The sequence below is a fragment of the Balaenoptera ricei genome, chromosome 14, assembly GCF_028023285.1.
Source record: "Balaenoptera ricei isolate mBalRic1 chromosome 14, mBalRic1.hap2, whole genome shotgun sequence".
NCBI lineage: Eukaryota > Metazoa > Chordata > Mammalia > Artiodactyla > Balaenopteridae > Balaenoptera > Balaenoptera ricei.
In genome coordinates, this window is record NC_082652.1 from 57,877,093 (window position 1) to 58,165,450 (window position 288,358).

Genomic DNA, 288,358 nt, shown 5'->3' on the forward strand with positions numbered 1-288,358 from the left:
AAACTTGAAGAAAATCCAATGTAAGAAAATATGGATTAAAAATTCTAAAACATATATTAAAAAGGATGGGAAGAAATTATTTCTACTGCCAAAAAAAGTGTCCTATTTAATAGAAAACTTGCTGCAAGCTTAATTTAAAATTGAGCAGTCCAGTTCATGTAAAAGCATGTTTCAGTTAAATAGTTCTATTTAAAAAAAATTAACTCACACCAATATTTCATAAAAAAGAGCAGCTCTTTGTTGTTGTCGAAACTCTGCTTTTCCAACTTTAGTATACATGTTTCACATCTTAATAATGAATAGAGTATGTTGTATAAACTGTATACTAGAGAAGTCTGAGAACTTTCATTTTAAAAGCAATTTAACCAATTTAAAAATACATTTTCCAAGTATTTGTTGAAACTTATTTTTCTGTTTTTTGTTTGTTTTTTGGTTTGGGTTTTGTGTGTGTGTGTGTGTGTTTTTAAATGCTGTATAACAAAGGCTCTCAAGAACAAAGGCACATGGTGTCTTTTTTGTGTGAATCCAGATTTGCAGGGTCTGATGATGGCAATGATCACACTAATGATGTTAATGACAATAATAATGCTGGTGGCAGAGCAGTCAAGACTGGCAAAATGAAAAATCTTACATTTGAAGTGGGCCTTTTTAAATTGTCATTTCTTCCTTCTTTTTTTTTTTTTCTTGTCCTTTTCTCCATTGGCAATAATAGAGAGTCACAGATAATTTCAAACTATATTATGTTCCTTGACACAGGAGACCATATCTTAAAGCATCAGTTGTCAACCAAGGTGTCATAACTTACTCATTTGTTCATAACATACTCATTTTTTCATAACAACTGTGAAGTACTTTAAGATAAATCATAGTGTGTGATATAAGTAATTAGACATTAATAGGGAAAATACTTCAAAATGTGATTTTTAATAAAACAGTATCTTTAAGGCTCTACCATGAACAACGTCACTTTCATTCATTTTCTTTCAAATATGCTCTTTTGAGAGAGGAAAAAATGAAAATATAACTAGTATGTTAAAAATTGCACATAAAGCCTTTCTATTTTGTCCATACCACAACCCCATGCTGAAAACATTCATGGATCCTCATTTTAAATGTACTGTCATCCCCCAAACAAGGAAAGATTCCAGCATTCATGTCACTATCTCACAATCTAAATCTAACGATGTGCTTCTCAATGGCAGAATTAGCACAAAAATCTTTTGTCAAATTCTAGATCCTGAATTTTTTTTTGAAAAATATGGTCACCATGAAAATCTGCTAAAAATAATAGTTTGTTAACTGCCATATAAAAGAGAAACAGAACCAGAGAACCACTATGCAGACATTTAATCAGATATAAATCAGGCATAAACCAGTAACATATGAAAACCCAGGTTAAAAAAAAATTCTCTTCCATCAGAGCAATGCATTTAACTGATAATTTCAAGACTCTCCATCTCCAAACTCTTTTTACTGTGTCTGTTAACAAAAAAAAAAAAAAGAAAGAAAAGAAAAGAAAAAAGGAGAAACTGCAAAGGCCATTCAAGCTTCTAAGAATTTGAAAGACCAAAAAGGGAGACATTTGGCTATATTCATACCTGCAATAGAGTGCCAGTCATTTGCAGTGCATTGAATAAAGAACTGCCATTTTCAATTCACACTGGGGAGAGAGAATGGGAAAATTCTAGAGGCAAAAAGGAAAATGTCACATTCACACAAAATACTAAAGATATAAAGTTGAGTAAGAAAAAATGTGGGAAGAAAAAGGGAAAAGAAGACTGTGGGTGTTGGGGCAAGACAGAAGGAGCAGAGAGACGAAATTGAGTTTTTAATTTTAAGAGGAGGAGGAATTAAATTCTCCACCAGAAAAATAAATCAAGGGAACTTTTATAGGATGCCTAATACATTAATAACCTACAGGAAGAGCTGAGCTCTCAGGCGAAGCCAGTTCAAGGACAAAAGGGCGAGCTCTCACTCTTCCAATACTGTCAAGGGATCTTCAATGAATTCACGGAGCAGAGACACAGAATCCAGAATTCTTAGACATGCTCATCTGTGTCCAGAGCGTCTCTTGTGTACATCTCTGAAAGGCCTTATTATTGACTAATGAGCTTGTCTGAATCACCTATTTGCTTTATTATTTGCAGGCAAACATACAATTATGCCTGAGCTAATTTGAGATTCCAACTTTTCATTTTTTATGCAGCTTAGTTAATGCATAAAACCTTTCACAGTGTTCATGACAAAAAGGTTACTCTTTATTCTTTTGTGCCAGTGATTTTTTCAAAGCGAGCTTCACTGGATGTCATTTTCTCTACAAACTTTTTTCCCTCCTTCCATTAGTGGAACAGTCGAATTACTGCATAATAAAGAAGAGAGGCGCACAGGGCTGCCTGGCTTCACCACATCCACACAATGGTGCCAAATGCATCTTAACAGTCCAGTGAACTGTCAGCCGCAAAAATAATTGGAAATTGGGGGCTATTTCTCCGTGTACTGGTAGTGGGAGTTGTGCTTGTTAATAGGCAAATCACTCTCCGGAAGTAGGGAGTCTATAGTTAGTTTGTAAAGACTCTTTATAATGTTAAAAAAAAAAAAAAAGGAAAGAAAGAAAAGAAGAAGAAGACACTGCCTTACTCCCTCCTAAAAATTTTTTTTTCAATTACACATTAAATGACTTGGCATTGAGGTAATGTTATCTAACTTTAATTCACCTGTTAGGAAATTGCCTCTCTCTAGAACCTGGGGTTAATAGAGTGCAAAAGACCATTCTTATCAAGGGGTGGGATAAAGGTGATTAATTTACACTATAAGTTAAAACATAGAAGATGGAAAGAAAACAGACTCCAAGTTCTGGCATCACTCCTGAAAAGCTATTAGGTTTTGCTGTTTTTTCTGTTTTTATTTTGTTGTTTTTGTTCACTTTAGCAGGCCTCTAATCATTCCAGGCAGAACACACAGCATGGATGAAACTCTACATGAAAGAATATGCTTCAGGAAGCAAAATTAATTGACATTTCAGGGAACATATTCACAGAGTCCATGGAGTTATAGTTGTGTGACTTCTATTCACATCACAGTAGAATCATTTGTCTGTTTAATATTTGCAAAAGTGCATTGGAAAAGGAAAACCATGAAGTGCTAAGTAGTCTTACTGACAAGCATGAATCTTCTTTATCATATTCCACCTTTAATAGAAATAGTGATGCTTGTAGATTTTACAGTCTGTCATACAGAGTGAAGTCAGAAAGAGAAAAACAAATACCATATGCTAACACATATATATGGAATCTAAAAAAAAAAAAAAGAGGTTCTGAAGAACCTAGGGGCAGGACAGGAATAAAGACACAGACGTAGAGAATGGACTTGAGGACACGTGGAGGGGGAAGGGTAAGCTGGGATGACGTGAGAGAGGGGTATTAACATATATACACTACCAAATGTAAAATAGATAGCTAGTGGGAATCCGCCGCATAGCACAGGGAGATCAGCTTGGTGCTTTGTGACCACCTAGAGGGGTGGGATAGGGAGGGTGGGAGGCAGACACAAGAGGGAGGTGATATGGGGATATATGTATACATATAGCTGATTCACTTTGTTATACAGCAGAAACTAACACAACATTGTAAAGCGATTATACTCCAATAAAGACATTAAAAAAAGTGATGCTAATAATGATTTTATCCATTTGTATCACATTCAGAACCCATTGCAAAGCAATGTAGGTCAGAAGATGGTTTCCCACAAGTGAGCCTGGAAATAATTGTTTATGGACCACTATGCTGCTCTTGGTGAAGACCAGTTGTTATAAATAAAATCTCTGGTGAATTAATAGTAAAAAATAAATAAATAAAGACGGACACATAAGCTATTTATTTTCATTTCAGGAGACAGGCCTTTGCTCTCTACTTCACCTGCCTCCAACAACTAAAGGTAACAGCAAATCTGATCACGTGCATGTATAAAATATGCAAACATCACATGGTTTCCAGAATAACATAATATTTTAGACTGGTTTAGTTTTCTTCCATGATAAAGCATAGATTACATAGACAAAGGATAAATGTTACATGTTATCAGTAAGGCATTCGAGGCTAATACAATTATTATTAGCACTTGAGAAAACATGGAATGGTCCCCCTCATTGTTGCCTGGGACTATGTGAATTGTAGTTGGTTAATAATGAGTCACTCTTCAACTAACTATTTCAAACGGTAGTCCAAATAGATCCCTTTGGCATCCATTCTACTCAGTCTATTGTTGAAAACAATGACTTTTTAAAAAATTAAGACTGTAATTAAGAAATTTCAATGTATCACAAAGTAAGTATTAGAAGATAGAAACTTTAAAATGTCCCTGATAAATTGGGAAAATTGTCTTTAAAAATAGTACAAAAATCAATGGGCACAAGGAGATACATTTAGAGAAAATAAAGAAAAAGAACTGGATAAAGGAAAAATCTTAGGGGAGAAGAGGGGCTTTTAAAGAAAATGAATTTTGATTTGAATAAAACTCCATCACTTCTTAGTTCTATAGCTTTACATACATCACTTAGACTCTTTCAACCTCAGTTTTCTTATCTTTAAAATGGAAATTATGTCCCTGCAAGTTTCTACTGAGAATTAGAATAATAAATATTCCAGGCACAGAGTAGCCACCCAGTAAAGAGCAATAGTGGAAGAACTGGTGGTTGCAGCAGCGGCAGTGGCAGAGAAGCAGCTGTAGGAGTAGACTAGTCTTTGGGGAGTCATATTTAACTATAGGCTAAATACAAAACGCAATTTCATGCTGTAGGGAAAAAAAATAGTATTCTGAAACGTATTTTTTAGGCATGTAATGGAAGGGGGAAAATCAAATGGCTAATAAACATATAAAAAAAGTTCAATTTTACTAGTCATAAGGGAAATGCAAATTAAATAATGAGGTACCATTATGCACACATCAGATTGGCAAAAATTAAAAAATGTGACAATATCAAATACAACTGAGGATATGAAAAACAGGAACTATGAGAAGCACTTTGGAGAGTAATTTGCAAATCTAGTTTAAAAGCTGTAGGTCCTCTGCTGCTCTCCAGTGGCATTGCTCCACTGGAGACATGCTCTCATCTGAGCAAGAGGACAAATGTACAAACATTGCTTATAACAGAATGAAAAAAAAAAAAAAAGGAGAAAACCTAAATGTCTCTCAACAGGAGAATGGATAGATAAAAATGGTGTAATCATTAAATGGAATATGTTAGAACATTTAAAACGAATGCATCAAAGCTATGTGTATCAACATGAATAAACCTTAAAAACAATGCTAAAATGAGAAAAGCATGTTACTAAATTATAAAAAATTAAACTGCTTTATATTGGTTCTGGAAAAGTACAACAACATGAAATGGTACACACTAGATTCAGAATGCTTGTTTTTCCTAGGAAGGGAATGAGAAGAACAGGAGTATAGACTCCATGATATTTGATTTCTTTCAAAACAATCTGAAGCAAATATGACAAACAGATAAGATTTCTTGAACTTGGTACTATGTGTGCAGAAAGGCCCATATAATCACATCATGTAGACAAATCTCTGGGGCTTAGAATCACCATCTGTAAAATGAAATAACTGGACCAGCTAATCACTAAGTTCCCTTCCAGCTGAGATATTCCATAACTCAAAAAGTGATAAGAAGGACTTAAATGATGGGATGGGCCAGTCAACTTGTTCTCCCTGGCATAGAAAAGGAAAATCAGTTTAAATTTGAGGAGAAATACTAGAAAGCTACAGTAATCAAGATAGTTTTGTACTGGCATAAAGATAAACATATAGATCAATAGAACAGATTTGAGAGTTCAGAAATAAGGCCTTATAGTTATGGTAACTTGATTTTCAACAAGGGTACCAAGACCATTCAATGGGGAAAGAGTAGTATTTTCAACAAATGGTACTAGGACAACTGGATATCCACAGGCAAAAGATGAAGTTGGACCAGTACCTCACATTATGCACGTAAATTAACTCAAAATATACCATAGACCTAAACATCAGAGCTAAAACTATAAAACTGTAAAGAAAAAATTATGAATCTTTGTAACCTTGGATCAGGCAGTATTCTCTTAGATATGACACCAAAAGCACAAAAGGCAAGAGAAAAATAGATACATTAGATTTCATCAAATTAAAACCTGTTTCATTTCAAAGGACACCATCAAGAGGATGAAAAGACAACCTATGGAATGGGAGAAAATATTTGCGAATCATATGTCTAATAAAAGCCTTGTAACAAGAATAAATAAAAAATTCTTATTACTCAACAATAAAAAGACAAATAACCCATTTTTTAAATGGGCATGGGATTTGAATAGACATTTCTCCACATACAAATATGCACATGGTATACAAAGGAGCAATAAACACATGAAAAGATGTTCAACATCATTAGTCATTAGAGAAACGCAAACTGAAACCACAGAGGGATACCACTCCATACTCACCAGGATGTCTATAATAAAAAGATGGCCAATATCAAGTGGCAAGGATGTAGAGAAATAGGAAACCTCATGCATTGCCAGTGGGAATGTAAATTGGTACAGAAACTTTGGAAAACAGTTTGGCAGTTCTACAAAAAGTTAAACATAAGAGCTATCATATTACCCAGCAATTCCACTCCTAGGTATACACAAAAGAATTAAAAACACATGTCCACACAAAATTTGTACATAAATGTTCATAGAAGTATTATTCACAACAGCCAAAGAGCAGAAACAATCCAAATATCTATGAACTGACGAATGGATAAACAAATTTGGTATAGCCATACAATGGAATATTAGTTGGCCTTAAAAAGTAATGAAGTACTGGGGCTTCCCTGGTGGCGCAGTGGTTGAGAATCTGCCTGCCAATGCAGGGGACATGGGTTCGAGCCCTGGTCTGGGGAGATCCCACATGCCGCGGAGCAACTGGGCCCGTGAGCCACAACTACTGAGCCTGCGCATCTGGAGCCTGTGCTCCGTAACAAGAGAGGCCGCGATAGTGAGAGGCCTGCGCACCACGATGAAGAGTGGCCCCCACTTGCCGCAACTAGAGAAAGCCCTCGCACAGAAACAAAGACCCAACACAGCCAAAAATAAATAAATAAATAAATAAATAAATATTAAAAAAAAAAAGTAATGAAGTACTGATACATGGTACAACATGGATAAACCTTGAAAACATGATGTTGAGTGAAAGAAGACAGACACAAAAGGTCACATATTATATGATTCAATTTATATGAAATGTACAGTATAGGCAAACCCATTGAAACAAGAAGTAGATTACTGATTGCCAGGGGATAAGGGAAGGGGGGGATGGGTAGTGACTGCTAATGGGTACAGAATTTCTCTATGAAGTGATTAAAATGTATTCAAAATTAGATAGTGGTAATGAATGCACAACTTTGAATATGCTAAGAAACACTGAATAGTATTCTTTAAAGGATGAATGTTACAGTATGTGATTTATATCTAAATAAAGCTGTTATTTAAAAATTTAAGGGGGAATTTGGGTTTTTTAAAGAATATCTTAATTATCAAAATTATTAGAATTATTAGAATTTCCATGAAAAGCTCTGAGCAAATATGTGGGAGCACTGCAGAGGAGTTTCAGAAGAGAATGTATTACTGTCTTAATGCCTTTAGACATTTTTTTTATCTGAAGACATAAAGTTGGTTCATAGAATTTTATAAGATTTCTTCCAGTTTCATTCAGTAATGAACCTAAGACTTCTGTTACCAAATACTGATTTTTTTTCTGTTTCCCTCTTGGGTTTTACCTCTAAATACAAAATGTATTCTCTTTCTCATCAGATTTGAGGAAAATTCTTTGTGGAAATCAAAATTCAGTGATACTATATTCACCTGTCATCATTGAGGAAGGAATTGTTCCATATAGGTAAATATTACAAAATAACTGAAACTTATCTGCAGCCAAGCTCCACACTATGTTTTCCTTAATCACACCTGATAGAAATATCTCAAAAATGCTTTATTTCCCTGACTTCTGAAGCAGAGAATAATGAACATACCCCTTTTTCTTCACGAAATGGGGTCAGCATTATGGATACCCATCCCCTGTAATGCACTTTTGTGCACTGCCAGGCTCTGCATTGGTTTTGAGTGTCCTATCCTCCCAGGCTGTCAACAGTCACTTCTACTGTCATTACAGAATGCCTTCTGTGAAGGCTTTTCATAGACTAACAGAGGGATTACTTCACTTCTCCCTAGCCTTCTCCCATGTACCATCCCAATAAACTCTTTCATATCAGTCACTTTTTGGGGTGGCGGTCGGAGGGCTTTTTATAGAGATAAAATGAAAATAGAGGACAATTGCCCTGCACTCCCGTGACTCGAATTCATCTCAGCTTAACTGATAAGTGTAAGGCTCTTGGTTCATCTATTATACCTCTTAGGATGGATGGCTTATGGTGAGCTCAATGTTAACGAATGGATGAATTCCCATCTTTTCAGTCCCAGGGAGAGCCAGGGGAGTTGAGATGGATACCAGGACTTTATCCTAATAAAGTGGATATAATGCGACTCCCAGCAGCCTCATTCTGTGACCAAGACCACTTCTCCCACCTTCTTTTGCTTCTCACAAGTGTTGGTATCATCTCCCTAAAGATGGTAAGGGGCAGAGGAGGTTTAGAGAACAAGGGGGCACAAAGGAGGTAGAAACAGTGTTCCTAATATATTTATTTTTTTTATAAACCACTTTATTGAGATAATATATCACACAATTCTCCCATTTAAAGTACACAATTCAATGGTTTTTAGTATATTCACAGACTTGTGCAACCAACACCAGAACCAATTTTAGAACTTTTTCATCAACACAAGAGGTAATCCCACCCCCCCATAAGCAGTCATTCCTCATTCCTGTCACCCCAGTTCCTGGTCACCATTGCTCTGCTTTCTGTCTCCATGGATTTACCTCTTTGGGTCATTTCATAGAAATGGAATCATTCAATATGTGGCCTGTTATGTCTGGCTTCTTTCAGTGAGACCATGCTTTCAAGGTTCAACCATGCTGTAGTGTGTGTCAGTATTTCATTCCTTTTTTTTTTTTTTTTTTTTTAGTATTAGTTGTTTTTCCTTTTTGTTTGTTTGTTTGTCTATACTGCAGGTTCGTATGAGTCATGACTTTTATACACATCAGTGTATACATGTCAATCCCAATCGCTCAATTCAGCACACCACCATCCCCACCCCACCACGGTTTTCCCACCTTGGTGTCCATATGTCCATTCTCTACATCTGTGTCTCAACTTCTGCCCTGCAAGCTGGCTCATCTGTAACATTTTTCTAGGTTCCACATACATGTGTTAATATATGGTATTTGTTTCTCTCTTTGACTTACTTCACTCTGTATGACAGTCTCTAGATCCATCCACGTCTCAACAAATGACTCAATTTCGTTCCTTTTTATGGCTGAGTAATATTCCATTGTATATATGTACAACAGCTTATTTATCCATTCATCTGTCGATGGGCATTTAGGTTGCTTCCATGACCTGGCTATTGTAAATAGTGTTGCAATGAACATTGGGGTGCATGTGTCTTTTTGAATTGCGGTTTTCTCTGGGTATATGCCCAGTAGTGGGATTGCTGGGTCATATGGTAATTCTATTTTTAGTTTTTTAAGGAACCTCCATATTGTTCTCCATAGTGGCGGTATCAATTTACATTCCCACCAACAGTGTAAGAGGGTTCCCTTTTCTCCACACCCTCTCCAGCATTTGTTGTTTGCAGATTTTCTGACGATGTGCATTCTAACTGGTGTGAGGTGATACCTCATTGTAGTTTTGATTTGCATTTCTCTAATAGTGATGTTGAGCAGCTTTTCATGTGCTTCTTGGCCATCTGTATGTCTTCTTTGGAGAAATGTCTGTTTAGGTCTTCTGCCCGTTTTTGGATTGGGTTGTTTGTTTCTTTAATATTGAGCTGAATGAGCTGTTTATATATTTTGGAGATTAATCCTTTGTCCGTTGATTTGTTTGCAAATATTTTCTCCCATTCTGAGGGTTGTCTTTTCATCTTGTTTATGGTCTCCTTTGCTGTGCAAAAGCTTTGAAGTTTCATTAGGTCCCATTTGTTTATTTTTGTTTTTATTTCCATTACTCTAGGAGGTGGATCAAAAAAGATCTTGCTGTGATTTATGTCAAAGAGTATTCTTCCTATGTTTTCCTCTAAGGGTTTTATAGTGTTCGGTCTTACATTTAGGTCTCGAATCCATTTTCAGTTTATTTTTGTGTATGGTGTTAGGGAGTATTCTAATTTCATTCTTTTACATGTAGCTGTCCAGTTTTCCCAACACCACTTACTGAAGAGACCGTCTTTTCTCCATTGTACATCTTTGCCTCCTTTGTCATAGATAAGTTGACCATAGGTGTGTGGGTTTATCTCTGGGCTTTCTATCTTGTTCCATTGATCTATGTTTCTGCTTTTGTGCCAGTACCATATTGTCTAGATTACTGTAGCTTTGTAGTATAGTCTGAAGTCAGGGAGTCTGATTCCTCCAGCTCTGTTTTTTTCCCTCAAGACTGCTTTGGCTATTCGGAATCTTTTGTGTCTCCATACAAATTTTAAGATGATTTGTTCTAGTTCTGTAAAAAATGCCATTGGTACTTTGATAGGGATTGCATTGAATCTGTAGATTGCTTTGGGTAGTAGAGTCATTTTCACTATATTGATTCTTCCAATCCAAGAACATGGTATATCTCTCCAACTGTTGGTATCATCTTTAATTTCTTTCATCAATGTCTTATAATTTTCTGCATACAGGTCTTTTGTCTCTTTAGGTAGCTTTATTCCTAGGTATTTTATTCTTTTTGTTGCAATGGTAAATGGGAGTGTTTCCATAATTTCTCTTTCAGATTTTTCATCATTAGTGTATAGGAATGCAAGAGATTTCTGTGCATTAATTTTGTATCCTGCTACTTTACCAAATTCATTGATTAGCTCTAGTAGTTTTCTGGTGGCATTTTTAGGATTCTCTATGTATACTATCAGGTCATCTGCAAACACTGACAGTTTTACTTCTTCTTTTCCAATTTGTATTCCTTTTATTTCTTTTTCTTCTCTGATTGCCATGGCTAGGACTTCCAAAACTATGTTGAATAATAGTGGTGAGAATGGACATCCTTGTCTTGTTCCTGATCTTATTGGAAATGCTTTCAGTTTTTCACCATTGAGAATGATGTTTGCTGTGGGTTTGTCGTATATGGCCTTTTTATGTTGAGGTAGGTTCCCTCTATGCCCACTTTCTGGAGAGTTTTTATCAGAAATGGGTGTTGAATTTTGTCAAAAGCTTTTTCTGCATCTATTGAGATGATCATATGGTTTTTATTCTTCAATTTGTTAATATGGTGTATCACATTGATTGATTTGCGTATATTGAAGAATCCTTGCATCCCTGGGATAAATCCCACTTGATCATGATGTATGATTCTTTTAATGTGTTGTTGGAATCTGTTTGCTAGTATTTTGTTGAGAACTTTTGCATCTATATTCATCAGTGATATTGCTCTGTAATTTTCTGTTTTTGTAGTATCTTTGTCTGGTTTTGGTATCAGGGTGATGGTGGCCTCATAGAATGAGTTTGGGAGGGTTCCTTCTTCTGCAATTCTTTGGAAGAGTTTGAGAAGGATGGGTGTTAGCTCTTCTCTAAATGTCTGATAGAATTCACCTGTGAAGCCATCTGGTCCTGGACTTCTGTTTGTTGGAAGATTTTTAATCACAGTTTCAATTTCATTACTTGTGATTGGTCTGTTCATATTTTCTGTTTCTTCCTGGTTCAGTCTTGGAAGCTTATACCTCTCTAAAAATTTGTCCATTTCTTCCAGGTTGTCCTTTTTATTGGCATAGAGTTGCTTGTAGTAGTCTCTTAGGATGCTTTGTATTTCTGCGGTGTCTGTTGTAACTTCTCCTTTTTCATTTCTAATTTTATTGATTTGAGTCCTCTCCCTCTTTTTCTTGATGAGTCTGGCTAATGGCTTATCAATTTTGTTTATCTTCTCAAAGAACCAGCTTTTAGTTTTATTGATCTTTGCTATTGTTTTCTTTGTTTCTATTTCATTTATTTCCACTCTGATGTTTATGATTTCTTTCCTTCTTCTAGCTTTGGGTTTTGTTTGTTCTTCTTTCTCTAGTTCCTTTCGGTGTAAGGTTAGATTGTTTACTTGAGATTTTTCTTGTTTCTTTAGGTAGGCTTCTATAGCTATAAACTTCACTCTTAGAATTGCTTTTGCTGCATCCCATAGGTTTTGGATCATCGTGTTTTCATTGTCATTTGTCTCTAGGTATTTTTTGGTTTCCTCTTTGATTTCTGCAGTGATCTCTTGGTTATTTAGTAATGTATTGTTTAGCCTCCATGTGTTTGTGTTTTTTACATTTTTTTCCCTGTAATTCATTTCTAATCTCATAGCGTTGTGGTCAGAAAAGATGCTTAATATGATTTCAATTTTCTTAAATTTACTGAGGCTTGATTTCTGACCTAAGATATGATCTATCCTGGAGAATGTTCCGTGCACACTTGAGAAGAAAGTGTAATCTGCTGTTTTTGGGTGGAATGTCCTGTAAATATCAATTAAATCTATCTGGTCTATTGTGTCAGTTAAAGCTTCTGTTTCCTTATTTATTTTCATTTTGGATGATCTGTCCATTAGTGTAAGTGAGGTGTTAAAGTCCCCCACTATTATTGTGTTACTGTGGATTTCCTCTTTTATAGCTGTTAGCAGTTGCCTTACGTATTGTGGTGCTCCTATTTTGGGTGCATATATATTTATAATTGTGATATCTTCTTCTTGGATTGATCCCTTGATCATTATGTAGTGTCCTTCTTTGTCTCTTGTAACATTCTTTATTTTAAAGTCTATTTTATCTGATATGAGTATAGCTACTCCAGCTTTCTTTTGATTTCCATTTGCATGGAATATCTTTTTCCATCCCCTCACTTTCAGTCTGTATGTGTCCCTAGGTCTGAAGTGGGTCTCTTGTAGACAGCATATAGATGGGTCTTGTTTTTGTATCCATTCAGCAAGCCTGTATCTTTTGGTTGGAGCATTTAATCTATTCACGTTTAAGGTAATTATCGATATGTATGTTCCTATGACCATTTTCTTAATTGTTTTGGGTTTGTTTTTGTAGGTCCTTTTCTTCTCTTGTGTTTCCCACTTAGAGAAGTTCCTTTAGCATTTGTTGTAGAGCTGGTTTGGTGGTGCTGAATTCTCTTAGCTTTTGCTTGTCTGTAAAGCTTTTGATTTCTCCATCGAATCTGAATGAGATCCTTGCCAGGTAGAGTAATCTTGGTTGTAGGTTCTTCCCTTTCATCACTTTAAGTATATCATGCCACTCCCTTCTGGCTTGTAGAGTTTCTACTGAGAAATCAGCTGTTAACCTTATGGGAGTTCCCTTGTATATTATTTGTTGTTTTTCCCTTGCTGCTTTCAATAATTTTTGTTTGTCTTTAATTTTTGCCAGTTTGATTACTATGTGTCTCGGCGTGTTTCTCCTTGGGTTTATCCTGTATGGGACTCTCTGCACTTCGCGGACTTGGGTGGCTATTTCCTTTCTCATGTTAGGGAAGTTTTCGACTATAATCTCTTCAAATATTTTCTCTGGTCCTTTCTCTCTCTCTTCTCCTTCTAGGACCCCTATAATGCGAATGTTGTTGCGTTTAATGTTGTCCCAGAGGTCTCTTAGGGTGTCTTCATTTCTTTTCATTCTTTTTTCTTTAGTCTGTTCCACAGCAGTGAATTCCACCATTCTGTCTTCCAGGTCACTTATCCGTTCTTCTGCCTCAGTTATTCTGCTACTGATTCCTTCTAGTGTAGTTTTCATTTCAGTTATTGTATTGTTCATCTCTGTTTGTTTGTTCTTTAATTCTCCTAGGTCTTTGTTAAACATTTCTTGCATCTTCTTGATCTTTGCCTCCATTCTTATTCTGAGGTTCTGGATCATGTTCATTATCCTTTTTCTGAATTCTTTTTCTGGAAGGTTGCCTATCTCCACTTCATTTATTTCTTTTTCTGGGGTTTTATCTTGTTCCTTCATCTGGTATATAGCCCTCTGCCTTTTCATCTTGTCTATCTTTCTGTGAATGTGGTTTTTGTTCCACAGGCTGCAGGACTGTAGTTTTTCTTGCTTCTGCTGTCTGCTCTCTGGTGGTTGAGGCTATCTAAGAGTCATGATGGGAGGCTCTGGTGGTGGGTAGAGCTGACTTGCTGTGGTGGTCTAAAGCTCAGTAAAACTTTAATCCACTTGATTGTTGATGGGTGGGGCTGGGTTCCCTCCCTGTTGGTTGTTTTCCCTGAGGCAACCCAACACTGGAGCCTACCTGGGCTCTTTGGTGGGGTTAATGACAGACTCTGGGAGGGCTCACGCCAAGGAGTACTTCCCAGAACGTCTGCTGCCAGTGTTCTTTTCCCCACGGTGAAACAGAGCCACCCCCCGCCTCTGTAGTAGACCTTCCAACACTAGCAGGTAAGTCTGGTTCAGTCTCCCCCAGGGTCACTGCTCCTTCACCCGGGTCCCGATGCACACACTATTTTGTGTATGCCCTCCAAGAGTGGGGTCTCTGTTTCCCCCAGTCCTGTCAAAGTCCTGCAATCAATTCCCACTAGGCTTCAAAGTCTGATTCTCTATGAATTCCTCCTCCCGTTGCCAGACCCCCATGTTGGGAAGCCTGACGTGGGGCTCAGAACCTTCACTCCAGTGGATGGACTTCTGTGGTATAAGTGTTTGCCAGTCTGTGAGTCACCCACCTACCAGTTATGGGATTTGATTTTACTTTGATTGCACCCCTCCTACCATCTAATTGTGGCTTCTCCTTTGTCTTTGAATGTGGGGGTATCTTTTCTGGTGAGTTCCAGTGTCTTCCTTTCAATGATTGTCCAGCAGCTAGTTGTGATTCTGGTGTTCTCACAAGAGGGAGTGAGAGCACATCCTTCTACTCTGCCATCTTGGTTCCTCTCCCAGTGTTCTTAATATTGACATTTCCATCTAAGACGTAAGAAGAAGCATAGGGATTAATTATCATAGTATTAGCTTCTTAATCTTACTTAAAGACACAACTTAAATAAATTAAGTAATTAATTAAATAAATTCCTCTGCTACGTCATGTTGACCAGACAGGACTATTTTTTATTCATGTACTATTTTTCATCTTTGAACCCTGAATACTGACATTGTCTTGGCTTCTAATTTTTCTAAAGGAAGAAAAAAAAAATCTGCAGTGAAAATTTTCTCCCAAACTGACCGCCACCTATTTTCCTTCTCTTGCCTTCCCAACACTTCAGTGTTAGATAATTACAAATAAAACTTTAATAGCCCTTGCATCTTCATAGGTAGGAAATAATCAGATTAAGTGCTCGAGTATTATAACAAGCATTTTCGAATCTCAGTATTCCTGTTCACTTTTTTTTCTTGGTCCACAGAAAGGTGAGTATATCTGGAGTCTTTTTTCTAAATACATCAGATATTATATTCCAGAAATTATTTGGAGACAACAAACCTAATTTCAGTAATTAAGGTTACTGAGTGTTCCAGATGGTACAGCTATTATTTTTTCAAGTATTGGTTCCTGATTGTGCGGAAGAGAAATATCTGATGACCTTTATTAGAAATGCAGCATGGGGCTTCCCTGGTGGCACAGTGGTTAAGAATCTGCCTGCCAATGCAGGGGACATGGGTTCGAGCCCTGGCCTGGGTATAGCCCACATGCCGTGGAGCAACTAAGCCCGTGCACCAAAACTACTGAGCCTGCACTCTATAGCCTGTGAGCCACAACTACTGAGCCTGCAGCGCCTAGACCCCGTGCTCCACAGCAAGAGAAGCCACCGAAATGAGAAGCCCTCTGCAACAAGGGAAGCCACTGCAATGAGAAGCCCACGCACCACAACGAAGAGTAGCTCCTGCTCGCCGCAACCAGAGAAAGCCCGCGCACAGCAACGAAGACCCAACGCAGCCAAAAATAAATAAATTAAAAAAAAAAGACGCAGCATGAACAAGCAATGAAGATTTGCTAAATGACTGATATTTCAAGGTAATTTGTTGCCACAACATAACCTACCAATCTTGACTAATGTAAGCTAGAAGTCTAAAGATGGAGAAAATCTGTATGAAAAGGGCATTCAGCTTCATCTTTGTCAAGACTGGTTGTTGTCTGGAAAGAAAGAAAGCATTTGAGGCTAAAATATACAACTTGAATTCTTGCCGGGGACATCCCAAGAGAGATGACATTTGGGTGCTGCTAAGGTCAGATCCCCCACCAACCCAATCATCTGTAGGCCAAAATGGACGATCACATCATACTTACAGGGATGCTGGGAGCTCACTCTGTGAATCAAGGATTTCCCACAAGGGCGATGACCTTGTGGACAGACTGGCCCCCAGCAGTTGCTCACTACAAAAAGTAGTTAAATTCATATATGCTAGCTTATACAGCAATGCAATATAAATAACATGATAAAAGCTATTTTAGAAAATTTTACTTTGAAATTAATGAGCAGACTAGATCAAGATCAACATAGATCAGAGAGAGAACAGATCAAGAAACATACATGTGAACATGTATCTTAGTAAAATTAACTGTTTATATCAAAACAAAAGTAAATATTAAGGAAAATTCAGTTAATAGATATCAATAATCATGATTATTTCTTGTTTGATATTCCAGGAGTTGAATACTGAGTGGACAATATATTATTCAGGTAAAGTCATATTTTTTAATGGAGCCAATCAAGTCAGTTCCTCAAATTTTAAAGATAAATACACACAGACCTCATAACATTAGTAAATGAAACATTAATGCTTTCTACCTGGTTGATAATGAGAATTTCCCCTATCCTTAAACATTTATGTCAGAAGCGTTTTATGTTTAACTTTTCAAGCTATGAATAATACATTTTCTCATATATATTTTTTCATTTGGAATTTATATCCTCTTTTGATTCAATCTTGCAAGAAATGATAGTTTGATAAGGTAGAGAGGGCCCTAGCCTGATAGTTATAAGACTTGCTCTGAAATCATAATTCTAACTCTCTTGGTTTGGAGTCCTTGAGCAAAGGAATTAGGCAGTCTGAATCTTTGTATCCTCATAAAGATATTGATTTTTAAAAATATTTAACAAACAGGGTTTTGAGCAACACCAGAAAGCATCATTTAGTTCAGGCTGGACACCAAATGCAGAGAGTTGCACATGTATGGTCTCCCCATTTCCCATGTCATCCTGTGGACCAGTGTGATTGGCTGAGTTGCACTGGTCCCACCATAAGGCTGGACTCCAAGAGATGGATCCTGCCCTCTGTAGCTGTATTCCCTTCCTGTGGTTCTCTGCTTTGTGGATGATAGGGATATAGTCTAAATGAGGACAACAGAATCTGAACTTAGGTGCAACTGTTCTGGAGTTGCTGAATGCCAGCAGCCCTATGCAAAGCTACCCATAGGAAGTTGATCTTTTCATAAAACCAAGCCTTAATTATTTACCGATGTGAATAATTTTCCTATTCCAAGGTAGTAGTGTCTGTCACTATTTATCAGCAAATATAAAGACACACATGATCTAAGTATTCTTTGCTGCCATCACTTGATGATAGATTGGCACTTATGTTTTCAAATAAACATATGTTCTCCCAAATCTACAGTACTGTAAGCCATGACTCCATCTGGCACAACTTCTACTGACATCTCTTATCACATGGTCATATCAATGTTAGTGTCCCCCACTGAACCCTGAAACCCCAAGGGAAGATAATTTGCCTTTTTCCCCTTTGTGTTACCTGAACATTTTACAGTGTTTAGAACAGAATATATTAGATGTTCAATAAATATTTATTAGACTAACAAAACACAAAATGTTTCCTTATAAAACAAACATCTAAAAGAAAGAAATGAAGGGAAACAAAGATTTAAAAAGCAGGCAAGGGCTTCCCTGGTGGCGCAGTGGTTGAGAATCTGCCTGCCAATGCAGGACACACGGGTTCGAGCCCTCGTCTGGGAGGATCCCACATGCCACGGAGCAACTAGGCCCGTGAGCCACAACTACTGAGCCTGCGCGACTGGAGCCTGTGCCCTGCAATAAGAGAGGCCGCAACAGTGAAAGGTCCGCACACCGCGATGAAGAGTGGCCCCCACTTGCCACAACTAGAGAAAGCCCTTGCAGAGAAACGAAGACCCAACACAGCCAAAAAAAAAAAAAAAAAAAAAGCAGGCAAACAAGTAGCTTGAGACCTTAATAAAGTTCCAAGTGGATTTCTACCTGCCCTAGGAAGTGATTTTTTGTAAAAAGGCCAAAGGGATCCTTCAGCAATATGATGTGCCCTTCCTTTCTAGTCCAGCTGCTTTTACCCTTTTCAGCTAATTCCTATAATTAGAGGGTGTGTGATTCTTTAGATTTACTGTATTTGATATTCACTCAGGTCTTTAATCTGTAGGTTTATGTCTTTCACCATATTTGGGGAAATTTCAACTATTTCTTTGATTAAGTTTTTAGTTGCATTCTCTCCTCTCTTTTGGGGACTCTAATGATATAAATGTTATCTCGGGTTCCTGAGATTCTATTCATTTTTTTTAGCCTGTTTTCTCTCTGTTGTTCAGATAAGGTAAATTCTACTGATCTATCTTCAAGTTCACTGATTTTCTTTTCTGTCATCTCCACTCTACTACTGAGTTCATCAATACGTTTTTCATTTCAGTTACTGCATTTTCCAGTTCTATTAATCTCCATTAGATTCTTTTCTATATCTTCTATTTCTTCACTGAGATTTTTTTATTTTTTCATTTGTCTCAAGAGAATTCATAATCATTTATTGAAGCATTTGACAATGGCTGCTTCAAAATCTTTTTTAGATAATTTCAATATATCATTCATCTTGGTATTGACAAGTGTTGTCTTTTCTCATTCAGGTTATGATTTCCTGCTTCTTGGTATAACAAGTTATTTTCAAATGCATCATGGATATTGGGATATTATAGACTATGGATACCACTTAATCTTTTTTTTTTTTTTAACAGGTAATCCACCTGCTAAGGTGTAGTGAGAGGTGCCTGTTTCTCTAGGCACCACTTCCCATCTCCCCACCCTCCAGACCACTCCTGCAAAAGTGAACCCTGATTCCTATTGCCTCTTTGCAGATGTATGGAGTGGAATCTCATCTCCCACTTTTGCCAGGCTGATACTGACCCAGGAAAGAGAGATAACACTAGCACCACAGCATTGCCTCCAGTGGGACTATAAACCCTGGGCCTCCTGCTGACACTGGGAGAGGAGAGGAGAGAAAGTAGAGTGCCAATTAGCCCTGCCTCCTATCAAGTCACTCTGCCTTGTCAGATGCCAGGTGATGGTGGAGATTGACTCCTCACCAGGCCTTGCAGATCAGAAGACGGAAGGGAAAGGGATGTGGGAGCAAGAGAGGAGGAAGGGAGAAGGGAGGCTAGTACAGACTAGCCCTGTTTTGCACTGCTGCATTCAGTCTCATTGCAGCCAGGTGGGTGTGGATGTTCAGCTCCCCACTCAGCCCCACTGACATGGGTTGGGCTGGGGAAGAGTAAAGCGTGGTGATGCTGAACCACCACTTCCACCTCCCCAAATCCCCCACACCCACCTACCTCACACCATCTCTTTAAGTCTTGTTGCTGCCTGCTTGGAGTGGAGGCTCAGGTCCATAAGGATCCTGCTGCCAATGCCCTGTTGGAAAGCTTACTTCCCTGGGAGGGAGGCAAGGAAGATCAGTTCCCCATTCAGCCCTGCTGAAACCACAGTGGAGGCCACTCTTTTCGTGATTCTTTGGCTAGGAGAAACAAGCTTTTCTTGCAGCTTTTTTTGTCTCCACCTGTTTGTGGTTTCAAGGTTGTAAGTTCCTGCTAGCCAAATCCAATCCAGGGATATATGGAAGGCAATAAGGAAACCCAGGGAACTAATTGTCCTGTGGTTGCTCAAGTCCCGAGGTCCCTAGGCCATTTCTTTCCACCTTTCAGAGTCTCCTTATGCTTGTTTGTTTTGCTATGTCCAGGGTTTTTCAGTTGACCTTTATTTCGGTCAGAAACAAAAGTGTGAGGTATGATACTTTAATTCAGACAACTGAGACACTCTCCAGATTCACAGGTGGGAGCCAGCCCAACCAACAACCTTCTTAAGCAAAAATATTTTAGAGGAATGAATGAATGCATGCATGCATGAATATCATACGCTCTAAAATTTTAGTTATTACCACATATCTGAAGAGAAGTTTCATCCCACTATCATCCACTTTCATGTATTTTAATATAACCATTCTTATTTTCACTCTAACACAAAAAAAAGACATTTTACTAAAACAACCAGACAGATTAACATAAAAACATGCTCCAGTTAATTGTGAAGTATATATTTTAATATTTTAAACAACAAATGCTGGAGATGGTGTGGAGAAAAGGGAACCCTCTTGCACTGTTGGTGGGAATGTAAATTGATACAGCCACTATAGAGAACAGTATGGAGGTTCCTTAAAAAACTAAAAATAGAATTACAATATGACCCAACAATTCCACTACTGGGCATATACCCAGAGAAAACCATAATTCAAAAAGACATATGCACCCCAATGTTCATTGTAGCACTATTTACAATAGCCAGGTCATGGAAGCAACCTAAATGCCCATTGACAGGTGAATGGATAAAGAAGATGTGGTACATATATACAATGGAATAGCCATAAAAAGGAACGAAATTGGGTCATTTGCAGAGACGTGGATGAATCTAGAGACTGTCATATAGAGTGAAGTAAGTCAGAAAGAGAAAAGCAAATATTGTATATTAATGCATATATGTGGAACCTAGAAAAATGGTACAGATGAACTGGTTTGCAGGGATGAAATTGAGACACAGATGTAGAGAACAAACGTATGGACACCAAGGGGGGAAAGCAGTGGTGGGTGGTGGTGGTGGTGTGATGAATTGGGAGACGGATTGACATGTATACACTGATGTGTATAAAATGGATGACTGATAAGAACCTGCTGTATAAAAAAAATAAAATAAAATTCAAAAAAGGAAAAGAATAAATACTTAGTTATTGATCAAATGCTGAGCTTGTCTCCAAATCTGATTTTAAAATCTTTTTTCTTTAACTTTTAAAAAGTTCATTTTAATTTTTATTAGAAAGGTAATACATGCTTACTATGGAAATCATAAAAGTATAGAAAAGTTTAAAGAAGAAATTAAAGGTATCTTTAATCTTACTGCTTTTAATATTTCAGAATATTCCTTTCTAATCTTTTTTTTAATATGTGTCTACTTAGATGCATTAATTGGATTAACACAGTACATATAGATTTAAATCCTCCTTTTTTTCATCTAACACTGTATCCTGACCGTTTCTTATGAGACCAAAATTATTGGGAAAATTCATTTTAAAGGCAACAGAATTTTCCATCTCAGAGATAAATCTGAATTTATTTGGACAATCCCCTTTTGTTGAACACTTAGATTGTTTCCTGATTTTTTGCTACTACAAATTGTGCTGCAAAGAATAATTTTTAAATAAATGTTTATTTTTATATAATTGTGATTATTTCCTTAGGATAGATTTCTTGCCTTCAATCTTCATTTTGAAGGGGAATTTCATCCCATAAGTTAATGCCAGTGTTTTGGTCTGTTCAGTAAAGGTAGAAAAATAGTCAAGATCCTAGTTCTGAACTTTGCATTATGCTGTAAAAGCATATAAAAGTGTACACATTTACATAGAAAGTGAGAACTTTGTGTTTCTAGTACATATTTACATCTTTATGATTAGATGCTTTAACAGAGCTCATGATACTTTGATACTTTCAATAGTCTCTGTAATAATGTAGAATTAGAGATGAGTGGCTCTTACCTGACATATCTGATTTTCCCACTGCAGTGTGAGGATTGCATTTGAAATAGTAAACAACATCTTAAAGATATACTTGAACACATTTTTTTTTTCAGTTTTAGGTCTTCATGATATCATAAGAAAAATGTAATAATTTTTCTTGAATTACGTGTAGGAAAAACATTGTTGAACACAAGTTATTTGAGAATAGTCATAGGTAACATGTAAGTTAGTGGAATTTCTAAAGGCCTTTGGCTTATAAGAATCATATGATTTTTAAAAGAAGTGAATTTGTTTATCACTGTAAAGCATAATAATTAAGCTTCAGTAGAAAGTGGTACAAGGACTATCACAAAAGATGAAAAACACATTATTTGAGTTCAGATGACTTGAGGATGAAAACAAACTTGTTATAAGGTAAAGTTCTTCATTTCCTAAAATGCTCAGTGGTAGAGGAAATATTCACATAAAAGAGTTTAAAAATTAATTCACTTTGTTATAAAGCAGAAACTAACACACCATTGTAAAGCAATTATACTCCAATAAAGATGTTAACAAATTTAAAAATAAATAAATAAATTGCCTTAAAATGCCTCTCCTTCCTTTAGAAAATAGACACAATATGGCTCTTTATAGCAACACATCTCTTCTGTAATTGAAATGATAAATAAATGGAGCTGGGCAAAACCCAAGGTGGTTAGGAGTTTGAGCTGAGCATATTGCATTTACACTTTCCAAGCTTCCTTTCTTAACTTGTGACTCTGGGGCTGAAATAATGATCTCTTTTTTTCCCTTTAAAATAAATCTTTCCCTGCTTCTAACTACCAAGGGAATATTATGAAAACATTCAGAACTAACATTACAGAACTAACATAGCTAAAAACCGTGCATCAGCATTGTGAAAAGGCCTATAATCCCAGAGAGAGAAAAACTCCAAACACTATCAGCAGTGCAAGGCTCTGTTGATTCTGAGAAACAGTAAGTTTGGGGTTCATTTAGCAAAAATAAACTTTAAAAAGGAGAAGGAGGAGGAGGAAGAAAAAAGAAAAAACAAAAGGAACCACATAAAAAACACTTCCTTGTGCTACCCTTCACCTTGGTACTTGATGACCAAACTCTCACAGAATGAGAGTGGATTTAAAAGATAGTATGGAGGAGAGCATGAACAGAGGGAGGGACAGTAGAAGCATCAAGCTTCTGGGGTGCTGCTTCCTCCTCCATGCTGCTTTGTTCATCCAGAAAAGAATATAAATGTCAGACACCAGTTTAATTCCGCTATGCCTTCCCAGTTGGTGTGGAACTGAGCAGGGGATCTTAAGCAGCTCCAGTTAAAAAAGATGTTCTCAGAACAATTATGACTCCTGCCTACCACACACACGCACACACACACACACACACACACACACACACACACTAAACCAAATGCTTCCATCTCACCATGAGTTCTCTGGTTCCTTTTGGTATTTAGTTACTGTCACTATAGTTTCAAAGTCCACTGTGCATATCTCTATCACAGCATGCACGACTTGTGTGTGTGTGTGTGTGTGTGTTGAGGGTAAGGGTAAATCTTTGTTTCACTGTCTCACCACTTGATTATGAATTCCTTAAGAGTATCCTTGAATCCCTAAGAACTTGCAAAGTACTTGACATGTAGTAAGCATTCAACAGTAATAATAATTCTTATCTATTGAACAACTACTCACTCCCAGGAATTGTGCTAAGTAATTTTAACATAGGTCATGAACAGAGGTTTAAAGAAATGAAATAACTTGTCCAGGGTCAGCAACTAGTGGGGGCAAGTCTAGCCCCAGGAGCTAAGCTCCTGACAAGCAATAAACCCTCACACATTCGTTGAATGAATAAAGGAAGCTCTCTACCTCTATCCCCATTGTGATAACTAACTGTGACTATGGATAGCTGATAGTTTTAATTTAGGAATCTGAAAAATCTATCTTTTCACTATCATCAAAACACTATTCGGCACTTATATATACTGAGATTGCCTTAGACATATTTCCTGCCTTCTAGGAAGCTAGAATCCAGGGTAATTGCATTATGGGAAGCATAGACGCATAAAGGGCATACAGCCTGAGAATAAAAGCACTATCCTATACATTAATGAACCATAATCTACTACTCAGGGGGACTTCACTTTTCAAATTACACTTGAAACTACAGCAGGAACATCTGATATATATTTATATACGTATGTATATATATATGTATATATAATATCAATCTAAACACACTTCTGTGTATGTATATCTATACTTCTGTAATTATATACACTTATGTATATATGTATATACACGTTTCCCCTGCTATCCAAAAGTAGAGCATGTCTATGAAACCTTTTGTAAACTGAAATGGTATAAAGAAAAGAAGCAATTACCTTAGGACACATCTTGCTAACAGATGCACAAAATAAATCGAGATAAAGCACAGATGCTCACAAACACAGCTCAAAGATATGGTGTCTTGTTGCTGAGATGCTGAGTATTGTTCCCGGAAAGGAGCTTGGCAGTGCCCCTCTTGCTGCTCTGGGTGGGAGCTGCCTCTATAACAGCTCGCTGCAAAACAAACATTAAACACTAGCTATTTTCATTTTTCCCCTTTTTTCATAAAAGCAAAAATCCTCTTCAGATTTCTTTTGGTTATTGAAAGGAAGTACTAATGTAAGTCTTTTGTAAAACAAAGTGGCCTAAAGCAAACTTTGGAAATGCAGGGTATACCTGTATGTATACATACACGTATACATGTGTATATATACATATACACACACGACAGAGTCATTATTGAAGAGTGGCCCCTGGACAAGTAACTACCTCTTTATTTCTCTGATCTCTCCCCTGTAAAATGGGTTGTTGTGAGAATTAAATGAGATTAAAGCATAAAAAAGTGCTTTGAATGCAGTCTGTACCCTCTCAGTCATTTTACAGATTATCACAGCAGGAGGGAACAGTCCCTGTGCAGTTAAAGTTAGCAGCCCGGTGAGCTGAACTCCCAGAGTAAGTTTTCCGAGGACCATCTACCTACTTCTAAACAGCTCAGGACCTCTCCAAGCACATAGTGCTTCACATTCAAGTTGCCCCTCCCACCAGAAATCCAAGTCATCCATTATCACCCTAATTCTCATTTCCATTTGGCCACACTACCCCTAATCTGACTCAATTCCATCTCTTCTCCTCTGAATCCTTTCCCTGGGCTTTCTGGAATCATCTTCTGTGATCAGACGGTTGTAGCCTCATTTCTGAAAAATTCCTTCACCTCTGTACCTACGGGTAACATATTTGTCCTTGAGGATCCCATTCTCCCTTTCAAATGAAAGCCGCTGTTTCTTTCTTCCTCTTACACACCACCTACTTCAGGGCCAGGAGGTAGATCAGATATACTCTTGATTCCACTGCTGCCTCCAACCATTTCTCCATCATCCCCCTTCAAACAGATACTGATTTATCCATTGCACACAGAAGCACAGGACCTAGAGTCTGTGCTGCTTTTAGAGAACTAGGAAAATATTTTGATTTCTTTTAAAATCAGAAGGAAAACCTGAATATAATCCAAGTTGGATTATATTCATCTTTTATTAACATAGTTATAAAATATACATTTTAGTATTTTTTATGAAGGAAGGGGCTAATATGCTTAGGGCCCAGGAAAGTAAATAATGTGGCCCTGTTATAAACCCCTAGCTCTTTCCAAGTTCCTGCCATGAGGGTCTATCACATCTACTCCCCTACTTGTCCATCTAAGGGCCAAAGTTCTGCTCTTATTTATTGAGCACATGAGCTCCCATCCACTGCACTCCTCTCCATCCAGACTCTAACATCCAAGATTGGCCCAACTGAATACTGAGTCATTAATGCAAGAAGCCACGCTTCTAGGTCAGCCTCCCCACTAGACTGGAGAAGGTATGTGTTTTTGGGTGGGTGCAGGGGTGAAGAGGAAGGAAAGAGTCAGGGCTAAGGACTGGAAAATTGTCTTTCCTATTCGGTCCAGATGCTCTCAGACTTTGGGGAAGGATTGAATCTGCTAGTAGGGGGCCTTGGCAGTCCTGATGAGAAGAGCTAGGAATGGCAGAGGGAGGATTAGAAACTGAGGCTGAGGATAGTACAACCATTTGGGGTTCTTCACCAATATTCTCTCCCTTTCTGTAGCCTCAGCTACTCTCATTTACTGGGCTGGGCTGGGTAAGCCAAGCAAGGACTGCCAGGAGGGTGTGCTCATGACCAGTGCTTCTAAGGTCCTCTTTGTGCTCCAGCCCTGGATCAGCAGACCACATGCCTATGCCTCTGAGTGCCCCCATGTCCCAAAAGCCGTGATGTGAGTTTTCAAGGTGCTTCAACGCATCCTGTAGGGAAAGTAAATGCTCATCACAGTAGAGGGGGAAAAAAACTGAATCCTTATTTCCCCTGAAGCTTCCTAAGTTCTTGAAGTGCAAAGTAGAGAGAAAAGCTCAGTGTGTGTGCAGAGGGCTCTTCGGGCTGTAAAAGCCAGCCTGAGAGTGGCAGGCAGCCCTCATTAGGCAGGCGTGGGAGAAAGCCTCTTCTTCAAAAGACAGGAGGCTAGATAGCAGCTGATGGGGCAGATGTGTTTGTTTTAGCATGGGCTTGGTCCTGGGACTGCTCTGTGGGGAAGGACGATTGCCTGGGGTCAGAGAATAACCTTGCCCCAGGCAGCTCTCTCTCCTTCTCTTTTTCTCTCTTTGTTAAAATACAGATTTACATCAGGAGGAAGCCCAGCTTCATAATGATGGAGACTACCTCCTTGCAGATATAATCTCTGATTGAGGGGTTGTAGAGAGGGAAGGAAGAAGACAAAAGAGAGTTGGTGAATTCACTCTAAGATTCAAATCACATCAGGGGTCCTGTCAGTCTCCTTAGGCGTAAAACTGGGCAAGGCAGAGAGCAGCAGTGTGTGTGTTGATGTTTTGCTTGCTCCCCCTTTTCTATAAATCTCTGTTTACTCACTTAACAACCTACTGACCTTTCAGAATGGAGCCTTACTACCCCTTCTTACCTAAGGCAAAACAGAAATAAAGATTCTTGCTTTTTTTTCTTTTAATCACCACTATTCCCTGGGGACGTGAGCAAAACTGAACTTATTGGTTCACTTTTTTTTTTTTTTTTAATTTTATTTATTTATTTATTTTTGGGCTGTGTTGGGTCTTCGTTTCTGTGCGAGGGCTTTCTCTAGTTGTGGCAAGCGGGGGCCACTCTTCATTGCGGTGCGCAGGCCTCTTACTATCGCGGCCTCTCTTGTTGCGGAGCACAGGTTCCAGTCGCGCAGGCTCAGTAGTTGTGGCTCACGGGCCTAGTTGCTCCACGGCATGTGGGATCTTCCCAGACCAGGGCTCGAACCCGTGTCCCCTGCATTGGCAGGCAGATTCTCAACCACTGCGCCACCAGGGAAGCCCTATTGGTTCACTTTTAAAGAAACTTTTATCTAAGTTGCTTCTAGTGAGATGTTCTGACGTTACTTAGTTTACTATTTGTCTCAGTATTTAAAATATTAATGTATTAATTACAAATGGAAATTCGCAAATGCTTACTGTCACTCACCTAGAAACAAATACTCAAAAGATAATCAATTTAATATCAATACTTCTTTATTTTGTTTGTTTTTTTTGAGTGCCAAGATTTGTCTGGCACTGTTCTGGGACCTTTGGTGAATATAAGAAAATAAAGGTTATAGTCCATCTGATCAATGTGGGATGAAAAAGCAAACTGTGAAACAATAGCAAAGAAAGCAGCACCCTATATATATATTTTTTTAATTTTTTATTTATTATGTTTATTTTTGGCTGTGTCGGGTCTTCGTTTCTGTGTGAGGGCTTTCTCCAGTTGCGGCGAGTGGGGGCCACTCTTCATCGCGGTGCGCGGGCCTCTCACTATCGCGGCCTCTCTCGTTGCGGAGCAGAGGCTCCAGACGCTCAGGCTCAATAGTTGTGGCTCACGGGCCCAGTTGCTCCGCGGCAGCACCCTATATTTAAAAAGTACCAACAGGCATAACAATGCACATTACACATTCTAGGTGTTCCACACATGTATTGAATAAATAAGGCTTATATTTTCTGTACAGTAATACTGACCTGTAAATACATCATGCCATTTCATAATGCTGGTTACCTCACCCATATAACATGAAAATCATCTGGTTCAAATGAAATAAAAAAGGGTAAGGTCTTTTTCCTTTTGCTCTGAGATTTGTGATGCTAAGAGAAAAAAAAACAACAAATCATTGAAAGATTCTAAGTAATGCAGAACTATTTAAATCAGTGTAAGAAAAACTTGCATTTTAAAGGGGTGCCTTCTGTAGAAAGGGGAATCCATAGCTTCTGTGCATTGCACTGGAAAACACTTTCAGTAATCCTAAAGTCAGCTGGGAACACAAATACTAAAATGCATATCATCAAATGTTCATCTCATACTAAATAACTTCTTTTTTTGTGCTCTTTTTTTTTATTAGTTGCCTATTTTATACATATTAGTGTATATATGTTAATCCCAATCCCCCAATTCATCCCACAATCCTCCCCCCGCACTGCCCACAACTTTCTTCCCTTGGTGTCCATACGTTTGTTCTCTACATCTGTGTCTCTACTAAATAACTTCTTGCAACAAGTACCTTTAAAGACAAAATAGCATGTTGTATAATTTTGCCTTCAGAATTTTTCTTTCTCTTTCTTCACATAATTTTGAATTCGTTTCATTGTACATATATACAATTTAATTTAATTATAAATACTTAAATCCAATAAGAATTTTAAAATTTTTATCAGAGGATTGTAATGCAGAGAGAAATCAGCCCTTTTACAGTGTCCCAAATGTGATAGATGCAAAAACTATGGATGAGACTCCAGGTATGGAATGGGAAGAGAGAAGCCAAATAGAGTTGACATGGGAACTAAGGTTGAAGAGGAAACAATAATTTTACTGAACTTCCAAGTTGTCTATTAAATTCTAGATTTCATTCCAATTTCAGGGCTATTAGGAAGCACTTGGAATCTGGGAAGGAAATTACTTTTATTCAGACTATTACTATGGGGAGAACATCGCAGATCTGAAGATCAGAGTTTCTCATCAGGATGGTTTCATCTTAGACTTTTGTTGGGAGAAGTAGAAAAATTATAAGTATGGTGATCTTACAGTTCAGATTGCTTTTGTAATCAGGGGGATTTTCAGTCAGTCACCTGAATAGGAAATAATTTTTCTCTGTGTCTAGCTAATTCGGGGAAGATAAACAGTTCAGTTAATCATTTATGAGACAAAGAATAGAAGTATAGATGGACTGTGTCTGGTCTTGTCATAAAGAAAAATTTGTTTATTAGTAAGTTTTATCTAAGTCACAGAGAGAAGTGTAGGTCTTTGTATTGTAGTAAGCCATTTCCCTGGGTTACAGAGAGTAGAGGTTTTCTTAACCATCCCTGTTTTCCAGGAATACAGGGCTCAAGATAAAGTTCAACACTGTCATTCTCAATCTGGTTATTAACTAGAACTAAACTGTCTTGCCTCTTGAGAGTTTACCTACTAGGCAACCTGACTTATTCATGCAGTTGTTCATTTATTGAATGCATCATCCACTGAGGGATTCATGTTCCTGTAAAAGGTAATTTTCAGAAAGAGGTAAAATGTTGACTCTCATACAGATATAAAAATAGACACGTTAACAATTTTATTCTACTCATTAACTAAGGAGGGAACCAGGAAGACATCCTTACCAGTTCAAAAGAGAATTCAAAGATTACTCCTGATATTTTTAGATCAAGAATATTGAAATGAATATGCAAATTAAGGCAAAACTGGTTTTTCCAAAGGTGGTGGAGGGAAATTAATTTGGATTTGTCTGTAGGAATTATTTTGCATTGCTATTAGTTGCCTATAATCTACAAAGTGGTAAACTATCTCAAATACTGTGAAATACTAGAATCGTCTAACCTGGAGGAATGTCAGAGAAAATGCATAATTCTTTGTTGAAGCACAGTTTTTGCTACATTATCTTTACAGTGAAGCCTTAACTTTTTAGTGTTCTTTACCAGGTCCTGGCTCTTCCTACCTCTCACCCTCTTTCATTGCCTTTGCTTGTTGTTATTGGTTGAATTGTGTCCCCTCAAATTCTTATGTTTAAGTGCTAACCCCCAGTAAATTCAAATTTGGAAATAGGGTCATTGCAGATATAATTAGTTACAAAGAGATCACACTAAAGTAGGATGGGTCCTAATTCAATAAAACTGGTGTCCTTATTTTAAAAAAAAGGAAATTTTGGGCACAGGCATACACACAGGGAGAATATCGTGTGAAGATGAAGGCAGAGTTCAGGGTGATGCTTCCCTAAACTGAGGGACATAGAAGATTGCCAGCAAACCACCAGAAGTAGGGGAGAGATGAGAAACAGATTCTCCCCCACAGACCCCAGAAGGAGCCAACCCTGCCAACAAGTTGAGCTTGGACTTCTAGCTTCCAGAACTACAAGACAAAAAAAATGTCTGTTTTTTATAGCACCCAGTTTATGATACTTTGTTACAGCAAACCTTGCAAACTAATATATTCCCTTCCTACTCTGTTCTGTGCTTTTTGCAAGTCATCCTTTTTTGAGAAAACCCAGGCTGTTTCCTCTGCACAGAACACTTCTCTTCCTTCCTTCCTATCTATGTTTCTCCCCAGTCACCTGGTCAACATTTACTCATCCTTCAGATCTCTGCTTCATCCTTTCTTCCTCTACAAAGTCTTCTTTGTCCCATCGGCCTCCCACAAATGTAAAGAAGCACTATATCGCCTTTCATACTTACCATAAACAATGAGTCAATTCTGGTTATTTGTGGTACTTATATTCTATAAAGTAGTCACAACCAATGAATTAGTGAATATGAACCATTGTTCCTAGGGGAAATACAGGGTTAGGCTCCTATGAGCCTCTGGTCACATTTTCATCAATCAATACATAATCTTGTTTTATATGTGTTTCTGTTTAAAGACACCTTATTTAATATATATTATTGATTCACTAATATTGAAGTCATGACCAATAGCACTGTAACTCATACCTGAATGGAACTTTAAGTATTTTCTCCATGAGACACATCACAACCTATCTACACTTAGGAACATATGACAGCACTTCAGCACTATATTTGGGGGCCATTTTAAACAGTGAAGTCACCAGTACAAAACACAAACATGAAAAACAATGTGACACTAAATAGACTGCAAAAAGAACACTTTGCAGTATGCGAGCTGAGGGCAGAGCATTGCTTTGTTTGACCTCACATGGGAACATGCACTCTGGATGACTTAAGATTTTTCCCACTCTTCATATGTTTGTGAACAACCACGAAAGTGCTGTGAGTATTAATTTGGGGGGTACAGATAAATTTTAGTGGGTAGGTAAATTCATAAGTATAGACTCTGTGAATAATGAGGATTAACTATACTTGTTCAGTTTTCTGCCTTCCCTATGAGACTGTACCTTGGAGAGAGCAGAGGTAATACCTACCTATGTCTACTTTATCTCCAGTGCTATCCCTGGTCCATGGCAGATGCTCAGTAAATATTTGCTGAAGGAATGGGTGAATGATAGATGCAATAATAAATCTGCATGCTATTGTGCTATGGAATATACAAAGATAAGTTAATTTAGGCTCTGGCTTACTTCTACAAGATAACAAATGTGCATGCATATGCATGTCAATGAGTGTAGAGGTTTCAAAGGTACCTAAAAGTTTGGAAAATTTGTGCCTGAAGATTAAGGAGGGCTAAATAGAATGAAGCTGTTTCTTGAAGTAAGTGGGACAATGATGTGTCAACAAAAAAATCAGTCGATCTAAGAAATAAGTGGAAAATTTTATTTGAGGCAAATTGAAGTTTACAACTTGGGAGCAGACTCTCAGAAAGCTCCAAGACCTGTTCCACCCGTTAGAAGTCACAGTTCCACCCATTAGAAAGCACAGTTATATAAGTGTTTTGAAACAGAGTTCATTAAATGACATATCACTGACAGTTTACACAATCCAGATCTGCAAGTACAAAGTGGTGAGTCATCGTGACTCCTTACAAGATCAGAGAAGGAAGGTTATCTTTTAAGGAGCTGTCTTCTTTGTGCTAGGAGAATGTCAGTCTTTATGGTTAAGGAGGTATTTCTGCTGATAGGAGAGGTTTAGGCAATGCAGATACACAGCACGTGGTAGAGGGAGAAGGGGGGCTAAAGGACAGAGAAATTTTTTTATGTTTAATTTTTCCTTGTCTTGCCATAAAATATGAATATTATTTCACAGAGGGAAGAGGTGACTTTTTAGGGAGAAGACAGCATAAGCAACAAATATGTGGGGAAATACAGGTTGCAAGAAGACTGCAGTTGGCTGGAGCCTAAGCGGAGAGTCCGTCTTGAGAAGCAGTAGAAAACAACATGCCAGAAGGAGGCTGAAGGAAGAATCTGGTAGATAAAACAGTCCCTGGCAAGAGACCTGATTTTTATTCCATCAGATGTGATGAGGCTTTAAGAGTTTTGAGCAGGGCCATGACAAACTTGTAATATATATTAAATGTATGCATGATAGAGAAAAATAGAATGGACACTTATCCTGACTTATTAGAAACTGTATTAGAAAATTTTGCTCTTTTTAAGAAGATCCTCATAGCACAGAGGTGGCCTTTAAGAAATGCAAAGAGATATGGGAAAGGAATGGCGCAGGGGAGAAGCAGAGAGAAGCCAAAGCAGATCATAGCTTCCTAGGAAGCACAACCATAGATTTAATTTGGTGCCTGTTAGCATCAGAGGTCCATCTCCTTTATAAAGTCTTATGGAACACTGTACTCAAGTTCCAACTTTATAATTATCAGTATGACCTTGGCAATTTTCTTTATCTCTGCAGGACTCAATTTCTGTGTTTCTAAATGAACAGGAATGGATGGTGCAGATTAGTACTGCTCAAGACAGACTTAGCCTCGATCATTAGAAATGAAACCTCTCAGGCCCCACCACCCTAACCTACTGAAACAGAATCTTCATTTGGTGAATCATATGCACACTGGTCTAGAGAAGTTCTTCATTCTCTTCTGAGAACAGATATAGTCAAATCTCATTATTCACAAATTCTGTATTTGCAAATTCACTGGCTCACTAACATTTATTTGTATTTCCAAAAATCAATACTTGCAGCCATTCATGGACATGCATGGAGCAGTGAAAAATTTGAGTCGCCCAACATACATGCCTCCAGTTGAGATCAAACAAAGAAACACTCTGCCTTCTTGTTTCAGCTCTCGAACTGTAAAGTGTCCTTTTGCTATTTAGTGCCATGTCGTGGCTTTTTTGTTTGTTGTTTTTGGTTTCTGTGCTTTTTATTAGTGATTTCACTGTTTAAAATGGCCCTCAAGTGTAGTGCTGAAGTGCTGTCTAGTGTTCCTACATGCAAGAAGAATGTGATATGCTTCATGGAGAAAATACATGTATTAGGTAAGTTTCACTGGGGCATGAGTTATAGTGCTCTTGGCCATGAGTTCAATGTTAATAAATGAACAATGTATATTAAATAAGGTGTCTTTAAAAGAAACATAGATAAAACAACATTATATATTTCTATGTTTGATAAAAATGTGATCAGAGGCTTGCAGGAACATAACCCTTTAATTTCACTATGAGCAATGTTTCAATATTCACTAATTCTGTGCACTGTGATTTTATAGATCATAACTACCATTAGCAACAAGAATCAATTCTACTACTGGGTGAAGATAAAGGCAAAATCTGAATATAGAATAAGAGAAAGGATATTATTCAGAATTGATATGTTCAAACAAACATTGAGAGACAAGTAGAAAATAATTCCAAAAAACAACTAAAACTTAGCTCCAATTTTAAATAGTCCATGAAGTCCTGGAAAGCCTCCCTTTCCTCTTAATGCCTGTAAAAAGCCCTGGTATAGAATAGCATTTCTGTGTTGTTTTGTCTCTGTTGGTTTGCTTCTGAGTATAATCTGAAACTGGCTCCGTACACGGAGGGCAAGGAGAGACCAAAGAAAGAGGCAGCTCTTGGTAGGTGGTGCTCCCAGGAGTGGATCTGGTCTACCCACCAGCATCTTAAGAATTTATAGAGAGGCCTTGATGGGGTTCAGTCACATACACCATCCAATGTGGTCTCAACAACACATTGCTCTCTCAGTGCTGTATCCTTGAACCTGGCTCTCACTGTGGGAACAGTGGGCAGAGCACACATTCCAAGGGTGGGGGAGGGGCGAAGAGCCTCCGATCGCCCAGGTCCAGCTCCAGGATTGACCAGTGGTCAAGTCCTCTCCTGACCTCTTCCAACAGTCTTTTTTAAAATTTATTTATTTATTTTTGGCTGCATTGGGTCTTCGTTGCTGCACGCAGGCTTTCTCTAGTTGTGGCGATCAGGGGCTACTCTTCGTTGCAGTGAGCGGGCTTCTCATTGAGGTGGCTTCTCTCATTGTGGAGCACGGGCTCTAGGTGCATGGGCTTCAGTAGTTGTGGCATGTGGGCTCAGTAGTTGTGGCTCACAGACTCTAGAGCGCAGTCTTAGTAGTTGTGGCCCACGGGCTTAGTTGCTCCGTGGCATGTGGGATCTTCCCAGACCAGGGATCAAACCCATGTCCCCTGCATTGGCAGGTGGATTCTCAACCACTGCACCACCAGGGAAGCCCCCTCCAACAGTCTTTAAGACAGAAAGAGAGACAAAGTTTCACCTTTGCCCTATAGGCAGACTAATTTTCTCTGAGAAGATGAAAGTCCAAGTGTTTTAGTTCTCACATTTTCTCATTTAGTCTTTCTCTGCCTATTCCCTCATCAAATCCAAACTCCAGCCTAAGCATTCCTCTCTGAAAAGAGTATTAACTTTCATAACTCTCACACTAATGCACAGCTCAAATCCAAGCTGACTTTCAAGCAAGCAATTCTCTTTCTTTTCCTTCCTCTTTTTCATTCCAAGGATTCTTTTAGTGTTTACATAAGATTTTTGTTTTGTTTTTCACTAAAAGATAAATTCTTACAACACAGTGAAGTCTTTCCTCCTTTTTAGGGTCTCTGCCACTCTTTCCCTGTGCATTTATAGAATCTGGGTAGGTGGCAAAGTGACTTAGAATGACTCCAGGGATCTTGAGGAATTACTTGTGTCACTAATTACTGTCTATGGACTCGGGCTCTGATTGCTCCTCTTCCTTTTGTCTCAGAGAAGCAAGTCTGAATGTTGGGTCAACAACTTTTCTGTGATTAAATATTCATGCACAAACACAAATGCAAACAAGCAAGTCAATAAGAAGTGCCAAAAATAACAGCAGCATCTCTGTCCTTTGGAGCATGTAGAAGCACAAGGAAAGAATGAACACAGACCAGAATTGCAGATCAAACATAATGTGGGCTGAGGTTGCACTCATTGTAATGGGTTTTCTAACAACAGTGGGTTCTCAGAAATGTCTGAAGTCATTATCATCCCACAATATTTATAGAACAAATGAAATAAAGCTCTTTGTCACCTATGATATTAGAGGACAGGTTGCATGTGACATAGGAAACATACACAGAGGGATGCCAGGGTTGGCACCACATGCAGATGAGGTACACTATCCTCTAGTGAGATTGGAGAGACCAATGTCCAATACAATGCTTGCTGTAGTTCTTGGCACATTTTAAGCAGTCAGTAAAAATTTGTTAAATAAATGGATGACCTGCAAAGATGCTGAGTGGACCAAAATCTCCTCCCTCCATGGAGTTAATCTGTAACGAGTCAAGATGTTTACCTGAGAGTATAATCTATAGAGAGGCGGAAGGATCAATGGCAGTGCTAAATAACACCAAGGATGCTATAGAGACTGCCATTAATATTTTTTCTGTTGCAGAAATTAAGTTTAGGAATTATTCTGGAATATTCCTTCATAGTTTGGTAAAAATATCATGTGTTTTGAAGTCAGACACATCTGGCTCTGCCATCTATTAGCTATAAATCATACATAAATCACCTAACCTATATTAGAGTTACTTTTCTGTAAAATAGGGTAACAGCACCTACTTCACTATTTTGTTGAAATAATTAAATAAAGTAATATATGAACTGGCCTAACGTGGTGACAGATAGTCGTTTTTCAAATGCTAGATTCTTTCCTACTTTTCTTATTCAATATCTGCTCTGTGACAGGAACTAAAGTAGAATACAGTGGTAAATAAAATTCACACAAATCCTTCCCTTGCAGAGCTTGTAGTCGAGTGGGACAGCATCGACTAAATAATTATGATAGAAACTCTTGAAAATACTATGGAAGAATAATACAGGAGGAATAGATTTTCAAGTGAGGTGACTTAAACTAGTGTTGGGGAGGAAGGTGAGGTCAGAAGAGGCTTCTCTGAAGCAGCGATCTCAGGCTTGCAATACACAAATCTAATAGTTTTTTAGCAAGGGTAGGGGAGGAAGATGGAGACTCTCTCAGGGTCTACTACATTTTGTAAAAGCCCAGAGTTTATGGGGCTTAGAGTTTTAAAAATCTTTAAAAATCTTGAATCAAGAGAATATAAATAACACCAGATATTTCTCAAAGCTTTATAGTTCTCCTTTCCAAGGTCCGAGTACTAGAGATCACTCCTCTTATTGAGCGACGGGGGTGAGGAGGCACAAAGAGCTCAACCCACAACCATGTTCCTTGGGTAGGACCTGATCATGCTTTCTGGGAGAGATATGATCCGATTCCTCTTTTATAGCTGAGATTCTTGACAGTGATTTCATTCAACTATCAGGATTTTTTTCTCACTTGTGACACTGAGAGAAGAGCTTCTTTTATTACAGAGTAGAAGGAGCTCACACACAGAATATACTTTTATTATTTTTCAGAAAATGCATTCTTTTGATCCTTTCCCTTTTGCAGCTGACAGAAATTACCTTTTTGAATGGAGCCACTCAGGCTTTGTGGGTTCCTACTCCAGGATCACTAAGAGACATTCTCAAGCCCATTTTTTCAATACTGTCACTTGACAAATGGCCATAAGTCTTGGCTTATGATGTAGGATTTTTCAAGTTTCCTGACAATGCTGTCTGTTCTATCATGTGATTAGGTTCTAAAACCCCTGGAGTTGCTAGAAAACTTGTAAAGGCAATTTTTTTAATTGGAGAAAAAGCAGTTACAAAATTATTTTAATCTCACAATATCATAGTCAGTTTATCTTGATGGAAGGCCAATAATAGATGGTTGCTTTTCTAAGCTGTGAGTCAATTTTTTATTACAAGCTAAAGAGAATAAATTGGGTGCAGAACTGACAAAAACAAACCTAGTTATCACGACATGAATCCTGGGCAACTAGAAGGAACAGACCATTATCAACAAGTTTCTCAACCAACATCAAAATTTGTATTTTGAATAATTAAACATGAAATTGAAAAAAGATGACAAAGGAAACACAGAATAAAAACTGCAACTACAAAGGTGAATTACATATGAGACAAAATAGTCAACGAAGTAGCCTACCACACAAAGAAAACACCTATGCAAAAAGTTATTTTCCTACAGACAGTCAGTGGTCTGTGGAGCTGTGGGTTCTTGCAATGCAAATTGTGTTCTATAATTATAAGTGTCTGTTATATTTATGAGTTCACATGGGAAAGATTACATGGGAAAGAAAATATCATTTCTTTCCTTTCAGAATAAGATGCCTAAGCCTTCCATTTCCCATGGTCTTGCTAATTGGAGTCTGATACTCAGGTCTGCTAACCACATCTTCCTGATCCATGGTTGGTCCAGGAAAGGCATTGCCAGTTTTGGTTTCTGTGACTTTTAAAATGCTTCTGCGACCTGCCACAATCCTCCTCACTGGCACATTAGTTTTCCTTGTTGCATTAATGTCTTTGACAGTTACAGTCCAGTCTTCTAAGATTCCCCCATAATAACTTTTTTTTCTTAATTTATTAATTAATTTATTTTTTTGGCTGTGTTGGGTCTTCGTTTCTGTGCGAGGGCTTTCTCTAGTTGCGGTGAGCGGGGGCTACTCTTCATCGCGGTGCACGGGCCTCTCACTGTCGCGGCCTCTTTTGCTGCGGAGCACAGGCTCCAGTCGCGCAGGCTCAGTAGTTGTGGCTCACGGGCTCAGTTGCTCCGTGGCATGTGGGATCTTCCCAGACCAGGGCTCGAACCCGTGTCCTCTGCATTGGCAGGCAAATTCTCAACCACTGCGCCACCAGGGAAGCCCCAATACATTCTTAATGTTGTTTTTTTCTTGGTGATTACCTTTAAAAAGTTAATATAAGTCTATCCTGGATCCTATGTATGAATATCTTAGAACTAAGTATTGATATTTCATTTTTATACCTTTATCTGTGTTCTGTCTGTGACTGTGTTGGGACTTTAACTGTTATGAGCTAATGAGAAAAGGACAGAGATAGACCTAAGACAAAAAATGCTTTGGGGGCCAAGTAAAGGCCAAATACCATCATGGTACTTATACTAATGAAGAGTTCATAGTAATTTGAATAGAAAATGAGGCAAGAAAATTGAAGTGCCATGTGGTATACAGCAGTATAGATGTCTTGAATTTCAAAGAACCAGTCCTGTAAGAGTAGTCAATGCCATATTCATGTTGTAGGCAATAGAGTTTCAGCAAAAAGGCTATGTATTGTATTAAGCTTGTTAATTTGAAGTTTTTATATTTAATTTGTAAATTTGATTTTTAAATAATTTATAAGAAATATATACGTGTGTACTTATATGAAGTTTACTCAGGTTTATACATTAAATAACATTACAATAAAAGTAATTTAACTCAGCACTGGGATCAGAAAATTTAGTTCTTTACAAATTGTCAATATTTTATTCAAGTTTGAGAAACCTGTTTCACATCAGACCTGACATCCACCGCTGGAATTATCCCATAGACATGGCACTTGTAACTATCTGTTTTACTGTTGGGAGCTCTGATGATTAGAAAGTTCAAGTTTCTTTGTTTGCTGAAATTACATTTCCTATAAGTTCCAACCATTGGTAATAGTTATACTTAGGAACAAATCAAGTTGGCTCTCTTTTTGTTGGAACTGTAAGTAATAGGAGAATAACTATCATGCTTTTCCCTAGTGTTGCTTCCACAAATATTTTTGAAAATTTACTTGGGACAAAACATTGTGCATTAGCCATTGTTTTTGGATTTCTAGGTTAAACAGCTACACTCCTTTCAATCTTTCCTTGAAAGCTTTTTCTTCTCCCCTAATTATAGTAATTTATATATACTCTAGCAATGTCCCTTTTACAACGTGGCACCTAAAAATAAACACATAGAAAACAGAGACTTTTATTCAATATCACCAATAATAATGAATAGGAATTATTAAACTCAACAATGTATGAGGCACCAAGGGGGCACACTATCCTTGCCAAGAGTTTTGGATCTAGTTGGAAATGCAGATTACAATTTTACATACTATTAAATATAAAAATAAACATTGTAGGAGTTTAGAGGTCAGAAATCTGAGTCCTAGAGTTGTTACTGGATGTTTCTAGGTTCTAACAAGGGTTAGGTCTTCAAAGGTACATTGGGTCTGAATACACCCTGTGTAAACAAGCACCCATGTACTTTGATTAAAGTAGCCTATATATTTGTAGCACGAAACTGGAATCCAGGTTTCCTTGTTCTCTGTGTAGTCCTTCCTCCACTCTTTATAACGGAAAGAGGAAATCTTTGCTTGAGATAGAAAATACATGATTAAATCTACACGTTTTGGAAGGGACCTTGAAATTTAAACTTGGTAAAACTCTTAATTCCTGTGATTGTTCCCTGGTTAACCAACCTGTAGCCAGTGAAAGTTGTGACAATTCTTTTTGAACTTCATTTCCTTTTGGACTGATTTTAGAAATAGCTCAGGCTCAAAAGACAGTTTATTTTCTTTAAAAAAACAACAAACAACAAAAAACAAACAAGAAACAAACCACCGCTAACACAGGAAGAACACAGGAAGTCTGGAATGTAACCAAATAGGCTGCGTTTCCGGAATTCTATTTACACTCCAGCAAGATGGTGGGCTCCCTTTGCACATGCGCAGAAGAACGCTCGGAGGGGAGGGGAGTTCCGTCGCGTGGGAACGCACTCCCGGCAGGGATTGGCGGAGCAAGGGCTGAGAGGCGGAACCGGAAGAGCCTGTGTTGTGCGGCTCTGTAAGTTCAGTGCCGGAGTCTTCCCAGCTCCCCGTTTTCGGCGTTAGGTGTTGCTCTTGCCCGGGGGTGCCATGGGGGAAGCGGAGAAGTTTCACTACATCTACAGTTGTGACCTGGACATCAACGTGCAGCTTAAAATGTAAGAGAATCTGGGGACTGGGACTGGGATTGCAGAGTTTCAGGGGCGGAGAGGCAGGGGCCTATGGGTTGGGGAGAGAAGATGCTTATTAGCTTGATGGTCGGCCTGCGGACGGCCCGGAAGGCTGAAGCCAGGGAAACGGAGGTGAACGGGAGTTTGGAGAGGGGCCGTGTGCGAGGACTGAGGACGTGGTCTCAGTGAGAAGGACAGCAGTAGGAATAAGTTCGTAAGTCCCACAGGGTTTATTTTGAAGAAAGCGTTTTGCTGTTCACTGCAACCTTTTGTGGGATTACTACCGTCTCATCTTACAGATAAAGAAACCGTCTCATCTTACAGATAAAGAAATCAAGTCTTGGTTAAATCGTCGTCCTGCCGTGAATAATTGGAAGATCTTACTTTAAAACGGGGCTGGAAGGTGGAATGGAGACTGAAGAAATTATGAAGAGGTAGATACAGGCAGATAAGGTAGCTGAGAATAAGATGAGCACATGGATGTAGTACTAAAAACACGAGAGGTGATAGAGGATTAGGTTGAATCTTACGACAGTCTGGAATTGCTTAGCCAGGGAAGTTGGGAGTCAGTCAAAGGTGAGGAGGGCCCCAGGTGTAAAGGGACCAGAATATATAAGAAGAGAGCCTTGCAGGAAAATCTTGGGGTATCACAGTTGAAGTAAAGGTCCAGGGCATGACATCTTGAGATGAGAATAATGGAACTGAGATGGGGAACAGGTAGCACCAAGTTGGAAATTATGTCCATTGGCAGTCTCACAGATGTATTTTCATATGTGAAAACTATCATAAATTATCACAGATTATTAATCCCAACATCATTCATCGTATGTTTTAGTCAGTATTCAACAAATGTGACTCAGGCATAGGACTAGATACCTGTAGTAAATACATTTTCTGAGCATTAGATGCTCCTTTGAATGATTGTTTCCAGAAGTTACTTACTTCAGACTCTGACAAGTCCTTTACTGTTCATTTTGTGGTGGTGGTAAGAATAATATGCCAAACTGTACCTTTGTATAATACTTTACACACCCATTTAAAGTAATTTTTACAGCATACACCAGTAGATGTTTATACAGGACCTGTATTGCCATCATCTGGTAAAGGACTTTCCTTCAGTCTTATTCCTCTCAGTATTTCTTGGACATATGAATGTGTTTTTTGTTTTTTTTTGAAACTTTTGAACATGAAAAGAAAAGAAGAAAAATTTTTTAAAAACTGGTCCATTATTAACAGACACACATTGAGTATTTTGAGGAAAAGATAAAGCATAAATCAGAAGTTTGGCAAAATTCAGTACAAACCACCTTTTAGCGTCTGAGACTAGTTTTGGGGAGGGCAGGAAGTATCAGTTTAGAATCATATAGTCAGAGAATAGTAAATTTTAAAATTCTGTTTATTTTCCCCAGGCCTTTTCATCTGTTTCTGTGGTTTTAATAAAACTTGCACTTTGATGTCTCTTTTCTTAGTGCCATAGTTGAATATCAAACTGCCCACAAGACATGGTCACTTTGGATGTCCCAAAGCACTTTAAAAGCAACTTGTCCAAAATGGAGCACATCATTAGCGTGCCCTCTAACTCTTATCTTCTCTCACCCTATTTTGGTGATTGTTAGCATCATTCACTGATTTTGGTTAAGACAGAAAAGGAGTCATACGGATTCATGCAGACACCCCCTCTCACCTTCTCTGTTTAATCCTTTACAAGTTGTCTTGAATCTACCTGCTCAGTATCTTCGATCCATGCCCCCTTTAAACCCCATTGCCCTAGGCTTAGTCTACCCTTTTCCTTTTAATTTTGACTGAAAGTCTTCCAACTGATCTTGCTTTCAGTCCCACCTCTCTATTACTTTCTTATACTCCTGCCAAGGTATCATAAACACAAATCTGATTATATTTCTCTCAATTCAAATTGTTCAGTTAACAGGTTTTTGGATTTTCATTTTGCGTGAGGCACTGTACTGAATTTGGTGGCTACTTGGCTTCATTGCCCCCCTACACTTCATTCTCATCTCTAGCTTCTCCACATGAGCTTTATGCTTTAGCTATACCAACCTGTAGTTCGTCAGACACACCATCTTGCCTTTTTGCAGTTGTATATGCTGTTCTTTTATTCTGGGATGACTCTCTGCCTCTGGCTCTCATCTTTCATATATTGTTCAGGCTCATTTCAGGCATCTATCTGGGTTACGAGTCCCTACCTCCAAGCCACGTTAGGTGCTCCTAAGACTTTCTGATATATCTTTCTGTAATGGGAAGAACATTGGCTTTGGCTTCCTCTGTCCTGGTTTTTATTCTCACCTCTGTTACTTACTTTGTGATCCTGTATAATAAGCTTGATCTCTGAGTCTCTGCTTCATGATTTATAACATGGTAATATGGTGAAAAGTAAGTAAGAAAGTCTCTATAAAATGCCTGGCACAATATATGATGTAATCTTGATTTCCAAGCAATGTTCCTACCTCTTTTATAATTTATGCATATCTTTTACTACTTAAAACACTGTATTTCTTAATTTAAAGAACTGATTAGATAATACATCTACATAGTAAAAAATAAATAAATAAAAGCATACAAAAAATATGCAGTTAAAAGTAAGTTTTCTCCCTAGAGCAAGGACTTAATATTTTCCTGTAACACTGTATTGTTTATCTTGTCTTTCATTTCTGGACCTCTATGCTTAGTACAGTAAATGTTGTTGAAAGACTACAGGAATAAGTGGTCAACTTGAAATTAATAAAATGAAACTAATGCTTGGAAAGCTGGTGACATCTAGAAGGTAGACACAAGAGTTGATGACAGGGTTTAAAATTAAGAAACCTAAAATAGAGAAATATGTTGATGAAGTTAGGAATTATCTTAGGCATGTTAGTATTTTAAGAGACCTTTAGTAAATGAAAAAGTGACTTTAATTTCATCTATAGGAAAATGTTCAGGTAGCATAAGGTTACTGTGACATAAACATAAACTCTTAGTATTTGTTGTGTTTGTCTTTTAAAAATGTGTGTCTAAACATTATTGCTTTTATGCTTTCAGAGGAAGTTTGGAAGGGAAGAGAGAACAAAAGAGTTATAAAGCTGTTCTAGAAGACCCAATGTTGAAGTTTTCAGGACTGTACCAAGAAACATGTTCTGACCTCTATGTTACTTGCCAAGTTTTCGCAGAAGGGAAGCCTCTTGCCTTGCCAGTGAGAACCTCCTACAAGGCATTTAGTACGAGATGGAAGTAAGTTGTTTTCTTGAATATGGTGGGTTCCAGACTATTCTCCCATTTCTTTATAGATGTTGAAAGTATTATTTGGGATTACAGAGGAATTAAAATTCTTTATTTAATACCTATAAGCAGTGATCAAATAGTTTAAAGTAGGAACCTACTCAGATAAAGTAGGTGGAAGTGAGGTGAAAGTGAATTTATTTACCTAATTGAGGTGGAAGTGAATTTATGTTTGTATTGAGTATATTGACATATTTTTATGAGAACTTGACTGATTCACAAAATGACCCAAACCAAAAACACGTCTCTAAATTTGCTCCCATTCTATGCCCTTGAACACAGAAACACTTTTGGATAGTCTGAGATATTGTCTAAGCTGATGTTTGGAACTCAGATCTTTAGAGAGAGATATGTTGTCATCTGTTTGGATCAGATGTTTATGTTAAATATGAAACTAACTTTTTTTTTTTTAAGTTCTTTGTTTATTAAGCATGCTGCATTAGCAAGCCATTGTTGGAATTCGAGGTAAATGTAATGAACATGAAGTTCCCGTTTTTCCAGGATAGTATTGTAGGTCCTTAATATAATCTCTTGACACTTCTTATTTGATAGATTGTGTGGTGCAGTTTTAATGTTTGATTCGTGAGTATTATTCAGTACCCTGGTAGGCTTGGTACAGGATACACAGGTTGTGTGCCTCTCAGTGAAGGAGTTTATGCCCACAGTATTCATGTAGGACAGGATGTGGCCACATGGACTCCCAGGCTGTGCTGTTGAGGATACAACCCTTTGTTTACCAAGTGTGGCCCAGCAGACTGGGAAAGGTTTTGTGGAGAGATCAGAAGCCTAAGCTCTGATGATCTGGCTACACTGAAACCAACTGTTTTAATGGTGTAATTTCTTTAGTAGTCTTTTTGTGGCTAGATATACACACACACAAGTATATGTATGTATTTGTACTTATTATTCTGGAAAATTTCAAACCTGTAAAAGTAGAGAGAATAATATAATGAACTTCCAGGGCTCCCTCACTTAGCTTCAGTAATTACTAACTCAGGCCAATCTTGTTTCAGCTATACCCAATGTTATTTTGAAACAAATTCCGAATATTATATCATCTTAACTTAAATATTTCTTTATGTCTGTAACATAGCTACAGTATCATCATTACACCTAAAACAACCCACCAAAACTCCTATAATTGTATCAGAGGTTCTTAAACTGGAATCAGGAAATCTACAAAACCCTGAAATTGTATGCAGAATTTTTTACAGGGACAGAACTCAAAGCTTTTATTAGACTTTTTGAGGTGGCTTGTGATCCCCCAAAAGACTTAGAACCTCAAATTTAGGTCTAGGAAGTCAACATTTATGGAGAATTCCACTTTTCTTGGGGGAAATTGTATGGTCGTTTTGTTCCATGCCTTGGCAATAAAAGAGATTAGAGCAAAAGCAAATTCCCAGTTATAGGGAGATTAACATCTTTCTCCTCTTCCTCCCATTTACCAGCTCCTCTCTGCATTGTTTATGTATTATGTATTTTCAAGGATATAAAAACTTTCATATTTGCTCTCTCAAGGTTTGAGGTGTTTAGTTTATATTTTTTTAAATTGTGAAACTAACAAAGTAAGTACTCTAAAATAATTAGAATGGCTTTTTTTTAATTAAAAGGTTTAAAACAGCTGTGTAGAAGGTAGATTGAGAAAATACCTTACGTTGGGTAAATATATGAGGATAGGTTTTTATCTTTTATTTTTTTAATTAATTAACTTACTTATTTTTGGCTGCGTTGGGTCTTCATTGCTGTGTGCGGGCTTTCTCTAGTTGTGGTGAGCAGGGCTACTCTTCGTTGTGGTGCACGGGCTTCTCATTGCGGTGGCTTCTCTTATTGCGGAGCACGGGCTCTAGGCATGCGGGCTTCCGTAGTTGTGGCTCGCGGGCTCTAGAGCGCAGGCTCAGTAGTTGTGGTGCACAGGCTTAGTTGCTCCACGGCATGTGGGATCTCCCCAGACCAGTGCTTGAACCCATGTCCCCTGCATTAGCAGGTGGATTCTTAATCACTGCGCCACCAGGGAAGTCCCTATGTTCTTTTAAATATACTCTTTGGGCTTAAGGGAAACATTTGCAGATTTTGTACATCCTGCCCTTTAGTATTTAAGAGTTGAATTTTTTACCAATTCATCAAAACAAAAATAGCACTTCTAAAATAAATAAGGGCAAACTTTATACAGCCCTTATTTTCTATAAGCACTGACTTAAAAGAAGATTCTGTAGACTGTGGGGAACATAAATTATCCACAAAAGGATCTCTTGCTATCTTAATTTTTGCATTTCAGAAAGTATTTTGGGGTAGTATGAGATTCCAAGTTGTCTAAATCTGATTTCTGAGTTTCTGGTAGTGAGTTGTGAGAGTTCAAATAATGAGAAGCTCATCCAAAATTCATCCGAATCTCTTCTACCATATTCTATTCTATCCTGTCCTATAATAAGAGAGCCCATGGGGAGGAAACCTGTACTTTCTTTAGTTACACTTAGGGTAAAATTATCATCTTTAGGTGTGAAATACTGAAACATTTTAAGTTATATATATGAATATTATTCTGCAGGCAAGTGGTTTAAATTTTATTTTAATTTATATTTTGTCTTGTCACGTGGAGGATTTGAAATGGCTTTAGACATAGACTATCTAATATAATTTTAAAATTAGAAAGTTAGGATTTAAGAGTGCATTAATCAGACTAGAGAATTAGTACACTGGTGTATGGGTGTGGGGTACATGGTGGGAAGTCATACCATCCAGAATCAGGCTTTAGAATACTGGAATATTTTGAAAGTTGCCAGGTGAGTTTAAGCCTAATTAGAGTTGGGGCATGAAGAAGGGATGATTCATGGGAAGGGAGAGAACAAAATGGTGTTCAAAATACACAGTTCTTTGATGTCTGACCAGATCTTTCCATAATTTCTAGAATATCTTGAGTAGTTTTCAAACTATTTTTTAGCTGCAGATTCATTTTCTTCAAAAGAAATCTTCTGCAGAAGCCCAGTATGTAAAACGGTAAAGTGTTTTTGCTTTAATTTAAAGAGGTGTGGGGGTCAGGTGTTGGATGGCAAAAGGTTTGAGGCAAATGATTGCTTGCTGTTACGTATTGTCTCCTAGTCAAAGGACAGAATATAAGGGTGAGTATTTTCACAGCTCATTTTGGATATTGTTACTGACTTTTCTCTTTAACTTTAGCCTGTGTTAACTAATCTCTGTGGTTTGTTCATTGGCATAAGGTTACACTGCTTAGTATTTACCTTGTCATTCTGGCCCACCATGTGAAAGTAATTAAGTAAATTCATTTAGTTTCTTAAGCTTATCTGTAGGGGAGAAAGGTTTTTTAAAGCATGTATTTTATTTCTTTAAGAACTTCATAGAAGAAAAGGATTTAATGACGTTTAGAGTCTCCTTTAAATTGATAGCCATCTCTAATTTTCCTGTAGGTCCTTGAATTTATACGGTGGATGTAAATGTTTTGTTCTTTAATAAGTTCGTGAAAATTCTGTTCAGTTTCTTACTGATGCAGGTGTATTTGACCTAGACTGGGATATGCCCTTTGAGAATAATTTTGAGTAAACAGAGAGAAGCAATTCTTTGTGTCTGCTGGGTATTACTTTGTGTGTTGTTTGCATAGTTTTCTTTTGGGATCTTAAAAGCCATCTGTTGTTTAAGGAAGTTGAAATGATCAGATAAATCCAGTGTTAAGTTTGAATGCAGAAGAAAATTTGCAGAGGTGAATAGACAGTAAAAAAAATGGGAGAGCTGTGCTGTCATTACTGTTAGTAAGAACAAACATTCCTTAGTGAAATCATATGTAAAAATATGCTTTGAAAGCATTAAAAAAAACAATAGCTAAGCATTATTGGTATTAATGAAATAACTTGAGTGGAAGAAAAATCTCATGTAAAAAGTTGTTGCATACCTGTCCAGAGCAGTCTAGTAACTTCTTCATGTTACAAAGTTAGTGGATGGTCTCCTTTGAGCTCTTTAAAATTTTGGTTTTTTTCTGCTTTATTGAGATACTGATGTATATTATAGGACCATATTATACCTAGCAGCATTTTGAGTATAATATGAGTAATTCTGATTTCTTTCTTTTTTTAATAAAAAACTGTTCTGGAGAATGCTTACAGAAAAAAAATCACAGTTTAGTTCTAAAACAACTTTGGTTCTAATAGGTTTATGTGTCTTCCCAGATTTTTATTAGCCATTGTTATATTCCTTGTGTCTTAGTGATATTGTCTGTTTCTCTTTTCTTTTCTTCATTGAAGTGTAGTTGATTTACAGTATTATGTTGGTTTCAGGTATATAGCAAAGAGATTCTGTTATACATATATATGTATATATCTTTTTTCTTATTCTTTTCCATTATATTTTATTACAAGATATTGACTATAGTTCCCTGTGCTATACAGTAAATCCTTGATGTCTGAGTTTCTTGATTAAAGAATTTACCAGTGTTATTTTTCATGAGCTTTGTTTTTCAAAATATTTTTTTTCATGTGTTCTATAGGCATACCTTGGAGATATTGCAGGTTCAGGTATAGATCACCACAATAAAGCGAGTATTGCAATAAAGCGATTTTTTTGGTTTTCCAATGCATATGAAAGTTATCTTTATACTGTAGTCTGTTAGGTGTGCAATTGCATTGTGTCTAAAAACAGTGTTCATACCTTAATTAAAAATTACTTTACGGGGCTTCCCTGGTGGCGCAGTGGTTGAGAATCTGCCTGCCAATGCAGGGGACACGGGTTCGAGCCCTGGTCTGGGAGGATCCCGCATGCCGCGGAGCAACTGGGCCCGTGAGCCACAATTACTGAGCCTGCGCGTCTGGAGCCTGTGCTCCGCAACAAGAGAGGCCGCGATGGTGAGAGGCCCGCGCACCGCGATGAAGAGTGGTCCCCGCTTGCCGCAACTAGAGAAAGCCCTCGCACAGAAACGAAGACCCAACACAGTCATAAATAAATAAATAAATAAAAGAACGTGAATTTCTTTAAAAAAAAAAAAAAAATTACTTTATTGCTAAAAAATCCTATCATCTGAGCCTTCAGCGAGTCATAGTAGTAACATCAAAGATCACTTACAACAGATCACCATAAAAAAATATATTAATAATGAAAAAGTTTGAAATATTGAAAGAATTACCAAAATGTGATAGAGAGACATGAAATGAGCAAAAGCTGTTGGAAAAATGGTACCCATAGACTTGTTAGATGCAGAGTTGCCATAAACCTCAATTTGTAAAAAATGCAATATCTGCAAAGCCCAATAAAGTGAAGTGAAATAAAATACATATATGCCTGTATTTAAAATAGAAGTTACCTAGAGCAAAATTGAGGTAAGTGCCACGTTATTTTTTGTACTACTAACTTAATCTTTTGACATTTTCTCTGGACAAACCTTCTTGTATGGTTTGTTAATTTAAAAGAAAGTTATACACATATGTTTATGTTGACTTTCTTTCCTTAGCTTTATGTTTTTGTTGACTTTATTTCCATAGCTGGAATGAATGGCTAAAACTGCCTGTGAAATACCCCGACCTGCCCAGGAATGCGCAAGTGGCCCTGACTATATGGGATGTGTATGGACCAGGAAAGGCAGTGCCTGTGGGAGGAACAACAGTTTCGCTGTTTGGAAAATACGGGTAAGCGTTTTCTTTTCCTATGGAAATGTTGTTGCTTTCTGGCCCTTTTCTTTCTTGACCTTAATAGTTTATGCCCAGTCTGGTTCTCTGTGCTAGGAAGTGAAACCTGTTGGATACATATGATTCCATAGTACTTGAGACTGAAGTTGACACATATTTCCTTCAGGAGATGCAGATAGATTAATTAAAAAACAGTTTGTATTTCTCTACTGTTAATGATTGGTAATGAGATTTCTATTAGGAAATAGTCATTGGAAACTGGAACCTTATTTTTAGGAAAAAAAGGCTATTTGTCATATCCTGTAACTGCTTTGTTATAGGGTTTTTCTGCTTTGTCATAATAGTGACAAAAAGGACAAACAGGGTTTAAAAAGTACTAAAGCACTAATTTGCTGTAATGGTAATGATTATAATAGGAAAGTTAATTTTGTTTTTAAAAATTTATAGATAATAGAAGTTTATTGTAAAAAAAAACAAAAACAAAAACATGATAGTCCTTTAGGGTGTTTTTTCTCTATCCCTTTTCTCCTGAACAGAGAGATCACTCTTCATCTTAAGAAAATTGTTGACATTATATTCTTTCTATGTTTATTAATAGGAATTTTTCTCTAAAAAACATGGTGTTTCAACATATATTGAGTTACCTTGGTATACAGTTCATATAGGAAAGGCAGATGAATGTTTAATTTTTTTCTCTTTTAACAATTTTAAGAATGAATTGGTTGGTATGGTGCCTTGGTAACCTTGAAAGTGACGATTGATTGTTTTTTGGTTTTTTTGTTCTTTAGTTTTATCATGAACTTTTAAACAGTTTTGAAATGTTTCAATCCATTGTTCTTTTTATTCTTTATAATTCTCAAAAATTCCAATTTTTGGTCAGTAGGAGCCCCTTCAAGTTGATCCCATGTTCTTTTGACAGTATAGTACAGCAGTAGTCATTGGTAGCTTCTTTATTTTCTGGAGACAAGCTATTCCAGGCTCATTGGGAAATTTCCTGCCCCAGACCTGGACTCTCTGAAAGAAGTCCTAGTTCCTTTAGGTATCAAATGGTAGAGACCATAATCTAGGTATTATCAAACTTCTTAATTTTTGCCCATTTTAAAATTGAAAAATGTTATCTCCTAAATTAATTTTCACATCGTTAAATATGAGTGAAGATGATCGTATTGTGGTATTTCCCTTTACATTTGTGTTTATGTTTCTGTGAATTGCTTTTTCATATCCTTTGCCCATTTTTTAAAATTGAGGTATAATTCACATACCATAAAATTCTTTGCCTTTTTTTTTGAGTTGTCATTTTTCTTATTAATGTGTAAGGGGTCTTTGTAGATTAGTGAAATTAACCCTTTGTGTGTTACATGTTACACATATTGTTTCTCCTGTTTGACATTTTCTTTTGAATTATCATATATTTGTTTGTTGCTTATTTACTTGCAGCTCATGAATCTTAAATTATGATGTTGAATTTATCAGTTTTTTATAAACCAGTGGTGGTTAGGAAGGCAGGTAGAACTAGATTGTCTGGGTTTAAAACCTGACTCTTTTGCTTATTATCTGTGTACCCTTGGGCAAGTTATTTAATCTCTTTATGCCTCAGTTTCCTTATCTGTAAAATGAGATATTAGTATTTACCTCACAGAGTAGTTTATGATGATAAATTACTAAAGACATGTAATGAGCTTAATAAGTGCTCAGTAAATATTAGCTGTCATTATTTCTGAACTATTCTTGTTAGTTTTGAATACTATTAATTATAAAATGTTTTAATATTAGAGATGGATAATCTTCCTCATTCGTAGTCCTTTCAGAAGTTCTCTGGATAGTCTCTATATTTTATCAGATAAATATTAATATTATTTCCTCAGTTAAAAATAAAAAGCTCATTGTTATTTTGTTGGGAAACTGTATTGAATTATATATGTGAATTACAGAGAGAATTGATATCCTTACAATATTGAATTTTTCTGTTCAGGGTAGGATGTCTCAGAAAAGCTTCAACTCATGAATAAAATGTAGATATAATTTCATTTAGAATAGCTTGATTGCTTAGTAATGTGTAGGTATTTTACTTTAATGTACCAATTAAAGAAATATTTATTATTGAAATCCATGCAGGAACAATAATTTAGACATAGTCTGAGACATCATGGCCTCCAGTTTTAAATATGGTTTCTGATAAAATGGCATGTTATAGTAGAATGGACATATTACAAAATCAGTATGTTTCTTTTCTGGAGTGTTTGTACCTTTTTACTTTCTCTACCAGGGTGGAATTTGCTTGCCATATAGAAAAAAATGCAGAACAGTTTATTACTCTTACTGTAGTCTTAGTGGTTAAATCTTCTTGAGAAACAGCCAGATAGACCTCTTGGTTTTTACTCCTGGCCTCTTCATTAGTGGTTTACCTTCTGAAATAACAGCAGGAGTTTCCCTCATGGAAACACCTCTTTTAACACTCATATATCGATACATTTTCATTGACCCTAGGATGTAGTTTCAGGAGACAATCTGACTAGACTATAGGTGTGAGACAATAGAAATTTCCACAGAAGTACAGTGAAATGACCTGCCTACAGCCAAATCAATTCTCAGATTGACATTTGTGACACTGTTTTACTTGGCCTTTGGCAAGTTTTTATAAAGTACATGAAATCAGTAGTAATCATTGTGTGGATGTGTGTGTATAATGACTCATGTTAGATCACCTACTATTCCCTCTAGGCTGATGCTTATAGTGACCTGCACCTCAGAAAAAGGAAATCTGAGAAGCCCTATGAAATTAAAATAACTCCTTTTTCTCTCTGTGTCCTGGGGCCTTCCCTTGAAGGCTAACTGGGGTGCAGTGGAGACAAGCCGAGGCATTCCCTCGCAGGATACTGGACTTCCTGTGCACCTTTGGATTGTGGAAGAATATGATATTCAGGATGTTCCAGGTGCTATAGCAGAGTGCAGACATCCACTTGTACTGCTGGGTCACAGCTGCTTCTCTGCATGGTGTTGCTGACATTCATGGTGAGAAAGTAGCATGTGTCTTCTGTGTGATCTCAGCAGGAAGCCTGTGCAAATTTTTTTCCACCTACCATTAAAAATCATGTCATGTGCCACCACAGTTCTCATGACTTAGGGAAATGCTGCTTTAGACCTTCATTTCCTTAAATGTTTCTTAGGCAATGAAATAACACCAGTTGTACCCCACCTTGTTCCTTAAATAGTCCTGGTATGGACTTACTAGCTTTTTAAAAGTGGTCCTCAAAGTGTCTAATAGCTGTGTAATAGTATCGGGAGTCCTGTGACTACCAACTCTTGCTGTTTGCTAATACCTGTTTTGTATACTTGAGTCAGTGTGAAGCAGTGCTTCTTGGAGAATAGTGTAGTTAATCGAAAGACAGATCTGTTAGGATACGGCTGGAGTAACTAACTGTCCTCATTTTGAAAGTCTAGCTTGTGAGATTCCTAAGTAGCTAAAGAATTGATTGATCATTAGGTTGAATTGGCAAAGAATCATACGCAAGCTGTATACTTCTCTTGCAGATGTTTTTTCCAAATGTGAATTCTGAAGTCAGGCCAGTTGTTGCTGTAATGGCTTGGCACTGGGAGCTGGAGCATCTACAGCTGCTGTTACTGGGGCCTCTGCTTGTGTCTGAGGGAGATCCTGCTGTACTGTTTTCTTCTTTCTTGCCTGTTTGGCTTAATTTCCCAAATGGACTTGATGCTCTGAGCATCTTCTTGCTTGCCGCCTGGAGGCTGTGTAACTCTCTGTAAAGGTTCCATTAGTGTCAAGAGAAAGTAATATGTTCACTTGATCATTTGAATCACTTGGCATCACCCCTACCTTCCATGTCCCCTATCCTTAAATCTCTTCTCCAGATCCATCCCAAGGCACCTAAATCATTTAGTAAACTGACTTCCTGCCAACTGTACTTATTTTTGATTTAGTTAAGTTCAGCCAAACTATTCACTTGGGGGTAAGGAAGTGGAGAGAAGGAAGGGAAGCTTTCTGCTGTTTCTGAAGGTACATTTAGGGATATTCATTGAAAGTGGTATTATGACCTCACTGTACCCAGTTTCTTAGAGACTAAGGTCTGCTTGATGTTGAATGTCTCTCAGTTGAAAGGGAAAGAAAATGAACTTTATAAAGGCTTTTTAAATAATAACACTTTTTTTTTGATCTTTAACATGATAGATAAATATTGGGTGTATTGATTCTTCACAACCAGTCAGTACATTTTGTGTTGGGCCTATAAAGTAAGCTTTTGCAGATATAGTTGCTGGATATTACCTGTTTATTGCCAGCCTTAGAGACCTTAACATATTTGGTTCTTAATCTTATACTGCTCATCAGCTTGTAGCTGTCCTTTATAGTTTCCAATCTAAATGTTTATGGCATCATTACTTACATACCTTACATAATATTCAGTGAAAATTCTCTTTATTACCTCAGGAAAATCTGCTAAGAAATTTTCCATTGGTCAGATCATGATAATAATGGTTTAAAAATTAATGTGAACCTTTTACAGTTAAGTACAGTGGTTTTAAAGATGGGAAAAATGCATCACTATATCCATCGTGTACCTAATTAAAAAATTATTTAATATGGGAGTCTTTGGACTTGTCTACTCACCTGCACACACTTCTAGTCTTATTCTCATTGCAGTTGACAGCTTGGCCTTTCAGCTTTGGGAGGATGCTGTTTGAATAGACTTTATATTGTTTGAAAGGCCTTGTTAAACAACACTTAAAAAAAGAGAACACACTAACAGAAGACTATCTCTAACCCTCTTCAAAAAAACAAAACTCAGAAACTTGACAGCATATTTAAAAAACATATTTGTCTAGAGCTCCTTTTATGAGTTTGTTCAACCTTTACTGTGGGTCTTCATGGTAGCTTTTTTTTTTTAATTTATTTTTATTTATTTATTTATTTATTTATATTTTTGATTGTGTTGGGTCTTCGTTTCTGTACGCGGGCTTTCTCCAGTTGCGGCAAGCGGGGGCCACTCTTCATTGCGGTGTGCGGGCCTCTCACTATCGCGGCCTCTCTTGTTGCTGAGCACAGGCTCCAGACGCGCAGGCTCAGTAATTGTGGCTCACGGGCCTAGTTGCTCCGCGGCATGTGGGATCTTCCCAGACCAGGGCTCAAACATGTGTCCCATGCATTGGCAGGCAGATTCTCAACCACTGCGCCACCATGGAAGCCCCATGGTAGCTTTTTGAAAGAAGCAGAAGCATGACAATCAGAGGTCATGCAGTCTTTTGCTTTAAAGCAGGATCATCCAGCTCAGGCTGAATTCCAACGATATGTTAAATTTCTGATTTGTAGACATGGGTATTTTTTCTTACTGAATCCACTGTTGTATTCCCTTTTAGACATCTTTCTTATGGAAAAGAAGATGGGTGAAAAATAAGCCTGTACCCAGTGAAAAGGAAAATAATAGCTAACATTTTTCAAATACTTATTATGTGGCAGACGCTATTCTAAGTACTTTTTACTTGTACTGGCTTATTTAATTTTTCTAACAACCCTGTGAGATACAGTTACTCTTTATAATCTCATTTTATAGATGAGGAAACTGAGGCACAGAGAAGTTAAGTAACTTACCCAAAGTCTTGTAGGTAATAGATGGCACAGCTGGGATCCAAAGCCCGGCAGTTCAACTCCGCTGTCTACTATGCTGAATTGTCACTTAAAGTAGAAAGTTATATAATTATTTTAATTTTGGTTTCAGTCATTGTAAATGTGACATTCTTTCACTGGGTAGAAATTTGGTTTCTGTTTCTAAGATCTCCACTGAAGTGATGAAGTGCATGTGGTCCATTACTGATGCTTCTCTGTTTCCAGTTTAACTTTAGAATCTCTGTAATAGTTCTAACTGCTTGGAGGAGAAAAGAATGGCACGTGAAAAACAGTGTTACATGGATTTTAGTTGCTTGGTTAATTGCTTTACAGCCCACTGGAGGCTTAAAGCTTGGCAAGAGAGACATGTATTTCCTTGGTAGAATTCTCTCTGTTTACGAATCTAAAATTTCCCATAATGTACTACATTAATTTAATTCTGTCCTGAACATTCTCTTTTTGCCTAGCATGTTTCGCCAAGGGATGCATGACTTGAAAGTCTGGCCTAACGTGGAAGCAGATGGATCAGAGCCCACAAAAACTCCTGGCAGAACAAGCAGTACTCTCTCAGAAGATCAGATGAGCCGCCTTGCCAAGGTAAAAAAGAAGCTATTGGAACAGGTGGAAGGCTCTGAATGATATCTGTTGTAGCATAAATTGACATTATGAATTCTGTCAGATTACTTTTTAATTTAAACTTAATCTTTTAATAATAGTTTTATTGAAGTATAATTCACACACCATAAAGTTCACCCTTGGAAAGTGTACAGTTTAATGGTGTTTTAGTGAATTCACAAAGTTGTGCGATCATCACCACTGTTTACTTTTAGACCATTTTTATCAAAAATATAACCATGTACACATTAGCAGTCATTCCCCATTCCCTCCTTCCTCCAGCCCCTGGCAACCACTCATCTATTTTCTATCTCTGTAGATATTCCAATTCTGGACATTTCATATAAAGAGAATCATATAATACGTGGCCTTTTGTGTCTGTAATTCCAACAGATTTGAAAATATAGAGCTTTTGGTGATACCTTCAAGATGACCACCTACATTTTTGGTAACATTGTCTTAAAGATGCAAGTGTTATTACATGCTAGAGATTCTTACATTGTTTGAAAGTGAAAATTTCTTATATTAGCTCGTCTAAATTACCCTCACTCCACCCCACCTTTTTGTAAATTGACTGAGTTATTACCTCTTTCTTTCAAAATTGTGTTAATGAAGTGTTTTCATTTAATGTTTGTATTTCTAAGTTCAATTCTATTCTTAAATCACAACAGTGTAACTTTATGTTGTGAATATCTGTTCAAAAAGTACTATGTTAGATACTGTTTAAAGATCCTTTTACAATACTTTTGTTAAGAGACTTTCTTTTAATTTCTACATGTAATTTTCCTTTGTGATCTTATTAGTTATGGATGACTCTATTACGTCTGGAGAAAGTTTGAATGCCAAGCACTTTACAACTTTTTTGTTTTAGATTCCATGTATATGTGTTAGCATACGGTATTTGTTTTTTTCTTTCTGACTTACTTCACTCTGTAGGACAGACTCTAGGTCCATCCACTTCACTACAAATAACTCAATTTCATTTCCTTTTATGGCTGAGTAATATTCCATTGTATATATGTGTCACATCTTCTTTATCCATTCATCTGTCAATGGACACTTAGGTTCCATATCCTGGCTATTGTAAATAGTGCTGCAATGACCATTGTGGAACATGACTCTTTTTGAATTATGGTTTTCTCAGGGTATATGCCCAGTAGTGGGATTGCTGGGTCATATGGTAGTTCTGTTTTTAGTTTTCTAAGGAACCTCCATACTGTTCTCCATAGTGGCTGTATCAGTTTACATTCCCACCGACAGTGCAAGAGGGTTCCCTTTTCTCCACACCCTCTCCAGCATTTATTGTTTGTAGATTTCTTGATGATGGCCATTCTGACTGGTGTGAGGTGATACCTCATTATAGTTTTGATTGCATTTCTCTGATGATTAGTGATGTTGAGCATCCTTTCATGTGTTTGTTGTCAGTCTGTATATCTTCTTTGGAGAAATGTCTATTTAGGTCTTCTGCCCATTTTTGGATTGGGTTGTTTGTTTTTTTGATATTGAGCTGCATGAGCTGTTTATATATTTTGGAGATTAATCCTTTGTCCATTGATTTGTTTGCAAATATTTTCTCCCATTCTGAGGGTTGTCTTTTCGTCTTGTTTATGTTTTCCTTTGCTGTGCAAAAACTTTGAAGTTTCATTAGGTCCCATTTGTTTATTTTTGTTTTTATCTCTATTTCTTTAGGAGGTGGGTCAGAAAGGATCTTGCTGTGATTTATGTCATAGAGTGTTCTGCCTATGTTTTCCTCTAAGAGTTTTATAGTGTCTGGCCTTACATTTAGGTCTTTAATACATTTTGAGTTTATTTTTGTGTATGGTGTTAGGGAGTGTTCTAATTTCATTCTTTTACATGTAAGTGTCCAGTTTTCCCGACACCACTTATTGAAGAGGCTGTCTTTTCTCCATTGTATATTTTTGCCTCCTTTATCAAAAATAAGGTGACCATATGTGCGTGGGTTTATCTCTGGGCTTTCTATCCTGCTCCATTGATCTATATTTCTGTTTTTGTGCCACTACAATACTGTCTTGATTACTGTAGCTTCGTAGTATAGTCTGAAGTCACGGAGCCTGAATCCTCCAGCTCTGTTTTTCTTTCTCAAGATTGCTTTGGCTATTCAGGGTCTTTTGTTTTTCAACACAAATTGTGAAATTTTTTGTTCTAGTTCTGTGAAAAATGCCATTGGCAGTTTGATAGGTATTGCATTGAATCTGTAGATTGCTTTGGGTAGTATAGTCATTTTCACAATGTTGATTCTTCCAATCCAAGAACATGGTATACCTTTCCATCTGTTTGTATCATCTTTAATTTCTTTCATCAGTGTCTTATAGTTTTCTGCATACTGGTCTTTTGTCTCCTTAGGTAAGTTTATTCCTAGGTATTTTATTCTTTTTGTTGAAATAGTAAATGGGAGTGTTTCCTTATTTTCGCTTTCTGATTTTTCATCATTAGTGTGTAGGAATACAAGAGATTTCTGTGCATTAATTTTGTAGTCTGCTACTTTACCAAATTCAGTGATTAGCTCTAGTAGTTTTCTGGTAGCATCTTTAGGATTCTCTATGTATAGTATCATGTCATCTGCAAACAGTGGCAGCTTTACTTCTTCTTTTCCGATTTGCATTCCTTTTATTTCTTTTTCTTCTCTGATTGCTGTGGCTAAAGTTTCCAAAACTATGTTGAATATTAGTGGTGAGAGTGGGCATCCTTGTCTTGTTCAGGATTTTAGAGGAAATGGTTTCAGTTTTTCACCATTGAGAACGATGTTCGCTGTGGGTTTGTCATATATGGTCTTTATTATCTTGAGGTAAGTTTCTTCTATGCCTACTTTCTGGAGAGTTTTTGTCATAAATGCGTGTTGAATTTAGTTGAAAGCTTTTTCTGCATCTATTGAGATTATCATATGTTTTTTATCCTTCAGGTTGTTAATGTGGTGTATCACATTGATTTGCATGTATTGAAGAATCCTTGCATCCCTGGGATAAACCCCACTTGGTCATGGTGTATGATCCCTTTAATGTGCCTTTGGATTCTGTTTGCTCGTATTTTATTGAAGATTTTTGCATCGATGGTCATCAGTGATATGGTCTATACTTTTCTTTTTTTGTGATATCTTTGTCTGGTGTTGGTATCAGGGTGATGGTGGCCTCACAGAATGAGTTTGAGAGTGTTCCTCCCTCTGCTATATTTTGGAAGAGTTTGAGAAGTATAGGTGTTAGTTCTTCTCTAAATGTTTGATAGAATTCACCTGTGAAGCCATCTGGTCCTGGGCCTTTGTTTGTTGGAAGATTGTTAATCACAGTTTCAATTTCAGTGCTTGTGTTTGGTCTGTTTATATTTTCTCTTTCTTCCTGGTTCAGTCTCAGCTGGTTGTGCATTTCCAAGAATTTGTCCATTTCTTCCAGGTTGTCCATTTTATTGGCATATAGTGGCTTGTAGTAATCTCCCTTGATCCTTTGTGTTTCTGCAGTGTCAGTTGTTACTTCTCTTTTTCATTTCTAATTCTGTTGATTTGAGTCTTCTCCTTTTATTCTTGATAAGTCTGTCTAATGGTTAATCAATCTTGTTTATCTTCTCCAAGAACCAGCTTTTAATTTTATTCATCTTTTTTATTGTTTTCTTCATTTCTTTTTCATTTATTTCTGATCTGATCTTTATGGTTTCTTTCCTTCTGCTAACTTTGGGGTTTTTTATTCTTCTTTGTCTAATTGCTTTAGTTGTAAGATTAGGTTGTTTGAGGTTTTTCTTGCTTCTTGAGGTAGCATTGTATTGCTATAAACTTCCTTCTTAAAACTGCTTTTGCTGCATCCCATAGGTTTTGGGCCATCGTGTTTTCAGTCATTTGTTTCTAAGTATCTTTTGATTTCCTCAGTTATCTCTTGGTTATTTAGTAGCATATTGTTTAGCCTCCATGTGTTTGTATTTTTACATTTTTTTTCCTTTAATTGATATCTAGTCTCATAGCGTTGTGTTCGGAAAAGATACTTGATACGATTTCAATTTTCTTAAATTTACCAAGGCTTGATTTGTGACCTAAGATATGATCTATCCTGGAGAATGTTCCATGAGCACTTGAGAAGAGAGTGTATTCTGTTGTTTTTGGATGGAATGTCCTATAAATGTCAATTAAGTCCATCTTGTTTAATGTATCATTTAAAGCTTGTGTTTCCTTATTTATTTTCATTTTGGATGATCTGTCCATTGGTGAAAGTGGGGTGTTAAAGTCCCCTACTATGATTGTGTTACTGTCAATTTCCCCTTTTATGGCTATTAGCATTTACCTTATGTATTGAGGTGCTCCTATGTTGGGTGCATAAATATTTACAATTGTGATATCTTCGTCTTGGATGGATCCCTTGATCATCATGTAGTGTCCTTCTTTGTCTCTTGTGCTAGTCTTTATTATAAAGTCTATTTTGTCTGATATGAGACTTGCTACTCCAGCTTTCTTTTGATTTCCATTTGCTTGGAATATCTTTTTCCATCCCCTCACTTTCAGTCTGTATGTGTCCCTGGATCTGAAATGGGTCTCTTGTAGACAACATATGTACGGGTCTTGTTTTTGTGTCCATTCAGATAGTCTGTGTCTTTTGGTTGGAGCATTTAATCCATTTACATTTAAGGTAATTATCAATATGTATGTTCCTATTACCATTTTCTTAATTGTTTTGGGTTTGTTATTGTAGGTCTTTTCCTTCTCTTGTGTTTCCTGCCTAGAGAAGTTCCTTTAGCATTTGTTGTAAAGCTGGTTTGGTGGTGCTGAATTCATTTAGCTTTTGCTTGTCTGTGAATGTTTTAATGTCTCCATCGAAGCTGAATGAGATCCTTGCTTGGTTGTAGGTTTTTTCATTTCATCACTTTAAATATGTCCTGCCACTCCCTCTGGCTTGCAGAGTTTCTGCTGGAAGATCAGCTTTTCACCTTATGGAGATTACCTTGTATGTTATTTGTTGTTTTTTCCTTGCTGCTTTTAATATTTTTTCTTTGTATTTAATTTTTGATAGTTTGATTAATATGTGTCTTGGCATGTTTCTCCTTGGATTTATCCTTTATGGGACTCTCTGTGCTTCCTGGACTTGATTGACTATTTCCTTTCCCATATTAGGGAAGTTTTCCACTATAATCTCTTCAAATATTTTCTCAGTCCCTTTTTTTTCCTCTTTTTCTTCTGGGACCCCTATATTTCGAATACTGCTGCGTTTAATGTTGTCCCAGAGGTCTCTGAGACTGTCCTCAACTCTTTTCAATCTTTCTTCTTTATTCTGCTCTGCAGTAGTTATTTCTACTATTTTATCTTCCAGGTCACTTATCCATTCTTCTGCCTCAGTTATTCTGCTGTTGATTCCTTCTAGAGAATTTTTAATTTCATGTATTGTGTTGTTCATCATTGTTTGTTTGCTCTTTAGTTCTTCTGGTTCCTTGTTAAAACTTTCTTGTTGGTTCTGCATTGTATTTCCAAGATTTTGGATCGTCTTTACTATCATTATTCTGAATTCTTTTGCAGATAGACTGCCTATTTCCTCTTCATTTATTTGGTCTGATGGGTTTTTACCTTGCTCCTTCATCTGCTGTGTGTTTCTCTGTCTTCTCAGTTTGCTTAACTTACTGTGTTTGGAGTCTTCTTTCGCAGGCTGCAGGTTCTTAGTTCCCGTTGTTTTTAGTGTCTGCCCCCAGTGGCTAAGGTTGTTTCAGTGGATTATGTATGCTTCCTGATGGAGGGGACTGGTGCCCATGTTCTGTTGGGTGAGGCTGAATCTTGTCTTTCTGGTTGGCAGGACTGTGTCCGGTGGTGTGTTTTGGGTTGCCTGTGACCTTACTGTGATTTTAGGCAGCCTCTCTCCTGATGGGTGCGGTTGTGTTCCTGTCTTGCTAGTTGTTTGGCATAGGGTGTCCAGCACTGTAGCTTGCTGGTCATTGAGTGGAGCTGGGTCTTAGCGTTGAGATGGAGATCTCTGGGAGAGCTTTCGCTGTTTGACATTACCTGGAGCCGGGAAGTCTCTGGTGGACCAATGTCCTGAACTCGGCTCTCCCACCTCAGAGGCACAGGTCTGACACCCGACCGGAGCACCAAGACCCTGTCAGCCACATGGTTTAGAAGAAAAGGGAGAAAAAAAAGAAAGAAAGAAAAAAATAAAATAAAGTTATTAAAATAAAAAAATTTTAAAAATTATTAAAATTAAAAAAATTTTAAAGTAATTAAAAAAAAAGAAAAAAAACCAGTCAGAAACAACCTTAGGACAAATGGTAAAAGCAAAGTTATTCAGACAAAAATCACACAAAGAAACATACACATTCACACTCACAAAAGGCGAAAAAGGAAAAAGATATATAGATCTATATATTAAAGTAAAAAAAGGAAGAGAGCAACCAAGTCAATAAACAAATCTACCAATGATAATAAACTCTAAATACTAAAACCAGAAACAAATTAGATGCAGAAAGCAAACCCCAAGTCTACAGTTGCTCCCAAAGTCCACCGCCTCAATTTTGGGATGATTCATTGTCTCTTCAGGTATTCCAGAGATGCAGGGTACATCAAGGTGATTGTGTAGATTTAATCCACTGTTCCTGAGGCTGCTGGGAGAAATTTCCCTTTCTTTTCTTTGTTCTCACAGCTCCTTGGGTTCAGCTTTGGATTTGGCCCTGCCTCTGCATGTAGGTCGCCTGAGGGCATCTGTTCTTCACTCAGACAGGACGAGGTTAAAGGAGCAGCTGATTAGGGGGCTCTGTCTCACTCAGGCCTGGGGGGAGGGAGGGGTACAGAATGCGGGGCTAGCCTGCAGCGGCAGAGGCAGGGGTGACGTTGCAACAGCCTGAGACGTGCCATGTATTCTTCCATGGAAGTTGTCCCTGGATCACGGGACCCTGGCAGTGGCGGCCTGCGCAGGCTCCTGGGAGTGCAGGTGTGGATAGTGACCTGTGCTTGCACACAGTATTCTTGGTGGCTGCAGCAGCAGCCGTAGCGTCTCATTCCCGTCTCTGTTGTCCACGCTGATAGCTGCGGCTGGCGTCTATCTCTGGAGCTCATTTAGGCAGTGCTCTGAATCCCCTATCCTTGTGCACCGCAAAACAGTAGTCTCTTGCCTCTTAGGCAGTTCCAGACTTTTTCCCGGACTCCCTCTCGTCTAGCTGTGGTGCACTAGCTCCCTTCAGGCTGTGTTCACGCAGCCAACCCCAGTCCTCTCCCTGGGATCTGACCTCCGAAGCTCGAGCCTCAGCTCCCAGCCCCCAACCGTCCAGGCAGGTGAGCAGACAAGCCTCTCAGGCTGGTGAGTGCTGGTCGGCACTGATCCTCTGTGCGGGAATCTCTCTGCTTTGCCCTCTGCACCCCTGTTGCTGCGCTCTCCTCCGTGGCTCCGAAGCTTCCCCCCCGCCACCCCCCATCTCCGCCAGTGAAGGAGCTTCCTAGTGTGTAGAAACTTTTCCTCCTTCACAGCTCCTTCCCAGAGGTGCAGGTCCTGTCCCTATTCTTTTCTCTCTGTTTTTTCTTTCGCCCTACCCAAGTACGTGGGGAGTTTCTTGCCTTTTGGAAAGTCTGAGGTCTTCTGCCAGCGTTCAGTAGGTGTTTTGTAGGAGATGTTCCACATGTAGATGTATTTCTGATGTATTTGTGGGGAGGAAGGTGATCTCCACGTCTTACTCCTCTGCCATCTTGAAGGTCTCCGAGAATGAATGTTATAATTCGTATAATAATGAAATTCTGAATTTGAGGGAGAATGGTCAGAGTCAAGAAATATAAAGCTATATAGTTGCACAATTCATCCACTTAGGTTCTCTTATATTAAACAAATTATATACGCTTCTATTCACATGTTCCTAATTTTTTCCCATTTATTTATTTATTTATTTTAAAGTGGGATGAATATCAGGAGTCCCACTTTTTTTTTTTTTAAATTAATTTATTTATTTATGGCTGTGTTGGGTCTTTGTTTCTGTGCGAGGGCTTTCTCTATTTGCGGCAAGTGGGGGCCCCTCTTCATCGCGGTGCGCGGGCCTCTCACCATCGCGGCCTCTCTTGTTGCGGAGAACAGGCTCCAGACGCACAGGCTCAGTAATTGTGGCTCACGGGCCCAGCTGCTCCGCAGCATGTGGGATCCTCCCAGACCAGGGCTCGAACCCGTGTGCCCTACATTAGCAGGCAGACTCTCAACCACTGCGCCACCAGGGAAGCCCTCCCATTTATTTTTGATGCAGAGTTCAGAAATAATTTTTGTAACAACTGATTGACATTTTTCAAAGAGCAGTAAATGCAGCACTGGAATTTGAAATGGACTTTTTTTTTTTTTTTTTTTTAAGAAGTTTGTTTTTTTTTTTTTTTTTTTTTAAAGCACTTTTCTTTTTTTTTTATAGCTACTTTATTTATTTATTTTATTTTATTTTTGGCTGTGTTGGGTCTTCGGTTCATGCGAGGGCTTTCTCTAGTTGAGGCAAGTGGGGGCCACTCTTCATCGCGGTGCAGGGACCGCTCTTCATCGCGGTGCGCGGGCCTTTCACTATCGCGGCCCCTCCCGTCGCGGGGCACAGGCTCCAGACGCGCAGGCTCAGTAGTTGTGGCTCACGGGCCCAGCTGCTCCGTGGCATGTGGGATCTTCCCAGACCAGGGCTCGAACCCGTGTGCCCTACATTAGCAGGCAGACTCTCAACCACTGCGCCACCAGGGAAGCCCTCCCATTTATTTTTGATGCAGAGTTCAGAAATAATTTTTGTAACAACTGATTGACATTTTTCAAAGAGCAGTAAATGCAGCACTGGAATTTGAAATGGACTTTTTAATGTAGCACAATGTTATAGTATACATTTCTCATTTTTATCTTTTGAATTTTATAGTAGGAGAAAAAGGTGTGACTTGATAATTATCAGCTTTTTTATGGTTGCAACTGTAACTCCTTAAAGAGTTGTTTGGGTTCGTATTTATTCTTTTGATTATCATTGTACATTTGCAGCTCTCAAAATGATGAGTAAGCATATGCAGAGCTAAATGTGGTATTGGGAAGAAGCCTTCTTAACAGTTTTGTTAATCGGTAGCAATCATCAACAGTCTAAATTCTTTATATTGGAGAGGATGGCAAGTAGGATCCTACTTTTTCAAGAGATAGGTATTAAAATTTATATGCTGACTATTACCGAGGGTGGCTAATAGTTTTTAAGTGAGTATTTATGCATTTGTTTCTAAATCTTTAAAATGGGGATAAAAATTAATGAGAATAAGTCTTTCTTATGCAAATCGGAGATGAGCTCCTTTCAAAGTTCTTTTTCCCTAATAGAATTCTATTTCTTACTTCTGAGTGGAGTGGAGCCTTCGGAGGTTGCTGTGCTGTGACAGCTTGCATTAGTGTTTAACTCATGTTCCCCAGAGACTAAATGGAAACCATTAAAACCAATAATTACTCTTCTTAAGGGGAAAAAGGCATCATGTTTGTAGCATTTTTGAAGGAACTGCTCTCCTTTTGAAGGAAGCATTTTTTTAATTTTTTGGCACTTGGGCTAATATGTTTCATTCTTTTCTGTACAGCAGTTGGTCATGCTGTTTGAAGTTTCAGAACTGTTATATCCCTGCTGCTATTGAAGATGAATGTGTTTTATAAATGATACTTTGGTTTGATGAAATTGGAAGCTTGGGCATTTGGAAGCACTTTTCAGTGGGAAGAACATTGTAGTATGAGGCAGAGATTTGGCCATCCTGCCAGCTCTGGGAAAATAATTTCTAAGCCTGTAAAATCAGAAGTTTAGAATGGATGATATTTGGGGTCCCATGTAGCTATTTATATTCTATGATTCTAAAAGTACTGAAATAGTAAATAATTGGGATTTTTTATTTACCTGGATTTTATAGTTACCACCTTAATAGAGAAACAACATGCAGTCATCAGTTGGCAATTGTGGAATCGTTGTTCATGCCATTCCTTTTCATCTGTAATACATATGCCTAGAGTAAAGCATCGTTCAGGACCTGCCTAATGTGAATGATATGGCTGTGCTCTTAGATTTTGTTTTTGTTGTTTTTCTTTTTTGGTTAGTGCCTGCTTCTTTACTTAAATTTTTCAGACTGGCTTCCTTAGTATTTCCCTTGCCTTATACCAGAAAAAGTATACTTTGATATTTGTTGTGGTCTTAACTTCTAAACTTACCAGAGAGAGTATACTTTGATACTTGGTATACTCTGAATTTAAAATTATACTTTGGTATTTGTTTGTCCCTTAAAATTATGCCACAGTAGCTCTCTTTCTCCCTCCTTCTCTCCTCCTCTCATTTTTCTGGTTCCACATTGAAAAGTTTGTCGAGTTAGATTGTCATTCTCTTCCTCAAAACTTTTCGAAATTGTCTTTGGTACAGTATTACAATATTTTGAAATTGTTTTTGGTTCTTTAAAAACCTGGCAAAAAATGTCTATGCTATTGTTTCCATTTTCATATGAAAGGAACAGATACTTCATTTTCTCACACTATCATTTTAAGAAAAGAAATGAGTATTCAAATAGATGGGGTTTAAGTGGTAAGAACTGAATGGTTTCTTTCTTGTTGTACTTTGATTTTTCCAGTGAATTTACTCTGTTTCTAATTGTTGAGAAAGGTGGCTTAAGAGTAAAAAAGTGTATATTAATCTTAATAATAGCAAAGCATAGTTACCATGAATTGTAACCATGAGCCAAAATAAATAGCATAGTGATGATTTTCAAACTGCAATTTAAGAGAGTTTATTCAGTTAAAGAACTGCTTTAGTACTGGCTGCTTGGGGATAATAGGACAAGAGGACTGTGAAATGAAGATGAGCTATTTAAATGGCCTATAAAGAGACAGTGTTTGATAATTATTAAGCAAAGAACCTCAAACTCAAGCTGTACTAAATATTCTTATTCTGACTTACTGATAGAACTGAAAGTTAAATTATAAGTGCAATATGAATAACTGAATTTTAAAAGACTGATTTCTAGGTTTAACATTTTTTAAAAAGTCAAATCCTTTGAGAATAGTTTTAGTGGAATTAACCTCTAATGATTTTACATCATTTTGTGGACATGCCTAGTTTTCCTTTGAGGAAAAATTGAGTGTGAGAAAAGGAAACAAAACTGAATAGTCTTGGGACTTCCCTGGTGGTGCAGTGGTTAAGAATCCACCTGCCAATGCAGGGAACATGGGTTCGAGCCCTGGTCCTGGAAGATCCTACATGGTGCGGAGCAACTAATAAGCCCATGCGCCACAACTACTGAGCCTGCGCTCTAGAGCCCACGAGCCACGACTACTGAAGCCTGCGCGCCTAGAGCCTGTGCTCCGCAGCAAGAGAAGCCACTGCAATGAGAAGCCCGCTCACTGCAACGAAGAGTAGCCCCCGCTCACCGCAACTAGAGAAAGCCCGCGGAAGCAACGAAGACCCAACATAGCCAAAAATAAAATAAAGTAAGTAAATGAATTTTTAAAAAAACTGAATAGTCTTCAGTTTAGTTCTTATTTTTTATGACTTGCATTTCTTAGACTTAGTAGGGAACAGAAAGAAAATTAATATATTGAAATATACTCTTTCCCCCATCTTCCTCATTATCTTCTCTTTCCCATCTCTAAATTTCCCTAATTAATTTTTTACTAACATAGTAACTTTCTGTTTGAATTGATTTGTGAAAATAATCAAAGCCCATACCTCTTGGGCATTTATTACTCTTTGATTGTCCATGGCCGGCCTTTTAATGATTGTGGGCCTTAATTGAGCAAATTTGCCCATTGTTCCCATCTGCTCCATTTTTCAGCTTGTCGTATTGTAAGAGTTTTATGACTAGGACACATATCCACCTGGGGTTTTGGATGTGACTACCAAGCTTTAGTGTTTGATTTATATTTGAATCCATGTCTTTAGACATGAAAGGTTAGTGCAAAAGCATGCTTCCCCACTCTCTCCTTTTCATTTTAGCAGCTCTTCTTGATGCCTTTGGAATGTGCTTTTGTTTCTGTCAATTTGATTAAGAGGAGGCAAAGAGAAAGCAATGACTATTTGAAAAATGTGTTGTGGTCTGTGAGATGCAGATGGGGTGGGGAATGTTAGGCAGAGTGTATAGGTGAGCATTGCTACAGGGAAGTTGTGGTAAGATGTGGTGATGTTTCAGGCTGACCCTCAGAGTGCCTACATGGGGTCATTCTGGGTCCAGGGTCCAGACTCAGGTTTATAACAATAGGAACTGGATTTTTTTTAGTTCATCCAGGACAAATTAGTATCTTGAGAATAGGTTCATGCCAGTCAATTCAAGGGGTTATTTTTAATTTAGAACTGTACTGTCTAAGATAATAGCCACAATTCACATGTGACAATTTAAGTTAATCAAAATTAAATTAAATTTAAAATTCAGTTGCTGTGTTACCATAATCACATTTCAAGTGCTGAATAGCCACATGTGGCTAGCGGCTACCTAGTAGACAATGCAGATGTGGAGTATTCCCATTATTGCTGTTCTATTGAGCAGCCCTGGTCTAGAGTACCAATTTACTAATTTGTAATGGGTGAGTAACCATATTACCTTTTTGGGAACCATAATACTTGTGTCTGCTATCCAGGACACCATTTTTTAAGGCAGTTTGGAAATTAAATTAGTCTTCAGGAGTTATTAATTTCTTAGTGAGCCATGAAGGAGCCTGAAGGAGCTACAGAGTTTTATGAGATATTTCTCTCAGTATGGGGAAATCTTAAAAGGACTCTTCCTCTTTCTCTCATGACATTGTCTTTCTAGTTGCAGGATTACTTGATTATGCTGGCTACACTGTATGTTTTGAATAAACATTGACAAATTATCATGATCACAAAATAATCCTTTACAATTGAGATTAAGATAACAAGAAGTCTTCTGGTTACATAATTTTGTGAAATGGGATTGAGGCTATTTATTTTAAATTATTTTATTGTACTGTTTGACCTGCCGAAATATTTGCCCTTGAAAGACAATAGTTTACATTGAATGCACTGCATTGAATGGGTACTTGTTTTGAGGTATTAATTTAGAGGAGCTCACTGAGATTTTTATTTTAAGTATGTGGAAAAGTCCTCTATCTCCACCATCATCACTTGCTATGTTGAAGACACACTTCTAAATGCTGGAGATTTAAGAATTATGTTACTAGGTTGAAGCTGTCATTATTACTAGTGCCATTATGAGGAATAATGTTAATAACTATAATAATCTCCTCACATGTATAAAGTGCTTTAATAGCTCTAAAACCCTTTACATGGATCAAGAACTAAAAATGGAGATGTGATTAAAATCATGGCTTTGGAGACCATTTTTCATTCAGATTCCAGTTGTGTCTCTTGTTTACTTGTGATCTCAGATTAGCTACTTAACCTTTACTAAGCTGTGAATTCCTCATCTTTAAATAGGAATAAGGGTTATATCTACTTTTTTGAGTTACTGTGAAGACTAAATATAAATGAGATAAAATATTTAGTTTTTAACATATTGTGGGACAGTACTGAGCACTAATAAATGTTAGCTGTTGTTACTTGATCTTATTTGCTTTCATTTAATTCTAACAAGTGTAATGATTGGACTTGTAATACACAGTATTTTTTTTTTAGTCTCCCTTTTATTTATTTATTTATTTATTTAACATCTTTATTGGAGTATAATTGTTTTACAATGGTGTGTTAGTTTCTGCTTTATAACAAAGTGAATCAGCTATATATATACATATACATATATCCCCATATCTCTTCCCTCTTGCGTCTCCCTCTCTCCCTCCCTCCCTATCCCAACCCTCTAGGTGGTCACAAAGCACCGAGCTGATCTCCCTGTACTATGCAGCTGCTTCCCACTAGCTATCTGTTTTACATTTGGTAGTGTATATATGTACATGCCACTCTCTCACTTTGTCCCAGCTTATCCTTCCACCTCCCTGTGTCCTCAAGTCCATTCTCTAGTAGGTCTGCATCTTTATTCCTGTCCTGCCCATAGGTTCTTCATGACCTTTTTTTTTTTTTAGATTCCATATATATGTGTTAGCATATGGTATTTGTTTTTCTCTTTCTGAATTACTTCATTCTGTATGACAGACTCTAGGTCCATCCACCTCACTACAAATAACTCAATTTTGTTTCATTTTATGGCTGAGTAATATTCCATTGTATATATGTGCCACATCTTCTTTATCCATTTATCTGTCGATGGACACTTAGGTTGCTTCCATGTCCTGGCTATTGTAAAAAGAGCTGCAATGAACACTGTGGTACATGACTCTTTTTGAATTATGGTTTTCTCAGGGTATATGCCCAGTAGTGGAATTGCTGGGTCATATGGCAGCTCTATTTTTAGTTTTTTAAGGAACCTCCATACTGTTCTCCATAGTGGCTGTATCAATCTACACTCCCACCAACAGTGCAAGAGGGTTCCCTTTTCTCCACACCCTCTCCAGCATTTATTGTTTGTAGATTTTTTGATGATGGCCATTCTGACCTGTGTGAGGTGATATCTCATTGTAGTTTCGATTTGCATTTCTCTAATGATTAATGATGTTGAGCATTCTTTCATGTGTTTGTTGGCAATCTATATATCTTCTTTGGAGAAATGTCTATTAAGGTCTCTTGCCCATTTTTGGATTGGATTGTTTGTTTTTTTTGATATTGAGCTGCATGAGCTACTTGTAAATTTTGAAGATTAATCCTTTGTCAGTTGCTTCATTTGCATATATTTTCTCCTATTCAGAGGGTTGTCTTTTGGTCTTGTTTATGGTTTCCTTTGCTGTGAAAAAGCGTTTAAGTTTCATTAGGTTCCATTTGTTTATTTTTGTTTTTATTTCCATTTCTTTAGGAAGTGGGTCAAAAGGATCTTGCTTTGATTTATGTCATAAAGTGTTCTGCCTATGTTTTCCTCTAAGAGTTTTATAGTGTCTGGCCTTACATTTAGGTCTTTAATACATTTTGAGTTTATTTTTGTGTATGGTGTTAGGGAGTGTTCTAATTTCATTCTTTTACATGTAAGTGTCCAGTTTTCCTGACACCACTTATTGAAGAGGCTGTCTTTTCTCCATTGTATATTTTTGCCTCCTTTATCAAAAATAAGATGACCATATGTGCATGGGTTTATCTCTGGGCTTTCTATCCTGTTCTGCTGATCTATCTTTCTGTTTTTGTGCCAGTACCATACTGTCTTGATTACTGTAGCTTTGTAGTACAGTCTGAAGTCAGGGAGCCTGATTCCTCCAGCTCCGTTTTTCTTTCTCAAGATTGCTTTGGCTATTCGGGGTCTTTTGTATTTCCATACAAATTGTGAGATTTTTTGTTCTAGTTCTGTGAATAATGCCGTTGGTAGTTTGATAGGGATTGCATTGAATCTGTAGATTGCTTTGGGTAGTATAGTCATTTTCACAATGTTGATTCTTCCAATCCGAGAACACGGTATATGGTATATCTCTCCATCTGTTTGTATCATCTTTAATTTCTATCATCAGTGTCTTATAGTTTTCTGCATACAGGTCTTTTGTCTCCTTAGGTAGGTTTATTCCTAGGTATTTTATTCTTTTTGTTGCAGTGGTAAATGGGAGTGTTTCCTTAATTTCACTTTCAGATTTTTCATCATTAGTGTATAGGAATGCAAGAGAATTCTGTGCATTAATTTTGTATCCTGCTACTTTACCAAATTCTTTGATTAGCTCTAGTAGTTTTCTGGTAACATCTTTAGGATTCTCTGTGTATAGTATCTTGTCATCTGCAAGCAGTGACAGCTTTACTTCTTCTTTTCTGATTTGGATTCCTTTTATTTCTTTTTCTTCTCTGATTGCCGTGGCTAGGACTTCCAAAACTATGTTGAATAATAGTGGTGAGAGTGGGCAACCGTGTCTTCTTTCTGATCCTAGTGCAAATGGTTTCAGTTTTTCACCATTGAGGACAATGTTGGCTATGGTTTTGTCATATATGGCCTTTATTATGATGAGGCAAGTTCCCTCTATGCCTACTTTCTGGAGGGTTGTTATCATAAATGAGTGTTGAATATTGTCAAAACCTTTTTCTTCATCTATTAAGATGATCATATGGTTTTTATTCTTCAATTTGTTAATATGGTGTATCACATTGATTGATTTGTGTATATTGAACAATCCTTGCATTCCTGGAATAAATCCCACTTGATCACGGTGTATGATCCTTTTAATGTGCTGTTGGATTCTATTTGCTAGTATTTTGTTGAGGGTTTTTGCATCTGTGTTCATCAGTGATATTGGCCAGTAGTTTTCTTGCTTTTGTGACATCTTTGTCTGGTTTTGGTATCAGGGTGATGGTGGCCTCGTAGAATGAGTTTGGGAGTGTTCCTCCCTCTGCTATATTTTGGAAGGGTTTGAGAAGGATAAGTGTTAGCTCTTCTCTAAATGTTTGATAGAATTCGCCTGTGAAGCTGTCTGGTCCTGGGCCTTTGTTTGTTGGAAGATTTTTAATCACAGTTTCAATTTCAGTGCCTGTGATTGGTCTGTTTATATTTTCTCTTTCTTCCTGGTTCAGTCTTGGAAGGTTGTGCATTTCTAAGAATTTTTCCATTTCTTCCAGCTTGTCCATTTTATTGACATATAGTTCCTTGTAGTAATCTCTCTTGATCCTTTATATTTCTGCAGTGTCAGTTGTTACTTTTCCTTTTTCATTTCTAATTCTATTGTTTTGGTCATCTCCCTTTTTTTCTTGATGTGTCTGGCTATTGGTTTATCCATTTTGTTTATCTTCTCAAAGAACCAGCTTTTAGCTTTATTGATCTTTGCTATTGTTTCCTTCATTTCTTTTTCACTTATTTCTTATCTGATCTTTATGATTTCTTTCCTTCTGCTAACTTTGGTAGTTTTTTGTTCTTCTTTCTCTAATTGCTTTAGGTGTAAGGTTAGGTTGTTTATTTGAGATGTTTCTTGTTTCTTAAGTTAGGATTGTATGGCTATAAACTTCCCTCTTAGAACTGCTTTTGCTGCATCCCATAGGTTTTGGGTTGTCGTGTTTTCATTGTCATTTGTTTCTAGGTATTTTTTGATTTTCTCTTTGATTTCTTCAGTGATATCTTGGTTATTAAATAGTGTATTGTTTAACCTCCATGTCCTTGTATTTTTTACAGATTTTTTTCCTGTAATTGATATCTAGTCTCATAGTGTTGTGGTTGGAAAAGATACCTGATACGATTTCAATTTTCTTAAATTTACCAAGGCTTGATTTGTGACCAAAGATATGATCTATCCTGGAGAATGTTCCATGAACACTTGAGAAGAGAGTGTATTCTGTTGTTTTTAGATGGAATGCCCTATAAATATCATTTAAGACCATCTTGTTTAATGTATCATTTAAAGCTTGTGTTTCCTTATTTATTTTCATTTTGGATGATCTGTCCATTGGTGAAAGTGGGGTGTTAAAGTCCCTTACTATGATTGTGTTACTGTCAATTTCCCCTTTTATGGCTGTTAGCATTTACCTTATGTATTGAGGTGCTCCTATGTTGGGCGCATAGATATTTATAATTGTTATATCTTCTTCTTGGATGGATCCCTTGATTATTATGTAGTGTCCTTCTTTGTCTCTTTTAATAGTCTTTGCTTTAAAGTCTATTTTGTCTGATATGAGACTTGCTGCTCCAGCTTTCTTTTGATTTCCATTTGCATGGAATATCTTTTTCCATCCCCTCACTTTCAGTCTGTATGTGTCCCTAGGTTTGAAGTGCGTCTCTTGTAGACAGCATATATACAGGTCTTGTTTTTGTGTCCATTCAGCCAGTCTATATCTTTTGGTTGGAGCATTTAATCCATTTACATTTAAGCTAATTATCGATGTGTATGTTCCTATTATCATTTTCTCATTTGTTTTGGTTTTGTTGTTTTAGGTCTTTTCCTTCTCTTGTGTTTCCTGCCTAGAGAAGTTCCTTTAGCATTTGTTGTAAAGTTGGTTAGGTGGTGCTGAATTCACTTAGCTTTTGCTTGTCTGTAAAGGTTTTAATTTCTCCGTCAAATCTGAATGAAATCCTTGCTGGGTAGAGTAATCTTGGTTGTAGGCTTTTCCCTTTCGTCATTTTAAATATGTCCTGCCACTCCCTTCTGGCTTGCAGAGTTTCTGCTGAAAGATCAACTGTTAACCTTATTGGGATTCCCTTGTATGTTATTTGTTGTTTTTTCCTTGCTGCTTTTAATATTTTTTCTTTGTATTTAATTTTTGATAGTTTGATTAATATGTATCTTGCCATGTTTCCCCTTGGATTTATCCTGTGTGGGACTCTGTGTGCTTCCTGGACTTGATTAACTTCTTCCTTTCCCATATTAGGGAAGTTTTGCACTTTAATCTGTTCAAATATTTTCTCAGTCCCTTTCTTTGTCTCTTCTTCTTCTGGGCCCCTTATAAGTCTTTTTATTTATTTATTTATTTATTTATTTTATGGCTGTGTTGGGTCTTTGTTTCTGTGCGAGGGCTTTCACTAGTTCTGGAAAGTGGGGGCCACTCTTCATCGCGGTGCGTGGGCCTCTCACTATTGCGGCCTCTCTTGTTGCGGAGGACAGACTTCAGACGCACAGGCTCAGTAATTGTGGCTCACGGGCCTAGTTGCTCCACGGCATGTGGGATCTTCCCAGACAAGGGCTCGAACCCGTGTCCCCTGCATTGGCAGGCAGACTCCCAACCACTCTGCCACCAGGGAAGCCCTGGGCCCCTTATACTTCTAATATTGGTGCATTTAATATTGTCACAGAGGTCTCTGAGACAGTTCTCAATTCTTCTCATTCTTTTTTCTTTATTCTGCTCTGCAGTGGTTATTTCCACTATTTTATCTTCCAGGTCACTTATCCGTTCTTCTGCCTCAGTTATTCTGCTATTGACTCCTTCTAGAGAATTTTAAATTTCATTTATTATGTTGATCATCATTGTTTGTTTGCTCTTTAGTTCTTCTAGGTCCTTGCTAAACGTTTCTTGTATTTTCTCCATTCTATTTTCAAGATTTTGGATCATCTTTACTATCATTATTCTGAATTCTTTTTCAAGTAGACTGGCTATTTTCTCTTCATTTGTTTGGTCTGGTGGGTTTTTACCTTGCTCCTTCATCTGCTGTGTGTTTGTCTGTCTTCTCATGTTGCTTAACTTACTGTGTTTGGGGGTCTCCTTTTTGCAGGCTGCAGGTTGTTAGTTCCCCTTGTTTTTGGTGTCTGCCCCCAGTGGCTAAGGTTGTTTCAATGGGTTGTGTAGGCTTCCTGGTGGAGGGGACTGTTGCCTGTGTTCTGGTGAATGAGGCTGGATCTTGTCTTTCTGGTGGGCAGGTCCGTGTCTGGTGGTGTGTTTTGGGGTGCCTGTGAACTTATTATGATTTTAGGCAGCCTCTCTGCTAATGGGTGGGGTTGTGTTCCTGTCTTGCTAGTTGTTTGGCATAGGGTGTCCAGCACTGTAGCTTGCTGGTCGTTGAGTGGAGCTGGGTCTTGGCATTGAGATGGAGATCTCTGCGAGATTTTCGCTGTTTGATGTTACGTGGGCTGGGAGGTCTCTGTTGGACCAATGTCCTGAACTCGGCTCTCCCACCTCAGAGGCACAGGCCTGATGCCTGGCTGGAGCACCAAGACCCTGTCATCCACACAGCTTAGACTAAAAGGGAGAAAAAAAGAAAAAGAAAAAAAAATAAATTAAATTAAGTTATTAAAATAAAAAATAATTATTAAAAGAATTTTAAAAGTAGCAAAAAAAAGAATGAAAGAACGAAGAGAGCAACCACACCAGAAGACAAATCCACCAATGATAACAAGTGCTAAAAACTATACTAAAAGAAAAAATGGACAGACAGAACCCTAGGACAAATGGTAAAAGCAAAGTTATACAGACAACATCACACACAGAAGCATACACATACACACTCATAAAAAGAGAAAAAGGAAAAAAATATATATATTGTTGCTCCCAAAGTCCACTGCTTCAATTTTGCGATGATTCGTTGTCTATTCAGGTATTCCAGAGATGCAGGCTACATCAAGCTGATTGTGGAGATTTAATCCTCTGCTCCTGAGGCTGCTGGGAGAAATTTCCCTTTCTCTTCTTTGTTCGTGCAGCTCCTGGGGTTCAGCTTTGGATTTGGCCCCGCCTCTGCGTGTAGATCGCTTGAGGGCGTCTGTTCTTCACTCAGACAGGACAGGGTTAAAGGAGCAGCTGTTTCGGGGGCTCTGGCTCACTCAGGGCAGGGTGAGGGAGGGGTATGGATGCGGGGCGAGTCTGCGGCGGCAGAGGCCAGCATGACATTGCACCAGCCTGAGGTGCGCCGTGTGTTCTCCCAGGGAAGTTGTCCCTGGATGACGGGACCCTGGCAGTGGCGGGCTGCACAGGCTCCCAGGAGGGGAGGTGTGGATAGTGACCTGTTCTTGCACACAGGCTTCTTGGTGGCGGCAGCAGCAGCCTTAGCATCTCATGCCGGTCTCTGGGGTCCGTGCTGATAGCCGCGGCTCACACCCATCTCTGGAGTTCCTTTAAGCGGCGCTCTTAATCCCCTCTCCTCGTGCACTGCAAAACAAAGAGGCAAGAAAAAGTCTCTTGCCTCTTAGGCAGTTCCAGACCTTTTCCCGGATTCCCTTTCATCTAGCTGTGGCGCACTTGCCCCCTTCAGGCTGTGTTCACGCAGCCAACCTTAGTCGTCTCCCTGGGATCTGACCTCCGAAACTGGAGCCTCATCTCCCCGTCCCCACCCGTCCCAGCGGGTGAGCAGACAAGCCTCTCAGACTGGTGAGTGCTGGTCGGCATCAATCGTCCGTACGGGAATCTTTCTGCTTTGCCCTCTGCACCCCTGTTGCTGCTCTGTCCTCCGTGGCTCCGAAGCTTCCCTTCTTCCGCCACCTGCAGTCTCTGCCCACGAAGGGGCTTCCTAGTGTGTGGAAACCTTTCCTCCTTCACAGCTCCCTCCCACTGGTGCAGGTCCCATTTCTATTCTTTTGTCTCTGTTTTTTCTTTTTTCTTTTGCCCCACCCAGGTACGTGGGGAGTTTCTTGCCTTTTGGGAGGTCTGAGTTCTTCTGCCAGCGTTCAGTAGGAGTTCTGTAGGAGTTGTTCCACATGTAGATGTATTTCTGATGTATTTGTGGGGACGAAGGTGATCTCCACTTCTTACTCTTCTGCCATCTTGAAACTCCTCTATAAAGTATTTTGTAACTCATGAAATGTACATTGTTTGTAAACTCCTGAAAAGATGGAAGCTTAGAGAAGTTAAGAGATTTATGTTAACTTTTCAAATAAACGGTAAGTTATAGAGAACCAGGACCTAAAATCAAGTCTTTAAATCCTTTATGTAAACATCTTTCCAAAGATAAGAATCAGTGATGTGTTTTAGGTTTAAGAATTGTGAAGAATTAGTTTGCATAGAGAATGTGTCCTACTTATCAAGAAGATTAAAGTGGAAAAATAGGAGAAAAGGCAGAGGGAGTATGAAATGAAACAATGTATATTTCTGCAGGTCCTCAGGTATAGCATAAAAGATGGTGCCTAGTGACTCAATAAACAGTGACTTGCCTGTGGTGAATGAGCACCCATTAAATATTTGTGCTATAAATGAACTGGTGTTACAAACAGTACTTAGGCTTCAGTTGTTGTTACTGTTACCAAGTGCAAGCACCTAGTGCTTGCCACATAACAGGCCAGTTAATTGAGAGAATAGGTGTTGGGGCAAGGAAAAGTGATTTTACTTTGAAAGCCAGCAGACTGAGAAGGTGGTGGACTAGTGTCCCAAAGAACCATTTTACCCGAGGTAGAATTCAGGCTTCTTTTATACTAAAAGGGTGTGTCTGGTTGTTACAAACTTTTTTTTTCAATTGAAGAATAGTTCATTTACAGTGTTGTATTAGTTTCAGGTATACAGCAAAGTGATTCAGTGATATATGTGTGTACATATACATATGCACACACATAAACTTTTCGGATTCTTTTCCATTATAGGTTATTACAAGATATTATAGAGTTCCCTGTGCTATACAGTAGGTCCTTGTTGTTTATCTCTTTTATATATAATTGTGTGTATCTGTTAATCCTAAGCTCCTAATTTATTCCCTCCCTAATTTCTCCTTTGGTAACCATAAGTTTGTTTTGTACGTCTGTGAGTCTGTCTCTGTTTTGTAAATATCTTCATTTATATCCATTTTTTAGAGTCCACATGTAAGTGATACCATGATATTTGTCTTTTTTTTTTCTTTCTCTGTCTGACTTACTTCCCTAGTATGACTAATCTCTAGGTCTTTCCATGTTCCTGCAAATGGCAATTATGTATTCTTTTTTATGGCTGAGTAGTGGAATATAATATATATTATATAATATATATAATAGAAAATATATATGCATGCCGCATCTTCTTTATCAATTCATCTGTCTATAGACACTTAGGTTGCTTCTATATTTTGGCTGTTGTAAATAGTGCTGCTATGAATCTTGGGGTGCATGTATCTTTTTGAACTAGTTTTCATCTTTTCCAGATACATGCCCAGGAGTGGGATTTCTGGATTACATGGTAACTCTGTTTTTAGTTTTTTGAGGAACCTATGTACTGTTCTCCATAGTGGCCTCACCAATTTACATGTCCACCAACAGTGTGGGAGGATTCCCTTTTCTCCACACCCTCTCCAGCATCTATCTGTTATTTGCAGAATTTCTGATGATGGCCATTCTGACTGGTGTGAGGTGAAGTATCATTGTAGTTTTGATTTGCATTTCTCTAATAATTAGCAGTGGTGAGCATCTTTTCATGTGCCTGTTGGCCATCTGTATGTCTTCTTTAGAGAAATGTCTGTTTAGGTCTTCTGCCCGCTTTTTGATTGGGTGTGGGGTTTTTTTTTTGTTTTGTTTTGTTTTTGATATTGAGCTGTATGAACTGTTTGTATATTTTGGAAATTAAGCCCTTGTCAGTCACACTGCTTGCAGATATTTTCTCCCACTCCGTAGGTTGTCTTTTCATTTTGCTTATGGTTTTATTTGCTGTGCAAAAGCTTACAAGTTTGATTAGTCTCATTTGTTTACTTTTACTTTTATTTCTTTTGCTTTGGGAGACTGATCTAAAAGTATTGCTATGACTTATGTCAGAGAATGTTTTGCCTATGTTCTCTTCTAGGAGTTTTATAGTGTCATGTCTTATATTTAAGTCTTTAAGCCATTTCGAGTTTATTTTTGTGTTTGGTGTGAAGGAGTATACTAACTTCATTTACATGTGGCTGAAAGGACACTTTTTTTAATGTAAAGAGACATTACAGAGAATACCAACTTTCCCTGAAAAGCCCTAACCTAAAATTAATTGAAGGTATCTCTAGGAACTTCATGTTATATTCTGAAAACCGTAAATTACATAATTATAATAAGGGAGACAGATCATTAATAGGTCCTACTAAATAACTTATTTTCTTAATCTGATTTTACCCAGAATGTCAGTTTACTCATGAAAATTATTTCACAAAGCTACTTCAGGGTAGAAATGTATTCAGAAGCCAAGAAAAGTATACTTGATCAACTTGCTATACTATAAAGAAAATGGTCTCTGAGGTTGTTTCCTTTTCAGAATAGCTGAAAAAAAATCATCATGATGATGACACTGTTATGATTCCTGTAATTAACAGAGAGAGTAGAGTCCAGCTGACCATATTCTATCAATGAGAAATGTCCACAAATACAGAAATAGCTGGTTATTCAATGAGCCACTGTGAGAGCTATAAATCAGGGTTTTTGACTGCCAGTCTTTCTACGCAGTTATAATGTACCTCATTACTGTTTAAATCTTCCATACATTTTATTCCATTAATTTTAAAAGCATAAAATAAAAGGTAATGCTTTTAATTACCAAAAACACCTCCCTGAAAATTCCATGTTCCTCATTTCTCTAAAATCTAACTACAAATATCATTATGTGGGTACTGGTTTAAAAGTCCACGTAAGTCATCACTTTGATAATCTATTCTTGGATTTATAAACAAAAATGATATCTAGCTTATAAATCACATTTGTAAAAATCAAAACATTTGCCAACCTTAGTTTGCTAATACATCTCTTTCTTTCTCTAGGTTCCTCTCACATCAATAGCAGATAAGCAAATAACGTTTGGTTTGGTTGCTGGTTTCAGTAATGTGGAAGACTAAGATAAACTGAAAATCCTCCCCCAACAAACAGCTAATAATATGAAGTAGCAGTAAAATAGGTATAACCACTTAGGAAGGTAAGCCCTACAAAAGATGAGTTTGCAATCTAAAATTTTAAACCAGTGGAAGCTAAAATCAGTAATCATAACAAACAACTGGAATATATCCACCAGAAATTCAGATAATGGAATATTGAAAATTAAAAAAACTATTTAAAAATAAAACAGTAATATAAAACCATAAAACATAAATCAAGGACTCAAAACAAAAAGGAACAAGATATAATTTACTACTATAGCTATATAGTGAACCTTAATATTGGTTAGAGTAATTCTTCCCCCTTTATTCTCCTTTCTTCAAACTCAAGTGGTTTTATAAGCTGGACCTACAAAGCCTGCTGAGATCAATATAACCATGATACCAAAACTAGAGAAGAAAAGTGAAAGAAAGAAAAATTATAGACAGTTCTCACTTATAAATACAGATGCAAAATTTCAGCATAAAATTAGCAAACTGAATTAAGTGATAAAAAAATATATCATGCCCAAACAAGACGTATTCCAAGAATGTAAGAACAGTTTAACACAGAATATCTATTAGTGTACATTATTATCACAGTATTGAGTGTTTCAGGGGTCCCCCAAGATGAGATGATGAAAGCACAGGACTTAGAGGCAGTTGTAATCACAGCTAAGATTTATTATAAGCAACACAGTAAGAATATACAACTAGATGGTTCAGTAAAAGAAAAAGGTATAGGTGGGGACTGGAGAAATCCATACGCAGGCTTCCTATGCTTCCCCTTCCCAGCCCAGGAAGAGACACTGAGTGTGCTGCTTTCTCCAGGAAGAAAAATGAAGCCTTTTAGAAAAACCCATTTGAGACTCAGAAATTAGGTTTCTTACTGGGGGTCTGGTCACACAGGCATTCTCTGCCCTCAACTACCAAAATTCTGGCCTCCCAGAAAGAAAACAGGTGCTCACCATAAATCACAATGTACAAACAACCTAGCCACAGTGAAACATCTATACCCGTTAGAGAATGTTTCAGAAGTCAAGATCTCACACATTTGCCGAGGGCCATCCTTGCAAGCAGGTCCTTCTAAAGATAGCAGCTTTAAGACTGTTGTGTTAACTATCTCCTGCATATTAAATTAAGGAGAAAAAACATATGGTCAAAAGGATTCCCAATCTTACCAACTTTTTGGTGAGTTTCAACAAACATTCATCATATAAAGTTTTGGTAAAATAAAATAGGACTTTCTTAACCTGATATAAGAAATACACCAAGAACTGATAACCAGCATCTTACCAAATGGTTAAATGTAAGAAACATTCTCATTAAAGTCAGGAACAAAATAAGGATGCTTCTATTACTGTTCCGATTAGACATTGTACCAGAGTTTCTTGTACTAGTCAGTACAAGAAAACCGTATATATAGAGGTAAGAAATAAAAATTATTTACAGATGATGATTACATAGAAAAGTCAGAAGAACTATTAGACAAACTGTTATAAATAATAATGTTGTTAGATACAAGATTAATAAACAGAAATCAGTTATTATTCCAAAATTCCTATTATTCCCTTTTTACCAATCTAAAAATAAAATCTTTAAAAGGTATTTACACTAGCAACAAAAACTACGTGAAATTTAGAAATAAACCAAACAGAAAATGTATAGATTTTCATCTTGGAAATCCAACAATTTCACACCTAGATTTCTACACTAAAGAAACTCACTTATGGGCATAAGGAGATACATACACGTATATTCACTTCAGCCCTGATAATAACAAGAAAAGTTGAGTTTGTTGGGAGAATAAATAATAAACTGATTTACTCATACACTGGGATACTATACAACAGTTTAAATGAAAGCATTTGAGCTGTGTAAATTAACATGGATAAGTATCAAAAACAGCATTAAGTTTAAAAAAGCAAATTGAAATGAAAGAATGAGGGAAGTCTTTACAAATATCTGATTTTTTTCATCTTTTTTAAGAAGTGTGAAACAAATAAGGCAAACAATACAAGTTCAGTTTTGACAGTGAATACATGGATATCTCATATTATTCTGGATACTTTTGCTTTATAATAAAAATAAAAAATTTAATTACATATATACATAACTTTAAAACTCAGACATTTAAGTTTCTAGTACTGGGAAAACAATAAATAATAAGTCAACAAGTGCCGTGTTACTACCTCTTTTCACTAATCTTGGAATTCAGTTACTACTTAGCCAAGTTATTTGGTTAATTCCCTTAACGCTGAAGAGCACTTTGATGAAGAAGATGAAAGTCAACTAACTCAATTAGGTTGTCTAACACAGAACTACTTCTTCAGTGTGCCTTTAGTGGGAAGGAAGGGAGGGAGGAAGGGAGGGAGGAAAAATATGAATATTCGTTATCTTTAGGGATTTTTTCTTCTAAATGTCAGACAATTCTTAGTGAACTTATTCAAGGCTGTAAAACTTATTTAGTGGCACCATCTATGTCATCAAAAATGCGTCTTAGCTACAGGTTTTTGTATAAATAATAAGTGTAACTTTTATAAACATAATGTATTGGATTTGATTCTGTGTTGCTTTTCTTTTGTGTCATAAAAGAAGAGTTTGGGAATCTCTTATAAATTTATTCCTAATGATACATGGTAGAATTTTTTTTATCAGTCACTTTGATTTGCTTACTGTTGTCTAAGACTGTCGAAATTTTTACATTTGTCTTGAAATCGATGGTAGCAAGTAGACTAAATTAGTTTTTGCCAGTGAAAGATTGAGCCCTAAAAGAATATCGATTCATGTTCTGTAAATCTGTTGTCTGTCTTTGCAGCTGTAGTTTCTGCCAGAAAACTAGAAAGTAACGTGGTTTTAAGACTACATTAATCTCTGAGGAGTTAAACTGAATGAAACTTTTAAGAGGCAAATACCACTCTTCCTGAATAAGATACACATGTAAAATTTCAAAGTAAAATTGAAGATTTGTGGCTAAGACTTCATTAATCAGGAAGGTAGAAGAAACTCCTGTGCTTTGTAAGAATTAAATATAATAGGTGTGGGTGCAAACTCTAACATACAGATACAACTCCTTTTTAAATCTCAGTTTAAGTGAATTTTTTTTTTAACATCTTTATTGGAGTATAATTGCTTTACAATGGTGTGTTAGTTTCTGCTGTATAAGAAAGTGAATCAGCTATACGTATACATATATCCCCATATCCCCTCCCTCTTGCGTCTCCCTCCCACCATCCCTATCCCATCCCTCTAGGTGGTCACAAAGCACTGAGCTGATCTCCCTGTGCTATGCGGCTGCTTCCCACTAGCTATCTGTTTTACATTTGGTAGTGTATATATGTCCATGCCACTCTCTCACTTCATCCCAGCTTACCCTTCACCCTCCCCGTGTCCTCAAGTCCATTCTCTACGTCTGCGTCTTTATTCCTGTCCTACCACTAGGTTCTTCAGAACCATCTTTTTTTTTTTTTTTGATTCCATGTATATGTGTTAGCATATGGTATTTGTTTTTCTCTTTCTGACTTACTTCACTCTGTATGACAGACTCTAGGTTCATCTACCTCACTACAAATAGCTCAATTTCGTTTCATTTTATGGCTGAGTAATATTCCATTGTATATATGTGCCGCACCTTCTGTATCCATTCATCTGTCGATGGACATTTAGGTTGCTTCCATGTCCTGGCTATGGTTTTCTCTAGGTATATGCCCAGTAGTGGGATTGCTGGGTATATTATTTTTAATTTATTTTTATTTTATTTATTTATTTTTGGCTGCATTGTACACGTGCTTTCTCTAGTTGCGGCAAGCAGGGGCTACTCTTCATTGTGGTGCAGAGGCTTCTCATTGCGGTGGCTTCTCTTGTGGAGCACAAGCTCTAGGTGCACGAGCTTCTCATTGCGGTGGCTTCTCTTGTTGTGGAGCACAAGCTCTAGGCGTGTGGGCTTCAGTAGTTGTGCCACACAGGCTCTAGAGCACAGGCTCTGTAGTTGTGGTGCACGGGCTTAGTTGCTCTGCAGCATGTGGGATCTTCCCGGACCAGGGCTCGAACCTGTGTTCCCTGCATTGGCAGGTGGATTCTTAACCACTGTGCCACCATGGAAGCCCTATACAACTATATTTTGTCTTGAATTATAAATTACTGCATAGCTTGTATTTGATTTGACACGGATAGGACTCATTGTTTATTGAAGAATTATACTGTTTAATGATACAAATCTCTCAGTGAGCCATAGTGCATCCTGCAAATAGATTACTGACCAATAATGGTATTCTGTTTAATGAGTAATTATGCTCAGTTCTAGTCTAGGCTTAGGGAAGTGTTAGTGTTGAAAGAATTACATTATAACCTTTAACTTGAGGGAATTTAGAGGAAGGAGATATGGGGTAGTTGAATAAACACAACCCTCTATGATCATGCTGGAAAAAAATTAGTCTTGTATATGGTAGTACCAAGCATTTTTATTGGCCAATATTCCTATAAATGTGTCAAGAGAGATTTTGAACATTCACATAGGCCCTCTGAATCTGAAAGTTTTCCATCTGGTGACAAGAGTAGACTGGGGTTTTTTTGTTTATCTTTTCAAGTGGCAGAGGGAAAAAAGGAAAAAGGAAAATACAGCTTTGCCATTTTTTTCTCCTAAGATTTCCTAAGAAAGCATAAGTGTATCTGGCCCAAGCATCACCTATTGCATAGCTACTTATTTTGGAAAATCCATTTATCTTGTAACTCCCCTCTTACAGTTTCTTGATGTGAGTAAAATTTGAAACCTTAAGCCTGTACATTTTTTTATATAGGAGTTTTTATTAACTGCATATTGAAAAGTGGCAGCTTTTAATTTATATGGGGTTTTTTTTTCATTTAATTTATATGGGTTTTTAGTTGGACCCAGTTGAAAGGCCCTTGGAAGAAATAATTTGAGAGAGAACAATTATGTTGATACCTGGTTTTCATTTCATACGATTGAGTTAAATTAATCAGATGGGTCTTTATTCTTTGAGTTTATTATGAAGTAATATAACTTTATTTAGCATTGTCTTGATAAATGCTAATCTTTTATGGTTTTCTCAACAGAGTTTTCTCCACAGTTAATTGTTCTTAAAATAACTTTAGTTTTTAAATAACTTATCTTTTGTTATTACAAGCTAACATACATCTACAATGGAAGAAGATTGTTAAAGTGCAAAGACTGAAAAAATCACCTCTAATCCTCTACTCACAGTAGTCATCATTAGTATTTTAGTTGATATGCTTTTGGTAAATAAACAAATAAATGTATGTATGTATGTATGTATGGAATGTATATGTATTTATTTTTAATTTGGGATCATATTGTGTGTGTGTTTAAATGAATCCTGCTTTTACACTTAATGATGTTTCAGAATTGTTCCAGGTCATTTAAGATGCTTTCATAACATGATTTGTAATGACTGTCAGGTTTTGCATAGTGTGGATATGCCATAATTCATTTCAGCAATCCTCTATGGTTGGCTGTTCAAAGTATTTGCAATTCTGTGCTGTTGTAAAGCCTTTACCCACTTTAAACTTTCTACTAGCTTGAAAATAGAAAGTGAGAATTGTTCTTTAAGTTATTTTTATATGGCTTGCTTGATATGTGCTTGTATGCTGTATTTTCAAATTATCAGACATAGTCATAAGGCGTATGTGGGTGCTTAAAACCAGGATCAAAGTTTGGTGTACATCTCTGAATTCTTTTATCAGTTACATTCTGTCTTATGTTCATCTTGTTGTTCATCTTGTTTTCACAGGTAGATAATAAACTCCGTGAATTATCATACCATGTCTTGATAAACCAACAAAACTAGCCCACCTTTCATAGCATATGTGAACTTGGGCCATGTGTCTCGTATTTTGATTAATACGTGTTAATTGATGCCATTTGTAAAGATAAAGTGGGTATATGAATATGGAAGAAACTGGCCAGGGAAAATTTGTAAAGCAAAAACCATTTTCTGTCCAGTTTCCTTTTGAGTCTGTCTCTCCCCATTTACCTCCCTACAGATTCCTAGGCAGATTTGAAATAGATACACATTTTTCAGTTCTTTTTATTCTTCCCTTTCTTCCTTTAGGCTGTAAGTGTGGTATCTACTATAAAGAAAAATCTAGATCATGATGAACCTCAAGAAAGATGATTCCCAGTAAGCATCTTATGTATGTGTAAATCTTCCTACTGTCCACCTTGCAGAGAACTTGATTTACTTAAATATTTACCAAGGACTACCATCCTAGTCTCTCTTTAATACCTGGGTACATCAAAATCCCTGATGTGCTGACAAATAAGCTCTTTCCTCTGCATGGAAGATTTCATCCTGTTTGTTTGACTTACTCCTTATCCTTCAAGTCTCTGCTTTAATGTTACCTGCCTGAGAGGCCTTCTCAAGAACCCCCATTATTTTCTGTCACATTACCCTGTTCATGACTTTCATATTACTGTTTCAATTTATAGACATATAAGCATTTACCATATGGGCATATAGGCATTACCATACAAATGGCTCACCCCTACCTTAAGTTCTTGAAGTCAGGGAACTTGCTTCTTTTGTTCAACATTCTGTGCTTATCTCCAGAGCAGAGGACCTGATGGAAGTTTGTAACTTACAACAGCAAATTAAATAATATATATTTATGTTGAAAGTATATAAGTACTAAGGAAAAGTGACTAAGGGCATGAATCATTCTTTTCTCCAGCTTCCTTTTGAGTGTCACTCCCTTCCCCTTGCTCCCCATTTACTCCCCAAAGCTCTTGAACAAAATTGCAGAGTATACAAGCATTTGTTTTCTGTTCTATCACCCTTCCACATTAGAAGTTCTGTCAATAAATATAAATATTCATTGAATGGATAAATGCTAGGTTCTGTCAACCATTCATAGCTCTAGCACTCAAGAAGCTTATGGTCTAGTAGGGCAGGTACAAATAAGGAGCAAAGAATTGTGACTTGTGGTGATCATGGAAGTCTATCTGTTCCCAGGGATAGCTATCCAGTTTGATGTTCCTTTTCTCTGCTGTTCCTAGTCTATAGCGAGTTGGCCTTCTTTTAGTTCTGTCCTTGGTACTTGTATTGAACACCTACTAATCTGAGACATCTTCCTCAAGCACGTATCTGTCCTCCCATTAAGTCTGATATGCATGATTAGTACTCCAAGCAGTTTCCTGGGCATGTTCTTATTGGTTCTTAACAGATTCTTTTATTTAAGTAGCTTTTAAAACCCCTTGCTATTTAATTCTTGGAGAAGTTAGAGCTCAGTAATTATGCTGTTATTTCTGTGACAGTGGGCTTCTCTTCCAAGCTCTATACGATTTCTTGTGTATTCTGTAGAAACTTACGTTCCTTAAAAAGAGAAAATGACTCTTTTACTGATATCTTGACCTAGCTGCTTTCTAGGATGGACACCCTAGTGAGGATTATCTCTTCACAAGCAATTTGAAACAGATTGTACTAGTTTTACCCTGCTGTTTAACAGAATGTGGATTTTCTCGTTTGGGAGATCTAGGTCAGACCCCAAATGAAATATAAACTGTTCAAGTTCATTTGTTGGTCTTCATTATCTATAGACATTCTCAAACTGGAGACAACTGGAAACTGCTTTGGACTGATGAAAACCACCCAAGTCTGTGTACATAGTCATCAGCACCTATAGAGAGAGATGAAGTGACATAGATTATGGGCTAATAACAGCTGCTTACAGTTTGCATAGTGCTTTATAGTTTTCTAAAATTTTTAGTAAAAAATTTCATCTAATATTTAATTATTTAATCTGCATTGAGTCTTAAAAGTAAAAGGCCTTATTGTCTGAAGAACTGAAACAGGTGGCTGGAGTGTAGCATATCAGTTGGAGAGTTGTAAGAGCTTATTTTGGAGAGGAAGGCAAGGCCTAATCATTTAGGAATTGTGATAGCTAATTCTAGACTTTACCTGATACCTAAAGTCCAGTCAAGAGCTAGCTTTGCCATCTTCAAATTCTCTCCCCTTGCTCTTCTGCAATTGAGCAATCAACTGTATGCTTAGATTGTCCAGTAAGTGCTGTGCTAGCTAGTCTCCAAAGGTGACCGTCAATGAAATATGCCTCCTGATACTCACGCTTCCATGTTGGATCTGCACTAGCTCTGTGACTCATTTTAACTAACATGATGCAGCTGAACTGATGCTATGCCTTTTCCAGGGCTAAACTTTAAGACAACTTGAAAGCTTCTGTTTTTTGCACTTTTGGGGAATAATGAGCCACCATGTAAGAAGTCCAGCTACCTAGTTGGAGTGACTATGTTGAAAGACTACCTGGAGAGGGAGCAGCACTGAGAGTACCTTCAGAAAGAGAGAGGCCCCACCACTCTGGTTTCCCACCTGAGCCCATCCTTTCCCACAAAAGCGTTGGAAATGTGAGTGAAGCTATCTTGGACATTCCAGCTCCAGCTACCACATGACAACAGTCTCATGAGAGACTGTTAGACTAAGAGAAAAAAAAAAATATCCAGATGTCCTCAAGAAAATGACTTCTTGATGTCTCCAAGAATCATGAAAAATATTAAAATGAGTGGTGTTTTAAGGCACTAAGTTTTGTGGTGCTTTGTTACATAGTATCAGATAAATAGCACAAGTAGCTAGGGGACATTTTGAGTGGTAACTTTCTAGTGCAACAGAAATTATAAAACTGATTCAAGTAGAGAAATATCTAGAAATTCTGCTGTCAATCTCAAGAGTCTGGTGTGAGACAAACTTGTAAACAAACAGTCATAGCATAAGTGGTACTTCTCATTCTGCAGTTGGCTTTTGCATTCAACAGTGTCATAGTGATTTTTCCTATCGGGGTATATGGATTTTTCTTTCTTTTTGATTATAGTATTTCTTAGTGTGTGTGCCATAGTTTACTTAACAGTTCCCACTATTGATAGACATTTACATTCTTTTATGTCTCAGTTTTCCATATTGCAAACAGTGATGCACAAATATGAATATATCTCAGGTAATTTAAACTTGTACTCCAAAATGGCTTTACCAGTTTATGGTACTACCATCCTTGACCGTGCATTCTTTGGTTGCTATTTGTAAGGTTGAGAATGGTCATCTTTTAGTATTCAAATACAGAAGGTAAGAATATGCTATATAGGAAATAATATTTATTAGCAGCAAACATGAATTCTGGAATTAGTGAAATGACTTTAGAAAATTTTTGATTTGTCTGATTATTTAGTAAGGGAGAGAAAAATGCCCAACACATTCTGCAACATCTAAACTTAATATGCTATTGTCAATTTTTTCCTCAAAGGAAACTAGTGGAGAATCAACTACTGTATCATAAGTATGAAACTTGTGTTTAAAAAATTACAAAAGTTAATTAGACTTAAATCTTTTACTATGACTGCATCAATAGAGGAGATAACAAAGACTGATAGAAGGAGTATGGACTTTATAGACCTGGGGTTTAAATCCTAGCTCTGCCACTTCAGTGTGGTAGTTGATGTGATACGACCCTTTATATTTTTATTCATTTAAAAAACTAGTTTGGAACATGTGGCAAAATGCGTGAGAATATAATTCTCTAAAGACTGTATGGAATAATACTACCTATCATATTTTGCATCCATTATCCTATTTGAATTTTGCTAGCAGAAATAGAAGTTAAGGGCTTCCCTGGTGGCGCAGTGGTTGACAATCTGCCTGCTAATGCAGGGGACACGGGTTCGAGCCCTGGTCTGGGAAGATCCCACATGCCACAGAGTGGCTGGGCCCGTGAGCCACAACTACTGAGCCTGCGCGTCTGGAGCCTGTGCCCCGCAACGGGAGGGGCCGCGATAGTGAAAAGCCCGCGCACCGCGATGAAGAGCGGTCCCCGCTTGCCGCAACTGGAGAAAGCCCTCGCACGAACCGAAGACCCAACACAGCCAAAAATAAAATAAATAAAATAAAAGTAGCTATAAAACGCAGCTTTCTTAAAAAAAAAAAAAAAAAAAAAAGAAAGAAATAGAAGTTAATACTTCTTTTTGTACATGAGGGTTCGAAAATGACAGAATTCGAAAATGGAGTGCTAGGGTTAGAACCCAGGTCAAATGGCTCCTAGTCTAGCACTCTTCCCTTTAGGTCACATTGCCTGGTGTTCTTTTGGTTCCCTTGTAACTAATTCTTAGTCTGTTTCCATGTTAGTGTATTTGTCTAATGTTCCACCAGAGCCAGCAAAATGTTTAGTCCCTGCTTTGTGTGAGTAATAGTGCTAAGCTCTTTTTGTTGCCTCATCCATTTTCATTTAGAGATTACCTCAAGTGAAAAGGAATTTGTTATTCAGAAGAAAGCTAAGCTGATAATATTTTTATATTACAATGATCCTCAGACTTTTTGTATGAAGCTACTATTTTCATTTCTGAAATAGTATGACCGTGTAGTTGTGATAAGAGTCCCTTAGTTGAGAGATATAAAGAATATTGATGAAGATTTTTAGTTCTGTGAGAGAGATAATAATTGGTAGAAGTGTTTGGCATCCTTGTAGGAACACCATCATAACATGTATAATGGAAACGAAGACAAATCATAAAGACAAGCTACCATTGCAGTCCTTAATGCTCAATTTTGCTTTATGCTATGAATTTGTTTAGAAAGAAAGAGGGGATTTGATACATGAATAATGCTGATGTTTAAAATTACACTTTCTAAGACAAAATCTAGTTTCAGTTTGAGGACCTTGGAAATTATCTTGAATTCTCTGTATATTTGAAGTGTCAATGTATTATTTAATTTGTGAAACCAAAGGTAGGTTGGTATGTAAGACCTTCAGAGGACTCTACCAACTGCAACTCTAGAAATTCTTTTACCGCTGGTTCTTTTATTACCGTTAATTCTTTTTTTTTTAAAGATTGATTGATTGATTGATTGATTGCTATGTTGGGTCTTCGTTTCTGTGCTAGGGCTTTCTCTAGTTTCTCTTCATCGCGGTGCGCGGGCCTCTCACTATCGTGACCTCTCTTGTTGCGGAGCACAGGCTCCAAACGCGCAGGCTCAGTAGTTGTGGCTCACGGGCCTAATTGCTCCGCGGCATGTGGGATCTTCCCAGACCAGGGCGCGAACCCGTGTCCCCTGCATTAGCAGGCAGATTCTCAACCACTGCGCCACCAGGGAAGCCGCCCGTTAATTCTTTTATTACTCCTTCTTAAAAGTAAAGCGCACATGCACACCTATGTGCTTAAGTCTTACAGTAGTAAATTATAGGCTCCAGAGAAATGCCTTATTTATGTAACTGTCTGTTATTTTTCATATTGAGATGTGAAAAAAATAGAAGTTTATTTCCAATTTGAAGAACTATCATTATAATTCTCTCCCTTTGTAATAATCAAAATGCAAGAAATATAGAACATGGAGATAATTTCAGGAAAGGCTTCATTATTTTTTAGCATGTTTAGATGGCAGATTATAGACCATTTAAAATTTTTTGTTTCTCTGTAAAAAACTATGATGATTAGTCTCTAGCCAAGTCCATTTCTTATCTTGATAGTTGTGTATGGCTTCTGTTGTGTATAAGAATGTATCAAATGTGAAGGTGACATAACACTTCTTATTTTGATTTTTTAGATTTTTTAAAGATTTTATTTTTGTTGAACAGTTTTACATTCACAGCAATACTAAGAGGAAGGTACAGATATTTCTCTTATACACTCTGCCGCAGCACATGCATAGCCTCCCCTATTGTCAACACTTCTCACCACAGTGGTACATTTGTTATAATTTGTTACAATTGATGAACCTATACTGACAACTCATAATCACCCAAAGACCATATACCTCAGTGTTCTCTCTTGTTATTGTACATTCTATGGGCTTTGACAAATGTTTAATGTCATTTGTCCATCATTATAGTATGATACAGAGTAGTTTTACTGCCCTAAAAATCTTCTGTGCTCCACTTAGACATCCCTTCTTCCCCCGCAACCCTGGGCAACTAGTTATCTTTTTATTATCTCCATAGTTTTATCAATACCTTTTCTTTACTTGGAATCATACTGTACCTACCCTTTTCAGATTGGCCTCTTTCACTTAGCAATGTGCAAGTAATGTGTACTTAAGGTTCCTCCATGTCTTTTCATTGATTGATACCTCCTTTCCTTTTCACACTATATAACATTGTTTGAATGTATCCATTTATCCATTCACTTGGTGAAGGCCATCTGAATTGCTTCCAAGTTTTGGTTATTATAAATAAAGTTGCTATAAATATCCATGTGCAGGCTTTTGTGTGGGCATTAAGTATTCAATTCCTTTGGGTAAATACCATGGAGGGCAATTCCTGGACTGTATGGTAAGAGTATGTTTAGTTTTGTAAGAAACTGCCACACTGACTTCCAGAATGGCTGTACATTTTGCATTCCCACCAGCAATTAATGAGATTTCCTGTAGCTCTACATCCTCACCTGCATTTGGTATTGTCAGTGTTCCAAATCTTGGTCATTCTGATAAGTGTTTAGTGATTTCTCATTGTTTTAATTTGCTTTTCCCTGATGGCATATGATGTGGAGCATCTTTTCATATGCTTATTTGCCATCCATATCTCTTCTTTGGTGAGTTGTTTATTAAGATCTTTGGCCCATTTTTTAAATCAGTTTGGTTATTTTCTTATTGTTGAGTTTTAAGAGTTCTTTGTATATTTTGGCCAACATTCCTTTTCATATGTGCCTTTTGCAAATATTTTCTCCTGGTCCGTGGCTTGTTTTCTCATTCTCTTCACAATGTCTTTCACAGAGCAGAATTTTTTAATTTTAATGAAGTCCAGCTTATCAGTGATTTCTTTCATGGATTATGCCTTTGGTGTTGCATCTAAAAAGTTGTCACCATACCCAAGGTCATCTAGGTTTTCTCCTATGTTATCTTCTAGGAGTTTTGTATTTTGCGATTTACATTTAGGTCTGTGATTCATTTTGAGTTAATTATTGTGAAGAGTGTAAGGTCTTTGTCTACACGTATTTGTTTGCATGTGCATGTCCAGTTATCCCAGCGATATTTGAAAAGACTCTTTGCTCCATTTTATTGCCTCTGCTTCTTGGTCAAAGATCGTTGACTCTATTTATGTGGTCTCTTTCTGGACTCCATTCTGTTCCGTTGATCCATTTATCTATTCTTTTGCCAATACCACACTGTCTTGATTACAGTAGCTATATATTAAGTCTTATAGTTGGGTAATATATAGCTTCCAATTTTGTTCTTCAGTACTGTGTTGGCTATTATGGATCTTTTGCCTTTCCATATAAACTTTAGAATCAGTTTGTTGATATCTACAAAATAACTTGCTGGGATTTTTTTTTTTTTTTTTTTTTTTTTTGCACTAGGATTGCTTTGAATCTATAAATCAAGTTGGGAAGTACTGACATCTTGACAATATTGAGTCATCTTACCGTGAATGGAGTATCTGTCCATTAATTTAGTTCTTCTTTGATTTTGTTCATCAGAGTTTTGTAGTTTTCCCCACGTAGATCTTGTACATATTTTGTTAGATTTATACCAATTTCATTTTTGGGAGGCGCTAATGTAAATGATACTGTGTTTTGATATTGTGTTTTTAATTTCAAATTTTACTTATTGATTGCTGGTAACAATATATAAGAAAGAGATTGACTTTTATATATGAACCTTGTATCTTCCTTGCTGTAATTGCTTATTAGTTCCAGGAGCTTTTTGTCCATTTTAAAATATTTTCTACATAAATGATCATGTCACCTTTGAATAAAGAAAGTATTATTTCTTTCTTCCCAATCTGTATATCATTTATTTCCTTTTTCTTTGCATTAGCTAGTACTTCCAGTGTCATGTTGATGATCATTACCATTCTTTATCCTCCTTTCTGTGAGATCTATCTCTTAAAATTTTCTCCATTATATATTTTTTGCAGCTCACCAAAGCTCATCGACAAGGTCACATGGTGAAAGTAGATTGGCTGGACAGATTGACATTTAGAGAAATAGAAATGATAAATGAGGTGGGTTGTATCCCTCTTTTTTATTTCAAAATATTTTCTCCAGAATTTTAACTGAAAAATTTTTTAGAAGAACTATTTATTGCCAGGTATCTCTCAAATGTGGGAGCATTGAGGATTACCTCTAGTTGTGAGGTTTATGCTAATAAAAGGAAAACTTAGGATATCTGCCTTTCTTATATTTTAGTGTTCTCTTGGACCCCGAAATAGGTAGTGGATATCATAAGTGTACTAAATATCATATAAGTGAAGCCCATGTTAAGCTTGATGCCTCACTTGTATGTTCTCTCTTTCTCCATATGGAAGTTTATGTCCAAGTTGATTGGATAAATCTGTCAACGTAGTGTCAAAACAACCTCTTCACTTCAGTTACCTTATATCATCAATAGCAATTCCTCTCCCCAATTAAGATATTCCTTGTCTTATTTAGTACATATAGGGCTGTGCACACTTAATGAGGTTACGTGGTTCAAGTAATTTGTGTGCTTTCTTGATTTTGTGTATTGGTCCAGAATATGTTTAATGAAAAGATGGCTTCAGTGAAACTGTTAACAAAAGTTAGAATGACAAAAAAATTTTTTCTGTGCACTAGCACTGAAATACTAGATGTTTGGCCTAACATTCTATGTCTAGAAAGCAGAAATAATGGTTATATATTAATCACATTAGGAGAGAGGAATAGCAATTTTGTGAAATGCATAGCTTATAGTGATCACCACATGGCACAACTGACTTGTTTTGTGTTCTTTCAACAGTTTTCAGCAGGTGGAAAGAGAGAAATTTGTCATTTTACAGTGAACACTTAGAAAAGTTAAATTCTGACATTGTTCATTTTTTAAAAACTAATTAGTAGTGTCTAACAACATTTATATTCAGCATGAATACTGGACATCTTTTCTAAATGTATTCATAATACATTCTTATATACTGAAACTGGAAGAAAATTTTACTTTTTTGAATTTTGATAATAGTCACATTCCAAAAATAGTTTAATCAAAATGCTTACTTTTTTTCTTTTTCCTATTTTTAATTAAAAAATATTTTAATTTTTCTATTCTTCAACTTAGATACCCCTGGGTGTAGAAAATGTAACATTAGAGCAGCTTTGCCCAGCCTTTTTCACTCACTCTATCTGCACTCTTTGAAAGGAGGGAGGCCATTACCATTATCATAATAGATTATAATATGCTTCATAAAGCTGAACAGTTTAAGTGACCTCCTTAGATCTTTATGATTATATACATATAGATTTAAAGCCATTTTTCAAACTGTTTTGGGTCAGGACTAATCACCCTTTTAAATTTCATTTTATTTTCACTTCATTATTAATATATTTACTTTTTTAAGGGAGCACATTTATACACACAATCAGCATTTTACATGTTGGGGAAGAAGTAACTCTTCCCAGTGTATTTAAAGTCTATTGATAAAACTTTACAAATGATTACAAGTTATTTTAAGACCATTTATAAATTGTGAAAAACTTGTTAATGTTGTATCTGTTAAGCTCAAATGACCTCTGTCCTTAGTTACATACTTTGTTTTACTTTTGTTTTTTGTTATACTTATATTAATTTCTATAGTTAGATTAGTCCATATGGTTTAAAGGTGAACTGTTCTTTGATTAAAATTATTAGAAATACAAAATTTTTTTTTAAATAAAATAATTCTCCTGCAAATGTGTATGAAATACCTTTAAAATGTTATATAATAGAATTCATACTACTGAATAAACCAAAAATGTCATTAAGTTTGAGGAGAGAGTTATAAGTGAGTAGTAGACACTTCTGGATAAAACAGTAGTGCTGTATATAATGAAATAGTAGTGCTGTGTAAAACAGTGCATTTATAATAATGAAGTAAAAAATTGTTACATTTTAAATTGTATTTGATAGAATCCATGTATTACTGAATTGGGAATAATGATACAAACTGATGTTGAAGAAAATCATTTTTCATAAAAAATCTTGTTTTTTCTTTTTTAGAGTGAAAAACGAAGTTCTAATTTCATGTACTTGATGGTTGAGTTTCGATGTGTCAAGTGTGATGATAAGGAATATGGTATTGTTTATTATGAAAAGGTATTTTCCTTGGAACTGTTTATGGTCTCTAAAGTAGAAGGGAGGGGAAACATTAAAAAAAATTTATTGTTTTTCCTGCTGGGATGAATTCTTTGGCTGCAGAATGGCAGCAGACAGCTGTCAGCAGCAGCTGTTTGTATATACCCAAATCAAATCATATAGCTACAACAAGATTACAAAAGCTGATCACTCATGTAATGCAGTTCTGGGTTATAGAATTCAATAAATATGCAAGAGATTAAAAACTTTTTGATTAATTGTTCTGTAAATTGGCAAGTAAGACATTAGAGCAGTAGCTTCATTAACAAGCAGTGTCCATTTGAAAAGTAAAAAGAGGGAATCATATTTTTTATGTGGTAGGCTATTGAATGTTAAGGGTATGTTTGTTATTTGAGTGTGTATGTAATGTGTTGGAATTGTATATGTAACAATTCCAACATAAGTATGCTTATGAAATACCTTATAAATGTTCATTTATATAATATATGCAGAATTAAGAAAACCATGTTATCAGGAGGCTGAGTGGTAATGAATATGAAGTTATGAATTTGCTCTGGTCTGTTCATTACCAAAAGAAAGTAGTTGTATATTTGATATCTAGCTACTTGAAAAATATCTGTGCCTTAAATGCTTATTGATGGGTCTTCATTTTAGTACTACAGAAATAATAGTATGCGTAGTTCAAAACCACATAAATTAGGTACCTTCTGTTATTTTGGAAGTACTGAGACAAGTGCTTATGAGGACAGTGCGAATCAGAATCAGCGTGAATGAGGACAGACTTTCGATACATGGCATAATAGAATAATATTTCTTCTAGCATAGAGCTAAGCTATATGCAGTTTATTTGTTCATTAGAAGCAGCACTTTTAAATTACCTTTACACATTAGTGTTATTTGTTAAAGTTGTCACAAGTGATTTTTTAAAAATATATGTTTTATAACTATTAAATTACTATTTGAAAGATGTTTTCATAATGAAGGTTTAGGGTTTGTATAGTTAACTTGTGATCATTTTTCTGGTACTTTTCAAGTTAATGTATTTTTCTCTTTAGCTTGTACCCCTTCCTAAAGTAAAAGGTTGGGAAAAGTTAACTTGTTTCAGCTTTTTATTTTATAAATAGTACTCTCTGGGGGAAAAAAAAGATAAGAAGGTAGACTATTTAATATTTTTTGTTAATTAATTAGAAAGACTACATTAAAAAGAAAGGGAAATGTAGGTGAGTGAAATTGTTTTGTTACCAATACATCTTAATAAAATCACTTTTTACATTTTTACTATATGTAATTTCATTAAAAGCAGTATTTCCTGCCCATATGGAGTTTATATTGCAGAAACATGCTAATGGTGATGGTACTTTCAATCATTGGAGACTTGAAGGATCTTTTGAAAGACAGCTTTGATGATAGATGAAATAATAACAGAATAGAAATTAGAAGAATTTCTAGTATTTTTGAAAAGGTTCTTGACCCATTTCTACTGCTTCTTGAAAATTGCCCATAAATTAATGCCTGTCTACCTACCCTGTCATATTTCCAGTTAGTGTAAAGATTGCTGGGCCAGTGTATTGAATCTAATGGAAATATACTTTCCTGTCACCTGTCTTTTGTGACAGATAGCCTTAGTGAAGATTACTTGTCACAGTTGGGCTGATAAATGTGTTTTCTGATGTTGTGACTGAGAACCAGCCTGTTAAACAATGGCTGTGGGAATTTGTGGTTTTCTCTAGGACTCAATTACTGAACCTAAAGTAAAGTCACAATACTTCCCCTCTTTCAGTCTCTCCTGATTTTGTTGCTCATATCTAAAATTGAAAATATGCTAGCATTTGGAAATTGACAGAAACACTTGATGCTAAGTGTACAGTTGTGAGGAAATGAATTTCAACCTTAATTAGTTTATCCTTTTCCAGGATGTATGCAGTGACATTTATTATGCAGAATTACCTTTCTTGCCTGAATTGGATAAAAGTAAAAGCCAAAATTCTTCAAAAATGATAATACCAACAAAATAAGACAGATTTATTTCTTAAGAATTGATGGATTGATTTCTTGCTATTCAAATTTGCATTGCGTTGAGTAAGTATCCTCTGAGAAGCAATGCTGCTGAGTTTCTAGTTGTATATAAGTTTGAGTAATGTTAACCCACATTTAAACTTCTACTTATCTGAGTGGAACTTAATTGTGATAATTTGAAAAATTACCAAAATCCACTTAGTAGTTTTTGCAAATGATGCGACAGATCCATTGTGCCATATTTTAATTATACTCTTTGGTTTCTTGTTCTAAGTTTGAAAATTAGGACATACTCTTTTGACTCAGTCATTATAAGCAAAGTTTAAAACAAAATCCGGACAAAGACAATCTACTAATTTCCAGACCTCATATCTCTAAAAACTATAATACAGACTTTTTTTTATTGTTAGAGTTTATTTTTCTCAAAATATTTTATCAGCAACAAAAGGTAAAAAATGGATATGTATTTTAAAATATAGTTGAATGAAGATAATTTTTTAAAGGGAGGAACGATGTTCATTAAAAATTAAAATACATTAGAGTGCACATGATCATGTATGACATTTTAACCATTTGGTTAAAAAAATATTTTTAAAACTTCTTATGCTGTAATCCAGGATGGTGATGAGTCATCTCCAATCTTAACAAGCTTTGAGATAGTGAAAGTTCCTGACCCTCAGATGTCTATGGTGAGTCATTGTCAAATTTCTTATGAAAATTCTTTTTTCCAGAGTGATTATGACTTAGATCCACATCATACACTTTCTTTTTAAAAACTATATCTGTAACTACATTGGTTATTTAAAAGATTCATAAATTCACTTCAGCTATTGATATATGTAATCAGGTTCAGATGGAATCTTTACAAGAAATCTTAACACCTTAAAATAAGGTCAAGATAGTACAGTGTTGGGGAACCATTTTGTTTGAATTATTGAAAAAGCTATGGAATGCAGTCTTGAAGGACTCGGGGAAACAAGTATTTGAAAGATTGTCATCATAACAGAAGGGAAATTATTTCTACCAGAAGATAACACTAAGATCAATGGATGGAAATTTTAAGGAGACTGATTTTGTTGAAAAATAGGGAAGATTATTGTAACTACTAGAACTATTCAATTTGGATTATGGTGTTTTGGATGATTTTGATATACCTGCATTGAATTGTTGAGATGATAGCTCTCTCAGGAATAAGAAAGAGGAAGAATTCCTACTTTGCAGCAGAGATTTAATTTGATGACTTCAAATTTAGAAAGTTCCAGGCAAAAAATCCTTATAGCAACGTAAGAGATACAGTGATATTTACACTTAGAATTCATTTATATCACTCTGAACTATTTTCTCCTTATTTTATACATTTCTAATTAGATTAATTACCTTCCTAATCAGAACAAAGTAGATAAAAAGTAGTACATGGGAAGATGAAAACATGATGACTGGAGTAAATACAGTTCATTAGAGCAGGAAGTAACGGCTGATGGCCTAACATCAAAGGAAGAAATAGGGGGGAAAAGGGAATAAAAAGTTAGAAAACAAAGGTCACTCGGGAATCTTAGAAACAAACACCTAAGTACTTTCACAGATCTTATGCCTAGCATAATAAAATAAAGTTAATAGATCTAAAATTGACACTGTGGATTGGAAGAATCAACATTGTGAAAATGACTATACTACCCAAAGCAATCTCCAGATTCAATGCAATCCCTATCAAACTACCAATGGCATTTTTCACAGAACTAGAACAAAAAATTTCACAATTTGTATGGAAACACAAAAGACCCCGAATAGCCAAAGCAATCTTGAGAAAGAAAAACGGAGCTGGAGGAATCAGGCTCCCGGGCTTCAGACTATACTACAAAGTTACAGTAATCAAGACAGTATGGTACTGGCACAAAAACAGAAATATAGATCAATGGAACAGGATAGAAAGCCCGGAGATAAACCCACGCACATATGGTCACCTTACCTTTGATAAAGGAGGCAAGAATATTACAATGGAGAAAAGACAGCCTCTTCAATAAGTGGTGCTGGGAAAGCTGGACAGCTACATGTAAAAGAATGAAATTAGAACACTCCCTAACACCATACACACAAAAAACTCAAAATGGATTAAAGACCTAAATGTAAGGCCAGACACTATCAAACTCGTAGAGGAAAACATAGGCAGAACACTCTGTGACATAAATCACAGCAAGATCCTTTTTGACCTACCACCTAGAGAAATGGAAATAAAAACAAAAATAAACAAATAGGACCTAATGAAACGTCAAAGCTTTTGCACAGCAAAGGAAACCATAAGCAAGACGAAAAGACAACCCTCAGAATGGGAGAAAATATTTGCAAATGAAGCAGCCGACAAAGGATTAATCTCCAAAATTTACAAGCAGCTCATGCAGCTCAATATCCAAAAAACAACCCAATCCAAAATTGGGCAGACGACCTAAATAGACATTTCTCCAAAGATATACAGATTGCCAACAAACACATGAAAGAATGCTCAACATCATTAATCATGAGAGAAATGCAAATCAAAACTACAATGCGATATCATCTCACACAGGTCAGAATGGCCATCATCAAGAAATCTACAAACAGTAAATGCTGGAGAGGGTGTGGAGAAAAGGGAACCCTCATACACTGTTGGTGGGAATGTAAATTGATACAGCCACTATGGAGAACAATATGGAGTTTCCTTAAAACAACAAAAAATAGAACTACCATATGACCCAGCAATCCCACTACTGGGCATGTACCCTGAGAAAACCATCATTCGAAAATAGTCATGTACCACAATGTTCATTGCAGCTCTATTTACAATAGCCAGGACATGGAAGCAACCTAAGTGTCCATCGACAGATGAATGGATAAAGAAGATGTGGCACATATATACAATGGAATATTACTCAGCCATAAAAAGAAACGACATTGAGTTATTTGTAGTGAGGTGAATGGACCTAGAGTCCGTCATACAGAGTGAAGTAAGTCAGAAAGAGAAAAAAAAATACAGTATGCTAACACATATATATGGAATCTAAAAAAGAAAAAATCGTCATGAAGAACCTAGGGGTTGGACGGGAATAAAGACGCAGACCTACTAGAGAATGGACTTGAGGACATGGGGAGGGGGGAGGGTAAGCTGGGACAAAGTGAGAGAGTGGTAGTGTATATATGGACATATATACACTCCCAAATGTAAAATAGATAGCTAGTGGGAAGCAGTCGCATAGCACAGGGAGATCAACTCGGTGCTTTGTGACCAGCTAGAAGGGTGGGATAGGGAAGGTGGGAGGGAGGGAGACGCAAGAGGGAAGAGATATGGGGATATATGTATATGTATATTCACTTTGTTATAAAGCAGAAACTAACACACCATTGTAAAGCAATTATACTCGAATAGAAATGTTAAAAAATAAAAATAAAATTGACACTGAATTTTCATTATAAAATCAAATTGTATTTTGCATTCTGGATATTTGAAACACACTAATGGTTACCTTCAAAATGGTTGCGAGTATTCAAGTTTTGTCATACTGGGACCATATTAACTCCTATCAAAATGTCAGGTAAATGAGATGTCTGTATATTTAGTGTATTTTTTTCTAAAGAAAATGCTCATCAACAATTGTAGGTTTAGTATTATGGATGCTGTAATTAAAAAACAAAGATCTAGGACCTCTGGGAACAATTTTTAGTTTTAAATACAATCAAGATAAAACAAAACAAAAGATTAAGAAAAAAAGCTACCCTCCTTACCCCCTATGTTAAAAAATTTTAATTTGTAGCCATTAGTATTAACTAAACAGAGGAATATATTTTAACAAACATTGAGTGCTGCTAAGCTGGTATATCACTGTATCAGACAATAAATTAGAGTCTATAGTTACAAGTGTGGTACTAGCACATGTACATATGCAAATGGACTGGTAGAACTGACTAAAAATCCCAGAAATAGATCCAAGTACATATGTAAATTGACGAAGGTGGCATTTCATCACTGGAGCATAGTGCTGGGGAATGAGCCATTTGGAAAAAGATGAAATTAAATCAAATCCACACATGACACCATACATAAGGAAAAACTCCAAATGAATCAGGGATTTAAATATTATAAAATGAAACCTTACTAGTACTTTACTGTCAGTGTAGAGAAAGACTTTCTAACGAGTCAAAATCCAGAAGCAACAAAAGAAATAATTGATAAAATTTGACTTTGTTAAAAAATTTGCATGGCAAAAACACTGTAACAAAGTCAAAAGACAATTGACAAACTGGGAGAAACTATTTGTGACATACATTACAGACAAAGGACTGAATATCTAATATGTAAAGAACTCTTAAAAACTGAAGAATAAAGGACCAGAAAGCCAAATTAGGAAAAAAACATGAACAGACAATTCACACATACAAAAATGAATAAAATAAAGTCTCTTAAGCAAAGGCAGTATGTTCAAAACTAATGATTTTGGCCATAGGTAAAATAGTTAAGCATTTTGGTCATTCATTGTCCCTGCCCTCAGTTACTACTGGCAGTTAAACTCTAAGATGATAATACAATTATATCACGAAGTCACTAGTAGCTCTTAGGAAGAGGGAGTGCTTTAATCTGAGTTGCCAGGGGAGATTTTGGAGTGAAGGTGACATTTGAGTGGGTAGAGGGTATAAAACCTTGAATACAATGGAGAGTTAAAACAAGAAGCTGGAATTGCATGCTCATGTGTGCCTGGTGAAGCATGAGGTATGCTTACTTTCCCTATCACCACAAGATACATAGGAGACTCAAGTTGTAACACGAATAAAATGTTAAATATTATAAACTGGTCTTAAGTATTTACTTTTCTGTTTCTAAGTGGCTGTTGAAACTGCTTACTGGTGAAATTTACATTGTTGGTTAATATTCTTAAATAATTTCTAGGAAAATTTAGTTGAGAGCAAACACCACAAACTTGCCCGGAGTTTAAGAAGTGGACCTTCTGACCACGATCTCAAACCTAATGCTGCCACAAGAGATCAACTGAATGTAAGAGAATTTATAAAATATTAATTTAAAAATAATTAAGTGGGTATTTTGGTTGTAACTGATGCGATAGCACATCACTTAAAAGTGATTCAGACACAGGTTAATGAACCCTATGTAATTTCAACAACTTCACATTTCTGTAGTTTTATATCATTTTGGGGCTTTCAGGAAATATATTAGCCCTAGAGACAGAACTGCAAATAGTGTATGCTTTCTTGATATAGTGTTCTTAGAAACTGGCCCTAAGATACATTGCCTGAGCTTCTGCTGACTTAACAAGAGAAATGTTTATCATTTGGGTGTGTTTTTTTTTTTTTTTTCTTTTCCTTGTGTGTGTGTTGGGGGGAGGGGACTTTTTCCCTCATTTTTATTTTTTTAAAAATGTTTTATACAATTTTTAAGGGTTACTTTCCATTTGCATTATTACAAATTATTGTATCTATTCCCTGTGTTGTACAATCCTTGAGCCTATCTTGCATGCAGTAGTTTGGTTGGGGGGAGCTTTTGTTATTTGGATTTGTTGTGTCTTTGGTTGAAGTAAATTAGCTCTGTAATTGCATACTTTTTTTTAATATGGAGCTTGACTTTATCTTTTTCTCCTCTTATACTCTAATATCCTTTTTGAACTGATAAGTACAGCAAATTTAAGTCTTACTTGGCTGCATGTATATTCTCCTTGCTTCTGTAATAGTTCAATTATATATATATTTAAATGAATGAAAATTTTTAAATGAAATGGAAATATATAGGAATTTTTTTTTATTTGACAAAAGTAGTTTTTTTGTTTTCTTTGTTGTAGATTATTGTGAGTTATCCACCAACCAAGCAACTTACATATGAAGAACAAGATCTTGTATGGAAGTTTAGATATTATCTTACTAATCAAGAAAAAGTGAGTTTCTTGAATATTTTCATATATCAAATTATCTATAAACTTTGTTGCTAATGAGCAAAATGAAGTAAAACTGCCAGAGAAATACAGACTTATTCTCAAACTTGAAAAAAGAAAGGTTTATAGAGTAATATATATCGTTACTCCATTTTTTAAAAATTTAAAACACAAAGACACATGTACCTATTTGTTGATGTAGAGACAATGTCTGAATGGGTTAAGTCAGAGAGACTTGGGTTCAGTTTCCAGCACTACAACTTACTCTTACTGGGTAAGGTGAGGCAAGTTGATTTGGAAGCTTTGTTTCCTCATTTTTCTAATTATGACAACTCTCCTTCACAGGTGAGATAATACAGATGAATAACCTGGTTGGGTACTTAATGCATAGTAGGTGCAGAGTAAATGTTGACTCACTTTATCTTCATTATTCTCACCTCTTTGAGCCTGGGTGGCTGGCAAAAGGTTTATGTTATTTAAAGAACTATAGAATTCTGGAGGAGATGTGGCTAGAGAGAGAGTATGAGAAATGTAATTTGAAATGGTAAATTGAGTTGGTGGAATGGCATCCAGCTTGGCATGAGGATAGAGGCTAGGTCAGAACTAGACATTTGCTTTCCATAATGAAACTATGGAGTAGATAAAGTTTCTGGAGAGAGAGAATTGGAATGAAGCAGTCAGTACTAGACTTTAGTGTAGAGACTTAGTTTTGAGGCTTACTATTTATTACTATTTATTGTCACAAAGAAGCTTTTTGACTGCTTTAGTTTCCTCATATTTAATATGAGTCCATTAAATTATAGTGAACTTTAAGTCTCTTCTAGTTCATAAAATAGTCGGTAAATTCTTAGAACATAGGTTCAAAGACTAACTGTTAAGGTATAATAATAATAACCAGCATTTATTAAACAACCACTGTGTGTCAGGGATATTTGAAATCCCACAACAACCCCACAATATAGGTATTATTGTTAACTATTCTACAGATGAGGAAACCTGAGTCTTAGAGAGATTAAGGAACCTGTGCAGAATCAAAGCTTATAAATGCTGCTTCTTGATAGGCTCACATTTATGAGTTAGTAGAGAAGGTAGTCAGTGAAGTCATAGAAAAGAGGATTATACAGAATATACAGCATCATGTATGCCTTAACAGGAATTCTGAAATGCATTGTGGGCAAAACAGAGAAGCATCAGGAAAATTAATATCTGTCAGATATATAATTATGTGAGAATGAATGAATGAATGAATGTTTACAGTCTCATGAGATTGTCTTTAGCTACTTTGTTAACTTGTTTTTCTGAAACAATTGTATTTCCTTTAGTCTCTAAAGTAAAGATAAAAACCCAGTTACAGCTCATTTTAACTCTTCACCTTTTCTTCTTTATCTTTTATTGATGCCTTCGGAAATTCTTTGTAGATGAATCATATTCATTCTCTTTTATATCTATAACAAGAATGAGAGAGGAATTTTAAATTTGCTATAGCTTTTGAGTGTTATTCTCTTTATCCCTGCAAAAAAGGAAAGATTCATCAGCAGAAGCACAGATTTATGATTTTTGTGTTTTATAGAAAGATTGAGTTAGTATCGTGATACTCTGTTAAATGAAGAATAACCTTGGTCACAGAAATTGCATCTTGGATGCAGCACAGTGCTGTCTAAAAATAAGCAGTAAGATACTGAATTAAACTTGTTAGAATGTATAGGTTCAAGAAGCATAGAATAGATTTACAAAGCAGAACTCCCTTAGATAGAAAGGCTTCCAAGGAACTGTTTGTTTTAACAAGTCATCACTTCCCACTGAAATTCAATTACTTCTAGATATGTGCAAAAGAAATAAAATGCTCAAGTGATATAAAGTGTGTGACAAGTTTCATTTAACTAGTTGATTTCAACTTTTTGAAAGGTAGGTGATGAAACTTCAATTCTCAGGACATATTGTAGGATTCTTAAGATCACTAGAGTAGAGTGAACACTATTTTTTAATGTTTAGGAAGCACTTTTCAGAAAACCAAATATATATTGGTCTTGAAGTGACCAAAGGAATTATTAAAATAGCTGCATTTGTATCTTTGTAATAATTTAAAATGGGTTTTGTAGAAAATAAATACTCCTGTACCACTGTCCTTTAATTTATTTATAAAAGAAATTCGTTCAGTGCCAGCTTCTCAGGAACTGTGATTTAGGTTCTTTACAGTTGAGCCCTAAGGCTGAAATGATTTCCTAGAGAGAAAGCAGTGCTCAGGAAACAAGTTGGTGGAAATTGGTTCTTACAAAGTTGTACTCCTTATTTATTTTTTAATTAAATTTGGTCTTTCCACCTATTTTTTTCTAAATGACCTGTCCTAAGTATTTCGGATAAAAAGCCCTCTAGTCTAGACTTGATGTTGTGCCTGAAAAGTTCACAGTAATAAGTTTGTCCAACAAAATCAGTTGAATTTATGAAGTATTTTTAATTTTGTGGTCCTTAGCATATAGGAAGTGACTCATTTTTGCAGAACTCAAAATGTGACTATTGTAACTTTTTAAATTCAGCTTTAAAAAAAAAATTTCAGATTTTAACATGGTAAATGGCCTTTCTTATTAAAATGTTAATGAAAAATAACCGTTATATTAATTCCTTTCCATTATGCTTAGGGAACAAAAATAGTAGGAAGAGTCATAATGGTGAAGGTAATAGTGATGCACACTGAATGCTCTTATGAGGCTGCTTCTGAGACAGTGACATCAGGACAATAATCATATTTGTGCCTCCTGGCAAGAAGTTGATGGCAAACCATAGCAGAAATGAATTCAATTCAGCAAGCATTTGGTATCAGCTCTTGGCCTAGTGTTATTTAAGGCTCTGGGCTTTGAGGTATTATGTCCCTGTAAATTTCATATAAATTAAAACTGTTTTGGGGAAAAGATAATTACACACAACCAAAATGGAGAAGTAGAGGATAGTAACTGATAAAGGGTCACTGTCTTATTAGTAAACAGTTAGGTAATTACTATAATAGAGATGTGAAGGAGAACACAAGATCAGTGTGCTATGATATGAGGGAGGTTTTACAGAGCCAAGATTGGTCTTGAAGTTTGAACAAACTTTGATGGTCATTATTATTTGATGATCATTTTTCATGGGAAAGAAAAGCATGAGTAAGGCAGAGTGTTAGGTTCAGGAGACAGAAAAGTTTGTATGAAATGTTCTTTAAATAGAAAAGGTGGAATCAGATTGTAATGAGCCTTGAATTCTGTGGTTCAGAGTTGGATATCACTGGCAATAAGAAACCCCTAAAGCAAACAGAATGTGTCTAAACAAGTGGTGTTTTAAGGAAGATGAACCAGGTGGATTGGAGCAGAGCTGAGAATGAAAAAAGAGACATAATTAGGAGGCTTATGTATGGATTTTGAGAGCTGTATTGGAGAGCAAAGGAAGGAGAGGATAATGTGTAAAATGACTTGGAGGTAATTCCCAAGAATTAGGCCTGAGTGACTGAAATAAGGAAATATGGCAAGTGGAAGGAGCAGGGTAAGAAAATATTTCGTTTTTGAATGTTTTGAATTTAAAATATTAGGAGAATAGCTGTGATACAGTGATGTAATAAGAAATCATATATTTGGTCTTCATCTCTGGTTCCTGGCACAGAGTTTCTAAAACCTTAGGAATTTCATGAGTGGTAAGGATGAAAGGAGTGTCTTTTGTTTTTCATAATAAGCCCCTTTCAACTATACCTGTATTTATGCTAATGAGGTGACTCTTGAAGAGTGGGGCTCATTGCCAAAAGAACGAAACCTCTGATTAGAGGGTTGGAATTTTCAGCCCCACCCTTGACCTCTGGGGAGGGAGGAGGGGAGATCGTAAAGGGGCTGGTGATGGAATTAATAACTCACGAATGGCTAATGATTTAATCAATTGTGTCTACGTTATGGAATCTCTGTGAAAACCTATAGAGCTTCTGGGTTGGTGAATGCATCCATATGCCAGGAAGGTGGCACATTCCTAACTATGGGGACAGAAGCTCCTGTGCTTGGGACCCTTCCGGACCTCGCCTAATGTACCTCTTCACCTGGTTATTCATTTATATCTTTTATAATAAACCAGCAGTAATAAGTAAACTATTTCTCTGAATTCTTTGTGCCATAATAGCAAATTATTGAGGCTGAGGAAGGGTCATGGGAACCCCCAATATGTAGCCAAGCTGGGCTGAAGTATGGGTACCTGAGAATCCAGTGTTTGCTCTTGGCATCTGAAATGGGAAGCAGTCTTGTGAGACTAACCCCTTAACCTCTGCAATCTGCACTGAGTGTCAGAATTCAGTTAAATTGTAGGACACTCAGTGTCTGCAGAGAATTAGGAAATTGGTTCATGTGGACAACCCACACATTTGATGTCAGAAGTGTCTTGAGTAGAAGAACAGGTTTTCCTTTAGCAACAAGGTAGTAATTTCCAGTAATTTAGTTGGTAGAAGTTAATATTAGAAATATATATGATAAATACAGTGTTTTCAACTCTGAAATGTGATCATGATTCTAAAAGTAGGAGATAACAATGAAGTGATTCTAAGATCAGAAAGGAGGTTAACAAAATATTTATTGCTATTAATATAAAACGTGGTAATACGTACAATAATGTTAACATTTGATGCTGGACTCAACAGCAAAAATAGAATAACAATAATATCAGATGTTGAAATAATTAACATTTGTCAACTATTTATTATATATATATCCTGTTTTAAGCATTTATATTCATTAACTTATTTAATTTTTACCACAACCTTATGAGATAGATCACTTAAAAGTTAAATAATGTGCTCCATGTGACACAGTAATAATTGATGGAGCTGGAAATTAAGATTTGAACCCAAACACCTTGCCTTAGTCTAAAGCCTATAGTATCTGTGGAAGCTCTAGGGATAAAATTGCGTTTGAATCCTGTACCTTTGTTTTACATAGATCAATAAAGCATCTTTAAAGGACCTGAGATTAAGTATCATCATTATTATAGCTGTCTTCAAATTGTTGCACTTCCTTTCTTTCTCATTATTCTTCTTGTTTCCTCCTTCATTCTATTATCTCCTTGTTTACATTTGTAACATTTAGCATTATCAAGTTGTGAAATCTTTGTACAGTGTCTTAAGTTCCCTGGCAGCAGTGTATTCCGTAAATCTTACTAATAAATCTATAAATCTGAGAATCTGGGAGTTAGATTGTTTCAGTTGCTGAACTGAGTACATCAGCCTGCTGCAAGATTTGCTTATAATAAGTACATACCTGCACATTTCTATTAAGACTACTGGTGTACTGTGAAATGGCAAAGCTTTCACTGTAGTTGTTTAAGAAGTATTGCTGTGTTTCCACATTCAGTCTAGAAATACATTTTGGAAGTGAAAAATAAATGCATAGAATAAGTTAGGAGGGCAGTCCATGTTTTTATATGGAGAGGGAGCACTGCCCTGAATGGTGTGCAGGAGGTGCAGAAGAAATGGACAGCTATCCTTGGGGGATGCAGACTCCAGTTGTAGACATAAGAATGCCCAGAAAAGCATTTGGTAGTTAGAAGAGCATCATTCAAATGAAGATAGTAAAACTGAGGCAGCTACTAAAAGAAGAGCTGAAAGTTGCTGAAAACTGCCTGGAAAAGTTGAGAGTTTGACAAGCTGGCCTTAAAGAAGATGACACTACAGTTTTGGCGAAGAGCATAAGGAAGGAATGAACTCCTTGTAGACGGGAGTTAGACAGTCATTATAAAATAGGTTAGCTTGGTTGAACCATAGAGGGGCAATGAGAGCTTAATGAGAGTCACAGGTTTGGATTGTGGTGAGAGGTATCAAGGAATGTTCTGAGAAAGAAGCCAAGGTTTAAAAAACAACAAAAATGGTTTCACTGTCTATAAATACAATGAGTACTTTGGAAATTAGTCCCTGGAATTACTTAGGTAAATATTGGGTCTCTTTTGGGCAGAGATATTATAAGGTAAATTTCTGCTGACAGTGGGAGTTTGTGCTAATAAAATCACTTCCAGCTTGAGTGTCTGACAGTCTGTGAAATGATTAGAAAAGAAACTGGTGTTGAGGCTCTTAGCTAGAAGGCTGTGCCAAACTCTAGATGTTTGGTATAGTGAGAATCAATCTGAGGGGAACAACAGGAAATATTGCCAGGAAATAATTGACAGGAATTGGGAATGGATTTGAGACAGGAGGGAAGGGGGCAGGGCACAACCATTAAAAGAATGATACAACCATTAAGAACAGGATACCACAAAAACTGGTTAGAACCTAATAGGCCCAAGATGGTGGAAGATTTGACTTCTGGGAGACCTTGAGCCTCATTATACACTCATTGTAATACATTAGCTAAATGACACACCCACAGGCGTCATGACAGTTCTGAGGCCAGCCATAAAAGGCCAAAAAGTGGGCAGTGGCCCAGTTCCTGGAAATCTCTACCCCTTTCCCTAAAATAGTTGGAATAATCCTCCCTCGTGTTAGCCTATGAAATTACCCAGCCCATAAAAACTAACCACCCAAAAAAAACAAAAAACAAAAAACAAAAAAAAAACAAAAAAAAAAACTAACCACCCCCACATTTCTGGGCCACTCTCGCCTTTTGAGACAGACTGCATTCTGTATATGGAATGTGTATCTCCCATGACCACTCTCCTCAGACGGCCCACTCTGTCTGTGGAGTGTGTATCTCTCTAAATAAACCTGCTTTCACTTTACTGTGTTTGGCTCTTGAATTCTTTCCTGTGCGAAGCCAAGGACCCTCACTAGGTGGCCAGTCCCAGGGACTCACTCAAGACCTGGGACGTGACCCTCCTCTTGTGCCCCATTTTTTTCATACAACAGATTTAGGAAATAAGTGTTGGTCGAGTAATGGCTCCAAGGGGCATGGGCCTAGCTAAGTAGGAGATGCAGTGCCTCAATGATAAGGAGGAGCCATGTGGTGTAACATGCATGGGCTGAGAGTCAATGGATTTAGATTCTGGGTCTAGCCTCTCACCATTTTGAGATGATGGGCAAGCCACTTCACTGAGATTATATACAAATTTGAGCACTGGCCTAGATCATCTCCATAGTGCCTTTTCCCTTAATTTAGTTAAATTAAGAGTAAGTTAGGGGGCTTCCCTGGTGGCGCAGTGGTTGAGAGTCTGCCTGCCAATGCAGGGGACACGGGTTCGAGCCCTGGTCTGGGAAGATCCCACATGCCGCGGAGCAGCTGGGCCCGTGAGCCGCAACTGCTGAGCCTGCGCGTCTGGAGCCTGTGCTCCGCAACGGGAGAGGCCGCGACAGTGAGAGGCCCGCGCACCGCGATGAAGAGTGGTCCCCGCTTGCCGCAACTGGAGAGAGCCCTCGCACAGAAACGAAGACCCAACGCAGCCAATAAATAAATAAATAAAAGTCATTTGTGAGACAAATATTAAAAAAAAAAAAAAAAAAAGAGTAAGTTAGGGAATGGGAATGAAGATTCATTTTATGTCATACTAATGAGTAATTGTGTTTTATTGTCCAAGTGAACATTTTTTAAGAACTTGATTAGTTTACTAATGAAAATATTTTTAATTGGGCAGAGCAGGAATTTAAAGTTTTAAAGTTATCTTTGTTCAAGAGATGAATTCATAGAGGAAGAGAAAGAAGAAAATGTCTTGGGATCAGCCAGGAAAGTGTTTCCAGTAGGGAGATCTGGCAATAGGGACTGCTTTTTATGGAAAACAGGTATAAACCCTTCTTTAAAGAGCATTTATTGTTATGCAGCCATTAATGATATGCTCAAAGGTAGTTTACTTACCCAACAGTCTTATGAAGACTTCACTACCTTTCTAAAGAAGTGAGGCTCCATAATGATTCTGCAAACAGCCAGCTGAATCAGAATATATATATACAGAAGCTGGTGCTTCTATGTATTTATCTATTTTTATTATTGTGTCTGTGGAATTTTTGTCTTTTCCTTTTTTTAAATGTTTTTTTTATTGTAAAAGTCACGTAATATAAAACATACTTTAACCATATATAATATGGTTAAATATAAAACATATTTTAACCATATTTAACTGTATAGTTCAGTGGCACTAAGTACATTCACATTGTTGTGCAACTCTCACCATCATCCATCTCCCGAATTTTTCACCTTCCTAATCTGAAACTCAGTCCCCATTAAACACTAATTCCCCAATAGTTACTTCTCTGTGTAAAAGAGACATACATATTTAACTTCATTTGAGTCCTTGTATGTGAGTATCTAGGAAAACCATTGACTCTGGGAGGTGTTCAAGAGTGGGGTTCTGCCCTTCTTGACTTTGGACTCTCATTCATTGGCTGTAATATTTTATGTCTCACATGTCGATGTTGTAAAATGAAGGTTTTCTCTAAGGTATCTCAGAGTTCGTGAGACATGCAAACTATTTCCCTGTCTTGAGGTCTGCAGTGTTTTAAAATAACAAAAGCAAAACGAAGAAAAGCTGAAGAAAATTTAAAAATTCATAGTGGTTTGACCTGAAAAAAACATAAAGTTACAAGGAACATGATTATTTTTTTTCCTCGTTCTGCAGTGTTTTTCTAGGATTGTGTGTATACTAAACACTAAAAAAGTGTTTATGTGAGGAGTCTGTCGTTGACTTTGTGACTCTGCCATCAAGTCCAAGTTGAGCTCTGCCTAGTCACCCTTGACCCCTCCTATCCCAGAATAAGCTATTGTTTCTAATTCTTAAACCTTTTCTGATTTTAGGCTTTGACGAAGTTCTTGAAATGTGTTAATTGGGATCTACCCCAGGAGGCCAAACAGGCATTGGAACTTCTGGGAAAATGGAAGCCAATGGATGTAGAGGATTCCTTGGAGCTGTTGTCCTCTCATTACACCAATCCAACAGTGAGGCGTTATGCTGTTGCCCGGTTACGGCAGGCAGATGATGAGGTGCATTGTTATTCATTACTCCTCTTCAACTGGGTACATTTTAAACTAGAGCCTGATTATGGACTGTGTGTGTTTGTGTATGTGTTTGTGTGTGTGAGAGAGAGAGAGAGGGAAATTTTTAGAGGGAACAGGATATACTATATGTGTTTGCAGAAGCAAAATTAAAATATTCCTCCAAGGACTCCTCTGAAATGAAAATTTACTTCCTGATCTGTTATGTGATAGGACAGTCTCTCCCAGGACATTTACCTGGTAGTAGAGCTTGTATTGCTCTGTCTGGAAAAAGGAATTCTAGTGAAAAATGGTTTAATGCAGTACCAGCTAGGGAATAATTCGGATCCCCTCTGTCAGTCAGTCTACAACAAGCCACATTTAATTGTAGCCCTGAAAAGCCCTTGGGGCCTTTAAAGCATAGAGGTGCATGGTCATTGTATTCTCTTTCAAACGCCTCCTTTAAATTTTGAGCTACTGACAATTATGTGTATATGTAGATTTTCTGAAGGTGGTTTTGAATCCTCTGGAAAGGAAAGACTACAAACATTATGGTGGCTATTTATATACATTTAAGGCCACCAGGGAAGGTAGAAAACTCTGTGTTGACCCAAAGCATTGCTGGATTTTGAATTTTAGTAATTCCTAATAAGGTAGATGAATTCACTAAGTTTTTTACTTATTAATTTTTATAGAGGGAATGAGTTCTCAAACATAACCTAATAGTTTATGCTAACCTGCAAGCCTTATGGAATATGGGATGACTCTTCTCAAGCCTCAATATATATAGGAGCGCCGATTATTATTTTGAATTCGTAGTGGTATCTGAATTTCAAGAAGCGAAATGCAGCATTTATTAAGGTTGATAGTTGTATATGTATTTAATTACAATAAAATTTAAACACTGAAGTAAGTAGTATAGTGAATGCTCATACATAATTTACCCATCTTCAGCAGCTGCCAACTCATAGACAATTTGTTTCATCTCTAACACCAATTATTCTCCCCTCCACCTTCCCTACCCTCCTCTAGATTATTTTGAGGTAAGTCTCAGATATTGTATAATTTTATTGGAATAGGATGTTTTTCACTCTCCTATCAAAGAGCAATTCCTAGCATTGTGATTCAGCATATTATCTTCTCCGTTATTGTTTTTACTATATCACAAGTAACAAATTTATTACAATATTTATTTAAAATAGTGAAATGTTTGTTTTGAAATTCGTTGAAATTTCACTTTAGTCATTAAGTCTTTATCTATGTTTGACATGAGTCAAACAGAAAGGCCTCTGGGCTATAGTTAAGATAGTCCCCCTCAACGTGGGTTCAGAATTTAAATAGAAATATTGTAAATCATTGTTTTTGATTGCCTGACTTTGTTGCCTTACAAGCTTAGAGGCTAAACATTTGATTGTCTCTGGAGTTAACAGTATTCATGCAAGTACTGAACTATTTCTAGACCATTTTACAGTTTTTGTTATGATGTAAAGAATAATGATAGAAATATTGCATGCATCCTAAACTACAAAATATGGTTGTTAGTTTTGGTGTGTTTTTTGAGGTTTGTATATACTCAGCTTAAAAAAAAAAGGTCTTTTAATTCAGTTTCTACTGAATCTTCAGATGTATATTAAGATTTGAATTTTGTCTTTTCTCTATGTACCTGTATGTCTTTGGGAACATGTATTATTCTCACCTCGGTTTCCCATCCAAAAAATAGTGATAACAGCTGCTTATGCCACTTGATAGTTATGAAAAAAAATTATCTGGGGCAGAATTTTGAAAATTGTACTCATACAGTTATGCTGAAGGATTGCAAATTTATATTATGTCAATTTCATACTAAAATCATTCATGTTGTACCTTTCATTTCTAATCGGTTTAAAATTTCTCCTTTTGCTTTGTCTGTGGAATAGTATAATATTTATGGTCTTATAAACTTCAAATGTTTTTTGGTATTTCAAAGAATAATATAACCATATATTGGGTTGGTCAAGAAGTTCCTTTGGTTTTTAAGTAAAAGACACATTTTTCATTTTCACCAAGAACTTTATTGAACAGCATATTCACCATTTTGTTCCACTACCATCTGCCATTTTTCAGGCAGCTTCATAATGCCATCTTCCCAAAACTTTGTATCTTTTTGAGCAAAAAACTGTTCCAGGTGCCTTTTATAGTCTTCCAGGGAATTGAAATTTTTTCCATTAAGAGAATTTTGTAAAGACCAAAATAAATGGAAATCCGAAGCTGCAGTGTCTGGTGAATACAGCAGATGAATCACAACTTCCCAGCTGTAACAGTTTTTGACTGGTCATCAAAGAAACATGCTGTCTTGCATTATCCTGATGGAAGATTATGCGTTTTCTGTTGACTAATTCCAGACGCTTTTCGTTGAGTGCTGCTTTCAGTTGGTCTAATTAGGAGCAGTACTTGTTGGAATTGATCGTTTGGTTTTCCGGAAGGAGCTCATCATAGAGGATTCCCTTCCAATCCCACCATATACACAACATCACCTTCTTTGGATGAAGATCAATCAGGCTTTGGTGTGGTTGGTGGTGGTTCATTTCACTTGCCCCACGATCTCTTCCATTCCACATTATTGTACAGTATCCACTTTTCATCGCCTGTCACAATTTGTTTTAAAAACAGAACGTTTTCATTACGTTTAAGTAGAGAATTGCATGTGGAAATATGGTCAAGAAGGTTTCTTTTGCTTAACTTATGTGGAACCCAAGCAACAAAGTGATAAAGATAACCAAGCTGGTGCAAATGATTTTCAATGCTTGATTTGGGTATTTTGAGTATGTCAGCTATCTCCTTCATGGTATTATGTTGATTCTTCTCAGTTAATGTCTCGATTTGATTGCTATCAACTTCAACTGGTCTATCCGACCATGGAGCATCGTCCACTGAGAAATCTCCAGCATGAAACTTCGCAAACTGCTTTTGACATGTTTGATCCGTCACAGCACTTTCTCCATTCACTGCACAAATCCTTTTTTGCGTTTCAGTTGCGTTTTTACCTTTCTTGAAATAATAAAGCATAATATGACGAAAATGTTGCTTTTTTTTCTTCCATCCTCAATATTAAAATGGCTACACAAAAATGCACCAATTTTGATAAGTTTTTTTAAAAATGCACACTTGATATGACAGCTGTCACAATACGATCTAACAAAATTGTTTTGAATGAAATTAAAGACAACTAAGTGCTACTAGAGCCGTCTTACGGAAAAAAAACGAGCGAACCTTTTGGCCAACCCATAATAATATATAATATAATCATATAATCATAGCATCAAAAATACGTCAAAGGTCACTTTGTCTAAATATCCACATCTTGGATGACAAAAAAACTTGAATGAAAAATACTGTGTTTTATATTTGGACAGTCTGATTTTTTCAATAAGCTGTAGTCCCTCCAGTAGCCAGGCCTGCCAGGCCTTTATATGTGCTACTTCATCGTCCTAGTGGAGTCATCCTGCTGTTCATCCTTCAAGCTGTAGCACAGACCTCAACATCTCTGAGAAACCTCTCTTAACCATTCCAGGAAGCAGATGACATTTTTCTTTGTTTCTTTCCTGATCCCACAGCATTTGATTTGTTCCTTTACTATATGATATTATCATCTTTTTTTTTTCTGATTTGCTTTGCTTTTAAATTGTAAATGAAATAGTAACATAGAAAGTAATATTCCTTTAATAACTCCACTTCTCCAACCATTTTTTATCCATAGAAAGGTAGCCACTCTTATATCTTTTCATATATTATCTATGCAAATTGCAAGCATATATATGCATGTATGCTATATATATGCACCTCTTTAAAAATTAAGAAAAATAGGAATATCCTATACATATTGTTAAAAACTTGCCTTATTAATTGAACAGTATAATCTTGGACATTTTCTCATCTTCAACACATATATTTGGTGTCCGTAAGGTCTGGAAACATAGGCAAATGACTGTCAAGGCAAATGGTGTCAAAGGCACATTTAATCTGTAGGAAAGCACTGTGTTTTTAGACTTTATGGATACCTGTAGATGTACCTTATTCCTTTCAAACAGCAGCATAATATTTTACTGCAAATTTATTTTATAATTTATTTAACCAGTCATCTTCTTCTGGTAGGCAGTTGTTTTATTTCTAATCTTTTGCTGTAACTATTTTAGTGAATAGACTTTTGAATATATGTTTTTCCATATTCTTGAATAAGTAGCTTGCATTGGAATTATTGTCACAATATATATGCCTTTTACATATGCTTTTTTCTGATAATCCTTTATGAATCTTCTGTTTTTGTGCTTGTATCATACTTTAAAAAATTGCAGTTGCTTCATAATAACTTTAAACATATGATTGGATAAAACCCCTCCCTTTCTTTTTTTCTTAAACAATTTTCTTTATAATTTTTGTATATTTATTCTAAATTTAGAACAATTTTGTCATTTTCTTAAAACTCCACCAGAATCTTAAGTGGAATTACATTAAATTTGTGTATTATATTAGGGAAGATTAACATCTTTATGATATTAAATCTTCCCTCCTGGAGATACATGATTATTCAAGTCACAATTTTATAAAATTTTTTTCACATTTTAAAAAATTATATTTATTCTGTGACAATTGTTACTATTATGAACTACCTCACCCCTTTTATCTCTTATTTCTGTTTGTTGGTTAAATGGAAAACTATGTTTTTGTTTTAATATTTATATTTTATCTAGTTTCTTTAGTGATGTTTCTTGATAGTTCTATTAAGTGTTAGGTGGGTCCCTGTAATTTGTAGGTATAGCATCATGCTATCTGAAAAACATTGATATTTAGTATATACTGTGCATGAAATAGATGCTGAATTCCTAATGTTAAACTCACCATACATTTGTAAAATAAATATTAATCAGTCTTTTAATATCTTTCTGAATTTGATTTGTTTAATGTGCTATTTCAGAATTTTTAAAAGCCGTATTTCTTACTACTGTGTGGCTCAAAAGGAGAGAGATTCCCCATTAGAATTTGAGGAAGAAGTGGCATTTGAGATAGACAATGAAGGAAGAGAATTTTCAGAGTTGGACATGAGTTTACATTCCAAGTGGAGAGAGCAATATGAGCAAAGGCAAAGAGATTGAAAAGTACAGGAAAAATAGAAAATATTTCGCTTTAACAGAAGTGTGGGATATATGTAGCTGCCTGGGAAGCAAGGTCGGAACCCATGTATCTGACTGTAACTGTCTAACTGTAAATGTCTATATGAAGAGTTATGCTTAATTCAATAAGAAATGGGAGTGATTTTGACAGGGAACGTTGCATTTATATTCTGAAGCATTAGAATTAACTTGTTCTTGAGAAGAATGGTGATTGCTATCTAGATAGTATTTCTTAGCTCTTAGGAGATATTTACTGAATTGCCTGAGATAGAAATATGATTTTTTGTTTGTTTTGTTTTACTTCTATGCTTATGTCCTTCATGCTTGGAGGAATTTTATATTTTCCAAGATGTGCCTGTTTAATGAGCAAACAGACTTTGCACTTACTACTGAAATTAATTGATTTTCATACAAATGAAGGAAAGTGTAGTTTGAATACAGAATACCAGATGACTAACACAATCAGATTGTGATGAATGACTTAAAAAGAGGAGTTTTCTTCCAAATTTCTCCTTCCTGAGAAATTTAATAACAATGCAGCGTTTTTGATTTCATGTAGTAAGTCTTTTCTATACTTGGGAAAACACACTAGGTGATACATTCAGCAGCATTTCCGAAGCATGCGAGGCTAGCAGTGAAACTGAATTACGTATACCTCCTAAGAAGGATACTTGATTAATCTATTTTCTGTTATGTAATTTTGTTTCTTAAAATAAGCATATAAGCATACCTAGCTGTTAGATGCCATAAATCTCAAATTAAAAAATAGAAAATCAAACATTTATTGATCCAATTAAAAATTGTTTTTAGAAACGGAACACTATAGAGGTGCTTTGATACAGTCATTTGATTTCCCTGGCCACTGATACGGATATATTTGAGTAAGAATAAATAAGCCAGTTAACCTTTCATTTAATTTTTTGAGAAAAAATGGTATTTAATGGTAAAATCATGTATATTGCTTTTTGTAATTATAAGAAACGTTGACTGTCAATATAAGAAAAAATTATGAAAAGAATATATTTTGGTTTAAGTAAGGGAAAATACGTTGTTGGGAAGTAGTTTGTCCTCATGGAATTTATAAAATAGTGGAAATGACAAAGAGTAAATAAACAAGTAATTACAAATGCTGTAGTTGTTACAGACATGAAAGGAAAGAGTGGTCCATGAAATATTTACAAGGGATTTAACCTGGTTTCTGGGCTTAAGGAAAGGTGACTGAAATTGAACTGATAGTCACAAAGTCTCAAATTATCTAATTATGAGTTTTGAGTGCCTGAGTGGCAATTGGAACTGGAAGACAATAGACGCTTTAATTTTTTTTTGAGTTCTGTGAGTTTCTTCAATTTGTAATTATTTTTTGTTTTGTTTTGTTTTTTTAATTAATTAATTTATTTATTTTTGGCTGTGTTGGGTCTTCGTTGCTGCCCGTGGGCTTTCTTTAGTTGCGGTGAGCAGGGGCTACTCTTCGTTGCGGTGTGCGGGCTTCTCATTGCGGTGGCTTTTCTTGTTGTGGAGCACAGGCTCTAGGCACGCAGGCTTCAGTAGTTGTGGCACATGAGCTCAGTAGTTGTGGATCACGGGCTCTAGAGCTCAGGGTCAGTAGTTGTGGCGCACGGGCTTAGTTGCTCCGTGACATGTGGGATCTTCCCAGGCCAGGGCTCGAACCTGTTTCCCCTGCATTGGCAGGCGGATTCTTAACCACTGCACCACCAGGGAAGCCCTGTAATTATTTTTTTATTTTTTATTTATTTTTTTTAAACATCTTTATTGGAGTATAATTGCTTTACAATAGTGTGTTAGTTTCTGCTTTATAACAAAGTGAATCAGTTATACATATACATATGCTCCCATATCTCTTCCCTCTTGCGTCTCCCTCCCTCCCACCCTCACTATCCTGCCCCTCTAGGTGGTCACAAAGCACCGAGCTGATCTCCCTGTGCTATGCGGCTGCTTCCCACTAGCTATCTGTTTTACATTTGGTAGTGTATATATGTCCATGCCACTCTCTCACCGTGTCACATCTTACCCCTCCCCCTCCCCATATCCTCAAGTCCATTCTCTAGTAGGTCTGTGTCTTTATTCTCGTCTTGCCACTAGGTTCTTCATGACCTTTTTTTTTTCTTTCTCCTTAGATTCCATATATATGTGTTAGCATACTGTATTTGTTTTTCTCTTTCTGACTTACTTCACTCTGTATGACAGACTCTAACTCCATCCACCTCACTACAAATACCTCCATTTCATTTCTTTTTATGGCTGAGTAATATTCCATTGTATATATGTGCCACATCTTCTTTATCCATTCATCTGATGATGGACACTTAGGTTGCTTCCATGTCCTGGCTATTGTAACTAGAGCTGCAATGAACATTTTGGTACATGACTCTTTTTGAATTATGGTTTTCTCAGGGTATATGCCCAGTAGTGGGATTGCTGGGTCGTATGGTAGTTCTATTTTTAGTTTTTTAAGGAACCTCCATACTGTTCTCCATAGTGGCTGTATCAATTTACATTCCCACCAACAGTGCAAGAGGGTTCCCTTTTCTCCACACCCTCTCCAACATTTATTGTTTATAGATTTTTTGATGATGGCCATTCTGACTGGTGTGAGATGATATCTCATTGTAGTTTTGATTTGCATTTCTCTAATGATTAATGATGTTGAGCATTCTTTCATGTGTCTGTTGGCAATCTGTATATCTTCTTTGGAGAAATGTCTATTTAGGTCTTCTGCCCATTTTTGGATTGGGTTGTTTGTTTTTTTGTTATTGAGCTGCATGAGCTGCTTGTAAATCTTAGAGATTAATCCTTTGTCAGTTGCTTCATTTGCAAATATTTTCTCCCATTCTGAGGGTTGTCTTTTGGTCTTGTTTATGGTTTCCTTTGCTGTGCAAAAGCTTTGAAGTTTCATTAGGTCCCATTTGTTTATTTTTGTTTTTATTTCCATTTCTCTAGGAGCTGGGTCAAAAAGGATCTTGCTTTGATTTATGTCATAGAGTGTTCTGCCTATGTTTTCCTCTAAGAGTTTGATAGTGTCTGGCCTTACACTTAGGTCTTTAATCCATTTTGAGTTTATTTTTGTGTATGGTGTCAGGGAGTGTTCTAATTTCATACTTTTACATGTACCTGTCCAGTTTTCCCAGCACCACTTATTGAAGAGGCTGTCTTTTCTCCACTGTATATGCTTGCCTCCTTTATCAAAGATAAGGTGACCATATGTGCATGGGTTTATCTCTGGTCTTTCTATCCTGTTCCATTGATCTATGTTTCTGTTTTTGTGCCAGTACCAAACTGTCTTGATTACTGTAGCTTTGTAATATAGTCTGAAGTCAGGTTGCCTGATTCCTCCAGCTCCATTTTTCATTCTTAAGATTGCTTTGGCTATTCGGGGTCTTTTGTGTTTCCATACAAATTGTGAAATTTTTTGTTCTAGTTCTGTGAAAAATGCCAGTGGTAGTTTGATAGGTATTGCATTGAACCTGTAGATTGCTTTGGGTAGTAGAGTCATTTTCATAATGTTGATTCTTCTAATCCAAGAACATGGAATATCTCTCCATCTATTTGTATCATCTTTAATTTCTTTCATCAGTGTCTTGTAATTTTCTGCATACAGGTCTTTTGTCTCCTTAGGTAGGTTTATTCCTAGATATTTTATTCTTTTTGTTGCAATGGTAAACGGGAGTGTTTTCTTAATTTCACTTTCAGATTTTTCATCATTAGTGTATAGGAATGCAAGAGATTTCTGTGCATTAATTTTGTATCCTGCTACTTTACCAAATTCATTGATTAGCTCTAGTAGTTTTCTGGTAGCATCTTTAGGATTCTCTATGTGTAGTATCATGTCATCTGCAAACAGTGACAGCTTTACTTCTTTCTTTTTTTTTTTTTTTTTTTACTTATTTTTGAGATATACATTTTAAAGTAATAACTAGGATTATTACTTATAACATTATACCAGAACATATAAGAGTTTTTAGAAATTTCATGTAATGTCTGAAACATTTATATTAACATTTTTCCATACATATTTCCATACAAATACAAATATAAGATTTTTAGAAATTTCATATGTCTGAAACATTTATATTAACATATTTCCATACATATTTCCATACAAATACAAATATAAGATTTTTAGAAATTTCATGTCTGAAACATTTATATTAACATATTTCCATACATATTTCCATACAAATACAAATATAAGATTTTTAGAAATTTCAGATGTCTGAAACATTTATATTAACATATTTCCATACATATTTCCATACAAATACAAATATAAGATTTTTAGAAATTTCATGTAATGTCTGAAACATTTATATTAACATATTTCCATACAAATAACCCAATGAAAGTTTAGTATTAGTTGTTTGTTTGTTTTTTTATACTGCAGGTTCTTATTAGGCATCAGTTTTATACACATCAGTGTATACATGTCAATCCCAATCGCCCAATTCAGCACACCACCATCCCCACCCCACCGCAGTTTTCCCCCCTTGGTGTCCATATGTCCATTCTCTACATCTGTGTCTCAACTTCTGCCCTGCAAACTGGCTCATCTGTACCATTTTTCTAGGTTCCACATACATGCATTAATATACGATATTTGTTTTTCTCTTTCTGACTTACTTCACTCTGTATGACAGTCTCTAGATCCATCCACTTCTCAACAAATGACTCAATTTCGTTCCTTTTTATGGCTGAGTAATATTCCATTGTATATATGTACCACATCTTCTTTATCCATTCGTCTGTTAATGGGCATTTAGGTTGCTTCCATGACCTGGCTATTGTAAATAGTGCTGCAATGAACATTCGGGTGCATGTGTCTTTTTGAATTATGGTTTTCTCTGGGTATATGCCCAGTAGTGGAATTGCTGGGTCATATGGTAATTCTATTTTTAGTTTTTTAAGGAACCTCCATATTGTTCTCCATAGTGGCTGTATCAATTTACATTCCCACCAACAGTGCAAGAGGGTTCCCTTTTCTCCACACCCTCTCCAGCATTTGTTGTTTGTAGATTTTCTGTTGATGCCCATTCTAACAGGAGTGAGGTGATACCTCATTGTAGTTTTGATTTGCATTTCTCTAATAATTAGTGATGTTGAGCATCTTTTCATGTGCTTTGTGGCCATCTGTATGTCTTCTTTGGAGAAATGTCTATTTAGGTCTTCTGCCCATTTTTGGATTGGGGTGTTTGTTTCTTTAATATTGAGCTGAATGAGCTGTTTATATATTTTGGAGATTAAGCCTTTGTCCGATGATTCATTTGCAAATATTTTCTCCCATTCTGAGGGTTGTCTTTTCGTCTTGTTTATGGTTTCCTTTGCTGTGCAAACGCTTTGAAGTTTCATTAGGTCCCATTTGTTTATTTTTGTTTTTATTTCCATTACTCTAGGAGGTGGATCAAAAAAGATCTTGCTGTGATTTATGTCAAAGAGTGTTCTTCCTATGTTTTCCTTTAAGAGTTTTATAGTGTCCAGTCTTATATGTAGGTCTCTAATCCATTTTGAGTTTATTTTTGTGTATGGTGTTAGGGAGTATTCTAATTTCATTCTTTTTCATGTAGCTGTGCAGTTTTCCCAGCACCACTTATTGAAGAGACTGTCTTTTCTCCATTGTGTATCTTTGCCTCCTTTGTCATAGATTAGTTGACCATAGGTGCGTGGGTTAATCTCTGGGCTTTCTATCTTGTTCCATTGATCTGTGTTTCTGTTTTTGTGCCAGTACCATATTGTGTTGATTACTGTAGCTTTGTAGTATAGCCTGAAGTCAGGGAGTCTGATTCCTCCAGCTCCATTTTTTTGCCTCAAGACTGCTTTGGCTATTCGGGGTCTTTTGTGTCTCCATACAAATTTTAAGATGATTTGTTCTAGCTCCTTAAAAAATGCCATTGGTAATTTGATAGGGCTTGCATTGAATCTGTAAATTGCTTTGGGTAGTATACTCATTTTCACAATGTTGATTCTTCCAATCCAAGAACATGGTATATCTCTCCATCTGTTGATATCATCTTTAATTTCTTTCATCAGTGTCTTATAGTTTTCTGCATACAGGTCTTTTGTCTCCCTAGGTAGGTTTATTCCTAGGTATTTTATTCTTTTTGTTGCAATGGTAAATGGGAGTGTTTCCATAATTTCTCTTTCAGATTTTTCATCATTAGTGTATAGGAATGCAAGAGATTTCTGTGCATTAATTTTGTATCCTGCAACGTTACCATATTCATTAATTAGCTCTAGCAGTTTTCTGGGGGCAGTTTTAGGATTCTCTATGTATGGTATCATGTCATCCGCAAACAGTGACAGCTTTACTTCTTCTTTTCCAATTTGTATTCCTTTTATTTCTTTTTCTTCTCTGATTGCCGTGGCTAGGACTTCCAGAACTATGTTGAATAATAGTGGTGAGAGTAGACATCCTTGTCTCGTTCCTGATATTAGAGGAAATGCTTTCAGTTTTTCACTGTTGAGAATGATGTTTGCTGTGGGTTTGTCATATATGGCCTTTATTATGTTGAGGTAGGTTCCCTCTATGCCCACTTTCTGGAGAGTTTTTATCAGTAATGGGTGTTGAATTTTGTCAAAAGCTTTTTCTGCGTCTATTGAGATGATCATATGGTTTTTATTCTTCAATTTGTTAATATGGTGTATCACATTGATTGATTTGCGTATATTGAAGAATCCTTGCATCCCTGGGATAAATCCCACTTGATCGTGGTGTATGATCCTTTTAATGTGTTGTTGGATTCTGTTTGCTAGTATTTTGTTGAGGATTTTTGCATCTATATTCATCAGTGATATTGGTCTGTAATTTTCTTTTTTTGTAGTGTCTTTGTCTGGTTTTGGTATCAGGGTGATGGTGGGCTCATAGAATGAGTTTGGGAGTGTTCCTTCCTCTGCAATTTTTTGGAAGAGTTTGAGAATGATAGGTGTTAGCTCTTCTCTAAATGTTTGATAGAATTCACCTGTGAAGCCATCTGGTCCTGGACTTTTGTTTGTTGGAAGATTTTTAATCACAGTTTCAATTTCATTACTTGTGATTGGTCTGTTCATACTTTCTGTTTCTTCCTGGTTCAATCTTGGAAGGTTATACCTCTCTAAGAATTTATCCATTTCTTCCAGGTTGTCCATTTTATTGGCATAAAGTTGCTTGTAGTAGTGTCTTAGGATGCTTTGTATTTCTGCGGTGTCTGTTGTAACTTCTCCTTTTTCATTTCTGATTTTATTGATTTGAGTCCTCTCCCTCTTTTTCTTGACGAGTCTGGCTAATGGCTTATCAATTTTGTTTATCTTCTCAAAGAACCAACTTTTAGTTTTATTGATCTTTGCTATTTTCTTTGTTTTCTATTTCATTTATTTCTGCTCTGATCTTTATGATTTCTTTCCTTCTGCTAACTTTGGGTTTTGTTTGTTCTTCTTTCTCTAGTTTCTTTTGGTGTAAGGTTAGATTGTTTAGTTGAGATTTTTCTTGTTTCTTTAGGTAGGCTTGTATAGCTATAAACTTCCCTCTTAGAACTGCTTTTGCTGCATCCCATAGGTTTTGGGTCGTTGTGTTTTCATTGTCATTTGTCTCTAGGTGTTTTTTTATTTCCTCTTTGATTTCTTCAGTGATCTCTTGGATATTTAGTAACGTATTGTTTAGCCTCCATGTGTTTGTCTTTTTTACGTTTTTTCCCTGTAATTCATTTCTAATCTCATAACGTTGTGGTCAGAAAAGATGTTTGATATGATTTCAATTTTCTTAAATTTACTGAGGCTTGATTTGTGACCCAAGATGTGATCTATCCTGGAGAATGTTCCGTGCGCACTTGAGAAGAACGTGTAATCTGCTGTTTTTGGATGGAATGTCCTATAAATATCAATTAAATCTATCTGGTCTATTGTGTCATTTAAAGCTTCTGTTTCCTTATTTATTTTCATTTTGGATGATCTGTCCATTGGTGTAAGTGAGGTGTTAAAGTCCCCCACTATGATTGTGTTACTGTCAATTTCCTCCTTTATAGCTGTTAGCAGTTGCCTTATGTATTGAGGTGCTCCTATGTTGGGTGCATATATATTTATAATTGTTATATCTTCTTCTTGGATTGATCCCTTGATCATTATGTAGTGTCCTTCCTTGTCTCTTGTAACATTCTTTATTTTAAAGTCTATTTTATCTGATATGAGTATAGCTACTCCAGCTTTCTTTTGCTTTCCATTTGCATGGAATATCTTTTTCCATCCCCTCACTTTCAGTCTGTATGTGTACCTAGGTCTAAAGTGGGTCTCTTGTAGACAGCATATATATGGGTCTTGTTTTTGTATCCATTCAGCCAGTCTATATGTCTTTTGGTTGGGGCATTTAATCCATTCACGTTTAAGGTAATTATCGATATGTATGTTCCTATGATCATTTTCTTAATTGTTTTGGGTTTGTTTTTGTAGGTCCTTTTCTTCTCTTGTGTTTCCCACTTAGAGAAGTTCCTTTAGCATTTGTTGTAGAGCTGGTTTGGTGGTGCTGAATTCTCGTAGCTTTTGCTTGTCTGTAAAGCTTTTGATTTCTCCATCAAATCTAAATGAGATCCTTGCTGGGTAGAGTAATCTTGGTTGTAGGTTCTTCCCTTTCATCACTTTAAGTATATCATGCCACTCCCTTCTGGCTTGCAGAGTTTCTGCTGAGAAATCAGCTGTTAACCTTATGGGAGTTCCCTTGTATGTTATTTGTCATTTTTCCCTTGCTGCTTTCAATAATTTTTCTTTGTCTTTAATTTTTGCCACTTTGATTACTATGTGTCTCGGCGTGTTTCTCCTTGGGTTTATCCTGTATGGGACTCTCTGCGCTTCCTGGACTTGGGTGGCTATTTCCTTTCCCATGTTAGGGAAGTTTTCGACTATAATCTCTTCAAATATTTTCTCTGGTCCTTTCTCTCTCTCTTCACCTTCTGGGACCCCTATAATGCGAATGTTGTTGCGTTTAATGTTGTCCCAGAGGTCTCTTAGGCTGTCTTCATTTCTTTTCATTCTTTTTTCTTTAGTCTGTTCTGCAGCAGTGAATTCCACCATTCTGTCTTCCAGGTCACTTATCCGTTCTTCTGCCTCAGTTATTTTGCTATTGATTCCTTCTAGTGTAGTTTTCATTTCAGTTATTGTATTGTTCATCTCTGTTTGTTTGTTCTTTAATTCTTCTAGGTCTTTGTTAATCATTTCTTGCATCTTCTCAATCTTTGCCTCCTTTCTTATTCCGAGGTCCTGGATCATCTTCACTATCATTTTTCTGAATTCTTTTTCTGGAAGGTTGCCTATCTCCACTTCATTTAGTTGTTTTTCTGGGGTTTTTTCTTGTTCCTTCATCTGGTACATAGCCTTCTGCCTTTTCATCGTGTCTATCTTTCTGTAACTGTACTTCTTCTTTTCTGATTTGGATTCCTTTTATTTCTTTTTTTCTCTGATTGCTGTGGCTAACACTTCCAAAACTATGTTGAATAATAGTGGTGAGAGTGGGCAACCTTGTCTTGTTCCTGATCTTAGTGGAAATGGTTTCAGTTTTTCACCATTGAGGACAATGTTGGCTGTGGGTTTGTCATATATGGCCTTTATTATGTTGAGGAAAGTTCCCTCTATGCCTACTTTCTGCAGGGCTTTTATCATAAATGGGTGTTGAATTTTGTCGAAAGCTTTCTCTGTATCTATTGAGATGATCATATGGTTTTTCTCCTTCAATTTGTTAATATGATGTATCACGTTGATTGATTTGCGTATATTGAAGAATCCTTGCATTCCTGGGATAAACCCCACTTGATCATGGTGTATGATCCTTTTAATGTGCTGTTGGATTCTGTTTGCTAGTATTTTGTTGAGGATTTTTGCATCTATGTTCATCAGTGATATTGGTCTGTAGTTTTCTTTCTTTGTGACATCTTTGGTTTTGGTGTCAGGATGATGGTGGCCTCGTAGAATGAGTTGAGGGGTGTTCCTCCCTCTGCAATATTTTGGAAGAGTTTGAGAAGGATAGGTGTTAGCTCTTCTCTAAATGTTTGATACAGTTCGCCTGCGAAGCCATCTGGTCCTGGGCTTTTGTTTGTTGGAAGATTTTTAATCACAGTTTCAATTTCAGTGCTCGTGATTGGTCTGTTCATATTTTCTATTTCTTCCTGGTTCAGTCTTGGCAGGTTGTGCATTTCTAAGAATCTATTCATTTCTTCCAGGTTGTCCATTTTATTGGCATAGAGTTGCTTGTAGTATTCTCTCATGATCGTTTGTATTTCTGCAGTGTCAGTGGTTACTTCTCCTTTTTCATTTCTAATTCTATTGATTCGAGTCTTCTCCCTTTTTCTCTTGATGAGTCTAGCTAATGGTTTATCAATTTTGTTTATCTTCTCAAAGAACCAGCTTTTAGTTTCATTGATCTTTGCTATTGTTTCCTTCATTTCTTTTTCATTTATTTCTGATCTGATCTTTATGATTTCTTTCCTTCTGCTACCTTTGGGGTTTTTTTTTGCTCTTCTTTCTCTAATTGCTTTAGGTGCAAGGTTAGGTTGTTTATTCGAGATGTTTCCTGTTTCTTGATGTAGGCTTGTATTGCTATAAACTTCCCTCTTAGAACTGCTTTTGCTGCATCCCATAGGTTTTGGGTCATTGTGTCTCCATTGTCATTTGTTTCTAGGTATTTTTTTATTTCCTCTTTGATTTCTTCAGTGATCACTTCGTTATTAAGTAGTGTACTGTGTAGCCTCCATGTGTTTGTATTTTTTACAGGTCTTTTCCTGTAATTGATATCTAGTCTCATAGTGTTGTGGTCGGGAAAGATACTTGATACGATTTCAATTTTCTTAAATTTACCAAGGCTTGATTTGTGACTCACGATATGATCTATCTTGGAGAATGTTCCATGAGCACTTGAGAAAAATGTGTATTCTGTTGTTTTGGGGTGGATTGTCCTATAAATATCAATTAAGTCCATCTTGTTTAATGTATCATTTAAAGCTTGTGTTTCCTTATTTATTTTCATTTTGGATGATCTGTCCATTGGTGAAAGTGGGGTGTTTAAGTCCCCTACTATGATTGTGTTACTGTCAATTTCCCCTTTTATGGCTGTTAGTATTTGCCTTATGTATTGAGGTGCTCCTATGTTGGATGCATAAATATTTACAATTGTTATACCTTCCTTTTGGGTCGATCCCTTGATCATTATATAGTGTCCTTCTTTGTCTCTTGTAATTGTCTTTATTTTAAAATCTACTTTGTCTGATATGAGAATTGCAACTCCAGCTTTCTTTTGATTTCCATTTGCATGGAATATCTTTTTCCATCCCCTCACTTTCAGTCTGTATGTGTCCCTAGGTCTGAAGTGGGTCTCTTGTAGACAGCATATATATGGGTGTTGTTTTTGTATCCATTCAGCCAGTCTGTGTCTTTTGTTGGGAGCATTTAATCCATTTACATTTAAGGTAATTATCGATATGTATGTTTCTATTCCCATTTTCTTAAATGTTTTGGGTTTGTTATTGTAGGTGTTTTCCTTCTCTTGTGTTTCTTGCCTAGAAAAGTTCCTTTAGCATTTGTTGTAAAGCTGGTTTGGTGGTGCTGAACTCTCTCAGCTTTTGCTTGTCTGTAAAGGTTTTAATTTCTCCATCAAATCTGAATGAGATCCTTGCTGGGTAGAGTAATCTTGGTTGTAGGTTTCTCTCCTTCATCACTTTAAGTATATCCTGCCCCTCCCTTCTGGCTTGCAGAGTTTCTGCTGAAAGATCAGCTGTTAACCTTATGGGGATTCCCTTGTGTGTTATTTGTTGTTTTCCCTTGCTGCTTTTAATATGTTTTCTTTATATTTAATTTTTGATAGTTTGATTAATATGTGTCTTGGTGTGTTTCTCCTTGGATTTATCCTGTATGGGACTCTCCAGGACTTGCTTCCAGGACTTGATTAACTATTTCCTTTCCCATATTAGGGAAGTTTTCAACTATTTTCTCAGTCCCTTTTTTTTTCTCTTCTTCTTCTGGGACCCCTATAATCGAATGTTGGTGCGTTTAATGTTGTCCCAGAGGTCTCTGAGACTGTCTTCAGTTCTTTTCATTCTTTTTTCTTTATTCTGCTCTGCAGTAGTTATTTCCACTATTTTGTCTTGCAGGTCACTTATCCGTTCTTCTGCCTCAGTTATTCTGCTATTGATCCCGTCTAGAGTATTTTTAATTTCATTTATTGTGTTTTTCATCATTGCTTGGTTCCTCTTTAGTTCTTCTACGTCCTTTTTAAATGTTTCTTGCATTCTGTCAATTCCATTTCCAATATTTTGGATAATCTTTACTATCATTATTCTGAATTCTTTTTCAGGTAGACTGCCTATTTCCTCTTCATTCGTTAGGTCTGGTGTGTTTTGACCCTGCTCCTTCATCTGCAGTGTGTTTTTCTGTCTTCTCATTTTGCTTATCTTACTGTGTTTGGGGTCTCCTTTTCACAGGCTGCAGGTTCGTAGTTCCCGTTGTTTTTGGTATCTGTCCCCAGTGGCTAAGGTTGGTTCAGTGGGTTGTGTAGGCTTCCTGGTGGAGGGGACTAGTGCCTGTGTTCTGGTGGATGAGGCTGGATCTTGTCTTTCTGGTGGGCACGTCCACGTCTGGTGGTGTGTTTTGGGGTGTCTGTGGCCTTATTATAATTTTAGGCAGCCTCTCTGCTAATGGATGGGGCTGTGTTCCTGCCTTGCTAGTTGTTTGGCATAGGGTGTCCAGCACTGTAGCTTGCTGGTCGTTGAGTGAAGCTGGGTCTTGATGTTGAGATGGAGGTCTCTGAGAGATTTTCGCCGTTTGGTATTACGTGGAGTTGGGAGGTCTCTTGTGGACCAGTGTCCTGAAGTTGGCTCTCCCACCTCAGAGGCACAGCCCTGATGCCTGGCTAGAGCACCAAGAGCCTTTCATCCACACGGCTCAGAATAAAAGGGAGAAAAAATAGAAAGAAAGAAAGAGGATAAAATAAAATAAAATAAAGATATTATAATAAAAAATAAGAAAAAAATTATTAAGAAAAAAAAATTTTTTAATAAAAAATATGAAAAACTTATTAAGGAAATTTTTTTTTAATTTTTAAAATCAGAAAATAAGGAAAAAATTATTAAGAAAAAAAAATTTTTTAAGTAAAAAAAGAAAAAACGAACGGACCGAACCCTAGGACAATTGGTGAAAGCAAAGCTATACAGACAAAATCTCACCCAGAAGCATACACATATACACTCACAAAAAAAGAAAGGGGGAAAAATTAATATATCCTGCTCCCAAAGTCCACCTCCTGAATTTGGGATGATTTGTTGTCTATTCAGGTATTCCACAGATGCAGGTACATCAAGTTGTTTGTGGAGCTTTAATCCGCTGCGTCTGAGGCTGCTGGGAGAAATTTCCCTTTCTCCTCTTTGTTCGTACAGCTCCCAGTGTTCAGCTTTGGATTTGGACCTGCCTCTGCGTGTAGATCGCCTGAGGGCGTCTGTTCTTCATTCACACAGGAGGGGGTTAAAGGAGCAGCTGCTTCGGGGGCTCTGGCTCACTCAGGCTTGGGGGAGGGAAGGGTACGGATGCAGAGCGTGCCTGCGGCGGCCTCGGCATAACATTGCAGCAACCTGCGGCACGCCGTGCGTTCTCCCGGGGAAGTTGTCCCTGGATCACGGGAGCCTGGCTGTGGCGGGCTGCACAGGCTCCCGTGAGGGGCGGTGTGGATAGTGACCTGTGCTCACACACAGGCTTCTTGGTGGCGGCAGCATCAGCCTTAGCGTCTCATGCCCATCTCTGGAGTCCACGCTAATAGCCGCGGCTCGCGCCCGTCTCTGGAGCTCGTTTAGGTGGCGCTCTGAATCCCCTCTCCTTGCGCACCGCGAAACGAAGAGGCAAGAAAAAGTCTCTTGCCTCTTCGGCAGCTGCAGACTTTTCCCGGACTCCCTCCCAGCTAGCTGTGGTGCGCTAACCCCTTCAGGCTGTGTTCACGCAGCCAACCCCAGTCCTCTCCCTGCAATTTGACCGAAGCACGAGCCTCAGCTCCCAGCCCCCGCCTGCCCCGGCGGGTGAGCAGACAAGCCTCTTGGGCTGGTGAGTGCTGCTCGGTGCCGAGCCTCTGTGCGGGAATCTCTTTGCTTTGCCCTCCACACCCCTGTGGCTGCGCTCTCCTCCGTGGCTCCGAAGCTTCCCCCCTCTGCCACCCGCAGTCTCTACCCGCGAAGGGGCTTCCTAATGTGTGGAAACCTTTCCTCCTTCACAGCTCCCTCCCACTGGTGCAGGTCCCGTCCCTATTCTTTTGTCTCTGTTATTTCTTTTTTCTTTTGCCCTACCCAGGTACGTGGCGAGTTTCTTGCCTTTTGGGAGGTCTGACGTCTTCTGCCAGCGTTCAGTGGGTGTTCTGTAGGAGCAGTTCCACGTGTAGATGTATTTCTAATGTATCTGTGGGAAGGAAGGTGATCTCCGCATCTTACTCTTCCGCCATCTTGCCCCCTCCCCTTTGTAATTATTATTATTATTATTTTTTTTAAATGAGGATTTTTTTTTTTTTTTTTTTTTTTTATTTATTTATTTTTGGCTGTGTTGGGTCTTCAGTTCGTGCGAGGGCTTTCTCTAGTTGCGGCAAGCGGGGGCCACTCTTCATCGCGGTGCGGGGACCACTCTTCATCGCGGTGCGCGGGCCTTTCACTATCGCGGCCCCTCCCGTTGCGGGGCACAGGCTCCAGATGCGCAGGCTCAGTAGTTGTGGCTCACGGGCCCAGTTGCTCCGCGGCATGTGGGATCTTCCCAGACCAGGGCTCGAACCCGTGTCCCCTGCATCAGCAGGCAGATTCTCAACCACTGCGCCACCAGGGAAGCCCCTGTAATTATTTTTAAAAGCAAAATTTTTGGAGTTTTCTTAGTAGTCATTGGGAAGGGCTAAGAACTACATTTATAGAGTAAGATAGGAAATATTTCCATTCTGAAGGTTAAACCTAGAGTCTTTTTACATTAAGGGAAAACTCAGAAAGGTAAAAACTCCTTTGTTGACGCTTTTTTAGTCCAAATTATCTCGATTGTCAGGAGAAGAATGAGAAATTTAGGTTTAGAAATTTGTTTTCTTCAAGCCATTATTGGTAGTTGGCAGGAAAGTAAACATTTCCCTTAAACAAGAGTGTTAAAATGTCTGTTTCTTTGTATCTTCCATTTAAGAAGCAACCCAAATTCTCTAAACTCTAAATTCTCTAAACTCTGAACTCTTTAAACTCCAAATTCTCCTTAAAAAAAAAAAAAAAATGTAATATTTTAAAAAATCCCAACCAGAAAAGATTATGAAACAGAAACTCTTCAAAAACTTGAAAATTTGGAATTTCTTATGTAATCTTAGACCTAGAATGCTGTTATCTGATCTATTGCTGAAAAAAGGAACCTTTGTTAATTTCTCAGTTTTATATGAACCATCTCAACCTTTTTTCTTTGTTTTCATTTTTCACCTTGATTTTGAGATACTATTTTTTTTTAATTTTTTATTTTACATTGGAGCATATTTGATTAACAATGTTGTGTTAGTTTCAGGTGTACAGCAAAGTGATTCAGTTATACATATACATGTATCTTTTCTTTTTCAAGTTCTTTTTCCGTTTAGGTTGTTACAGAATATTGAGCAGAGTTCCCTGTGCTATACAGTGGGTCCTTGTTGGTTATCTATTTTAAATATTACAGTGTGTACATGTCAATGAGATACCATTTTAAACAAGACATTTACTGGTCACTTACTCTGTGCCAGGCACTGTTCTGTGACTTTTTTCTATTAATTGATTTAATCCTCACAACTCAATCTCTAAGGTTTATATGAATATGGCCATTTTAAAGGTGAGGACCCAGTGAGGCACCAAGAGGTTAAGAAACCTAGTGATCTGCCCAAGGTAACACGGCTGATAAGTGGTAGATAAAAGTAAATTGTTAGCTTGATATTTAGGAATAATTAGACGTAACTTGTCTATAATCATATTGCATTTTTTCTAATATTAGCTTATTTTTTGTTTGTTTGTTTTCCAGGATTTGTTGATGTACCTATTACAGCTGGTCCAAGCTCTCAAATATGAAAATTTTGTTGACATAAAGAATGGATTAGAACCCACCAAGAAGGATAGTCAGGGTTCAGTGTCAGAGAGTGTGTCGAATTCTGGAATAAATTCTGCAGAAATAGATAGGTACGGATGTCCAGGGAGGAATTATTTTCAAATCTGATAGTTTTCCACCTTTTCAAATTGTCTTCTTTTCTTTTTCCCCAGATGTACCAAACCCTAAGTTGGAAGTTTTACCAATGAATATGGCATGTGCGCTCACAGAACACAAACCACTGTATTACAGGACAGTGTTTTGCAAGCTATGGAGTCAGAATTCCGTAGTTAAAATCTTGACTCTGCCACTTACTAGCTGTGTAAACTTGTGTAAATTAAATACTCTCTGTGTGGCCCCAGTTTCTCATCTTAAAAACGGGGATATAGCAATAGTAACCTTTAAGGATGAAAGATTAAATGAGTTAATACATAAAGCATTTAAAAAGTGTCTGACACATGGTGCTTGGTGTCAGATATTATTGCTATTCATGCAAAAAAAAAAAAAAAGAGACGAGGCAAGTTAGTGGACTCAAATATTTTTTTGTAAAGTTGTATTTTTTATTGACTGTTTTTCACCTCTTCAGTAGTTAAAACAACCTGTTAGTTGAATTGAAAGTAAGCTATTAACAGTAATAACAATTAAGAACTCCCACCTCTGTAGCAGACACCAAGAGATGGTCCACATATATTAAACCTGTTATTAGTAATCCTCTGAGGTAGGTATTCATATGCCTAATTTAGATATGAAGGACTTAAGGAGAAGTTAAGTAAATTGCCCAGTTTTTTATTTTGCAAATTAGGTAGAGTTGACTCCATAGCCCTTGTTCTTTCTACTTTGCCATTTTGCTTTTCATAAGATCTTAAAATTTGAGATAAATAGGAACATTTGGGTAAGAAATCTGAGGCTAAGTGATACAAAGTTGTTTTGTGAAGGTCATGAGATTTGTCAATGACAGAAGGAGGTCTAGAATTCAGATTATCTGAATTAGTACAATTATTTCGATTATCAGGTGAGTTCAAGGTTATATTTCTGAATTTTTCTTAATGATAATGCTGTTTTTATCTTCTGTTTTTCATTTGCAGGAGAACTGAGAAACAGGAAAAAAACATTTTTTCTTATGTAGGCTGCTGTGTATTTTTCTGTTTTTATGAGAAGAGACCCCTTACATTTTCTTCCACTGTACATTGAAGGCCTTCAGTCTCTAGTGATGCTTATTTAACTTCATCTTACTTATGCCCCCTAGAACGTTTTATTGGAAGTCTATTTAAAATTTCATGATAGGTTGTAAACTATAACCCAGTATTTCCCAAATTATGGTCTGCTGGTCACTAATATGTATGTTTTCTAAAAAGGTTAAAAAAGGTAGGGGTTGTCTTCTGGCCAAATATGTTTGGAAGATACTGGCTTAGAGTAAAATGTACTTTAAAAAAAAAAAAACTATAGTATTTATCAGAAACTTTAATACATGCAAACTTGCACATATATCTCAAAGAGGCTATTACCCATATTCTTTGACTATGCAGCCTCTTTTTCCAGAACATAATGTGACTCTAGTGCTGCACAGAACAAACTTTAGGAAGTAGTGCTTTAACCAGACACAATTGAGGTGAACTATGCTAAAAATGTGTATCTTCTCTTACAGAAAGAATATTTTACATATCAGTGATATCGCCTATTATTTTTTCAGCTCCCAAATTATAACCAGCCCTCTTCCTCCAGTGTCTTCCCCTCCTCCTGCATCTAAAACAAAAGAAAGTTCAGATGGTGAAAATCTGGAAGTGAGTACAAAGCTTTTCGAGTTTCCTATAGGAGAGATCCTACAAGATAAACATAATGTTTAATGTTCATCTAAAGAACATTATCATCATTTATTATCTATCATAAAGATAATGTTCGTCTTGAAAACATTGATTTTGATTAATAAACTAAATATTACAACTTTATTAAATAACCTGGTTTATGATGCATGTTTATAACTTTTCCTCCCATCAAAAAGTGCCATTTTCAGTTCAAGGCATTTTATTGGTGCTTTGGACATATAAGTGGATTCAAATGCAATGTGAAAATAAACTGGGCTTAAATATTTTTTTAAGGAAACTCAGAATATTTATTGTTAACACATTTATGAACATTACTGTAATTGTTGGTGTTCGTGATTACATTGTAGAAATGTATGACTTTGATACTAGGGGAAATACACTAAGCTGCTGTTTTTAGCTTATACAGAAAAATTAAGTTCTTTTAGCTAAGCAGAGTAATTTTTGAGGTACAACAGGTCTTTTTGGCTAGTGCTACTCTGAAAATTATATTTGGGAGTGCAGAAGTTGATCTAGTATGTATTGTTGATTTTTCTCCTGAAGTCTTCTAATTTGAGAAGAATATTTCACGCCCCTGATGTTGAAAATAAATAATACATGCTTGATATTAGAAAGAAGTTTGATTGTTTTTTTAAATGTATATATTATTGCTTTTAGTAAAATTTTAGGAGTTAATGTTGATAACTGAGTGACGTTTGTTTTCAGTATTAACTGTTAACCAGAGTTTGCTTGTCTGCCTACCTCTTGATGTATTAGAAAATACTGAAAAAGGAATTTTAAATTACAGGATCATAGAATCCTTAGGGGAGCCCTTTGAGGAACCATTAACCTCCAGTTTAATTATTTTGCCCTTTCAAAACTAAGGGACTGATTTATTGGTTCAGTAATCAGTTCATTCACACGTATTTTTTGAGTTCTTACTATGTACCAGAAACTATTCAATATGCTAGGGATGATGCAGCAGAGAAGAAAACAGTCAAAATCTTTATCTTCATGGAATACATTCTAGTGTTTGGGCTGATGATAGTCAATAATATATATATACAGTAGAAGAGATAATGATATCTGTTTTCCATGGAGAAAAATAAATCAGAAAAGGCTGACAGAGAATGTTCGGGTGGGGTTAGGCAGTTGTGATTTTGAAAAGATTGGTCAGGGAAGGCCTCCTTGGAAAAGTAACATCTTTTCTAAAGATGAAGCAGGTGAGGGAACAACCATGTGGTGATCTAGAGGAAGAACACTTTAAGCAGAAGGAACAAGGGGTACTTTTTAAGTACCCCAATCTCACTGAAACGTCTAATCCATTGATCTCTACCCTTTTCTTTATCAGCACCCTTCAATGTTTGCTTTCCTCTGAGTATAGCCTTTATCCCATGGCTCATCATTTTAGTCATTCCTTTATTAGTACTTTTAGTTTCCTTGGCACAATCTCAACCCTTGATAAGCCTAATTAATTAACATAATTTCTCTATGCCTGAATATTGCTAAAGAAATCACATAACCTAGCATGTTGGTATCACTATAAATTCATGACTACAGACATCAGATGGGCACTCAACACTGCCTTCTTACATTTCTCTAGGTGGTTGCTCTCCCTGCTCTACAGTGACTCTTTCATACCTTTTCTCCTCTGTTCTTCATGCCCCGCTTCCCAGTCTCTAGGTCACAGTTCTGCCTCATACTTAATGGAAACAAATAGAAGCCACTAGGTACTATCATTATATTAAAACTTACTTTGCTAAAGTAATAAATGACTTCAGTGTTTGTGGTTGTGCATACTTTAAGTTCCTCCCAGCATTATTCAGCAAAATAAATGACTCCCTTCTTGAAAAACTAACTCTTTTCATGGTTTGGATGATACCATACATCCCTTGTTTTCCTCTTCACCTCTCTGGCTGTTCCTTCTTGGTTTCCTTTGTCAGCACTTTCTCTGCTGCATGACACTTTATTGTTCTTCAGGGTCCTCTTCTTTTCTCAATTTATACTCTTGCCCTAGGCTGTAGTGATAAACTCAAATTTATATTTCTAGCACATTTCTCTCATCTAAGTTTTAGATTCATATATCCAAATATGATCTCTATTGTATATCTGACAGGCATTTCAAACTTGATGTTTCAAAATACATCTCTCTCCCCCACACACTCTTGCCTGTTTCTCACTTGGAATTTCCATCTGTGATGTAACAAATCAACCCATTTGCTAAATCCATAAATTTGGGAGTTACTGTCAATTCTTTTTTTCCTTCCTACTTCCTCTCCATCAGCAAGTTCTATTAATTATACTTCCACAATATTTTAATAATCTGTTACTTCACTCTATCTCCACTCTCACTGTTTACTCTTCTAGACTACTGTAATAGCATCCTGACTGATCTCAGGTCTGTACTATTCAGAGGAAATAGAGTCATTTTCAGAAAATGTAAATCAGATCATCTCACTCTCCTGCTTTAGATTTTTGTTGAGTAGGGATTGCTTTGAAAATAAAATCCAGAATGGGAGTCGCTGCCGCGGCTCTGGCTGCCCTGGCAATGGGTGTCTGACCCTGATCGCAGACGGCGGTGAGGTACCTTGTTTTTCTGACAAGAATTGACCATGTCGGAATGAAAGGAAGCTATCTGTGCAGACTGCTGTCTGTGGAACCTTTGAAGACGATAAAATAGTGTTCGATTCTGTAGGGGGCGCCTCTGGATCAAGCTATGGTGGAAGATGTTCCGGAAAGACAGAAAGCGACAGAGCAGTAGCAGCTCCCAGAATAGTGAAATCAGTACTAAGAGCAAGTCTGTAGATTCCAACCTTGGAGGGCTTTCTCGATCCAGCACTGTGACAAGCCTTGATATTGATTCCACCCAGAGCTCAGTACAAAGCAACAGTCATTCAGATACCTGGGCAGAATTTCAAATAAAGTATGTTGGTGCCATTGAGAAACTGAAGCTCTCTGAGGGGAAAAGTCTTGAAGGTCAGCTAGACCTGATAAATTATATAGATGTCACCCAGCAAGATGGAAAGTTGTCTTTTGTTCCTCTGGAGGAAGAATTTATTATGGTTGTTTCTAAGTATGGTATAAAAGTATCCACATCAGATCAGTAAGACATTTTGTATCGGCACACTCTGTATTTTATCATCTGGAGGGTCTGTTATGATGATGGTCTGGGGACAGGAAAAAGCTTATTGGCTCTGAAGACCACAGATGCCAGCAACGAAGAATACAGCCTGTGGGTTTACCAGTGCAGCAGCCTGGAACAAGCACAGGCAATCTGCAAAGTTTTATCCACTGTGTTTGACTCTGTATTGTCATCTGAGAAACCTTGAATTCTGCAATAAGGGGAAGGTAGACTTCATGTGCAAGTTCAGCTGTTTTCTCAATAGTTCTGTTTTCAGTCTGCGGTGTTGAACTATTACAGAAGTATGAGAAATCCTTTGCTCTAGATTTTCTGAAGAAAATGCAGTGTATAAAATATCAATCATTTGTTTTTCTGTTAAAATGTGTCTTTTTTTTTTTTTTAAAAAAAAAAAAGGGACTTCCCTGATGGTCCAGTGGTAAAGAATCCGCCTTCCAGTGCAGGGGATGCGGGTTCCATCCCTGGTCAGGGAACTAAGATCCCACATGCCGCGGGGCAACTAAGCCTGGGCGTCACAACTACTGAGCTAACGCACCTCAACTAGAGAGCCTGTGTGCTGCAAACTACAGAGCCCATGTGCTCTGGAACCCACGCACCACAGCTACAGAGCCCATGCACCGTGGAGCCTGCGTGCCACAACTAGAGAAGAGAAAACCCACGTGCCTCAACTAGAGAGAAGCCCGCACGCTGCAGTGAAGAGCCCGTGCACCACAATGAAAGATCCCACATGCCTCAACGAAGATCCCACGTGCCGCAACTAAGACCCAATGTAGCCAAAAAAATAAAATAAATAAAATAAAATCCTTACTCAGTAGTGTGACCTTAAAGGTCTTCACAATTTGGCTTTTTTTTTTTTTTAATTTTATTTATTTATTTATTTATTTTTGGCTGTGTTGGGTCTTCGTTTCTGTGCGAGGGCTTTCTCTAGTTGCGGCAAGCGGGGGCCACTCTTCATCGCGGTGTGCGGGCCTCTCACTATCGCGGCCTCTCTTGTTGCAGAGAACAGGCTCCAGACGCGCAGGCTCAGTAATTGTGGCTCACGGGCCTAGTTGCTCAGCGGCATGTGGGATCTTCCCAGACCAGGGCTCGAACCCGTGTCCCCTGCATTAGCAGGCAGATTCTCAACCACTGCACCACCAGGGAAGCCCACAATTTGGCTTTTACCTACCTTTTCAGCCTCCTTTACTTTAGTGTTCACTATATTTCAGCTACATTGAGCCTTTTAAAAGTTCCTTGAACAGTTAGGTTCAGGGCCTTTGTACATATCGTCATTTTGGTCTTGCCTAAATATCACATCCTCATTGCTGCCTTCTGACCTCCCAATCTAAACTATTTCTGTGACTTCCTTTAATGCTTCACCAAATGTTAAGCTTCCAGTAGGGCAAGGAACTCTGCAAACCATGGCGTCCTTAGCCTCTCACATATCACCTGGTTTAGAATAAATACTGGATGGTGGGAGGGAGGGATAGATGGATGCATGAAAATCTGATCTGTGACATAGATATGTAGATGAAAACCGATAGGCAAATGTAGACTCTCTTATTTCCCCCTTGTTAATAGCAGATGGTAATATAATATATATACATTTCTTTTAATTCTTTCAGCAAGATCTATGTACCTTCTTGATATCAAGAGCCTGCAAAAACTCAACACTGGCTAATTATTTATACTGGTATGTGAAATAATTTTTTGTTTATTTTCTCATCACTGTTCAAGACTATTTTCTTCCATACTGTAAACAAAAAGGCAGTTTAAAATAAAGTATGAGCAATCATCAAAAGCCTATGCAGTATTTATATCTAGCTGTATTTCTTTACAACTGTGCTAATGGAAATGCTTATTAGCACCACAGTTTCTCTTACTTTCACTAACTTTCCAGGATCTAAGATAAAACTGGGTAAGATAATCGTTTTTTTCAGTTTGATGTCTGCTTGCCTTTTATGCTATTTAAGTAGTGTAAGTATGATACTTCACTGTCCTTCAGGAGTGTGTATTTTCACATTATTTACTAAAACACTGGAATCATGCAAGACCAGAAAATTAGAATTTGAAGTTACTTATACATGAGAAAACTGAGGCAGAGGCATGATGTAGCTGAACTTGGTAAAGCCTAAACTAGGATTAGATCATTTATCTCACATTTTGCCATTTACAGAGTATTTTCAGTGACCTTTTCTCATTTGTTCTGTGAAGTTAAATAGGGCAAGTGTAAGTATCTCTATTTTACATGAGAGCAGGTTTCCTGAGTGAGTTACATGAAAGAAAGAGAGGAACTGAGGCATAGAAAAGCTAACTGATTTACTGAGACACAACTAATGTGAAGCATGGCTCCCTTTATCTGTCATAGAATTCTAAAGTGTAAAGAACAAGTAGCTTAAGCCACAGTGAGAAATATTTTGGTTCAATTAAAGAAAGCACTAGGATTAAACACTAGACGAGAGAGCCTTAACTAGTTTTATAGAGCAAACAAAGGGCAGAGCCAGTTGGGTAAGCTCTACCTGAAGCTTTCTGTACATTTGAGAGAACATTTTTTTAAACTTCCTGACAAACTTGATACTTTTTTTAACTGTAGAAATGATCTCTGATCTTATCTTACTGCTCAGTTTACTGTGGTTAACTTAAACAGTACAAATTAATAGATGTCCATTCTGAAAGGTAATTGTTTTTGAAGAATAGTGAGGCGTTTTGCTTTCCGTGTTTTAGACTGAGTTGGAGAACTGTCCTGTAGGTCAAATCATTAACTTCATTTTCCCACTCTCCAAACATAATCTTATCTGGATACTGCCCTTGTAGCCAATAAATAGATAAATAAATCAAAGGCTCTTTAATAAACGTGGGTGTTCATTACTTACATAACAAATATTTCTTTAGTTTCAGCCTTCACGGTTCTCTTTTCATTGAAGAAAAACCGCTTTCAACAATCTTAACTAAATCAGTCATTTTTTCCCCCCTTTGGTACCTGTAATTTTTTTTTCTCCTGTTGGCCTTAGTAGTGGGAGGAAAAATAGTTCCTTGCTTTTACTTTAGAGTTTAATATAATATTCATAAACCACGTTTCCCTCACCGTAACTTTCAGTATGTCCTTGAAAATACATCCACAAAATGTTTTGGCTAGTTGTTAATCACCATTTTTACTTTGAAAATTTTGCTTAGAAATCATTGTATTACCAGATAGGTACTATTTCCTTTTAATGTAACCTCTTGCTTCCTAATGTTCTCCATATTCTAATCTGAATTCTTAAGTGTATGTCTATTCACTGGTGTTATGGAAAAATATTTCCTCATAAAAATCTGGGTAAATAATTCAATGGAAATTAAAAAAAAATGTGTGGAGCACAGTGCCAAGGTTTTGAGTAAGGACTTTTAAGCTTCTTAGGTATTTAAAATTAAGGTTTTATATATTTTAAAAATCATTTACTAAGAATTCCTTTATAGATATTTTTTATTTCCTTGTGATATTCATGGAAAGTTTACTCTGGCTCAGAATTTATAGTCCAGAGTAGTCACTATTATAAGAGCTATATGTATGTATACTGATTATGTGGTGATTAAAATTATGTATTCTTTGAATTTGAGTATAGACCAGATTTCATTGTAAAATTTGAAATTAGTTGCAATAGGATCTTTGATATCTTATTTCAAGTAGGAAGAGTTTTCAAACCATTCTGAAAGCAGCTGAACAGTAGGAAACCTATTAGATGAGCAGTTTCCAATGAGGCAACAGTTTCTGTTCAGAAAGAGCACTTTGTTTTCTCCATAGATAATAAACAAAGTACAGTCCTAGCTCCCAGTCTTATAAGCATTCTATCAAACTTAGATTTGATTTGTGTTTTCCCACTATGTCTCTGATTCACTGATGCAATAGCATGTGCTATGTCTATTCATTCTCTGAGGAGTAATTGTTTTTCCCATATTTATAGTCTGCATATTACATATTCAGAAACACTCATGGGGAAGGAAAAGCTATTGATGTGGACTTCTGACTTTGGTACACACCACTTTTGTGATTGTAGGGTGAAAATATGGGAAATAATTCCAAATAATTGACTTAAAATAATCATTCTATTCCTTTGAACCTGGACAGAATAGTATAAAAATATTAATCACATGTAACAATTTATATGCCTCTCAGTCTAAGCTTACTCTATTATAACAAATATATTAAAATATAAGTTTTAATTGATTGTGCTATTTCCTTTTGAACATTTTGAATTTCCTTGTTCATTTGTTCCCTTTCCATTGATTTAAACAGGATTCCTGCTATAGTTGAATCCTTAGAGGCCTACAGTAGTACAGACAATCCTTTTAAAATGAATAGTGTCAACATTTTAAACCTCAGAGGGGAGTTATAGTCTCCAGTCTGTAAAGTGTTGGGCATCAGGATCTATAAATCGTTGCAGTTTTTTATTTTTATAGCTATTCCAGTATGTTGAAATTGAAAGTAAACTTTGGCTGCCTTGACATGTTTTTCTATAACTTTTAAGACCTTTCAAAGTAATAAAGGTTATTTACCTCACAAAATGAAATTGCCAAGAAATAGGTAGCCCACTGATGTCATCATACAATGGGTACCCAGGCAATTTTGTCTACATTTCTACTTGAAGATGACAGGTTTCAAGGAAGTACCTGAGAGTGCTTTGTAGAGTCTCCTTACTGCTGTGAACAGAGAATTCAGAAGTGACTCAAATCTAGGTTTTCTAGTCTTGATCTAAATTTGTCCTTCACTTTGGAGATGACACTGTCATTTTTATTTTAGATGGACTTTTCCTTTGCATAAGAACTTTGGGTTGAATGATTTTGAGATGTGTTTGCTATGTGACCTTTATCACGTAGCTGCAGCCATTGTGTTTACTTGACAGTCAAGGGGACCTGAACAAAGCAGTGGAGCCTGTATATTGTGGTCATCTGTATTGCTCCTTTAGAAAGGAGTTGCCATGTAAACACAGGAAAACACAATGAATATACTAAGATGATGGGGATAGTCAAGGACTTCAAAGGGTTAGAGAGTATGGACTGGGTTTGAATCTGTATTGGCAGTTTCAAGATTCAAAAATGCTTTCTTGAATATTTGGTTTAGAACTCTCGTTGGGAACATAAGGTAGATATAGTGTCAGGGTTTATTTCCTCATACCACTTTACAGAAAATTCTATTGTTAGGTTATACAACTCTGAGGACTTCCAGACCACCTGGGAAGTCAGTGGGAGAAGGCTCTTAAATTTTATCAACCTTTAAAACATTTCTTTGTGTAAGACTATATTGTGTATGTCAAGGACTACTAAAGATTTTTAAGATACGGAATCTGGCATCGGTTTCTTTATAACCTCTGAAGGGAGCTAGGAGTAAATGTTTGAAACAGTGACGAGCAAGGTAACATTATCAGCACAAGTTGTATGAGAGGCTGTGCCTGTCTTAGGAAGTCAGAGGAGAAAGAAGTTGTTAGGGTTTGCAAAGACTTCCTGGAAGAGACGGAGTGTCACCTGTATTTGAAGGGTGGGTAGAATAAGGAAAGGTGGAGGTGGGAAGGTGTTTCTGGACAGTACCGCAACATGAACGAAAGCACAAAGTGGGGGTGGTGGGGAGTCGAGCTGATTGGAGTGTGAATGCATGAATTGGAGATGGTGGAAGTTTGAACCAGAAGCTTATGGCCACAGAAACTGTTTTAAAATAGTAGAAAAGCGGGAACCATTGATGTTTTTGTTAATATAGGTGGGACATGAAGGTAGTTTAAAGAAGAAAAATTTGGATGATTGTATTGATCAATAAGGGGTTTGTTTTTAGAGTTAGAGAAGCTAGGTAAGAGGTATCTGCTGGTTGATTCCAGACAGGGCTTGCTAGTAGTACAGCACAACTACAAGAAGCATTTTAAAGGAAAAAATCAACAGGGCCTAGTGACTAATTGAATATAGGTGTTTGAAGCGAAGGACTGTGACTTAGGTTTGGCTCTAGATGCACAGACCACAAATTAAACACAGAGTGCCAGTTATAGTTTTAGGTAGAGCCTGTGTTCTCTGGTTTGGTTACAACCTCACGTGATTCAAACTGTAGCCCAAATGGCTGAAATATTGATAATGCCTTCAATTGAGATAGAAAAATAACTCATTTAGTGTGATAACTTCAGTTTTACACATCTTCGGTTAAAAATGACAAGCAGTGTCTTGAAAAGGGGATCTGCTGCTTGAAAATTAGGGTAGTTGAATATAAAAGCAGAGCACCTAATGGCATGCAAAGTTAGGCCTTAGATGTGGGAAAAGGGATATATATTCATATTTGAGAATTATCAACATTGAGATACTTGTTAAGTCCATGAGATTGGGGTCATTCATTCAACAATAATATATTGAGTATTATGAACCAGGCATGGAAGTGCTGAGGGTATCAAGATGGACAGGTAAGCTCTCTGCTCTCATGAAGTTTACCTTCTAGATGGTTAACTATTTTCTTTCCAGAAATAGTATAAAGGAAAATAGTAAGCCCTGTGATTTGAGATTTGTGAAATACTATCAGTTAAGGAAGTTGAAAAGTTTCATGTGGTTTTTAATGGTCAAACTGTGAGAGTAAGCTTAGTAGAAAGAATTCTAGCCGAGGACCCCAGAGTCCAGGGTTCTGATTTCAGCTCTTCAGTCAACTAATTGTGCCACCATGGGCAAGATACAGCCACCTCTAAGTTTTGCTATTGATAAAATAAGCAAGTTTCAAACTGCACGTCATTATCCATTGAAATCAATTTTAAGGCTCACAGTCTAGCATTTGTTATTTAAAGAAAAGTGAAATAGAACAGAGTAACAAATATTAACATATTGTTCACAGAATATTGCTTTGTGAAATTTTCAGTTTTATGCATCTGTGTGCACACATGGGCTGTGTGTAATGAGTTGTGATCTAAAATGTATTTGTTAGTATGGCTTGTTCCAATCAGAACAGTTGGAAACACTGGATTAGACAACCTCTAAAATCTAATCCAGGTCATTATTTATATGATTATATGAATTGTATAAGCAGTTTAGGTTTAAGACTATATTTATATTTAAAATTTTTTAACTCTCTAAAACCACAATTCTGTGATGGAAAAATTGAAGATTATATATGGAATTTTGAGAAATGGGGAAATTGGATATGAAAGGAAAAATTAAGATTTTTATTTATCTTTCAGAGGTATGTTAATGAGAGAAGCTTCAGTGTTTTTTTTTTTTTTCCGGAATAAGAGAGCCTTATGTAATACCAAAAGTATTACGTATATTTTGAAAATATTTTTGTTCATGAGTTACTTGGTAGATTTGTAAGCTTATATAATTTCTGAAGATGTTACTGCTCTGTGTACCTCATAAAGCATTAGGAGAAAATGCTCATTTTGATGCCAAAATTTTTAGAAAATCTAGGATATTGTACACATTAAGGCATTCTGTTATTAATTTACCTTTATAGAAGGTTATATATGTTGTTCCTGAATTTTCAGCTTTAAAAAGAGTGATGATAGAATGTGTTTCATTACTCCCATTAATTATTTTTGCAAATGTGAATTGATCTGTTTTAATGGAAAGGCATAAGTGTTTACAAAATGATTCTGAGTTTCATTTCACATTTACATGAATGACTTTACATTTTTAAGGTATGTGATAGTGGAATGTGAAGATCAAGATACTCAGCAGAGAGATCCAAAGACCCACGAGATGTACTTGAATGTGATGAGACGGTTCAGCCAAGCATTGTTGAAGGTAACCGTTTAATGTAGGGGTTGGCAGACACGGTGCATGGGACATATCTGGCCTATTGCCTGTTTTGGTATGCCCTATGAGCTAAGGATTTTTATTTTTAAATAGTTGGAAAAATCACAAGAAGAATAATACTTTGTGACATGAAAATTATGTGAAATTCACATTTCAGTGTTATATCTGGTATGGAAACTCTATAGTCAGCAGGACCTAAAGTAGTTAATCCTTGGCCCTTTATAGTAAGTTTGTTGACTCCTGATTTAATAAAATAAACCTATACCTGGAACAAAAAACCCCAAAGCTTTGCTTTTTTATTGCACTCTCTGTTTTCTATTTTTATTGTTAAGACTAGGTATATTTATATAAATCTGGTAATGGTCATATTACAGATACTTTCTATATAACTTATATTTTTGCTTTTATAGTTTCTAGAGGTATGTAAGCCATTTTTCGCCTGGTATTCTTGTGATTGTTAAGGCAGTGTCACAGTTCAGCCAGCAGAAGGTGCACGGGCAATGAAAAGAAAACTGTCACGACATTAACTGTGATTTGCTGTAGAAATGTAATATTTTACTTCAGAGCATCTTTATCTACTGTTTCATGTTTCATTTAAATTTTCTTAAAAACGTAAGTCACATCTTATTGAACTCTTTGAGACTAAACTTTTGTATAGTTCTCAGAGGCCAGAGATTCTTTATATCTAACTGACTAGCAGATAAGCAGTTGGTCCTCTCTTCTAATCTCAGTTCTGTCACTTATAACCTTTGTCATCCTGTGAGGAAATTTCAGTCTCTTGGAGCATAAATTTCCATCTTCGAAATAAGGATGACAATTGCCAAGCTGCCTTTATCAATGTAATTGGAGAGATTAAATGAGAAAATGTTATTTTATAATATTTTATGAACTGAGAATTACTACATGAGACTATATAGCATTTAGTTTTTATGGCTTCTGTTTTACTAAGCAAGCATATTATATTGCTCTTTGAGAACTTTTTTTTTAAGTATATATTTATTTCCTTGAGGATAGTATTGTTTCTGCTGTATGCCCAGCACATTTTTGAAGAAATTATAGGCTTCCAGATACTTATTGAACTGGTGAGTGAATACATTTTGGGTGAATGAATTCTATCGTGTCACATGGTTGCGTGTGGGAAAAAAAGTGCAGTTTTTGTTAGGCCAGTATTCGCTGAAGATTCAGATAATTTTCAATTGTGGAAGAGTTGGTGGTGTTTAACTAAGATAACAGGTTTATCATTATCTCTGAATAAAGATAATTAATTTTTTTCAATACTACTTTGTATTGAAGTTTGTGGCTATTAAAAGAATAAAGGTCACCCATGCTATTGAAGAAACCCTAATCATTATGCTACATAGAATTAATTTTTCTTTCCTTTGAATCCCTTCAGGGTGATAAGTCTGTCAGAGTTATGCGTTCTTTGCTGGCTGCACAGCAGACCTTTGTAGATCGGCTGGTGCACCTAATGAAGGCAGTTCAGCGTGAAAGTGGAAATCGTAAGAAAAAGGTAAACCTTTGGGCTTTGCTTTCTGTTTATGACTAATAATGTCTTGGTATCATAAAATACTGAGTTTTGGTACTGTCTCTTTGGTTGATATATTTTACGGGCATACCTTGGAGATATTGCGGGTTGTGTTCCAGACCACTGCAGTACAGCAAATATCACCATAAAGTGAGTCACACGAATTTTTTGGTTTCCCAGTGCATATAAAAGTTAGGTCTACACTATACTGTATAGTATAGACTATACTGTAGTCTGTTAAGTGTGCAATGGCATTATGCCTAAAGAAAGCAATGTATATACCTTAATTAAAAATATTGCTAAAAAATGTTAGCCATCATCTGAGCCTTCAGAGAATCATCATCTTTTTGCTGATGGAAGGCCTTGCCTCGAGGATGTGGCTGCTAACTGATCAGGGTGGCGGTTGCTGAAGGTTGGAGTGGCTGGGGCAATTTTGTAGAAGAAGACAACAATGAAGATAATTAAGCTTTGCCACATCAGTTGACTCTTCCTTTCACTAACAATTTGTTTTCACTGTAGCATGCAGCGCTCATTGACAGCATTTTTACCCACAGTAGAACTTCTTTCAAAATTGGAGTTAGTTCTCTCAAAGCCTGCCACTGCTTTATTAACAAACTTTATGGAATATTCTAAATCCTCTGTTTGTCATTTCACCAATATTCATAGCATCTTCACCAGGAGTAGATTCTATCTCAAGAAACTACTTTCTTTGCTCATCCCTAAGAAGCAACTTCTCATCTGTTAGTTTCATCACGAGTTTGCAGTAGTTCAGTCATATTTTCAGGCTCCCCTTCTAAGTCTAGCTGTCTTGCTAGTTACTTCTTCCACAGAAGTCTTGAACCTCCCAAAGTCATCCTAAGAGTTGGAATCAACTTCTTCCAAACTCCTGTTAATGTTGATATTTTGACCTCTTCCTGTGAGTCACAGTTATCCTTGATGGCATGCATCTATAATGGTGAATCCTTTCCAGAACATCGCCAATTTACTTTGTCCGGATCCCTCAGAGGAATCACCAACATTCACAGCCTTATGATAGTATTTTTTAAGTACTGAGACTTGAAAGTCAAAATTAGACTTTGATCCATGGGCTGCAGAATGGATATTATGTTAGCAGGCATAAAAAACATTAACTCACTGTACATCTTCACCAGAACTCTTGAGTGACCAGGTGCATTGTCAATGAGCAGTCATATTTTGAAACGAATATTTTTTTTTCTGACCAGTAGATATCAACAGTGGGCTTAAAATATTCAGTAAACCATATTGTAAACAGATGTGCTATTATCCAGGCTTTGTTCTTCATTTATAGAGCAGGCAGTCGATTTAGCATAATTCTTAAGGGCCTTAGGATTTTTGGAATGGTAAGTAAGCATTGGCTTAAACTTCAAGTTGCCAGCTGTATTAGCCCCTGACCAGAGAGTCAGCCTGTCCTTTGAAGCCTTGAAGCCAGGCATTGACTTCTTCTCTCTAGCTGTGAAAGTCCTAGATGGCATCTTCTTCCAATATAAGGCTGTGTCATCTACCACTTTTGTTAATTATCTTAGCTAGATCTTCTGGATAACTTGCTGCAGCTTCTACTTCAGCACTTGCTGCTTCACCTTGCACTTTGATGCTATAGAGATGGCTTCTTTCCTTAAACCTCATGAACCAAGCTCTGCTAGCTTCAAACTTTTCTTCTGCAGCTTTCTCACCTCTTTCAGCCTTCATAGAATTGAAGAGAGTTAGGGCTTGCTCTGATTTAGGCTTTGGCTTAAGGGAATGTTGTGGCCGGTTTGATTTCTATCCAGACCACTAAAACTGTCTCCAGATCAGCAATAAGGCCGTTTTGCTTTCTTATCATCCATGTGTTCATAGTAGTTTAATTTCCTTCAAGAATTTTTCCCTTGCATTCACAATTTGGCTGTTTGGCATAAGAGGCCTAGCTTTTGGCCTGTCTAGGCTTTCAACATGCCTTCCTCACTAGCTTAATTATTTCTAGGTTTTGGTTTAAAGTGAGAGACATGTGACTCTTCCTTTCACTTAAACACATAGAAGCCATTGTAGGGTTGTAAATTGTCCTAATTTCAACACTGTGTCTCAGGGAATAGGGGAAGAAGAGAGAGGGAGAACAGCTGGTCAATGGAGCAGTCAAAACGCACGTAACATTTTATCGATTAGGTTCTCCATTTTATATGGGCTTGGTCCATGATGCCCCAAATCAATTACAATAGTAAAATCAAAGATCACTGATCACAGATCATCATAAGTATAATAATAGTGAGAAAGTTTGAAACATTGTGAAAATTACCAAAATGTGACGTAGAGACACAAGGTGAGCAAGTGCTGTTGGAAAATTGGCACCGATAGTCTTGCTTGACACAGGGTTGCAATAGACCTTCAAATTGTAAAAAATGCAATATCTGCATAGTGCACTGAAGTGAAGTGCAATTAAATGAAGTAGGCCTGTTATAGTAATAGGAGTGGTTAGAAGTACAGATTATGTATAGGACCCTATTTTATGAGTTTATATACATTGATTTTATCCACACAACAACCCTATAAATTAGGTACTATTATTATCCCAATTGTAAGGAAAAGTAGGTAGTAGAAGGTTAAGTAATTTGCCAGATGTCCTCAGGTAGTAAGTGTTGAAGTTAGGATTTGTACCCAGACATTCTGAGTCCATATTTTTATCTACAGTGCTTTTCTGGCTCTCATTTTAGAATCTTAGCATCATAGAATACAATTTATTTGACATGGAAAGAACCTCTTGAGATTATTTAGACTAGAATTTTTCTGAGAAAAAGAAGGTCCAGAGTAACTCACCCAAGGTTGCAGAACTAGTGATAGTAACTGGCAATGTGTTCTCATGGCCAGTACATTGATTTTGCTCTCAACGGGGTGAGATTTCTACTTGATGATAATAGATGAGCATCTCTTCTTCAGATGTTATTTTTCCTGATCTTTTGCCCAAATGATATGAAGGATTCATCTGATATCTTCTCTTTACCTAATCCCATAACTGGAAAATCTTTCTTAGTGACCTTTGTAAAACACCACAACACATTTTACTGTTCTTCAGAATTGTGAGAGGAAAGCAGAGAGACTAAAAGGTGAAAAATTGAGTCAGGAATTTAAAGGCAGGGGATCAGGTCTGGCAGAGATGCGTGCAAGGAATAATGTTAACAAGGTTAGGGAGGAGAAAATAGGCTGAAGAGAAACACATGTTTATTGAGTTGGCATTTTCTTTGTTTTTGAGAAGAATCACAAATCCTGGTTAAATAACTAAATTCCTACTGCTGTTCCTCCAGGAGCCCTTCTCCCCAGAGGTGCCCTGGTGAGCAGCCGTGTGATCCCAGTGCTCACCAGCAGAAAGAATGCCTGTTCTTGTGACTGTCAGTTTGGGGCATGTATTTAAACCGCAGTTTGTTCTTATGTGACATACTCTTTTGTTCGCCACACATGAGCCTCTGGATACACCTCAGTTTTCGCTGTTCTGGAAGATGACTCCCTACTGGAGACAGCACTTATAGTCCCCAAAAATAAACGTTGTTTTTGCCACATATTGCAAAACACATATTGTTTTGCCTATATTTTAAGTCAGACAGTCCCAAATATAGTGTCAACATTGGCTAAAAATCTTTTCAGACATTTTTTCATGATGTGATAATAGACAAACATAGTTTTATTTACTTAGTTTTACTAGAAACAAGCCCTCGGGTTTTAGTGAAATGCCAAGATGACTCTCTACCACCATTATTTGTGTTATTACTAGGAATAATGAAATGACTACAGCTAATAATTTGCAATCATATGTAATAGTACTTTTCCATCCCTCATAACGAAGTTGGGAGAGACTTGCCTTTGTGAGTGCAACGGTGTTAAATGTGTGGCCAGGGGATCCAAGAGTTAGGTGTCCGATGGTAAAACAAATAATAATATTGTTGCCACCTTCTTTCCTTTGCTGATCTCATTTAGGAAAAATTCTCTTGATTGAGGTCTTTGAATGTAGATATTTGAGTTCTAATAAAAATGCATTGATTCCACACTTTTAAAAAAACAATTAAAGCTTTCATTTTGAATGTTAAGTAGTCTCTTTACACTTTGTGATTCTTTATGTTATAATATTTATTCTATAAAAATGTATCACATGCCTACTGTGTGCCAGGCACTTCTCTAGGTTCTGAGGATGCAGAGGTGAATATAAAAATCCCTACGTTTAGAATGTAAGGACCTTACATTCCTGTTGGAGGAGAAAGTTAACAAAATAAGTAAAATATATTTTATGCTAGATAGCATCACGTGCTTTGGAGAAAAAGCTGGAAAGGGGAATAGGAAGTGCTGGGTTCAAGTATTAAGGCAGCTTTTCACTTCTCAATGGAATGGTCAGGAAGGCCTCACTGAGAGTTGACATTTGGACAGAAACCTGAAGCAAGTAGGGGAGCAAGCCACTGAATATCTAGAGAAGACTATTCCAGCCAGAAGAGCTGCAAGCACAAAGGCCCTGATATGGGAGCATGTGTGACATGTTTGAGAAATAGGAAGAAGCCCAGTGTATTAGGTCAAGTCTTTTCCCTTTAAGAACAAGCTCACCTGTTTAAAGAATGCAATACTCTCACAGCTTTCAAAGGAAATAGATTGTTATTTTGAAATTGAATAGATGGGCTTGGTCTAAACACTATAGACGCTGCTAAATGACAAAGCTGTTTCATCATGGCTTGAATTTCTCAATTTCTGAAATCTTGGCTCAATGCAGTATGCATGTGAGCTAAAGAAAATAAATAAATGGTGATATCTTGGGAAAAGTTCGATCAGACAGAGTCAATGAACAGTAAAAGGTAGGGTCCAAGTTCCTCCAAGTAAATTGAGTTTACTTTCTAAACCCAAAACATGCAGTGGAGCAGCTAATGAAATTCTTGCTTAATATTTGGTCATGAGAAATTAAGCTTCAAATGAAATTAGATTCTCCTTGTGATTTCACAGATCCTTTGAAAATAGAAATTGCACCTTAAAGTCCAGCTTGAGTATACTCCTGATTCTCAGTTGCAGTAAGAGAAACATATTCCCTAACCTTATGAAAGTCCAGCTTTTCATAGGTGAAGGGATTGCTCCTTTTAAAGCATGCTGCTGCTTTTGTCAGGTGGATTATAAGTGCTTGTCTCTGACACATACTCTCTCCTTTATGTTGTATTACTTCGCATATACTTTTATGGTGCTTTGCAAATATTTTAAAGTTAATAGAATCAGTCTTTATGTCTTTACCATATGCTTTAAAAACCCCTTTTCCATTTTAACCTAACTAGTACTTTCTAACTTGTTCTCCTAGAATGAGAGACTACAGGCATTGCTTGGAGACAACGAAAAGATGAACTTGTCAGATGTGGAACTTATCCCATTGCCTTTAGAACCCCAGGTGAAAATTAGAGGAATAATCCCAGAAACAGCTACATTATTTAAGGTAACTGTGGTGGATCTTCAGACACTACCTTTGAAAAAAGATACCTTTTATTTATCAGTGTGTTTTGTTTTAAGATCTTTTTGTATTATCAGTAGACATTTTTATGTGGAATGTATAAAATATTTTTATATCTCTGGATTTTTTTATCTTTAATTTTTGAGCTATTTATTAATCACCTGCTTTTTCTCATGTAAGCTTTTTTTTTTTAAAAAAGTAAAAGTTAAATTGCAAACTTAGACATTATAAGTTCCTGTGGTTAGATATGAGTTCCAGTTAACCTATGACTTAAATTTTTTCTTGTATTTTCAAGTGTAGTAATTCTCTTTAGTCCTTAATAGCATGCCAGACTTTCTTTTGGCTGGCCACCACCTGGATAGTTAGAAAGAACTGGTAGCAGCTGCCTTCTCTAAGCAGGCCAAAGGGCTGAGCATCATTACTTGTGAAGAAGCATCATTATCTGCTGGGCATCATATTGAAAGGTCTCTCTGAGGCATGATGTTTTAGGTCTTCTGATTCTAAGGGTAGAAGGGCATAAGTTGCATTGGGATATTACTTTGTATCAGATAAGAAAGGGCTCATAGATCAACAACTTGGGTATATGAAAAGGGGTGTGATTACAGTAAAAAATAGTTGATTTTTTTAAAGGTGTGTTTAAAGGCAGCCCATGGCAGCCCAGCTCACACAACTGCAACGTTAGTTTCATAAAGCAGTACTTAACCTTACTGCATATTACGGACTCTAATAGTTTCTATTCTTTTAAAAACTATTCTGTTGCATTAATTTTTAAATGTTGTTTGCAACCTATTCAATTGGTTTTAAAACTCATTATTGAATTATATCCTGCAATTTGAAAAATGCTGGTACAGGAGAGAAAATGCAAGTATTTCTTAGTTCATGCTAGAACTCCCAAATAAGACCTGCTTCTAATAATTTTCATTCCCTTAGGACTAATCAAAACCAGTGAATCAAAAAAGGAGTTTTATCATTTTTTTGCAAACAGGATGAAAAAGAATATCTAAGACAAAAAGCAGGAGTTGTAAGAGTGGGGCATAAGAATCTATCATTATTGTTTAGTGTATTCTGGATCAATTTTTCCCTTAATAATATAATTTTATAATTATGTCTTATATACACAAAGTAGATGGTCAATAAAATATCATGGGACATCATTTTAATCCTAATATTCAGTCCTGATTTTTTTCTTCCAGCCCTTATTAAGTATGTGGACATTCTTAAAAATTCTGAATTGCAGTTTACAATTAATGGTTCTAGGGCGTTTACCACATAACTCTAGCATTATAATTCTTAACCATTTTTGAGTCATGAATGCCTTTAAGAGTCCAATGAAAGTGATGGATTGGATACTGTAGAATGTTACCCATATGCTTGTACATACACTGAAATGTCTGCACAGAGTTGTAGGGGAATCCATGAATTCCTGTTGTCTTTTTATGAACTCCTTAGAGCTGAAAAGGTTATGCACCTAGTTTTCAATATTTTTAAACAGTATTTTGTAGACCTTAGCTTAAGAATGAAAGCTAGATCTCCATGGGGAGTGAACCCCTTAAGGCACTGGGATTAGTGCTTAGTTATCCTGAGGTTGTCAGCTGCTTGCATTAGATTTCAGATGAAATCTAAATTTCAGAATCAGATCCGAGTCTGAAAAGGGAAATTACAACAAAGAACCTCTTGCTTATCATTTATCTTTAGGAAGATCACTTCCAGTTTTCTTGAGCTTTTGTGAGCTAGGGTACAAGGTAATTTATAAAATATATTTTTGCCTGAGGTGATAAAAGGATACTACAAATTTAAGATAATTTAAAGTTTGGAGTTTCAGTCCACTAGAGGTTGTAGGTTCTAAACATATATTCTTTGAAGCATTTTTGATGCCTTTTCCCCCAATGTTTTATACGAAAGTTTTCAAACATACAGCAAAGTTGAAAGACTTTCACAGTAAACAACTGTATACCCACTACTTCTATCCTATTATTAACATTTTACTGTATTTGCTTTGTCACACGTCTGTTCATCCCTCTGTCTGATACTTTTTGTGCTATTGTTTCTCATAGCCTGTATAAATTAAGGTTATTATTATTTGTTTTCTTTATTAGACTCATTTCTTTTCTTTAGATTATTATAAATTTCCCCACATTTCCATCTTATATAATTTGAAAATAATATTTTTATTTCCAGAGTGCCCTTATGCCTGCACAGTTATTCTTTAAGACAGAAGATGGAGGCAAATATCCAGTTATATTTAAGCATGGGGATGATTTACGCCAAGATCAACTTATTCTCCAAATCATTTCACTCATGGACAAGGTGAACATAACCTTATGTTGGTAGGGAACATTTTTTCATTTTAGAAATCGATGATTTAGTGGATATGCTATACATGGACAGAATTGTTTGTAACATTCAGATGCAGTCCTAGAAAGCTGAACAATCTTCACTTGATCTTGAGCAAATTTAGTTGTTTTTGTACATTGCAGGATGGCTCTTGTGATTAGTATAAAATGAAACTGCATGTGTTCCTTTTTATAAAAACTTTTTTCCCAGTTAAGTTCTTTCAATGTTAAATTTAGTAATTTTCTTCCTCTTAGTCAATTAAATCTTCTTTTTAAAATCCTGTTTCTGTCCCTGGCTTATAAAGGAAAATATTTGTCCTCATTTCCTTTTTCTGAGTTCTAAAATACTTTGTGACCAGTAAGGCCTGCATAAATCCTTAGGAGGAACCCTTCTGTTCATCGAAAACTGACAGTGATTTAGAAAAAGATAAAAAATTTGACATACCACCATGTAAAGTGTTTAATACATTTATTTTGATAATAAATAAAAGTTAAATTAACTAATTGATTTAATTAAACCTTAATTTAGGTTTACCTTCTAAATCTCTGTGTATTAAACTGCTATAGCACTTGCGTGCAAAACTATTTTATAACATTCTTTTCATTTGGTTAATATAACTTTTGATCTTAAGCTGCTACGAAAAGAAAATCTGGATTTGAAGTTGACGCCCTATAAAGTATTAGCCACTAGTACAAAACATGGTAAGTTTATTTTATAACATGATTATTTATTTCAGTGTCCAATGAATATACTTTTCCTTTTTTAATTGAAAATTGTTAAGAATGTTAGAGATTGAACTCATTTGTAACACTGAAGACCACTTGGGCCTTCCTGACTGCCGGCCTACCTTCCCTCTCTCCCTCCCTCCCTCCCTCCGTCCCTCCCTTTCTTCCTTCTGTCCTTCCTCCCTTTTATACCTCTTGGAATCATTAAACAACATATTTGGAAGAAAAATTAGCATCTTTCTGATATATTTCTTTGCATTCAAAACTTTCAGTAGCTACAAACTACAGTAGTTTTCTTCCATGGTGTTCTGTATCTGGAATCATTACTGAGCGTTACTAAAACCCAGAGAGGCTGTGCCCTGCTTATACAAGCCACTCAGCAGATGATGTTGCCTTATCCACTAATTTTTTTTTTAATATATGTCTAAGTCTTTTTGAGATTGAGTAACCTCTGGAAGTTTGACAGAAGATTCCCTAGGAATGCTTGCCTAATGCCTATTGTAAATTTTATAATCTTGTTACTCTTAGAGCTTCTTACCCTTAGGTACCTTGAAGAAACAAGTACCTGTTTTATTTTAGGCTTTCTGCCCTTCTCCAGGCCACTCCCAAATCTTTTTGATGGTTTAATTCCTCTTCTCATTTTTCTCTCAGAATGATATTGTTAAAAGTGCAAACATTCTACCATCCTACATAGATTGATTTATTTAGCTTTCATTTGCTCTTGGGACAAAGACAAAAGCCTTAGCTTAGTTTACAAGTTCTTGCATGGTATGACATACTTCTGCACCTATCTCTGTCACCTCTTTTTTGCCACCCTCCCCCTTGCTTCTTAGGCTTTAGCCACACCAGCCACCTTCCATTTTCTCAAATGTACCGTGCTCTTTTCAGTCTTATATGATCATTGTCTTTAATATCCTTTCCGCTTTACTAATTAATCTTTATCATCCTTCAAAACATGGTTCAGATGTCAGATGTCCTCTGATCCCTGTTGTAATATAGGTCTCCCTATGCTATTCTCTTTCGTTCATAGTTTTTATCCCAATAAAACTTGCAAGCTTGTTAAGATCTTTGAAAGGAGGGTCAAGGCTCTATTTTTGCTTACCTGGCCAAGTTCTTGCTACATAGTAGAAAAACTATAAACGTCTGTTAAGTGCATTAATGCAGACTGTTCAGTATTTATGATATAAGAATAAATGATACATTTCTTACTCTAAAGAAATATACAGTCTCCTAATTTGCATGTGAATAATTATAATGTAAGGCTTACCGAAACCAGATCATGGTTGTTTATGATCCTGAAATAGTTTCCATCATTCAACTTTGATTTTTTTTCACAGATTTGTAGTTTTATACTTCTTTTGTTGTCCCTAGACTTACCAGACTTACTTTTTCTCCTTGTTTTCCTGTATACTGTCTTCTTTCCCTTCTTTTTGGTAGTTTAAGGGATTTATACTTCCCTCTCATATAATTTCCAGGGAATGGCAGAAGATGGAATATTACACAAAGAAAGCCAATGAATATACTATAATTTTAGGGTTAGGTGATTGATATTCCACAATTCCAGATTTCTTAAAATGATTTTAAACTCAGAATAATTTTAATTGACATATGTTATAATACTATAGAAAGAAATTTTTATGCCAGATTTAAGAAGCCTAGCCTATTACTTTGTGTTCCTTGTGTATAATAATAGAAATTGGCCTAGAGAAGCATACAGATTGTCAGCTTAATTTTTTTTAAAAGTTTCCTTGTAGTTCCTATGATGTAAATGCCAGTGTATACTAAATACAGTGTTTATAGACCTCTTTAAGCTATTAGGTTTGTAGTGTATACATTTTCAAATGAAGACTATTCTTAGCAGAATCTTTATTTTTATTGCTTCACCAATAGCTATGCTTAATACAATGCATCTGTTTCTGTGTAGGCTTCATGCAGTTTATCCAGTCAGTTCCTGTTGCTGAAGTTCTTGATACAGAAGGAAGCATTCAGGTACAGTATCTATTTTAAAGATTTATAAATTTCATGAATATATTCTTATCATAAAAATTTCAATCTTTATAAAAAGTATATAAAGTTAGAAATGACAGTCTCTTTTTATCACCCGTCTTCCCTAAAGTTGTTTTCCTTTCCTGAGAAGTAAACAATGCTAACAGTTGGAAATGCTTCCATGGTTGATGTTCAGTTCCTTAAAATGGGCCTAACACATAATAGGAGATCAGGAATTAATTGGCAAACAAAGTTTAAATTTGTTAAAGTTCATGGTTGCATTATATTTCAAAGTATGGAAATATTATAATTTATTTAGCCATCAGTGAACATTATGATTATTTCCGATTTTTGTTGTTTGTCAGAACAGTGCTACAGTGATATTTTTGCTCGTACATGTTTGGCACAATTATTTTTTTAAGACCCTTATCCCCACCTCCAAAGTCATTTCTCTCCTTTAATATGAGAAAAGCCAAGTTGTTTCTGGGACTAAGCCATGTATACCTTTGGATTTTTTTTTTACATTTTAAATATGTGAATTAGTGTTTAATGCAGAATTCTTATTATATCTTAATAGTTTATTTTGTTAATTTTTAAATATAATTTTTCTTTTTCCTAAGAAAAATGTATATAATTCACACAGAAAAATTGATATGCCTGAGATGAAAAATAATACAGTGAAAGGCTTGATAGAGGATATTTGCTATAGTGTGTTTTTGTGTTTCTCAGTTTAGAGTGTCTCAGTAATTCAGTATGGAGTTTAGATTTGCAAGAAAGCGTTACTCTGATTTGTTGGCAAAACAGGTGGTTGATTCTGTTGTTTGGTTTGGGGTACAGTCATGTTCAGTGGTTAAAAGCTCACGCTCAAAACATCAAACTGCGTGAGTTTGAAGTTTGGCTCTGCAGCTTTCTAGCTAGATTTTGAGTAACCTTGCAAGCAGGTTAGCCTTTAGCTGGTATTTGGCTTTCAGTGAGAACTTGGCTTTTAACTGATAAGGGTGGTTCACATACCTAGACTGTTTGTACAAATAATATGATTTATAGCAAACAACCTGCTTTCCTTCTAGAATTTTGATAGTTACTGAACTAAATAGACTGTAGAGGGTGCCTGTATGACCAGCCCCCGGTAAGTATGCTCAGTGTATGCCTTCACAGAAGACAGCAAGGAGGATTGCACATGGAATTCACAGGCTTTGCCTGTGTGTTTTTCCCATGCTGATCCTGTTGTGTATACTTTTGCTGTAATACTCACTGCTTGTGGTACAACTGTACTGTAAGTTGAGTCTGTGACCTCACCTAACAAATCAAACCTGTCAGAGGTCTAGGGGACCCCCTAACATACCCTTCAAGTCTCAGTTTTTATATCTGTAAAATTTGGATAATGATGAAGAGTACCTAGCTCTAGAATTGTTCTGAAGATGACATGAAATGTATGCAGAGCTTCAACACAGGTTCTAACTGAAGTAATTGTTTAATAAAGTTATCAATTATTATGTTGCTCTGTGCAATTATGATTTTGTAAAATAAAGCCAATGACAGTTTGTGTCCTGATTCTTAGTTGCATGTGTGATCTATGTAAATAATTTTGCTGAGTCATAGCTTATCTCATCTTCAACTTTAGTAGATAATTAAAAATTGTTTTCCAAAATAATTGTTTTTTGGAAACAACTGTTTCTCATTGCTACCCATCTTTGCCTAATCTTGGTATTGTCAAACTTCTAAATTTTGGTATTTATTATTATTTAGTTTGCATTTCCCTGATTACCTGAAAGATTGAGTATTTAAAAATATGTGTAGGCCATTTATTTCTTCTGTGAAGTGCTTGTTCATATCTTTTGCCCATTTTCATGTTGGGTTGTTTGTCTTTTCCTTATTGATTTATAGGAGTTCTTTATATATTCTAGATATAGATTCTTTGTCAAACTTACAAAGTGTTCCAAAAAGCTTAAAACATAGGATAAACTTACTTTTTTAATAGTATGTTAGTTGTATTTTCAAATAATATACACTGTGTATTTTTCTTTAACATCTAGATGTAAGGGAATAGGTCCAGTTGGTAATCTGGGGAAAAAAATAAATGCACAATTTTACCCAGTGTTTCCAGACTCTTTGGACCTCTAGTGTATTTATCGTGCCCCTATAATTCTTTGGTTCAGTCTATATCTCTTATATTTATCTTTCTGTCACTTTCCTCTGAATCTGAAAATTCTTAGCATTGCATTCTAATTATTTTGAAAATTGGAATGTAACTTTATTGAGTTTGTTAATGGTAACAGTGTTTCAGTGGCCATACTTAAAAGGTAATTTTAAAAACTCATGTTCACTTTTAGGAGAATGTATGATACCCAAAAAATCCCTCATGTTTACATTCAGGAGAAAGGTGAAACAAACTGATAAATTAAGTATAGAGATATAGCAGTAAGTTTATTTAATGTTTTCCCCTGTGGTATAGAAGTAGCAGGCTTTTATTTATTTATTTGTTTGTTTGTTTGTCTTAGCCTATAAGCATAGTAATAAGACTGATTCCTGAGGAATATGCTTCCTAAAGTCCACATTTTATAATTACTGACTGCTTTACACCAGACACCTCTTTGTCATTATTTACAATTTTTAAATGCCTAATTTGTTTAAGGATTGTATTGAATTTATAAACATGTAAATAATATCTTTTCAGAACTTTTTTAGAAAATATGCACCAAGTGAGAATGGGCCAAATGGGATCAGTGCTGAAGTTATGGATACTTATGTTAAAAGCTGTGGTAAGTTTTTCAACTTACTACTTTTCATTGATATGTGGGAATAAAGGAAAACAAGCTATCCTGATATTACCATACTCATACACATTTAGAACATGTTAGGATTTTTTCTAGTCCATTTGGGCTACAATAACAAAATACCAGAGACTGGGTGACTTACAAACAACAGAGATTTATTTCTCACAGTTGTACAGGCTGGAAGTCTGAGATAAGATGCCAGCCTGGTCAGGTGAGGGCCTTCTTTGGGTCAAAGACTTGTTATTGTATCTACACCTGGTGGGAGGGGCTAGGGAGCTCTGTGGGGTATCTTTTATAAGGGGCTAATCCCATTCGTGAGGGCTAAGCACCTCCCGAAGTTCCCACCTCCTAACACCACTACCTTGGGCATTAGGATTTCAGCATGTGAATTTTGAGGGGACACAAACATTCAAACCACAGCAGTTTTAAATGCTCTATAAGAAGATTAAAAGATACAAAATGTGAAAAAAGAGGTCATTAATGTTTTGACGTAATAGTAGGAATAAGGTGTAAATTCTGTTTACTCTTTTATAGATGCATCTGTTTTTTTTTAACATCTTTATTAGAGTATAATTGATTTACAATGTTGTGTTAGTTTCTGCTGTATAACAAAGTGAATCAGCTATATGTATACATATATCCCCATATCCCCTCCCTCTTGCATCTCCCTCCCATCCTCCCTATCCCACCTCTCTAGGTGGTCACAAAGCACCAAGCTGATCTCCCTGTGCTATGTCGCTGCTTCCCACTAGCTATCTATTTTACATTTGAGAGTGTATATATGTCTAGAACACTCTCTCACTTCATCCCAGCTTACCCTTACCCTTCCCTGTCCTCAAGTCCATTCTCTACATCTGCATCTTTCTTCCTGTCCTGCCCCTAGGTTCATCAGAACCGTTTTTTTTTTTTTTCATTCCATATATGTGTGTTAGCATATGGTATTTGTTTTTCTCTTTCTGACTTACTTCACTCTGTATGACAGACTCTAGGTCCATCCACCTCACTACAAATAACTCAATTTCATTTCTTTTTATGGCTGAGTAATATTCCATTGTATATATGTGCTGCATCTTCTTTATCCATTCATCTGTCAATGGACACCTAGGTTGCTTCCATGTCCTGGCTACTGTAAATAGTGCTACAGTAAACACTGTGGTACAGGACTCTTTTTGAATGATGGTTTTTCTCAGGGTGTATGCCCATAGTGGGATTGCTGGGTCATATGGTAGTTCTGTTTTTAGTATTTTAAGGAACCTCCATACTGTTCTCCATAGTGGCTGTATCAATTTACATTCCCACCAACAGTGCAAGAGGGTTCCCTTTTCTCCACACCCTCTCCAGCATTTATTGTTTATAGATTTTTTGATGATGGCCATTCTGACTGGTGTGAGGTGATACCTCATTGTAGTTTTGATTTGCATTTCTCTAGTGATTAGTGATGTTGAGCATCCTTTCATGTTTGTTGGCAGTCTGTATATCTTCTTTGGAGAAATGTCTATTTAGATCTTCTGTCCATTTTTGGATTGGGTTGTTTGTTTTTTTGATATTGAGCTGCATGAGCTGCTTGTGTATTTTGGAGATTAATCCTTTGTCAGTTGCTTTGTTTGCAAATATTTTCTCCCATTCTGAGGGTTGTCTTTTTGTCTTGTTCATGGTTTCCTTTGCTTTGCAAAAGCTTTGAAGTTTCATTAGGTCCCATTTGTTTATTTTTGTTTTTATTTCCATTTCTCTAGGGGGTGGGTCAAAAAGGATCTTGCTGTGATTTATGTCCAAGAGTGTTCTTCCTATGTTTTCATCTAAGAGTTTTATAGTGTCTGGCCTTACATTTAGGTCTTTAATCCATTTTGAGTTTATTTTTGTGTATGGTGTTAAGAAGTATTCTAGCTGTCCAGTTTTCCAGCACCACTTATTGAAGAGGCTATCTTTTCTCCATTGTATATTCTTACCTCCTTTATCAAAGATAAGGTGACCATATGTGCGTGGGTTTATCTCTGGGCTTTCTATCCTGTTCCATTGATCTATATTTCTGTTTTTGTGCCAGTACCATACTATCTTGATTACTGTAGCTTCATAGTATAGCCTGAAGTCATGGAGCCTGATTCCTGGGCTCTGTTTTTCTTCCTCTGGATTGCTTTGGCTATTCGGGATCTTTTGTGTTTCCATACAAATTGTGAATTTTTTTGTTCTAGTTCTGTGAAAAATGCCATTGGTAGTTTGATAGGGATTGCACTGAATCTGTGCATTGCTTTGGGTAGTATAGTCATTTTCACAATGTTGATTCTTCCAATCAAATACATGGTATATCTTTCCATCTATTTGTATCATCTTTAATTTCTTTCATCAGTGTCTTACAGTTTTCTGCATACAGGTCTTTTGCCTCCTTAGGTAGATTTATTCCTAGGTATTTTATTCTTTTTGTTGCAATAGTAAATGGAAGTGTTTCCTTAATTTCTCTTTCAGATTTTTCATCATTAGTGTATAGGAATACAGGAGATTTCTGTGCATTAATTTTGTATCCTGCTACTTTACCAAATTCATTGATTAGCTCTAGTAGTTTTCTGGTAGCATCTTTAGGATTCTCTATGTGTAGTATCATGCCATCTGCAAACAGTGACAGCTTTACTTCTTCTTTTCTGATTTGGATTCCTTTTATTTCTTTTCTTCTCTGATTGCTGTGGCTAAAACTTCCAAAACTATGTTGAATATTAGTGGTAAGAGTGGGCATCCTTGTCTTGTTCCGGATTTTAGAGAAAATAGTTTCAGTTTTTCACCATTGAGAACGATGTTGGCTATGGGTTTGTTGTATATGGCCTTTATTACGTTGAGGTAAGTTCCCTCTATCCCTACTTTCTGGAGAGTTTTTAGCATGCGTGGGTGTTGAATTTTGTCAAAAGCTTTCTCTGCATCTATTGAGGTTATCATATGGTTTTTATCCTTCAGTTTGTTAATATGGTATATCACATTGATTTGCGTGTATTAAAGAATCCTTGCATTCCTGGGATAAACCCCACTTGATCATGGTGTATGTTCCTTTTAATGTGCCTTTGGATTCTGTTTGCTAGTATTTTGTTGAAGATTTTTGCATCTATGGTCATCAGTGATATTGGTCTGTAGTTTTCTTTTTTTGTGACATCTTTGTCTGGTTTTGGTATCAGGGTTATGGTGGCCTCGTAGAATGAGTTTGGGAGTGTTCCTCCTTCTGCTATATTTTGGAAGGGTTTGAGAAGGATAGGTGTAGCTCTTCTCTAAGTGTTTGATAGAATTCGCCTGTGAAGTCACCCGGTCCTGGGTTTTTGTTTGTTGGAAGATTTTTAATCACAGTTTCAATTTCAGTGCTTGTTATTGGTCTGTTTATATTTTCTCTGTCCTCCTGGTTTTGTCTCGGGAGGTTGTGCTTTTCTAAGAATTTGCCCATTTCTTCCAGGTTGTCAATTTTATTGGCATATAGTTGCTTGTAGTAATGCCTCATGATTCTTTGTATTTCTGCAGGGTCAGTTGTTACTTCTCCTTTTTCATTTCTAATTCTGTTGATTTGAGTCTTCTCCCTTTTTTCTTGATGAGTCTGGCTAGTGGTTTATCCATAGATGCATCTTTTCAATCACTTAACTATTTTGTATTTATAAGTTATTTCTTCCTGGAAGCTGTAATTTTTCCCTTGATTTTCCCTGAGTTTGAGTAAGCAATTAAGTAGACTGTGGGAAAAGTCTGTCAGGAATAATTATATTTTTGATAAATCTCTAGAGCTAAGATAACAGTGCTATGTTAGGAGGTGCCTCTCATGGTATTTTAGATTAGTACTTATGGTCCCTTTCTGGACATAAGTAAGTAGTGGCATGCCATAGGGATTAATTCAAATATTTCAACCACTTATGCCTATTCTCATGAAGTTTATATTCTAGAGGATTATTTTTTTATTTTCTTAGGAGATTTTTTTTTTTTTTATAACTAGATTGTTTAAGGGAGGGTTAATAAAGGAGTTGACACTAGAGTTGAGCCCTGAATATTGACACTAGAGTTGAGCCCTGAATAGTATATGGCATATATCATGTTATACCTGTTTTACATAAATATTATATTTATGTTTATGTCCATATTTCTACTTAAACAGTCAAGCTTGGGGAAGCAAGTAGAGGATTTTCTAGACATATAACAACTATATTTAAACTTTCCTATCATTTTATGGCTTATAAATTGCTCTCTTATACATGACATTTTTTTTATTTTTCACAATGCTCCCATGAGATAGTATTCCAGATTATTTTGTACTACATAATTTATTCCCAAATTTATACTTGATACATTTTTGGCTGAGAAGTATAAAGAAAATATAATATTCCTAGGAACTTTTAAATTACTGAAATAAAATGTGTGTATGTATATTCATATTCCTTGTGGTTTTAATTCTTATTTTAACCTAAGGAACGTTACATGTGTTACATGTAACTGCTTACCCATAAAAATGATCACATACAGGGTATTTAGATTTTAAGACTAAAAAAAATTGAAGCATCTAAGAGAAAATGTTTCCCTTTATTAACTAACTCTGTATTTCTCTCTCCTTTCCCTCTTTCCCTTCCTGCTTTACTTCCTTTCCTCTTTCCTTTTTTCCCTTTTCTCTTCTATTCATTTTTTTCTCCATTAAGTCTGTGTTTTCTAAGATCTGAAAAATTAATGTACTTCTAAAGGCTTGATAGATCACTCACATGGCTGGCAGCTTATACTGTTTTTCAGCAAGGCTTGTCAATCAAGGCAACCGTACAAGGCTTCCCTACGGCTTGTGTTTCTCAGAGCTGGGTTTCAAGAGGAAGTATTCTAAGAGACAGGAAGTAGAAACTTTTGGTTTCTGAAGGCCTGGATTGGGAAGCTGGCAGTTTGTCACTTCTGTCATATTCTGTTGGTCAAAGGAGTCACAGAACCTGCCTGGATTCAAGGGGAAAGGATATAGTTCCCATCTTGAATGAAAAGCATGTTAAGGAATCTTTAATCTGCCACACCTAGTTTTCAGTATTTTATTACCTGAGATATTTTGTATGCCATCAAGCAATTACCTCGTGTCTTTTTACTTTCTGATAGTTACAGTAAATTTTTTTACCTTGTAAATCTATTTAATAAAGAAATGTTAACTTTTTCTACTTGAAGTATATATGCACACAACCTTATAAGTATTGACTAAAGTTTGAAAACCCTGCTCACTTAAAAAAAGTACTGGAACAATATTTTATAATATGTGCTAAATGTCATAGTATTGTGCCTTTTATATAATGTTCCATTTTTTCCCATTAGCTAATGAAAATATGACTTTTTTTAATGTAAAAAAAAAATAGCCATTTAAATTGTACCTGGACAGTTAACTTCAAATTAGATATTCTTCCTAATAAAAGCATTTCACATTTCTTCATATCCTGATAACTGATTTGATGGCAGGCCTTCTCTTCATCTTATTTTGAATACCCTTCTGTTTTCTATATGTATTGCTGTGTTACAAAATAATTTTTTGTGTTTCAGTGAGTTTGGTAGCATTCCAGGTAATGTTGCAAGTTGAAAGCCATTATTTGAATTTTTCATTAGAGGATTCAATGCTTAATAAGTTGCAACATTGTACTAGAATCTGATTGTTGGGCATTATCACATAGATGCATGTATTATAAGTTTCATTTTAAAAAGTAATGTTTTAGGTTTTTGGCAAAGTGTAAGAAGACGAATGCGATTAGTTATGGTGACATTTTTTCCGGATTATGCAGGGTGTCAAATCTATATTATGCAAGTAAATGTGGGAACACTGATTATTCTCACACTCATATCTTTACTAGTAAAGAGAGATAGTATTGTTTAGTTGTCTATATTTCTCTGTATTTTGCTTTAAGTCAAAGTTGTTTGGTAAAACCAATTTCAAGATGTTTGTGTATCTCACATGAAGTCCAAATACTAATGAATAGCATCCTTTTGACAAGATTCTCTTGGACAGGTATAGTGTTTCCATTATAGTTAAAGAATAACTTCAGTTTTCCTGAAACTCTTCTGATCTACTCTGTGCCATCTCAGATCATTCTGAATATTGTTTATATCCTCAAAATTTCTGAGGATCATCCTACTCTTGCCTCACATACCTCTTTCAGGACGTAATCTTTTATGTTTTAAGTGTTGACATTTGAATTATTGAAACACCCCAAATTCTCACCTCCACCATTTATATATATGAAAGAGAGAAAGATCATATGCTGTCTCACTTGACTTAAAAAACATTTATTGAAATGATCATCCAACATATTTATGACCTTAACACACTGAGGCAGGGTAAAAAGGCTCTTTTTCATACATTTTCCACTTCCATTGGAAAATAATCCAGTAATAACAATGAAATATTACTGAGAAATCAAATTTGATGATAAAGAGTAGTGTATAAAAACATCTTGTTTTATCAGTAGAGACAGGCATAATTCATACATGTCTAGTTACATGAAAATTTTAGGTCAAAAATACTGTTGCTGTATATGTGAATCATTACTTTCATAGAGATAGCTAAACAACTTGAAACAAAGTAAATAGTGATAAAAATTAAACTAATTGTAATTTATAATGAATAAGAAGATAACTAGTACCATGTAACAACTCAGATGCACTGATAACACAATGATGTTCTTTGTGAAAATTGCAGGAGTTTCAGCTATCTTCATATGCATATTATCAGTAGGAGTTTTGTATCCTTGACAAGTGGCAACCAGATTTCTAAGTGAATCCCTTATTAGAGAACTCAGTGTGCTAAGTTCTAATGTGTTCTCAGTTCTCTTTACCAATATCAGATCTAATATCCTTCAGTTAAGTCACTTACTAGTTTTTCAATGGAGAGCCTTTAGTCATTTGTGGAACTGCATATTTTGCAGCAGTTTTAGAGCAATGCTACTGCAAGTATAATCCAACAGCATTAGCTTCACCTGGGCACTTGTTTGTATTACAGACTCTCAGGCCTTTCCCCTGCTGTTTGGATCAGAATCTGCATACAGGATTCCCAGGGGATTCTTAGGTGCATTAGAACACTAGAGAGGGCTTTTCAAACTTTGATATATATAACAATCACTCTCTGGACACTGCCCCTGGAGACTCTGATGCAATAGGAATGAAGTAAGGCTTAAGAGTTTGCATTTTTAACAAGATTCTAGGTGGTAGTGAAACTGCCAGTCTGTGTATCACATTTTGAGTAGCAATGCCCTAGATCAAATGTCAGTCAATTTTTCCCTAAAGCCTTTCAGATAGTAAATATATTTATACTTTTCAGGCCAGGTGGTCTCTGTTGCAACCATTCAACCAGGCCATTATAGTGCTTAAGAAATATTGAAATAAGTGGGCGTGGCTCTGTTCCAATAAAGTTTCTTTATAAAATATAAAAACAGAGGGGGACCAATTTGGGCCATCAAGCTGTATTTGCTCATCCTTTATATAAATGACCCTCAAGTCCCCCAGTGGCCCAACTACCAGTTTCATTCAGCATCAGTTAACATAATCTAACTATAGTGGTTTACACACGTAACAGTTACTTTCTTTTTTGTAAGAAGCCCAGGTGTAAGCCATTACTGTTGTTGTTTTAACTCTTTCGGGATGTTAGTGTCAACCAAGGTCTCTGATTCCCTTGGTCAGCTCCCTCTATAAAAATGCTCACCACAAAACTACATTTGCCTCCGTCTTACTGGACAGGCCTAACTTCAAGTGAGGCTGGGAAATGTAGTCTTTTATGTAGGTGCAGTCTTGCCCCAGAAATCTTAGTTTGGTCTTGTTTTAAGGAAGAAGTGTACATAGGATATTGCGTTGTTGGCAAACTAGTAGTCCTCGTCACACTACAGACTATATTTTGAGAATAACTGATTTGTTTAGTCAACTGTAACTGATTTGTTACAGTTAAGTGAAAATTATTAGTAGACCAGTAATATGATTAGAAGCATTTTTTTGAATGATAGTATGCTATCTTTCATTCATTCTCTACATATGGATATATTTTGAAATATATATAATATATAATTTTATCTAGAATTAGGGTATGGTGAGTTATTCTAAACAAATATACTTGAGCTTAAATATCTTGTTGAATGTTACATCCATCAAAATAGCCACTTTGGGAAGGAGGAATTACACAGAGTACAGTGCAAAAGTGGCATAAGCAATGATGTTAGAGTCTAACTTAGTTTTAAACCCCAGCCCAGTGACCTTGGACAATCCTGTTAACTTCTGGAGCCTTAGGTTTTTTCATTTGAGGGATGGTGATAATACTTAACTGACATCATTAAAAGCGTTAGACATGATGAATGTAGTGTGCCTAGCTAAGAACCTAGCCTTCAATAAATTGTAACTGTGTTTATAATTGTAATTGAAGATTAATCTGATGATGGATGTCATTGCTTAAGTCACTTTTGGACTTCCAGAATGGCCTTCAGAACCTGAATTAAATGAACTTTAGTATTAATCGAATTTAGACAGGATTAATTTGGTCATTAACAGGTGGTCCGATCTTTTTTCTACATAGTGTCTGAAATAAACATGTGTTTGTAAATACTGGCATAGTCATATGTGTGTTTGCAAGTTGCATTTGTTCTTAAGTTACTAATGCGAGAAACAGAACAGAAAAAAAACAGCTTCAAACAAGTGTTATTTGCTTAAATTTTTGGAGCACTTTCATCGTGCGCCAGGTTTCCAGACTTTAGAAGAGAAAGAAAAAGAGAATAAAGGTAGAGACAGTGACTCTGCCCCTGGTCCTGCTCATGTAATTTGTCTTAATTTAGAGGATTATGCTGTGAACTTCATACATGCCTTTACCACTCACGTGAATTCATTTGTTTTCTATCTGCTGGCACTTCAAGATTGTTTCTCTAAAGATTTTTTTTTTTAATTCTGCACTTACTTTTGTTATAGTATAGATAAGATGGTTGTGGGATGGTTGACTTCATTATGTGTGTTTCTGCAGACACATTTTTTTCACAGTCATTCTTAACATATATCTAATTTGAAATGAAAAACGATAGACACATGTTATAATTAAGGTTTCTGAAACCTCATTTAACTTTTGATTAAAGTGACTTTTATAATTTGACAGAATTTTACAGGATATTTTTTCTGTTGCAAATAATAATTTGAGTTTCAAGTGATAGCCTCTTCATAGAGTCAAAGATTACACATTTAATTTGAGAACTTAGGTAAGAATTCAGAAAGAGTAGTAATCAATTTGAAATTAAAGTAGCACAAACTGCTGTTGTATTCAGTTGTATGTATTACCTGGTTTGCATGTGTTTTTCACAATTCTTTTGTCTTTTGTTTTTGAACTGTTATTGCAGCTGGATATTGCGTGATTACATATATTCTTGGAGTTGGAGACAGGCACCTGGATAACCTTTTGCTGACAAAAACAGGTAACAAATAATGGCTAGTAGCAGATATACATTTTATATGCCAGTGATTTTTGCCCTGGAATCTACTTCGTAAGAAAATAAATTGCATAAATGAATTTAAATTGAAGTCCCTTTATATGGTACCTTGGAAGGACATGTAAGGGAATCTCCCATCCCTTATAAGAACTGCTTTAGTAGAAATCCTACAGATGGTCATCTAGTCCTTACTTCTTGAAATGCCTCCTTTAGTGGGAAGCCCATAATGTTTGCAAGCAGTCCAATCTCTTACTGTACAGCTCTAGTTAGAATGTTTAAATGTTCTTTCTCTTATCAAACAACACTGAACTCACATTAACTTCTATCTTTAACTCTTTACCTTTTCCCCTTGGAGTTATGTGGAATAATCATTCTCATCCTCCTTCTTCCTAATAACTCCTTGGCCCCATGGCTTTAAACACCATCTCTGTGCAACTTCCAAACTTACTCTATTTCAGTCCATTTCATTAGCTGTTTACTTGAAATCCTAAATATACAGCTAGTCATAAAAGTTGTTTTCTTCCTCCACTACCTGCCTGATAAGCTGCTCCTCACTTGGTTTCCCCATCTTAATAAATAGTAACATCACCTACTCAGTTGTTTACGCCCCAGACTTGGGAGTCATTTTTAATTGCACTATTGACTTCATCTTACATATCGAATCTATTATCAAATTGTATCTACTGCTCACCAAAATAAATCATAAAGTTACCCCCTCTTCATTTCCACTGCTTTGATCCCATTTGAAACCACCAGTATCTTTTGCCCAAACTGTATGATTAAAATCTGAACTCTTTACTGTAGCCATTGTGGCTTGCCTACACTAACAGGTTTGAATGTCTGAATGTAAAATCACTCCTGTTTTGGGCAAGTGTCCTTGTTGTTTCTTCTTCCTGGGAAGCTCTTCTCTCAGATCTTTCAAGACTTTGGTTAGTAAGTCTAAGATTGAATGGCATCTTTTTAGAGTAGCCTTTTCTAACTCTCCAGTCAAATAATATTTATATACCTGCCACCCCACTTCTCTCCATTACTTTCTATTTATTATTCTGTTTTGTTTTCTTTATAGCACTTATCACTAGCTGAAGGTATCTTTTTTTAATATAATTCAACAAATATTTATTGAGCACCTACTATATTTTAGGTATTGTTCTAGGTGCTAGGGATACCAAAATAAACAGGACAGAAATCCTAGCCCTCATGGAGCTTGTTGACTTCTTAATCATCACCCTCTCCCATTCCGGATGTAGGTTCCATGAGCTCAGGGACCTTGTCCATGCACCTTGCCACCGTGCCTCCAGAGCCTTGAACAATGCCTAGCTAAAATGTTTGATAAATCATTGTTGAATTAATGAATAAATATTTCTGTTCTTCTATGTAGCCTTTTCTTCCATATGCCAAATAATCCACGTTTCTTCAGCCGTTCACAAAAAATAGATTTTAAAGTACCCTTAAAATAGTCTCTCAGGTAAGGACATTATGTAGTTTGTTAGTATTCCTCCAAATTTTGATACCAAAAATTTAACATAATATATTGAGTGTAGCCTGACTAATTATTAATATAGTAACCATGTTAATTCATGTAGTCTGGAATTTCATATATTCAGTTTTAAATTATTGGTGTGAAAAATAATCTGGTAAAATTTGCATGTGGGAACCATGTCTATATCAACGCCAGGCAGTCCCTTTAATTACCAAAGCCTGAAGGAGTATAATCAGATTGCATTGGAGGTTCTTGCCAAATTTACTAATTTAGCAAAGGATATTTATAAAACGTTATGCTGTGTTTGGAAAAAATTATAATTTGGAAAAAGTTTTCCTGTGTTGTTTTCTTAGCTCTCTTTTTCAGTTGAATCTTTTAACCACAAGAATCAAACTACCAAAATAATTCCATTTTTTTTATATTGTAATCATTTTATAACCACAGTGGAATTCTTTAATGTATAGAGTAACATTACATCTATAATGTTATATTCACAGATCTTACTTGTCTCTTCTTTTGGAAATTGATAAATAATAGACCGTTTTCTGTTGGACTTTGAGAACTGCTCTGTCTTGTGTGTGTCTGTGTGTATTGATGGGGATACTTTAAGAGTAAGATTTGGAAAGAAAGGTCTACCTAATATACTTTTTTGGCCCAGGTCATAGATACTTGTGTGGAAATTGAATGGTAAAATTTCAAAAACAGGTTTTAAGCTTCTTGTCACCAGTTTTCCACTAGAGGGTGCTCTAAATTTTGTTTTAAGCTTACCTTAAAATGTGCTAGATAAGAGGCACATTCTCTTTCTTTTAAAACAGCATTTCTTTGAGTTATTTCTTCTTAACTGCTCTTTAATAATTTCATCCACTTATATCATACAACAAGCATTTTACATCTTCCTCACTAGGATAAATGTTTTAAATTTTTGGATTTAGTTTGAATGAAATTGGATTGTATAAGGAAAGACCGATTATGTCAAGACAAATGGAAGTATATAATACATTACTCAACTTCTAGAAACTTATAATGATTTATTTTAAAATGTTTGTGTGTCTACTCATTTTTTTTTTTTTTTAATATTGGTACATTTATTTATTTATTTCGAAAGGGAACGCTATTTATTTATTTATCTTTGCCTGTGTTGGGTCTTCGTTTCTGTGCGAGGGCTTTCTCTAGTTGTGGCAAGCGGGGGCCACTCTTCATCGCGGTGCGCGGGCCTCTCACTATCGCGGCCTCTCTTGTTGCGGAGCACAGGCTCCAGACGCGCAGGCTCAGTAACTATGGCTCACGGGTCTAGTTGCTCCGCGGCATGTGGGATCTTCCCAGACCAGGGCTCGAACCCGTGTCCCCTGCATTAGCAGACAGATTCTCAACCACTGCGCCACCAGGGAAGCCCTCTACTCATTTTTTACTAACAGTCCATATTGCAAAGCAGTTTCAAGTTATATTAATTACATATGTTATAATTAGACTTTGTATAGTTTAGACAACTATTACATATTTAAAATGAATTTTGAAGGTGTTTCATTGCAGGAAATAGATTTCAATGCTTGTACTTAAAAATGCCGTGAATATTATGAAGCATCTTCCATTGTATATTTTGGATCCATTGTGCCTTCAACACAGACCATAACATATTAAAAAACTTAGAACTTTAGATTCTCTTATATAACTCTCCAGTCTCTCAGTGTTGATGGAGCTTTTATTAATGATAAATAGCATTTCTCCCATTCTTCAAAATAAAATACCTTTTGTCTTCTATTCTCATTTTCCAGCTTGGGCAGGTTTGTGTGTGTGTGTGTGTGTGTGTGTGTTTGTTTTTCTTGGGCAGGTTTAGATGGTTTGGAATTGTAATCAGAGTACTACTGATTTGTCAGTGCCCAGTTCCCTGGTATGAGAGATGGAACAGAGAGGAAGGAGACACCCAGATTTCATTTCACTGTGGTCTTTTGGGGATTCACCCTAAATACACACTGTTCCACCTGTAAATATAGATGAGACAGAAAAGGGTCAGACTAAGAACTTCAGGAATGTGTGGAGGAAAATGTTTCATCTCTTATAGAGAATTTCAAAATCTGTACAATGATAATGTACAAAAATGCAAAATATAAGTCTCAATTTCAGATTTCCCAGAAATTTTTTGCCCATGCTTTAATTGGTTGTGGATATTTTTAACTTGGTTGAAGTTTCCTCAACTTGTGCAGCAGAGGGCGTTGTGTATCTACCACAAATGTAAAAGTCTGGAAATTCCTTTGTCAATGTTATGGTTTTCTACAAACATATTTGGGGTAAATGATATTTCACTTATTAATGCATTAATATATTATTTTGGCAAGAAACTACAAAATTTAAGCTGTGATACAGGATTGGAAAAAAAGTGAATTTTTTTCATAGCTGCTGTCCTTTGAGGAAGCTTTAAGAAGTTTATTCAGGATAATTCAATTGTGGCAGGGCTCAAATGAAATTAGACTTGGGTTTATCTCAACTCTTTGGAAAAAGTTTTGTTTTTATTTTTGAGAATTTGAGGGGGAAAAAAAGGACCAGTATAACTGAAAAACCTGCTGTTTGTTTATGGTATACAAACTTTATGATATAAGTAACATACAAAATTAATATGTAAATAACTGAAAAACATTCACAAAAGAGAAGTAGGAAATGGGTATCTGTGGTAAATGGAAAGTTTTTTGTAGGTCCTAAAGATGGCCTTGTTAACCTGGACTTATCCATTTATATAGTGAGAGGAGTGGTAGCTTGTTTGTCTGTGGTGGCACTTCAGAGTAATATCCTTTGAGCCTTTTGTCAGAAAGCTCAGAGGAAAGAAAAATAGTCATTTTTATCCTAATTGCACATTGCTTTCAATACATCTCCTATCCTGATCTTATCATTCTTTAATTTTATGTACAGTTGATTAACTTCCCTTTTTTTAATTCTGGGGAACAATCTCACATAGGAGTTAATATGTCAAGCTCTAAAGTCAAATTCTTTGCATTTAAATTGCCCCTCCACCATTGTATGACCGATCAAGTTATCTAATATATCTGTGTCTCAGTCTCTTCTTCTCAATGCATAAATAATAATAGAATCTCTCTCCTGGTGTGAGGGTTGAATGATTTAATATGGTAGAATTTTGTATTGTACTGAGCACATAGTAAACATTCCTTGTGGGCTAACTATTATGGTTTTGTTTGTTTATTTCACCACCAGGAAATAAGAATGCCTTCCTCATTTAGCTTATATACCTGTTATTTGTAATCATAATTTTAGAGATAAGAAAATAATATATCTCAAAAACTTTTTCCACCCTAAAATCCAAACTCCTGTAAGTTACTGCCCTCTAAAATCTCTTTTGAGTGGCTCATTATTTTAGTATATGTGCTTGTTTATTCTCTGGAACATGAGAGAAAGGAGTATAAAAAGCTCTGTGCATAGTAGGCACCTAGTAAATGCTTTGAAAATAAGTAAATGAACTAGGTTTTTTCACGTCATTTTAATCCTCAGGGTTTCAGAAAAATCTGTTTCCTGTCAAAACTTATTTTTACTATAGATTGTGGATATACCATTATTTACCAGTTTGATTTGTATTTCTCAGTTGATATATGCAAAAGAGAGCCAAGCACATAAGACCTTCCCTTTTTATCCGTAAGTACTTTTTTAGTCTTTATTGATCATTACTTTATTTTTTTATTTTTATTTATTTTTTTTAAGAGCTAAGGGTCTGGCTTTTTTTTTTTTTTTTAATTATTAGCACCTTTAATTATTTTTTATTTATTTATTTTGGCTGTGTTGGGTCTTCGTTTCTGTGCGAGGGCTTCCTCCAGTTGCGGCAAGTGGGGGCCACCCTTCATCGCGGTGCGTGGGCCTCTCACTATCGTGGCCTCTCTTGTTGCGGAGCACAGGCTCCAGACGTGCAGGCTCAGTATTTGTGGCTCACGGGCCTAGCTGCTCCGCGGCATGCGGGATCCTCCCAGACCAGGGCTCGAACCCGTGTCCCCTGCATTAGCAGGCAGATTCTCAACCACTGCACCACCAGGGAAGCCCGATCATTACTTTAGATGTTGAAATAATGAGGACTTGTCTTCATGTGAATAATTTTCTTTTTAACGTTATTTAAAACCTGATCTTTTGAAAGTTTCTTAAATATTTAGTATCAGGAAGTCAGTCTGTATGTTAACTGAAACCTATCATAAGGAAAATGTTAATTTTTGTAGAGGCTGCTTTTTTTTTTTAAGTTTGAGAAGAACATTGTATCTTCTCATTAGAGGTAATAAAAAATGATAAAGGGCTATACTTTTTTTACCTAAGGAGGTGCAAATTACTTTATGGATAGAGTAACTTAGACTGGGTCATGAAGAATGTGTTGGATTTGTATGGGATACAAATGGAGAAAAGCACACATTCCAGTAAAATATCCAGAAACTGAAATAAGCCATGCCGTTGCAGGTAATATATAGGCTGGTTAGAGAAATTTGATGTCAGATTATGGAGGGAAATGAATCTACTTCCTTTCAGATTACCTTTTATATGGCAAAGCTTAATTCAGTCACTGAAGTAAAACTGTAGATTAGGATAGTAAATTTTTTAATGTAAGTTTTATCAGATGATATATTCCTTAATATAAACACTGGGTAGACACTGTTTTGCTTCGAAATGAATAATTTGGGGGGAGGTTACATTTTAATGTATTTTAAAGCATTCAAAACTTCATAAACTAAAATATTAAAAAGTTATTTTTATAGTAATCCCAGAACAAAAAAAAGTGTCAAATTTTAAGGTAATGATGTTGAACAGCACAAGGAAACTATAACCATTAGTCTGAATATGAGTTTTAATTCATTTAGGTGATTCATCTTGCCACTGTCCCCTCCACGATGACCTGACTGAGGCTGAGAGTTGTATTAGTCAGTATAAGGTAGATCAGAAGTCCTCAAGCTTCTGAGTATATTAGAATCAAGAGAGCCAGTTAAAATACAGATTGCTGGGCCCCAGGCTCAGAGTTTTTGATTTAGTAGGTATGGTAGGGCCTGAGAATTTGTTTTAATAGCAAAGAAAACGATCAGTAATTCTCTGAAAAGGTTATTAAGATTCTTCTCCCCTTTTAAAATCCATTTCTATTTAGAGGCTTGGTTCTTTCACTTCAATCAAAACAATATATCATAATAGATTGAAAGAAGAAACCAGTATGAGAATCCAGCTTCTCCTATTAAGCCAGACATTAAAAAGATGTGCAAAATGTAAGGCAGTGCCACTCTTCTCATTAATTATATTTTGTTTTGGAAAGTAGTTATTATTAATAGAAATCAAATTTATGTTAAAATGTTATTGAATTGTTATTTTTAAGCTAATTAATATTTTTAAAATGTCTTGGTTTCAATTTCAAATGTAGTAAATATCAATATAGGTAGTCCAACTAAGGCTTTTTTGGGGTCCTGAATAAATTGTAAGAGTATAAAGGGTCCTGAGACCATGATCTTTTAGAATTGCTTTTTGAAGGCCATTGTTTTTCATCTTCAAAGGGTTAATTACTATTCTGCTTCAGACATTAAAACAGTTCTCTAGAAGAAAAGAGTGTTTCAGGGAAAAAAACTTTGTTTTAATGACTGTAGGAAAAATGAAAATATTTAACAGTTAAATATTCGTTTTTCTTGAATGGAAATAGACTATATAATCAGAGATACTAAGTAGACATGGTTTTGCCCCCTTTTCATTAGTTAGCTTAATGTTATCCCTGTTTATAAGAAGCCATCTTAACCATTGAATGTGAAGTGATAATAAATTATGTGAAACATTTAGCAGGTGATTGGAATGTCTATGCTAATCTGTACTTATGCATGACTTATTGTACTTTGTTACTCAAAAACTAGTTTTGAAAAATATTTCCTCATTACTGTACTTTTTAACTATAAATGAAAATACCTCTAACCAAGTATATCATAAGGGTTTAACGAATAAGTGTTGGGAGCAGTGGGAGTGTAGGTGTAGGGAGCATTTTTAATTCTAAAATATAAGTTCCATTGTATCAATAAATAGTTATTCACAGCCTTCTTTTTTTCTAGGTTTTGTGGTAAGGCAACAGGAAAGATATAACATTCATGTAAGAAAGGCATTTTGGGGAAAAAAATAAAATGTCAGGTTATATACAAAAAAAATTGAGAGTGGGAAACTTACTGGGTAGTAGAGTGGCAGGGAAGAATTTTTGAATTTTCAAAAAATTAGAGTCTGGATTATAGGAGAGATTACAGGAGAGAGTCAAGTAGAAGGAATAAGCAGCAGTGTAAAAAATGGAATAAGTACAGTTTTGAGATTGGTTGCATTTAATTATTAAATAGACAAAAGGTAAATCAAAAAAAAAAAAGAAACTCTACCACTAAATACTATTAATTTTGGCAGTATCTAGTCTCTTTAATCCAAGAACTACAAATGTCTTCAACTACAATTTTAAAAATACATTCATGTCACTTATGCAAATAACAGGAAAATTTAATTAACACCTCTTACTTATTCCCTTTATATTGCAAGGCAGGGACAAAAGAAGGTAGTTACAGTCAACATTAAGTTTGTTTTATGTACACTTTGCCCCTTGACTACTGGGGCTAGGTTTCCTATTAAAAAGCACCAAGCCCATTAAATAAACTCCGTGTGATGGTTGATACCATTTGATACATGATTTATTAAGGGTAGCAGTTTTGAATCAAAGATTGGTCAAATAGGTTCTCTGCTCAGGTGGTGGGTATCAGTAGGAAATATATTGATAACAAAACATTATTTAAATAAATAAAACTAAGAAAGGTTTATCTGTACCTACGATATTGTAAGCTTCTAATTTCTTAACCTCCTGAAGGGTAGAATGGTATTTGTCTAACAAGGTAGATAATAAGTGGGAAGTCCAGGATGAAAATAAAGCAGAAAATGAAGTGCTTAGCTTAGTTGAACAGAGGATACGTGTTTAGCTGAAGGCAGTGAAACCTTTAACAGAAGTTGATCATGAACTTTTCACCAAATCATGAAAAATTCAATGATAGCATCCTCCCTTGAACCTTAAGAGATTAGGAGATGGTGCTTTCCCAGTAAGTACCAAATTTTCAAATTACTTATTCCAAAACTGATTTCTCGTCTTTGGGGAATCTTGGACTTCCCTTGGGAAATTGGTGAAGTCTGTGAACTTCCAAAACTACTGGTTTCATTGTGTTTAGAGACCCTGAAGTGCATTTTGGAATTCTGAAAATGTGTTTTTCAATCAAGAGTAATACGTAGGACTGTTTTAAACAGAAATGAAACCCCCTGTGTTGACATATTACATTTTATAATCTTAAATATGTACAACATAAAACCTGATCTTAACTTACTATGCATCTACTCATACATAACTGTAAAATACAGATTTATAAGTTAAATAGTGTTACAAACTAGCAAAATTTAACCTAACAATATTAATGTGACAAAGGAATACTGAAACTAAATTGCCACTTGCTAGTGTGAATATGGTATAGATAATATAGTGTGAGTTTCAATTCAGAGTGCTGTTAATGTCCTGTCCCATGCTAATATTCTTACACTACTTTCCTCTACTTGAACTGCTTCATAACCTCCATTTATTCCTGATGCTGTAATGTAATTTTCAAGGTACTCTGCTTCTGTTAGTATTAGCCTGTAACAATTAAAGTAGCTTTGCTGTTTGATACCAACCCAGTCAAAAACACTGAAATCACAGGACAGTATTAAGTAGTAAGATAGCAAGCATCCAGATGATCCAGACTCAGCCTTTATTAATTTCATTATAGATCTTCACAGAAATGAAGACACAAAAATTTTAAAACATGACAACATCTATAAGAACTATCAGGTTTCTAGAAGAAAATTTCTCACATCAATAATGTTATTAAAAGTTGTCTAAGCTGTAAAGGTGAAATTGAGATGTCATTGGTTAAATAAATGCAGAATAGCCACATTGCATGCTCCTGTATGCTAGACATTATCCTACCTTTCAGGACTATAACAAAAATAAATTGAACAAGGTTCTTGATTATAAGACTCTTAATGGTTCATTAAAAGTTTAGTGTTGGGGAGAAAGAGGAGTGAACAAATAATTTCAATATACACCTCAGCTAAAGTGTTTTGATAAAAATAGGTGAGGTAGGAGCCTCATTAATAACTGCTTACCAAACGCATGCTGATTTAGGTAGCTCTAGTGCGAGCTAGAGGAAACTTTTAGCTAACCTGTTACTGCCTTTGTTTTTTGGGGTGGGGAGACAAAACCACTTTTCAATTCTCCACAGGCTCCTTGCTATCTATATCTAATTAGAATTCCTTCTCATTTCACCTCCACCATTTGTCATTTACTATACTAGATATATCCAGATATATCCATTTAAAAAATTTCTTAAGAGACTATTGGGGAGGAAGAAATTTTCCTCTACCCTTCTAGTTTCTTCTGGCTGGTCTAAGAACTAAATTGACATGAGATTATTGACAGATTAACAGGAGAAAAACTAAAGTTTACTAACATGTATATGGGAGAGACCCAGAAAAACTGTGAATAACTCACCAAAATGGCTGAAACCCTCACCTTAAATACCATCTTTAGCTAAAGACTAAGGAGGATGTTGGGATAGTGGTTTGGGACCTCAAAGCAGGAGAGGCAATTGACAAGGAGATAGAAAAGCAAATGTTTGGTAAATGTTTGCTAGGCCATGCAAAGACAGTAGGACACAAAGGAATTTTTAACAAACTTTGCTAAGTTCCTCCCTGTCTGCATACATAGTTCATACTATAATAAATCTATGGTGATAGGTCCCTTCCTGGAACAGATCCTCTACTGACATTTTTTTAGGTAGCTGGGGGAAGGTCAAGTTTCGTCCTTTTGGGCCTTGATTGGTTTCAGCTCAAAAATAATTTTCATGCCAGAAAGACATTTTGGGGTGGCAAGTTTTGCTCCCCTATAAGACTTTAATAACCAGTTTTCCAGTTTGAACAGAATATTTTAAACCTGGTATGTCTTTAAAAAAAAAAAAAAAGATAATTTCAATAAATGGAAAACTGGTATTCAGTGCAATAGTTACATTGATGATGGTGCAGGGGAACAAAATTTGCTACCCCAAAATGTTTCTGGCATGCAGTTTCAAGCTGAAAACAGTCAAAGCCAAAAAGCCTCTGGAAGCACCTTTGACCTTGCCCCTAACTGCCTGAAGAATTTAGATAGAGGGTCTATAACAGGAATAGAGCTATCACCAGGAATATCTGCAAAGAATACAGGCTAGGTGTGGTGGGCGAAACTCTTGGAGATTTAGAGTCCACTCTGTGTCCCATTGTCTCTGCAAGGCCTAGCAAACATTTGTTTCCCAAACATTTGCTTTTCCATCTCCATGCCTTCCTCACGTTTGAAGTCCCAACTCCTACCCCAACATCCTCCTTTGTCTTTAGGTGAAGATGGTATTTAGGGTGAGGGTTTCAGCCATTTTGGCAAGTTACTTGGTTTTTCTGGGTCTCTTTCATGTTTACATGTTATTAAACTTTGGTTTGATTTTCTCTTAATCTGTCTCATGTCAATTTAATTCTTAGACCAGCCAGAGAACCTAGGAGGGTAGAGGAAAATTTCTTCCTCCTGGACAATGGCTACTTTTTCTACAGCCAGGTGATGATAATGTTTAAATCTCTGGTTAGTTGTCATTATGAGCACTCATTTGTAAGCTGTTGTTTCTCTTTGTATATGAATTCCATGTCCCAAATTTAGTACACCGTCTGTCAACTCCAGATAATTTGCAATATAGTTTTCTTTACTGTTGTGGGAAAATAGTGCCAGTATCTATCTTGAATTTTACTTAAATTTAATATTATTATTGCCTAAAACTTGGACTTTTTATTACCCAGCCTTGGCACATTTGAAGTTCTTTCTCATTTTCAGAGTTTTATAACGTTTCCAGTTTAATGTATTATTTAGTTTTTCTTTGTTAAGAAAGATGCCCGAAGAAGTTGCAGAAAATAAGATTGCTTATCTCTTTAATATTTAATTTCACTAATTTTTGGCAGTTGTGATCTCAGGTATCAGGGACATTTTAAACATGTTTAAAATGTATTAATATTTATTTTTGAACAAAGTTCAGTATTTAAAATTTAGAGTGATTACTGTCTATCAAGTACTGTGTTAAGTATTAGCTATATTATCTCTTCTAATTCTTCCATAGAAGGTAATTATCAGTATTAACCTGTTTTGTAGTTTAGAAAGTGAGCCTTAGAAAGGTTAAGCAACTTTATCAGGATCACATACCTGACCAAGTGAGATGTGAAGGTGTTTTAATAAAGGGCCATTATGCTCCTGACTCAGAGTGCCTGCCAGGGCATTACTGTTACCTGGGACTTTGTTACAGCAACTAGAGTCAGTTCCATGCCCATCTTTGTTTATGTTTCCAACAGTGACCTAATGATGGTGTATAAAGTTCACAGATAACAGTGTTAATGCTCAGAGAAAGGCGTAGACAGAAGGGTATGGCTTAGCATTTTAACTGGATAGAGTCACTATCAAAAAATATTTTGCAAGATGGCAAAAGTGTGTAAAAACTCAATACATGCACCTCAAGAACAATGGCTTGTGCCATTGAGGGAAAGAAATCGAAGCTTCCCCCAAAATGATGGAGGATAGTTTTCCACATAAAACAGGTCAGAATGCATTACGAGATAAATGAGAGTGGACAGGTTGCACTAGGGAAATTTTGAGTTGGCTTTTTAAATGAATTCATTTCTTTTTTTTTTTTAATTGGTTCACATGGCTTTATTGGATGAAAATAAGTAAAAGGAGCAAAAGTAAGAGAGTTGTTAACAAGAATTTTTGCAAAATATTTCAAGCACATAGCTACTACATCAGTGAAAGTACTGAACAATTCGTTTGGGATAATGTTGAAATAATGCTCCTATAGTTATAATAAGAAAATAAATTCTGAACGTTAAGAAAATAAACCTCATTTCATATTTCTCTCTTAAGTTCTAATAAGGTAATGGCTATTTTAATTCATATCTATAAATGCAAATGCATTACACAGAAAAAATATATTTGTTGTAACTTATCAACCTATCTTGATCTCATTTATAACAACTGAATACTTGATTTTATTATTAAGATATTTTTAAAATAAATTCCCTCACTAAAATATGTGAAAGAATTATGATAAGCCACTTTAGGAAGGCTTTTAACTATTTGGGGTTGTTATATAATAATCATCACCATAATGTTTTAGAGATTCAAATTCTAAGGAAAAAAATAACTTGTGTGTATAAGCAAAAGCTTTTTTTTTTAATTTTCAAATTTTATTTTATTTATTTTTTTATACAGCAGGTTCTTATTAGTCATCAATTTTATACACATCAGTGTCTACATGTCAATCTCAATCGCCCAATTCATCACACCACCACCCCCACCACCCCGCCGCTTTCCCCCCTTGCTGTCCATACGTTTGTTCTCTACATCTGTGTCTCAATTTCTGCCCTGCAAACCGGTTCATCTGTACCATTTTTCTAGGTTCCACATATATGCGTTAATATACGATATTTGTTTTTCTCTTTCTGACTTACTTCACTCTGTATGACAGTCTCTAGATCCATCCACGTCTCAACAAATGACTCGATTTCGTTCCTTTTTATGGCTGATTAATATTCCATTGTATATATGTACAACAGCTTCTTTATCCATTCGTCTGTCGATGGGCATTTAGGTTGCTTCCATGACCTGGCTATTGTAAATAGTGCTACAATGAACATTGGGGTGCATATGTCTTTTTGAATTATGGTTTTCTCTGGGTATATGCCCAGTAGTGGGATTGCTGGATCATATGGTAATTCTATTTTTAGTTTTTTAAGGAACCTACATACTGTTCTCCATAGTGGCTGTATCAATTTACATTCCCACCAACAATGCAAGGGGGTTCCCTTTTCTCCACACCCTCTCCAGCATTTGCTGTTTGTAGATTTTCTGATGATGCCCATTCTAACTGGTGTGAGATGATACCTCATTGTAGTTTTGATTTGCATTTCTCTAATAATTAGTGATGTTGATTAGCTTTTCATATGCTTCTTGGCCATATGTATGTCTTCTTTGGAGAAAGGTCTATTTAGGTCTTCTGCCCATTTTTGGATTGGGGTGTTTGTTTTTCTAATATTGAGCTGCATGAGCTGTTTATATATTTTGGAGATTAATCCTTTGTCCGTTGATTCATGTGCAAATATTTTCTCCCATTCTGAGGGATGTCTTTTCGTCTTGTTTATGGTTTCCTTTGCTGTGCAAAAGCTTTGAAGTTTCATTAGGTCCCATTTGTTTAGTTTTGTTTTTATTTCCATCACTCTAGGAGGTGGATCAAAAAAGATCTTGCTGTGATTTATGTCAAAGAGTGTTCTTCCTATGTTTTCCTCTAAGAGTTTTATAGTGTCTGGCCTTACATTTAGGTCTCTAATCCATTTTGAGTTTATTTTTGTGTATGGTGTTAGGGAGTGTTCTAATTTCGTTCTTTTGTATTTTTTAATTTATTTATTTTATTTATTTATTTTTGGCTGTGTTGGGTCTTCGTTGCTGCGAGCAAGCTTTCTCTAGTTGCGGCGAGAAGGGGCTACTCTTCGTTTCGATGCGTGGGCTTCTCATTGCAGTGGCTTCTCGTTGAGGAGCACGGGCTCTAGGTGCATGGGCTTCAGTAGTTGCGGCTCACAGGCTCTAGAGTGCAGGCTCAGTAGTTGTGGCACACAGGCTTAGTTGCTCCGCAGCATGTGGGATCTTCCCGGACCAGGGCTCGAACCCATGTCCCCTGCATTGGCAGGCAGATTCTCAAGCACTTCGCCACCAGGGAAGCCCCTCTAATTTCATTCTTTTACATGTAGATGTCCAGTTTTCCCAGCACCACTTATTGAAGAGGCTGTCTTTTCTCCATTATATATCCTTGCCTCCTTTGTCATAGATTAGTTGGCCATAGATACGTGGGTTCATCTCTGGGCTTTCTATCTTGTTCCATTGATCTATCTTTCTGTTTTGTACCAGTACCATATTGTCTTGATTACTGTAGCTTTGTACTATAGTCTGAAGTCAGAGAATCTGATTCATCCGGCTCCGTTTTTTTCCCACAAGACTGCTTTGGCTATTCGGGGTCTTTTGTGTCTCCATACAAATTTTAAGATGATTTGTTCTAGTTCCGTACAAAATGCCATTGGCAATTTGATAGGGATTGCACTGAATCTGTAGATTGCTTTGGGTAGTATAGTCATTTTCACAATATTGATTCTTCCAATCCAAGAACATGGTATATCTCTCCATCTGTTGGTATCATCTTTAATTTCTTTCATCAGTGTCTTATAGTTATCTGCATACAGGTCTTTTATCTCCCTAGGTAGGTTTATACCTAGGTATTTTATTCTCTTTGTTGCAATGGTAAATGGGAGTGTTTCCATAATTTCTCTTTCAGATTTTTCATCATGACTGTATAGGAATGCAAGAGATTTCTGTTCATTAATCTTGTATCCTGCAACTTTACCAAATTCATTGATTAGCTGTAGTAGTTTTCTGGTGGCATTTTTAGGGTTCTCTATGTATAGTATCATGTCATCTGCAAACAGTGACAGTTTTACTTCTTCTTTTCCAATTTGGATTCCTTTTATTTCTTTTTCTTCTCTGATTGCCATGGCTAGGACTTGCAAAACTATGTTGAATAATAGTGGTGAGAGTGGACATCCTTGTCTGGTTCCTGATCTTAGAGGAAATGGTTTCACTTTTTCACCATTGAGAATGATGTTTGCTGTGGGTTTGTCGTATATGGCCTTTATTATGTTGAGGTAGGTTCCCTCTATGCCCACTTTCTGGAGAGTTTTTATCAGAAATGGGTGTTGAATTTTGTCCAAAGCTTTTTCTGCATCTATTGAAATCATCATATGGTCTTTATTCTTCAATTTGTGGATATGGTATATCACATTGTTTGATTTACATATATTGAAGAATCCTTGCATCCCTGGATAAATCCCACTTGATCATGGTGTATGATCTTTTTAATGTGTTGTTGGATTCTGTTTGCTAGTATTTTGTTGAGTATTTTTGCATCTATATTCATCAGTGATATTGGTCTGTAATTTTCTTTTTTATTAGTATCTTCGTCTGGTTTTGGTATCAGGGTGATGGTGGCCTCATAGAATGAGTTTGGGAGTGTTCCTTCCTCTGCAGTTTTTTGGAAGAGTTTGAGAAGGATGGGTATTAGCTCTTCTCTAAATGTTTGATAGAATTCACCTGTGAAGCCATCTGGTCCTGGACTTTTGTTTGTTGGAACATTTTTATTCACAGTTTCAATTTCATTACTTCTGATTGGTCTCTTCATATTTTCTGTTTCTTCCTGGTTCAGTCTTGGAAGGGTATACCTTTCTAAGAATTTGTCCATTTCTTCCAGGTTGTCCATTTTATTGGCATAGAGTTGCTTGTAGTAGTCTCTTAGGATGCTTTGTATTTCTGCGGTGTCTGTTGTAACTTCTCCTTTTTCATTTCTAATTTTACTGATTTGAGTCCTCTCCCTCTTTTTCTTGATGAGTCTGGCTAATGGTTTATCAATTTTGTTTACCTTCTCAAAGAACCAGCTTTTAGTTTAATTGATCTTTGCTATTGTGTTCTTTTCTATTTCTATGTTCTTTTCTATGTGTTTCTATTTAATTTGTTTCTGCTGTGATCTTTATTATTTCTTTCCTTCTGCTAACTTTGGATTTTGTTTGTTCTTCTTTCTCTGGTTCCTTTAGGTGTAAGGTTAGATTGTTTATTTGAGATTTTTCTTGTTTCTTGAGGTAGGCTTGTATAGCTATAAACTTCCCTCAGAACTGCTTTTGCTGCATCCCATAGGTCTTGGATCGTCGTGTTTTCATTGTTATTTGTCTCCAGGTATTTTTTGATTTCCTCTTTGATTTCTTCAATGATCTCTTGGTTATTTAGTAACGTATTGTTTAGCCTCTATGTGTTTGTTTTTTTTATGTTTTTTTCCCTGTAATTCATTTCTAATCTCATAGGTCACAAAAGATGCTTGATATGATTTCAATTTCTTACATTTCCCAAGGCTTGATTTGTGACCCAAGTTGTGATCTGTCCTGGAGAATGTTCCGTGCACACTTGAGAAGAAAGTGTTATCTGCTGTTTTTGGATGGAATGCCCTATAAATATCAATTAAATCTATCTGGTGTATGGTGTCATTTAAAGCTTCTGTTTCCTTATTTATTTTCGTTTTGGGTGATCTGTCCATTGGTGTGAGTGAGGTGTTAAAGTCCCCCACTATTATTGTGCTACTGTCGATTTCCTCTTTTACAGCTGTTAGCAGTTGCCTTATGTATTGAGGTGCTCCTATGTTGGGTTCATATATATTTATAATTGTTATATCTTCTTCTTGGATTGATCCCTTGATCATTATGTAGTGTCCTTCCTTGTCTCTTGTAACATTCTTTATTTTAAAGTGTATTTTATCTGATATGAGTATTGCTATTCCAGCTTTCTTTTGATTTCCATTTGCATGGAATATCTTTTTCCATCCCCTCACTTTCAGTCTGTATGTGTCCCTAGGTCTGAAGTGGGTCTGTTGTAGACAGCACATAGATGGGTCTTGTTTTTGTATCCATTCAGCAAGCCTGTGTCTTTTGGTTGGAGCATTTCATCCATTCACGTTTAAGGTAATTATCGATATGTATGTTCCTATGACCATTTTCTAATTGTTTTGGGTTTGTTTTTGTAGGTCCTTTTCTTCTCTTGTGTTTCCCACTTAGAGAAGTTCCTTTAGCATTTGCTGTAGAGCTGGTTTGGTGGTGCTGAATTCTCTTGGCTTTTGCTTGTCTGTAAAGCTTTTGATTTCTCCATCGAATCTGAAGGAGATCCTTGCTGGTAGAGTAATCTTGGTTGTAGGTTCTTCCCTTTCATCACTTTAAGTATATCACGCCACTCCCTTCTGGCTTGTAGAGTTTCTGCTGAGAAATCAGCTGTTAACCTTATGGGAGTTCCCTTGTATATTATTTGACATTTTTCCCTTGCTGCTTTCAATAATTTTTCTTTGTCTTTAATTTTTGCCAATTTGATTACTATGTGTGTCGGTGTGTTTCTCCTTGGGTTTATCCTGCATGGGACTCTCTGCGCTTCCTGGACTTGGGTGGCTATTTCCCTTCTCATGTTAGGGAAGTTTTCGACTATAATCTCTTCAAATATTTTCTCTGGTCCTTTCTCTCTCTCTTCTCCTTCTAGGACCCTTATAATGTGAATGTTGTTGCATTTAATGTTGTCCCAGTGGTCTCTTAGGCTGTTTTCATTTCCTTTCATTCTTTTTTCTTTATTCTGTTCCACAACAGTGAATTCCACCATTCTGTCTTCCAGGTCACTTATACGTTCTTCTGCCTTAGTTATTCTGCTATTGATTCCTTCTAGTGTATTTTTCATTTCAGTTATTGTATTGTTCATCTCTGTTTGTTTGTTCTTTAATTCTTCTAGGTCTTTGTTAAACACTTGTTGCATTTTCTCGATCTTTGCCTCCATTCTTTTTCCGAGGTCCTGGATCATCTTCACTATCATTATTCTGAATTCTTTTTCTGGAAGGCTGCATATCTCCACTTCAGTTAGTTGGTTTTCTTGGGTTTTATCTTGTTCCTTCATCTGGTACATAGCTCTCTACCTTTTCATCTTGTCTGTCTTACTGTGAATGTGGTTTTTGTTCCACCGGCTACAGGATTGTAGTTTTTCTTGCTTCTTCTGTCTGCCCTCTGGTGGATGAGGCTACCTAAGAGGCTTGTGCAAGTTTCCTGATGGGAGGGACTGGTGGTTGGTAGAGCTGACTGTTGCTCTGGTGGGCAGAGCTCAGTAAAACTTTAATCCGCTTGACTGTTGATGGGTGGGGCTGGGTTTCTTCCCTGTTGGTTGTTTGGTCTGAGGCAACCCAACACTGGAGCCTACCTGGGCTCTTTTGTGGGGCTAATGGTGGACTCTGGGAGGGCTCACACCAAGGAGTACCTCCCAGAACTTCTGCTGCCAGTGTGCTTGTCCCCACGGTGAGCCACAGCCACCTCCCACCTCTGCAGGAGACCCTCCAACACTAGCAGGTAGGTCTGGTTCAGTCTCCCCAGGGTCACTGCTCCTTCCCCTGGGTCCTGATCCGCCCACTACTTTGTGTGTGCCCTCCAAGAGTGGGGTCTCTGTTTCCCCCAGTCCTGTCGACGTCCTGCAATCAAATCCCACTAGACTTCAAAGTCTGATTCTCTAGGAATTCCTCCTCCCGTTGCCGGACCCCCAGGTTGGGAAGCCTGACGTGGGGCTCAGAACCTTCACTCCAGTGGGTGGACTTCTGTGGTATTAGTGTTCTCCAGTCTGTGAGTCACCCACCCACCAGTTATGGGATTTGATTTTACTTTGATTGCACCCCTCCTACCATCTCACTGTGGCTTCTCCTTTGTCTTTGGATATGGGGTATCTTTTTTGGTGAGTTCCAGTGTCTTCCTGTCGATGATTGTCCAGTAGCTAGTTTTGATTCTGGTGTTCTCGCAAGAGGGAGTCCATTTCTTCATTCAACTATGAGTGCTTAGTATGTGCTGGAAACTATTCTGAGGCTAGGGAAACAGCAATATACAAAATGCATAAGTCCTTGCCTTGGTGGTACTTAGATTGTAGAATCCAGGGGGTTACTTTTAGTGTTATAATGTATGCCTACTTTATACCTACTTGTAAATCAAAAGATGCTTTATGAATTCAGTGGTGAATCATTCTCTAAAGTGAATGATCAGTCACATTCTTATATATGTGACCTATGAGTTTAGATGACTGACTGCTCAAGGGTTTGTCTTCATGGGCACTATAGCTGTATTCCGCCCTTGACAGAGGTGAATACTGTGCTTGGTTTCCTAGTCTGCAGCTAATGAGTAACACAGATTAGTTGGAAATGATTCAAATGAAGCTAACAATATAATTTGAAATTTGGGGGATGTTTTTGAAGGTGGGGAAAATAATGATAAGTTAAAGGAAGGATTTGTCTCAGGAATACTTAAAGAAATGATCTTCCTTTAGCATAAGAAATTTGCTACAAGATACTAATTTCTACTAATACCTTTAAAAGTTGTCCAGGCTTTAGCCATCTTTGGTTCTGGAGATCTAAAAGTAGGATTTAAATTTTAAAATATTACTGTGGGATGATTTTAAGTATAGTTTCATCAGAATGAATGCGAGCTGAAGGGAAATAAAATATGCTCTGAAGGCCACTCCCAAGCCTGGGGATACAGGATTAAACAATTTAATAGACTTCATTATGAACTAATATTCTTTATGAAGAGACACTGCTTTACCAATTGTATGACATCTATTTCCCAGTTCCTTAATATAAATTTCTGGAAACAAATGAGTTTCTTATCAACATCCAGGCAAACTCTTCCACATAGACTTTGGATATATTTTGGGTCGGGATCCAAAGCCTCTTCCTCCTCCAATGAAGCTGAATAAAGAAATGGTGGAAGGAATGGGGGGCACACAGAGTGAACAGTACCAAGAGTTCCGAAAACAGTGTTACACAGCTTTTCTCCACCTTCGAAGGTAAGTTGATATGCTTGACATAGAGAATTTTGGTAAATTCATTTCACAGAGAAAGAAAAATATTTGTTCAAATGTTTACATTCTTTAGCATCACTCTTTTTAGAATGACACAGGCAGCAGTATTTGTTAATGTACATTTGATGACTATTTTGATAAACAGTTTGATATCAAAGGAAGAAGACAGTTTCTTGCTTTCTCACTAATTATTTGACTGCTAAATCCCACCAAGTGGGAAGCTGGCGTTACACAAGAATGAAGCATTTAGCTCACTTGGAGTGATTAGTCAAATAATTTTTAGTTTTTAGCACCTTTATCAGCCTTAGTTTGGAGCATTCTGAAACAATTGAAGAAAAAACGTTACATATGATTTTGTCTCTCTTCAGCACCTCATCAGTCATTCTGCTTAAAAAAAGTGTTGATTTTTTTCTCTATCCCTTTTTCTCTAAAGCCACTGTATCTCTGCTTCCTTCATCCACATTTACTTAGGTCTGGACATCATGTATCATCAGGAAAAAGATAAATTAAAAGTCATGTTTGTTAAATTCAGGACATGGCTCTAATGATTAGTCAAAAATGATGGATCATTTTATTCTAACTCCACTTTCAACTTAGCTATGCAAAATGAATATTCTTAGTCCACCAGAAAAATCCCAGCTCAGGAGACACCTGTATGCTCTTCCAGGTGAATATGTAACCAGTAGAAGTGAGTTGCCTATGCATGTGGGCCCTGTCTTTTCTGTCTTTGTAACCTCAGTTTATAGACAGTATATGTATGTTGAATAAGAACCTTCAGTATTTGTATGAACAGTTCTGCATCACATCTGGAGTGAGGCCATGTTCCCAGGTGATATTGATATTACTGGTCCCAGGTGAATGGCTGTCCTATATTAGTGAGTTTTCATCTTTGCAGTGGCTCAGTAGGCCTTCACTGTTAACTCAGTCTCGACCGCATGTCACAAACTTTAACGTACATTTTACAAACAGCTGCATTATTATCCTTTGAGTGGTAGAGTGGCTCAGTTTTACTCTCCAGAAATGCTAAAGGAATAATGAGAAGACGGGTGCCTGGTGATGCAGAAGCACTTTCAGAGATGAAAGTTCCACTTTAATACCTAGGATTTTTAATTTAAAATAATCAGAGCCTACAGAAAGCTAGATGAAACTATGGTGATCTCAGTGAGGAGGCAGACAAGATGATATGCAATTATAACTAGAGAAATGTCCTAGGTACCCTATCTTTTTGAAAGCAGAAAGAAAACAATGTGTCTTATAAACTATCATTGATAATGGATTAGTAGCAATTCAGCAAAATGAGAAAATAGAGGCAGATTATTAGTATAGAGCCAAAAGTTAACCTTACTCACTACTAAGAAAAATCATAAAGAGATAAATCTACCTCACTTTATGTTAAGTCTTCATGAAAACTGTTTTATTTTTTTTTTTCAAAAATTTCACTGTTAAGATTAGCTAGACCCTAATATTTTGATAAACATTTATTTTTTAATGTTGTATTTTAGAATATGGTTCAGTTAGTAAAAATTTCTCTTAGGACATAAGAATTAACCAGATAGCCAAAAATTTGTTTGGAGTTAAGGATATTTGACACACTTATTATTAGAGTTTTAGGTGTGACCAACTGTGTTCTTTTCATGGTTTTTGTTGATTGCTGATCAACAAGAAATCATTGAATAAACTGTGGACCACAAACAGAGCAGTCCCTTTTGAATTAAGTTATGAATGTTAGTTGTACAGATGCCAGAACACACTATATGGTGTGATTTTCATATAACAAAATACATTGTTAAACCAATAATAAATTGGAAAATTTATTTTTTGAATACTCTTATGGCAACTCTTTAGTAATGCTAAAACATTTTAAATATTAAGTGTTCAAGGAAAACATAACTTCTCTTAATCCATGTTTATGCCAAACACCATGATAGACACTGATGACACAAAGAGGCCCTAAACTTTTCAGTAAAAATATTGAAATTTGGAATGCATTTTGCTGTAACAAGCAGAGTTCTTACATTGTCTTAGAGGATGTTTGCCTAGTCACCAAACAGCAGTGAATCTATTGATCACACTACTTTTCATCGTTAATCTCATTGTTTTCCCTTCTAGAAGTAGTACACTTGTTAAATAAATATTTTTATAGGATTCTACTCTGATATTTGTTGCATGCAAAATGGATAGATTGTAGGGGAAACAGACATCTGAAATGCTGTTAAGAACCTCACTTGTTGTAGTTAATGCTTTTTATTCTTAGTATTGAAGGTTTTTACTGAAAAATTTAGACCATCTTTGTATAACCAGCGAGTAGCATGGTGGTTGGCATAAACATGGGTATGAGAAAGAGTACATTTTCCTTGAACTCTGTACTTAACCTACTCCTTTTTAAAAATCTAATTTATATCACATCCATCCTTACATCTTTGTCTAGACTTGGTTTTGCCCACTTTTCCCACTCTATGATTTTTTTAACCTTAACCTTATATTTTCTTTTGATAATGGCTTTAAAGATTTCTGGTAACCTTTCTGTTTTTCTGGATAGCATTTGAATGACTAATATATAATTTCTGTTTTGTGTAACTGGTTCTGTCTTAAATGGAAAATGCAGGTTAATGGCAACAGATGTAAAAGATTAATACAGTTAAGGTAGTGACAGATTATCCACAAAGTAATTGGATGTTTAAGCTTATAGAATATTCCATTTTATATTTATTTACATTGTTTCCCTTTGCCATAATAACAGAAGCATGGGTGGTTATATGTATACCAGCAGATAATGGAGAAAACATTAATATTTGCCTTTTACAAAAGGAACACACATGCTTCCATAAAGGCAGACATTTTAACATAGATCCTGGCTGACCATAAGAATCACCTGGGGTTCTTTGTGGGCTAGGGGGGGACCAAAACAGTTCTGAGCCCCATCAGATTTAATTGGTCTGAGATTTGGCCCAGGCATTGGTATTTTCAAAGAAGCTTCCCAAGCGAGTTTAATGGGCAGCCAGGTATGGGATATACTCTGAAATATCCCTTTCAAAACTGAACCTTGTATTCCTCTCCCTGTGTTACCCTGTGGTAGATTCCTGAGATTCCCTTATGGCAAGGTTGGGAGAAACCCTATATAGTCAACAAAACAGAGTATGAATAATTAAGGGTTCATTGAAAGAATATCATTTTTTCGTAACATAATGTGTAGCAGTTGGTTGTATCCTACTGACACCAGTCCTTACAAGCCTTCTCAGTGGACCCTTTTCTCTATTTCCATTTCCTACATACCACAGAGCTTAGAGAAGGGCCTGGTGCCCTTTATGCTTCCTAATGCCACTTTCGAACCATTTCTTTCCTTGCCTTCTTAAAGAAGGAAAGTGTAGACACACACCGTGAAATCAGATGAATTACCTACTGCTGACCATCAACTGCCTATTTCCCTGTCATTCTCATTCATTGAAAACTTTGTCTTCTTCTTCAGGCCTGCTGCTGTGACTTCAGCATCTGCATGAATGGTCCAGCCATGACCGGACCCCTCAGGGTCGTGTCCTCCTCATGTAAAGCCAACCTTGGCCACTCCCTCTCATCAATAGTAAATTTACCCCTCCAAAATCTTGATCCCCCACTTTTCACTTACTAGCCTCCTTTCTTCCTTCAGCCTTCTCCAGTAAGTCTTCCAGTCCTTCTCTGCTATTGAAACTAATTTTATCAAAATAAACAATTACCTATACCAAATCCCGTGGCCACTTTTGCTTCCTAGAAGCTTTGACACAGTTGACCATGTCTTTGTTCCTAAAAACATTTCTTTTATTTGGTGTAACCTACTCCTCTATTTTCTTTTTGTCTTACTGGTCACTCCTGCTTCTTTGCTGATACCTTCCCTCTTCCTGACCTCTATATATTAAACTATCTAGAAGTTCCATATCACTATAAAGAGTTCTGGATCTTTTTCCCCTAAACTCTCTCCTTAAGCATTTACATCTAGACTTGTGACTTTAAATAGGATCCAAATGCTGATGATTCCAAACTATTACCACCAGCCCTATTATCTCCTCTGAAATATGTCTAACTGCCTACTTGACATCTCTACTAAGAATGTAGTAAGGATCTCAAACTCAATATGTGTCTAAAATGGAACTCTTGATTCCCTGCCCCAAATCCTGTTCTTCTTTCATTCATTTTTTTTTTTTTTTTAATTTTGATAAATAACCATAGTTCCCCATGTAGGCTAAATCCTTGGTGACATTCAGGTCCTCTGTTCTCCACTTCATTGAAGCCATCTTGAAGCAAGTGATATCCAGTCCATCTCCAAAATATAGCCTGATAATGTCCATATTATTTCTTTTCCACCTGGACATCTGTAAAATAGTTTCCCTTCCTCCATTCTTATTCCCCACAAGATAACCAGTGTGGGCTTTTACAAAATGCATATCTGAGTATGTCACTCTACTCTTTAAACTCACTTATTTCAGTAGAGTTAGAATAAAATCATACCTCCCTAAGATGACTTTTCTCCCCACCCCATCAATCTTTGACCCATTTTGCTGTTTTTTCTGTATTTTTAAAAATCTTTCGTCAGTTTATTGTGTGAGTCCCCACACTCCTCCAGAATGTAGGCTTCATGAGTGTGTAGAGACCTTGTTTGTTCAGTTCACCACTATACCCATAGTGCCTAGAACAGTGTTTAGAGTGAGTACTCAATAAATATGTGTTGGTTGAATGAATAAAATTATTATGTGAGTAGAAACGGAATAATCTGTGACATGCTTTTTATCAGTTCCCACAAGGAAATCAGTAACTTTTAAAACTATAAGTTCAAGTTGTTTAGCTATTATCGTACTTTTTTTAAAAGAGTATAATTGAGTTAGGGCCTAATTTGATTAGAAGATTATATCAAGGTAGAATTTTTTCATTATAGTGCCTGATTTTCATGGGTAATATAAAATTCAAAAATGATGAAATAGGTAATTTGAGGTTCACATGGATAGTCATTTTTGTCTACAAGTTCTATTATCATTACAGTTCAAGTATTAGTTTTTATGTACTTTTTTATACTATGGATAAGTAGATGGCTGGAATAAAGGTTCTGCATAACCTAAAGTCCTGACTTCCATCCCCTAGAGAAGACAATGCAAGGCACTTGTGTTGACACTTCTACCGAGACCAGCTAAAAACCTTCATTGCCTAAAACCAAAGCTTTCTTCACTTACATCCATCCCCAAAGTCAAACCTGGACCTCCTTTTATCACTACAGTGCTGCAGGGCCCCTCAGGGCATAACTGTCCAAGGGGAGAGTGTTCTGGAGCAGGAGGTGGGTTGTACCCAGTGTACACTTAATTATACCTTTCCCCACATGGCTGTACTTCTGGAAATGAGATTTGGAATAGTAACATTATTTCTTCTTGTTTGGAGGAAGATGAAAAGTTTGATGATTGATGAGGATAAACCTTTAGTTCCTACAGGGGCCAGCATACTCCAAAGGTGAAATTATTTAGATATCTTGCACATTTTTAGTGTAGAAGAGTACGAGCTATTTTCTCCTCTGTTTAGGGTTGCTTATATCCAGACCAGTCACTATATTTTCGAAGATGGTGGGATTAGTGCCCCTAGAGGATATTTATGAATGATGAATGAAATCACACTATTTCCCTTTGACTCATTTATCCATGACATACTGAGGTAGTCTTAAGGTAGCAGATTCTTGTCAGCATTGAGCAAAGACAGATCTTCATTGCTTAGTAATGCTAATTAATGGTATAAAGCAGATTCCCCTTAGATCCCTTCTAAAAAGAATATACTTACTAAAGAGTGGAAGAACTGTCATTATTAGATGGTTACTCCAAAAATGTGTTCCCTAGTGGGGGACCTAGAAATGTCATTATATCAAGACCCTAGAATAAGATATGTTTTCAAGGCTTGCTTTTCATTGAGACAGCTGGTGAATAAGCTCACATTCTATTTTCCATAGGAGTAATAGTAATCATTATAAAGCACTCCTTCTAGGAGTGCTCTTAATATGAGAAAGAATGGCAAAATTCTAACACATTGCTATTTATTTTTCTTTCCCACTCTTCTTTAGGTATTCTAATCTTATTTTGAATTTGTTTTCCTTGATGGTGGATGCAAACATTCCAGATATTGCTCTTGAACCAGATAAGACTGTGAAAAAGGTAATTTTTATACATCCTCAGATATCATAGTCTACTTTTCATATGTAAAAATATTAGGGTTTTAACAACCCATTTCCCCTTGTCCCAACCCCTAGACTCTTAAGTAACATGAATTAAGAAAGAGACCTTGTGTATATTTTTATTTCGCATTCCAGAATATGACAGCCTCTCAAGTCCTCTGCAACACGTTTTATCCCCTTGCCTGTTTGTACCCACAGTCACATGAATAGGTCACTACACCAAGAGAAGAAGCTTACTATCACAGCCCTTGCTCTTTGTCCTGAAAGTTTAGCTTCTCTTTAATATTTCTACTGGGATACCTGATTCCTGGTACTCCCAGACTAAGCCTGCTAAGAATCAGAAACAAAATATTGTAATAGTATGTAGAAGCAGAAGCAAACAGCCATTCTTTATCCTTCCCATTCATACCCTTGCTTACAGGGGTTTCTTACTGTGTCAGGAGAATAGAGACCTGCCTTAACTTAACCTGCAAAGAGAAGAATGAAGGAAAGCCATCACGTAGATGAGCAGTTATTCAGAACTATCTTACCCTGAGTTGCAGCAGGAGATGGGAGGAAGGGTAACAGAAGATTTTATTCAAATTAATTTCTGACTCTCTGATTCATTGAGAGGGATGTATGTAGTATACTTTATTTATCCAAAGATAACATAAAATGATCTTAAATATCAGTGTGGTTATTAATACTGAACTTCAAAGTTAGTGTAGTTTTTTAACTTACAGAAGTATAAAATTACTAAAATTATAACAGTCTCATAGATCGAATTGCCCTGGTGGTTGAAATTAATAATTGGCACCAAAAGCCCTAAGTTCTGATGTAATTGACTCTGAGCATTATTAGAAAGATACCTCTGTGGTTTAAACATTGTCTTGGTCCGTTGGGGCTGCTATATATAACAAAATACAAGAGACTGCGTGGCTTGTAAATAACAAATTTATTTCTCATGCTTCTGGAGGCTAGAAGTACTAGATCAGGGTGCCAGAATGGTCAACTTAAGGCCCTTTTTGGGTCGAAAACTTGTTGTATCTTCATAGGGTGGAAGGCACTAGGAAGCTCTGTGGGATCTCTTTTATAAGAGCACTAGTCCCATTCATGAGGGTTCCACCCTCATGACCTAAACACCTCCCAAAAGGTCCACCTCCTAATACTATCACATTGGGCATTAGTATTTCAACATGGATTTGGGGGATACAAAAATATTTACATCATTGCAAACATGAATGAAGCTAATCTGTTTTACCTAATTTTATGAGTCTTTGGCAAGCCATGAGAGGGATTTTAATGTAAATATTTTATTGCTTAACCATTTAAGGAAATTATATTCTTATTAGGATTTCATTTATTATTATCCAGGAAGCACTGTTTCAGCACCCTCCACCCCCAAACTAGGCAATGGACTACTTATCACACTAGGTTTTGGCCTGGGTTATTTTTTGTCAATTTAAGCTCATCCATCAAGAAACATAATTGGTTGATGAAAGTTTTCTTAGCTAAAGTTGATGACTGCACCAGATTTCAAATGTTGTTGCTTTTTTTTTTTTTTTTTTGCATTGCTGTTTTCAAGATCTGTTTTTGCTGTTTATTTTAAACCCATTTATCTCTGTCATATGTTCACTCTTGCCTGACTTCACTTGTGTTCAGAAGTCATTTATGAAAGTTCTAACAGTATTTGTCAAACAGAGTCTCCCAGTTTCTTCTGCCAGTTAAGTTATATAGTTCTTGTCCTTATTAGATCTTTTGTTTCAACTTTTGCTTCTCTTTTAGAGAATCATGATTTTACTGTTTAATTTGTTACCAGCTGTCTTTATGGCATCATCTTTTAACACATGAAGCAATTCATTTTATGGGGAAGAAAAGCATGTGCCTTAGTCATTTTTCTTTACACTATTTATTCCCTAGCTGTTTATTCTAGTTTCAATTAAGTGAACCTTGAACAAAAAGTATTTTACCGTATTTTTCCCCAAAAAGGTATGCCATAAAGATTTATTTGCTTTCTACTGTTTTATCAGGAATGTGAAGTAACCAGTTGCAACATAAACTTGACTTTAAAGTCATAATAATATTGGAAAGTGATGCTGCAATAGACTAAAATTTATGTTTCGTATTGGTTGGCTTTTTTAAGAAGTAGAAATAGGTTTTTATACTTTGTGAAATAACATTTGCTGGCATTACCTTGAAGTCTTACTACCTAGAAATTTTTTTGCATTGACCTCATGAATGAAAGCCAGCTAAAGAAACAGAGTAGCACATTTGAGGCTGAAGTCTTCAGAGAAGTACAGATTATTCAAATTATTTAATCATAACAAAGTTCAACAATATTTTCCTTTTTTCTTAACATATTTTAGTACATATATATCAATTTCTTTTTATTTTTTTTTAAACTGTCTACTCGCTTTACGGTGCTTCACAGATAATTGCGTTTCTTACAAATTTTGAAGGTTATAGCAACCCTGTGTTGAGCAAGTCTGTTGGTGCCATTTTTCCAACAACATTTGCTCACTTTGTGTCTCTGCATCACATTTTGGAAATTCTCACAATATTTTAAACAAAGGGTATCTTATCTACCTTTGAAAGACAGTGCAGAGGCTGAGATTTACAAGTTTGTATCCTTTTGCTTAAAGGCACTCTCCAGATTGTTTTGAGTGCAGTCTTACTAATGAGGTGTGGAAGGAGAGGGTTTGAAGCTGGTAGGGATAGCCAAGAAGTCGGGAGAAATTCTGGAAAGGTGAAAATCACAGAGGTGACTTAGGGGACAATAACAAGTAGCCTAACATAAGTCAGTATATATGAAAACAAATCAACCATTTATATGCTGTTAACCTTCTTTGTTATAAAAGAGAATGTCTTCATACTTGGCAAATAACATTTTCTTTATATGCTAAATACATATCTTCTGTTTGTAATTTAAGTACTTATGTAAGTATGCAAGTTTTGATAAATTGGGTTAAAGTTTTATTTTGATTCTCCTGCCCTACAGTTTTTTGACGTTCTTAAAAAATAGTACCAAAATTGTCAGACATGACCTAAGTAGAAATCAAGGAATATAATGGATTAAACTCTTTAACTGGGATCCAGAAATGGGAGAGAGAGTTGATTGAAGGTATACTTTTAGATCTTCCTCCGCCAAATTGTCCTTCACTTATTATATTAACCTCTCTTTTACCTCCTCTATCCTGAGGCTGCAGGGCTGTCAGATCAACTGGTATACTTCCAGTGCAGTGAAGGGAAAAGAGCACTGAGCAGGGCCATGGGTTGTCGTACTGTCTGCCCTTTCTTCTTCCTGGTTTTATAGTAGTTAAACTCTATACTTAAAAGGAAATATTAAATGTGGACCACTTTTTATCCACTTGGAAATCCCATTTTCTCCTAGCCTGCCTTTTCGGAAATATACATGGGTCATTTATAAGAGGAGAAAGGAGTTAGTACAATGGTTAGTGCAGTAGCGTGCAGTTGTCCGGAAGTGCAAGCCACTTATCATCAGTTAAAGGTCCCTGGATTGGCTTCATAAATTCTGTGTCTCGGTTTCTACATCTTATAGATGGAAATATTATCTACCTCAGAGCCATCTGAGAGTTGAGTGAGATACTGCATGTAAAGTACTTTGCACAGTGTTTAGCACAAAGTAGTCATTCAGTAACACTGGCTTTTGTGTTTTAGGGAACTATTCTGATATATATCTCTACTAAGTTTTCTAGTACTTATTGCTATTGAGAATCAACTCAATATGCCAGTTGAAGTAGTTCTTTGCAGAAGTACAGGGAACTCCTATAGGAAAGGGGACATTTTAGAAGATCTAGTTTAGTTTATTTTGCCAGCAGTTGACATAGTTCCTGTTCTTGTATAGGCAGAGAAGGTGAGGGAGAATAGTAATATAAGCTTGCTTACCTTGCTATATCCATTTCATAAAGTGAAGGAGATTGTTAATAATTATTATGTCACAATTTAAATCTTATAATTCTAGCTTTGAAATGCAAATACTAAAGCACACCTTTGAGTTAAAAGAACAATTTTTGTCTGTTTTTAAATTTGCAGGGTCTAACAGAATTATATTTTCTATTCACTTTGTTAATTTTTTTCTGCAGAAATATTCACAACCAACAAAGATAGGGTGATATAAAGAGCATATAGCAAAAAGTAAAGTTCCACATTCAAGAGAATAGTATTCAGAACTCCTTACCCTGCTTACTCCTTATCCTTATGAATCATTTCTTTGGCATAGAAATAGTTCATTGTAATAATATCTATATCTGTTTGTTCTTGTCTTTTCGAAATGTGTGTTTTTCTTTATTCAAAAGCTAATAGACTGTGACCTTGTAGGTTCAGGATAAATTTCGTCTAGACCTGTCTGATGAAGAGGCAGTGCACTACATGCAGAGTCTGATTGATGAAAGTGTCCATGCTCTGTTTGCCGCGGTGGTAGAGCAGATTCACAAGTTCGCCCAGGTAAGTTCTCTGAGGGCAGCGTGTTCATCTCAGCTTCTCCGTGTACTACCCTAGAATCCTCACAGAACCATACCTTTCCCTGCCAATGACATCTTTTCTGCTTTTTTTGTCAAGCCTTCTTGACATCTCACCAACCTTCCGATGTGAACGTGTTTGATGCACTAGTAACATGCACTAAAACATCCCACTGAAATGTTCTTAGTAACTAAATTGTGGAGTGTCAGCATAGGTTTATCTGTCCTTTGTAGTCAGTGGTGACTATAAACCCTTCTTGAGAATAATCTTGGGTCTAGCAGAGGCCTTGACAAGTGAGACTTGGACACTTGTTGGGTTTTGGTAAACGGTGAAGTGCTAGGAAAGGAGCTTAGAAACTGAGAAAAGCAATGCGTAGCACATACAGGTCTATCTGTAGACTTTTGGTTAGCAGACTCTTTCCTATAAATGTTTGAGGGAAGACTTTTTGATGATAAACCTCAGATTTAAAAACTGTTTTAGTTTTGAACTTCATAATGAGGTTGATGCTGGAAGTGATCAGCAAACAGAAAAATTAGGCCGCTTTCCTCTGCCACATCCTCTCACGCCTCTCCTTGTAAACTCCTTCCTGACTTTACACATTCAGTTAATAATAATTTTACATATAACCCGAGCCCAAAGCTTGTCTGTTTTAACTTCTCCCTCACTCAGTATACAGAATGTCACCAAGCCTTGTGAGTTTCTTTAAGCATTTTTTTAATCATCGTTTTCTGTCATTTTCCCATTATGGACATTTTAACCCAGTTGTTTTTCACTTTTTTTTTCACTTGGGTAACTAAAATCCTTCATAACTGTTCTCTCTGTTTTAGTATTTTTTTTCTCTCAGCATTCTTTATTCTGCTAAATATTTCAATTAGGTATATCTTCACAAAATACTGTTTTACACTGGGTTTTTTTTTTTGTTTTTTTTTTTTTTAATTTAAATGTGAAAAGTGTTTCCCTAGTGCCTAAAAGTGACATCCCATCTCTAGGAACTCAAGGCCTTCCAGACTGTTGTGTTCTAAACTTCTTTCTAAGCTATTCCCCTAATACTCTCTTTCTCTCAATATTTTTATTCTCTTCCATTTCTCTGGCTACTTTGCTGTTCTATTTCTTCAGCCCAGAATATCCGTCTTCTTAATAATGAATCACCTTTACAGGTGATTACTCCTGCTTGCTAAAATCCAATCTGTCCTTCCAAGATCTATTCTTAATGCCACTCTGATTCATCTTCCTCTGAATATTAATTTGTACTTTTATTATGTGTTGCACTTATATTTTGTTTTCTATTATAGATATTTGGATACTTACCTTATAACTCCTAAAATGCAAACTTCTTAAAGGATGGGATGTGTATCAGTGACCCAGAAACACAGTGCCTTTAAACACTTAAGAAATATCTAATGAGCATAAGGGATTTTTCTTCCTGTAAATGTTACCTGATACTCTTTCTTTCTCTGAACAAAACATGTTTCTTCTCTCTGAACACCAATCTGAGTCATATTTTATTATAAGTGCCAACTCAAGGTTTGCTTCACATGTCATTAATCATAATCACTTCTCGAGAGAGTAAACTGTGACTCAGATGGTAAGTAAGTGACTTGTCAGAGCCACTGAGCTAGCTAATGGCAGATCTGGATCAGCATATAGCACAGCAGAATATTTTAGAGCTGTAAGGGAAAAAGGCCCAGAGAGATATAATGACTTAGCCAACTTCATGTTTCTAACAAGGGACAGAATCAAGGCTTGAACCCAGATCTTTTGACCCCCCCATATCCAACCAATGATAATCTAGATTACTTTGTAGCTTACCGAACTCGGGTCTTTTTTATCAGAATCCCATATTCTTTTTTATTTTCTACTGAGGTATAGTTGATTTACAATGTTATATAAGTTTCAGGTGTACAACATAGTGATTAACAAGACTCCCATATTCTTTATCCCAAGAAGTTAACCTGAAATACTCATGCTTTTAGGTTTCTTTAAATATGTCATCTATGCTCATACTATTGTACAACTAAAACAATATCAACATAAGAGTAACATAAGAATATTAAATTTAATTGGAACTCGCTTAGGCATTGAAGGGTACCAGAGATACTAAATGAGGTCTTAATTTCACATAAGTCTTTTCAAATTATAAAATTATAGATGCATACTTGTTTCTTAACTAATCTCTGAGGAAGTTTATTTTCCCTTTGAAATTCACATTCCTAAATATACATTTTGTAAATATTGATACTAATAAATCACATGCACACTCAAATCTTGATGATCAACATCTGTTTTTTGTCACTCATAGCATTTATTATAAGGATGCATTTTGCTAATTGAGTTATGCTAATTTTAGTGCATTCCTGTTAATCACTATGGATTATAGAACCCAGTTTTTTAAAAATGGAGGTAGACAGATACATGTTAACAAAAGTTCTTTCTACATAAAAGAAGTATTCTTAAAAATGACCAAAAAATTGCCAGATACAACTATTATGTTGAAATGCTGAAAAGGCTTATTTTATTCCATCACGCCATTTGCTAGGAAGGGTAGTGATTAAACGTTGCAATATTTGTTGCCTAGCAACACCCACCTATTACTGGGAGAAATTTTCCAATGAAAAACACTTTTATTTGGGTCATTGTCTTTGAAATTGCATCATCAGAACTCTTCTTCCCAGCAGAAAGGTGGAGGTCACTTAGTTTGGATCACTTCCTGCTCTAAAACTATGCCTTTCAATGGAAATCTCTCGCATTGCAGCCCATTTCTTTCCAGTTTCTGCTTTTTCCTGTCTGTCTTCACTGATTGATGGTAGAAGTCTGGAGAAAGGGGATGTGATTTTCATTAATCTTAATACATATTAAATCTAATTAAATGAATCTTTATAGATTAGGGTTAGAAATATATTTTTTTGCACACTAAATGTTAAAAAGTAAGAACAGATTGCATTCAGAAATTTTACCTAAGTCCCAGCTCAGGATACTAAGAACAAAGATCACTGCCATCCATCTGGCAAGGACCCTTCCTTAGCCCTGGATGTTCAAGGAGGAAGAGCACAGGTCCGGGTGGAGGGTCACATGAATGTGCAGTTCCATCTGTGCACCTTTAACTTAAGAGAAGCCAGCTATAGACACACACTCTTACACTTGAGGGGGTTAAAAAAAATAACAGTGAAAGGAGGAAAACAGTGTGTTCCTTACGCCTGACATTTCCCATGTGTCTAGTAAATGTGTCAGGGACTCCCTCCGAAGTGTTTTCAGATCCCACGTTCCTCCCATAACATAACTTCTTACAATGCTGAATGTCATTCCAATATTGAGGGTTCTCATTATTTTTGTACAACATGGCCTCTCAGTACAAGCCATCTGCCCCATCTGTTGTTCAAACAAAGAAATAGGTTTTTTGCATCAGTGCTGAGGGGAAAGCTTCCTATTTTGGACTCTTTGAGAAATGACTCTGGTATGTTGCCTTCTGAAGGGCTTTTCTTGAGTAATTTTGTTTATTTATATTCCGTTTTACCTTTATGTACTGATCTTAGTTCTTAAACCCAGTGTAGGATGTTTCCACTGTAACTGTTCTACTCTCATCTACTTTAAGAAGGCATGGATGCAAAAGATGCCCTAAGGAGAAGAGACTAGAGCATCATTTCTGATTTTACATTATTTGGACCTTATTTTACCATTAGGAATAAAGAACAGCAATGTAAAATATTTCATTGATCAAAACATAAAGTATTGAATTCTGTGACCAAATAGAAATTCTTCCGTTCTAAAACAAAGTGTTTTTTAATTTAGTAAATATTTTTCTAAACAGTCAGATGATTCCCATACACGTGGCTTAAATAAATAACACCAGTATATCATACAAACTATTTTGTATCATTTTGTGTCCCACATCTAGCCCCAATATATTTGAGTTATCCTATAAGGAATAAGAAGAACAACAACAAAGAAACCATAATAGTAGCAATAATAACAGCCTACTGAACATTTAAATGTGCCAGGAATTATGTAAACTTTTTTCTCTTCAATACTTCCTTTAATCCTCACACCTGTGGAGTAAGTGTATCACTAGGCTTGTTTACAGATGAGAAAGCTGAGGCTTAGATAGGTTAAATAACTTGCCCAAGGTCTCAAGGTTAATAGGTGAAAAAGTCCAGATTCAAACTCAAACCCTGGATTGTAGAAATAGACAGTAGTTTCTAAATAATGTTTTTCTCAGTTTACATCTATGTCTTAATTTATTAGATATGAATAGATTATGTGGTGAGTGGTGAGTTTTAAAAATAGACTTGTAAATTTAAAAAATGATCTTTTAATTTTCTCTCTTTAATCTTTCATCTGAGCATCAAAAGAAAAAAAAAAAACAAAAACAAAAACCAGCCCTGCAGACAGCCAATAGTGTATGACATAAAAAGGAGTTATTGGGAACAGTTAATCCCTGATAAATATGATAAATATGGGATATCACTTATCTTGTACGTTGGCCAAAACCCAGTCTTGAATTTTATCAACTCACATGTGCTCTCTTGTTGCACTGCAGTCAGTACTGCTGCACAACTACGTTAAAACCTATGATGTTATATACTGTAATATAGGCACTTGCTACATTACAAATGTTTTAAGGTTTTAAGATTAGTTATCATAATAGCAGCACTCAGCAGAATGCTCCATAACTTTCAGCTAAAATTCCCTACAGTTTATTTTTCATCAGTACAAATTTAATTTCCTTATCTTTTCTAAGGAAAGTTTTCAGACACTTGAATGCACTCCATGTTAAGATTTGCCTGTTTGGTTCATTATCAGCTTTAGTAAGTTTATTTGTAATACTAACTATTGTTTTCCCTCCCCTCTGTTATATCGAACTTTTATGTAAATTCTTCAAATGTGAAGGGAGTGGAATATTTTGGAACTGGCTCTACTACATAGTGTTACTAATATTTTCCCCCATAGGTACAGACACTTTGAAATATTTATGAAATCTGTTAGAGACCATCTGTTTAGTAGCAGCATTTTTCTCGCTTACAAACATACATATACACAGGTGTGGATACATAGGTGTGGTTTTTCATTGTTTCCAGGGTATTTAGACTTCCTAGCATGTCAGTGAGGAACTTTCACAGTTTGCCTTTAATCTGTATTTTCAACTTTCATCTTCTACCAGCCTTCTAAAAGAACCTTCTTTGTAGCCCTGATGAGCTACGCTGTGACACTTCCTATACCCAATATCTACTTCCCCAAGTAGTACACCTTTTTCTTTGCCTGGAATGAGTTCCCCACCCATTTGTCTAACTTTCAGGTGTGTGCAAGGGAGGGGTTGGGGGTAAGGGTAAATAACTGTTTCTTTATATAAGCATTTTGTCTTAAAGTAACTTGGGGTTTCCCACAGAAGCTGAACTGTTCCTGGTACATAGTAGGCACCAAATAAATGTATGTGATTTTATGTAAGTGCCAAGGACCATTTGAGACGTTTATTTTCTCTGATACTACCTTTAAGAAAATACTTAAATAGCTTCTTAAATTATAAATTACATTCCTTTTATTAGCATTAAAAATAAGTCTTACCATATTCTTTCTAGAATTGCCACTTTAAATTTTATAGATTAAAGTCAGCATGTTTCATATTTGTACGCATATACACTCATGTGCACATACATACACAAACCCATTTGTCAGCACGGTTCTTTTTCCTTCCCGTTTTCTTTCAGAGTAATAATGAGGTGAAGTTCATAGAAACAAAGTTTTGTGACACATAAAAAGCATTCTTAATTCCTCCAAGATAAGCCAGCATATATTTGACTGAATCAGAGGGCACATGAGGTGTGGATGACTCACCCAAACAAAATGCCCAGAGATGTTCTTACTGAGAGAGTGGGTGATTGTACATGTTAAAGACAACAACCTTTAACTGTTGCACATTACTTTGAGATAACTGTGAGGGTGCCTAGCACAAAATAGGTGCTAAAAATGTTGATATCTTTTATTTTAACTTGATATTTTAATATTGAGCACTATTAATGTATTGGCCCCAAAACAACTCTTGACTGGGCCTTTCTTATTCTTTCAGGACTGCTTCCTTTGATTTTTTTTTCCAGACCATTTCTGTACTCTGTATTGTGCATTGGCTGCACTCTGTGGAATAAATTATACGTTTTCACAGTCTCTAAAAATGTCACACCAAGAACTAAGCCCACTACTCAAAATAGTAATCATCTATCACTGCAGAATTCAGTGGAATTTTTGCCTTCCTAGTGCTAGATTTGTCTGCCATGTAATAATGAGATCATCTTGAGCTTACAGTTAGCAAACATTCCCTCCCCCAAATATTTGCTCATATAAACTGATTCTTAAGCTAAGTCTTAGGAATCCTGTACATTGTAGTTAATTGAAATCCTCTTCATGGCATGTAGTAAAGTAATAATTTCACCTTTTTTTTTAAATAGAAGACTTTTTTTAAAAAAATTAAGGACTGGAATTTCCTGCGGGTGTTTTGGTTTTTTTTTTTTTTTCTATTAAAGAATTATATGTCTCTTTCTAAGCAGTTTTTAGAACTATAAACTTGTTTCTCTTTCTTTGTGAACAGTGAAGCTAATTATTTTCTGTTTCTTTTTTTTTAATTTTTGTAGTACTGGAGAAAATGAAATTGGTTTGGCCCATCAAGATGCTTGTCTCTGTAAGAAAACTACTTTAGAAACAACATGTGTATAATGAAGACTTCAGGCTAACGAGAAAGGAAGAAAATATTTAGTCTTCAAGATACCATATATCCTAAATGTTACAGGCATCCTAAATGCCTGAATTCTGTTTCCTTGGTTGTTGTTGCTTAAATATGGTCCCGAAGGGTTTGTTCTGAAATACTGTATATATTTATTTTCAAATGTACACATTGTTAATAAGCTAAGAAGTAAGAATTTTGTTCCAGAGCCACGTACATATTATGAGAGCTCTGAAGGAATTTCATGTTGAAATAGTAAAACATTTTAGTCTTCAAGTTTGAAAGTCCATTTTTTTCTTCATCTCTTCACATCAGATGAGCAGTTATATGAATCTGGATTGTCTTAGTTTTGGTTGTTTGTTTGTCTCTCCCTCCCTTGTTCCCTTTCTCTCTTCTTCCTTCTCCTCTCCCTCTACATTTTTTATTTTTTAATTTTTTGGCCTAATCTATAACACTTAAAGTTTTACACGTTATGGCCTATTCATTTATACGTTGAGAATTGTATGTATTTCAAATAAGATAGTAATTTTTTCTTACAAATACTGTTTTTTGTTTTTTTAATTTTTTGTGGTTCATATTTCTCTTAGGCTTTAAGTACATAAAGCAGGTTATAAAAATGTAGCTATCTGAATAATTGACCAAAAGATAATATGGCAGCAGCTTTTCATATTGAGCCTAAAATATTTTTACGTGTAAGCATACATTGTCTTTCTACAATAAATATTTTTGTAATGAAAACTTAGTTTTCAAGAGCTTTTAAAAATAGCTCCCCTAAACCTGTTAATGTAATATATCCTTTCTGATTAAAGCAAAGTAATTTTTGGTCTTGTAAGACTAGAAGTCCTACTAATCCATCTAGCTTTTTTGCCTCATGGAACTTTAGGGAAAAAGAACAAACACAAACTAGAAGAGCAACACAGTAATAATCTTCGCAAATTAATGTGTTGCAAAGTCATGTGATTTTGTTTTGGAAGATAAATAATATCTCATTCTTTTGGTGCTGAATAAATATTTAACATCAAATGACAGAAAAGATTAAGAAGGTTAAATTTAGGCAGAGTTTCAGAGAATGTCATTAATTATAATGTTTGTCACCAAATTCATATCTGTGAGTTTGCCTTGTTGGGGTGGGGTTCCCAGCTTGAAAGCAAGCATATATTTAAGAGATATCCTAGAAGCATATGGAATGTGGCTTGTATAAAACATACATGCAGATTAGAAAAATGGTAAAGATGAAAAGGCCTTTGCAAATTATCATAAGAGAATAATGACTAACCTAATTGGCAGGCTTCATCCTCTCTCTTGCTTTTTCTTTGCTTCACATATTTCCATCATTTTTTGTTGCCTAGTAGTTTGTAACCAATCTGCATTCTTATTCTTTTAGTCCTATTTCTATTGGTACCAAAAAGTTCTCAAAATGGCGCTGCTGAAAGTGACCACTCCAACTTTCTGAACTCTTTTAATTCTTTATTTGTAGCTTTTTAATTGACACTTAGTGGGTAGTTTTGTTATAGTTACAGAGGTTGGCAAACATTTTCTGTAAAGGGCCAAGATAGTAAGTATCTTCAGCTTTGGAAAGCATATGATCTTGATCACAACAACTGAACTCTGCTTTATGAGTAAATCAGTCATAGACAACATGTAAACAAATGAGATGGCCAGATTTGACCCTCAGGCCATAATCTGCTGACCCCTGTTTGAATTAACTATAGGGCAAACTGTATCATCTTAATTATCTTTATAAAATCCATAACATTTTGCATAGATAGTAATGTATATTTATATTATATGCTCTATATTTTTTGGACTAGTATGAAATTGTATAATGGCAAACACTGACAACTAGTAAGGAGGGTTGATCATGAGTAACCTTGTAGTCCATGCAAACTTGGTACGGATTATGAGGGAGATAGAGCTTTCTAGGAAGGAAGACAGGTATTGACTGAAGATGGATAGCGGCTTTGGTTTTGCAGAAAGTATTTTGGCTCTGGGTGGTGAGCCTACATCAGAAAGAAAAATGATTCATCAGTTTCAATTTCTATTGCTCACAGCAACCTCTGTGCTCCTACTATTTCCCCCAAATGCCATTGTTTTTATAATGTAGTCTGTATTTTCCTTTACTATCATTGCCATTCAGATTCTTTGGCAAGTTTTACAGTGTTTCAAGCACAACGCTTGCTTTGAGTTTGAAGAAAGTGTTTGTGAGGACACAGTGCTTTAATTAAAAATTATGAGTGTACTATAGTATTCAGAGTGAGATTTCTGAGTTAGGGAAAGAAAATGTGGATAGCAGCCACTGTGAGTGGAGCTATCAGAAAAAAGTAAAGTGTGGTTCACATCCCTAAATAAGGGGTTGATACAACCTGATTTTTGTTATTCTCCATATACTAGGGTTGTATGTTCCCCAGCTCATTTGTTTTATAGAGTTTTCAGTTGGGTATATATTATAATAATAATAATAGTCAACATTATTTATAAGGGCTTACTATTACATATCAGGATTATGCTAATTGCTTCATATGCATTATATCACTATTCTGTATAGCAGTCCTGATGGAGAATTGTCTCCCCGTTTTCCAGAACTTTAAGGCAAGTGAATCATCTGCCCAACGTAAGGCTGCAAAGTGAGAGCAGAGTTAAGGGTTTTAAGTTGAGTTACTCAGATTCCAGTGATCACAGTCTTGACCATCAAAATCTCCTGGCCTTCATTTCTCACTGAGAGGTAATGGTACTGACCTCTAGTATGCAAATGTGTAGGTATGTGGTTCATTAGACTTGAATCCCCCCAAACAAAGCCTGTTCCTTATTTTTTTTGTCATGAACAGGATTACCAAAGGTACGGGCAGTAGTCAACAAATTAAACAAATTTCTAAGAAACTGAGTCATATCATCATGCCACATGTTCATACTTGCCTTGAAATAGGAAATAAGTCATTCAGTAAAAACATACAGGCAAAATAAATCTTAAACATGCAACTGTTAACCTACAATCACGATGTACTTTATATTTTTGCACATAGATCTAACATTGCAATTAAAAAAAAAAAACAGATTGAGACTTAGGAGGATTGGGGGGTTGGGGGGAGGCAGGTGAATTTCAAAAACAGCATGAATTTTCTATAATTAATACAGAAAATACACTGGTTTTCCCAAATGAATAATTTGATATGTTAACACTTCACCATAAAGAATGCATGCCACCTGGATGGGATCCTGGCACAGGAAAAGGACATTAGCTAAAAACTAAAGAAATCTAAATAAAGTGTGAACTAGTTCAAAACAAAACAAAACATAGAATTAGTAGCCTCAAAGTATGGCAGGGGACTTCCCTGGTGGTCCAGTGGTCCAGTCGTTAAGAATCTGCCTTCCAATGCAGGGGACGCGGGTTTGATCCCTGCTTGGAGAACTAAGATCCCACATGCTGTGGGGCAACTAAGCCTGCACGCCACAACTAGAGAGACAGCTGCAACGAACAGCCCGCGCACCCCAACAAAGACCCAGCACAGCCACACACACGCAAAAAAAGTATAAGGCAGTTACTTTGTAGAAAACCCCACAGTTTAAGTTTGTCTAATTTTCCTCAAGATTTGTTCATTTTTGGTGGGCCAAAAATGCCATGTACTTCTCAGGGCCTCTCATCAGAAAGCACATGATGTGAATTTGTCCCGTTCCTGGTGGTAGTTACTTTTATTACTTGGTTAAGATGTGTTTTCCAGCTTTCTTCATTCTGAAGTTAATTTATATTTGATACTTACAAATTAGTGAGCAATTTATAAGTGTTTTATGGGGAGATACTTTGAAACTGCAAATATCTTGTTCTTTACCACACTTGTACCTACCAGTTTTAGCATAGATTGATGATTCTTGCCTGAATCAAGTGTTACTATGGTGAAAGCCAAATGGTGATTTTTTTTTTTTTAATTCAATTGTTCTTTCTACACTTGTTAGTGATCTACTGTTAGGTAGAGCTCTCCTTTCTCCATTATTTATTCATGTATTTATATTAGGATGGACTCTTTTATTTTATTGTACAATGCATTCCTATCATCACTTATTTTGTTGGTAAAATTGCCCCAGGACTGACCTGACTTCAATCTGGTGCATATGTCCCTGACATGACTCGGATGTTCTTGAGCACTTTCTTCCTTTTTGGCACAAGATGATCCAGGCTCATCTTAGGCTTTATGTGCCCCAGCCCTGGAGTAAGCCATTTCTCTAAAGAGTCCTAGTTCTTTTCTGGTTCGATTTTACCAGATAGCTCCCCAAATAAGGTGTCTAACTTTTCTAAAATAGAAGTTATTATAGCATCCCAGTATTGCCATTCTAAAACTCTGGAGTCTAAACGGAGGGGGATATAGATACAAATAAGCTCAGTAGTAGAGTAATCCATATCTGAATGAACCATAGAATTTAGCTATTTCTTCAATTCTTCTCAGCTTTAGATCATCACCACCATTATCTTCCTTGAGACCATCAGGGCCAATCTTATCATGTTCTTTATCTCTGTTTTGTTAGCACAAAGAAAACGAGACCTCCCTAGGTCAATGAGATGGTCTCTCATTCCCATACAGCTTTGTACAACCCACATCTCTCAAACCTCTGGAGTTCCTTGGGCCATCATCAACAATCTATCGGTGTCAAATTTACCTTCCATGCTGTAAAACTAGATACTACACACATTTTCTTTTTTTTCCTGTTCTCTCTTTTTAGAAGAAAAATGCAAGTAAAACCAAGCAAGTTAGTTTAAGGAATTCAGTAAAGTCAACAAAAAAAAATCGCAAAAAGTATATCCATCCTAACGTACACACAGATTACCAGCCATCAAAGAAAACCAATGATGTGTAGTTAACTTTAATATTGAATGGTTAGTACAATGGCTAGCTCAGTAAGTGTTTGAAAAATGAGTAAAAAAATGGTTAATTCCCAATTAACAAGAACATTAATTAGAACTTCCTTCACCAACTTTAGTTTCAATAGGCTAGTTTCTTGATCAAACATTTTATTGTCAATCTAATAAAAAGAGGTCTGAGACATTGAAAAAAAAAAAAAGGTTTAACATAAACTTAGTATACAAAACCGCAATTCCACTCCTAGGTATCTACCCAAGGTAAATTAAAACATCCACATAAAGACTTGTATACAATTGTTCCTAGCATGATTCATAGTAACTCCAAAGTGGAACAACTCAAATGTCCAACTGATGAATGGCTAAACAAAATGTGATACATTCATACAATCGGGTACTGTTCAGCACTAAGAAAGAACTACTTATACTGCAACAATATGCTAAGTGAAAGAAGCCAGACACAAAAGACCACATACTGTAAGCTCTCATTTACCAGTGAAGGTAAATCTTCAGCAGAAAGCACATCAGAGGCTGCCAGGGGCTGGGTATGGAAATGGGAATTGATTGGAAAGGGACAGTGAGGGAACTTTATGCAATGATGGAAATGTTCCAAAACTGGAACATTTACCACATGTACTAAGTTTACAACTACATTTACTAAAAAACATAGAATTATGTTTTATGACATATAAGTTGTAGCTCAGTGATGCTGATTTTAAGATAAGCGATCCTAAGCAACTCACGGTCTAAAGCCAGGAAACACTGGCTTTCTACCTCACAGGAGCCAGGCAGACGTGGCTCACGGCAGTCCCAAGAGGCACTTTCACGGCGACTTCTGCCCAAACCACCCCTTCCAGCCCGTGTCCGCCTGGACATCACCAGGATCTCCAGCTTCACCTGCGCTGTAGTCGCTGCCCTGGCAGACACCACCTCCTCCAGCCCTGCTCTCCCAAGTCGTGGGAAAGCGACACGATACACATTTCCAGGGTTTCTGGCATGGCAGATGATAAGGACCGACCAGCCCAGGCCGCTGCAGGGGAAGGAGAGGAGCCCAGGAAGCGATGGAGGAGCCGAGCGGGGTGTGGGGCTACACACGCCCACAGACTCCCAGTTCCTTAAAAGTCCACCCGGCTCAGTGCAGGATACCAAGTCCATTTATGAAAAGAAGGCCAAATTGGTATTCTAGGACAATTGTAACTCTTCTTTTTGGACCAGGTGAGAAATTTGTATGGCATTCCAAAACATATGCTAGGAATGCCCAGGGTGCTGGTCCACTTGACAGTGTTACTGCTGTAAGCAGCTACTATCAGCTGCCAGGTAGAGGTTTTGTCTTGTCTTTCCTTTGGGAAAAAAGCCACATACACATGCTGCCACAGAACCAGCAGAAGCGGAATTAGCCTTCAAATAGATGCACCTAAACAAAATTTCCTCAAGAGCATCTCTCTGAATCCAAAGGCTATTTAGAACTTGTTCTCAAACGCAAATCAAAACCACAATGAGATATCACCTCACACCTGTCAAAATTGCTATCATCAAAAAGTCTACAAATGATAAATGCTGGAGAAGGTGTGGAGAAAAGGGAACCCTCTTACACTGTGAGAATGTAAATTGGTGCAGCCACTATGGAGAACAGTATGGCGGTTCCTTAAAAAACTAAAAATAGAGCTACCATATGACCCAGCAATCCCACTCCTGGGCATATATCTGGAAAAGATGAAAACTCTAATTTGAAAAGATACATGCACTCCAATGTTCATAGCAGCACTATTTATAATAGCCAAGACATGGAAGCAATCAGTCAACAGATGAATGGATAAAGAAGCTGTGGTACATATATACAATGGAATATTACTTAGCCATCAAATTGAATGAAGTGTTGCCATTTGCAGCAACATGAATAAACCTAGAAATTATCATACTAAGTGAAGTAAGTCAGGCATAGAAAGACAAATACTATATGATATCACTTATATGTGGAATCTAAAAAATAATACAAATGGATCTATTTATAAAACAGAAACAGACTCACAGACATAGAAAACAAACTTATGGTTACCAAAGGGAAAATGGGGGTGAGGGACAAATTAGGAATATGGGATTAACAGATACACACTACTATATATAAAATAGATAAACAACAAGGCTTTACTGTATAACACAGGGAAAAATACTCAATATCTTGTAAGAAACTATAACAAAATAATCTGAAAGAAAATTATATATATATATATCTGAATCACTTTGCTGTATACCTAAAACTAACACCATGTTGTAAATCAACTATACTTCAATTTAAAAAATATATATAAACTTGTTCTCAAACGTTATTGTGCTTCCCTGTGAGAGCACTAATATCCCAGCCCACCTCAATTAAATGACTCACTTCTGCCTACCCACCCACAGTACTGGTAGTTATACCAGAATCTCAATAGTGAGCCCCTCACACATCAGTGCCATCCCATTTAGTCTGTCACTGAACGAGAGTCCCAAAAAATGCAATTAGAGAATCATGGCCAGGTAGTCTCATGTCTTCCTACCTTCCTGGCTGCTTTCTCAGTCTCCTTTGTGGACTCTTTCTCCTCTGATCAATCTCTAAATGTTGAACTAACACAGGGCTTGTGGCTGGGACCATTTGTTATTTCTATCTTCTGTCTCATGGGTGATCTCATCCAGTCCTGTGGAGTTAAGTGCCAATTACATGCTGATACCCAGGGCCAGCTTCATGGGCATACCACTACCTGTGCAGTTGCACACGACTCCACATTCACAAGTCCCTGAGCTTAGTTTAATGGTCTGCTGATGCTGTGTTAAAAGCCTTAGTAATTTTATCTTGGTGTTTTGTTAGTAAGTCTGATGGGGTAGTGCAGCATGTGCAGGGGGCAGAGGAGATACCTGTGATATGTGGTGTATCACCATTCCTTGCCATCCGTTAGCATCTACAGTGCCCCAGGAGCACAGAATTCTGGTAGGCCCACCATACACAGGGTTCAGTGAGACTCAAAGAGAGAACAAGATGATTGTGGTATATCTACGAATTAAAGTGGGAGCACTGACCGCTTCAAGAAGCCACACTTACCATTTGAACTAGAACTTACTTTGAACACAGAAAAAAGACAATGGTGTTCTAAGAACACAAACAGCCAAGAAACTCTACACACATCCTGAAATGTCAGGGAACTCTGTGTGTGTGTGTGTGTGTGTGTGTGTGTGTGTGCACTGTGGGGGCCAGATGATAGTATGAAGGTTAAGGCCCATCCAGTGCACGGCAGGGCCCAGTATGAGAGACTTCCCTCTGCAACTATATATATATTTTTTTTTTTTAATTGAGATATAATTGACACATAACATTGTGTAAGTGTAAGGTGTACAATGTGTTGGTTTGGTACATTTATATATTGCAATATGATTACTGTAGTACCATTAGCTAACACTTTTTTCATGTTACATATTTATCATTTTTTTATGTGCTGAGAACAGTTAAAATTTAGTCTCTTAGTAACTTTGAAATTCATAATACAGTATTGTTGACTATAATCACTATGTTGTGTATTAGTTCTCCAGAACTTATTTATCTACTGGTTATAGGTTTGTACCCTTAAAACAATTTCTCCCCAATTCCCCCACCCCCTTATAACTTCTATTCTACCCTCTGTTTTTACAAGTTCAGTGTTTTTAGATTCTACATATAAGTGATATCATACAGTATTTGTCCTTCTCTGTCTGACTTATCTCACTTAGCATAATACCTTCAGGGTCCATCCATGTTGTCACAAATAGTAGGCATTCCTTCTTTGTCATGGCTGAAAAATATTCCATTGTATATATATACCACATCTTCTTTGTCCATTCATCCAATGACAGATACTTAGGTTGTTTATCTTGGCTCTTGTGAATAATGCTTCAGTGAACATGGGTATGCAGATAACCCTTCGAGATACTGATTTTAACTCATTCAGATATATATCCGAGAGTGGGATTGCTGGATCATATGGTAGTACAATTTTTAGTTTTTTGAGAAACTGTCATACTATTTCCCATAATGGCTCCACCAATTGCATTCCCACCAATAGGTTTCTCCACATCCTTACCAGCAATTGTTATTTCTTTTTGATAAAAGCCATCCTAACAGGTATGAGGCGATATCTCATTGTCGTTTTGATTCATCTGCAACTCTTTTAATTTCACATACTCTTGGGTTTAGTCATTTTCTTTTAGGATCAACAGCTGCACCCGAAAGTGCTCGCTGTTTCAACCATCCACCTTGTACTGATCCTAGGTCACCAGCCTGGACTTCTGATTCCCTCAAGGATATTTTACTTTGAGGTCCTGGCTCTCCTCCTTTTAGGCGGCAGCTATTCCCATCCCATAATATTCCTTTATCTCTGAATCTCAGAAAGGAAAAACAAATGGCAACAAGTTGCCATTTTTTTAACTCAAAGTCGTTTGAGATCCTCATGCAAATTGTTGCATCTACTCTCGCAAAGTTTGCATGCAGAGATAGGGCTGGAGAAGATGTCAACTCCCTAAATCAAGCCAAAAGTCCCCTCCCATGCCTTCCTGGTGTACATCAGTGTAGCACAGTGGTTATGAACATAGGTGCCAGAGCCAGAGTGCCTGCATTCTAATTCCAGGTTTACTCATATCTTGTCTGGGTGACATTTAGGAAATTGCTTATCTTCTCTGTAACCAGATTTCCTCTCTTTAAAAAAATGGGATAATAATAGAATTTACCTCATAAAGTTGTTGTGAGGTTTAAATAATTGTTCCATGCAAAGGGCATGTAACAGTGCCCGGCCTATACTAAGCATTATGAAACTGTCCTCTATTATTAATCTTTAATGGGTAAAAATGAGACATTTATTCAAGTACTGATTTAATGATTACTTATTGTGTGCTTAGCACTGGGGATACAGTGATTAAAAGAACAGACATGGTTCCTAGCTGCATGGATCTTACAACTTAATGAGAGAGACAGAAAATAACCAAGCATATAAACAATTAAATTAATACTTACAAAGTATAATAAATGTGTTAAAAAGAACAACTGTATGCAGTGAAAGAAGATATGAGAGAGACCTAATTTAGATATACAGTCACCAAAGAAAAGTTCTCCTAGGAGATGATACTTAAGCCAAGAACAGATGGGTCAAAGGAACTATCCATGGAATAGTAGGGAGTTGAGGTGGCAGGAGGAGCATTTTAGTCAGAGGAGACAGTGTGTCTCAAACCAGGAAGAAGGTTGTCTTGTGTGAGAACCTAAAAGAAATCTGGTATGTCTAGAACCTGTGAGCAAGGGGAGACAGCAAAAGACAAGGCAGGAAAGGTAGGTGGATTCAAATCATGCAAGGGCTTATATGTCATGGGAAAGATTTGAGATTTCATTTAAGTGTAAAGGACATCAGTGAAAACTTTTAAGAGGGGGACCAAAATAATCTGCTTTAAGTTATTGAATTATCACTGTTTCTTGTGAAGAAAAATGGATCTTTTGGGAAAAATCAGGGACACCAGTTAGTAATCTAGGAGACAATTTTAATGGCTGGATTAAGGTTTTAAAAGTGGATATGGGGACAAGTGAATAAGTTTGAAGTATGGTTTGGAGGAAAGATGGGTGGGACTTGCTGAAGGATTGACTGTGGAGTGAAGAAAAGGGAGGAATGAAGACTGACTCTCAGTTTCCTGCATGAGCAATGAGGTTAATTGTGGGGACACGTATAGTAATTAAGTGTAGGTGACAGAAGAAATGGGATGGGGCGAGTTATGTGGATGAATTTTCTGTTTCATTTGGACAGTTTGAAATAGCTGTGAGACAATTCATTGGGACTGCCAATTAAAGTCATAGCTTCAATATGAGTCACAGCTTCAGAAAATGATTTGGGTAATATAATTTGGGAGTTGTCTGTTTATGAGATGGTATTTAAAGGACAAAAATTGATGAAGTGCAAGTGACCAAAAATGCCCAGAACATTCTTGAAAAAGAACAAATTTAGAGGACACAAACTTCCTGATTTCAAAACTTACTACAAAGCTACAGTAATCAAGTTAATGTGGTATTGGCATAAAGATAGACATAGAGATCAATGGAATATAATTGAGAACTCAGGAATAAATAATTAATTTATATTCAATTGATTTTTGAAAAGAGTGCCAAGCAAATTCAACAGGATAAGGGGGGAGGATAGTCTTTTCAACAAATGATGATGTGACAATTGGATAGCCATGTGCAAAAGGATGAAGTTGTAACTGTAACTCACACTATACACAAAAATTAATTCAAGATAGATCATCGACCTCAATGTAAGAGTTAAACCTTGTGACACTGGATTAAGCAGTGACTTTTTAGATATGACTCCAAACCCACACACAACAAAATAAAAAAATAGGTAAACTGGACTTTATGAATATTAAAAACTTTTGTGCTTGAAAGTGCACCATTAAGAAAGTGAAAAGACAATCCACTGAATGGTAGAAAATATTTGCAAATCATATATTTGATGATGGTCTTGTATCTAGAATATATAAAGAACACTCAAAATTTAACAATAAAAAGACAACTCAATTGAAAAATGGGCATTTTTAGTTATTATTAGTCATTGAGGAGATTACCACTTCATACCTACTAGGATAGCTATAATAAAAAACACAATAACAATTGTTGATGAGGATGTAGGAAGATTGGAACCCTTATACTCTGCTGGTGTGATTGTAAAATATTTCAGCCTGCTTTAGAAAACGGTTTGGCAGTTTCTCAAAATGTTAAACAAAGAGTTTACCATATGACCTAGCAATTCTACTCCTAGATATATCCAAGAGAAATGAAAACATATGTCCACACAAAAACTTGTACACAAATGTTCATAGCAGCATTATTTATGATAGCCAAAAATTAGAAACAGCTCAAATACCCGCAAACTGATGACTGAATAAACAACTGTGATATACAAAACAATGTAAATTATTCATCAATAAAAAGGAATGAAATTCTGATACATGTTACAGTGGATGAACCTTGAGAACATGCTAAGAGAAGCCAGCCACAAAACACCACATATGATAGGTTCCATTTATTGGAAATATTCAAATCTATAGAGACAAAATGGATTAGTGGTTGGCAAGGTGTGTGGGGGTGAGTGCTTAGTGGATATGTAATTTCTTTTGGGGATGATGAAAATATACCAAAATTAGGTAGTGGCTATGGTTGTACAACTCTGTATTATGGTAAGTGAATTACATTTCAATAAAACTATTATTTAAAAAATCGATGCCATCACCTATGGAGAAAAATGTTAAAAAAGAGTATAGAGGGTGGGTACATAAGACTGATGTGTGAGAAATTAGTATATATGGAGGTCAGGTAGGGCAGAGGAGCAGGAGAAGGAAACTGAGATGGAATGGCTAGGGAAATAGGAGAAATACATGAGTGTGTGACAACACAAGCCAATTAAAGAGGGTCTCAAAAACAAAGCAGTGGTCAATATGAATGGGGGAGGAAAGGTATAGGAAGTTTGAAGGGAGAGATTATTTAGTGAAATGATTGCCACAATAAGGTTAGTTAATATATCCATCATCTCACATAATTACAGTTGTGTGTGTGTGTGTGTCTGTGTATGTGTGTTGAGAACTTTTAACATCTATTCTCTTAGTAACTTTCAAATACACAATACAGTATTGTTAACTATAGTCACCATTCCCAGAATTTTTCTTCTTATAAGTGGAAGTTTGCATCCTTTGATCACTTTCACCCATTCCCCTACCTGTGGCAACCACCAATTTACTCTCTATTTCCATGAGTTCATTTTTTGTAGATTCCACATATAAGTGAGATCATACAGAATTTGGCTTTCTGTGACTTATTTCACTTAATATGATGCCCTTAAAGTCCATCCATGTTGTTGCAAAGGGCAGTCTTCCCTTCTTTTTATGGCAGAATAATACTTCATCCATCCATGAACACAGTTTGTTTCCATTTCTTGGCTATTGTAAATAATGCTGCAATGGACATGGGAGTGAATACATCTCTATGAGATAGTGATATCATTTGCTTTGGACACATACCCAGAATTGGAATTGCTGGATCGTATGATCATTCGATTTTTAATTTTTAAAGGAAACTCCATAATTTTTCCATAGTGGCTGTACCAATTTACAGTCCTACCAACAGGGTTTAAATGTTCCCTTTTTTCCACATCCTCACTGACACTTATCTCTTGTCTCTTTGATAATAGCCATTCTAACAAATATGATGTGATATCTCATTGTGGTTTTGATTTGTATTTCCCTGATGATTAGTGATGTTGAGCATTTTTTTTTCATGTACCTGTTGGTCGTTTGAATGTCTTATGTGGAAAAATGTCTATTTAGGTTCTTTGCTCATTTTTAAATCAGATTTTTTTTTTTTGCTATCGAATTGTATGAGTTTTTTAAAAATATATTTTGGATATTAATCCCTTATTAGATGTTACAAATATTTCCTCCCATTCCATAGGTTGCCATTTCATTTTCTTGATCATTTCTTTTGCTATGCAGAAGCTTTTTTTTTTTTTTTTAATTATTAGCACCTTTAATTATTATTTATTTATTTGTCTGTGTTGGGTCTTTGTTTCTGTGCTAGGGTTTCCTCTAGTTGCGGCAAGCGGGGGCCAGTCCTCATCGCGGTGCGTGGGCCTCTCACTATCGCGGCCTCTCTTGTTGTGGAGCACAGGCTCCAGACGCTCAGGCTCAGCAATTGTGGCTCACGGGCCCAGTTGCTCCACGGCATGTGGGATCTTCCCAGACCAGGCCTCGAACCCGTGTGCCCTGCATTGGCAGGCAGATTCTCAACCACTGCGCCACCAGGGAAGCCCGCAGAAGCTTTTTAGTTTGATGTGGTCCCACTTATTTATTTTTGCTTTTGTTGCTTACACTTTTGGTCATATCAAAACATAATTGCCAAGACCAATTTCAAGGAGCTTTTCCCCTATATTTTCCTTTAGGAGTTTTATGGTTTCAGGTCATATGTTTATGTTAATAATCCATGTCAAGTTAATTTTTGTGAGTGGTGTAAAATAGGGGTTCAATTTTATCCTTTTGCATGTGAATATCCAGTTTTCCCAACACCATTTATTGAAGAGACTAGTTTTTACCCATGGAGCATTCCTGGCTCCCTTGTCAAATATTAGTTGACCATATAGGCATGGGTTTATTTCTGCGCTTTAAATTCTGTTCCATCATTCTGCATCTGTTTTTATGCTAGTGCCATACTGTTTTGATTAGTATAGCTTTGTAATACATTTTGAAATCAAGACATGTGATGCCTCCAGCTTTGTTCTTTCTCAAGATTACTTTAGCTATTTGGGGTCTTTTGTGGTTCCACACAAATTATAGCAGTTTTGTTTTCTGTAATGATGCCATTGGAATTTTGATAGGGATTACATTGAATCTGTAGATGGCTTTGGGTAGCATGGATATTTTACCAATATTAACTCTTTGATCTATGAGCAAGGGATATCTTTCCATTTATTTGTGTCTTTAATTTCTTTCATCAATGTCTTGTACTTTTCAGAGTAGAAATCTTTCACCTACTTGGTTAAATTTATTCCTAGGGATTTTATTATTTTTGATGTTATTGTAAATGAGATTGTTTTATTTCTTTTTCAGATATTTTGTTGTTAGTGTATAGAAAGACAACTGATCTGTATGTTGATTTTGTATCCTGCAACTTTACTGAATTTGTTTATTAGTTCTAAGAGTTTTTTTTGGGGGGGGTTGATTTTGTTTTTGTGGAGTCTTTAGGATTTTCTATATATAAGATCAAGTCATCTGCAAATAGAGATAATTTTACTTCTTCCTTTCTGATTTGGATGCCTTTAATTTTGTTTTCTTGCCTTATTGCTCTGGCTAGGACAATTACTCCAGTAAATAATTGTCAGTATTGATCACCCATTTCAAGATTGTGATCATGAATAAGGTGAAGACAGTTGTGCAATCTCTCTTTTTCTAACAAACTTCAGCTGCAAGCACAGAAAAGTCAGATTGTTGGGGTTGTCCAGAGCTTGAGTTTGGTCTCATGAATGCCAAGAAGGTAGGGAAGAATAAGAGAATTCAGGATTTTTAAACGGACTGCTTGAATTGATGAGGCATATCATCTACACTCCTCAAAGAGGAACGTGAAGCTAGGATAGTGGGTAGATTGTGAAAGTGGTGGAGTCAATGCATTGGAAGTCTCCAAGAGATTTAAAAGGTTGTAGTGGCAACAGGTGAGCAGGTGAGCTAAAAAGTAGGTGGTAATAGTCATGGAGTGGGATGTTTCATGCCAATATTTTAGAGACAATGGAATTTTAGGTGTTGACACTGCCTATGTAGGATGGAGCAGTGTGAGTGTGTAGCTAAGAAAGAGTTGAGGGAAAAAAGCTAAAAATTATTCAATTGAGAGGCCTGGGAATTGGATAGACTATCTATGTGCATATGGAAGACAATGAGAATTATGGCCCCCTTAAGCTACTAATGGTGGAGGTGGACTGCTCTCTCAAAATCTACTTAATGGTGACACCTAATGTGGCCTGAACAAAGAGCAACTCACAGCATCTTTATCTAAAGAAAATTGGTGTCACCATTTGCACATCGGAAATATTTTCTGGTGGTCATATCTAAGTGTGTACCAAGGACGTTCGTGCAGTCTCATTTAAAATTTAGAAAATCTTGAAGATTTTCTTTGTGGAATAGTTTTAACAATTCCTGTCTGAAAAATGACACTTTATTACTCTGTGGTCCTCTCCAGTTCTATAGTTTTCCAATTCATTCATTCATTCATTTGACAAATTTTTAGTCCTTGCATATGCTGTGTCAGGAATGTGCTAGCACTGAAAGTTCAGGTGAAAAATATATGCATAGCGGTGGCCCTCAGAGCTCCTGGTGTGATAAACTGTACAGTGGTATCCATTGTGTGATCAAGTATTATGTATCATTTGCACAATTCTCTTGTGTTGGTTAAATTTGTGGTTTGTGCATCAATAGATGCTTTATGACTCATTGTTAGGAACTGAAGGTAAGTAGAATTTTTTTGTAGTGTTGACATCACCATACCCGGCCATATTCATTATATGTATTATTTTTTCATTGTTTGCTTTGATTTGTTTGATTTCTTTGCCTTCTAGACTTTGACATTTTACTGTAAGACAGTGAACTAAGAATGTCTTGGAGTGACAACACATGATGGTCTTGTCCTAGAGTGTGTGTCACTGAAGTCTGCATAATTGAAAGATTTCCTAAACCAAGTGTCAGGAACTTGTTGCTAGAGCTACTTTCCCTGATTTCAAATCAGGGTCATTGAGCACATTTCCAAACGCTCCTCAGGGTTGTACAATTTGCTGAGAAAGTGGAAACGCAGGTTCTTTCAGCTGGGCATATGGGGCAGTCTGAAGCTGCCTTTGATGATCAAAAATCTCTTCTTCTTTTCAGCCATTTAAAATGTTACTTCAGCCTGCCCACAGTTCAAATGTTCAACCAGAGAAACCAGCTCTTTTCAGTATTTCAGTCAATCAAATATCAGCTCTTTTCAAGGTCCCAGTCAATCCAATTTCTTGGCACATACTACAGAATCAAGCTTAGCAATGAAAGGCAATTTGTTCTTCATTCAACTTCTTTAGGGACTTCATTTTGCAAACCCACTCCTGCCTGCTCTAATAAAAAGGAAAGAGTTGTAAATGTGTTTGCACATATATTACCCTTGTCCCTGTATCCTAGTATTCCTTTGGACTTCAAAAAAATGTTTATATTATGCTTTGTAAGGGAGATTTTGATAAAGAAAACAACTCTCTCGCCCTCCCCATTCTCACCATTTTCCTAAAATTTCCTAAAATTTCACAGATTTCCCACTTCTACATATTTCTGCTTAGTTGAGAATACTTAATGGTGATTAAAAATGAATGTGACATTGAAATTTATCATGCTATTAAAGTATGTCCACAGATCTTTATATAGAATTTATCTTCACCTTATCAGTGGGATTTAAAATTTTTCAAATCACAAGCAACTTGGATCTTGAGAATAAAGTACATACTAGGGTAAATAAGTTTGCTCATATTGCTTATAGCTATGAATCTTCAACTTCTTTACACATGAATTGAACTTTCCACCATTTTCCATAGAATGCCGGGTAGAATGTTCATTGTCAGAGAAAATATTTTTAAAGTACTATTTTCTTATGGCAAGTGATTTGAAAAAGCAAACAAATTGGGGCTTCCCTGGTGGCGCAGTGGTTGAGAATCTGCCTGCCGATGCAGGGGACACGGGTTTGAGCCCTGGTCTGGGAAGATCCCACATGCCGCGGAGCAACTAGACCCGTGAGCCACAATTACTGAGCCTGCGCGTCTGGAGCCTGTGCTCCGCAACAAGAGAGGCCGCGATAGTGAGAGGCCCGCGCACCGCGATGAAGAGTGGCCCCCACTTGCCGCAACTAGAGAAAGCCCTCGCACAGAAACGAAGATCCAACACAGCCATAAATTAATTAATTAATTAATTTAAAAAAACACACTGCTAAATTAAAAAAGCAAACAAACAAATTAATCTTTATGACCCATAATTGCAATGCCTGAAATCATAAAATTATTAGAAATAATGGAGTCCAAACTCTTTATTTTCTGGAAGAAACTGAAGCCCAGTAAGGTGAATTGAGTCTCTGAGTCATAGGGGAATTGTGCGGGGCTGAGACCAGGTGATGGTTTCCCAGTTCCCAAACTAGCTCCTCCCCACATGGTGAAGAAAGCCCTTCCCTATGCTAGTTGGTTCATTGATGATGGATGAGATACCATTTCCTCATCTATAAAATGAAGGGGTTGAGTTAAAACTCTAAGATTCTAGCCTGGCTAGAGAACAGTTGATCGTAGTCTCTGAATTTAATAAGAAATAATGTAAGTGGCAAGAGGAGAATGTGTGAAATGGGGCTGCTTGACACCATCTCAAATTTTAGTCATGTTTTTTCTCTTCCAAATAATAATACATATTTTTTTTTTTTGCATTTTTGTACCATTCTGTGCAGATTTAGGGGACCTTTCAATTACAGTGCACAGCACCCCCAGCAACAGAGATGGCTATGTGACTCACACCTGCCCTAATCATAGTACCAAACTTGTAACATACATATGGGATTTTATGTGCAGTCACTCGGAGAGACAGTTAAGAACTTTCCTCCAGGATGATGTAAACCTGGAGCTATCTGTGGATCTGTAGTCTCAACCCTCCACGCCCAACCCCAGCCCAAAATCTCTTGACGTGAAGGAAATCTCACTGGTGGAGGAGAAATAAAGGGCAAATGAGAGAAAGGGAAGGAGGAAAGGAGGGAAAGAGGGAGAGAGAGATAGAAAATATTAGAAAAAAGGGAGAGAAAGAGAGATAATCATTTGAACCCCTGGATTTATCTATGCCTGAAGTGTCTTCCTGGTCTTCCCAATTACATGAAGCAATAAATTACTCCTTTTTTGCTTAAGCTAATTTGAATTGGTTTTCTGTCACCTTTATCTGAAAGACTCCTGACAAATACAATTACCTATGGCCAATATAAGGGAATTGAAACTGGGTCAGGATAAAAGCTTAAAAAAAAAAAAATCCCAAGAATAGTGAGTAATATTGGTTGCGATCCTTAGTTATTTTTATTTACTCATTCATTTACTGGGCACTTTCCATATGCAAAGCACCCTAACTTTGGGGAGTTAAACTGAGAACAGAAAAAAAAAAAAAAAAAAAAAAAATGAAGCAGCAGAGCAAGTCAGAATGTGATGTGACCAACATCCCAACTTCAAGACACATAGTCTATGGAAGGCAGGAAGCAGTATCAACTGGGAAATCTGAGGAAGGCCTCCAAGAGAAGGTGAAGACCCATTGGGACACACCCAAGTGATTGGGCTGAAAGCAATTTGGTTGAAATGAAGACTGGTGAAAACAAAATAAAACTCTTTTGACTAGGATTTTCTAGTATTGGTAACTGTGGTGCACCATGGGATAGTTTGATAACTTTTAAAATGACCTTAATCATTTTTTTTCTACTCAGAATTTATGTAGTTTTCTTCTATCATCTTGCTTTAAAATTTTTTATTAATAAATGCTATTCTTAATGGAGAAAAGTTGGTATAATATAGTTGTGTAACAACTGATGGATTCTTAAATAAATTAAAATAGGTCATAAAACATACTGGATTGCATAATCCCATTTTTAAAGAAATTAATACATGTACATACTGAAGGATCTAAAAGGAGATGCACACCAGTGTATTAGCAGCTGGTGACTCTGGGTGGGTAGGTGGGCATCTTGGCTATTCTTTTATTATTTTTTTTAAACATTATTATTGGAGTATAATTGCTTTACAATGGTGTGTTAGTTTCTGCTTTATAACAAAGTGAATCAGCTATACATATACATATATACCCATATCTCTTACCTCTTGTGTCTCCCTCCCCCCCACCCTCCCTATCCCATCCCTCTAGGTGGTCACAAAGCACTGAGCTGATCTCCCTGTGCTATGCGGCTGCTTCCCACTAGCTATCTGTTTTACATTTGGTAGTGTATATATGTACATGCCATTCTCTCACTTCATCCCAGCTTCCCCTTCCCCTTCCCTGTGTCCTCAGGTCCATTCTCTACATCTGCATCTTTATTCCTGTCCTGCCCCTAGGTTCTTCAGAACCTTTTTTTTTTTTTAGATTCCATATATGTGTGTTAGCCTATGGTATTTATTTTTCTCTTTCTGACTTACTTCACTCTGTATGACAGACTTTATGTCCATCCATCTCACTACAAATAACTCAATTTTGTTTCTTTTTATGGCTGAGTAATATGACGTTGCATATATGTGCCACAACTTCTTTATCCATTCATCTGTCAGTGGACACTTAGATTACTATGTATAGTATAGTAATAGTAATCTATGTATTGTCTATGTATAGTATCATATCATCTGCAAACAGTGACAGCTTTAATCTTTCTTTTTCAATTTGGATTCCTTTTATTTCTTTTTCTTCTCTGATTACTGTGGAAAAAACTTCCAAAACAATGTTGAATAATAGTGGTGAGAGTGGGCAATCTTGTCTTATTCCTGATCTTAATGGAAATGGTTTCAGTTTTTCACCATTGAGGACGTTGTTGGCTGTGGGTTTGTCATATATGGCCTTTATTATGTTGAGATAAGTTCCCTCTATGCCTAGTTTCTGGAGCGTTTTTTTTTTTTATCATAAATCGGTGTTGAATTTTGTCAAAACCTTTTTCTGCATCTATTGAGATGATAATATGGATTTTATTCTTCAATTTGTTAGTATGGTGTATCACATTGATTGATTTGTGTATATTGAAGAATCCTTGCATTCCTGGGAGAAACCGTACTTGATCATGATGTATGATCCTTTTACTGTGCTGTTGGATTCTGTTTGCTGGTATTTTGTTGAGGATTTTTGCATCTATGTTCATCAGTGGCATTGGCCTGTAGTGTTCTCACTTTGTGTCATCTTTGTCTGGTTTTGGTATCAGGGTGATGGTGGCCTCGTAGAATGAGTTTGGGAGTGTTCCTCCCTCTGCTATATTTTGGAAGAGTTTGAGAAGGATAGGTGTTAGCTCTTCTCTAAATGTTTGATAGAATTAGGTCTTGGCCATTCTTTATATTGTTTTGCCTGTCTGCATTTTCTGATATTTTTGTAATGATTATGTGTGCTCAATTTTTTAATAAGAACATGATGAGAAACACAGGCATTAGAAAATATAAAAATGGAAGAAAACTGAACACAACCAACATAGCAAGTAGGAAGGGCTGGGTTAATGAAGGGTAAACATGGAAGGGCACAGGCAGAGATAGGATGTGGAAGTGGCAAAGGCAGAGATAGGACGTGGAAGTGGCACAGGCAGAGATCTGGGCACTGGGGCATGGGGTGGGGAGCATCTTTTGTTGGGTGTTTAGGAGGAAGGAGAAGCAATGAGCAGGACTTTTTCTGTTATACCTGTTTTGGGTCATCAGCATTTTAAATAGTAAAATTAATTTTATTTTGAAAGGAAATTTTAAATGAAGAAATATCAGTAAAAAGGCACTGCCTTGGGCTAAGAGGGGTTAGGACACGTTGAGACTACAAGAAAGGGTCATAAACTGAGGTGGACATTACCCCTTGAATGGAGGCCACTGCCTTTGTCACCTTGCTCTTGACTTTGAGAGAAATACAAACCCCAGTGACAATTTGAAACAAATCATTTAGAATGAGAGACTGAGAATCAGGAGCCTCAACAAAAGGGGAGGAGGTTCCGCCAAGGGTTTGTTAGGACAACAGATCAATCGCCGAGTCTCCAGAACTTAAACAACTACTTGGGTTGCTGGAAAGGAAGCGCGTCTCTGAATGTGACTGATGGAAGGGATCAACAGCAAGAGTCACCAGAGGTTTGTGAATCTAAATAACCTGCTGAATGTTGCTGAATACCAGAAAAAAACCCAAACCAAAAAACAACCATGAAACCTATTTTAAGCTTGCTTCTTGAAAGTTCAAATAGAGAAGAAAGGCAAATTAGGCAGGACAACTTTCTGTGGACTGAATAAGAGCATGCTAACAGTGATGCGAAGAACTGAAGTCTTGGCAATAAAGTTCTATGTAAGATTAAAAAAAAAAAACAACAGGAAAATTAAAAGCTTAAAATGTTGGAACAGCCTTTGAATGTATATCCCTTGGAACTGGTGATTACGCAAACCATGTTCTAAAATCTACAAATTATCTGTCAATAGTAGAGTTTCATAAAGTGTTTACTTTGGGGTTGCTTCTCTAATTGTGGGTTAGGAAGAGCACAGGAATGCTTAACTGAAGAGAAAACAGAATCTGAGATTCAAAAGTGTTAAGTGAAGAGTCTGTGATATCAGACTGTTAATTGAGAAGATACTATAATGTTTCTTAGCACTGCACAATTCCATAGTCAGGACAAATCCCTGCTGAGTTAACAAGGTTGGAATCTATGTAACTCTCGATGGGACCCAGAGTTCCCTTCTTCTGGCTACTGCCCCACCCTTCATTTTCTGTGACTCAGACTTAAGTCCAAGCCCTTGTACTTGTGCCTACTGTTGGGAGACAGTACTACTGCTCCACTCATTTGCCCTCTTCAGACCCTGTTATGTGAGACACTGTTTTTGTCAAGGGACACCTGTGGTCACGCCCCTCTCAGTGCAGTTCAGCCTATCAGGTTCTCAGCTGGCTGCCCAGAGACTATATTTTACTCCATACTCCACAACAAAGGATCTCCACATGCGGACAAGAATGCTCTTGCTCAAATGTCCGCTGTCGTATTCTGAGTACTTGTTCAGATCAAACTGCTGTTGTTTGCTGGCTGTCAGGGGTTTTTAAGACCCAGAGAGCATGGTTTCCTGTTTCTTTTTCTCTAAAGCAGATCAGGAATTTCCCCTTTTTCCTTTCTCACACTCTCTTCTGCCCATCACATCTCAAAAGACAAAGTTCTGGAGTCACAGCTTTCACCTACTTCCTCCCTGTGGTACATGATCCAAATCTCCCATCTAGTTGGTTGCATCTGTAGCCAGTGCAGTCTATTGCACCCTCAGGCAGAGAAACCCCATAATGACACTAAGAATTTTGCTCTTTCGTGCCCATCAGAACCTTAAATCTGGTGGTTAGGTGTGGACCAATACAGCTAACATTCCTGTATAATAGTAATTAGAGAGATTCTCTAATTCAGCCAAGAGTGGTTGGAAATGACTGAATCTACACTCTGAATAGCAAATTACCTACACCTTATTGAGCATAGTTGATATTTAAGAAATTATAAAGGGCGCTAGTGGAACAGGTGATAACCCTGAATAGGTGTGTCTGAGGGAGCAGTTTTTGGTATGTTTATTTTCCTTTGTAAATTCATGATGCTCTTATCATACTACTTATTGCTTTAGGGACTTGTACCTTTGCTAAAAATATAGCCCTTAAACACTGGTTCTCTCAGGTCACTTCTGGGGAGGTTTTGCTTTTTTCACCGTGCTTCTCAGAGTGCTGGCTGCAATGGTGGTGTACACGGTGTTTCTTTTTCCCCCCTCCCTAGCTCCCTCCCTCCATTCCCCCGTGGTAATTCCCTCCCTCTCTCCCTAAGACAAATGTTCTCTGCAGTTGTGTTATCTTTGCTATGATATTTACCTTCTGATAGTCTGATGTAGTCAAGAACCTGATAGCCAGGAAGAGGACAGTTGGAGGGATCCTTATCCATCTTCTCTATACACCTCTCTTATCCCCTCTTGCTAAAGTATGTTTTGAACCCTTCCAAGGTAGGTAAATGGGGAGGGAGCAGAGTCAAGAGCCCGGGAAGTCATTACTTGAATGGTCCTGCCCTGAGAGAGCTTTGTGATTGGTGGGCCCGTAGGTGTTTAAGGCTGTCTCTTTCTCAGGTGCGTGCCTCAGTGGCCTTCTCAGAGGGACCCCTTAGGGACCACAGTAACAGTGACTTCCTCCAGCTGCTGCCTTGCCCTCAGCCCTTCTTTCTTGGCAATTTACTTCAAAGACACTCAGTCTGCCGGAACGCATTATCTTTCCTGACTATTTTCTTTCGTGGGATTTCACATGGCTCCCAGCCAGCTCTCCCTCCCGTTTGGACCACGCCTCGTCCATGAGAAACTCTTATGCAGTCTTTGCCCCAACAAAGCAGCGACTCCCTGTCCCTCTCCCTCCAAAGCTGTGAACTGGCCATATCTCATACCCTGAGCTTGCTAGGCCAGAGTCAGACACTAGGCCACTGATTACTCTCCTTACTGCAGGGGACCCATTGAACTTTTAGTTGTAGTTTCTTCTCCTTAATGCTTAGATACAGGGCTGGACCACAGGAGAAGCTGAGTGAGAAATACAACTGGGCTCAGAATCTCTTCCTTTCAGTCCTGAGTAAATGTCATTGAACTAAGAGTTTCTTCTCTCCCCTTTTCCTGAGACTGTACTTCCCCTGAGCAGGCCACTACAGAGACCCTCTAGACATGTAAAATGAGGATAATAATAGTTCCTACCTCATAGGGTTGTGTGAAGGTTAAATGAGTTAATGTGTTTAAAGCACTTACAGCAGATGCTGGCACATAGTAATTGCCATGTAAGTATCAGCTATTGTCACATTTACAGTGCCATGAGGATGAACCCTCTAGCTCACACCTCTAGTTCTGTGGATCTGAGGCAGAGGGATGGAGCTGGAGGTGGGATAAGCAAGGATTAGTCTTGAATAGGAAAGAGATTTGGGACTTGGAGTGGGGGACCTAAGTACATTAGGTTTATTAGCTGTACAGGAAGTAACTAATTAAAAACATTATTACTGAAATCTCTTCAAACTAGGCTTCATGAAGAGGAAATGTTGAATAGCCAGACAAGTGAAATATTAAAATTATGCATTTGGCTAGACTGGAAGAAACAGTCGATGGAATATAGTCTTGTTAAATATATACAGTAATTAACCCTTTACTCAGTGAAGTAGGTGAACTTTTAAAATCCCAGTTTATGCCTCAACAGTATCTAAATGATTGGCTGAGATTTCAAAGGGACTCTGGAGCCCAATAGAAATTAAGATGCCAACTCATTACCTGTCAGTAGTTGAGTTATCGTCCATTTTAGACCTTGAACAGCTATCATGTTCTGAGTTTTTAGGCTTCTGAAAGGCACAGAATATGCAGACACAACCCAAGTACAGTAAGTGCCCTACATACAAACAACTTCCATCCCGAGAGTACGTTCGTAAGTCCAATTTGTTCGTAAGTCCAACAAAGTTAGCTTAGGTACTGAACTAACACAATTGGCTATATAGCACTGTATTGTAATAGGTTTATAATACTTTTCACACAGATAATGCTTCATTGAAAAAAACAAACACAAAAAATAAAGAAAACATTTTTAATCTGACAGTACAATACCTTGAAAAGTACAGTAGTACAGTACAACAGCTGGCATACAGGGACTGGAATGAACGTTCACATCTTTGAAAGTTTGCAACTTGAAGGTTCGTATGCAGGGGACTTACTGTAATTCAACAAAAGTCCTCCCCTGTTTTAGGAGTCTTATGTTTTCCAAATTTTATAAGATTAGCACATTCTTTACAATCAGATAAAAGACCCCTCCAACCTGAACTAATAAGCACTGTGATCGTTATCCACCTGCCTTGATTGTTCTTTCTGCTTACTTGCCTGCCTGGGCTCTCTCCAGCTTCCACTGGCCTCCCTGTCTGCCAGCTTCAGGAGCCTTGCTGACCAGATCAGCCTTCACATGCTCCCAAGAGTTTCCTCTCTCCCAAGAGCTGCATGTAAAACACGGGATGTTCTGCACATTGATTCCATTGATGCCTTGTCAAATACTCTGAAGCCCACAGCCTCATCAGCCACAGAGGACAGATCAGAGATGGCCCTTCTGGTCTTTCGACCCTGATTATTCTTTCTTTTTATTCTGGCTTTCTCTTGGCATTATAGAATTATGTGGCAAAGGAAAGCCTGAGGGAGGGGGAAGGAAGGAAACGAGGAGGAGGGAGTAGGAGGTCAGTGCTCACAAAAACACAAGAACAAAAGAACTGCAAATTGGGACTTCTCTAAGCAGGCACCTTCCTTTCAGAAAGTCAGTGTGGACCATCCATCATCTCCCAGGACTCCCAGCTCAGGGCTCGCTTGGACCAAGTGAGAGCTGCCTAGTCAGTTACTCATCAGGGTCCCCTCTGTTCAGTCATCCCACCTTCCTCAGGGGTGCCTCCCACTGCCTTTGGGGGCTTCACATCCCAAATATTTATTAAGGAGACAAAAAGGAATAGTTAATGGAGCCTGTGGTTGGAGAGCAGCAGGTGGCCCAGGGCTGCAGCTGCAGAGCAGGCTCTTGCTTGGCAAATGTTTGACCAGATTTATTTTGCTGTTGTTTTTATTTTGTTTGGATATTTGTCGTTGTTGTTACTGAACACATCAAGAGATGATATGTGCCCTAATTGCACTTCCAGAGTACTTTCTGGAAATTCTGATAATCTACTGTTTTCAAAATTCAAGTCTTGGCATTGGAAGTTCCTCTAATATCTGAGTCTGGTTTGTACATGAAGGTGGGTCGAGACTGAAGAATCTATGAATAATATATGCAATTTGTAGCAATCTGTGGAGTTGAAAATGAAATGGATTGTGTGTGTGTGTGTGTGTGTGTGTATGTATAAAATCTCTGTATTTGCCTCCTGTATTTGGAATTTAGAGTTTTAAGTGAAAGTTGGTGCATTTATCTGACTTGTCAACATTATAGATGATACAGTATATTTATAAAGATATTTACATATCTTTTATCAGACAGATGCTCTTAGATGATTTAGTGTTCTAGCTTATATTTGGAAAATAAATTAATACATGAAATGAAGATGAAAAACTCAGGGGATTTGACTCACTCTTAGTCCTACGTTCCTATTGCACTTGGGTTGTGTGACCTTTTGGGGTCAATGCTGGATGTGGGCAAATTAGTGAAATATGGGCCCTCCCACCTCTTTCTCTTTTGTTACTGCCCACCTGCAGACTACAGTGTATCCTAACCCTCAGAGGTTTATTTTGGGCCCTGCAGTTCACTGGTTATTTAAAATGCACTTCCCTTCTATTGAGTTTTAAATGGACAGTCTTGAAAACCTAAAGTATCAAAGATTAAAAAATTGGAGTTCCTTAAGAACTTCTGCAACAAAAGCAAACCTTGTTGAAAAAGAGCTTTTGCACATATTACCTCATTCTGATTTTTCTTTCACAGTTACAGAAGCCTTATTTGATAAGGACAGTTTTTATTAGGTATGTTGTACAGATTATAAAACTGATATTCAGAGCTGTAAGGCATTTAAAGCCACAATAAGCCTCAGCCCCAAGATATGAGGGTTCATTTCATCTCCCTTGAAGTGCTTTCCACCCCTATGATATAGCACTGCCTCTGCTTTCTAATGATGGAATTTCAGGCAGTAAGACAGAAGAGGGAGAGAGAATTTGGGTCAGGGAAGCTTACTCATTTCCTTGAGGATGGCCCTCTGTCCTACCTCTTCTGGAAGAATAATATGGTAGAGCAAAATCTACTTAGAATCGGATAGAATTCAGTTCTTAATCCAGCTCTGCAACTTGCTAGCTGTGTGATCTTGGCAAAGTATTTAACATCTCTGAGCTCCAGTTTTGCATTTTGTAAAATGGAGAAACATTGAAGAATTTGAAATGTGCATATAATATTCCTGGTTTATAGTGGAAACCAAGGTGATATTTCTGATTAATACCTCACATTTGCTTTCTCCCTTTTGGGAATGAGGAAAACTCAAATGAAAGGACAATTCAAGCTACACATACAAGTGTTTACACACAGGTTGGCTTCAGGTTAAAAAGAGAAAACTGGTCTAATTCAGATAAGTAATGATTTTTCTATTATCAAATAGTTGATTCCATCGAGTTTGAGTTCCCCAAATGAGTTTTAAGTGGAGATAGAGTCTCATTTCATTGAGTTCTCATACTTGGCCGCCTAATATGCCCATCTGGAGGACTCATTTTGGGGGTTAGAACACAAACTTGAAGCAACCATGTCAACAAATGTGGGGGGTCTGAGATTTTTTCCCTACTTGCAAGCTAACAGGTTGGTCAACAAGTTTCATGGGCCCTGGTGGAAGACTCAAGTGTCCTGAGTCAGAGACAAAGGACCTCACTGCTCACAGCACAGCGAGCAGCAGAAGCTTCATGTTAGTGTCCGTTCCCCTTGGCCTCAAGTTCTAAAGCAACACTGGCAGCCCAGGAGGTGCTGCACAGATAGCGGTAGGCATCATGGCTGAAAACTCCCAAATTTAGGAAACCACGCATTTTATAATGGGCTGCAAGTAAATCTTTTCAATTTTTACCTCAGAGGCAGTTATTATCTTTATTATACTGGGCAGCAAACAAACCTGCCCTTAGCTCTGGAGGAAGAGATCTTCTAAGGCTAGTTGTTATACAAACATCCTTAAAAAGATAATCTGGGGGGGAGGGGGACAAATTAGGAGTATGGAATTAACAGATACAAACTACTATACATAAAATAGATAAACAACAAGGGTTTATTGTATAGCACAGGGAATTATACCCAATATCTTATAATAACCTATAATGGAATATTATCTGCAGAAAAGCGGAATCACTATGCTGTACACCTGAAACTAACACAATAGTGTAACTTAGCTATACCTCAATTAAAAAAAAAAGATAGTCTAGAACAAAGAGAGTCAGTGCCTCTACTTACAAGATATGCAGCAACAAGTAAGACCCATAGAGAGTTGTCTCCCTGAAAATGACATACACATTCATTGCCGATTACACATGTACTAATATCCACTAAGAGCACTAAGGCACTGCTTGTTTTGTGATGGGTCAGGGAATTGCTTGGAGTCGCAGGGTCCTCCACAACATCTTCCAGAGTTTCTCTCCTTTGAGAACACTGATAGTTTTCTGCATTGAGCTCTTTCTTCCTTACCAGTAAACTGGCCACACTTTATATTTTTAAAAGTCACCCCCTCCCCAAGTATTTAAAATATTTGTTACTGAGTGCTTCCTATGTGCCAGGCATTGCCAATGCTTCTCATAAGTTACTCTGTTATCTCCATTCTGCAGATGAAGAAACCGAGGCCTAGGGGTTAAGGCGGTTTAACCAGGATCACATGGGTGATTAGTGGCAGGGATTGGACTGAAAGATCTGCTTCTTTGCAATCTCACTAAAATGATAATAATAATAATAATAATAATAATAAAGAAAAGCAAAATGTGTCTTACGCAGTTCTCCCTTATTGAAATATACTTGGAGAAGGGGATAGAGAATTAGAAGCAGGAACAGAAAAACTGGGGGAAAAATTCTCTTCACATTTTACAGTCACCATTTAAGTCACTATATGTACAGAGAATACTTGGAGAAAGCTGTAAAATAATGAATAGCGTATGGGAGAAACATTTATATTTCAATTGTCTACATTTAAGAAACACTTTGCATATCTGTTCAAGGCTTCCAGGCATGGTTTTGAATATGAATGAGAGAGGAGGAAACAAAGGAGGCCAAGAGGCAAGAAAAGGCAATTAGAGGGCCTCAGACAGGGCACATCAAGGGAGGTAGAGGCTTTGGCCTGACCTCATCACCAAGCTAGGTGAAGTCTAAGTCGGCTTTTGGCTGTTTTCTCACTGAAAATGGGGTCTCCCTTCATGGCCTCCTCTGAGACTTACCTGTGATTACATCAGAACTTGGGCCATAATTTTCCTTCATAAATGGCTTGTGTGGCTGCATGCAATATAGAAGTTATTGGACTGTAACCAGTCACTTCATTAATTTTCAGATGCATTGATTAGGTTAATATGTGCCACAATCCTAGAAGGGGAGAAAACTAATAGGCTTCAGCCAAACTTACCTAAATTCATGGGATCTTGCGGAGTCCGCTGTTTTAGAGCAAAAATTAACTTTCATCTTTCAAGTGAAGTTATGAACTAGTAATAAAGACCCCTGGCTTTGCATTACTTTGTATTTTTTACCCCTGTAGCTGAGAGAGTAAATAGAGCAGGCACTCTTACCCCAATTTTATACATGAGATAGGGAATGCAGAGTTAAATGACTACTGAAACCAGCTCATTGCTGGTAAAACCGAACAAAGTCTTTCCGCTAGATGGCGCTGCCCACTAAGCTAGAGGCTTGGCGTTGTGCCTGCTGTTCACGGCGCTTGTTTCTCAGTATACAACACTGCAAGAATTTCTCCCCCACCCCTTAAATAACTGAAAGAAGAAAGCCTCATTAAAAGTTCTGTGGTCTTCCTTAACTTCTTTCTGCTCAGCCATAATTTAGTGTAGTTAGTATTAAGGTGCAGATATGAACACGGTATTCCTGGAATAGCAGCGTTTTGGAGGCCACATTTATAAAGCAAATTTCTGAAGATTAGATACTTTTGTAAACACTTTGGTTTACATGATTAAAAGCGAGATGGGTATAAAGAAAGAAATCTGACATTCCAGACAAAACATGGACATAGAAACAAGGATAAACAGTTGAAAATAATACTGCTGGAAGAAAAATCATACCCTTTGGATGAGGCTTTGGCAATAGTAACTCAGAATAAGTCATAAAAAGAAATACTGTTTTGAAACTTCATTGTCTCTCATTTATGAATATCCTAGAAAAAATATAATAGTATGTGGAATTCTGGCTTCTTTTGTTCAATTAATGTGCTCTATTCCAAATGTTCTTTTTTTATAAAGGCTATCGTTTATAAACATAAACAAATATTGGCCTGTACTTGGGTTTAGTCTGGGTTACTGCACAGCTATCTCTTTGCTGATAGTTTGGATGATAAATATTTCTGTCCTGGTTACTGTTGAGACTAGATTTTTTTTAAAAAAAGAATCTTGTTTTTTATATTTAATGGAAATCTTTTTAAAGCAGTTTTAGGTTTACAGAAAATTTACACAGAAAGTGTAGAGAGTTCCCATAATCTCCTCTTCCCCCTTTTCCCCTATTATTAATTAACATCTTGTATTAGTGTGGTACATTTGTTACAATTGAGGAACAATACTGATACACATTATTCTTAACTAAAGTCTATAGTTTAATTAGGGTTCCCTAGTTCTTTGTTATATAGTTCTATAGGGTTTCACAAATGTATAGTGCTATGTATCCACCATTATAGCATCATGAAGAATAGTTTCACCACCATAATTCCCTGTGCTCTGCTAGAAAAAACACAATTTAAGAGAGTAATTTGAAGATCTAATTGGCTTTATTAGATGATTCATGAGTCTGGCAGCATCCCATCTAGCAACTAGAAGAGTGCTCAGAAGGGTTGTACAAAGTGGAAGGTTTTTATAGGAAGAGGGGTGGGGCAAGGAAGCTATTAGCAAAAGAAAAGATTATTTTTAGGCCAGGACATCTTTTTGGGGGTGAAGGGAATTACACAGGCTTTATCATGCCTCTTCTTCCTCTGGGGGGTGTGGAGAGGGCCCATTTGATAGATTACCTTATTGGTGCTGACCAGAAAATTCCAAACAGTCTGATTAAGATAATATTTCTGGGGAAGGTTGAAACTGCAATTAGTTAGGTATTAAATCTGCATTTGATATCCTGGACATTAGACAACTGATGCCATTTTGGGCCTGTGGTTTTCTTTTTAACAGCTCTGTCTATTCATTCCTCTCTCCCTCAGCCACCAACCCTTGGTAATGACTCATTTTTTTTCCCTATCCTTTTGCCTTTTCCAGAATGTCATATAATTGGAACCATAGAGTTCCAATTAGCCTTTTTAGACTGACTTATTTTCCTTAGTAATATGAATTTTAAATTCCTCCATATCTTTTTGTGGCTGATAGCTCTTTTTTTTTAACTTGCTGAATAATAATGCATGGATGTATCAGTTTATCCATTCACCTGTTGAAATAATATCATTTCTTCCAATTTTTGGCAACTATGAATAAAGCTACTATAACCATTTGTGTGCAACTTTGTGTTTGGACATAAGTTTCCAAGTCATTTGGTAAATAGCTAAGAGTGCAATTGTTGGATCACATGATAATGAACGTTTAGCTTTGTAAGAAATTGCCGAACTGTCTTCCAAAGCGGTTGTACCATTTTGCATTCCCACCAGCATTGATGCTGGTTCCTGATGCTCCACATCCTTGTAAGAAGGCCATTCTAATAGGGGTGTAGTGTTATCTTATTACTGTATCTTATTGTTGTTTTAGTTTGCAGTTGAGCATCTTTTCATTTTTATTTGCCACCTGCTATCTTCTTTGGTGAGGGGTCTGTACTGATCTTTTGCCCATTTTTTTATTTGAATTGTTTTCTTACTGTTGAGTTTTAAGAGCTCTTTGTTTTATATATACATATATCAAAAATATATGCAAATTTAAAAATATATATTAAAGTTATATTTATAAAATTAAATATTAAAAATTTAAATTAAGCATATATATTAAATATATATATATATATATATATGTTGTTGTTGTTTTTTCAGCTGCACCATGTGGCTTGCGGGTTCTCAGTTCCCTGACCAGGGATTGAACCTGGGCCATGGCAGTAAAAGCCTGGATCCTAACCACTAGGCCACCAGGGAATTCTCTTCTTTATATATTTTGGATACATGTCTTTTTGCAAATATTGTCCCCTAGTTTGTTTTATCTTTTAATTCTTTTTAAAAGACATGCTTTTTTAGGCCTATTTTAAAACTGTCTTACACTAACACAAAAACTTGATTTTTTTTTTCTCTTCCTTCTTTTAGTCTCCACATGTATAAGAAGCCTCTGGATTTCAAGGGAGGCTCTGCTTCTAAATAGAGAAAGTCAGCTTTCTCCCTAAGCATCAATTTCCTCATATGTAAATATAAAGCAATTGAATTAGATTGTTCCTAAGTTTGCGTGCAGCTTGAGATTATATGATAGAACTATGAATCTGTTTGATGACTACAGATTCTAAACAGCCATGGATTTTTCTGAAGCTCAGTTTTTTCCACATGGATATTCTTATTGGAGACTTTTATGATTCTCTACATATACTGATGTCAGAAATGGAGAACTCATTTTCCTTGGAATGGGTATTGATCCTGTCTTGAAGTGTTTATAATTCTGTAAGGTAAATAGAAGAATGACATTGGAATACAACACACAAACTCACAAAAAATTAATGACATGGAATCCAAGTTTGTAAGGTTGAAGAAAGAAGAGTATCAAGAGGGGTAACTTAGGAAACATGGAAGGAAGTCTCTTCTTTCAGATTTTTGCAGGCCTGTCGTATTTGCTTCTTCTTCCCCTTCTCCTTTTTGGCTCTGTTAGACTGACTGGCAGTTTCAATATCCATTTTTACTTCTACTACTACTTTGCGAGTTATGCACATGATTTGCATTCTACTGGTGGTTAATCTTACATTTTAAACATGTATAATTTCCCTAAAAAAGATTAAAATTAATTAGTATATTTCCTGCTCTGAAACACTCTCCAAAGTTTAATCATCATCTTTTCTCTTTTTAATCCTCAATACATATTTATGTTTCCTAATGTGTTTAACATCTCCTTTGCTTCTTGCATTCTGCTTCTTTCTCCTGGGTTTAATCTTCTTCTTGTAGAAGTATATCTCTTATATAGTTATTTTATTAAGAATTTGTAAATAGTCAACGCTTCCAGTTTCTGTATTTCTGAAAATGTTTTTATTTTGCACTTTACTCTTGAATGATCATTTAGTTCCCTGTCAAAATTTAGTCTGATGGTAATTTCTACATACTTTGAAGATATTAGCGTTTGTCTTCTGGCATCTATTATTGCTTATAAAAATATTATTAGTCTAATTATCATTCCTTTATAGAGAGACAGTCATTTCTTTCTGGTAGCAGTTGGAATTTCTGTTTTTCTGTTATAGTCTGTAGCTTCACTAGGAAATGCCTAGTATGGATTTATTTTTATTTGTCTTGCTTGGGACCCATTGTGCCTCTCAAATCTCAGAATCCATATCTTTCCACTGCAATCTTTATTACTTCCCTTCTGTTTACATTGTGTTTCATTTATTCTTCTTTTTCTAGTCTTTCAATGGAAGTTAAGGTCATTAATTTGAGACTTTTGGTTTTTTCTAACATAGGCAACTTGTGCTATAAATTTCATTTTAAGTACTGCTCTAGTTATGTCTCATACAATCTGATATGTTGTTTTACATTTTCACTCAGTTCAAAATTGATAATTTCTCTCTTGATTTCTTCTTTAATTCATGGGTTATTTAGAAGTGTATTATTTAGTTTGCAAATAATGGAGTAGTTTCTAAACATCATTCTGTTATCTATTTATAATTTAACTCTAAATGAGGTTGGGGAAATATGTTTCCCTTTATTACTACTTTTGAGAAATTTGATTATGATATACCTTGGTTTAATTTTCTTCATGTTCTTATGTTTGGAATTTGTTGTGCTTCTTGGATCTGTGAGTATATACTTTTCATCAAATTTTGAAAAGTTTCAGTCACTATTTCTTCAAATATTTTTCTGTCTCTCCCCCTAAGGACTCCAATTTTATATCTCTACTTATTTTTTTGAACATCTGGAATATAGCTAACTTTTAAAAGTGTTAGTGCTTAAGCTTGCTATTTTATTGTTTTATGTTTACTTGCTCTGTTTCTTGTTCTTCTTTTTACCCTACCTTTTCTTCTTGCAAGTTACTTGGACTTATTTTTTTAATTCCATTTTCATTTATTTCTAGTGTTTTTTAAATACAACTGTTTTTTAGTGGTTGCCTCTAGGTATTAAAACATATATATGTAATATATCACAGTCTATTTGTATCAACATTTTATCACTTTGAATGAAATGTAAAAACTTTATTTTCATTTTGGTTCCTTTATATTTCCCACTTTTAGAACATAAATGTCTCTACTATCTCCTCTGCACACAATGAGTACTACATCAGATGATGTTATAATTTTTGCTTCGTCCATCAAATATAGTTTTTAAAAACTCACAAGGGAAAGAATAGTGTATTATACTTACCTCTATCTTTACCCATTCCATTGTTCTTTCTTCCTTTCTTAAGTTCAAGTCTCTTTCTGTTCTCTTATCACTTCCTTTCTGTTTAGAAAAGTTCCTTTAGGCACTATTTAAGAACAGGTTTGTTGGCAAAAAAATTCTCTTAGTTTTATTTATTCTGAAAATGACTTTGTTTCCCCTTCATTGCTGAAAAATATTTTCACTAGATAGAGTTCATTGTTGACAGGTCTTTGATTTTAGCACCAAAAAAGTTGTGCCCTTTTTTGGTCACTTCTTTATGGTTTCCATGGTTTCAGTGAGAAATCTGCTGTCAGTTGAATAGTTTTTATGCACTATAGGTAAGACTAGCTTCTCTCAAGAGTTTTCCTTGGTCTTAGTTTTTAAGAAGTTTGATTATGGTATGTCTTGGTGTGAATTTCTTTGGCTTTATTCTGTGTACAGTTCACTAATCTTCTTAAATTAGTATGTCTGTGCCTTTCAGTAAATTTGAGATATTTTTAGCCATTATATCTTTTTTTTTTAACATCTTTATTGAAGTATAATTGCTTTACAATGGTGTGTTAGTTTCTGCTTTATAACAAAGTGAATCAGTTATACATATACATATGTTCCCATATCTCTTCCCTCTTGCATCTCCCTCCTTCCCACCCTCCCTATCCCACCCCTCTAGGTGGTCACAAAGCACCGAGCTGATCTCCCTGTGCTATGTGGCTGCTTCCCACTAGCTATCTATTTTACATTTGGTAGTGTATATATGTCCATGACACTCTCTCACCCTGTCACATCTCACCCCTCCCCCTCCCCATATCCTCAAGTCCATTCTTTAGTAGGTCTGTGTCTTTATTCCCATCTTGCCACTAGGTTCTTCATGACCTTTTTTTTTTTTCCCCTTAGATTCCATATATATGTGTTAGCATACTGTATTTGTTTTTCTCTTTCTGACTTACTTCACTCTGTATGACAGACTCTAACTCCATCCACCTCATTACAAATACCTCCATTTCATTTCTTTTTATGGCTGAGTAATATTCCATTGTATATATGTGCCACATCTTCTTTATCCATTCATCTGATGATGGACACTTTGGTTCCTTCCATGTCCTGGCTATTGTAAATAGAGCTGCAAAGAACATTTTGGTACATGACTCTTTTTGAATTATGGTTTTCTCAGGGTATATGCCCAGTAGTGGGATAGCTGGGTCGTATGGTAGTTCTATTTTTAGTTTTTTTGTTTTTTTTTTTAAATTAATTAATTAATTAATTTATTTTTGGCTGTGTTGGGTCTTCGTTTTTGTGCGAAGGCTTTCTCTAGTTGTGGCAAGCGGGGGCCACTCTTCATCGCGGTGCGCGGGCCTCTCACTGTCGCGGCCTCTCTTGTTGCGGAGCACAGGCTCCAGATGCGCAGGCTCAGTAGTTGTGGCTCACGGGCCTAGTTGCTCCATGGCATGGGGGATCTTCCCAGACCAGGGCTTGAACCCGTGTCCCCTGCATTAGCAGGCAGATTCTCAACCACTGCGCCACCAGGGAAGCCCTATTTTTAGTTTTTTAAGGAAACTCCATACTGTTCTCCATAGTGGCTGTATCAATTTACATTCCCACCAACAGTGCAAGAGTGTTCCCTTTTCTCCACACCCTCTCCAGCATTTATTGTTTCTAGATTTTTTGATGATGGCCATTCTGACTGGTGTGAGATGATACCTCATTGTAGTTTTGATTTGCATTTCTCTAATGATTAAGGATGTTGAGCATTCTTTCATGTGTCTGTTGGCCATGTGTATATCTTCTTTGGAGAAATGTCTATTTAGGTCTTCTGCCCATTTTTGGATTGGGTTGTTTGTTTTTGTGTTATTGAGCTGCATGAGGTGCCTGTAAATCTTGGAGATTAATCCTTTGTCAGTTGCTTCATTTGCAAATATTTTCTCCCATTCTGAGGGTTGTCTTTTGGTCTTGTTTATGGTTTCCTTTGCTGTGCAAAAGCTTTTAAGTTTCATTAGGTCCCATTTGTTTATTTTTGTTTTTATTTCCATTTCTCTAGGAGCTGGGTCAAAAAGGATCTTGCTGTGATTTATGTCATAGAATATTCTGCCTATGTTTTCCTCTAAGAGTTTGACAGTGTCTGGCTTTACACTTAGGTCTTTAATCCATTTTGAGTTTATTTTTGTGTATGGTGTCAGGGAGTGTTGTAATTTCATACTTTTACATGTACCTGTCCAATTTTCTCAGCACCACTTATTGAAGAGACTGTCTTTTCTCCACTGTATATGCTTGCCTCCTTTATCAAAGATAAGGTGACCATATGTGCATGGGTTTATCTCTGGGCTTTCTATCCTGTTCCATTGATCTATATTTCTGTTTTTGTGCCAGTACCAAACTGTCTTGATTACTGTAGCTTTGTAATATAGTCTGAAGTCAGGGAGCCTGATTCCTCCAGCTCCATTTTTCGTTCTCAAGATTGCTTTGGCTATTCGGGGTCTTTTGTGTCTCCATACAAATTGTGAAATTTTTTGTTCTAGTTCTGTGGAAAATGCCAGTGGTAGTTTGATAGGGATTGCATTGAATCTGTAGATTGCTTTGGGTAGTAGAGTCATTTTCACAATGTTGATTCTTCCAATCCAAGAACATGGTATATCTCTCCATCTATTTGTATCATCTTTAATTTCTTTCATCAGTGTCCTATAATTTTCTGCATACAGGTCTTTTGTCTCCTTAGGTAGGTTTATTCCTAGATATTTTATTCTTTTTGTTGCAATGGTAAACAGGAGTGTTTTCTTAATTTCACTTTCAGATTTTTCATCATTAGTATATAGGAATGCAAGCGATTTCTGTGCATTAATTTTGTATTCTGCTACTTTACCAAATTCATTGATTAGCTCTAGGAGTTTTCTGGTGGCAGTTTTAGGATTCTCTATGTATAGTATCATGTCATCTGCAAACAGTGACAGCTTTACTTCTTCTTTTCCGATTTGGATTCCTTTTATTTCTTTGTCTTCTCTGATTGCTGTGGCTAACACTTCCAAAACTATGTTGAATAATAGTGGTGAGAGTGGGGAACCTTGTCTTGTTCCTGATCTTAGTGGAAATGGTTTCAGTTTTTCACCATTGAGGACGATGTTGGCTGTGGGTTTGTCATATATGGCCTTTATTATGTTGAGGAAAGTTCCGTCTATGCCTACTTTCTGCAGGGCTTTTATCATAAATGGGTGTTGAATTTTGTCAAAAGCTTTCTCTGCATCTATGATGATCATATGGTTTTTCTCCTTCAATTTGTTAATATGATGTATCACGTTGATTGATTTGCGTATATTGAAGAATCCTTGCATTCCTGGAATAAACCCCACTTGATCATGGTGTATAATCCTTTTAATGTGCTGTTGGATTCTGTTTGCTAGTATTTTGTTGAGGATTTTTGCATCTATGTTCATCAGTGATATTGGCCTGTAGTTTTCTTTCTTTGTGACATCTTTGTCTGGTTTTGGTATCAGGGTGATGGTGGCCTTGTAGAATGAGTTGGGGATTGTTCCTCCCTCTGCAATAGTTTGGAGGAGTTTGAGAAGGATAGGTGTTAGCTCTTCTCTAAATGTTTGATAGAATTCGCCTGTGAAGCCATCTGGTCCTGGGCTTTTGTTTGTTGGAAGATTTTTAATCACAGTTTCAATTTCAGTGCTTGTGATTGGTCTGTTCATATTTTCTATTTCTTCCTGGTTCAGTCTCGGTAGGTTGTGCATTTCTAAGAACCTGTCCATTTCTTCCAAGTTGTCCATTTTATTGGCATAGAGTTGCTTGTAGTAATCTCTCATGATCGTTTGTATTTCTGCAGTGTCAGTGGTTACTTCTCCCTTTTCATTTCTAATTCTATTGATTTGAGTCTTCTCCCTTTTTCTCTTGATGAGTCTGGCTAATGGTTTATCAATTTTGTTTATCTTCTCGAAGAACCAGCTTTTAGTTTCATTGATTTTTGCTATTGTTTCCTTCATTCCTTTTTCATTTCTTTCTGATCTGATCTTTATGATTTCTTTCCTTCTGCTAGCTTTGGGGTTTTTTTTGCTCTTCTTTCTCTAATTGCTTTAGGTGCAAGGTTAGGTTGTTTATTCGAGATGTTTCCTGTTTCTTGATGTAGGCTTGTATTGCTATAAACTTCCCTCTTAGAACTGCTTTTGCTGCATCCCATAGGTTTTGGGTCGTCGTGTCTCCATTGTCATTTGTTTCTAGGTATTTTTTGATTTCCCCTTTGATTTCTTCAGTGATCACTTCGTTATTAAGTAGTGTATTGTGTAGCCTCCATGTGTTTGTATTTTTTGCACATCTTTTCCTGTAATTGATATCTAGTCTCATAGCGTTGTGGTCGGAAAAGATACTTGATACGATTTCAATTTTCTTAAATTTACCAACAGCCATTATATCTTTGAATATTGTTTCAGCCCCCCACTTTTCCTCTCCTGTAATTCCAGTGATACAAATATTAGATATTTTGATATTGTCCTAGAGGTCCCTGAAGCTCACTTCAGTTTTTTTTGCTTGTTTGTTTGTTTTAATCTCTTTTCTCTCTGCTGTTCATTTTGGGTAATTTCTATTGATCTTTGAGTTCACTGATATTTTTCCTCTCTTGTCTCCAGTTTACTTTCAAGCCTGGCCAGTGAGAGTTGTTTTACTTAGGTTATTGTATGATTAATTTCTACATTTTTTCTTTGGTTATTTTTTATATCTTCTATTTCTTTGCTGAGATTTTCTATTTTTCATTTGTTTCAAGAGTGTTCACAGTTGCTGAAGGAAGATTTTTATAATGGCTGCTTTAAAATCCTTGTCAGATAATTCCAACATCTGCGTCATCTTAGTCTTGCTATCTGTTGATTCTTTTCTCATTCAGTTTGTGATTGTCCTTGTTCTTGGTATGAAGAGTAGTTTTCAATTGTAACCTGGAAATTTTTGGTAACATGTTGTAAGACGCTGGATCCTATTCTTCTTTTTTTAGCAGGCAGTCACCCTGTGTTTACTTCCCTACTAGGCCCTGGTGACAGCACCCTGACAAAAGAGAAGTGCTTCCTCACACAGCCTCACTGCACACGAGTGGGGTGCACAGTAAACTCTGGTTGTCTCTGCTGACATCTCCCTCAAGGAAATGAAGCACCAACTTGTACCTTCTTGCTGCTGCTGCATAGGCATGTAAGCCCAACCCCCTGCTTAGTCCTGCTATCACCACCCTAGTGGGGAATTGGAATGCCACCTCCTTTTTCCACTGGGTGGGGGTTGGGTAATCAAATGTCTGCTTGGTTCCACTGAAACTGCAAAAAGGAGGAAATGCAAGTGGTTTTTCCTTTGGTGTTTATTTTCTATTTTGTTAGGGTTATATTTTCCCAGTCCACTGACCAGAGAGAACAGCTTTTCTTGGAACTTTGTACCTCTTTGGAGTTCTGGAGTTCCAACTTCTCTAGCATCTTCTCTGGGATATATGGGAGACAGAAAGAAAACCCAGAGAACTCACTGTCATGTTGTTCCTCAAGTCCTTGCATCCTTTCTACCGGTCAGAGTCTTCTTATGGCTGCTTTTTGTGCTACGTCAGGGTTTTCTAGTCATTATAATAACTATTTTAATGTTCTTGTTTGCTAATTGTAACATTTGTATTAGTTATGGGTTAGTTTCCACTGGGTGATTTTTCTCCTCATTAGGGGTTGTATTTTCGGGCTTCTATGATTGGATGCCAGACATTGTGAGTTTTATTTTTTGGGGGGGGTGGGTTAGATATTTTTGTATTCTTACAAATTTTTTAAACTCTGTTTTAGTACACATTTGAATTTCTCAGAAATAGTTGGATCCTTTCAGGTATGACTTTTAAAATTTGTTAGGTGTGATAAGAATAACATTTTGTCTAGGTATAATTATTCCCCACTAATGAAGCAAGACCATTCCAAATATTCTACAAATTGTGTCCTGAATTATGAGGATTTTCCAATCTGGCATATGGAAACAGGTACTATTCCAGCCCCCTATAACTGCTGGGCTCTGTTCTCTCTAATCTTCTCAGATTGTTCTTTCCTTGATGTTCAATCTCTTTAAAATTGTTTATACACTACCTTTCTAAAAATTGTTTCAGAAGGGGGAAAAATCTGGTTCCTGTTACTCCATCTTGAGCAGAAGCAGAAGTCCCATGGACATCCTTAAAAGGGGGAAAAATCACACACACAAAAATAAGAAAATGCTGTTTGGGGTGGAGGTGTGAGGAAATGAGAAAACACTAGTTTCAAATGAAGTTACAGGTGTTCATGATAATCTTCGATAAATACTTATAACCAAACAATCTATACATACACACACACACATATATATATATATATATATATATATATATATATATATATATATTTCTTCTATACCTACTTTCATTCTAGAATTACTACTTAATGCCAGTAATGCTAAAAGATGCAGCTAGAACAACTGCCCACTGTCTGTTCTTAGCTTTCTCCAAGAGTCAATGGAAATAAATCAGGTCTTCTCTCATTTCCACTAAATCTTACTGCTTTTCCAAAGATAAATTCAATAGCTACTGGAATATTTTTAAAGCTAAACTTCCTTTCTCCTTCATACAATAATACCATGCATCCAATACTCATAATGCTAAATTTTACTTTCACAGGTGCAGAGAATGTTATTATTAGAAGGATGTTTAGAGGTCAAAAATCTCTCATTTTACATATGGAGAAAGGAAACTGAGGTGCAGATGAAAGTATTAATACAATGCAGTCAAATAACCAAGGAAGATATTATTCTTCATGTGTCATAGTTCAGGAAAGTCAGGCTCAAAGGGCTTATATGACTTATGCAGTGTTATATGAAGAGCTGGGGTCATTTACAGATAAAGAGTATTGTGTTTTCATATTTCTTGTCCTTTTTTGAAAATGGGGCTCTTGTTTCCAGATCCTCAAACCAGGACTCCTTTTGCAGCAGCCCAGGAGTAAACTATAAGTAGTCGAAGAACTATCTGACTCATATAATTCTGAGAAATATTGATATAGTGATATTATGATGTAGAAGCCAGGATGTAGACATAGCCATCTTATCTCTGTTATATAACTTATGAACAAGGCTTATATAAGGAAGAGAAAAACCTTTTCTCCATTGCAACATTTCACTATTCCTTTCCAATATCAGCAACCACTTGTACTATGTGATCTTAATTCAGAAATAGTTGCACTGGGTGGTTCCTCATTAATATAGTGGGGGAGTGAAGTTTTTCTAGACTTTCTGGTACAACTATAAGCATTTAGGGCCTCCCTCTCTTGTGTAACATCTGTAGACTTGGCAGATATTGAAATGCATTGATGCCTTATAATTTATATCAATTGTGTTGGGGGTGGGGGCAAGATGAAAGAAAACATTCCAGAAGAAAAGAATTGCAGGTTATGATTAGGTGTCTCTGTTTAATAGATTAAGAAAAATATTGGCAGGGCATGAGAAAAACTACCAATTAAATTGGCTTTGATTCCAGATCCCTGATATTTGAGCAGGGACTTCAGAACTCTCCAAATTCCCACAGTAGCCACCACACTCAACATTTTAGCCTGGTCAAGCATAATGCTCTCAGAGAAAATGGTTTGAAAAAAACAGAAAACAGCAAAGAAAAAATTTGAATAATGAAATGATCTTTTAGTATAAATTTATGGTTCCTTTGGTTCAAGGATTCAAAATTTCAATATATATATTTTTCTTTCCAGCTATTCTTTTTTTAAAATTTATTTGATTGAAGTATAGTTGATTTACAATGTTGTGCTAATTTCTTCTATACAGCAATGTTATTCAGTTATAAATATAATATACATTCTTCTTCATATTCTTTTCCATTATGGTTTATCACAGGATATTGAATATAGTTCCTTGTGCTATACAGTAGGACCTTGTTGTTTATTCATTCTATAGATACCAATTTGCATCTGTTAATCCCCTTGGCAACCACAAGTCTGTTCTCTATGTCTGTGAGTCTGTTTCTGTTTTGTAAATATGTTCATTTGTGTCATATTTTAGATTCCACATATAAGTTATATCATATGGTATTTGTCTTTCTCTGTCTAGTTTACTTCACTTAGTGTGATAATCTCTAGGTCTATCTATGTTGCTGCAAATGGTATTATTTCATTCTCAAAGTTTCAATATTTTTTTGGTAATATCTCAAAGAACAACATCTCTAAGATAGCTTTTTGGAGTTCTTATACCTAGACTTATATTGGCCATGGGATTTAATCATTGACTCCCTCTGTGCCTGATTCAGTGGTATTCACATAATAGGGGCTCAGGCCGTGTTCGTGGTTGATACACATGTCACGGAATGGAGGGTTCTTACTGTCATATATGAAGACTGATCCAAACAAATGATGCTGACTTTTTAGGTCTGTGGTTTGAGCTGTGATGCCTATTCAGAGTGCTCAATGAGATACAGAGCTCAGATGGCTCTGACATAATCCAACTATATGTCTCTGGAACCCCTGGGACTTTATGTACCCATTTAGAGAGGAATATCAGCTTCTTTATTTTTTAAAACAATTTTTAAAATTTCATCAAAGTTACATATGTAACTATTTTGAGAAATAAGATAGTTTCAAAATCTTGTCCCAATTTTTCTCATCAGAAGCAAATGCTTAAGACTCTTAGTTTTCCTTCTAGCTTTAACATTTTCAAAATAATATGTGTGACAAATTATGTTTTTCAAGATGGCCTCAGTAAGATCTCCAACCCATGCACTCTTTTTGCAATGTAACCTTGGTACTTCTCCCATTGAGAGGTGGTGTCTATGTTTTCTTTCCTTGAATCAGAGTATTCCTGTGACTATGTTGGAAGTGACACTATGTGACTTCCATGACTAGGTCATAAAAAATGATCTTGGCTTACACATGACCCTCTTAGGACACTTGAAGCCTTGAGCTACCACGTAAAAAGTCTGAGGCCACCACATTATAAAGAAATTCATGGCATATAAAGAGGCTATGTGTGGGTGTTCCAGCCAACAGCCTCAGCTGAGGTCACAACCAACTGGCAGAATCAACTCCATATATGTGAGAAATAATAAAATGACAGTTGTTGTTTTAAACTGCAAAGTTTTGGGGTAATATTTTTTACATCAATAAATAACTGAAACATTTATATACATTGCTATATTTTGATCCATCAACTGTAGACATTATCTGTTGTCTTTCTTTTAAGGTATTTACAATTTACCTCTCTTGCACCAACTCCTTGGTTTCCTCTCCCTATCCTTCTGATACAATCTTATATTATAATTTTTGGTTAAATTAATAATTGTATTTACATTCTTATGCCTACAATATACTCTGATTGTTTCCTTTCTTACTTTTTATCTTTTAAGTGACTCAGTAAGTAATTACCTTGATTTTTAATCTGCTTAGTTTTCTTTATAATAAATGGTTTCCATCTCATCTCAATAGCTTCCAGTACAATTTTCCATAAGGGCTTAATAATGACAGCCCTGAATGAGACTATCTGGAATCCAGGTTGGAATATGTATGTGACAATTTGGGGGACTTTGCATAACTGATAATATCTTTTTTAGAAGTTGACATTAAAAAAAAAATCAAGGTTTGTTCACAGCAACTTTGCCTAAGTTTGAATGGAAATTTTCAGCTTTGGGGTAATTCTGTGAGATGCCATAAGTAGGCACATTGATACTAAGTGCATTTCTAGGAACAAACTTAACTTGGACAAGAGAAGTAGAAGAAGGAGTGACCAGCCCCTAGTGGGGAGCCTTGCAAGGATTACTGCTTTCCAGATTAGGGCTGGGAAAGTACATAAACATATTAGGGAGAATAGTGTGTGCAATAAAATTGGAGAAATTGGAACCCTTGTACATGGCTGGTTGTGATGCAAAATCATTCAGCTGCTGTGGAATACAGCTTGTTGTTTTCTCAAAAAGTTAAACATAGGAGGTAGAGACAAGATGGTGGAGGAGAAGGATGTGAGCTCACCGCTTTTTATGAAAACACCAAAATCACAACTAACTGCTGAACAACCATTGACCAAAAAATACTGGAACCTACCAAAAAAGATATCCTACATTGAAAGACAAAGAAGAAGCCACAATGAGACCACAGGAGGGGTGCAATCATGATAAAAACAAATCCCATACTCACCAGGGGGGTGACCCACAGACTGGAAAATAATTATGTCACAGAAGTTCTCCCATGGGAGTGAAAGTTCTGAGCCCCACATCAGGCTACCCAGCCTGAGGGTCTGGCAATGGGAGGAGGAACCACCAGAGTATCTGGCTTTGAAGGCCAGAGGGGTTTGATTGCAAGAATTCCAAAGGACTGGGGGAAACAGAAATTCCACCCTTGGAGGGCACACACAAAGTCCCCTGTGCACCAGGACCCAGGGAAAAAAGCAGGAGAGACTGGGCCAGACATACCTGTTAGTATTGGAGGGTTTCCTGCAGAGGTGGGGGCAGCTGTGGCTCACCTAGGGGACAAAGACACTGGCAGTGGTAGTTCTGGTGAGTACTCATTGGCATGAGTACTCCTGGAGGCTGCCATTTTCTTAAGACCTGGCCCCACCCAACAGCCTGTGAGCTGCAGTGCTGGGGTGCCTCAGGCCAATCAAACAACAGGGTGGGAACACAGCCTCACCCATCAGCAGTCAGGCTCCTTAAAGTCTTACTGAGCTCACAGCCTTCTAGACATGCCCCTTGACATGGCTCTACCCTTCAAAGGAACACGACCCAGCTCCACCCACCAGTGGGTGGGAACTAGTCCCTCCAACCAGAAAGCCTGCACAAGCCTCTTAGACAGCCTCATCCATCAGGGGGCAGACAGCAGAAAAAAAAAAAACTACAACACTGCAGTCTGCAGAATGGAAACCACAATCACAGAAAGTTAAACAAACTGAGATGGCAGAAGAATATGTACCAGATGAAGGAAGAAGATAAAACCCCAGAAGAACAACTAACTGAAGTGGAGATAGGCAATTTACCTAAAAAAAAAAAAATTCAGAGTAATGATAGTAAAGGTGATCCAAGATCTAGGAAAAAGAATGGAGGCACAGATCAAGAAGATACAAGAAATATTTAACAAAGACCTGAAAGAATTAAAGAACAAACAAACAGAGATGAACAGTACAATAACTGAAATGAAAAATACACTAGAAGAAATCAATAGCAGAATAACTGAGGCAGAAGAATAGATAAATGAACTAGAAGACAGAGTGGTGGAAATTACTGCCATGGAACAGAATGAAGAAAAAAGAATGAAAAGAATTAAGAACAGTCTAAGAGACCTCTGGGACAATGTCAAACACAAAAACATTTGCATTATAGGAGTTCCAGGAGGAGAAGAGAGAGAGAAAAGACCTGAGAAAATATTGGAAGAGGTAATAGCTGAAAACTTCGCTAACATGAGAAAGGAAACAGTTACCAAGTCCAGGAAGTGCAGAGAGTCCCAGACAGGATAAACCCAAGGAGGAATATGCTGAGACACACAGTACTCAAACTGACAAAAATTAAAGCCAGAAAGAAATTAAAAGCAACAAGGGAAAAGCAACAAATAACATACAAGGGAATCCCCATAAGGTTATCAGCTGATTTCTCAGCAGAAACTCTGCAGGCCAGAAGGGAGTGGCACAATGTATTTAAAGTGATGAAAGGGAAGAACCTGCAACCAAGAACACTCTACTCAGCAAGGCTCTCATTCGGATTCAACAGAGAAACCAAAGCTTTACAGACAAGCAAAAGCTAAGAGAATTCAGTATCACCAGACCAGCTTTGTATGCTAACGGAACATCTCTAGGTGAAAAAGAAAAGCCCAAAATCAGAAATGAGGAAAGTCCTAATGGGAAAGCTCTTCAGTAAAGGCAAACACACAGTAAAGGTAGGAAATCATCTTCACACAGATATATCAAAACCAGCAATTGTGAGAAGAGGAGACCACAAGTGCAGAATATTGGAAATGCATTTGAAATTAAAAGATCAGCATTTTAAAACAATCTTGTTTATATATAGAATGCTATATCAAATCCACATGGTAACCACAAACCAAAAATCTACAATAGATACACACACAAAAAAGAAAAAGGAATCCAAACACAACACTAAAGTTAGTCATCAAATCACAAGAGAAGAGAACAAAAGAGGAAGAGAAGAAAAAAGACCTTCAAACAAATCCACAGCAATTAACAAAATGGCAGTAAGAACATACATATCAATAATTACCTTAAAGGTAAATGGATTAAATGCTCCAACCAAAAGACATAGACTGGCTGAATGGATACAAAAACAAGACCCACATATATGTTGTCTACAAGAGAGCCACTTCAGATCTAGGGACACATACAGACTGAAAGTAAAGCAATTGAGAAAGGTATTCCATACAAATGGAAATCAAAAGAAAGCAATACTCATATCAGACAACATAGACTTTAAAATAAAGACAGTTACAAGAGACAAAGAAGAACACTACATAATGATCAAGGGATCAATCCAAGAAGAATATATAACAATTGTAAATATATATGCACCCAACATAGGAGCACCTCAATATATAAGGCAAATGCTATCAGCCATAAAAGGAGAAATGGAACAGTAACACAATAATAGTGGGAGATTTTAATACCCCAATTTCATCAATGTAGAGATCATCCAGACAGAAAATCAGTAAGGAAAACACAGGCCTTAAATGATACATTAGACTAGATGGACTTAACTGATATTTATAGAGCATTCCATCCCAAAGCAGCAGAATACAGATTCTTCTCAAGTGCACATGCAACATTCCCCAGGATTGATCACATGCTGGTCCACAAAGTGAGACTCAGTAAATTCAAGAAAATTGAAATCATATCAAGCACCTTTTCTGACCACAGTGTTATGAGATTAGAAATCAATGACAAGAAAAAACTGTAAAAAACACAAACACGTGGAGGCTAAACAATATGCCACAAAACAACCAATGGATCACTGAAGAAATCAAAGAGGAAATAAAAAAATACCTAGAGACAAATGAAAATGAAAGCACAATGATCCAAAACCTATGGGATGCATCAAAAGCAGTTCTAAGAGGGAAGTTTATAGCAATACAGTCTTACCTCAGGAAACAAGAAAAATCACAAACAATCTAACCTTGCTCCTAAATCCACCAGAGAAAGAAGAACAAACAAAACCCAAAGTTAGTAGAAGGAAAGAAATCATAAAGATCAGAGCAGAAATAAATGATATAGAGACAAAGAAAACAATAGAAAAGATCAATGAAACAAAAAGCTGGTTCTTTGAAAAGATAAACAAAGTTGATAAATCTTTAGCCAGACTCATCAAGAAAAAAAAGGGAGAGGGCTCAAATCAGTAAAATTAGAAAGAAGAAAGGAGAAGTTACAACAGACACCGAAAGAAATACAAAAGATCATAAGAGACTACAAAACTATATGCCAATAAAATGGACAACCTAGAAGAAATGGGCAAATTCCTAGAAAGGAAAAATCTCTGAAGACTGAACCAGAAGAAATAGAAAATTTGCGCAGACCAATCACAAGTACTAAAATTGAAATTGTGATTAAAATACTCCCAACAAACAAAACTGCAGAACCAGATGGCTTCACAGGTGAATTCTATCAAAGTTAACACCTATCCTTCTGAAGCTATTCCAAAAAATTGCAGAGGTAAGAACACTTCCAAGCTCATTCTATGAGGCCACCATTGCCCTGATACCAAAACCAGACAAAGATACCATGAAAAAGAAAATTACAGACCAATAACACTGATGAACATAGGTGCAAATATCCTCAACAAAATACTAGGAATCCAAATCCAACAATACACTAAAAGGATCATACACCATGATCAAGTGGGATTTATCCCAGGGATGCAAGGATTTTTCAATATCTGCAAATCAATCAGTGTGATACACCACATCAACAAACTGAAGAATAAAAACCATATGATCATCTCAATAGATGCAGAAAAAGCTTTTGACAAAATTCAACACGCATTTATGATAAAAATTCTACAGAGAATGGGCATAGAGGAAACATACCTCAACATAATGAAGGCCATACATGACAAACCCAGAGCTAACATCATACTCAATGGTGAAAAGCTGAAAGCGTTTCCTCTAAGATCAGGAAGAAGACAAGGATATCCATTCTCGCCACTTCTATTTGATATAATTTTGCAAGTCTTAGCCAAGGCAGTCAGAGAAGAAAAAGAAGTAAAAGGAATCCAAATTGGAAAGGAAATAAAATTGTCACTGTTTGCAGATGAAATGATACTACACATAGGAAATTCCAAAGATGCTACCAGAAAACTACTAGAGCTCATCAATGAATTCGATAAAGTTTCAGGATACAAAATGAACACACAGAAATCTCTTGCATTTCTATACACTAACAACTAAGAAATTAAAGAAACAATCCCATTTACCATCACATCAAAAAGAATAAAATACCTAGAGAAATAAACTTATCTAAGGAGCCAAAAACCTGTACACTGAAAAATATAAGATGCTGATTAAAGAAATTGAAGGTGACACATGGAAAGATATACCATGTTCTTAGATTGGATGAATCAGTATTATCAAAATGACTATACTACCCAAGGCAATCTACAGATTCAATGCAATCTCTATTAAATTACCAATGGCATTTTTAACAGAACTAGAATAAAAAATTTTAAAATGTGTATGGAGACACAAAAGACCCTGAAAAAGCCAAAGCAATCTTGGGAATCAGGCTCCCTGACTTCACATTATACTACAAAGCTACAGTCATGAAAACAGTATGTTACTAGCACAAAAATAGAAGTATAGATCAATAGAACAGGATAGAAAACCCAGAAATAAACCCACACACCTATGGTCAATTAATCTATGACAAATGAGGCAAGACTATACAATGGAAAAAAGACAGTCTTTTCAATAAATGGTGCTGGGAAAACTGGATAGCTACATGTAAAAAAATGAAATTAGAACATTCTTTAACACCATACACAAAAATAAACTCAAAATGGATTAAAGACCTAAATGTAAGTCTGGATACTATAAAACTCTTAGAAGAAAACATAGGAAGAACATTCTTTGTGACATAAATCACATCAAAATCTTTTTTGATCCATCTCCTAGAGCAATGGAAATAAAAACAAAAATAAACAAATGGGACCTAATTAAACTCAAAAGCTGTTGCACAGCAAAGGAAACCATAGACAAAATGAAAAGACAACCCACAGAATGGGAGGAAATATTTGCAAACGATGCAACCAACAAGGGATTTATCTCTAAAATTTACAAACAGCTCATGCAGCTCAATATCAATAGAACAAACAACCCAATCAAAAAATGGGCAGAAGACTTGAAAAGAAATTTCTCCAAAGAAAACATAGAGATGGCCAAGAGGTACATGAAAAGATGCTCAACATCACTAAGTATTAGAGAAATGTAAATCAAAGCTACAATGAGATATCACCTAACAACAATCAGAATGACCATCATCAACATGTCTACAAATAACAAACGCTGGAGAGGTTGTGGAGAAAAGGGAACCCTCCTACACTGTTGTTGGGAATGTAAATTGGTATAGCCACTATGGGAATAGTATGGAGGTTCCTTAAAAAAATAAAAATAGAGTTATTATATGATCCAGCCATCCCACTCCTGGGCATATATCCAGAGAAAAACATGGTTCGAAAGGACAGATGCACCGCAATGTTCATTGCAGCACTGTTTACAATAACCAGGATATGGAAGCAACCTAAATGTCCATCGACAGATCAATGGATAAAGAAGATGTGGTACATATATACAATAACATATTACTCAGCCGTTAGAAAGAATGAAATAATGCCATTTGCAGCAACATGGATGGATCTGGAGATTATCATCCTAAGTGAAGTAAATCAGACAGAGAAAGACAAATATATGATATAGCTTATATGCAGAATCTAAAAAAGTGATACAAATGAACTTATCTACAAAACAGAAAGACTCACAGGCTTAGAGAACAAACTTATGATTACCAGGGGAAATGGTGGGGGGAGGGAGGGATTTATTGGGAGTTTTGGATTGACATGTACACACTACTATATTTAAAATATATAACCAAAAAGGACCTACTGCATAGCACAGAGAACTCTGCTCAATATTCTGTAATAACCTAAATGGAAAAAGAATTTGAAAAAGAATAATTACTTGTAAATGTATAACTGAATCACTTCGCTGTACACCTGAAACTAACACAACATTGTAAATCAACTATATCCCAATATAAAATTAAAATTAAAAAAATAACAAGCTCTGTAGAAAAAAAATGTTAAACATAAAATTATCATATGATCCATCAGTTCCACTTCTAGGTACTTACCCCAAAGAATTGAAAACGGGTGTTCAAATAAATACTTGTACACAAATGTTCATAGTAGCACTATTCACAGTAGTCAAAAAATTGAAAACAACCCATGTCCATCAATGGATTAAAAGAAATTGGTATATCCACACAATGAAATATTATTCAGCCATAAAAAGGAATGAAGTACTGATACACACTACAATGTAGATGAACCTCATAAACACTGATCTAAGTAAAAGGAGCCAGACACAAAAGGTCACATGTTATGACTCCATTTACCTGACATATATAAAATCGGTAAATCCATAGAGACAGAACACAGACTGGTGGTTGCCAGTGGCTGGAGTAGGGAGTAATGAGGAGTAATTGCGTAATGGTATGGGGTTTTATTTTGGGATGATGAAAATGTTTGGGAACTAGATAGCAGTGGTGGTTGCACAACATTGTTAGTATGCTAAATGCTACTGAATCGTTCATTTTAAAACGGCTAATTTTGTGTTATGTGACTTTCACAAGCTCAATTTGGACAAAGGAAGTAGGATGAGGAGTGCCTTATCTCAAAAAATTAAACTGTAGGGAGGATTATTATTTTCTAGATTGGAAACTTAGCACATAAATATATTTGTGAGAATTGTGTGTAAAATAAAGTGTGTGTGTATATATGTATATGTATGTATATATGACATCTATTTTGACTGTCTAGAAAGCTGTTTTGCTTCTTAATGTTTTTATATAATATAATGTTTTGGATACAACAATATTATAGAAAGACGAGTTCTGGCTAGATAAGTAGTAACTGAGCCATGTAAGTATATTATGTAATAATATACTAATCTAAATAATCTAAAAATTATTAATAATAATTAATAATCTAAAAATTAATAATCTAAAAATAATCTAATAATAATAATCTGAATGGTAATAATCTAAAAATTCATGGTAATAATAATAATCTAAAAATAATCTAAAATAATCTAAAAATAATAATCTAATATTCTATAATAATAATAATAATAATAATAATAATAATCTAAAATAATAATCTAAAAATTCATGGTAATAATCTAAAAATAATAATGGTAATAATCTAAAAATTCATGGTAATAATAATAATCTAAATTCATGCAATAATCTAAAAATTCATGATCAAGTGAGAAGGAATACGTGGGAAAAAAAATGACACTTAAAAATGTTAAGTCCAAAATAATATACAGGGATTTCTACACTTAAGATAGTATTTGCCAAATGATTTTAAAAGATTCTTATAATTAAAATAAAAGGAGGTGGGAAAAGCAATAAGGTGAAGAAGAACCTCATCTTAGAGGGCCTCCCTCTGGCCAGCTGGAGGACTCTGGCCTCTGAGTGCATTTATGCGCAGGAGTGAGTGTTGCTCTTCTAGAAACACAGAATGAGAGAGCGCTTGCCAAGAAGCCCAGCCCAGCCAGCAGCAGAGCTGTTATTAAGCTGTAGCCCTACAGCCTCCCAGTTTTATTTTATTGTTTCTGGGTTGAGAGTGCATGTTGTTCTTAGGCAACTTTCTTTCCAAGCAATTAAGTCCCCCATCTCCCCATCCCAGAAGCCACAAAAGGGAAGTAAATAAGAAGGGTGAGGCAGAGCCTTGGTGGGGGCTTCCAGGTTATTTATTACTTTAATAAATCCGGGGTCCTCCCAGCCTGCCTCGGAGTCCTGTTTCTGTCAAGCTTGCAAGGACAAACGATCGCTTAATTGTAGGGTTTGTGGGCCGAGGTGGGCACCAAGCACAGTTTACTGTCAGGGAAAGGCTGTTAAGTAAGACGATGTGATAGTGTTCTGGCCAATAAGTCATTAAACAGAAATTAAAAGCAGAAAACTTGCAAGGTGTCGCTCCCTAACTTGCATGTATTAACCTCTTCGGTTGTTTGGAGCCCGGGGGAAAGTGGGAGAAGGTTTAGTCAGAGGGGCAGGAGAGCAGAAGGGGCTTTGGAATGAGAGTCATTGGAGTGTCCTGCTGCTTTGAGGACATGGCCCTAACCCGCTCCGTCACTGCCTGGGGACCGGAGGCTGCCCAACACCTGGCAACACGTTCTCTTCTGTCATTTTACTCGATCTTATTCTCTCCTTGCAATATACGGGCACATTACTATTGCCACAGGAGAAGGTGGCCAGGGGCCTTGGGACTTGCTCAGGTCACATCATTGGGTGAAGGCCTGGCCGGGTCTGCCACGTGGCCACCCCTTCTCAGCTGCTACGTTTCCCTGGGAGCAGAAACCTCTTACCTTAGGGAATCAGTCTGGGACTCCAGCTAGAGTTCATTCAGGCAGCATGGCATTTCCTTATGGATTAGATAATTTCTCCCCTCTGGGTTAATAGAGTAGCTGAAGAACTTTGAATGATGGTCAGTAACTGACCACCGCTTCTAACAACGAGACAAAGAAATCCACAGAGCAAATGAATCATCAGGGAATGGAGATTTCAACTTGCTTTTAATTCTCAACTGCCATGTCTTTGCCTATACCTTCCCACTTTGCTCCTTTAACCTCATCTCCTTTTAAATCTCTTCTGTATGTTGCTCCTCCTTGTTTGGGACTTTTCCTGATTCCCACTGTCTCAACTGTTCCCTTCCAATGTTCCTCCTAACCTTTGGTTTTGTTTCTTCTGTTCCTGTCTGGTAGTTTACTCATGTTTCTTCTTTCTACTCTCTTTTACATTTCTCTGTCTTTTCCTACCTTTCTGTCCCTTTCTTCCATTGCAACCTGCGTAAACATGAAATTGAAGGGTCAAATATGTTTTCAGCACATATTGGTTGTATTAAACATATTAGCTAGCTCTTTATTAAAAATAGCAAATATTGAGCATTTTATATTTCTCTAAGGGAAACAGCACCAAATAAATCAAATTCCTTTTCGTATGTAGCTCTTGATTTATTTTTTTCCATGGAATCATTAATTCTCAAAAGTGATTTCCTACCACATTATTAATCTGTTTGTAACCTACCCACAAGGCTTTTGAGCAAATAGAAAAAAATTGATTCTCAACATATTTCTAATCCTGTAAAAATTATCTGCTCAATCCTATATTTCTTTTTTTTTTAAATTAGTCATCAATTTTATACACATCGTTGTATACATGTCAACCCCAATCTCCCAATTCAGCACACCACCATCCCCACCCCACCGTGGTTTTCCCCCCTTGGTGTCCATATGTTTGTTCTCTACATCTGTGTCTCAACTTCTGCCCTGCAAACTGGTTCATCTGTACCATTTTTCTAGGTTCCACATACATGTGTTAATATACAATATTTGTTTTTCTCTTTCTGATTTCCTTCACTCTGTATGACAGTCTCTAGATCCATCCACGTCTCAACAAATGACCCACTTTCGTTCCTTTTTATGGCTGAGTAATATTCCATTGTATATATGTACCACCACTTCTTTATCCATTCGTCTGTCGATGGGCATTTAGGTTGCTTCCATGACCTGGCTATTGTAAATAGTGCTGCAATGAACACTGGGGTGCATGTGTCTTTTTGAATTACAGTTTTCTCTGGGTATATGCCCAGTAGTGGGATTGCTGGATCATATGGTAATTTTATTTTTAGTTTTTTAAGGAACCTCCATATTGTTCTCCGTAGTGGCTGTATCAGTTTACATTCCCACCAACAGTGCAAGAGGGTTCCCTTTTCTCCACACCCTCTCCAGCATTTGTTGTTTGTAGATTTTCTGATGACGCCCATTCTAACTAGTGTGAGGTGATACCTCATTGTAGTTTTGATTTGCATTTCTCTAATAATTAGTGACGTTGAGCAGCTTTTCATGGGCTTCTTGGCCATCTGTATGTCTTCTTTGGAGAAATGTCTATTTAGGTCTTCTGCCCATTTTTGGATTGGGTTGTTTGTTTCTTTAATATTGAGCTGAATGAGCTGTTTATATATTTTGGAGATTAATCCTTTGTCCGTTGATTTGTTTGCAAATATTCTCTCCCATTCTGAGGGTTGTCTTTTCATCTTGTTTATGGTTTCCTTTGCTATGCAAAAGCTTTTACGTTTCATTAGGTCCATTTGTTTATTTGTGTTTTTATTTCCATTACTCTAGGAGGTGGATCAAAAAAGATCTTGCTGTGATTTATGTCAAAGAGTGTTCTTCCTATGTTTTCCTCTAAGAGTTTTATAGTGTCCGGTCTTACATTTAGGTCTCGAATCCATTTTCAGTTTATTTTTGTGTATGGTGTTAGGGAGTATTCTAATTTCATTCTTTTACATGTAGCTGTCCAGTTTTCCCAGCACCACTTATTGAAGAGACTGTCTTTTCTCCATTGTATATCTTTGTCTCCTTTGTCATAGATTAGTTGACCATAGGTGGGTGGGTTTATCTCTGGGCTTTCTATCTTGTTCCATTGATCTATGTTTCTGTTTTTGTGCCAGTACCATATTGTCTTGATTACTGTAGCTTTGTAGTATAGTCTGAAGTCAGGGAGTCTGATTCCTCCAGCTCCGTTTTTTTCCCTCAAGACTGCTTTGGCTATTCGGGGTCTTTTGTGTCTCCATACAAATTTTAAGATGATTTGTTCTAGTTCCATAAAAAATGCCATTGGTAATTTGATAGGGATTGCATTGAATCTGTAGATTGCTTTGGGTAGTATAGTCATTTTCACAATATTGATTCTTCCAATCCAAGAACATGGTATATCTCTCCGTCTGTTGGTATCATCTTTAATCCTATATTCCTTAGATTGCAAATGAACCCTATCTTCTCTTATTCAGTCCATAGCTGAGAGTGTTGTTTTTCTCCTAATAGTACACTTGAGTGGATGACAGTGTCATCCCAACTCTTCCTTCAGTTTTAATGATGTTTGTTTCCACTGTTGCTCTCTACTTATATTCTGCCTTTGTTAAGGAGAATTATCCAAAACTTGAAATAAGGCAGAAAGAATCCTGCATGCCCTTTCAATGTCAAACTGGAGCATTTTATAACAAATCCACCCAAGGGTCATCTCATACTCTGGAGAAAGATAACTTTGTTTGGCTTACTATTTATTATTTTTTTAGGGCTCAGATCTCTGAAGTTGGATGCTAAATGATGGAAGATTTATATGTTAAAAGTGATTTATATTGGATAGAAAAGATACCTCCAAGGGCTATGGTTTTATTGTCCTGTAGGATATTAACCAGATTTCAATCTAAGTTTGCACTCTTATTCTTTTTTTTCCCATACATATATCAGTTTTTGTTTTGTTTTTGGTTTTTTTTTTTTGGTGAAAACTAAGAACAGTTTTATTTCTGTTTTCATCTTAAACACGTATGAAATGGTTAAGCATCCGAGGAGGTGACTATATTATATATTCAATTTCATTTAGCCTTTAGGGAACTAGTTTATTTTAAATTTTTTATTTATTTTTATTTTTTTTACTTGAATAGAATTTTATTTTTTATTTTATTTTGTTTGAGTATAGTTGATTTACAATGTTTTGTTAATTTCAGGTGTACAGTACAGTGATTCAGTTATACATGTACATATATTCATTCTTTTTTAGATTCTTTTCTCATATAGGTTATCACAGAATATTCAGTAGAGTTCCCTGTGCTATACAGCAGGTCCTTGTTGGTTATATATTTTAAATATAGTAGTGTGTGTGTTCATCCCTGGCTTCTGATTTATCCCTCCCCACCTCATTTTCTTAACTCCTCTTTCAAATCAGCTTTGCCATCCTGCTGGTTCTTCATTAAAGTGTTAAATACATCTTTGACATCTCTCTGAACTCCTATGACAGTGAATTTATTGAAAAAATGTTCTGATATCTTCAAATTCAGCTCTAGTGACACCTTATGCAGAGAACTTTCCTTATTACTTCTGCAACATCTATCTCACCTTTCACAGAGTTTTTGTGATTGATTTAAGTTAGTTAATATCTCTTTATTTACAAAAAAAATGTACTAGTTTAGAGACAGAATCTGTGTTGAATACTCTTCTATACCCAATTCTTATCTATCAATGAAAACAGAGACAGCCTCCTTAAATGTTTGTTGGATTGAATAGAATTGGACTGAATCTGTTTCAACTGTCTTCAGCTTTTAGCTGCTAACAATAGCTGCCTGGAAAGAAAGCTTTAACTCTCACAGAATATTAGTTTTTGGAGATCTCCATTATTGTTTCTTGGGAATATTTACACTGGCTACTGTTTGTTCTTGTAGCTGTCCATCTCTGGTCCAGTTTTCGAGCCCTTCCTGGAGTCTCTTGGTAAGCTGCAGAGCATATTTGAGTCATCTTGCTTACTGCCAGTAAAATGTCACTGGGGTTCCACCTCGGGGTGCTGGGCTTAAACTAACTGTATCATTCCTTCCTCATCTAGGAATTTTATCCACACTGGGCTGGTTGCTGCCTGGAACTTAGAGAAAATGTAACAATTATGCCCTTCTTTTTTTGTTTTCATATGTTGAAATTAATGTGTCATTGTGAAGATTCTAAACAGATGGGGAAAGGTCAAGGTTTCTTTGTTGCTAAGTGTGTTTCCATGGCTACGGTAATATGTGTGCAGTTTCAGAAAGCATCATTTGTTTGGCTGTGGCGGCTCATTAGAGGAGGGAGGAGTCCCACATTTATGGTTCTGGGTGGTTTATTTCTGTTTTACTTTTCATCTTTCTCTGAGAACCATAGTGATAGGTTGGAACACGAATAAACCTGGTAGCCGTAGGTGGAGAATACCCACAACAGCTCAATACTTTCATATAAATAACCCAAACAATTTAACTGAGACAGCTGAGCCCAGATTAAATAAACTCCAGGTAAAATGAAGCAGTGTCCAAACAACAACTTATCTGGGTTTTGCTTGTCTCATGGCTCAGCACTTTGCACAGCACCTGCCCTTTCTGTTCTTCTACTTCCTGGTACTTTATTGCCAGTACCCGGGGGAGCCCCATTTTATTCTGGGTTTCCTGGGAAATGCTGTCTTCCATACCTGTTGCTTTTGTCCTTTCTCAGGTGGTTTTGCTGGAAGGCATTTCTGGATTGCTGCATGGAGCACGTGAAGAGGAGTATCTTGGATCAGACTGCGTTAGGACTAAGGGACCAAGTTAACCCCTAAGGAATCCTCCTGGAGTGAAATGCTTGGATACGAATGTATGGCAAATTGAGATTTAATTCAAGCAGAATCCAAGATTCTGATATAGGTGAAACATAACAATGAGGGTCGCTGAGCCTAAGGAAGGCTGGAAGTCAGACCCATGGTGAGCTGTCTGTCTGGTTGCAAGCAGCATCCCAGTCAGTGGCTAAAGATTTCAGGGACATGGCCTGGCTGCCAGGGAGAGAAGTTGACAAGGCAGGCTTTGAGGGATCTCAGCCAAGGGAGACTGAAGTTCAAGTCAATGCTTCAACTTCAGGGAACGCATGGAGTTGGCACTGGTGCCATGGATAGCACTCCAGACTTAAAAAGAGCCAAAGTAATTCCAGACTCCACTAGCCAGTGGGTCCATGCTGACCACCTTAGCAAAGTGCTTCCCACCTTGATAAAAACTCATTTTAGACCTGTCACAGTCCTGGGATTTATTTGTCTCTGCATTCCCAGCATCTAGCAGCAGAACTCTTTCTCAGCAGGGTTCAGTGAGCATTTGTCAGTGAATGTGTGATGTGGGAGAGCTGAGCCTGAGTGGTGAAGGATTTGTACCTCTCACTTTGAGCAACCAGGAGAGCCAAGAACTGAGAGCTGCCACCATCCCTGTCAGGAGCACACCCTCACTCTGTATCTTGGTCTCTCTGGATGATAATGGATGGTGGTTTCTAGGGTGAAATGTGACAAGAAGTGCACTAGAGTCACAGGAATGGGGCTGTTCTCCCTTATCTGCTACCAAGACTGGCTGATTCAGGACAGTCCTCGCTATTTTCTTGCCTCAGTCTCCTCATCGATCCAATTCAGGGCTGGGCTTAAAGGCTCTGTTGTCGATCTTTTTAATGTATGCCAAAATCAACAGCAGAAAATTGCCTGGTATCAGTTTTAAAATGAAATAAATCCATCTTAGTTAATACCTCCAACTGGTACTATGAAAGTAACTCCATCTACATCTGATAGATGAGAAAAATATGTCTGATCCTTTCCCCTGCCACTCTTTTAGTCTGGCCCATCACCATTTCAGGCCTGGTTTATTAATCAGTCTTCTCTGCCTCTGGTTCTTCTTCACCTTGGTATGTTCAGCTCACTGCTGCCAGAGTTATAATAGCAGACTATTACTTCTGTGCTCAGAAGAGTATTCTGTGCCCCACTGTGCATAGAATAAAGAATAAACTCATTAGCTGTCTATTGAAAGCCATGTGCAAACCATCACCACTAGCATAAAATAGATAGCCTGGGGCTCTTTGCTCTCCCCCAAACTGGCCATTTTTTTCCCCCTGCCTGCTACATGCTTTCACATGCCGTCCTGAACACATACAAGCTGGTTTCCTGGTCTGAGGTGATCAACACCTCCCATGACACCTGGCTAACTTCTTTATGCATTGATTGGCTCCCCACCAGCACTCTGGGCATGCCTCTCTCATGGAATGTACCATATTACATTGACTTTATCTAGAGGGACAAAACTTATGTCACATTCATCTTGGGTCCCCAGTTCAAGGCATATACATTTGATCAAACTGAAACAACTACACGTCTCTGCTCATATTATTTCTCCTTTGGGATCTTATTTTCTCTCAGGTCTGTCCCCTAGCTGTGCCTCTCTCAACCCTGCTACATTCTGTGACTGCTGAGCTACTTTTTATCTTATACTTGCTGCTTATACATCACCTCTTTTGTGAACCCTCACCTAGGTCTCTCCCACCATTTAACTTCACTGCAAGCAGTTGGAGGGAAGCAGCCAGGCTACTCAGGATCATGTTCCTAGACCCTAGTCCAGGCTCTCGATACACATTTGTGGAATGAATATTATTAGTTTTTGTTTCTAAGTTAGTTTAAATTTCATAAAATTATTTTACCTTAGTCATCTCTTTTTATAAAACAAGGAGATTATATAGGTATGGTAAGCAATGTTAACCTTTTAATACATAAAGAGATTGAGATTCATACAAAATGGAACCCAGCCAAGATCAGAGTTTGAAAGCCAACGTGGGATTCAAACTATTATATTTTACGTAAACTGAGTTTTTTGCAGTTGTTGTTTGTTTTCTTTTTTACCATTTCTATAATGAGATAGTCACCAGAGTCCTCTTCTCATGGACTCTGGAAATCCTACCCTCCCACTTGGGATCACCTCAAGCCTTCAACATGATGCTTTTGCACACCCCCAGGCTGTGTGACCTCCTACTTCTCTGTTAGTTGACAGGTCACCTGTGTGACATGTATGGCAAGAGGGGCCTGACATTTGTGGAGTTCCTATGTGGTAGAAATTTCATATTTACTATGCAGTTCTTACATAAACCCTTTGCTCTACCTAACTATGATCTTTTATTATTTCACGTTGTTATTATGTAAATTCCTCTGTGGGGAGTGTAGGTTTTTGGTTATCATTTGTATCAACCTGCATATAAAGAGAAGCCAGACTGAAATTCTTATCTTCTGACTCTGATTCCATGGTATTTTCATCAGACCACACACTGTCTAATTAAGGAAAGGTGAGAGTTACAGCCTCTTAGACCTGAGCAGGTCACATTCTTAATAACACACATTTTAAAAATTCCTTGCATTCTCTACTTTTAGAAATTTCCTTTTCCTCTTGGAAAACTGACAAGTAACCAACCAAACACAGAAATGAAGCATCATCTTTGGCCCAATTTGCTCTTCATAAAACCAGAAAAAATATGATTTCTTTATCAGAAAGTGCATTTTTTTTTCATTCCAGTGAACAGCTCTATTTCAAAAGTAACTTTCCTTTGCCGGAAGAATGCCTTTGGTGCAAACACTGTGTTCTTAGATAAAGCCAGCCTACCAGGGGCAAAATGACAAGGGAGGAATGGCATCCTCTTGGAAATACCTGGCGGGTATGTTGTTCTTGAATATACCTTCTGTTATGGGCAGTGGTTTGTTCTGTGAAGTTGAGGTATTAGGGAAAGTGGAATTTGTCTAATGACAAAAAGAGCATAAAGTTTGCGGAAAAGGGCAAGGACATTTCAAAGCTATCCAGCATCAGGAATTTCATGGAAGTTAGTAGACAGGATGTATTAGAAGTAATGCATGCTATGGCCAAAATTACTCTGTATGTGGATTTTTCTAGATTTAGAAGGCCACTTTGACTCTTCACATGATTACAAAGGACCCAACATTAAACATAGATTAAGTAATGATCACTTTCTTGGAAAAGCTTGAGAACTGAATGAAATCCTGGAGTGATGGAATCATTGAATTAAAAGGCTGCAAAGAAATCTTAGAGTATATCCTCTAGAATTATGTTTTTTAAATGATTGGTCATAGCCCCTTAGCTAGGCATGACATCAATTTAACAGCATTAAAAAAATTAAAATGGAACTGAACCAAAATAGAATAGGGCACTTCATATAACAAGGTTAGATACTGTTTCATGAAAAAAATTTTTACTCACATAAACACACACACACACACACACACACACACACACACACACACAGAGTTTGATTTAAAATATATTTATACTTGTCTTACAGTGGGTCATGTCAAAATGTTTAAAAATCACTACCCTAGACCTAAGTTCCAGGAGAACAGGAAAGAATCTGTTTTGTTTTGTTTTGTTTTTCCCCATCACTGAATGTCCTATGTCTAGCACAGTGCCTGACCCAAACAAGGTAAATATATGTCGACTGGTCTAGACCACCCCTGTTATCATATTACTGTGGCCCAGAAAGTTGAAACGTCTTGCCTAAAGTCACAAAACCGGTTAGTGAAAGAATCAGGAGTTCTTGGTACTGAGTCATGTTTTACAATGCTTTCTACTCCATCCTTCAAAAAAAAAAAAAAAAAAATTCTTCATAGAATTGTCATTGTATTGGCAACTTAAACTTTAAACTATTTTCCCTTATAACATGAATCCCTTTTCTAGAAATTTGACCTTTTTCCTGGATTCCCCCAGTCCTTCCTGGTTCTGCCCATTACACCTGTTCCCCTTTGTCTTGTAATAATTGGCCCTGAGCTTAGCATCTGTCCTCAGACCATTGTCCATCATCTCATCACTCATTTAGCCTAGACTTTTGGTCATAGTCTCCTTCATCTTGGTCCCTGCCATGTTGTCTTAGATCTCAAGCCCCATAACCTGGACATGGTCATCATTAACTCATACTTTTTTCTATTAATTTTACTTAGTTGCAATGATACTAGTTGCACTCTGCTTTCTTCTACTAATATTTTAAATGATAAAGTGTTTAATGAGGATAAGGGTCCTTTTCTTTTTTTTGGCCACACTGTATGGCTTGCGGGATCCCCGACCAGGGATAGAAGCCCGGCTCCCTGCAGTGGAAGCACAGAGTCCTAACCACTGGACCACCAGGGGATTCCCTGTAAGGGCCTTTCAGACTCTGATATATTATGATAATTGCAGGGAAAACATGCAGGTATTAGGCAAAGCACTATTTTAATTGTACCAGAAGTACAACCCAAACTAGAATAAGGAAAAATAAGAGGAAGATATTTAATGGCTCCAGGCTTCAGGGCTCCACAGTTTGAATTTTGTTTCCTCCTGTGGTTTGATCTTATATTCTCCTTGATGAAGTTTGGCTTCCCATATGTGCCAAGGGAAGTTGGCAGGTCTGGATTCACCTGCTTCAGATTCCCCAGTGGAAAAGAGAGCTACTTCCTTCTAATGTCTGTATATCAACTCCAGAGATGAGCTCTAACTGGTCTTGCTTGGATCATTCTGTCCCTTTCTTGGTGTGTTGGGTTATATGATTGACAGTCCTACTATATCTCTCTTCTCTAGAACTTGCTGTTGGGAGCAGAGGCTGATTGACTGCCTCTAGTTACATCTCTGAATCACACCAGGTCACATTTTCACTGGGTTGCTCCCAGCCAATGACCAAGCACAGTGGGAATACTCAAACCAGACCATTTCTGTCTCCTGAGGGATTCCTCTAATGGGCTTTACTGAGTTCAGAGACCCCCTCTCCCCACTCCACACTGGCCTGGCTGAGACTCTCTCAGAACTGCACTGTAGTCTGATGTCCTTCTACCCAATTCTTCCTTCCCTTTCTCCTTTTATAGATGTCAAACCTGCATCATGGTCTACACGAAGTTTCTCCCTGCCTATTTCTACTGTCTCCTTCTTCGTCTTTCACAAGTGTTTCCTCCAATAAACCTCTTGCTTTCTAATCCCGACTTGCTGTCTACTTCTGGGAGGATGTAAACTGATTCAGATTCGAATCATGTAGAATGGGGATGAGATGATTCACCTAAGGAAGAGATGTCAGGTGTACAAAAGAAAACACATGCCCACTACAGGCTGCATCTTTGGGTGTCTGTCAAGCATGGATCATGATGTAGAGAAGATATAGAGTAAGTGCCAAGGTCAGAGCAATTAGGCCAGTTTCAAGCCCTCAGGTGTATTCTAGAGGAGACGATATTCCTAAGGGACAGTGAAGTCTCTAAGGATCAGGATAAAGACATCACATCTTGGTTTTTGAATTTGTTAAAAGGGATTACTCTAGATGCTCATTCAGACTTGTTACATGTGTTACTCTGAGCCCTCAACAGACATCAACCATACAGCCACTTGTGTTACTAACATTACACTACCCACCTGATGTTTCCAGAGCCTATTTTGCTTATTTTTTTAATTAAAAAAACAATAACAGAGAAGTAAAACCTCCATCTACTCATCATTTGGAATTGACAAAAGCTAATGTTTTGTTACATGTGCTTCATATTTGTTTTTTGGTTGTTGTGCAATGATTCTACTTTTTAAGGGGAACTTTATCAGGAACAAGAAATTCAGGGTTTTTGGTGGTGAGTGAACAGAATTCTTCCACTACTTAGCCTCAAGATATCCACTTTGTAATGCCATTGATTTTCTTGGTGATAATCCATTTGGCATTCATTATTTCTTTCTTTTGGGAAAATTATTTAAGAGCCTATTATTAACATGCTATTCTTGAGAGGAGTTACTTTTAACTTTGGTCATTTTTTATAAGCTCTTCCATGTGAGCCACTGATTGGCTCTGATTTCCAACTGACCACTTGCTGAGAGCAAGACAAGAAAGGGGCAGTTCACTTTCAGTAAATTTGGAGGTTAAGAGCAGAGATGTTTGTACCACAATGTGCTGTCTCCACAGACTGCCTTTGAGGGCCACAAGGTCATGGGTGTGAACTATGGGGGCCACTGGAGGGACACCATGAGGTGAAGGAATGGGGAGATTGAAGAAGAAATGAGGGAAGCAGAGGTTTTTTGCTTTGCAGTTTTGACAAGGACCTGGCTTGGACTCTGTTTGCCTTTGCAGGAAAATCTGCAAGAAGTAGTGACATCCGGAGGAGGACAGGTGGTCACAACTTCCCCTGCTTCTCTCTAGCCAGAAGGAGGCTAATGTCCAGCCCCTGGTGAGCCCTACTTGATTCACCAGTCAGAGCATGATGATCTGAGGATCTGTGCCAACTCTTCTGCCGGGTCAAGCTGTGAGACCAACTGTTCCTTATTTTCTAAGCATTGAGCTGCTTATGAACTTTGATCCTTTGTTTAGAAATTGTATCCAATCCTTCTCCTCCGGATTTGCTGGATCTCCAAGCCTGAATTCAAGCCAGCATTGGCTATTATCTATTCCCCGAATCATACATTTAGTAACCATATTAACCACACCACAGTTAGAGCTTCCCTTCTTGTTTTCAAGGGGTTTCTACATATTCTACCTGATTTGATACTAGAGGGCAGATGTTGTCACCTGTTTGACGGGTGTAGGCCTGAGGTCCAGAGAAGTTAATATAAAGCCAGTGTCAGAGCCAGTAACCCACCTTCAACATCTTTATCTATAGTTCAGGGATACCAATGCGTTACCTCTTGGGAAGAAAATGCACATTCCTACTTCCTATTGGACAAAATTTAAACTCTTATAGGACTTTTATTTTTAGTTCTTTGTTCTCAAGGAGCCAAATGAAGGAAAAGCGGTGTTGGGGAGGCAGGTATTTCTTCCTCTACTCCTCTTGAGGTCTTGTGGCTAGACTAATAATAAAATTGACATAAGACAGATTAACAGGAGAAAAAGAAAAAAAATTTTATTTTGTGCACACAGAGGTCTCATAGAAATGGGACCCAAGAAGTGGCCAAAGCTGGCAGCTTTAATACTTTTAGGACAAAGAAATAATAAATTTGTGAGGAATTCACAGGACAAAGAAACTTAGGTTTGATGTGTTTGATTAGTGAAGCATCTAAACCAAGTTTGGGCTTGAGGTAGTAAATTTAAAAAGTAACATGTTTTGTTCATATAGACTTCTCGGCCTGAATTCCCTATTCTAGTGATGAGGGTGTCTGTTTACCTCCAGATGCAGGGAATTCACCTTTCACAGGGGAGATTTATTTCCTGCTTTCAGGGAGACAGAGAGGAGGGTCAGAGTGTCCCTCTTGTGTTGGCTGTTTCTTAAGTAACTTTAATTCAAAATAATCAATACGCCTTTGAGGCATATTATGGGGTGGGCGGCCTGCCCTTATCGCCAAGAGGGGTATTGGCATCGTGGGGCCCAAGGCTATCCACTTGACAAGGCAAAAGTAGGAACTTGTAGGAGTAGACGGTGTGTCTGTGATTTAACAGGAGGAATATAAGAGCAGAAATGAGAAAACTTGAATGTTAATCCTGACTTTTCAGTGAATTAGCTCTGTGACATTTGTTAAACTCAACCTCTCTGAGCTTTGCTCCTGTCATAAGCAAGGGTTTGTATCCCATAGAGTTGATATCAGATGAAACATAAAATAAAACTGTATTTTAAATTGTAAAGCAAATTGAAATATAGACATATTTTCAGCATTGTTTTAAATTATTTTTGCATAGAAGGACTAAATAAATATCTCTTGGAAGAACGAATGAAGAAATGAATGAATGACTTGGCTCTTTTGAATACTCTACATCTTCATGAGCTCTTGCAGTCTGTTAGCTTCTCCAATCCCTCCTTCTTCCCAGTGCCCCATTGACTGAGGGTAGATTGTCTTTTCCCCTTTTCCTTTAACTGGATTTCAGTCTGCAAGGCACCTTGATCCCAAAAGTGTGTGTATAGTCACCAACCAGTGTTCATGATATCAGTGACAGCCCCTCCCATGCCCTAAAATACAGGGAGAATACTTTCTGAACCAACTGGCCTCACTTCCCACTCCTGTTCTTCCCTTTACCGAGCAGTGTCTAAGAAGTTGTCACCAAGTTTAGCTAATGATAAAACTCTTAGACACTACAGGGGAATAGACTTATTGATTCAAAAAAACCTTAGAGCTAAAAGGGTCCTGAGAGACCATCTTAACCATTCTCTTTATTTTACAGTTGCAACTGCTGAGGTTCACAAAGATGAAAGGGCTGCATTGGGCCCACTCAGCTAGTTAACACAAGAACCACTAAATCCAAGACTCTGGACTTCCCAGTGCAGTGGTCTTTCCACTTTATAATTCTGAAAGGAGGCTGCAGAAAGAGAAAGCCAAATCTGCACTGAGGCTTTCTTTAGATAGAAGAGTGAATTTCAAAGGTATGTCTCTGTTGCTCTCACCTCCCAGTTTTGAAGACCTCTCTTTAAAAACTTCTTCAGCCTATGCAGTGCCCTTCAGTGCTGTATCCTGCTGAAGCTAACTGTTCTAGGCAGTATTATTTTTCTGATTTATACTTTAGAGGACTCAAGACTTAGTGCTCACCATCTTGTTGTTTGTATACTTTTAAAGTTTTCTTTCATTAGAGAGTGAATTCAGTTGATGACAACCTGGAGAGCTTATTGGGGAAAATCCTAAGGGGTTGATCCCAACTTTGTTGAGTCATTTGGAAACTAAGGGGATTCCCAACGTGGAGTAGGCTGGAAAAAAATCTCAGTGGTCATTTTTTTTTTTTTTTTTTTGGAGGGTGTCTTTTTTTTTTTTTTTTAATTGAGGTATAATTGACATACAACATTATATTAGTTTCAGGTGTACAACATAATGATTCAACATTTGTATACGTTGCAAAATGATCACCACAACAAATCTAGCCTACATCCACAGCCACATACAGCCACAGAATTTTTTTTTCTTGTGATGAGAACTTTTAAAATCTACTCTTCTTAACAACTTTCAAAGATGTAATACAGTATTATTAACTAACTACAGTCACCATGCTGTACATCAGCAGTCCCCAACATTTTTGGCACCAGGGACCGGTTTTGTGGAAGACAATTTTTCCACGGATGGTGGGGGGCGGGGGATGGTTCAGGCAGTAATGCGAGTGATGTGGAGCGGCAGATGAAGCTTCGCTCGCTTGATGGTCACTGACCTCCTGCTGTGCAGCCCAATTCCTAACAGGCTGCAGACTGGTAGGCGTCAACGGCCCTGGGATTGGGGACGGCTGCTGTACATGATATCCCCATGACTTATTTATTTTATAATTGGAAGTTTGTACCTTTTGACTCCCTTCACCCATTTGGCCCACCCTCTACCCCCTGTTGCTGGCAACTACCAATCTGTTCCCTCTATCTATGAACTTGGTTTCTTTGTTTGTTTTAGATTCCACATATAAGTGAGATCATATGGACAAATGTCTTTCTCTGTCTGACTTATTTCACTTAGCATATGCCCTCAAGGTCCATTCATGTTGTCACAAATGGCAGGATTTCCTCATTTTTATGGCTTAATAATATTCCATTGTATATATACACCACATTTTCTTTATACATTAATCTGCCAATAGACACTTAAGTTGTTTCTATATCTTGGCTATTGTAAATAACACTGCAATGAACATGAGGGTGTATATATCTTTTTGAGTTAGCGTATTTGCTTTCTTTAAATAAATACTCAGAAGTGGAATTGTTGGATCATATAGTAGTTCTATTTTTAATTTTTTGAGGAACCTCCATAATGTTTTCCATAATGGCTGCATTCTCATCAACAGGGCACAAGAGTTCCTCTTTTTCCACATCATTGTCAACACTTGTTATTTCTTTCCTTTTTGGTAATAGCCATTCTAATAGGTATGAAGTGATGTTTTACTGTGGTTTTGGTTTGCATTTCCCTGATGATTTATGATGTTGAACATCTTCTCTGTACCAGTTGGTCAGCTGTATGTCTTCTTTGGAAGAAATATCTGTTCAGATCCTCTGCTTATTTTTTAATTAGATTTTTTTTTACTATTGAGTTGTATGAATTCTTTATATATTTTGGATATTAACTCCTTATCAGATATATGATTTGCAAATATTTTATCCCATTCTGTTGGTTGCCTTTTCATTTTGTTGATAGTTTCCTTTTCGTCCAGAATTATACCATGTACTCATAGCATGAGACAATGAAATAGATAAAAAGATCAAACCTTGGATTTGAATATTGTAGAGTAGCATGCAGCTAGTTGCTAAATTTTTCACTTTTTAACTCTCTGTGTCCATTTTGATTATTTCACTTCCCATGCCATATTGGTTGGTATTTGTGTATCACCTGGTTATGACTCCACCACCAGGCTATACTGTCTTTGTTGTTGTTGTTTTTTAATTTTAAAAAACATTTTCATTGTGGTAAAATACAGATAACATTACCGTATTAACTATTTTAAAGTGTACCATTCAATAGCATTAAGTATATTCACATTGTTGTGCAACCCATCTCCAGAACTTTTTTCATCTTGCAAAACTGAGACTCTATACAGATTAAACAACAATTCCCCATTCCTCCTTCCGCCTCCAGCTCCTGGCAACCACCCTTCTACTTTCTGTTCCTATGAATTTACTATGAGTTACTCTATATAGCTCTTGTAAGTGGAATCATGTAATGTTTGTTTGTCTTTTTGTGACTGGCTTGATTCACTTAGCATAACGTCCTCACGATTTATTCATGTTGTAACATGTATCAGAATTTCTTTTCTTTTAAAGTGAATTCCCTGGTGGTCTAGTGATTAGGACTCCACACTTCTACTGCAGGAGCCACAGGTTCGATCCCTGGTGGGGGTAAGTTCCTGCATGCTGCGTGGCCAAAAATAATAATAATAATAAAAATTTCTTTTAAAGGTTGGATAATATTCAATTGTATGTGTATATACCACATTTTGTTTATCCATTCACCCATCGATGGGCACTTGGGGTTGTTTCTACCATTTGGCTATTGTGAATAAAAGTGAAACATGCATGAAGTTAAAAAGTCAATGCATTTCTAAAGGGCTTATAATGTCCTCATCCTTATCTCTTTGCCCTATAATCATGCTCCCCAAAGGCAGCCTTTTTCAACTCTTTTAGTTGTTCTTCTGGGCCTTGAATGCATAATCCTAAATAATATGCTAATGCTGTTATTTCTTGATTTATCTGTTTCAGTCATTATTATTTTGTAACTATAGCAAAGGTTTAGCATTCTTCAACCACTCTCTTCTTTTGTTCCTCCCATTCTCCCAATATAGTTACATAAATATGTTTAGTTTATTCAATACAACTAAGTGTCATTTACTTCTGATCTATATATTGTAAATAAGTTATGTTTCTTTCTTCTTTTTCCAGATTTAATAACTGCCTCATTTTAAAGTTTGGTCTATTTTCTATAGATTTTCTATATGTCTATTACTAATTCTTCATATAATCCAATGGCTTCTTAGTACAAGCTTTATTAGAGTCAGATATATCAGACAGCTCATGATTTCCCTGTTTTCCTGGACATGCTCCTCCTGGAGCCCTCCATTCTCACACTCTTCCAATCTAGATGCATTGTTTTCTAACAGGCTCCACTGTCTTTGAACTGAACTAACTGCTTAGCTTTGGGAACAGTGTTGGCCAGAAATTCGGTTCCTCGCTGGCCCAGGTCTGGTTTATTCATCTTTTGAACTTCTTTTTCAAGTGTACTCTGGGACCCAACCCTCTAGCTAGGCCTGGAGGTGATGGGTCAGATAGGTGGCATGGAGAGAACACTGCACAGACCTCAGTTTCCTCATCTCTAAAATTAGAATTATAAAGTTTATTTCATAGAAACCTTCTGAAAGTCAATTGACGTAAGGTTTATGGAATCACTTAATAAATGGGAGAAGTAAAAGGTGACATTACTTTTTTGCAGGAAAGAATAGAACAGTTAATGCATGTGACATCCTACAGTACATGTTGGCAGGTACACTGATCTATAAGCTTCTCTTGTGTGGGAGCTTGGTGGGTGCTAGTCAACGTTACATTTTTGGTTCCCTGCATTGTGTCTGACACATGATGTATGGCTGAAGAAAATAAATTAGTTTAGTAAGAAAATAAGAAGTCAATGCCAAAAGACATGTACAGAAAATAAGTCCTATGGAAGTTCACAGAAGTGACAAAATTCAGTTATGTGGAGATATGTTACAGCAATTTTTGTGTAGGCTTAATTTAAGAAAGAAATTTCTAAAAATAAAACTATTAACTATGAAATGAATTGTCATAAGATTATCACAAATGGAGGTAAGTTTCTTACCCTGGAAGTATTCTAGAGAATGCTAGAAAAATGACCTATCAGAAACCTTCTGTACTACATGTAATAAAAATATAATAATCTAGTACTTGTGTATGATACCTACACAATTTAAAAGTAATTTTACATCAATCTTTTCATTTGATTCTTACTATGATTACAATACTGTGAAAATGATAATACATCCTAAGCACTGTTCTACATATATTATTAATATATTAATTACCATATTATATTAATTGTGTATTAATATAATATATGTAAATTCACTTAATCCTCAGAAACCCTTGTGAGGCAAGGCAGGTCACTATTTTTATCTTTATTACACAGACAATGAAACTAAGGCAGGAAGAAGTTAAATAACTTCCCTAAGGTCACATAGCTTATAAATGGCAGAGCTGAGATTTGAATACATGCCATAAAAGCCAGTATCTGTGTGCTCTTAACTATTACACCTTGTGGCCAAGAAGCAAACTCTGATGTCTATCTGGCCCTGGCCTAATACAGACATGAGTAACGTAGAAACACCAGAGAGTGATAGCCCCCCCCCAAAGACTGCAGCCGACCCTCAAGGCCAGGTAGTTTTTGTCATGCTGGAATGCATATCCAATGTTGCTAGATTTTTTTGAATTTTATAAAGCATCATTTAGTTTTTAAATGTGGCAATTAAGTAAATATGTGCTTTCATATGTGTGTGTGTATGTGTACATATATACCCATATGCCTGTGTATAAATGTATGTATATGTATATCATGTATATTAACAGTGTTCACATTGAACAAACCTGTGGGCTGGGTTTGGCTTCCCTGCTCCACAAGCATGTGACCCCTGACTTCACTGAAACCTAGGGAAACCCCATCTTTCCTGACATGCAAGGAGAGGTTAATTGAATTGTTCAAGGTGTTAGCGGTTAGTTGACTCTGGACATAAGGAAAACCTGGCTTTTGTCTCATTATCATGTTCATTCTGTACCATAATTACATAAAGAGGAGGTGAAGGAAGGAGTAGCTGAAGGGGGGGTGTCCCTCCTTCATGTGGACTATATCTCAACATTTCTGTAGTAGATTAAATTGGCTTTGTTATTCTTGTCATTGAGAGATGGAGTCTAATTCTGCTCCCCTAGTCATTTGCTTTGTTTGACCCAAAGAATGTGGCAGAAATGATGTTCTGGGACTTCCGAGATTAGTCATAAGAAGCCTTACAGCATCTGCCTGGACCTTTTGGTACACTCGTTGTTGGGAATGATTTCTCTGGAACCTGGCCACCTGCTGCGAGAAGCCCGAACCACATGGAGAGACAAAGTGTCAGCTCTCTGGCCAACAGCCACAGCTGGGCTCCCAACAATCCTCCAGAACCAACTGCCAAGCACCCTGCCCAGGCCTCAGAGCTGTAAGCCAAGATACCATATTGGATGTGAACCCTTCTTCCTCAGCTGCCCCATTTTATGCTACATCGTTCAGAGCTCAACTCCCCAGTCCAGCCTCTCCTAAATTCTTGACCCACAAAGCATGAGCCAAATAAAATAGTCATTTCAAGCTACTACATTTTGGGGTAGTGTGTTGCACAGCAGTGGATAGCCTGAACAATACCTTTAATTAGTCTACTCAGGAAAATACTCCAAAGCTGCCTCCTTCTCTCTGCCCACCTTACCTTCAAGTTCTACTGTAGAAATTTCATTTACTGCTGGGACGTCACACAAGCCTGGTTGTTCAGAGAAGTCATTTTTGTAAAAGATGACTTGGGAGTTTCCATTTTCATATTGAAAACATTTGTCACTTGGACACAGCTAACAGGTGGAACCCTCAGATAAAGGAGGTGTATGACATATTAGTGTGTGTTCCTGGCCATAGGATTTATCATCCCATCTCTTGTGGGCCTTTGGAAGACAAGTGGAGTTGGGAGGATGAAATGACTCCAGGCCCTCTTAGGGTCCCACCTGGATTCACAGTGTTGATTAGAAGCGACTGTTGTGGGAAGAGAGAACAAAGTGTGGTCCCAGGGTTGCTGTGTCTGACAGTCTGACACTTGTGGATGTGCCAGGCAGAATATGTTTGTATCTACCCAGATGGCCCTTCATTTCATCTCACCATAAACAGTGTGCCAGTGGCTGAAGGTATAAAAATAAACAAATAAGCCTCTTGCCTCAAAAAGCTACAGACTAAAAAGGTATGTATGTATACATACATATATACATACATCTCCTTTATACATACACACACATACATATACACACATACACACCTTTTTTACATATATACATACAAAATAATATACATTTATTACTTGGGCTGAACTTTGTAGAGTATAAACAGGAAACGGCTTTGTTATTATCATTTCCTTCAGCATGCTTTGTCTCATTTCCCTTCTTTGCCTCTTGATGACATCTTGGGCAGATTCCATAGCTGTCCAATTCCTTTTACTTCTTTTTGACAGTGTAAAGTCCCTTTCAAGCATTCAAAAGCCTAATTCTGTCCCTTTTAAAACTCCAAGGTCTCTTTTAATTTAAAGCTTTTCTTATTCACTCAGAGCATGTTAACTTGTGTCTTGGTGACCACGGGTGTGTGTGGGGGTTGGAAGTCTGATCTATTCTTTCTCCATCACCTTTCCCTGTTCTACTTCATCTTCCTCCAGGGTTGGGGGTGGAGGCCAGGAGAGGTAAGATCAGGTTTAGACATTGCAAGGATAAGGGAGGCAACAACCACATGGTTGATGGTTTGTAAGGCCGGCATCCATGCCCTCGGCTGTAGCAGATGTCCCGATGCTGCGGGAGGCACGGTGTAGGTTGTTCACAGGACCTGCTGCCCAGTGCCACCACCCCACCTCCAACATGGGGATTTCTGCCATGTGGCTTCCTAATACAGGGGCCACACTCTCTGGATGACCCTTGGCAACTCCTTTCTAACACCAATCCCTCTGAGGTCAATCTATAGGCATGCAGCCCTCTTGGGCAGGATCTCATCCAGTTGCCGCCCACTTGGCCATCCTCTCAGCCTTGCACTTGGTGCTCAGGAAACTCTCATACACTTGTCATGCCCAACACTTTTCTGATGTGCCTGCTGCCCTCTCACTGTCATCCTGGGCTGCTCTAGGTATCCCGATGCCAGAGTCCTCCAGGGTGGGAAGCAGGTTTCAGTCTCTGTGTCCACAGATGTCCCCAACTCAATCTCTCCCAAGAAAGCTTACTCTGTGTTTCACTTGGATCCCTGGCTGCTGTGATGCCTGTGATTCTGTGGCAAGGTAAGCATCCTCTTGGGGAATAGGGTTCCAGTCTCCCCTTCTTGCAACTACACCCAAGATCTATAAATAATGCTCTTCGAGCACTTCCTTCAGCCCCTTGGTTGAGAAAAGCCAACTACTTTCTATTCATTTACTGAAACTCTTTCATATTTCTAGAGTTCTTTTACAGCCAGGATGGCTTAGTGGTCTTCAGCTTCTCTTTAGAATGTGTGAGTACTTCTCTGTTGTCCTCAGTTTTAGCCTAGATTCTGGGACAAGAGGACACACCCCATTAAATACAAAATATTCTGAACCACATTGATAACTGTTAATGGAGCCAGACAATAAACCAGTTCAAGGGGAGGAATGGCAGGAGGGCCTCAGGCGGCCAGGCATCCAGGAGGAGTGAGCTCTGGAAGGACAGTGAGGAGGAAACTCTAGGCAGGGGGGTGAGAAAAAGCCTGATGAGAGAGAGTTTGGTGAACTCAAAGCACAGCAAGTTGGCAAGTCAGTTCTGTGGGGGAGGGAAAGGGCGTCAGGGCTGCAAAGCTACCTGGAGCCAGAGCGTAGGGACATGGGGCCACTGAAGAGCCATAGGAAGGGGGGTGATGTGATATCCTTGCTAGTCAGAAGGTGCCTAGGATGGAGAGCAGGAAGAACAGTTAAGAGACTTGTGCCAGGCCAGATGAGCAATAACAAAGGCCTGCTCTAGGCAGGATAGACTTGGAGAGGAGGGCTGGTTAGAGAAAGATCTTAAGTTAGAGTCTGGAAATTGGCTGTGTGGAACTCAGGGCTGTGAGTGGAGGTAAAACCTTGTCCAGGCCCCTCAGGTCATCCCATTTACCTTCAAAATTTTACTCTCTTACATCTTGCTTAGTTATCCCGTTGTCTTGTGTTCTTGAATCTCTTCACCTTCTATGTTCCCCTCTAGAGGGGTAACAGACAGTGGTAAATAGTTGGCAGACTATTTGGTGGTGGTGGTGGAGCAGGTTCACATCCTATAGTAAGAGTGAAGCAGGTATCTGAAAATGCTCTATAACGCTCTAACCTGAGGAAATGCAGGGAGCTCTTATTTTTAAACAGATATTGTTTGTAACTCATTTGGCAATAATCATGAACTATCACTGACATTTCTTCTCTTGTTATCTAGAATTGTTATTTAAGTCTATGAATCCACTTGTCCCATCCCTTGGGGCTCTGCTCTTTGGTTTCCAAGGTGACAGCTAGCTAGCTAGCTAGCAGGTAGATTAACTCATGCTAAGCCATTAGTTACTACCATAGCAGACAACTCTGAGTAATGCCATGCATTCTGAAACCTAGTAATATTCAGGTTTCTTTTAGAAGGAGAAGAAAATTCAGACCCAAAGTATTGACCTAGATAATTTTAAATTATAACATTAATTAAATAAGTATGTAGACTATTTGAGTGTGACAGATATGTTCCTTTACTTTATGTACTTTAGTTCAGATTGAATAAGACCCTCATCCTGCCAGGCCAGCAGGAAATTGAAACTCAGTCTTATTAGGGCTCCTTGTAGCTCAGCTGACACATCTACTAAAGGCTGTGAAAAGGTCTTGGGAGCGTCTTAGGCAGTGACAAAGCATGTAAGCCATTGGCCTTATTAGAAATCAATGAGATGGCCTCATCCAAGTTCTCAAGGCAACTTAAAGTCTACTGCTCTGCTCCCTCTGGGCCATATTTGGGGCCCAGAAATTGGACCCCAGATTCCTAGTATCCATTTCTCCAAGGTACACCAAGCCTTGTCCTGAGAAGGAGTAGGACATGTATCCCACTACTTGAGGCACCCTCAGAGACTTATCTCCTCCCAAACTTGGGTAAATCTGCCATCATTTTCTCTACATCTTCCTCTATCCCTGGTGAGAACCTTTGCCTCCTTCCTTACCCTGCTGGTGTACTCAGCATATCTCCTAAATAAGTGAGGTCTTTACAAAAATCCCTGTATGATGTGGTCTTCTAGTAGCTCCACTTATATTCCCACAAATGTTCCTGATGTGAGAGAACACAGCGCACCTGATTAACCTCTGGAACAAAAGTGGTGAGCAATGTAGATGGCAAACAACTTAACATCTCGATAAATTCTCCTACCGCTTGTAGATAAAAGTAGATATGTTTTTTAATGTCTCTAGTTTTTAGCACAATAATAAACATAATAAAGTTATTAATTAAATAGAAACAAGTACACAACCTAATAAAACTTACATTAACAATATTACTCATATGTGATGATATTTGAATAAAGGTTTTTCTGGGCGTCACTATGGCTCTGACTGCTATGGTACACCCCTTTTGAAGTCAGCATGAGTGTACTATTATGTGTTGTGTGATGATGACTCAATTTGCCCACAGTTCTTCTGTTTCAGCTATTGTGACCTTTTTTCATACAAGCAGCTGTGATGCTATTTGGAATTCACATAGTGCCAAAATTATTATTTACATAATAAATATGCTGTACTCTTTTTCCATTATTCTGGGACAATTAAAAATTAAAGAAGTACCAATTGGTACCAACTCCATCACCAACACAACACAAACTTGAACACAGAAATCATGGGGTAATATTTGGTTATTTGATGGTCATTAAGATAAGCCTATGTATATTCATCATTTTAAAAACAACTGAAATGTAAATAGACAATTAAGAATTTTTTGGATTGAATGCTTTGAATTCTGGGCATCTGTCTGTGAATCCCAGTTCTGTGGAAGTCAGTTTGAAAATACTGCTATAGTTGCATGAGTATGTGCTCTGAAGTCAGAGCTGAATTTGAATTCTGCTTCAGTTTCTACATCTGCAACATATGAATGGTGATATCTGTCTCTCTATTTGCTAGTGCTTTATAACAAAATACTACAAACTGGGCAGCTTAGAACAATAGAAAGGTATTATCTCACAGTTCTGGAGCCTGGAAGTTTGAAATCCACATGTTTGTAGCCAGTGCTGCCTCTAAAGACACTAGACAAAACTCTGCTCCCTGACTCTCTCAGAGCTTGCAGTGTCCTCAGGCATTCCTTGGCTTGCAGGTGCATCACTGCAATCCTCCATCTTCACATGGTATTTTCCCTGCATCTTCACATCATTTTCCCACTGTGTGTGTCTGTCTCTGTGTCCAAATTTCCCCTTTTTATAAGGACACCAGTCATGTTGGATTAGGGCTTGCCCCTAAAGACCTCACGTTAACATGATTACTCTGTAAAGACACTACTTCCGAATAAGGTCACATTCTGAGGTACTGGGGATAGGACTTCAACACATGTTTTGGGGGACACAATTCAAAACATAGCACCTTCCTTTGCTGGTCTGAGGATTTGAAGTAATGGATCGGAACTGTCAGGCTCACGTAGATGCTCAATAAGGAGCAGTGGTATGTTCCTAACAGGATGGTTCACTGCTCCTCCCACAGACACACTTCACAGCATATTTACATTCAGCACACTGGCTGTAGTTTGGAATTTCTGACACTGCAGTGTGTCAGTGAGAGAAAGGCCTTTGGCAACAGATCAAATTCCGCCAAAATGTTTATGTCTACTCAAGACTCAGGCTGACAGATTTCGTTATCTACTGTGTTAGTTTTCAAAAATCACTTTGGACCAGATTGTGAGTCTTTTGATTGCATTCACTACCCTGTCTCCACAGTCCAACAGCTGCTTAGCGAATAACAGCCCCTCTGCACTTCCAAGTTTAAGCTGTGAGTTTCTTTTGCGTCAGAGAAGAAGGCTGCTATATATTTATTTTCTTTACTTTTTTTTTTAGTTGGATTTTGGGACTGAGTCTGATTCTCCCATAAATGAAGGAAAGTAATGTCAAGTGAGAGGCAGTGAAATGAGGGACTCAGAAGACTTTGAAAGGAAGGGAATATGTGTGGTTTGTTGTCATTTCTGTGTCCACCTGTGTCCAAGATTTTGAAAGTCTCTGCATTTTAATACTGGGTTTTCATATTCTGTGCAGATTAGATTCTCAAAGAGGACTCTGAACAGTGGCCTTTGCTTCATGGACATAAAAATTTTCTTTGTGGAGTCTCATGCACATTAAAACAAGGAATGGAGCCTGGCTCATCAGGCTGGCTGAGGGTTTTTATGCGGTGGAGGAAGAGTGGGGGCACCAGCGTTATAGAGTGCCCTTTCAGGTAGATACACATTTGACACAAGAATGCTGAGTTATCAAGTTTCCTCCAAGGGCAATCATATATCTTGAGAATCCAGAGGCAAATTATATTTGACATTTCATTTAAAACCTGAGACATCTTGATGCTAAACCGGAGTCTAAGAGTGCTAAAGCATGAAGCCATTCAACTTGACAGAGAGAATGTTTCTATTCCTATCTTACCTGCATGGATAATGACAAGTGCTGATAGCTCTTCCTTATTTCATCCAGATGAAATCACGGAGTAAGCTCTCTGCTGAAATGACAGTAGCTCAAAGTTATTTCCTCTCTGGCAGCATGAAGGGTGCCCATATGGAGCCATTTAGAAGCTGTGTTCTGGCTGGTATTATTTATGCAGTGGGTAACAAAGCTATATTTACTTGGCTCACATTCCAGATTGAAGAGGTATGAGTGTGTGTGAGTGGGAGACATGTGAGCAGGCCCATCCGATGACATTTCCTCCACATGTAGGGTCAGAGGGGGAGGAGGCTGGGAAAATTGCCTTTAACTCAGGGTGGTGATGATTCCTATATCTTCTTCATTTTTATGAGAATTTTATACTTGTCTATGTGGATTTGGGAAGGAGGGCAGAAGGGAGAAAAGGTGCAAAAAGAATGATAGTTTAGACTAGTATTTTCCAGAGGCATGGAAATAAAATAATTTATCAAGTAAAAATAGGAAAAAATGCAGATGTATTATATTGCATGGTGGTATGTAACATATATACAATTCATAGATAAAGAAATATGTGTGTGTTGAGAGATGATGCTCAAATATATATATATATATAGATAGATAGATATCTATATCTACATATATCTACATAGATATAGATATATATATCACCTTTTTTTGTACTGAGGGGAGTACATGGTCAAAAAGCCAATGTCCTACACTGGTCGGTATGTAATAAACCTTAGGAAGTTATAATTACACAGTCAGTTCATCTTGTAGTCAATAATTATTTTATGAATACCTAGTCCCATAATAGAGAAGAGGAAGAGGAATAAGCTGGATCCCAAATGAGTTGCTGAGGGCAGGGCACACGCCTCCATCTTTCCAAGCCCAGTGTCTCTGTCAAGCCTGCCGAGGAGCTGGGGATCAAGAAGAGTGGCAGAGTGAAGAAGTGAGTGACCAAGTGAACAAATAAATTACAAAGTGCTCTGTCAGACTGGAGCTAAGGGAGAACTCACAATGGACTGGGCTGCAGTGGTGTCAGAGAACTAGAAAGAAGGGCAAATTTACGAGATGGGAATTCTTATTTTATTTGTGAACATCTACAGATGCAGCCAGTTTCCACTTCAGAGGCCTCAGTCAGGACCTATGCCCAAAACGGGCTCCTTGAAGGATGAGAACCGACACGTCAGTCCCTCCAACACTATCCATCATGATACATCCCTGCTCCAAGCTGTTCTTTTTGCCTCATTTATCATCTCTGTTTTTAAAATATTTCTGTGACATTACAGCCCAATGTTAGAGCACAAGTAGAGTTGTATTGCTAAATTTTAGAGAAATAAACCCCAAACCAGCACATTTTCATCACTCAGCAGTGACCGTTGTTCACACCTTGTTGCATATCCATCTATGCCTATCTACGACGTTTCACACCAAAGTGAGATCATACTGCATATGTTGTTCTGCAACCTGCTTCTTTTTTCAGAAATGATGTCCACCTTTTTATTTTATTAGATGGTAAACTCATCAAACATTCTCCCAAATGACGTTCAAGTAACTTTTACAGTTGGTTTCTCCAGGATTAATCTAGGACCACATGGAACCAGGCAATGTCCTCTAAGCAGTGGCATGCCATAGCTGGCTCCGACTGTGTGCCAAAGATTTTGTGAGCTCTTTGATGTCACACAAGTACCCTGAAATTACCTTGGTGGGGCTGTTTACAACATGGAAATCAGCAAACACTGCAAATCCCTATCACTCTGGACTGGGTGTGAAACATTTACCAGCACACCTTTGCCTCTGGTATCTTTTAATCCAGCATAACACCCCTGTCGCTTTTTTTGTATGACACTGACTTGTTAAAAAGAACAAGTCAGTTGCCCTGTAGGATGTACTACCTTCTGCCTTTGTCTGGCTGTGATGTAATATAACCCACATATTTCTGTTATACTGGAGGTTATGTCAAAAGGCTTAATGGATTCAAGTTAAACATTTCTGGCTTTCAGTTGATTTTAGGTATATAATATTGTAGTTTTCCAGAAGACACATAATATTTGGTTGACCCATCATTAGTGATACTAATATTGGCCTCTAGATTAAATTTAATAAGGGCAATTCAGTCCCTCCATTGTAAATTATGTTTTTCTCTTGGGACTAGAAAGTAATCTGTGTAGTATTACTTTGCACTATATGAATGTATTACTGTACAAAACATTCACCTACTGGTTTTGACACCAATTGATAAACCTTGCCTGAAGCAGTTAATTTAATTAGAGTTTCTAAAATGTTTTTACAATTCCACCACTCCTTCATTTGTTAGCTGACATTCCTATGTAAAGAAGAGCTTTAGCTCACCAAGTGGGCTATTTTATTACCCTGAAACCCAATTCCTGCCAGAAAGGCAAGATAAATGATCAATACTTTTCCTTTATTTCCCAATCTTCAGAGAGGAGTTGTGTTATTACCTACCTCAAATAGTGACAAATGAGTTTTCTATGACTTTCTTTTTTATAGTATCGTTATGCACTCATTGATTCTTCATTGATTCAATCTGTTTCAATCCACTAAACTCATTATTCTCTTTTGAGGTCTAAATTGTCTCAACTTTGACCAGTGGTACCTTCTCCATATTGGCTCCCAGATGTTTGACATAACCCCATGAATCTTTGCAGGCACATTTGCTTTCTGGCAAAAGAGGTCCCAGATTTACCTGTTCCCTTTCCCTCTTAGACTGGAATCAACCATTTCTCCAAGGAGGCTTGGTTTCTTTCCATGGAGAACGGTAATAGAAGCCACAGCCTGGGCACAAGGGCTGTTAATTGCTGTTGAGATTACATCACTTCTAGAAGTTTTCAAAGTGTTTAAATATATATTTAAAAAGTCATGAGTTATCATTTATAATTTAAATTAAAATATTTACGTCAGAGTGTTTTCACTTTTTCTTATTTTATATTTGTGTTCTTTGTTTTACACTGAAATTTTGATTAATAAAACATAATTAACATAATAATTTGTTTTGATATGCAATATATTTTTAAAAGTTTGAAAATAGCGATGCCAGTTTTAAAAACCAACAAAGTGGGTTTTTTTTTTCTTGTTTTTTTTTTTTTTCGGTATGGTTCTTTTTTC

At 36.8% G+C, this 288,358-nt stretch overlaps 1 protein-coding gene and 1 pseudogene across 7 annotated transcripts; both read left to right on the plus strand.

The window, feature by feature from the left end:
- Positions 1-39,965: 39,965 nt before the first annotated feature.
- Positions 39,966-207,892, plus strand: PIK3C3 (phosphatidylinositol 3-kinase catalytic subunit type 3). 7 transcript variants are annotated; one of them, XM_059894394.1, is made up of 26 exons: positions 40,037-40,123; positions 40,460-40,569; positions 43,172-43,360; positions 48,889-49,032; positions 55,114-55,243; positions 93,204-93,290; positions 95,273-95,368; positions 98,002-98,073; positions 102,297-102,401; positions 103,201-103,293; positions 112,002-112,187; positions 133,316-133,470; positions 135,069-135,159; positions 139,921-139,988; positions 145,924-146,029; positions 147,435-147,551; positions 152,872-153,003; positions 155,197-155,325; positions 155,984-156,053; positions 158,002-158,066; positions 160,738-160,822; positions 170,155-170,229; positions 190,094-190,262; positions 196,342-196,432; positions 200,770-200,895; positions 207,528-207,892. In XM_059894394.1, the coding sequence occupies exons 2-26, from the start codon at positions 40,544-40,546 to the stop codon at positions 207,540-207,542; spliced, it is 2,622 nt and encodes an 873-aa protein (XP_059750377.1). In that variant the 5' UTR covers positions 40,037-40,123; positions 40,460-40,543; the 3' UTR covers positions 207,543-207,892. The 7 variants fall into 7 exon arrangements, 5 of the variants coding, with proteins under 5 accessions (XP_059750376.1, XP_059750378.1, XP_059750380.1 ...); XM_059894393.1 differs by lacking the exon at positions 40,460-40,569 and having other exon boundaries at positions 39,966-40,123; XR_009497257.1 differs by lacking the exons at positions 40,460-40,569; positions 196,342-196,432; positions 200,770-200,895; positions 207,528-207,892 and adding exons at positions 175,311-175,360; positions 181,277-181,349 and having other exon boundaries at positions 39,966-40,123; positions 190,094-190,173.
- LOC132347895 (integrin beta-1-binding protein 1-like) lies at positions 137,904-138,506 on the plus strand (annotated as a pseudogene).
- Positions 207,893-288,358: the final 80,466 nt, after the last annotated feature.

Excerpts from the sequence above, each read along its gene's own strand:
- PIK3C3 (XM_059894393.1), top strand. The coding sequence starts at position 40,056 with ATGGGGGAAGCGGAGAAGTTTCACTACATCTACAGTTGTGACCTGGAC. Across the intron at positions 55,244-93,203 it reads AGATGAGCCGCCTTGCCAAG|CTCACCAAAGCTCATCGACA; the intron begins GTAAAAAAGAAG and ends TATTTTTTGCAG. Across the intron at positions 190,263-196,341 it reads GCTTTTCTCCACCTTCGAAG|GTATTCTAATCTTATTTTGA; the intron begins GTAAGTTGATAT and ends ACTCTTCTTTAG.